This window comes from Malaclemys terrapin, chromosome 3 (genome assembly GCF_027887155.1).
Source record: "Malaclemys terrapin pileata isolate rMalTer1 chromosome 3, rMalTer1.hap1, whole genome shotgun sequence".
Taxonomy (NCBI): Eukaryota; Metazoa; Chordata; order Testudines; family Emydidae; genus Malaclemys; species Malaclemys terrapin.
The window spans coordinates 33057523-33345880 of record NC_071507.1 but is presented as its reverse complement, the minus strand read 5'-3'; the positions used below and the strand labels follow the sequence as shown (position 1 = coordinate 33345880).

The following is a 288358-nucleotide window of genomic DNA, read 5'->3' as shown; positions in this document are numbered from 1 at the left end:
AAATGCAAGAGGCTATTACTAAATCACATTCATGCCCTAATGGAGTGAGTGGCCTCTACTACGATGAACAATGAAGATGAGCTTCTAGTTCTACGTATTTCTGAAATCCCATATTTGTTTTATTCTTCCACTGCATCAGTTTCAGAAAACACAGACAGACTTGCTACTGTCCTAGTTTAGTCTAATGGTGCAGCTGAGTTGAAGTAGGATTGCTGATATGGCATTGCTCTGGGTCAGTGCTGAACCAATGCCCCTTGATTGTGTTGGAGGGTAATGGGCCTCTGCAGGTGCAGGCTTTCACATGAGACAAAAGAGAGGTCCTAGGGATCATGTACTGTCATTTTTAGACCACAGCGATCTCACTTACAGCAGAGATTTTAGTCCAGGTGTCTTGTCTTCCAAATTCCAATCAGGAGAATTACATTCTACCTACCTAAATCCCCTAGCAGCTTCAGTCAGACATACTTCACTTCCTGCCTGAAACAGGGCCAGATCAAGGCAACCTGGAGCCCAGGCTCACAACATGGCCTGCCCCACACCTTCATACCTGTGGTGGTAGGGGGCTCCCTCCTTTCCCAGAGATAGTGACCTGGGGCTCCCTCTTCCTTCAGGAGTGGCTGCAGGTACCCACTTTTCTCCACAGCAGTAGGGATTCTCTCTGCCCCTTCCCCCCCAGAGAGGCAGGGGTTATAATAAGGGCATCCTAACCCAGCAGCCAAATATATGGACTGGCACCCTGCACTCTTCTTCTCTGGCTACAGAGTCCTTTGCTAGGGTGGAATCAGCAGAGCCTGCTGTTAGAGGGCTTTCCCTTCACCCCCTCCCCTGGTTCATGTCACACAGACAGAAAGCAGAAGACCAGAAGTCCGAAGTGCAGGCAATGCGATGTTTATTGGAGTTAGTTCCAAGCAAACATATCCACAGCTCTACATACAGGCAGAGTCTGTTTCCCAGTGTTTCATTCCCAGCTCTGACACCACAGAGCGTTTATTCCCATGTCCCCCTTCTCAGCTCTGACGCTGCAGAGTCTTGCCTGTGTCCCTGTTCCCCATTCCCCATTCCCATTCCCACCTCCTCCTTCTTAGCAGGCCCAAATATATCTGCAATGGATGCCCACAGTCCCACCCCTTTTGTACCCCATCAGAGGGGTAAGGAGTGAGGTTGTGCTACCGTCAGGGACAGGCATTTCTTTGGTCTTTTAGTGTTTTATACCCCCCCCCCCCAATTCCCCTTTGCCCTTTCCGACTGGTTGCTTGACCTTGCCTTGAGATAGGGGTTAAGGCAATCTTAAAGTGTGCGCTCATGTAACACGTTAACTGCTCTTATTTGTTCCCATTGTACTAACAAACCCATCTAACTAAGCAGAAACAACATACACAATGTCTTTTGTTCTTTGTTTACACATGATAGTATAAAATATAAAAGTACCATAAAATCAAACCCAAAATTCTATCCCAGGCTAACAAACAGACCTACATACTAACACCTGCCCCTCGCCCCGCAACCCCCAGCAATGGGTAGTAGAATTAGCACCACATAGAGATGCACAGGGCAATTCATCCCTTGCACAACTATTATTATAACTGTATAATGATACATACTTACATATACTATAGATCTATTCAGCATATGTATCTACATACACATATACAGGGTATTGATACTGCATGGGATTTATGTTCTTTTAGGGAAAGTATTTATTGAGACCAAAGCAGATTGACAGTCTCTGTAATTCAGTTCTACAAAATCAGACTGTTTGCATTTTTAAAATTATTTATTCATTATGTCATTCTTAAAGTTGCACTCAGCAGCTGAAATTTTCCAGAGAGGTATTATTAATTTAAACAATTATTACTCTGGAGCATAAGTTATAAGGTGCAGTCAGTCAAAATGAAATGGATAATATCTCCAGCCACACAAGCATATAGGAAGTGTAAACAAACAGTGCTTTTTAAATTAACTTGCTAACCTTGAAATTGGTCAGCATGGCCCAGCAAGGAATCAGCTAATGCATTATTGGCAGTGAATGTGGGTTTGTTTTTTTTCTGTAAGATTGTCAGGACTGAGATCCCCACTTTGAACTTTAGGGTACAAATGTAGGGGCCTGCGTGAAAAACTTCTAAGCTTAACTACCAGCTTAGCTCTGGTTCGGCTGCCACCATCAATGGATTCCCTCCCTGGGAAGCCTTGAAAAACCCTCACCAAATCCCTGGTGAAAACAAATCCAAAACCCCTTGGATCTTAAAACAAGGAGAAATTAACCATTCCCCTCCTTCCTCCCACCAACTCCTGGTGAATCAGTTCCAACCCCCCCCGGGATGTACAACAGGGAGAAATTAACCATCCCCCCTCCTTCCTCCCACCAACTCCTGGTGAATCAAGATCCAAAACCCCTTTGGATCTAAAACAAGGAAAAATCAATCAGGTTCTTAAAAAGAAGGTTTTTAATTAAAGAAAAAGGTAAAAATCATCTCTGTAAAATCAGTATGGAAATTAACCTTACAGGGTAATCAAACTTAAAGAGCTCAGAGGACTCCCCTCTAGTCTCAGGTTCAAAGTACAGCAAACAAAGATAAACACTCTAGTAAAAGGTACATTTACAAGTTGAGAAAAACAAAGGAAAACTAACACGCCTTGCCTGGCTATTTACTTACAAGTTTGAAATAGGAGAGGCTTGTTTAGAAAGATGTGGAGAACCTGGATTGATGTCTGGTCCCTCTCAGTCCCCGAGAACGAACACACTCCCAAACAAAGAACACAAACAAAAGCCTTCCCCCCCCAAGATTTGAAAGTATCTTGTCCCCTTATTGGTCCTTTAGGTCAGATGCCAGCCAGGTTACCTGAGCTTCTTAACCCTTTACAGGGAAAAGGATTTTGGAGTCTCTGGCCAGGAGGGATTTATAGTACTGTACACAGGACAGCTATTACCCTTCCCTTTATAGTTATGACACGCCCCCCAAATCACAGATAGTGTTGGATGTTTGGTTCCACACTGGCTGTGATTTCTTCCTGGAGTTCTAGGAGAAAACAGAGTTAATAAGACACATGTACCTTTAGACATACTACTGATTGTATAAAAACTAACAATATGTTTCATTCCAAAAACAATTGTTAACCAGTTAACTCTGGGAAACTTTCCCGGGAGAGTGCATCAGCCACTTTGTTAGAAGCTCCCGAAATGTGTTGTATTTCAAAATCAAAATCTTGGAGAGCTAAACTCCACCGAAGAAGTTTTTGTTATTTCCCTTGGCGGTATGAAGCCACTGTAGCGCAGCATGGTCTGTTTGTAGTTGGAAACGCCGTCCCCAAACATATGGGCGTAGCTTTTCCAGCGCATACACAATGGCATAGCATTCCTTTTCGCTGATTGACCAATGGCTTTCCCTCTCAGACAGTTTCTTACTGAGAAATACGACAGGATGGAATTCTTGATCCGGTCCTTCCTGCATTAAAACTGCTCCCACGCCTCGCTCGGACGCATCTGTGGTTACTTGGAACGGTTTGTCAAAGTCTGGGGCCCTTAGCACAGGGTCAGACATGAGTGTTGCCTTAAGCTGGTTAAAGGCCTTTTGACACTCATTAGTCCACTGAACTGCATTTGGCTGTTTCTTTCTGGTTAGGTCTGTCAGCGGGGCGGCGATTTGGCTGTAGTGGGGTACAAATCGCCTATAATATCCAGCCAAGCCTAAGAAGGATTGGACCTGTTTCTTAGACTTTGGAACCGGCCACTTTTGGATAGCATCCACTTTGGCCTGTATGGGATTTATAGTTCCTTGACCCACCTGGTGCCCCAGGTAAGTCACTCTGTTTTGACCTATTTGACACTTTTTAGCCTTAACAGTTAGTCCTGCCTGCTGGATGCGCTCGAAAACTTTTTCCAGGTGCTCCATGTGCTCTGCCCATGAATCAGAAAAAATGGCCACATCATCGAGGTAGGCAACTGCAGATTCTCCCAATCCCGCTAGGAGACCATCTACAAGTCTTTGGAAGGTGGCGGGTGCATTTCGCAACCCGAAAGGGAGTACATTGAATTCATACACCCCTGCCTGGGTGACGAAGGCTGACCTTTCCTTAGCGGGTTCATCTAGTGGTACTTGCCAGTACCCCTTGGTTAAGTCTAAAGTAGAGATGAATTGGGCATGTCCCAATTTCTCCAATAGCTCATCTGTGCGTGGCATTGGATAGTTGTCAGGACGAGTTACAGCATTTAGCTTACGGTAGTCCACGCAAAAGCGTATTTCCCCATCTGGTTTGGGAACTAGAACCACTGGAGATGCCCATGCACTCTTAGAGGGGCGGATTATACCCATCTGTAGCATGTCATGGATCTCCCTTTGTATAGCAGTTTTGGCATGAGGTGACTCCCGGTAGGGTGGGGTTCTAATAGGGTGAGCATTACCTGTGTCAATGGAGTGGTATGCCCGTTCGGTCCATCCTGGAGTGGCTGAGAAAATTGGTGCAAAGCTTGTGCACAGCTCCTTGATCTGCTGTCGCTGCAGACGTCCAAGGGTCATGGAGAGGTTCACCTCTTCCACGCCACCATCCTTTTTTCCTTCGTAGTAGACACCTTCAGGCCACTCCGCGTCATCTGTTTCCTGGGCGGTAAACTGGCAAACGTTTAATTCTCTGGAATAAAAGGGCTTAAGAGAATTAACATGGTATACCTTAGGCTTTATGTTGGAGGTGGGGAAGGCTATGAGATAGTTAACAGCTCCTAGGCGCTCCTGGACCGTGAATGGTCCTTCCCACGACGCTTCCATTTTATGGGCCTGGATTGCCTTTAAGACCATGACTTGGTCTCCTACTTTGAAGGACCGTTCTCTGGAATGTTTATCATACCAGGCCTTTTGCTCTTCCTGAGCATCCTTTAGGTTTTCTTTAGCAAGGGCCAAAGAATGTCGGAGGGTGTTTTGTAGGTTGCTTACAAAGTCTAGAATGTTTGTTCCTGGAGAAGGCGTAAACCCCTCCCATTGCTGCTTCACCAACTGTAATGGCCCCTTAACCTCACGGCCATACACAAGTTCAAATGGTGAAAACCCTAAACTGGGATGTGGTACAGTCCTGTAGGCAAAAAGCAACTGCTGCAACACGAGGTCCCAATCATTGGAGTGTTCATTTACAAATTTACGTATCATGGCCCCCAAAGTTCCATTAAACCTCTCCACCAGGCCATTGGTTTCATGGTGGTAAGGGGTGGCAACCAAGTGATTCACCCCATGAGCTTCCCACAGGTTTTCCATGGTTCCTGCCAGGAAGTTAGTTCCCGAATCTGTAAGGATGTCGGAGGGCCAACCTACCCTGGCAAAAATGTCTGTTAATGCCTGGCACACACTTTTAGCCCTGGTGTTGCTTAAGGGTACTGCTTCCGGCCATCGGGTAGCAAAATCCATGAAAGTCAGTACGTACTGCTTTCCTCTGGGTGTCTTCTTTGGGAAAGGACCCAGAATATCCACAGCTACGCGCTGAAATGGGACCTCAATTATGGGTAGTGGCTGGAGAGGGGCTTTAACCTGGTCTTGGGGTTTTCCCACTCGTTGGCACACCTCACAAGACCGGACATAATTAGCAACATCCTTGCCCATTCCCTCCCAGTGGAAGGACTTCCCCAACCGGTCTTTGGTTCTGTTCACCCCAGAATGGCCACTGGGATGATCATGGGCTAAGCTCAAGAGCTTTACCCGATACTTAGTGGGAACTACCAACTGCCTTTGAGGATGCCAGTCTTCCTGGTGCCCACCAGAAAGAGTCTCCTTGTATAAAAGTCCTTGTTCTACAACAAACCGGGATCGGTTAGAAGAGCTGAGAGGCGGTGGGGTGCTCCGCGCCGCCGCCCAAGCTTTCTGAAGGCCGTCATCTGCTTCCTGCTCGGCCTGGAACTGTTCCCTTGATGCTGGAGACATCAGTTCCTCCTTGGACTGTGGACTGGGGCTTGGTCCCTCTGGAAGCGATGCAGGTGCTGGGGCTGTTTCCATTGACTGTGAACCGCTGTCCGCTGGTGCACTATGTGGTAACTCAGGCTCTGGCTGAGCCTCTTGGGTAGGGTTATCTGCTGCTTCTGCCAGTTCAGGCTCGCTGGTGCCCTCTGGCGTTGGAGTTGTAGACGGGTTTGCAAGCGCTGGACTCAGGGCTGGCAATGGTTCTGGTGCTGGTTGCGTTGCCAGTTCCGGTTCTGGGACTGGCTGTGGCTGGGTCTCTGGGATTGGATCCACTACGGCTGTTGCAGTCGTTGGCAGGGGATCCAGTTCCACCACCTTTGTCTGGGTCTCCGGTAACACAGACGGGGCCCTGGTGGACGGCTCAGGAACAGGGATGGGGGTGAAAGCTTGCTTAGCCTGACTGCGGGTGACTATTCCCACCCTCTTGGCTAGCTTTACATGGTTGGCCAAGTCTTCCCCCAGCAGCATGGGAATGGGATAATTGTCATAGACTGCAAAAGTCCACATTCCTGACCAGCCCTTGTACTGGACATGCAACGTGGCTGTAGGCAAGGTTACAGATTGTGACACGAAGGGTTGAATTGTCACTGTAGCCTCTGGGTTGATGAGTTTGGGGTCCACTAGGGATTGGTGGATAGTTGACACTTGAGCCCCAGTGTCCCTCCAAGCGGTAACCTTCTTTCTGCCCACTCTCAAGGTTTCCCTTCGCTCCGAGGGTATGAGAGAGGCATCTGGGTTTGGGGATCTTTGGTGTGATTGGGGTGTAATGAACTGTAATCGGTTGGGGTTCTTGGGGCAGTGAGCCTTTATATGTCCCAGTTCATTACATTTAAAACATCGCCCTGCTAAGGTATCACTGGGACGAGGTTGGTTGGTGGAGACTGGTGTGGTGGGGTGAGAAGGCGTCTGGGGTTTTCCTTGGGATGTGGGTGGGGCCTTGGGTTGTCCCCGGTGGTAAGGTTTTGTTTCGGCTTGCCCCTTCTGATATTTGCTCCAACTGCTACTAGTTTTTTTCTTTTCTGCCACCTCCACCCATTGGGCTCCAATCTCCCCCGCCTCAGTTACAGTTTTGGGCTTCCTATCTAGGATGTACCTTTCTATTTCCTCAGGAACACCCTCTAAAAACTGCTCCATTTTTACTAGGGAAAGCAGATCTTCCAGAGATTTAACATTTGCTCCTGATACCCAGGCATCACAATTTTTGTCGATGTGGTAGGCATGACGGGTAAATGACACATCGGGTTTCCACTTTAGGGCTCTGAACCGCCGACGGGCATGCTCGGGTGTTAGCCCCATTCTGAGTCTGGCCTTGTTTTTAAAAAGTTCATAACTGTTCATGTGTTCCTTAGGCATTTCAGCCGCCACCTCTGCTAAGGGTCCACTGAGCTGCGGCCTCAGCTCTACCATGTACTGGTCTGCAGTGATGCTGTATCCAAGGCAGGTCCTTTCAAAATTTTCTAAGAAGGCCTCAGTATCATCGCCTGCCTTGTAGATGGGGAATTTTCTGGGATGGGAAGTGGTACCTGGAGGGGGGTTGTTAGCATTGGCTGGTGCATCCTGCTTAGCTTTTGCTACTTCCAGTTCATGCTTCCTTTCTTTTTCTCTCTCCTCCATCTCTTTTTCTCTCAGCTCCATCTCTTTCTCTTTCAGCTCCATAGTTCTCTTGTGAGCCTCCTCTTTGGCTTTTTCCAGCTCCATCTCTCTTTCATGGGCCTCCTTTTTGGCTTTTTCTTCTCTTTCTTTTAGCTCCATCTCTCTCTTGTGGGCCTCCTCTTTGGCTTTCTCCTCTCTGTCTCTCAGCTCTCTCTCTCTCTTGTGGGCCTCCTCTTTGGCTTTTTCTTCTTTGGTAGTCATTTTCCTGTTTTCTTGTGCTGGGTCACCCCCTTTGCAGTTGACAAACTGGGAAGCTCTCAGCTCTGGCTGCTGCAGAGTTAACAGTAACTTTCTAACTAGCTACTCCGGAGGATGTAAAAAGAAAAAAAAACAATTCAGCTTGTAAATACCTTTTACCAGTCATTTGCTAATTGAACCCTTCTCTTAACAAAGGACCTGTAAAAAAAACTTAACACCTCTGCCTTCAGGCAAGGAGAGATAAGATATGCATCTATCTACTTCCAGCTCGGCTTTCCAAGCAGCTAGAAGGAAAAAAAAATCTCACTGGCTTTTGGGTTTAAAATGATCCCACCGCTATTCACCATGTCAGGACTGAGATCCCCACTTTGAACTTTAGGGTACAAATGTAGGGGCCTGCGTGAAAAACTTCTAAGCTTAACTACCAGCTTAGCTCTGGTTCGGCTGCCACCATCAATGGATTCCCTCCCTGGGAAGCCTTGAAAAACCCTCACCAAATCCCTGGTGAAAACAAATCCAAAACCCCTTGGATCTTAAAACAAGGAGAAATTAACCATTCCCCTCCTTCCTCCCACCAACTCCTGGTGAATCAGTTCCAACCCCCCCCTGGGATCTACAACAGGGAGAAATTAACCATCCCCCCTCCTTCCTCCCACCAACTCCTGGTGAATCAAGATCCAAAACCCCTTTGGATCTAAAACAAGGAAAAATCAATCAGGTTCTTAAAAAGAAGGTTTTTAATTAAAGAAAAAGGTAAAAATCATCTCTGTAAAATCAGTATGGAAATTAACCTTACAGGGTAATCAAACTTAAAGAGCTCAGAGGACTCCCCTCTAGTCTCAGGTTCAAAGTACAGCAAACAAAGATAAACACTCTAGTAAAAGGTACATTTACAAGTTGAGAAAAACAAAGGAAAACTAACACGCCTTGCCTGGCTATTTACTTACAAGTTTGAAATAGGAGAGGCTTGTTTAGAAAGATGTGGAGAACCTGGATTGATGTATGGTCCCTCTCAGTCCCCGAGAACGAACACACTCCCAAACAAAGAACACAAACAAAAGCCTTCCCCCCCCAAGATTTGAAAGTATCTTGTCCCCTTATTGGTCCTTTAGGTCAGATGCCAGCCAGGTTACCTGAGCTTCTTAACCCTTTACAGGGAAAAGGATTTTGGAGTCTCTGGCCAGGAGGGATTTATAGTACTGTACACAGGACAGCTATTACCCTTCCCTTTATAGTTATGACAAAGATATTACAATTTATATCAGATGTTTTAATCTGGTCCCCGAGCTCCCACTGGGGAGCAGGGTTCGGGGCTTGCCCCGCTCCAGTGCTCCAGCCAGGGAGCAGGAGCGGGGATTTGTCCTGCTCTGCACAGCTCCCAGAAGTAGCGGCACGTCTCCCCTCTGGCTCCTACACATAGGGGCAGCCAGGAGGCTCCGCACGCTGCCCCTGCCCCAAGTGCTGCCCCCGCAGCTCCCATTGGCCAGGAACTGCAGCCAATGGGAGCTGCAGGTGTGGCACCTGTGGACAGGGCAGTGTGCAGAGCCATCTGGCTGTGCCTCCACATAGGAGCCAGAGCGGGGACATGCCGCTGCTTCTGGGAGCTGCTTGAGGTAAGCGCCACCCGGAGCCTGCACCCCTGATCCCCTTCCGTGCCCCAATCCCCTGCCCCAGCCCTGATCCCCCTCCTGCCCTCCAGACTCCTCCATCACAGCCCGGAGCATCCTTCAGCACCCCCAACTCCTCATCCCCAGCCCCACCCCAGACCCTGCACTCCCAGCTGGAGCCCTCACCTCTCCCACCCCCTGCACACCAACCCCCAGCCTGGAGCCCCCTTCCGCATCCTGAACCCCCCATTTCTGGCCCCACCTCAGAGCCTGCACCCCCAGCCAGAGCCCTCATGCCCTCCCACCCCACAACCCGCAATTTCGTGAGCATTCATGGCCCACCATACAATTTCCATACCCAGATGTGGCCTTCAAGCCAAAAAGTTTGCCCACCCCTGATTTTTATGCTCTTGAGGATTTGTAAAACAAAAAGTGTAAAAATGAGTACAGAATATTTTAACATTAGATATTAACCCACATAATGGGCTAGATTTTCAAAAGCACAATTTGGAGTACATGCTACTCTCAAGTTATACCTGTACATTGGGATTTGTGCATTCACAAAACTGTGCCTTTGAAAATGTGGCCCGGTATCTATAGTAGCAATAGGTAAGGGCCAAATCCTGCAGACTCTTACTTCAAGTCATTCTTCCTCAAGTGACTAGTCCAGGCCAATCCACTGGAACTACTAATATGAGTCAGATGACTTGCAGCAATAAGAATGTGAAGGATCAGCCCCTAACATAGTATATTTCATACCAAATAGATTGAGTATGCTAAGGTGATTTACTCTTTTTATTTTATGAAAAAGAGATGGATTTACCACTAACCCACTGAGCCATGCACCCAAAACATTAAGTACATCAAGTACATAAAAGGTTGTTACAAGGAGGAGGGAGAAAAATTGTTCTTCTTAATCGCTGAGGATAGGACAAGAAACGATGGGCTTAAACTGCAGCAAGGGTGGTTTAGGTTGGACATTAGGAAAAACTTCCTAACTGTCAGGCTGGTTAAGCACTGGAATAAATTGCCTAGGGAGGTTGTGGAATCTCCATCACTGGGGATTTTTAAGAGCAGGTTAGACAACAACCTGTCAGGAATAGTCTAGATAATACTTAGTCTTGCCTTGAGAGCAGGGGCTGGGCTAGATGACCTCTCGAGTTCTATGATTCTAGGATTAGGGAAGTTCACAGCCACATATATATTTGGCACCTCTTATTAGTCATTTGTATTACAGTAATGCCTAGAGCCCCACATAAGATTGAGACCCCATTGAGCTAGGCATGTTACATATATTAAGAGACAGTGCCTGCCCCCAAAGAATTTACAATCTAAGGGGATAAGACAAAGAGAGGAAACAAGAGAAGTGAAGTGACTTAGCCAAGGTCACACAGGTGGTCAGTGGAAGCATTGGTAACAGAACCCAGGTTTGCTGACTTCTAGTCATCTATCCTCTAGACCACACTGCCTCTCAGTCTTATCTCTGCTTATGGTACAACAATCCAACAGTCCTATGAGAACAAAAATAAGTGCATTACACAACATTAGAAAAAGAGCAGAGAATTTTAGGAAAGAATCTGTTAAACAACAAACAAGACATTTTTTAAAGTAAATAACATGAGAGTTAGTTAAATTGGCATGCTACAACCAAATGTATCAGCACAAAATTACGGACTAAGTGTTAATTCAAAATTGATTGTTTAGGAAAAAATACATTCAAAAGGAAACTATTTTTAAATTACCAAAAGGATCATGGAAAAAAAAATCTAAATAATTTATTTCACTCCCTACTTAGAAAATAAAGGCAATTTGTTAGTTATAACACAGGCAAGTCTAGTGGCAACATAGCATGCTACTGTATGGAGGAGGATGTGAATTCAGGCTCTGAAATAAGAATGCTGTGCAGGCAACACACACTGTCCCTGGGGAAGAGAAGGGGGCAGGGTACTCTTACCTTGGCCAGAGAAGGATGCACTACTACCATTGGCACTTTTAGATTGGGTGTGAGTAGAAATGAGTGAGATGGGGGACTGTAACAGGGTGGTTTGCCCCTTAAGGCTTGGAGAGCTGGGGCTAGCTAGCCCTATTACAAAATGAGTCACACCTGAGAGAGGTCAGGCTGATTGCCCTATGAAGAGCAGCGGGCAGGTCAGGAAAGTGTAGAGTGAAGGACTCTGCAGGGAAGTGGGAGGGGCCTGTGTGGAAACCTGGATGGAGTTTGGATGTAGAAATTGCGGGGTGGCAGAAGGCAAAGCTCCAAATGGATGGATGGGACAAAAGAAGAGCTGTGTCTGTGAGAGGAGACACCAGTGTTAAGTATAAACTGTAGTGAAGGGAGACTTTATTTTTTGTTATTAAATCAGGCCCAGGCAGGGGGTGTTCTTATCCACATGAAATCCTGTGTTCTGTTCTTAAAAGTCCTGCAAGAGAGGGCTAACAGGGTTAGAGTGCCTGCAAAGTGACCCCTGGCAATGAGGAGGAGCTCAGTAAACGACAGGACCCTTCCTCAAAGTAAGTTAAACATTTAAAATATCTTGGCACAAGTTCTGCTCCCCATTACTCCTGTGCAACCACACTGCTAAGCACAGTTATTATTGTTTAGTGAGTCTACCTAGATGGAACCAAGGTCCTGGTTCCTTGGAGTCAATCACTTTTAAGATTGGCACATCTATTGTACTTGTAACTATTGCCTTCTCCAGGATGTGCAGCATCACAAAGAACAGTGCAGGGTGAACAGTGGGGATTGTTCCAAGAAAGCTGAGGAGATCTTTCATACTGGGACCTAAAACACACAGAGCTGGCCCTATCAATCCCATATTCCTTCAGTGCTTTTTTCCTTTGGTCCCTCATGCTACTGCATTATTTATGCATTTCTTAGGGACTGAGTTTTTAAGAGTGGTTTCTGACTGCAGGTAACCTAAGGGAGTCACCTGATTTGCGGAGGTGCTGGGCACCTGAAATTCCAGCTGAAGCCAATGGAAGGTGTGAGTGATACATGCATGATCCCATTCAGTTCCCCTCAACTTTGTGAGCAATATTCCCACCCCTTCAAAATCCACTGCTCAGCCTGCAGTGCTACTAGTGGTGCTTTGATTGCCCAGTGTGCAGAGTTGAGGATGTGGGAAACCTATGCAAACATTTTTTTTAAATTAGATAAGAGAACTGATTCATTGAGGCAAAATCTGGGTGACAAAAACACAGTGTCCATTATTACAAACCATTTCAGAGGAAGGATGAGAAATATGGGCCTGATTGTTAAGTGCTAATAGTATACTTGGCCAGCACAAAATTCTCACAATTCTTCCTGTGCATGAGGGGGAAATTCAGGACATGGTCCTCTGACCGGAAGACAGAACAGTTGGATGTCAGCATTTGCCAGTGTTTTTGAGCCACCTAAAGACTGGTATGGCCTTTGAAAAAGTGAGCGTCATACACCCATTGGTCATCTTCTTTCAGGAGGCTCTTCCAGAACCTATATATGTTCTGTACATGGCTTATTCCAGCTCTGAGAGACAGAGATGTGTTGTTGTCTTCCCCAGCTAGCAGGAGTGGGAAGTACCCGAAGAGCCAGTGGGTGGGAAACAGTTAACTCCTATCCTGCAGCTCTAACCAAGGGCATGAGGAGTGCTCCTGCCTCCATCATCTCCTTGGCTTTTTAGAATCCATGGCTGTTGGTCTAGAAGCTGAACCTATTTTTGCACCACACAAGGTAAAACAGGGGTCCTCTGCTTTTTCATTTGGCACATACAAGTGAGAAACTGGCCTGTAAGAGTCAGAGTTGAAGGTCAGAAGGGACCATTTGATCATATAGTCTGACCTCCTGTATATCATGGGTCATTAAATTTTACCTAGTTACCCATCTACATTATGGCTGCTTTCTCATTTGAATTTGTCTGGCTTCATCTTCTAGCCATTAGTCCATGCTATGCCTTTTTCTGTTAAAGAGCCCTTTAGTACCTAGTATTCCCCTGCCCCCCCCCCTCCCCCCAGGATAGTATTTATACACTAATCAAGACACCTCTCAATCTTGTTTGAGTTCAATCTTTCATTATAAGACACTTCTTTTATCCAGCCCTTGCATAATTTTAGTAGCTCTTCTGTGCATTCTCGCCAATAAATACACAACTGACACATCCATTCTAAACATGTAACAGTGTGTCTCAAACACAGAGAAAAGAAATCAGAGAACTGTTCAGCCAGTTCAATGCTCTACCCAAAACACAGTGCTCTTGTCTCAGGTCTAGACTTCAGCTGTTTTGCTTTTTCCTTACGGACAAATTCTGGACCTGCCTTGCACGGCCACATGGGACCAGAAAAGCAGAGGAACCACGGCAGTTCCATTGTGGAGGACAGAGTCCATAGCTGCCATGTGCTACAGAGCAATGCTTGGCCACAGCACGTTCCATGATAGTTGTCAGAGGAGGTTTGGGGCTAGTGAAGTGGCAGGGGCATAGCCATAGTCCATGACTACATACCTCCACTGGTCACAATCCCTGCATGGAGGGAATATGGTTGGATGGAGGCTCCTATACAACCCATGGGATGTAGAAGAGGCCCAGGGAATCCTGGTGCTGGTGCTCCACATCCTGCTGCCAGGTTAGAGTAACCCACCTCTTTATTTTGGCCACGATTACTAAAGACTGGTTTTCTATTCTTGTTATGCTATTACTGTGCAGAGCTTTTTATTATTTTAATACCAGTGACATAGCAGGAAGTAGCTAAAATAGCTTCTTTTTTGCCCTTCCCTACCAGCACAAAGAAAGTCTCATATAAGGCCTTACCCCATGTCAATTTTAATATCTATTTAAAAGTGATCAAATCATAGTAACAAGGTGCACCTTAGGAATGGTATTTATTTTAAAGAATGCCAGTTTCCAATTACCAGAGATCAGCTTCAATGACATTACACTTTGCAGTTTGCAATCTGTTGGGGCTCATTTCAAAGAGGTTTGTTTAATACTTTCTTACCACAGACCTTCAAAGTGCCCTGATCTACTGAAAAAGAATGGGTCTTCTGTACAGAACCTCATTACAATGTAAGCCAACTAGGGTGACCAGATCATCAAAGACAAATATCGGGACGCGGGGGGAGGGGGGTGTGACGTGGGGGGGCGTGGCAGGGGGCGGGGCCAAAAAAAAAAAAAACCCTTCCTCCGCAAGCGCTGGAGGGAGGCCCGGGAGACTCAGGGGAAGCGCGGGGCCGGGGTGAGTAACTTTCCGGCCTGGTCCCTTGCAGGCAGGACTCAGTTGGGTGGTAGGGCGAGGAGGGGGGCGGCCCGCGGGGCCAGGCGGTGGCTGTTCTCACCCCCGGCCAGCGGGACTCGGGAGCAGCCCGCTGCTGCAGCTCCCACTGCCGCGGGGGAGGAAGCGGCCATGGCGCTCCGCGGCTGCGGCGCCTCCGAACCCCCCGAGCCGGGGCCTGCTGCAGGGACCCAGCAGCGCGTACGCTGGGCCCAGCCCCTGGCCAGTCGCGTCTGGGCTGCTGCCCAGCTGGTGCAATCCCGCGGCGGCCCCGGAGTGGGGGCAGCAGGCCCCAGCCCCCCCGTCCCGCTCGGGTCCCGCAGGGGAACGAACGGGGCTGGGCTGCCGATGCCTCCGCCCCGGGGCCGCCGCGGGATAGCACCAGCTGGGCAGCAGCCCAGACGCGACTGGCCAGGGGCTGGGCCCAGCGTACGCGCTGCTGGGTCCCTGCAGCAGGCCCCGGCTCGGGGGGTTCGGAGGCGCCGCAGCCGCGGAGCGCCATGGCCGCTTCCTCCCCCGCGGCAGTGGGAGCTGCAGCAGCAGCTGCTCCCGAGTCCTGCTGCCCGGGGGGGAGAACAGCCACCGCCTGGCCCCGCGGGCCGCCCCCCTCCTCGCCCTACCACCCAACTGAGTCCTGCCTGCAAGGGACCAGGCCGGAAAGTTACTGACCCCAGCCCCGCACTTCTCCTGCGTCTCCTGGGCCTCCCTCCAGCGCTTGCGGAGGGAGGGGGAATGGTGAGCCCGGGGAAGAGGCGGGGATTCGGGGAGGGAGCCAATCGGGGGAGGAGGGGGCGGAGTCGGGGCGGGGGGGGGGGGTGCGAGTACTTCCGGGCTCTAGGCTCCGGGGCATTTCCTTGTTTGTCCAGTGTCCCGACCGCATGTCGGTCGGGACGCGGGACAAACAAGGAAATATCAGGACGGTCCCGATAAAATCGGGACGTCTGGTCACCCTAAAGCCAACGAACAAAACTAGGGCCAAACCCCAGACCTCACTCAGGTGAAATTCACATTGAAGTAAGGAATTGAGGGCCACATAATTTGTTTCATGAAGGAACCCCATATCTTCTACTAATAGTTATCTGAATGGACCCAGTTCTCAAGTATGAGCACTGCAAAGAGACATGTGAATCCCACAGTTGGAGGCTTATGCATATCAGTCATCATTTACTTTCCTCTAAATGCAGGATCTCTTCATCCCATTTAGGTTTTCCCCTTTTGAAAAGTAGACTCACTGACTAAGGTTTATAGTGTAATTAATAAAGTTGCTCAGTGCTGTGGTGCACCAAGCCTCTTTGGGCGTGCCAACACTGCCTGCAGAAGCGAGCCTCCCAGCACAGGTTGGCTTGGGCTGGAGCTTGAGATCTGAAGCCCACCCCTATCCCTAGGCTTCAGAGTCCAAGCTCCTTCAAAGCACTGTCTATGCAGCTATATTTAGAGCGCTAATATAGACTAGCCCAAGTCTGTTATCTGGCACTGAGAGGTATGCTTGCACAGACTCTGTAGACATACCCTTAAGGTACTCGCTAGCATGCCACGATTCAGAGGCAAGCACTGATGCCTTAAGGCTGCTAGCCCTGACGTGCTTCAATAAGTGTTTATCAACCCTGCTAAAGTGAAGCAGTATTTTACTAGGACTGGAAGGAAATTGATGCATTGCAAATACCCTAGGTACAGTGGCAACCAGTTAACATTTGAAGTGCAACACAGTGATTCCTAGCTTGGCCACTGGGGGCACTCCAATAGAGGCCTATTTCCTGGTGTACCCTCTCCAATACACTCTGCCACTGAAGGCAAGCCTGTAACTCTGGCCACAATCAGTCTGTGATGTCTTGTTGGGGGGAGGTCCTGCAGTGCTTCCTGCACAGCTCCCAGAAGGGGGCTATTCCAAACACATAGCAGCTAGGCTAATGGGAAAAGCAGCATGAAACCAAAGGTGTGGGAATGTCAGCAGTAAGAAAAGCAGATGTGTCGGTGTTTAAAAATGAGACCTCATAATTTTCAGAAAGAGACAAGGTGGATGAGGTAACATCTTTTATTGGACCAACTTCTGTTGGTGAAAAAGACAAAATTTCAAGTTCCACTGAGGTTTTCTTCAGGTCTGGGAAAGATTATTTTTTGATCATAGTTGACATGCAAGTTCCCATAAAAAGGCTATAGATCCATTAACAATAGGGTTACCATTCGTCCGGATTTACCCGGACATGTCCTCCTTTTGTGTGCTAAAAATAGCGTCCGGGGGGAATTTGTAAAGCACTCACAATGTCCGGGATTTCCCCCTCCCCCGGCAGAGCGAGCGGCTGGGAGGGCTGCAGGAAAGTCCCGGGCTGGACTCCGGAGCAGCTTCCTCCTCCCACCCCCCCCTCCCTGCATTCTGAGCCGGCCGGCAGCTCCTCCTCCTGCAGCCCGCTCCGGCAACCCTGTGCAGGGCCAGGGACCGGGTTTTGTGTTGTGCTGGGGAGCTCAGCCATGTGTCCGGCTGGCACAGAGCCCAACACCCTGTTCTGAGCAGCAGGGTAAGGGGGGGCAGGAGAAGGGACAGGGAGGTTCTGGAGGGGGCAGTCAAGAAACGGGGGGGGGGCTTTTGGAGGGGAGTGGAGAAAGTTTTGGGCAGTCAGGGTACAGGTAGGGGGTAGGGTCCTGGGGGGCAGTTGGGGGGGGTCTTAGGAGGGGGCAGTTAGGGGACAAGGAACAGGGAGTCTTAGGTAGGGGGTGGGGTTCTGGAGGGCAGTTAGGAGCAGGGGTCCCAGGAGGGGGCAGTCAGGGGACAAGGAGCGGGGGGTAGGGGGCTGGGAGTTCTGGGGGGGGGCTGTCAGGGGGCAGGAGTGGGGAGAGGGATCGGAGCAGTCAGGGGACAGGGAGCAGAGGGGTTTAGATGGGTTGGGAGTTCTGGGGGGGCTGTCAGGGGGCAGGAGTGTGGAGAGGGATCGGAGCAGTCAGGGGACAGGGAGCAGAGGGGTTTAGATGGGTTGGGAGTTCTGGGGGGGGCTGTCAGGGGGTGGGGAGTGGTTGGATGGGGCGTGGGAGTCCCAGGGGTCTGTCTGGGGGTGGGGGTGTGGATAAGGGTTGGGGCAGTCAGGGGACAAGAGGCAAGGAGGCTTAGATAGGGAGTGGAGTCCCGGGGGGCAGTTAGGGGCAGGGGTCCCAGGAGGGGGCAGTCAGGGGACAAGGAACGGGGGGAGGGTTGGGGGTTCTGGGGGGGTGGGAAGTGGGAGGGGCAGGGGCGGGGCTAGGGCGGGGCTCCTCCCGTCCTCTTTTTTGCTTGTTGAAATATGGTAACCCTAATTAACAAGGGAGACCAAGTCTGTCTAATGTTTGTGCAATTAAATTGGTACCAATAGGAACACTTTCTATTAAATCTTAGCCATTAAGAATAGAGTAGTTAATTTTAATGAACACATGCTTAAATGGGCAGTTGCCCTTACATTGTAGTTGTTTAACCTACTGTATAATTGTGACGTTCCCCTGGTGTTATCCGGACTGGTGATCTGCTAGGTCACTCCAATCCTCGATCTGGGAGCCAGCCTTACCCTGCTCTGCTGTGAGAGCCCCCACTCCCAGGTTGTTCCCGCACAGCCTCTAGCATGTAAGCTTCTCCTTGGATTGTGCAACTGAACCTCACTAGCCAATATCTCTGGTCCCAGACACAACCCTCTAGAAACCTTCATCTTGCAGTGTCCAGTTATGTCCACTGGATGCTGCAAGCTTATATAAGTTCATCAATTTAACAGAGAAATTGATATGTACCAGGCAGTGCCGTAACAAGGGCGAGGTGAGTGAGGCACGAGGCGAGTGAGGCACTTGCCTCGGGCACCTAAAACTGAGGTGTGCAGAAAGGCCCCAGAGCATCTCCATCAGGAGGAAAGCTGCTGCTGCCTTGGCAACAGGACACCAGCAGGCAGCAGAGCAGCGGCTGAGGCAGCTGCTTCATGTCAGGATGGGGAGGGAGGAAGACGCACACACGTGCTTCGCAGCCCTCCCCTCCCCTGGCACCCACCTGGAGGAGACGCCGAGGGAGCTTCCGGTTGAAGACAGACAGGATCATCTGCAGCTAGTGGACCTCACTCACCTGAGTAGCTGCTGGGGCTTTGGTGAGTGTTTGACCCTGTGATCCGCAGCCCGCCCCCCATCCAGCCACCACTTCTGCAAACTGGGCAAGGGGCAGTCCCATCCCCCACCCCAAGTGAGGCTATGGCGAGGGGCAGCAGGGGAGGAAGAAAGCCACATGTAATGGCAGTCCCCTCCCCCCCAGCACCCACCACCCCCTCCCAGAGCCCACACCCCCTCTCAGGACCCCAAACTCCCTCCCAGAGCCTGCACCCAGCCCTCCGCACTCCCTCCCAGAGCCTGCACCCTCACCCTGTGCCCCAGCCCAGAGCCTGCACCCAGCACCCAGACTCCATCCCAGAGCCTGCACCCCAGACTCCATCCCATAACCCAACCTCTCAACCATCCTACACCCCAATCCCCTGCGCCAACCCAGGGCCTGCACCCCAGACCTCCTCCCCCAACCCAAACTCCCTCGCAGAGACTTAGGCAGGTGTGGGGCAGAGTTGGGGGGTGGGGCTCTGAGCATTCTGGGCACCACCAAAATTTCTACAAACCTGCTGCCCCTGATACTTGGAAGGGGGGGGGGTGAGGAGGTGAGGGGCGTGTCAGTGGATGGAGGGGGGCAAATCTCCCAGGTTCAAAATCTGGGACTGTGTCTGTTGGTCCTTTTTGCTGCTTTTCTCTGGGCTGGGGGTTGTCCCAATGCTGCAAAGAGGGTGTTCCCAAAGGACGGTGCTTGCTTCTAACCCCCTAGGCCATCAGTATGTCTGCTCTTCTCTAGTCAGCCCACTTGACAAGTTTTATTGTTCTTGGTCTGGCTCCCAGCCCCTCTCCAAGGGTTGCAACTGTCTGGAGGTGCTGCCTTCCACGCCTTCCTCATTCACACCTCATTCATTCAACAGGGCAATTGATTACAAAGTGGGGGGAAGATCTTATTCTACTTCTAGCAAAAAGACATTTTTCTTTTACCTTAATTATATTACCTTATACAAAAATGCATAATGCAGAGATTTATCTACAACTGCATTGATTGACTGCTGTGTGCAGTAATATAGTGACCCCTGGGTCTTTGAATGAGGCTTTATACTGGGGGGGGGTGAGGGAGCGAGCAGGTGGACAAGCGGCGGGTGGGCAAAGAGGCGAGTAGTGAGCCAGCAAGGGTTCTAGGGGCGGACATGGGGGTTTCTGGCAGGGGAGGGAGAAGGTGAAAGAAGGCGAGTGGTGGGTGGGGGGCTGACTAGGAGGGACGCAGCAGGCCAGTGGGGGGCTAGGGGGTGAAGAGGGGTGTGATGGTGGGGCCGAGCGGGGAGGGGGTGGGTCCTATATTACTGCTGTGATCTGGTCACCCTAAGCGTGCCGTTTCTTCCTCCCCCCGCCCACCTTCCTTTTCAGCCCACAGCTGTTTCGGCGGGGTGGCGCTGGGGAAGGAGGGTTTGTTTGCATGGGGTGGGCGGCGCTAGAGGGGGTGTTTTGGGGGGCTGGGTGGCAATGGGGGGGGGCGCAATTTTATATTCTTGCCTTGGGCACAAAAATAGCTAGTTACGGCTCTGGTACTAGGCTTGTTATCCCCAGGGAGTCTCTGACATGCTTCAGACCAAATGCACTGCTTCAGGTAGAATAAACAAACAGATTTATTAACTACAAAAGATAGATTTTAAGTGATTATAAGTCAAAGCATAACAAGTCAGATTTGGTCAAATGAAATAAAAGCAAAACGCATTCTAAGCTGATCTTAACACTTTCAGTGCCCTTACAAACTTAGATGTTTCTCACCACAGGCTGGCTGGTTGCCCTTCAGCCAGGCTCTCCCCTTTGATCAGCGCTTCAGTTGCTTGGTGGTGTCTGTAGATGGAGATGGAAGAGAGAGGAAGAACTTGGCAAACGTCTCTCCCTTTCTTTCTTCCCTCTTGGCTTTGCCCCCCAACTTCAGGGTCAGGTGAGCATTTCTTCATCGTAGTTCCTGACTGACCAAAGGAAGGGGGGCGACTCACTCGAGAGTCCAATAGATCTTTTGTTGCTGCCTAGGCCAGTGTCCTTTGTTTCTGTGAAGCTGGGCTGGGTTTGTCCCATACCTGCCCTGATGAGGTGTGAACTGCCCCTCTGTTTCTGGAGGGTTTTACCTGGGCTTGTTTTAAGCCATGAGGGCACATTTTCAGCCTCATAACTACATACATGAAATTATAACCTATAACATTACTGTAACAACAATGCCCAGTGCATCATGAGCCTTTCGAAGACACCCGACATGACAAACTTTGCATTGGATACCACATAATCATATTATAAGGATGAACATGGGGGTGCAGGGTATTCCCCTGAGAATCAGAGTGTCACAATAATGGTGTGCTGCACAAGGAAAAAATGCAGTTAGAGGTGAATCGCTGCCATTACTGATTTTGATTTCACCCTTTGATAAGGGTGTTTTCCTGTGTCCAATTTATGTTCATGTCCTATTACTACTGTGACCTCTTTTCTCTTGTTCCTGCATTTCCCATTTTTTCCTTTTTAACTGGCCTTTTTGGGTGTTGGGAAGTATCTAGGTCAGTTAAATAATATTTCTTTTCTTGTTTTCCTGATACAGTAGATGTGGTAGAAAAAAGGTATTTAGTCACTGTATTCCTGTTAAAAATGAAATAAAGGGGCTCTCCATGAGACAGCCTAAATCAGAACCTTTTCAAAGCAAGAGAATGGAGTCATAGTCAGGACTGCATCAGTGCTAACCCAGAGGCAGAATGGGAGCCAAGTCATACAGCAGACTGCAATCTGAAATCCAGATTAGAAATGGGTCTCAACTGACCCTCATAGCTCAAAAAACAACGATGAAAGGCAGCCAGTGCAGATGGACATGAAATTGTCATAAACGACTAAAAATGGCTTATAGTCCAGGAGGAGTGGAAAGAATTACAGAATACGAAGTGAATTTAGGAAAATCCATCTGAAGTGGCAAACGAAAGGAGGATCGCTTATAGTTATGTACATAACTGGGGCAATGTTTGAGCTCTGTTTTCTGTGCACTACACCTTTAAATGTTTTGTGTAAATCCTCAGCTGGTGTAAACTGTCATGATTCTATTGAATCATCACCATTTACACCAGCTGAGGATGTGCCCTGTGGAGTTTCTCTGCCTAGTGATTAGAGGCAGTACTGAGAGTCATTTCAAGGAAGCTGGTATAGAGTGAATGATACATGCTATATGGAGGCCTATACTTGTTTTTACAATTGCATTCCAGCACCAGTTCTTTTTGCCGTGTTTCCTCAGACACAAACAGCAAAACATGCACTTTCCTTCTAGATGAATTTTAGTTTCAGATTAAAGAAGGCAACAAAGAAAGAACAAATACAAATTTTCCAAGACAGAGTGTTACCCTGTTTGGAGGCGCTATAGAACGGTCTCTCAGCACACAATCACCTGACATTTAAAGATGCAGTATACAGAAGGGAGAATTAATCTTCCCTACATTAAATTGCTATACACCCCACAAGAACATTTTGGCACATGTAAGGAACAAAAGGAGATTAGAGCCCCCTAAAATCTAGCTGGGATAATTTCTGATATGGCTAAGTATATGGGAACTAACCTTTTGGGCCAAGGAAAGTTGTGGAAAAGCTTGAATACAGAACAAGTATGATTATGCTGCATGCTTGGTGGTGGAAGAAGATACAAAGAGCTTGAATAGGTAGACTCTGCATATCATAGAGCACAGCTCCACAGGGAATCTTCACTGAGGAGTGCAAGTGAGCCAGGGGAAAGAGAGGGCATGGTTGTGGATTCACAGCTATGCAGATTCTCCCATCAAGCCACCTATGTAGGGGAGGTGCAGCTGAGCAGCCACAGTGATTGTAGAAGAAGGGATCCAGGGAAGTTCCAACAAATGGACGGTGTGTCCTCTTGCCTTTGGCAGCCTTGAGGAAAATCCTGACAGCACTACTGGGGTGAAATGAAGAGAAACTAGGCATTAATTAAGATAGGAGGAACAACAGTGGTGTCAGATTTTTTTAAAGGAACATATATAGATTACATATGTATTTAAAGAAAATGAAGAGCTTGAAGTGTTACTTCAAGGAGGAGCCAAAGGAGTTGGAAACTGCAAGCTTCCACAGATGAAATGTGAACACCAAAACCTGGCATGAAGCTGGCTTTTGTAAGAAAAAGCTTTTCCTTCCCACTGTGGCAGTGAGCCAAGAAGCATGCTGGCTGTGGTGAGCAAAGGTTGGTCATTGACCCGAATATCTTTAGTTATCAGAAACTCTGTTGGGAACAAAGGCACTGGCACTACAATCGAGAAAAATCATATTTACAGAGGATTGCTGCAGTTTGCATTTCAACTGTTGAAAGAGGTAACAGGCAACACACTTCAAGGGCCCTGCAGTGCATCAGCTTGTCTGATTATTTAACAGCAGCAGTAAGACAATGACACTCCCTTATTGGCAGCCTTGCAGGCATTCTATGAGGCCAAGGACTCAATGAGAATGGAGGCGTAACTATCCAGAAGTGGGCCGGTGTGGGGGAAGCTTGCACTTTTACTGCCAGTGTTGTAATAGGTTTTTGATAAGTAGAGGACTTTGGCTTCCAGTTCCAGGACCATCAGTCTAACACCACTCTACAGAACTAAACTCAGAAGTCTTAAAGGTGCCACAGGACCCTCTGTTGCTTTTTACAGATTCAGACTAACACGGCTACCCCTCTGATACTAAACTCAGAAGAAAACATCTTAACCCTTGCTTCAAAAAGACCCCAAATTCCTAGCGATGGAGGTGACACTTCCCTAAGTCTTGGAAAGTGACTTCTGTCCATACTTCTCCAAGATCCCTCATTTGAGTCTCAAAGGCACCCACATGTGACAAAAACCTAGCATTCCCTCACTTTTGTTGTTGAAAATTGTTCACGCTGTCTATAGAGAATCATGCACTTGAGGTCACAGGAAGAGGTATTTACATGGTGGAAAGGAGTCCCATAGCATTTTACATTTCTTTCATGAATTATTGGTTAGTGTCCCTCATTTTGAGCCCCAGCCACACATTGCTTCCCATGTCTGGGCAGGTTGAGAGGTACTACTGGACTTGGCAGTTGAGTGGACTCTGAACAACTGTTCTTATTTAAGCTGCGGTGCTGAGTTCCTACAACCCCCACTAACTTCAATGGAAGTTGGCAGGAGTACTCAGCACCCTGCAGGATCAAGCCCTGGATGAACAAGATTTTATTCCTATCTGCAAAGGTTATTTTCTGCAAGCCCCATAAAGTCAAAGGGCTTTATGAAAAGCAAGGTTATAGTTTTGCCCCTGTCCGTGTTATTGTGCTGGTAACTGTGTCCTGCCACATCCCATGCATTATCATAAAGCTAGACAGGAAAGAAAGGTTATGGTAAAGCAGAGTAAGGGAAATGATAACATTATATCCATGACAGAGGCCCAAGCCGTGCATCTGAACTAAAATAAAGCTGGAGAGCAGTAGAAAAAAGCAAAACAGCAACATACTTATCTATGGGTGTGGTTAAAGTCATGGTTATTATAGCAAACAAACCTCTCTTCCCTGTCGTGAACAATGGTCTGGATTGAGTATTATCCAAAGCTAGTGATGAAGTTATGAAACAGGGAAGTTATAATGAAGTAATACTGTATTTTTACTGTAATTGAAATTCACCATTGTGCAGAGGGCCGGCACAAAGCTTATGCACACTTAAAGCTCACTTCATCTCACAAAATAGGACTTAAGAGGAGCATAGACTACGTGTTGACTCTCTGCGCAGGAGTAAATTTCACCCTATATGAGGCAGAGAATAACTTTGGAATGAAGATTGTATTTTTTTAATAAATAGATGCAATATTTGCTTAATAAAACTCTGGCTCACAAGTTGGAGAATTGCTGCTCAAGATACTTCATAGGCTTTTTATAAGTGAGACATTTATTCTTATTTCTTCCAGTCTGTGCAAGCCCTTTAAAATCATGCATCGGACCCAAAGGAATGTGCTATGCCTTGAAAAGGAATATGATAGAGTAGGGTGGAGTACATAGCCTCAGATAATCCAAAACATCTGAGTACTCAGCTTTCTCCAAAGAGAAACATGTTTGGTTTTATAACAACTGATTTAGGAGCCGGGCTAAAATACTCTATTGTGAGCCATACTCGTAAAGCCTACAAGAAAGGTTCCAGACCAGCATACAACTTCCTTTCTTCTTGGCAATTGATACTCTGGTTGAAGTTCTGAGTGTATATGTCTCTTGTCTTTCATTCCTTGAATGAGGTTGAACACAAAATTGCTCAGCATGCAGAAAACATATAATTTATATCTAATGCAAAATTCTCAATGTCACATACTATCTAAGTACCCAATTTAGCAATAAGCTCCACATGGGAGACTCCTGCACCTGTACAGAGCCCCATTGACTTCAAGATATACATGGAGCATCCTTGACTTCAACGGGGTTCTGTGCAGGTGTCTGCTTATGTGGAGCTCATTGCGGGCTCAGGGCCTAGAAAAAAAATCAAAGTATAGTGTAAGTAAAAATATGCAGGTTACAAAGTGAGCTCTGTGTATGTCTTTAGTTAAAGCAGCAAAGCTATTAAAAATGTGAAGTGAAAAAGGCAAAGTTTGCTCTTCTTGTAAGAAAGCAAAGGAAAGCTGGTTTTTATGTCCTTATGTTTTTCTGCCACTTCCACCTATTCAAACTGAATGTGAAGCGGTGCAAAGAGCTAGAGCAGGAAGGCAGCATTCAGATTCAATTTACCTGGTTTCCATGTGAAGTTTTACCCTTGTGATCAACAGCTCTTACAGTCACAAAAAGGGAGACCTTGAAATCAATGAGCCCAATCAGTTACTGGTAGAACTCCATTGAAGTCTCTAGAATTACACAGGGATGATTTTGTCCCTTCTGGTCTAAGCACCTCAATGTACCTTACTTTTATGTGCACTGCAGAACAGCAAATTAGCTGTCACTGTTACTAAGTTTAACCAGTTTGGGGGATTATTTTGTGTGCATATGTTTTTCATTAGTTCTGTTTTTTTCACTTATGTTGTGTGATAAGATGAAATCTGCAGACAGTCAGGTCCCGCTGAGAGCTCTGACTCACCCTCAAATTGTTATTGCCTTAGGCCAGCAGAAAAGGCAGCCCCTTCCTCCTTTTTCAAATGTGTTGATGCTGGTGATAATGACGTTTGTTGATAAAGCTGTTTGTATGGCACCATCCACTGGTGTCCTATGGGGTTTACACAAAACAGCATCAATTTGTCAATTGAAATGCCCCCATTGTCTTCAATGGGCACTGGATCAGGCCCTAAAGCTATTAAAGTTAAATTTAAAATATCTAAATTCTATGCTATATTCCTTGAAGAATGTCTTTTAAAATATGGGTTTAAACTTTTAGCTCTTTTACCTAGGTTATGGGGCAAGCTATAGGCCCACAGCTACTAGAGTAAAAGCAGGAACAGTAATCACTCATACATGTCCCTGTGAACAAGACCCCCATCTCCTCCTACCTAACTCAGCAAGAATGATATATATTAGGCATCAGAAACTCAACAAGACATACAACATCGCCACACATATTTTACCAGGACAATAAAGATCAGCAAATTATGAGTTTTCAAATGGTACCTCACAAGGCATACTTGTACAAAGATGATTACAGTAGTGTGCCAGTGGTGAATACAGGGCTACAGACCATCACAAAATGGCAGATATACTGCATGATTTCCTATTTCCATGGATATTTGACCAGGCTGTGTTCTGTCACCATAGCTGATCAATAGTAGTATTGATTAGTGTTCAGCTCAATGCCATCAACAGCTGCCTCCTCAAGATTATCCATCAACCGTTCTGCTTCAAGAACTTGAATTGACATTGACATTGTCATTCATGTTGGCTCAGTTTGGTGAATCACTGTGTTTTATGGCTGAACTAGTTCCAGCATGAAGCAGAACACATTGGTCTGGTTATTAATCCAGATAAAACTAAGTTTCTGGCCATTACCATCAAACAGCCTCCAGATCCAGATTACAACCAGCTCAATATTAAACCTGTCTGAATGGGACATCAGGCAGGTGGCAGCTGCCAAATATTTGGGCAGTGTCATAGACAGTGCAAGAGGATGCTCAAAAGATGTGGATGCTTGTGTAGCAGCAGCTGCTGCCATGTTTTGGGTCCCTCAGTGGTCTCTCCGGAGACGTCACAACATCAAGCTTGTCACGAAGCTGTCACTCTATAGAACCACAGTTATACCAACTCTGTGGTATGCAAGTGAAACATGGGCACTGAGGAAGGCTTGAAGAACATTGGATTAACATATTTGATTCTCATTGTCTCTGTCAGCTGCTCCATATCAAATGGCAGGACGAGATCAGAAACAAGGATATTCAAAGCCAAACCAAATAATTGCCTCCATCAGCACTGTTTCAGTTTTGGCTGCTTTCTTGGTATGAACATAAAAGAATAGAAGACCAACAAATACTAAAAGGTGTATATTAAGGAATGCTGCTACATGGCCGGCAGTCACTTGGGCACCAAAAGCTTCAGTGGCATGACAAAATTACTAGTATGGGCATAAACTGGATATCCAGCCAGACCACCTTGTCAGAGACTGATCTGAGTGGCACTCAATTTGCAAGGAGGCCAAGTCGGTTTGGGATTTGCCATAGAATTGTAGGATTGGAAGGGACCTTGAGAAGTCTAGTCCAGTGCCCTGCACGCAAGGCAGGATTACGTATTATCTAGACCACCCCGATAGGTGTTTTTCTAACCTGCTCTTAAAAACCTCTTATGATGGAGATTCCACAACCTCCCTAGGCAATTTATTCCAGTGCTTAACCACCCTGACAGTTAGGAAGTTTTTCCTAATGTCCAACCTAAACTGTCCGTGCTGCAATTTAAGCCCATTGCTTCTTGTCCTATCCTCAGAGGTTAAGGAGAACAATTTTTCACCCTTTTCCTTGTAACAACCTTTTATGTACTTGAAAACTGTTATGTCCCCTCTCAGTCTTCTCTTTTCCAAACTAAACAAATCCAACTTTTTCAATCTTCCCTCATAGGTCATGTTTTCTAGACTTTTAATCATTTTTGTTGCTCTCCTCTGGATTTTTTCCAATTTGTCCACATCTTTCCTGAAATGTGGCATCCAGAATTGAACACAACACTCCAGCTGAGGCCATAGCAGCATGCAGTAGAATGTAAGAATTACTTCTCGTGCCTTGCTTACAACCATCCTGCTAATACTGCTAAAGCTGATGTGGGTTTTTTTGCAACTACGTTACACTGTTGACTCATATTTAACTTGTGATCCATTAAAATCCCCAGATCCCTGTGATGTTGCACTCCATATGAGTTTATGAAAATATGCTAATGAGTATGAATATAATGTAACTGGAATATGCTTCGTGCAAAAGGTCTCTTGTAAGATATCATTACAAAGCTTATAATCTACTGAGTGTGGGCATCCTATTTGTATGAATGTATCATTCTTGTATCTGAAACTAGAAATATGAAATATAACTCTGAGGTCCTATTGTAATTATGCAAAGTGTGGGCCATTAATGGTGGTTTGGAATCTTGATGGCTCCCATTAACCAGGACAATTGACTGTAGATGGCTCTGTTTACTTGCAAACCTTCCTGTGAGTCAGGCCGGAAGAATGAAGGCTTGGGGTCACACAGGACATGTGACCATGTCACCTGGTATTGGAATCCATCTTAAATCTGTTTTTTTTTCCATTTAGAAGGGGGGGGGTGGGGACCCAGAGAGACAAATGATTCCCGCCTTGTGCCAAAGCTATATAAGGGGGTGGAACAGAACAAAGGAGGCTGCAGTCATGAAAAATCCCCTTGCTACCACCTGAGCTGGAACAAGAACTGTGCCAGGGGAAAGGATTGAGCCCAGACTAGGAAGGAGTCTAGTCTGTGAAAGAAGTTTATTGGAATAACTCTGAGGGTGAGATTTTATCTGTAATCAGTTTCTTAATATATTAGGCTTAGACTTGTATGTTTTGTTTTATTTTGCTTAGTAACTTACTTTGTTCTGACTGTTATTACCTGGAACCACTTAAATCCCACTTTTTATATTTAATAAAATCACTTTTGCTTATAAATTAACCCAGAGTAAGTAATTAATTCCTGGGGGAGCAAACAGCTGTGCATATCTCTCTATCAGTGCTATTGAGGGCAGACAATTTATGAGTTTACCCTGTATAAGCTTCATACAGAGTAAAATGGATTTATTTGTGGTTTGGATCCCATTGGGAGCTGAGTGTCTGGGTGCTAGAGACAGGAGCACTTCTTATGCTGTTTTCAGTTAAGACTGCAGCTTTTGGGGGGACGTGGTTCAGACCTGGGTCTGTGTTTGCAGCAAGCTAGCATGTCTGGCTCAAGAAGACAGGGTACCGAAGTCCCAAGCTGGCAGGGAAAATGGGTTCAGAGGTAGTCTCAGCACATCAGGTGACAGTTCCAAGGGGCCTCTGTGACCCAACCCGTCACAATCCCATTCTGCAGTACTCTTTCCTAGGCAGTCATTTCTCATTTTGTTTGTGTGCAATTGATTGTTCCTTCCTAAGTGGAGTACTTTTGTCCTTATTGAATTTCATCCTATTTACTTCAGACCATTTCTCCAGTTTGTCCAGACCATTTTGAATTTTAATTCTATCCTCCAAAGCACTTGCAACCCCTCCTTAGCTTGGTATTGTCTGCAAACTTTATAAGTGTTCTTGCTAAGCCACTGTCTAAATAATTGATGAAGATACTGAATAGAATTGGACCCAGGACCAATCCCTGTGGGACCCCACTCGATATGCCCTTCCAGCTTGAATGTGAGCCACCTATAACTACTCTCTGGAAAAAGATTTCCAATCAGTTATGCACCCACCTTATAGTAGCTCCATCTAGATTGTAATTCCCTAGTTTGTTTATGAGAAGGTCATGCGAGACAGTATCAAAAGCCTTACTAAAGATATATGACATCTACCACTTACCCTTATCCACTAGGCTTGTTACCCTGTCAAAGAAAGCTATTAGGTTGGTTTGACATGATTTGTTCTTGACAAATCCATGCGACTGTTACTTATAACCTTATTATTTTTTAGGTGTTTGCAAATTGGTTGCTTGATTATTTGCTCCATTATCTTTCTGGGTACTGAAGTTAAGCAGTCTGGTCTGTAATTTCCCGGGTTGTCCTTATTCCCCTTTTTATAGATTGGCATTATATTTGCCCTTTTCCAGTCCTCTGGAATCTCTCCCATTTTCCATGACTTTTCATAGATAATCGCTAATGGCTCAGATATCTTCTCACTTAGCTCTTTGAGTATTCTAGGATGTATTTCATCAGGCCCTGGTGACTTGAAGACATCTAACTTTTCTAAGTAATTTTGTGTGTGTTATTTCCCTATTTTAGCCTTAGATCCTACCTCATTTTCACTGATGTTCACTATGTTAGATGTCCAATTGCTATTACACTTTTCAGTGAAAACTGAAAAAAAAAGTCATTTAACACTTCTGTCATTTCCACATTTTCTGTTATTGTTTCCCCCACCCCAATTGAGTAACAGACCTACCCTGTCCATGGTCTTCCTCTTGCTTCTAATGTATCTGTGGAGTGTTTTCATGTTACTCTTTTATGTCTCTAGCTAGTATGATCTCATTTTGTGCATTGGCCTTTCTAATTTTGTCCCTACATGCTTGTGTTATTTGTTTATATTCATCCTTTGTAAATTGACCTAGTTTCCATTTTTTGTAGTACTCTTTTTTGTGTTTCAGATCATTGAAGATCTCCTGGTAAAGCCAGGGTGGTCTCTTGCCATACTTCCTATCTTTCCTGAGCAGTGGGATAGTTTGCTCTTGTGCCCTTATTAATGTCTCTTTGAAAAACTACCAACTCTCTTGAATTGTTTTTCCCCTTAGGCTTGGGAATCTTACCTACCAGTTCTCTGAGTTTGCAAAAGTCTGCCTTCTTGAAATCCACTGTCTTTATTGTGCTATTCTGCCTCCAATCATTCTTTAGAATCATGCACTCTGTCATTTCATCATGATGATGAGGCAGCAGGTAGTCAGACTTTCTCTATCATACTTTATATAGCATCAGCAATTGTAGTATCTGGGCTCTGCCCACTCCTGTCAGACACGCTGGAATTCTGCACTGGCTCTGTGTGATGGTTCAGCTCCTATGGTAGCCCACTGTGAAGTGCATTGCCAAATTCCAGCCTCAACATCCCAAAGGCACTAGGCTTGAATGGCTAAAAGTAAAGGTTCCATCAGTTGTAATCTCCTGAGGGGAAGACCTTTCATTGGGGATTGGTCCTACTTTGAGCAAGGGGTTGGACTAGATGACCTCCTGAGGTCCCTTCCAACCCTGATATTCTATGATTCTATGATTGCCCTCTTTATTCTTCACATCTGTTGGGCTAAATACTTCAGTTCCTATTTGGGCAACACTACTGGCTCATTGTATGCCAGTGAGAGTAAGATGGATAGCATTCAACTTCTGCTCTCTCTCCTCATACTGCATTATTTTGGATGTTTCTATGGTTGCTGTGCTCATTTCTATATTTTAAAATTTCAGTTCTCAGTTGCAGTGTACTACATAGAACAATGAATGTGATGCTCTGTACTCCCACGTTCTCCAAACCCATCCACCTCTATCACACATCCCCAGCTAAGAACATAAAGATACTTAACATCTTATTCAAACAGCCACAAATGTGGGTGACATTGGCCAACCAAGGGCTATGATGATTCAGTGTACACCTTAGAAACCTCTTGCAGAGGAGTTCCCATGGAGCCCTGAGCACATTTTAAGACTGATCTCAGTAGGTCTGGTTCCTAGTCAAGTGCTTCCCTTGCTTGTATTGATTTCTTGCACCTGGAGAGGTGGGGTAGACCAGGCACAGGTAAGGCTGAATCCCAATCACTTTAGAGGGCCAGCTCAGACTCTGACACCACCCCTTAGTGCACCTCCAGGCACAGAAGCATGTGGCAAAGGAGTGTTCTGTCATCTTTTAATTTCCTTATCATCGAATCATAGAAGATTAGGGTTGGAAGAGACCTCAGGAGGTCATCTAGTCCAATGCCCTGCTCAAAGCATGACCAACACCAACTAAAGCATCCCAGCCAGGGCTTTGTCAAGCCAGGCCTTAAATACCTCTAACGATGGAGATTCCACAACCTCCCTAGGTAACCCATTCCAGTACTTCACCACCTTCCTAGTGAAATAGTGTTTCCTAATAGCCAACCTAGACTTCCCACACTGCAACTTGAGACCATTGCTTCATGTTCTGTCATCTGCCACCACTGAGAACAGCTGAGCTCCATCCTCTTTGGAACCCCCCTTCAGGTAGTTGAAGGCTGCTATCAAATCCCCCCTCACTCTTCTCGTCTGTAGACTAAATAACCCCAGTTCCTTCAGCCTCTACTCGTAAGTCATGTGCCCCAACCCCCTAATCATTTTTGTTCCCCTCCGCTGGATTCTCTCCAATTTGTCCACATCCCTTCTGTAGTGAGGGGACCAAAACTGGATGCAATACTGCAGGTGTGTCCTCACCAGTGCCGAATAGAGGGGAATAATCACTTCCTTTGATCTGCTGGCAGTGCTTCTATTAATACAGCCCAATATGCCATTGGCCTTCTTGGCAACAAGGGGACACTGCTGACTCATATCTAGCTTCTTGTCCACTGTAATCCCCAGGTCCTTTTCTGCAGAACTGCTGCTTAGCCAGTTGGTCCCCAGCCTGTAGCGGTGCATGGGATTCTTCCTTCCTAAGTGCAGGACTCTGCGCTTGTCCTTGTTGAACCTCATCGGATTTCTTTTGGCCCAATCCTCCAATTTGTCTAGGTCACTCTGGACCCTATTCCTACTTTCAGAGTATCTACCTCTCCCCCCAGCTTAGTTTCATCTGCAAACTTGCTGAGGGTGCAATTAATCCATCATCCAGATCATTACTAAAGATGTTGAACAAACCCGGCCCCAGGACCGACCCCTGGGGCCCTCCGCTTGATACCAGCTGCCATCTAGACATCGAGCCGTTGATCACTACCCATTGAGCCCGACAATCTAGCCAGTTTTCTGTCCATCTTATAGTCCATTCATCCAATCCATACTTCTTTAACTTGCTGGCAAGAATACTGTGGGAGAGCGTATCAAAAGCTTTGCTAAAGTCAAGATATATCACATCCACCACTTTCCCCATATCCACAGAGCCAGTTATCTCATTATAGAAGGCAATCAGGTTGATCAGGCATGACTTGCCCTTGGTGAATCCATGTTGATTGTTCCTGATCACCTTCCTCTCCTCCACATGCTTCAAAATGGATTCCTTATGAGTTAATTATAATGAAATATCATATTTAGAGAAGACCCTGAAAGAAACTGCCAGATACAGATATTCCAGTCTGAGGAACCTGAGGAACCTATTCCAATCAGACCTGAACCTAGAGTCATACTTCTCAGCTAGTCCATGGCTCAATGATGGGACAAATCAAACCAAGAATGGGGCTCTCTTTGATCCAGCAAATCATGAAAGCACATGTTTAATTTTAAACATGAACATTCCCATTGAAATTGAAGTTAAGCAGGTTTGTAGCCCCACTGAATACTCACATGCTTAACTGCTCTGCTGTATCAGGGCTCATGTGACCTAGATTTTGCTCCAAACCTAAATTTTGGAAGGTGGGTCCCTCAGTAGTCATATTACAGAAACATAGGGGGCCTGAATTTTCAGAGATGCTGAATGTGGGCATGTCCAGCTGAAATTAGTGGAAACTGCAGAAAGTCTGGCACAATAAATGTAAAGAAAAATTGCATAAATAATAGACATGCAGCCAAATAAATAACAGCAAATAAAATCAATTACCAATGAGAGCCTGCATTCAGAAAGAAGGCATTAACTGGAAAGTGCAGTTTTGTAAGATGTCTTTATTTGTCTCGTTTCCATATAGGCAGTCAGAATTATTTTTCCAAGTCTTGGAATCAACATAGGGATTTCCAGTCATTAAAACAATGTTGCCGGTTCTTTATTTCCATTGGGCTATATGCCATGCAGATTACACAGACCCATTGATCAAATCCTCCTTCCCCCTTTTTAAGCAGCTTTTCCACTACTTCCAAAGTGGTGACATTTTAAAAATTAAATTTAAAATTCCATCCGGCTTTTGCTATCTCTACATTACTAAAAGTACTGTAGGCAGTGGTGTGCCATATATGTATGGAACTCATGCATTGCATGCCCCAGGATCAACTGTGCCCCTGGGACAATTACAACCAGGTGCTAAACCCGCATGAAGGATGGCATTTTGTAGAACAAAATGGCGTCCTCCACACAGTGTGAGCTTGCATGCAAGGTCATATTTTATATGAAAGTGTAGAATTGTATGCCTTATTAAAAATGTCATGCCACGACACTGACTGTAGGATTTATGAACCGTAAGATCCTGATTCAGCATTGCCATGTAACTACTTTGTACCAGCAAGTCTAGTGCAAAAGGGAGGGAGACAGGCTCCAGGGAAGACCTCAGGCCCAGGGGACCTTTACATTCAGGCCAATTCCACTAGTTCTGCATTGCTTCTGCAACAGCTCCTGGAGTTGAAGACATTCAGAGTGGGCTGGACATGGGAGAAGGAGTGGCCAGGATAGAGCTGCATGTTCCCTGCAAGGACCCAGAGGATTCACCAAAGAAGGGGTGCAAGTTAGGGCACCCCACAGGTCTATGTCAGTTCCTGCACCTGCTGAATAGGGCAAAGGTGCTAACAGGCATCAGCACAGAATAAACCTGGCCGCTCAATCCAAACACACCCCTTGCTGTGACCTGATGAAAGCATAAATGTAAAAAACATTAATTTTAAAAAAGGTTCTATTTCCTTTAAGTATATAGAAGAACTCATCTGCAGGGCTGCAGCTGCCAGCAATAATCTATCTATCTCAGGAGATGAAGAGCTAGCCTGATAATGAGATCATGTCCATTGAAATGACCTCCCTGCTATTCAATTTGTCCAATGTCAATTCATGAATTTTGCACAAAATATTTTAGGGAAGGCAATAAACCTCTGTAAAGGAGAGTTGATAATGAACGGAATTAGTTTATGAAAACAGAGACTTAGAAAAGGTCAGTGTTTTAGTTATTTTGATAACACCATATTTAATAGATATTTTTAGAGAGAGCCAGAGTAGCAGATCATTTGCCTTTTAAAATTTTTAAATATACTGTACCAAATCTTAAGCTGGTGTAAATCAGTATAGCTCCATTGACTTCCCTGGTTCTACACCAGTTTACATCAGCTGTGGATCTGGCCCACTGGACCTGACTCACAAAGAGTTACTCCAGTTTCACAAAAGCTTAGCTGTACTGAACTCAGCTATACTATACTGGTGTTGATTGGAGTAAGTCAGTGGCGATTCAGTCGCTTTGCATTTCTGAAAAAACACATGAAGCATCTTAGGCAGACAACTCAACCATTTCCTTTTGCATTTTAAGAAGAAAATAACCCACAATTATGTCACCCAGCAATAAGTGGGTAAATGGACAGTTTTTTGGCTCAGCAATAGGCAAACAAGCTCTTGCAGTCAGGTAAGATATTTTTCTGTTGTGACCATTTTTTCAACCTGTCTGCAGCCTGCCTTTTGGAGCATCACAGTGTTAAAAATATTTTTTCCTGAAGGTTTTTACCAAACGGCAGCAGATGTCACTGACTTAGCACTATCGGAAGGGTCTATTAAAAGTAATGTAATTAATTACTTAGGTTGTCATCACAGCACTGATTTTCAGAGGCTTAAAATGGTTTATTATTTAGGGCCCAGTTCAACAAAATGCTGAGCACCCTCAATTCCTATGGAAGTCAGGAGGGATCAAGGGCACTCAGCAACTCAAGAAGCACTTAGCATCTAAGGGCTTGATCTTGAAAATATTTACTACTAGGCCAGATGCTAACTGTTGGACATGATGCCATGACTTCAATGGGACTTTGCTCAGCAGTAGGTATTTGGAGTATTGAGCCCTTTGTTTGTAAGATCTTTGGGACAGGGACCATCTCTTTTGTATACTATATGGCACAACTACAACTTCTATCTCTAATAAAATATAAGGGAGCAAATGTTAAGAAGGAAAAAACAAAATCTATAAGCCTATAGAGATCAACAAGCATGAATAATATACAGCATGGGTGTCTGAAGAGTAATTTGATTGTTTAACTAGACTTATAACATTAGAGGATGAAGGAGAAGAAGTAGATATGACTGTTTGGATTTTAATAAATAATTTGATACACAAAATCTTATTCTCCAAAGAAATTTAAATTGGCTTAGATATAAATGTGGATTGAAAACTGCCTAAGACTGTAAACAAAAAGCAGTAATTATTAATTTGCAATATATCAAAGAGGAAAGGTTTCCAATGTGGTGCTATAACAGTGTTTATTCCCATCTATTTCTCATCTCCGTTAATGATATGGAAGAGGGGATAAATGGCATATTAATGATATTTGCATATGGTACTAAATTGGGAGTTGTTTCAAACACCACTGAGGGTAGAAGAACATTAAAGGAATTTAGAGTACTTAGAACTATGGGTATAACAATAAATTTACATGTAGAGCCTCATCCAAAGTCCACTGAAGTCAATGGAAAGAGTTCAAGTTGCCATGTCTAGAGTTTGGAAGAATGCAAATTAATCTATCTGGGGAAAGATAATCCAAAACACAGCTATTCCATTGTGGAAATCTGACGAGCAGGCATGATGAAAGAGACCTAGCAGTGATTGCAGACAGCAATTAAGGCATGACTATGCAATGCAGTTTGACCACTCAAGAGGCCAATGCAATAGTGAGCTGCATACGCAGCTGCATTGATGTAATCACCCCTCTCTGTAAAGCTTTGGAGCAATAGGTATCTTATTACCAAAAATACTGATGAACTGGAAGATGTTCACAGAACCACAACAAAAGTGATGATTAGAGTTGGTTGAAACGGAATCGTTTTGTGGGAATCTATTGATTTTGTCTAAATTTGATAAAATTAGCAAATAGCTTTGTTTCAACAAGGTCAAAGCGCTTTGTTTCACTTTATCTTTTTGACTATTTATATTACAATATACAATACATTAGGTCTCCCCACCTCTGGTGGTTATGGGCCACATTGTCAGGCCTCTCTTTACTCTTCTGCTCAGGTTGTGATTCTGGACATGGTGGGAAGAGGAGAAGTGCTCACCTAAGCAAGGAGTGCCCCCACTGTGAGCAAATGGACACAGGGCCGGCTCTGGCTTTTTTGCCACCCCAAGCAAAAAACAAAAACAAACAAACAAACAAAAAAACGGGGCAGCCAGAACAGCAAAGTTTTAAAAAAAAAAAAAACCTGCGGGGCAGCCGGAGCCAGGGTGCAGGGGGACTCCCTGCACTGCAGATGTGCCCCGGCTAGTGGGGGGCATGGGGAAGGAGCAGGGGGAGAGAGAGAAGGGGATGGCCAGGGCTTCAGCGGAGGGCTCCACGCAGCCCCAACCGCAAGCCAGGAGGGCTCCGCGCCGCTCCGGTCGGCGGGCAGGGAAGGACGCGGGCTGCCCTGCCAGGCTTGCTGCAGACCTGGCACCGGCTGGGGCAGACGGAGCGCGCACCCCGCTCCCAGCAGGGCACTCCCCTCCTCTGCGCTGCCGCCCCCTACGGGGCAGCTGGATCGGCGAACAAAAAAAAAGTGGCCGTGCCGCCCTAGGATTGAGCGGAATGCCGCCCCATAGAATCTGCCACCCCAAGCACGAGCTTGCTGGGCTGGTGCCTGGAGTCAGCCCTGAATGGACATCACATCACTCTAGAAATCTACCTAGGCATGTACATATTGCCAAAATCTAGCTATGGTCCATAGGATCACTATGCATTGTGTGGATAACTAGTAAAGTATTTTATTTAATAGATTTATAGAATTCCATCCAGCCATATGCTTTAGCCACCCTTGATAATTTAAATACATCTGCTGCTGCAGCAAAATTTAAAATAAGCCACCACCAGGAAACAAACGAATCCCACACCCTCCTTGAACAATTCCTCATGCTTACAACCATGGAAGGAGGAGTGGAACAGGGCAGGGAGAAAAGCTTTGCAATGTGTATTGAAAGTCAGTAGATCCAGGCTATTTGCAGACCAAAGCAGGGAGAGTGAATTCCACAGCCTCTGCAGATCGCAACATGTGACCTGGCACTGTGCTCAGAGAATTCCAGTTCATTGTATGCACTGCTGAGATTTGACACTATTGACCCAGAAAAGGGAGTGTGTGTCCCTCCTGAAGAATTAAAAACAGGATGAGAGAAGTGTCCAAAATGACTAAACTGGCTCACAGCATTGGAGAGATATAATTTGAGCTGACAGGACACAATAACTGTAGTTATTGCTGAGCACTGAAGAAAGATGGGGAGGAGGAGCAGAAACTTAAGAGAGGAGACACACAGATGAGAAGAGGATCTTGGCAGAGTCTGAATGGTGGTGCTGCATGGAGTTTAAAGATTTCAAATCAGATATTTTTAGTAGTATTAAAAGTGTGTTTGCTAAATGTTAGACTTTAGACAATGTAAGATAATTTTAGGAGGTGCACAATTACCAACAGTGCCACCTAATGGTTAGGCAGGGATTTGGCAAGGCACCTCTCCTTTGAAAGCGCAGTCTGGTTATTTAGTGCCCCTGTCCCAAGGGTTTCCAATCCCTCCCCTTGAGAACAGTCCCCATAAGTGGCGGGTATAAGAGGCCAGGGGAAGCTAAGCATCCCCAAACAGCCAGCTTGCTGCCTTTGGAGTGCACCGCTGCCGAAAGGGTGGGCACCCCAGCCGTGGCCTTGCCCACGCTCTGCCCCAAGACCCCAGTCCTGCTTGTCCACTTCCCCCAAGGCTCTGTCTCTTCCCATCCCCGCTTCGCCTGTATGGGAGCCACATGGGAGGGGGTGAAGAGGCACTCGCGAGAGGTGAGTAGCTGGCCAGCTTGTCGGCAGGCAGGTAGGTAGGGGAGACCGGTGGGGGCGAAGAGGTGCGAGCAGGGGAGCCAGGAGTGAGCTGGCTGGCCAGTGAGCAGGTCGGGGAGGTCTGGGGGAGGAGGCGAAGAGGCACGAGCAGTGGGTGGCAGTGGCAGAGGAGGGAGCAAAGAGGCATACACGTGCGAGCGGTGAACAGCTGGCCCAGCTTGCTAGCCAGTGGGCAGAGGGGTCAGGGGAGGGGGCGAAGAGGCATGAGTGACAAGCGGGGTGGCCGGGAGAGGGGGCAAAGAGATGCATGCGCGCACGAACAGTGACTGGCCAGTGGGTGGGCAAACGGGACGGGGGGGGGTGAAGGGAGAGAGCAAAGAGGCACAAGAGGGGGGTAGGGGGGCCAGGGGAGAAGGTGAAGAGGCATGAATGGCAGGGGCCGAGTGGGGCTGGGGATGGAGCATGGGCAGGGCTTCACGGGGAGGAGGCCTTGGGACGGGGCCACAGTCCGGGCGTGCGCAGCTTCCCCAAATGGAGGAGTCACATGCTGCCCATATCAGTCCCCCTTTTGTTTCACAGAGTAACTAATCAAGTCTCTGGCCTGAAGTCTCAGTCACCTGCCTCTTCTCCATGGGTTTGCACAGCAGACTTTGTGTTGCCAGGTCCCAGGCAACGAGCTCCTGGGTAGCACTTTCCCTTCTGAGTTCAGAGCAGCTCCCTTCCCCTGCCTCCAGCTGAACTGCTATGCTCCCCATTTTAAAGCCCTGCCTCCAGTTTATGCAGGCTTTGCAGGTGTGGCTGGGTGGGGTCACCTAGGCCCAGAGCTATTCCTTAACTCCTTGCTCTCCAGTGTGGAGTTTGTACACCCCGTCACAATAATGTATATTGCATTGGGAAAAGTCTCCTGGCAAGAGAGGATTAAGAGGCTTTTGTGAATGACAGGAATGCATTCTTGATGCTGAGGCCACTTACCCTATCACATCATTTCATTCTTGCTAAACATTCCAAGAGCCTCCAAAATTGAGCTCCATGAGTGGATTTCTAACCGCTGAGAACTCCAGGGTGCTCTCAGCCAGCCTAAATCTCTCAGGACAGCGCCAACGGTTCATCAGCGTATGACAGCACTAGGAGTGGCTCTATGAATACCATGGGTTCATCAGTGTATGACAGCACTGGGAGTGGCTCTATGAATAGTAATCTCTTACCCACAAAAGCAGATCTGCACAACTACTGCAGTGTCAGCCGTCTCGTCAATAGTTTGTCTCTGGAAATCATCATAGAGGAGATAGGACTGGGAAAAAGCACATACAATTGTATGCGTTGTGATCAGAAGCAGTTTTCATTCAGAGGTAGATTCCTACTGCCCTCTGCTGTAGCGTATTTATAAGACTCTTGAGAAGAGCAATTCCTAGAATCTGATAAATATACTGGATATTAAATCCAAAGAATTACATTAAAAATGTGAAAAATGTAACTAGAGCCTAAAACACCAGGCTTTGATTTTCCCCTTGTTTACACCTAGCAATCCTTAGAATGTCTTAATCAATTTATTTGCAGTTTTATGTGTATACAAACAATTTTTCCCAGGCTGATGGACTTTTCTGCGACATTTCAGCATGAACATAAAAAACAAAAAACTTTAGCTATGTAGTATTGCAAAGCTAGAGGTTACAATGGAAAGCCTGCCACAGCCAAGGTCGGCACAACCCATTAGGTGACCTAGGCAGTCGGTGGCGGCCGGATCTTCGGCCGCCCCAGTCATCTGCAGCATTTTGGGGGCGGGACCTTCCGCTACCCAGGGCGGCAAAAAGCTGGCACTGCTCCTGGCCACAGCTTTAACTGGCAAAGTGCCATCTTTCGGCCCTTCTTCCACTCTTGGTTTTGAGAGAAGTTGATCCAAACCTGCCCCCTAGTTTTGGATCCAGTGGTCATTTCATAGTTACCAAGCACCTCCCCTCTCTGTAAAATCCTTGGGTAAAACCTACTTCTTTTGTAAGAGTTGCACTTGTACGATTTAGATCAGGCCCGTTCTGATTCAGTACCAATTTATATTCACTTTGCCCAGTTGTAAATGATTATACAGAATGTAAGGCAGTGCAGAAGCAGATCTTCAGCTGGTGTAAATGAGCCTCATTCCACTGACACTACATCTGCTTACACTCAACAGAGGATCTGACCCTACGTCTTTACAAATTAGGTAGCATAATCATAATCCCTGGGCCCAGTTCTGCAGTCCTTACTTGTGCTGAGTAGCACTGTCCTATGTGAGTAGTTCCATTGACCCCAATTGGACTACTCATGTGAGGAAATGCTAGTCAGCGTGATTAAATCTTGCAGAATTGGGTCCTCTGTTAAAAGATTAGAATGTGTTCTGTTTTCTGACACAAATGTGCTCTGACAGAGCACCAAGATACAGGAGCCAAAGCTTTCTCAGGTCTTTGGCATTTCTTGAAATAATTCATATACTTGATCTTTCCTGGGTTAGTAACAGGAGTTTTAGATCAAGCCTTTCAGAACAGCACATGGAGTGGACGCTCAGTATTTTCCCTTTACATAGGAGAGGATGGGGAGAGTAGCTGCTTCTGTGTCAAACCCTTACCCCATGAGCCTCACAGAAGCCTTTTAGGTTAGGATCTATGCAGGAAAAGTGGGGGGGTGTAAGGCCCCATAATCCTTCACCTGCCCATGGAGTTTATCTTCTGGCACATGGCTTCTGATTAGGGTTGTCAATTAATTGCAGTTAACTCACATTATTAACTAAAAAAATTAATCCCGATTAAAAAAATTAATCAAAATTAATCTCACTTATAACAATAGAATACCAATTGAAATTTATTAAATATTTTGGATGTTTTTCTACATTTTCAATATTGATTTCAATTACAACACAGAATACAAAGTGCACAGTGCTCACTTTATATTATTTTTTTGTTTACAAATATATGCACTGTAAAAATGATAAACAAAAGAAATAGTATTTTTCAATTCACCTCATACAAGTACTGAAGTGCAATCTCTTTATTGTGAAAGTGCAACTTACAAATGCAGATTTGTTTTGGTTACATAACTACACTCAAAAACAAAACAGTGTAAAACTTTAGAGCCTACAAGTCCACTCAGTCCTACTTCTTATTCTGCCAATCGCTAAGACAAAAAAGTGTGTTTACATTGATGGGAGGTACTGCTGCCTGTTTCTTATTTACAATGTCACCTGGAAGTGAGAACAGGCATTCGGATGGCACTTTTGTAGCCAGCGTATTTACATGCCAGATATGTTAAACCTTCATATGCCCCTTCATGCTTCGGCCACCATTCCAGAGGACATGCTTCCATACTGATGATATTCATTAAAAAAATAATGCGTCAATTAAATTTGTGACTGTATTCTTTGGGGGGAGAATTGTATGTCTCCTGCTCTGTTTTACCTGCATTCTGCATATATTTCATGTTATAGCAGTCTCGGATGAAGACCCAGCACATGTTCATTTTAAGAACACTTTCACTGCAGATTTGACAAAATACAAAGACGGTACCTGTGACAGGTTGGATCACAGAAAGCCCCTTGGCAGCTGCCACCTGACGTACCAAGACTACTCCTGCTTCTGTTTTCCCTACCAGCTCAGGACTCCAGCACCCTGTCTTGCTGAGCCAGACACTCCCGTCTGCTCCAACACAGACCTAGGGTCTGAATCATTTGTCCCAAAGCTGCAAATTTACCTGAAAACTGCTCACAAAAGTGTGCTTGTCCTTAGCAGTCAGATGCCAACTCCCAATGGGGTCTAAACCCCTTTTACCCTGTATAAAGCTTATACAGGGTAAACTCATAAATTGTTCGCCCTCTATAACACTGATAGAGAGATATGCACAGTTGTTTGCTCCTCCAGGTATTAATACATACTCTGAGTTAATTAATAAGGAAAAAGTGATTTTATTAAATACAGAAAATAGGATTTAAGTGGTTCCAAGTAGTAACAGACAGAACAAAGTAAGTCACCAAGTAACATAAAATAAAATGCGCAAATCTATGTCTAATCAAACTGAATAAAGATAATCTCACCCTCAGAGATGCTTCAGTAAGCTTTTTCTCAGACTGTACACCTTCCAGGCCTGGGCACAATTCTTTCCCCTGGTACAGCTCTTGTTCTAGCTCAAAGAAGAACAGGAGTACTTGTGGCACCGTAGAGAGCTCAGGTGATAGCTTGGGGATTCTTCATGATGGCTCCTCTCCCCCTCTGTTCTCTTCTATCCCTTTATATATCTTTTGTATAAGGCTGGAACCCTTTGTCCCTCTGGGTTTCCACTCCCCCTCACTGGAAAAGCACCAGGTTAAAGATGGATTCCAGTTCAGGTGACATGATCACATGTCACTGCAAGACTTCATTACCCACTTGCCAGCACACACATATACAGGAAGACTCACAGGTAAACACAGCCATCTGCAGACAATGGGAGTCATCAAGATTTCAAACCACCATTAATGGCCCACACTTTGCATAATTATAATAGGCCCTCAGAGTTATAGTTCATATTTCTAGTTTCAGATACAAGAGTGGTACATTTATACAAATAGGATGATCACACTCAGTAGATTATAAGCTTTGTAATGATACCTTACAAGAGACCTTTTGCATGAAGCATATTCCAGTTACATTATATTCACTTATGTTTTTATAAAACTATATAGACTGCACAATGTCACAGTACCAATGTGAGATTTCTAAAAATAGCTACAGCACTCAACCCAAGGTTTAAGAATCTGAAGTGCCATCCAAAAATCTGAGAAGGATGAGGTATGCAGCATGCTTTTAGAAGTCTTAAAAGAGCAGCCCTCTGATAAAAGCAACAGAGGGTCCTGTGGCACCTTCAAGACTAACAGAAGTATTGGGAGCATAAGCTTTCGTGGGTAAGAACCTCACTTCTTCAGATGCATCTGAAGAAGTGAGGTTCTTACCCATGAAAGCTTATGCTCCCAATACTTCTGTTAGTCTTGAAGGTGCCACAGGACCCTCTGTTGCTTTTTACAGATTCAGACTAACACGGCTACCCCTCTGATACTTGACAGCCCTCTGATGTGGAAACTACAGAACCCAAACCACCAAAAAAGAAAACCAACCTTCTGCTGGTGGCATCTGACTCAGATGATGAAAATGAACATGCATCAGTCCGCACTGCTTTGGATCGTTATCAAGCAGAACCTATCATCAGCATGGAAGCATGTCCTTTGGAATTGTGGTTGAAGCATGAAGGGACATATGAATCTTTAGTGCATCTGGTATGTAAATACCTTGCGACGCCGGCTACAACAGTGACATGCGAGCACCTGTTTTCACTTTCAGGTGACATTGTCAGCAAGAAGCAGGCAGCATTATCTCCTGCAAATTGTAACCAACCTTGTTTGTCTGAGTGATTGGCTGACCAAGAAGTAGGACTGAGTGGACTTGTAGGGTCTAAAGTTTTACATTGTTTTATTTTTGAATGCAGTTTTTTTTAACATAAATCTACATTTGTAAGTTCAATTTTCATTATAAAGAGATTGCACTACAGTACTTGTATGAGGTGAATTGAAAAATACAATTTTTTTTGTTTTACAGTGCAAATCTTTGTAATAAAAATAAATATAAAGTGAGCACTGTACACTTTGTATTCTGTGTTGCAATTGAAATTAATATATTTGAAAATGTAGTAAATATTCAAAAATATTAAAATAAATGGTATTCTATTGTTGTTTAACAGCGCAATTAATCATGATTACTTTTTGTAATCGCTTGACAGCCCTACTTCTGAAGCCAAGCTTCACAATCATCATCACTGTATACCAGTATTAAATTGTTTGTTTAAAACTTATAGTGTGTGTATATATATATATATATATATATATATATATATATATATATATATATATATATATATATATATATATATATATATATATATATATATATATATATATATAAATAAAATATAATATAGTCTTTTGTCTGGTGAAAAAAAATTCACTGGAACCTAACCCACTCATTTACATTAATTCTTATGGGGAAATTGGATTCACTTAACATTGTTTTGCTTAAAGTTGCATTTTTCAGGAACAGAACTACAACGTTAAGTGAGGAGTTACTCTACATATGGCTGTTCTGAGGGGCACATGAGGGCTGATCTGCAGGCCTTAGGTGACATAGATATGAGTTGTCTCTCTGGTAAAATATAGTGTCAACACCAGCTGTTGCCACTGTTCCTTAGAAAGTTCATGTTTGATGGATTGTGTGAGAGGCTCAACTATTTCAGAAAATAGGGCATCTTGACTTTAACTAGCATATATGATGTGTCTTTGAGATGAAATTGTGAAGTCAGCTGTCTTGACAGTTGGCTGCGCTCAGCAATGCTGCCAGGATCTTTCCTTTGCGCCTAATCACCAGGGGAGCAATGCCAGCCAGTTCTAGAAGATCAGAAACTGGTGTTATCTGGGTCACACCAATGATGATACGAAGGGCAGAGTTGATCCTTGAGTCTAGCTTGCCACAGTGATGACTAGAGTCCCATGCTGCCACACAGTATTGGGCAGGTGAGGTGCCATAATTATGATATTGACAGAGGTTCATAAAGTTGCAGTTGCTAGCATTGCTTGACTGGATTTTAGCATGTCTTCTCAGTGAGCAGTCAAAAGGACAGAGCAATCAAGCTTTGTCCCCAAATGAGTAAGGTACAGTTCAAAAACAGTTGGCTGATTGTTCAGAAGGGCCTGCAGCTGTCAATGAGCTAACCCATTGGCAAGATGGCAACAAGATGACACTGTCTATAATATGTTCAGTTTAAGTCACCCCTTCAAAAAGTACTTGGCCAAGGTGTCAAGGTCAGATGGCAATCAGGACTCCAGCTCCTCAAAGCTCATTTTGGGGCCAGGCAGATGTTATCAGTGTACATGAACTTAGTTGCCAAGGTGGATGGCAGGTCAGCTGTGTAGATATTAAAGAGCAGCAGGACAAGTACAGAAGTCCGTTTTTCAGACAGTGTGGGTGACTTGAACCATCCCCACACATGTCAGTCACTGTTCTATTAGAAATCATCTGCACAATAAACTCTACAAGTTTCATGTCTGGGACCACGGAGTGTAATTTTAGAACTAGTCCACAGTGCCCCACTGTGTCCTATGCTGATGGAAAGTCAATAAAAAGAGTAACAATTTTTGTCCTACTTCAACAGCATCCTCAATAAAAGATGTCAGTCTAATCACTGATCCTCAGCACAACAACCCTGTTGGAACCATGCCTGGTAATGATGTAAGTACAGGTTTATTAAAGGTAACAGTCATTTAAGTTCCAGTCTCTTGAGTACCTTAAAAGTGACACTGATCAGAGAAGTATCAGAGGGGTAGCCGTGTTAGTCTGAATCTGTAAAAAGCAACAGAGGGTCCTGTGGCACCTTTGAGACTAACAGAAGTATTGGGAGCATAAGCTTTCGTGGGTAAGAACCTTACTTCTTCAGATGCAAGAAGTGATCAGAGAAGTGCCACTACATGTGACCTTCGCCAGATCTTTGGAACTGTACACCATTCCAGACAAACATTGGGGGGCAGGGATAGCTCAGTGGTTTGAGCATTGGCCTGCTAAACCCAGGGTTATGAGCTCAATCCTTGAGGGGGCCACTTAGGGATCTGGGGCAAAAATCTGTATGGGGATTGGTCCTGCTTTGAGCAGGGGGTTGGACTAGATGCAGGGCCGGCTCTAGCTTTTTTGCTGCCCCAAGCAGCAAAAAAAAGTGCTGCCCCCCAGTCCCCCTCGCCGAGCGCCGCACTGCCCCCCCCAGCCGAGCGCCACGCCGCCCCCCCGGCGAACCTCCCCCGAGCGCCGCCCCCCACGCCAAGCGCCATGCGCCGGAGCCCACCCCCCTGCGCCGAGCGCTGCTGGAACCCCCCCCCCGAGCGCCAAGCCCCGCGCTGCCCCCCCACCAAGCGCCGTGCCGCTGGAGCCCGCCCCCGCCCCCCACCGAGCGCCGCCAGAACCCCCTTCCAGCGCTGCGCCTGCGCCGCCCCCTCGCCAAGCCCCGCGCAACCGGAGCCCACCCCCGCAGCGCCGCCGGAGCGCCCCCCCCCCCCACGGAATGCCGCGCAGCGCTCCCCCCGCCGCCCCTTACCAGGTGCCGCCCTAAGCATGTGCTTGGGTGCCTGGTGCCTGGAGCCGGCCCTGACTAGATGACCTCCTGAGATCCCTTCCAATCTTCTGATATTCTATGATTATAGAGTCTTAGCAGAAAGTTGCTACAGGGTGAACTCATGTGATGCAGGAACTCCCCATGGATGTTATCAAGCCCAGGAGCCTTGTATGGTTTTAAGAAAGAATCGCTGATTCCAGTTCCTCCATGCTGAATAGGTGAGATATGCTGGAGTCTCCTGAGGGGGTTGACTGACTCTTTCTGTGAGCAGAAAATACCTTCCAATCATGGTCTCTGTTTGTGATTACTGGTTGGCTGTTGTCCCCAAGGCAAGTTGCCACAACTTTTGCTGAGACACGTGCAGGGTGTTTAGTGCTCACTTCTGCCTGAAGGTGTTGAAGAAGACCCCAAGCCCTATGGCTTGAATGCATGAAGTCCAGATTTTCAGTGCATTCAATGCCACCTTTCCTCCTCTTAATACTAAGATGTTCCATTAGCATATTACCTGCTTGTTTTATCCCCTCAGGCAGAGCAGACTGTCAGACTTTTTGATAGAGATTGTCACAGACATTATCCCAGCAGGGGATATATGCCCTACAAAAAACATGTTGAATCTATTTTCTAGATGCACTTAGCAAAGTCTCACAGAGGACCTTGTAAGTGAAGTTCACTTCATCAGACACATGCCATGACTCCAAGATGTCTGTTTCTTCTGTGAAGCAGTCCCAGTTGGCAAGTTGGAAGTTCCATCTCTTGCATGTGTTTATTTCAGCTGCGGTTATCTCTAGCCCAGCTATCACCATTAAAAGGGGGTGATGTTGAGAGTGTGGGAAGTTTCCAAGTGTATGCTGAGAGATGGAAAATGGAATGTGTACAGAGGTGAAAACAAGGTCTAGTGATAATCCAGTACCCCAATTGGGATGAATGGAAAGTATGAGACTGCTTGGGGCCATAAAAGCAGGATGGATTGTCGGCATTTGCTCAGTCGAGGGGCATTTCACCATTGGGAGAATCAGTGGCATGGCCAACATTCGTGTGAGGAGAACTGAAGTCTTTGCACACCACTGCAGGATACAGAACAAGAGGAAATGGGTGGCGTTGCCTACTGTTCAGAAGAGGGGGTGATAAACATTCATCAGATTTATGCCATTTCAAGTATGAAGTTTCAGGTGATGATGTTGACTTCTTCAGACTGTCCAAGTGCTTGAAACTTAAGTCCAGGTTTCACATGGGGCAGATTCTTAACTATCGATGAGTAGCCAGCCATTGAAATCTGACAACCCCTAATCTGTAATTGAGTCCTTGGTGGAAATGTCCATTTTCATATTTGTGACTAGCCGCTAAAGAACATCATGCTTAGGGGCAGAGATCCCCTCTATAGTCAGCTATCAGTTTGTTAGAGTGTTGACAGCCAAGTTGTCAGGATCAGTGCCCCCACATCCAGGGTGGCTAATGGAGGATGCCAACCTGAAGGATCATGCTGTTTACCATGGAAGAGTAACAACTGTGGGTTGCATTACTATTGCTGTGAGACATTGCCATGCTGGGAACCTCCCATTCACAGGGCAGCCCTGACCATGGGAAGAGTGTCTGGTTCCATAGGGTATATGTGGGGAGGCCTGAACCCCATCCCCTGAGGGAATGATCGCAGAATAACCCCAAAGAGGGAGCCTCATGGAGTTCCCCCCAGCCCGGGAGTTTGCTTTGGCAATTTGCCAAAGCAGTCAACATTTCACAGAGTTACTATGTTATGTTCTGCAAAGCCAGCCCAGAAGACTGCTGCTCTTGCTAACAATATTTTCCCAAACAGATATTGGCCCCAGTTAAGGAAGGTATTAAAACATGTGCACAGCTTTATGCATGTGAGTAGTTCTATTAATATCAAAAGGGATACCGCTTGAATATCTTATTGAATTAGGGCCATAATGTGAAACCTAAATGTGTATATATAGTCATGTGGATTGCAGTGGATAGCAAGTAGCTATAGATAGCCAGATGATCCCTAAAGATATATAGGTAATTAAAGGACACAAAATATATTGTGCAACTGATTTAATATAAGGGTTTTTTATTGTTATTAAAAATCCCTGGTTGGGCCTTTGGCAATTCAGTATCACAGGGAAAGTACTGTTGGTACCAGTTCCTCCTCCCACCCCCCATAAAGAGACTACAAAGTACACTTTGTGTTTTAGTTTGTATAGCCGAATGGAGCAGTAACTAACTGGAAATAAAACCTGAAGATTATAGAAGGCAGTATGTCAGGCTTGTATGAAGAGTGCAAAGAGTTATTACTTGGAGAAAACAGCTACTACGACAACACAGTACAGAGCTGCAAGGACACTAGGTGAAATTCTAATCTCATTGAAGTCCGTGGTAAAACTCCCATTGACTTCAATAGCACCAAGGTTTCACCCAGGGACTGAGGGCAAGTCTACACTACAGTGCTACATCAGTGCAGCTGTGTCACTATAGGGCCTCTGGTGAAGATGCTCTATGCCAATGGGAGAGCGCTCTCCTGTCCGCCGTCAGCATAATTACTCCACCTCAGCAAGAAGTGGAAGCTATGCTGGCAGGAGAGCATCTTCTACTGACATAGCACTGGTGTGGACAGGATGAAACTGGCATCGCTTGGGCAGGAGGGGGGCTTTTTCACACCCCTGAGAGATGTAAATTATATCAATTTAGGCTTTAGTTTAGATCTGCCCTGAGTGTCAGAGTGGAGGGCTGAGATTTGTGGAGCTTTGAAGATGAAGATGAGCAGCTTGAATTTGCTGTGGCAGGAGATGTGGATCTATTAAAGGGATTAAAAGTAGGGCTGTCAAACGATTAAATAAATAAATGGTATTCTATTGTTGTTTAAGATGATTAATCGTGCTTAATTTTTTAAAATATTTTGGATTCTTTCTACACTATCAAACTTTATAGCCTACAAATCCAATCAGTCCTACTTCTTGTTCAGCAAATCACTCAAACAGGTTTGTTTACATTTGAAGAAGATAATGCTGCCCGCTTCTTGCTCACAATGTCACCTGAAAGTGAGAACAGGTGTTTACATGACACTGTTGTAGCCGGCACAGATATTTACATGCCAGATGCACTAAAGATTATGTCCCTTGACGCTTCAACCACCATTCCAGAGGATATGCTGATGATGGGTTCTGCTCAATAATGATCCAAAGCAGTGTGGACTGATGCATGTTCATTTTCATCATCTGAGTCAGATGCCACCTGCAGAAGGTTGATTTTCTTTTTTGGTGGTTCAGGTTCTGTAGTTTCTACATCCGAGTGTTGCTCTTTTAAGACTTCTGAAAGCATTCTCCACACCTCGTCCCTCTCAGATTTTGGATGGGACTTCAGATTCTTAAACCATGGGTCGAGTGCTGTAGCTATCTTTAGAAATTTCACATTGGTATCTTATTTGCGTTTTGTCAAATTTGCAGTGAAAGTGTTCTTAAAATGAAGAACATGTGCTAGGTCATAATCTGATACTGCTATAACATGAAATATATGCAGAATGAAGGTAAAACAGAGCAGGAGATATACAGTTCTCCCCCAAGGAGTTCAATCACAAATTTAATTAACACATTTTTTTAACAAGCATTATCAGCATGGAAGTATGTCCTCTGGAACGATGGCCAAACCATGAAAAGATATATGAAACCTTAGCACATCTGGCACGTAAATATCTTGCGATACCAGCTACAACAGTGTCATGCGAATGCCTGTTCTTGCTTTCAGGTGACATTGTAAATAAGAAGTGGGCAGCATTACCTCCTGTAAATGTAAACAAACTTGTTTGTCTTAGTGATTGGCTGAACAAGAAGTAGGACTGAGTGGACTTGTAGGCTCTAAAGTTTTACATAATTTGTTTTTGAGTGCAGTTATGTAACCAAAAAAAAAAAAAAAATCTACATTTGCAAGTTGCACTTTCATGATAAAGAGATTGCACAACATTACTTGTATGAGGTGAATTGAAATACTATTTCTTTTGTTTATCATTTTTACAGTGCAAATATTTGTAATCAAAAATATTATAAAGTGAGCATTGTTCACTTTGTATTCTGTGATGTAACTGAAATCGATATATTTGAAAATGTAGTTAAAAACATCCAAAAACATGTAATACATTTCAGTTGGTATTATATCATTTAACAGCGTGATTAATCGCGATTAATTTTTTTGACTTAATCACATGAGTTAACTGATTAATTGACAGCCCTACTTAAAAGCAGGACTAGCATGGTCAGAGAAATGATCAAAGCACACTGCTCCTTATCCTAGAGCTTCTTTCCGGGCAGCATTGCTTTCAGAGAATATGGAATCAGGGTATAACCATCTCTTTCCAAGGTTCAGAAAATCCTTTTCAGTAACCCAGAAAATCCTCCTTAAACAAGTGTCTAGAAAACCCCAGGTCTTAATTTTCCATGTGTTGAAAAAATTAGACACCTTAGAGGTGGTTTTCAGAAGTGCTTGGCTTTGGCCCAACTCTGCTCCCATTTAAGTCAGAGATTTGCCATTAACTTCACGGGATAGTCCTGTTCATGTTCCTTAGTGTCTCCACAATTTCTCCCATGATTATTATACATGAAAAAGACTTAGCCTAGATTTCTTCCTTTAAATCTTTCCTCTGACCTATTCCTTTGACTCCCTCCTAGTGCTCACCCACTAGGTGAGCACTACTAACAAATGCAATTTAAAAAGAAACACATTCATATTACAACAACAACAAAAGGCACACACAAAAGCAGCTAGCCCATTTATTTCATTCAGTGCCATTCTGACCTCACTCTTGTTCATTGTGTGGTTTCCCCACATCTGATCCAAATGCTCCATTAGATCTGTCCTGTGAAAGGGGGAGCTTCTAATCACCTTTTTATAACTTGGTTAATAAGTGCCCTGTGGCTCTTAATCTAATTGCGAAGGCTTCCCAAATGAATTGCTGAGGCAAGTAGGCTCAAGTCTCCATCGCAATGCAGGGGCACTGCAGCAACTCGGATTTATTAATCATTCTTTTGTAGTAAAGTAGCACTTAGATTCCCCCATCAGGAATTAGAGCCCTATTGTGCTAGATGATTTACAGACAAATAAGATACAATCCCTGCCCTGAAGAGCTCACTATCTAATCAAGACAAGGTTTCACAAAGGCAGGAGGACAATGGTAGTGCTGTGATACATTTAGGGGATTGCATAGGCTGACTAGTGCTCAATCTGAGCCCATCCCTGGTTATTGGGATAAATACAGATATTTCCTCGGCTTTTCCTCATTTCCAATCAGTCTTAAATTATGCAGCCTTAGAGGAACATTATGGAGGAGCAGTAGCAACTTCCCTAGTGAAGGTTGAACAGAGTTTTCTTCTTTAATCATTTGCTTCTGTAGATGCATTGCTTTACCTTTCCTGACCTACCAATGACAAAGTTGTGGGCAAATATAACTTCTCTGCAGCTGATTAAGGTGTGTGGGTTTTTTTCAGATGTTACATATACCAGTCATGGGAACAGCATCACTTCCTGTGAAAGATACAAGTCTCTTTCAGAAATAGGAAAATAGACATTGCAGTGATGGGAGTTCTAATAATAGAAGGGAAAGGCTAGATCTGATATATGTAGACTGAGATTTTCAAATCTCCTAGGGGAGATGGCTGACCAAATGGGAACTGGGCATCCAAATCACCTTAGGCAGCTTTGAAAATCTCAGCTGTAAAGTCTCTAGCTTGCCAATTTCTATTCCTTCCTGCATATATTCTACTCCATTTTTAAGTCCAACCCATCCATCAGACTATGTAACTCCTGTTAATGCACATGGGATTTAGTGCCTGATCCCAAGTCACTGGCTTCAGTGGTTTGGCCCAGGCCCTTCTGCAGTTTGGCACACATTCAGAGGCAGGGGGCAGAGGGGAGCACTACCTGACAATCGCAACATTTTAATAGGCTGGTTAAATTTTCATGTACATTACAACTGATTAGCAAGGCTCTATTTGTATGAGCTACATGAAACACTGAGAAAGACTGTAGAACATAGCCCTAAGGCAATAGTTCTCATGCAAAGGTGGGGAGATCAATAATATATAGGAACTATTGGAAAGGGCCAGGAACACTATAGTACACAAGAGTCACAAGCTCTGCAAAAGGCCACTCTCTTGTTTCAGAGTTAATTCTCTAGCTACTAACAAAACACAATGGAAGCTACTTAGCTGTTTGCTTGCTGTATGTGGGAGAATCTACTGTTCCTTTTAATGGTGCATACATAGGATTCCTTATAGTGCCAATAGAAAAATAGACTAAAGGATATCCATGCAACCTGAAGTCAAAGTACACAGAACTGAAAAGCAGGGTGGAGTGTATCTGATTAAATACTGGGTTAAGTCCCTATAGACTATAAAAAAAAAAAAAAGACTTAAAGACAAGACAAGAGGATAACAGGTGACTATACTGATGAGCCATTCTGCTTGAGTAGAGGATGGAAAAGATAAGCTATCAACAACAAGTAGGACTAGTTTGTATATCTTACCACTGTGCTTTGTGTCAGGAAATTCCTACTTTTGATCCTGATTCAGAAAAGCACTATAGCATATGACTGAAGTTAAGCAATTGAGGTGGTCTCACCAACTGCAATGGAACTAATCATGTACTTAGAGATATTAAGTGCTTAAGTGCTCTTCTAAACAGAGCCCAAATGGGTTATGCTGCTGAGTCTCATCTTATCTACACTGTGTTGGGAGCCTGACCTAATAAATTGGCTAAAAGATGAATCAGTTAAAAAAAAAAAAAAAACACACCCACACACACACTAGATTTCAGCACGGTACACATGAAACAGTTTGTCTAGACAAACTAATTTAAAATCAGCCCAGCAAAAAGTTTGGTCCCTAACTTGAACAAGACCTCTGTGTTTATGTTTTTCCTACTAGCCTCCAAAAGTGGGAATCAAACATGACAGGCCAGCGGTGCAGGCCCTATTTAAACTGATGTTCCTGGTTTCACCCTAATTTCTGGCTAATTTCTAAGCTCACACACAACCACTTCTTTAGTATCATCACTTTCATTCCATTCCACTGGATTGGGCAGCATGTATATATGAAGAATCTCTGTATTTCATATAGTAAATTTTGTGTTGTCCCTTAAATCCAAAAAGTTACTCCAGGCCCTACTAAGAGGCCAACTTTCTCTAAACCAAAGTAAAAGGCGGTCTTCTCCCTTTCGCATTTCAGTGTGTTGGAATCACTAGATACAGAACTATACAGCATCCAATGGGATTAATTCACTTTATAATCTGACAACTTCTGCTGGCAACAGATCTCACAGGGTAGGGTGACCACATTTCCCAAAGGAAAAATGGGACACCACGTGGTGCTAGCCCGAGGGGGTCACTGCTCACCTGAGCCCTGCCTGCCCCCTGCGTGGGGCTGGGGCTGGCATTGCTGCTCACAGCCCTCCCCCACCACATTCCTCCACACCCCACCTTTTTGACAAAAGTGGGCATTTGTCATGTTCTCTTGCCAACTGATCAAGTTGGCAACAGCAAACAGGACAAATGCCCACTTTTGCCAAAAGAGTCAGGATAGCCGAACATGGCTTAAAAAAAAGGTATTGTCCTGACCAAAATGGGACATATGGTCACCCTAATCCAGGGAGAAGTTGCACTGCTGCAAAACAGTTACAGCTCTACCTTTTCAGGGATGCTACAAGTAGACCCAAAGTGTTGCTGTCTAAGAGGGAGCTGTGGATAGAAGATGTAAGGATTTTTGGCGTGTGGTCTGCAGTCCCTGCTGGCAGAACCCCCAAGCAGCCCTTCACAGGAATTCCCTCCTCCTCCCACTCCCACTCTGGCAGAAACCCCTTGGGAGGGGAGGCAGCATAACCACTACTTCCCACTCCAACACAAGGAGCCATGCTGACACGCAGAGGGGATATTTACACCTCCCAGTGTCAGGTCAGAATTGAAAACCTGCTACCGCTATGGCCATAAGCAGTACAATCTGTACTGGTCAATGCCGAGTGCTGGGCAGCAGTTAACTAATCCAGAAACTTCAGTAAGCACCAACAGCTTCGGGCTAATGAGTGCCTGTGGAGGGTAGTGTAAGGCGGATGAGCAAATTCACTCAGTGTTTTTGCCAACAACATCCACGCAGGACAGATTGGGCCCTTCAGCTGCGGCTAATAACCAGTCTAGGAGTAGAGCCTTGAAAGGCAGGCAAATGGAAGATCTCTGCACTGGCAACTTCTGCAGCGTAGCTGGTTCCAAACGTATCTACTCCCGTCCTTCCTTTGGTCTAAACCAGTGAAGTCAAGAGGGGGACACTGACACATGGAGGCACTGCTTTGCCCATATCAACTGCCCAGGCTATTGCAGCCACATCACATGGAGAGGACATTCCATCCTTTCTAGCAACATGGACATAACACGGAAGGTGGCACTTATGGGTTACAAGCTTTCACTTGATTGGTGTAGAGGAGGGTGCCACGGTCACTTTAGATGGTGGAAGGAATCACTGCATTCCAGTGGTCAGCCACCACCTTCAACAAAGCCACGCTCTGTCTGTCTCATGGGGTGCGTGGGGCTAGACCAAAAGTTGAAAGGCAGACGGAAACCTTGCACCTGGCAAAAAATAAGAAACCAAGAACTTTCCAGCTTGGAAGCTGGAATGTCAGGACCACGTGTCTGGGATTGACAGATGATGATGACCTACAATACACAAGTAGCATACGGAAGTCAGCTTTGATAGACCGTGAGCTGTACAAACTCAATGTTGACATTGCAGCACTTCAGGAAACAAGACTTGTAATTGGCCTCTTGGACAGAACCAGCATCTGAACCTTCTTTTGGCAAGGTAAAAGCAACAAAGAAAATCGTATTCACCATGTTGGGTTTCACTGTGAGAAACAAATGGGTAAAGCTCCTAGAAACACCCATTGGGAAATCAGAGCTTATCTCACTTTAGACTTCAGATGACCATTGGGTCTGTGAACATCATCAGTGCCTATGCACCAACACTCAAATCTACCCGGAGGAAAAGGATACATTTTAGGACCCCTTGCATCAAGTCATCAAAAGAATACTGTCAACTGAGCAACTTTTCCTCCTTGTTGACTTTAATACAAGAGTCGGTGCAGGGATTTCACTTTTTGCGCTGTACCTTTTAATTTCTGTTTAACTAACAGACTCATTTTTGTGTAGGCCCCTTTTCTGAAATGAAATGCTACCGTGTTGGGCTGCTGTGGTGTTTTCCCCGCCACAGGGATGTTACATTTAATTATGTTGTGGTCACTATTACCAAGCGGTCCAGTTATATTCACCTCTTGGACCAGATCCTGTGCTCCACTTAGGATTAAATCAAGAATTGCCTTTCCTTGTGTGAGTTCCAGAACTAGCTGCTCCAAGAAGCAGTCATTTAAGGGGTCAAGAAACTTCATCTCTGCATCCCGTCCTGAGGTGACATGTCAATATGGGGATAGTTGAAATCCCCCATTATTATTATTATTATTATTGAGTTTTTGTTTTAATAGCCTCTCTAATCTCCCTGAGCATTTCACAGTCACTATCAGCATCCTGGGTAGGTGGTCTGTAATATATCCCTACTGCTATATGCTTATTAGAGCATGGAATTACTATCCATAGAGATTTTATGGCAGGGTTTGGTTCATTTAAGATTTTTACTTCATTTGACCCTACGCTTTCGTTAACATATAATGCCACTCCCCCACCAGCACGACCTGTTCTGTCCTTCCAATATATTTTGTACCATGGAATTATTGTGTCCCATTAATTATCCTCATTCCACCAAGTTTCTGTGATGCCTATTGTAACCGTGCCTCGGTGGGTCACAATTGAGAATGCCAAACTCAGGATAAACTGCTGAGAAACAGGGCAAACAACCCAAAACTGGTGGTTATTCTTCCATAAGCTATACCAAACCAGCAACAAAAGTAAACTTCTGTTTCACTACACCGGCTAACAAGAAGTCATAAAAGCAGTTTCCTTAGACATTCCAGTTCTTATGTCATCACCAAAAACACTGGATTTAGAGAGGAGTGGTTCTTTACAACCAGTCTCATCAAGTAAAGGACCAGTCACACACCCAGGTCAATATATAACTCAGATCTTAGCCAAAAATCACACCGATGCCAATCCTTTAGTATCTAAAATCTAAAGGTTTATTTATAGAAAGAAAGGAGAGAGTTAAAATTAGTTAAAGGAATCAAATACATACAATAAATGCAAAGTTCTTGGTTCAGGCTTGTAGCAGCAATGGAATAAACTGGTGGCTTAAGTCAAGTCTCTGGCTGCTTCCAAATCATTGGAAGATCCTCAGTCCATTGGTTAGAATGCTCCCATTGGTATAAGTTCATAGTCCAGAGGCTTGTAGCAAGATAAAGGCAAAATGAAGGAGTTTCCAGGGCCTTTTATATCTTCTGCCATGTGGAAGGAACCTAGGGTGACCAGATGTCCTGATTTTACAGGGACAGTCCTGGTATTTGAGGCTTTTTCTTATATAGAAGCCTATTACCCCCCACCCCAATTTTTCACAGTTGCTGTCTGGTCACCCTAAGGGAACCCATTGTTTCTAACAAAGTCCTCAGCACAGCTAGTGGAAAATTGCAGGAGACAAGATAGTGTTTGGAGTCACATGGGCAACTCACATGTCCATGCATGAAGGTCTGGACACAGTAGAAGCCATTACTTATACCTCAAACAGCACATTTGCAGGACAGTCCATTCAGAGTAGATGGGCATTTCCCATAGTCCATTGTCCGTTAAGTGTTTCTCGATAAGCCACTTAATTTGAATAGTCCCTCCAAGATGTGTTGGCTAACTACCTTGTGGATGTTACCCTAGAAGCAAACATTTGAAATCCATGTATAGAGCCAATACTTATAACTTCAAATACAAAAATGATACATGCATATAAGTAGCATAATCATAACCAGCAAATCATAACCATAGACACCTTATATGCCACATTTTGTACAAGATTTGTTGCAACCACTGTTATATATTTGTAACAATTATCTATATGGTCATATTTTAATCAGCTAACATCACACCTATTATATCAACATCCTCATTTAATATGAGGCACTGTAGTTTACCCATCTTATTATTTAGACTGCTAGCATTGGTATATAAACACTTTAAAAACTTGTCACTTTTTAAGAGGTCTGCCATTACATGATGAAATTTAATGGGATTTTTTTCATTTGACTGTTTCTCATCAGATCCTACCTGTATTTTATTATCTTCTATCCTCTCCTCCTTACTAGAGCATAGAGAATCTCCATTGGTAGATCCACCCTTAGGGATGTCTGTCTGAAACACGTGCTCCTTCGCAACTGTTGGCTTTCCCCCAGCCCTTAGTTTAAAAACTGCTCTACGACCTTTTTAATTTTAAGTGCCAGCAATCTGGTTCCATTTTGGTTTAGGTGGATCCCATCCTCTTTCCCAAAAGATTCCCCAGTTCCTAATAAATCTAAATCCCTCCTCCCTACACCATTGTCTCATCCAAGCATTGAGACCCTGCAGTTCTGCCTGTCTAACTGGCCCTGCATGTGGAACTGGAAGCATTTCAGAGAATGCTACCATGAAGGTTCTGGACTTCAATCTCTTACCTAGCAGCCAAAATTTGGCCTCCAGGACCTCTCCTTCCCTATGTCATTGGTACCTACATGTACCACTGTCATAAATATAGAGGGAAGAGTAGCATAAAATCCCTCCTTGGCAGCTATACTAAATCACCTTACCTGTAAGGGGTTAAGTAGTTCAAATAACTTAGTTGGCACCTGACCAGAAGGACCAATGAGGAAAGAAGATACTTTCAAATCTGTGTGTGTGGGGGGGGAGGTTTTGTTTGTGCTCTCCCTTTGTTGTTCCCTCTCTGGACGGAGGGAGAAACCAAGCAGGTACAACATCTCCTGAAAATATCCTGGAATAATCCATCTAAAACCACAGAAATTGTAAGAAGGGCAAGGAAATGTGTTAGGTTATCTTTTGTTTTGGCTTGTGAATTTTTCTATGCTACAGAGGTAGTTTTATTCCTGTTTTTGTACAGTGAAGCTGAGCCCGGGGGGCGGGGGGAAATCCTCTGTTTTAAATCTTTGTATTACCCTGTAAAGTTACCTTCCATTATGATTTTACAGGTGTGATTCTTTTACTTTCTTTATAAATAAAGTTCTTCTTTTAAGAACTGGATTGATGTCAGTGTCCTGAAGACAAAGGGTCTGGTCTATGCTTACAGTGCTTAGGCAATTGGTTGGTATATTATTCTCAAGCCTCCCCAGGAAAGGGGGTGAAGGTGCTTGGGGGGATAATTTGAAGGGATAGGGATTCCAAGTGACCCTTCCCTGAATTTTTGTGTAAATCACTTGATGGTGGCAGCAATACCATCCAAGGACAAGGAAAGGAATTTGTGCCTTGGGGAAGTTTTAACCTAAACTGATAGAATATAAGCTTAGGGGGTCTTTCATGTGGGTCCCCACATCTTTACCCCAGAGTTCAGAGTGGAGGGGAACCTTGACAACCACAACCACTGGCTCCTCCCCAGCACTACACATAAATCTATCTAGATGTCTCGAGAGACCCGCAACCTTTGCACCAGGCAGGCAAGTCACCATGCGGTTCTCCTGGTCATCGCAAACCCAGCTATCTATGTTTCTAATGATCAAATCACCCATTACTAATACCTGTCTCTTCCTAATAACTGGAGTTCCCTCCCCCAGAGAAGTATCCTCATTGTGAGAGGATACCACAACATCATCTGGAAGGAGGGTCCCAATTATGGGATTGTTTCCCTCTGCTCCAGTTGGATGTTCTCCTTCCCTGAGACTTTCATCCTTCTCAACAGCATAGAGGCTGCCAGACCACGGGTGGGACCATTCTACTGTGTCCCGGAAAGTCTCATCTATGTACCTCTCTGTCTCCCTTAGCTCTTCCAGTTCAGCCACTCTGGTCTCCAAAGCCTGTACATGGTCTCTGAGGGCCAGGAGTTCCTTGCACCAAATGCACACATACGCCACCAATAAACTGGATAACCCCCACTCTGTTGCTGGACTTCTGCCTGCATTCCTTTTTACTCATGCAGCTTGTTCCTTTGTTGTTGATTTGTTTTTATCAGAGGGTGTTTTTGGCTTTAAGTTTAAAGAAGTTTAAGGAATGTTAAGTGTATCTAACCCCCCCCCCCCCCCAACTGTCCCTCTAAACTCCCTCGCAAAACTCCCGTTAGCCACTCCTGTTTGCTAGCGCCTCTGGTCACTTATGAGCAGGGTTTTTAAAGCAGGCTTAGGGATCAAAGTCTCGTTAAGAAGCTCTCAGCCTTGCCTAGCAGGCCGGTAGGCTCGGCACACGGTCCCCCAACCAAACAGACCACATGGTATATTTCAGTCAAGCAGCATGCATACCACAAATACAAACACACACATTACAGACAATAAACATACCCCAAAGGTCACGTAATCACTCCTCCTTTATCTGGAGAACTCCCTTGCAAAACTCCCATTAGCCACTCCTGTTTGCTAGCTCCACAAGATCCTTCAATCACCTTAAATGCAAACCAGCTAGAAGTAGTCCAAAAGTTCAGCTATTTAGGTTCTACAGTGACCTTCAGCCTCTCACTGGATGAAGAGCTAACTGTTCACATTGGAAAGGCTGCCACCACCTTTAGCAGACTAACTAAAAGAGCATGGAACAACTCAAAGCTTACCATCAAGACCAAAATGCTAGTGTACCAAGCTTGGGTCCTCAGCCCCCTCATGTATGGCAGGGAAACATGGACAACTTATGATTATCTGGAGAAAAGTTTAAACAGTTTCCACCTACACTGTTTACACCACATACTCAACACCAAATGACAAGATAAAGTCACCCACGCAGAGGTTCTTCAAAGATCTAATTTACCAAGTGTGACAGCCCTGCTCAAGCAAAGACAACTGCGCTGGCTGGACCATCTGAGTAGGTTGGAAGATGGACACATATCCAAGGACATGCTATACAGAGAGCTATCAGAGGGAACAAGAACAACAGGATGTCCCAAGCTTCGCTATAAAGACACTTGCAAGTGAGATATGAAGGAATTTGGATTTGTTTCTGACCAATGGGAAGTCTTGGCAAGTGATCATAACAAGTGGCGCCATCATCTCCATCAGAGTATCAAAGTCCATGACAGGAGCTGGCTCCTACAGCTTGAAGAGAAAAGAGCCCATAGGAAGCAAACAGCTCACAATCAAGATGCATACATTTATAATAACAGCCAAAAATCACACAAATCTCAGATTGGACTATTCAGTCACATCAGACATTGCAAACCATCTACATCATAGGCTGCAATTTCCACCGTCTCTCAGATGAAAGGATGCCAACAAACCAAAGTGCCAGCATCAGTGCATATGGCCCAGCAATAATCAGAAACTGATGCCTCTTTTCTTCCTTGTTAAGAACTGTGACAAAGTTCCTCTATCTTGGTGAGTCCTGCACTTATTGGCAGATTTTCTTGCCTCAGAGATTCACCATGTGGGTTGGGGAACAGCCCAGAGATCTTCCCCTCTGGAAGAACCCACAGTTCAGGTCAATTGGGAGGTTTGGGGGGGGACTCAGGCCCACCCTCTACTCCAGGTTCCAGCCCAGGGCCCTGTGGACTGCAGCTGTCTATAGTGCCCCCTGTAACAGCTGCATGACAGCTACAACTCCCTGGGCTACTTCCCCATGGCCTCCTCCAAACACCTTCCTTATTCTCATCACAGGACCTTCCTCCTGGTGTCTGATAACACTTGAGCTCCTCAGTCCTCCAGCAGCAGTAGCATACCCTCTCAGCTCCTTGCACCTCTTGCTCCCAACTCCTCACACTCCCACTACAAACTGGGGTGAGCTCCTTTTAAAACCCAGGTGCCCTGATTAGCCTGCCTTAATTGATTCTAGCAGCTTCTTCTTAATTGGCTCCAGGTGTCCTAATTAGCCTGCCTGCCTTAACTGGTTCTAGCCGGTTCCTCTAGTGCAGCCCCTGCTCTGGTCACTCAGGGAACAGAAAACTACTCATCCAGTGACCAGTATATTTGCCCTTTACCAGACTCCTGTACCCCACTGGTCTGGGTCTGTCACACAACTTCATAACAAAGTATCCAGCTGCCTGGCTTTGGCCAATTGAACAGTTTGCCTTTTCCTGTTGGAAATCAAGTTCTCGGGGCCACTTTATCCATGGCCCCTGCATGCATGTAGTCTTCCCCTTCCTTGCATGCCAGAAGTGCCAAGGACAAGCGCAGTCCCAGTGCTAAGGGGAATGCAGGCTAGGGAGGGAGTGTTTTCTTTATGTGCCTCCAGACAGATCACCATGAAGGATGCAGGGATGTGGTGCCATCCCCCTCCACATCAGTGCACTGCACTGGCCACTGCAGAGGGCAGTAGGGTACAACTTGCTTGCTCCTTATGTGTGCATCCTTGGAGCTGGGCTGCTCCACACCACTCCAACATAGGCCTGTGCTTTAAAGGTGTAATCTGGACCTCAGCCTCTTCAAGACAGTTTTCCTTTCACAACTATGAGAGGGCTATGGGCAGGGTGACTTTCCAGGTCTTTATCTGCCCCACATAGCCTTTATGCTAAGAGAGGGTATACAATGGCAATGAGCACAGGGGAAGAGCTGGTCTGAGGTTGCACTTCAGTGGACATTTATGGAAAAAACAGGCAGCTTGACCTTGCATGATGGAGTCACTGTCCCCTTGTTCTTGCTATTGTAGGAGCTTAGATAGCTGGTGTCATGAATGAATCCACCAAATTCTACTGTTTAGGGCTTGAGCAAGCTTCCAGTAAAGCCAATCGAAAGACTCATGGGATCAATTCCTGAGCTGGTATAAATGGGATAGCCACCAACTGAGCATCTGGCTAAACCTTCACTGGATTTATTTATTGGGATGAGTTCATAGCACTTCCCTATCTTACACCAAATGGAAACCCTAGGAAAGTCTACAAAATACAGTGATGGGTTCCTTTCATCCAGGCTTCAGACTGCTTGCTACATAAAGCAATGTGAATGCTTGACAAAACATCTAGGGCAGAACATCCAGATTCTGGCAACGCATCAGGGCGTGAAATGTGTTCACATACCAATGGCCAACTTCTGGAATAGCTTTTTGGCACTTTCTCCATGTGTGAAATCCTGCTCTGTTAAGCATTCAACTTTATTGAAACCAGTGGGGGCAGACTGTTTTGTAATGAAGACGGATTTGACCTGCTAACTGGCCAGATCCTGCCTGAGTGCCTGGATTTCTGTTGATGGAAACCAGTGGCAAAAGAACCACTGAGGCAGAAAGCCCACAAGAGCAGGGAGGATGCTGCAGCAGAAAGGGGATGCAACCTCATCTCTACCGGGGATGGGGCATAAACTGGGAAAGGATGTGACCACGGCAGCCAAAGAATGCAGTGGTTCTGTGCATCCCCACAACAGAGACTTGCTGCCAGTACCCCTATGGAGCCTCTGGAGATAGTTATGCTGATTTCCCCTGGCAGAAACCGGAGGGAGGGCAGGAATCAGTATCACCACCTTTCCTCCCTCAGGGTGAATCGTCACTCTGGGTGGCGGACAGACACTGTAATTTCCACCTCAGTGTTATACCAATAGAATAAAAACCAGCAGGATCTTATTAAAAGGGATAAGGCAAAGATGCCACATTTATTGTAAATATACTGATAAAGCAAAAGATAAAAGTAAACAACGTTGTTTGACTACTTATTTCTTATACACACACACACACATATATATATATATAGAGAGAGAGGTTTATTCACACAATCATTTATTCAAGTTCTGTATAGGTGGTATAGTTACCAGCCTAGAAGTTGCTCATGCCAAGTTACTGGCCAGGTATCTTGGTCATGAGGATGGAGCCGAGTCTGTGTCAGGTGCACCTGATGCTCCTGGAGGTTGGCAGCAGAACCAGAGACTCAAAGTCATCAGTCTTTAGAGTCCATTCTTACAGGAATTAATTCCTATGTTAGTTTATGGGAACTGTTTCATCCTGCTGTTGCTGACTTAATGAGCAGATGGCACATTCCTGGTGGCTACACACTGTCCAAAGTTTGTGTTTCTCATCCTTCCAGGTAATGGGGTGGATCCCAGTTTACCCTCAGGGGGTTGTCTGGTGGTCCTACTTGACACATTCTTCGGCCAATGGATACTCCCTTTCTAGGCTGGCACCTCCCTAACCATTCATGTAGATCAAGCATTCATCAACATACATTCCATATCTTAACCATATTTTAATTTACTGTCTCCATCATTTTCGGGGTGTGTGCTAATTCATTTGAGACTCCCGGCCCTTTAATCACAGAGGGTGGGGGTCTGTCCTAGGAGCCATTGAATGAAGTGAAAGTCACTTGACAGCTTATAGTGTTTGTTTACATTGTATCAATTACTTCAAGAACAAAGTCAATTAACTTGTTTGTAAGTTTTACATAGTAATAAAGTATCTTTCACAGGATAGATATAATCAATAGTTTCTACAGACAGTAGCTTACAAGTTTTAACAGAAGACCCAAGAGATTTTTGTACTTGGTGAAACTGTTGGATTTTAAAGTGTGGGGGATAAATTATGAGGGGGTCACTGTCACTTGGGGGAATCACTGTTAGTACCTTCTTTTATATCCCTCCACCAGCTGGGGTGAAATCTGGCCCTCTGTCTCTAACAGCAGCCCCGGTGCTTTCAGAGGTCTACACAATAGAGGTAAAGCTCAAGGGGAAGTGTCCAGAGCTCCCTTCACCTGATGTTGGTCCAAGTCAGCAATTGCAGCCCTGTTTCATGCTGCTCTTTTTTCCTCATAACCGTAAACCCTGGGAAAAGCAGTAGTTTGACATGCCTGATTTGATAATGACCCCTGACAGGATCTTGGTGGGTTTCCAACACAAGCCAGTCTGCAAATATTGAGACTTCTCAGGCAGACTCCAAATGGGACTTAAATTAACATTAAACTAGAACAGGCTGATCCAGCGTATAAAGGAACAAATCTTGACCCCAATAAATGGGCTTTGTGTGGATATTCCCCATGAGTATTTGGGAGGGAACCCTCTTCTTGATCTTTGAACACCAATGGAACCTTGTTTCTCCTCTATGGGGGATTTTCGCTAGCAGGTCTATATAACTGTAGAATCAGAGCCACTAGCCAGGTCTGCTGCCAGTTTCATCTCCGCCACCACACAGACAGAGCCACATCTGGCAGTGTGTTGGGAAGTGCATAGTCTATCAATGCCTGGGCCACCTTGCATGGTAGAACCACCTCCATTTCTTTACCATTTGAGGCTTCCATATTTTTTGCAGTGAGGCAAGGATCAAGAGATAAGATGAGCTCACAATTTACCTTCCCAGCCATTCTTACCATGAAAATCAGTGTGTAGTTGTAGTAATAGGATTTTGTGTTTGTATTTTGTGTGATTTAGAATGAAGGCTAAAAAATAATGAGAATCATAAAATCATAGAATATCAGGGTTGGAAGGAACCTCAGGAGGTCATCTAGTCCAACCCTTGCTCAAAGCAGGACCAATCCCCAACTAAATCATCCCAGCCAGGGCTTTGTCAAGCCTGACCTTAAAAACCTCTAAGGAAGGAGATTCCACCACCTCCCTAGGTAACCCATTCCAGTGCTTCACCACCCTCCTAGTGAAAAAGTTTTTCCTAATATCCAACCTAAACCTCCCTCACTACAGCTTGAGACCATTACTCCTTGTTCTGTCATCTGCTACTACTGAGAACAGTCTAGATCCATCCTCTTTGGAACCCCCTTTCAGGTAGTTGAAAGCAACTATCAAATCTCCCCACATTCTTCTTTTCTGCAGACTAAATAATCCCAGTTCCCTCAGCCTCTCCTCATAAGTCATGTGCTCCAGACCCCTAATCATTTTTGTTGCCCTCCACTGAACTCTTTCCATTTTTTCCACATCCTTCATGTAGTGTGGGGCACAAAACTGGACACAGTACTCCAGATGAGGCCTCACCAATGCCGAATAGAGGGGAATGATCACGTCCCTCAATCTGCTGGCAATGCTCCTACTTATACAGCCCAAAATGCTGTTAGCCTTCTTGGCAACAAGGGCACACTGTTGACTCATATCCACATTCTCGTCCACTGTAACTCCTAGGTCCTTTTCTGCAGAACTGCTGCACTGCCACTCAGTCCCTAGTCTGTAGCAGTGCATAGGATTCTTCTGTCCTAAGTGCAGGACTCTGCATTTGTCCTTGTTGAATCTCATCAGATTTCTTTTGGCCCAATCCTCTAATTTGTCTAGGTGCCTCTGTATCCTATCCCTACCCTCCAGCGTATCTCCACTCCTCCCAGTTTAGTGTCATCTGCAAACTTGCTGAGAGTGCAAACCACGCCATCCTCCAGATCATTAATGAAGATATTGAACAAAACCAACCCCAAGACCGACCCTAAGGCCGACCCTTGGGGCACTCTGCTTGATACCGGCTGCTAACTAGACATGGAACCATTGATCATTACCCATTGAGCCCGATGATCAAGCCAGTTTTCTATCCACCTTACAGTCCATTCATCCAGCCCATACTTCTTTAACTTCCTGGCAAGAATACTGTGGGATACTGTATCAAAAGCTTTGCTAAAGTCAAGGAATAATACGTCCACTGCTTTCCCCTCATCCACAGAGTCAATTGTCTCCTTATAGAAGGCAATTAGGTTAGTCAGGGATGACTTGCCTTTGGTGAATCCATGCTGACTGTTCCTGATCACTTTCCTCTCCTGTAAGTGCTTCAAAATTGATTCCTTGAGGACCTGATCCATGATTTTTCCAGGGACTGAAGTGAGGCTGACTGGCCTGTAGTTTCCCGGATCCTCCCTCTTCCCTTTTTTAAAGATGGGCACTACATTAGCCTTTTTCCAGTCATCCGGGACCTCCCCTAAGATAATAATGTAGCATGTATTAAACGTATTGGTGTATGATTTGATCAGATCCTGCCAGCCACCCTTTTTGGATAGCAGAAAGGAATGGCCTAATGGGCCATTTGGTAAAGATGCATCAGCCAGAATCTGTGTCTGGGCTGATTTCATGGTAGTAACAGATGTTTTAAGATCACTACTTTGTTGTAGGTTTAGCATTTTAAAATAAGTAAAAGAATTCCATGATTATTTTCTTGTGCATTACAATTTGATATTTCTGTTTAAAATGTTCAGTGTAAATTAATTCTGTTTTGTGTGTGAATGAGAAACGTATGTGTAAAGAGATAAGTGTGAAGGCCATCGCTGAGCCAGATGTATGAGGGAGGAACCAGAGACAGACGCAAGGGCACCAGGAGGCTGCAACATGACCCTATTGAACATTGTCAGCGGAGGGCAGATTGAAGACTCTAAAGATGAGACAGGCACTTATCAATGGGGACAAGATAGCTGTTAAAGACAATTTAAGAAGGATAATTTAAGAAAACAAGCACTCGTCAAACAACAATTGATTACAGCATGATGGTGCAAAACTCATTGGTCCCAATGAAGGAAAATCACTATATAAACAGGGTGCCTTGCCATGAAACTTTGGGTTTGTCCTGCCAAGACTTCCCCGGAGCATCGTGTCATGACCGACAGAACCTGGCTCCTCCCTACCGGTGATCAACCTAGCTGGCCACTAGGTTGATCCGGACTCTGGACTGGTAACTATAACATCGACTGGTGGGACAGTGTGTGTGTGGTGTGATTGAATGCATTTGCTAATTGTTGTATCTTCAATTCCACCTGGACTTCAACAATTTCCACCCCACCATCAACCTCAGCCTGGACCAGTTCACACAAGAGATCCACTTCCTGGACACTACAGTGCAAATAAGTGATGGTCACATAAACACCACCCTATACCGGAAACCTACTGACTGCTATACGTACCTACATGCCTCCAGCTTCCATCCAAGACACATCACACGATCCATTGTCTACAGCCAAGCCCTAAGATACAACCGAATTTGCTCCAACCCCTCAGACAGAGACAAACACCTACAAGATCTTTATCAAGCATTCGTAAAACTACAATACCCACCTGGGGAAGTGAGGAAACAGATTGACAGAGCAAGATGGGTACCCAGAAATCACCTACTACAGGACAGGACCAACAAGGACAATAACAGAACACCACTGGCCATCACATACAGCCCCCAGCTAAAATCTCTCCAGCGCATTATCCACGATCTACAACCTATCCTGGAAAATGATCCCTCACTCTCACAGACCTTGGGAGGCAGGCCAGTCCTCGCTTACAGACAACCTCCCAACCTGAAGCAAATAATCACCAGCAACTACACCCCACACCACAGAAACACCAACCCAGGAAACAATCCCTGTAGCAAACCTCATTGCCTACTCTGTCCCCATATCTACTCTGGCAAGACCATCAGAGGACCCAACCACATCAGCCACACCATCAAGGGCTCATTCACCTGCACATCTACTAATGTTATATATGCCATCATGTGCCAGCAATGCCCCTCTGCCATGTACATTGGCCAAACCAGACAGTCCCTCCACAAAAGAATAAATGGACACAAATCGGACATCAGGAATGGTAACATACAAAAGCCAGTAAGTGAACACTTCAATCTCCCTGGTCATAGAATCATAGAATCATAGAATCATAGAATATCAGAGTTGGAAGGGACCTCAAGAGGTCATCTAGTCCAACCCCCTGCTCAAAGCAGGACCAATTCCCAGCTAAATCATCCCAGCCAGGGCTTTGTCAAGCCGGGCCTTAAAAACCTCCAAGGAAGGAGACTCCACCACCTCCCTAGGTAACGCATTCCAGTGTTTCACCACCCTCCTAGTGAAATAGTTTTTCCTGATATCCAACCTGGACCTCCCCCACTGCAACTTGAGACCATTGCTCCTTGTTCTGTCATCTGCCACCACTGAGAACAGCCGAGCTCCATCCTCTTTGGAACCCCCCTTCAGGTAGTTGAAGGCTGCTATCAAATCCCCCCTCATTCTTCTCTTCTGGAGACTAAACAATCCCAGTTCCCTCAGCCTCTCCTCATAAGTCATGTGCTCCAGACCCCTAATCATTTTTGTTGCCCTCCGCTGGACTCTTTCCAATTTTTCCACATCCTTCTTGTAGTGTGGGGCCCAAAACTGGACACAGTATTCCAGATGAGGCCTCACCAATGTCGAATAAAGGGGAACGATCACGTCCCTCGATCTGCTGGCAATGCCCCTACTTATACAGCCCAAAATGCCGTTAGCCTTCTTGGCAACAAGAGCACACTGTTGACTCATATCCAGCTTCTCGTCCACTGTGACCCCTAGGTCCTTTTCTGCAGAACTGCTACCTAGCCATTCGGTCCCTAGTCTGTAGCAGTGCATGGGATTCTTCCGTCCTAAGTGCAGGACTCTGCACTTGTCCTTGTTGAACCTCATCAGGTTTTTTTCGGCCCAATCTTCTAATTTGTCTAGGTCCCTCTGTATCTGATCCCTACCCTCTAGTGTATCTACCACGCCTCCTAGTTTAGTGTCATCTGCAAACTTGCTGAGAGTGCAGTCCACACCATCCTCCAGATCATTAATAAAGATATTAAACAAAACCGGCCCCAGGACCGACCCTTAGGGCACTCCGCTTGAAACCGGCTGCCAACTAGACATGGAGCCATTGATCACTACCCGTTGAGCCCGATGATCTAGCCAGCTTTCTATCCACCTTACAGTCCATTCATCCAGCCCATACTTCTTTAACTTGGCGGCAAGAATACTGTGGGAGACCGTATCAAAAGCTTTGCTAAAGTCAAGGAATAACACATCCACTGCTTTCCCCTCATCCACAGAGCCAGTTATCTCATCATAGAAGGCAATTAGGTTAGTCAGGCACGACTTCCCCTTCGTGAATCCATGCTGACTGTTCCTGATCACTTTCCTCTCCTCTAAATGTTTCATAATTGATTCCTTGAGGACCTGCTCCATGATTTTTCCAGGGACTGAGGTGAGGCTGACTGGCCTGTAGTTCCCCGGATCCTCCTCCTTCCCTTTTTTAAAGATGGACACTACATTAGCCTTTTTCCAGTCATCTGGGACCTCCCCCGATCGCCATGAGTTTTCAAAAATAATGGCTAATGGCTCTGCAATCTCACCCGCCAACTCCTTTAGCACCCTCGGATGCAGCGCATCCGGCCCCATGGACTTGTGCACGTCCAGTTTTTCTAAATAGTCCCGAACCACTTCTTTCTCCACAGAGGGTTGGTCACCTTCTCCCCATGCTGTACTGCCCAGTGCAGCAGTCTGGGAGCTGACCTTGTTCGTGAAGACAGAGGCAAAAAAATCATTGAGTACATTAGCTTTTTCCACATCTTCGGTCACTAGGTTGCCTCCCTCATTCAGTAAGGGGCCCACACTTTCCTTGATTTTCTTCTTGTTGCTAACATACCTGAAGAAACCCTTCTTGTTACTCTTAACATCTCTTGCTAACTGCAACTCCAAGTGTGATTTGGCCTTCCTGATTTCACTCCTGCACGCCTGAGCAATATTTTTATACTCCTCCCTGGTCATTTGTCCAATCTTCCACTTCTTGTAAGCTTCTTTTTTGCGTTTAAGATCAGCAAGGATTTCGCTGTTTAGCCAAGCTGGTCGCCTGCCATATTTACTATTCTTTCTACACATCGGGATGGTTTGTTCCTGCAACCTCAATAAGGATTCTTTAAAATACAGCCAGCTCTCCTGGACCCCTTTGCCCTTCATGTTATTCTCCCAGGGGATCCTGCCCATCTGTTCCCTGAGGGAGTCAAAGTCTGCTTTTCTGAAGTCCAGGGTCCGTATTCTGCTGCTCTCCTTTCTTCCTTGTGTCAGGATCCTGAACTCGACCATCTCATGGTCACTGCCTCCCAGATTCCCATCCACTTTTGCTTCCCCTACTAGTTCTTCTCTGTTTGTGAGTAGCAGGTCAAGAAAAGCTTTGCCCCTAGTTGGTTCCTCCAGCACTTGCACCAGGAAATTGTCCCCTACACTATCCAAAAATTTCCTGGATTGCCTGTGCACCGCTGTATTGCTCTCCCAGCAGATATCAGGGTGATTAAAGTCTCCCATGAGAACCAGGGCCTGCGATCTAGCAACTTCTGCTAGTTGCCAGAAGAAAGCCTTGTCCACCTCATCCCCCTGGTCTGGTGGTCTATAGCAGACTCCAACCACGACATCACCCTTGTTGCTCACACTTCTCAACTTTATCCAGAGACTCTCAGGTTTTTCTGCAGTTTCATACCGGAGCTCTGAGCAGTCATACTCCTCTCTTACATACAACGCAACTCCCCCACCTTTTCTGCCCTGCCTGTCCTTCCTGAACAGTTTATATCCATCCATGACAGTACTCCAGTCATGTGAGTTATCCCACCAAGTCTCTGTTATTCCAATCACATCATAGTTCCCTGACTGTGCCAGGACTTCCAGTTCTCCCTGCTTGTTTCCCAGGCTTCTTGCATTTGTGTATTCTATTACAGATTTAAAAGTCACTATCATTGAACAAAAAAACTTCAGAAACAGACTTCAAAGAGAAACAGCAGAACTAAAATTCATTTACAAATTTAACACCATTAATCTGGGCTTGAATAGGGACTGGGAGTGGCTGGCTCATTACAGAAGCAGCTTTTCCTCTCCTGGAATTGACACCTCCTCATCTATTATTGGGAGTGGACTACATCCACCCTGATTGAATTGGCCCTGTCAACACTGGTTCTCCACTTGCGAAGTAACTCCCTTCTCTCCATGTGTCAGTATATAATGCCTGCATCTGTAACTTTCACTCTATGCATCTGAAGAAGTGAGGTTTTTACCCACGAAAGCTTATGCCCAAATAAATCTGTTAGTCTTTAAGGTGCTACCAGACTCCTTGTTGTTCTTCAATAAATGGGTGTATTACCTTTTCCCCTGTAAAAGATCCTGTGTGCTTCTTATAAGCATAACATAGTTCTTCACAGCCATGTTAATTTATGTCCTTATGGTCTCTGTAATGAGTGGGAGCCTTAGTTTGTACCATCTTTTTTTTTAAATAATTATATGGATCAACATAAGTAGAGTTTGCTATCATCCTTAGTAAAATGATAGTTCAGAGGAGTCAATGACTATATCAGTATGTCACTTCTGAATACATCTATTGTCTCTGATAGCTGCTAGAAAATGAGGATGTTTTATCATTTGAAATTTATTAACCTTTATAGGGCTGACCCAGAAAAAGCATATTTAATGTCCAAATTGTTATGTATAACGTGACATCTAGTTTGCACCATGTTTATTCCAAACTTATAGAGTTAATGATCTCTCAGTCTGTCAAACATGGGTTATTAACACTAGGTGCCTCTCGTTGTCCTACTGACTGAGAACTAGAGTCATGTGAAAATTTTGGACAAATTGCTTTTTGCGAAAAAATGCATTTTGGAGGGATCCAAAAACTATTTGCCGAATTTGGTTCAAATCCAACAAATAGCTTTGGTTGGGAAAAAAACACGAGAAGTCAAAATATTTTGTTTTGACTCTTCAGTTTGAAACAGCATTTCAACCTCAAATTCAGATAATTAAAAAAAAAAACACAAAGGGCTAAAAACACCTAAAATGGGCCAAATCTAAACCAAAAACTTGGAAAAAATATTTGTTTTGAGTTGACCAAAATACTTCATTCAACTTGAAATGAATCAAAAAACCAAAAACTTGTTTTGAGTCACTTGGTCACTTCAAAATGAAACTCTTTTAAGTTTTTTGATTCAATTAAAAAAATGTTTTCAGTTCAAATCAAACTAGATTTTTTGGTTTGTCCTATCTCTGAGTCTAGTCTTGCCAGACAGTCCCATTTCCTAAACACGGAACCCTATGATGGAGGAGAGTCTTTTGCACTGAGATGAACTGTCCTTGGAAAACTCAGCCTTGCCATTTACTTTGTTTGGGGACCTCTTGTGAGGGGCCTCCGGAGGCTGACCCTGTTAGGTGCTGAGCTCCTGGGAAGGGACAGAATAGGCCCACTGCTCCTCCTGCATGTCATAAGAGGAAACTAAAAGGGGGCTGGAGAGGGATGGGCTCCGCCAGGTTAGAAATTTGCCCAAGACACACCATAGGATGAACAAGTCAACCATGTCCATACCGGATTGGTTGCAGCACAGGTTAATAATGACCGCGCCAACTGTCTCCCACCAGGGCGGACATGACAAGTATACTACTGGTGTAACCCCAACAAAGAGGATTTGTGGAAGACATAACATCGTCATAGCCACATGGAATGTAAGGACATTGAGACAAATAGGGAGGTTGAAAGAACTCACATACGAAATGGAACAATACACCTGGCACCTCCTAGGAATCTCTGAAGTCATATAGAAGAACTTTGGAGAGGCACTAACGGAAGAAGGCCATGTACTCTATTACAGTAGAGAGGACAAACATGTCAACGGTGTAGGATATCTTGTGCATAAAGATATCAAAAATTCAGTATTAGGATGCCACCCAATATCCAGCAGGCTTATTTCCGTCCATCTAAAGGCAGTACTGTTCAATATCACAGTGGTACAAGTCTACACCCCTACAACAGACTATGACAATGAGCAAATTGAAGATTTTTACAATCAGCTCCAAGACATCATTGATAAGGTACGCAAGAAAGATATTCTGATTGTACAGGGAGATTGGAATGCTAAAGTGGGTACTGATGCACAGGCAGATTGGCGGGATTATTGTGGCCCTTTCTGTAGTGCAGTAACCAATGAGAGAGGACTGAGACTTTTGGAGTTTGCTAGCTATACCAATCTGGTTCTTGCAAACACATTAGGAGCACATAAAGCATCCAGACGATCAATGTGGCATGCACCTGATGGTTTACATCACAGTCAGATTGACTACATCATGGTGCAAAACCAATTTCGTTCTGGGATCAACAGAGCTAAAGGAAGGAGAAATTTGCTGCTGGTGGGCAGCGCTGCCTTCAGAGCTGACACCCCCTCTCCCCCGGGTGGCACGGAGTTTGGGAGTCAGCCGCAGTCCTGGGCAGTGCAGGGCTCTGCGGATCAGCCCCAGCCCCAGGCGGCATGGGAAGGGCAGCTGTCCTATTTTTACTTTAAGAAATATGGTCATCCTAGCCTGAATGGTAAAAGTTTTGGAAAAATTATAAACAACTGAAAACAGGGTCTGATAATAGAAAGTATTGGGCAACCTTAATTGCTTCCTATGTTGCATATACTACACATTAGATAGTAACTGTAAACTGGACACCATGCCTCCTTCTAAGCACAGATCTGGGAGCCAGGAATTCCTAAATTCTGATTCCAGCTCTCAGAACAACTCTGCCTTTGGCCTTGGGCAAATCATTTGATCTGTCTCCTACAATAATAGCTGGCTACCTAGAAGGGGTGCTGTGAGGATTCATTAGTTGTCTGAAAAGTACTGTGAGATTAAAAGTGGTCTTAGAATGTTTTATATATTTTCCTACTCCACTTAGTTTGTAGTGGTTGTAAATATTTCACTTATTTACATACAGTTGGATGCTAAAACTGAAGACATAACTCCAGTGTTACTCACTCCACTAGGGGTCAGATTTCTCATAAGGTAAGGCCAGAGGTCTGTGCAAAAATGGTGTAATTGCACATGCAAATGAGGAAATACTAATTTGTGCCTGCAATTTAGGTAATCACACATGCAAATCATGCACAGGCACATGTGCCTTGAGTCTCCTTTGAAATGGCCCTACATGTTTGTAAATAATTAGATCTTGATTTTTTGAATGATGTGTTGTACAAAGAATTCTACATTCTCATGGGTATGCTAGATGAGAAGTCCACTGGTTAGTTAGAGGTGACTGTGGGCTTGTCTACACAGAGACATCCAGAAAAATTAATCCAAATGAATAAAATATGTGAATTTGAAGTGGACTAGTTGAACTGCATTAAATCCCTTTGTGGATGCTGTTATTCAGAATTAAATAGGATGACCAGACAGCAAGTGTGAAAAATCAGGACGGGGGTGGGGGGTAATAGGAGCCTATATAAGAAAAAGACCCCAAAATCGGGACTGTCCCTATAAAATCGGGACATCTGGTCACCCTAGAATTAAAGTGGCCTTAATTTGGTTTCACTTAATTCACATTCTATGATTCTGAATGAGGCTGCTCACACAAGGGTTTAATGCAGTTTAACTATCCACTTCAAATTCAGATCTTTAGTTATTTTGGATTAATTTCCCTGCATGTCCCTGTGCAGACAAGCCCTAAGGGAGCACTGGAATAAACCTTTCACGGTGAGTGTCTCCTTTAAGAGTTATCTTCCCTGCTACTCTGCAAATGCTTTTACAGCCTTGTTGTGGAGTACTGATGCCACCCTGTGCCTACCCTGGAAATCTCCATTCTCATGCAGATTACTGCATGTCTTTTCCTAAGAGGCAGTGATCAGACTGAGTGCAGATGTTCTGTTAAATACACCTCACACGTCAGTTCTAGCCACTCAACAATTACAGAAATATCATAACTGTTGTTGCTAACTGAGCCCTGGTCTACCTAAAACGTAGGTTGATATAGCTACGTGGGTCAGGGCTATGAATAATTGCGCACACTGAGCACCATAGTTAAGCTGACCTATTTGCTGTAGATTCAGGTAGGTCAATGGAAAAATGCTTCTGTCAACCTAACTGCTGCCTCTTGGACAGGTGGATTAACAACATCGACCAAACCCCTTTCCATTAATGTAGGAAGCATCTGCACGACGGTGCTGCAGCGCCATAGCTATGCCTGTGTAGTGCAGCTGTAGTATAGACATACCCTGAGTCATTGGCGCTGACTCCGTGGGTGCTCTGGGGCTCAAGCACCCACCAAAAAAAAAAATAGGGCATGCTGAGCACCCACAGGGCCAGATTAATTTTTTGTGGGTCCCAGTGCCCGGACCATGGCCTCAACCCCCGCTTTACCAGTGCTCCATCCCGAGGTGCCACCCCTACTCAGCCTATTCCCCCTGTGGCCCCACCCGCCGCTCACATGGGGGGAGAGGACAGAGAGGAGCACCCACTGGTAAAAACAAGAGTCAGCGCCTGTGCCCTGGGTGAATCTTTCTGCCTCTTCATAAAATCTGGCAGCTATATGGTAGGCCTTGGGGAAGAGAAGTTTGTAAGACTCTTTAAATTAAATTAAATTAATGGAGATATACTTATCTCCTGGAACTGGAAGGAACCTTGAAAGGTCATTGAGTCTAGCCCCCTGCCTTCACTAGGAGGACCAAGTATTGATTTTGCCCCAGATCCCTAAGTGGCCCCCTCAAGGATTGAACTCACAACCCTGGGTTTAGCAGGCCAACGCTCAAACCACTGAGCTATCCCTCCCCCCCTTTAGACTTCAGTGGAGGGTGGCTGTAGACATTTTTACCACAATGAACAAGTCTTGCTATCACACTAATACAAAGTAAAATAATACTAAAAAAACTAACTTTGAACACCTCAGAAAATGGAATCTTGGCTATTCCAAACAACTCCATGTAGTAAAGACAGAGTGGAGCTGCTAGGAAAACTTCAACAAACTGAAATGTTTTTTGTCTCTTTAATTCTGTATCTGGATCCATTTTTCCTTGGGACACAATATTGTAGAACACTACATATTTGATAATGCACTGTGCCTGATTCATATCTTGCATACACCCGTTTTACACCATTCTCCATTTATGTCAGTGGGGCTACACCTGATTCAAACCAGGTGAGAGGAGAGTAGGTCTCTGTGCATTTATTGAATTAAATGACCAAGTTCTTGCTTTTCTCATGTAAAGTCCAGATGCCCAGCATGTCTAATCACACAAGGTCTTACATTTAATAATGCTAAATGCACTGGATTATTTGTATTGCAGTAGGCACCTAGAGGTCCCAAATGAGATTGGGGCCCCATTGTGCTAGTCACTCCACAGGTATACAACCAGAGTCTGATCTAAAGCCTTGCTGAGGTCACAATGGGAGACTTTCCATTGAGTGCAATAGGCTTTAGATCAGGCCTGCAAGGTGCTGTGGACTCTAGCTCTAGTCTGGTAAAATACTTACAGTTAAGCACATACATATGAGTAGTTCCATTGTCTTCAGTCTACAGGAAATGAGTTGTGGTATCAGTCTAGTTCCAACATGGCTGGAGACTATATCAAATACGCACACACAAAAATCACTTCCTCATTAGCACTATCAGTGGAAACACAAGGATTGAATAGGCCTGGAGAGTAAACTACTGTCACAAATCCCTAGCGTGGCTTCTCCAGAGTAGCGTGGAAGCAGGTTAAGATACCGGTGTGGGGAAAGCTTCCATTGCAATTGCTACACATGACCTACAGATAAAGAGTACTCTGTCCTTCAGGGTTGTGGATCAGTAAATGGGACTAGGGCAAAGTATTGGAAAACTGCTATAGGGTCTGGAATTTTCAGATGCAAGTTAGGAGTGGACCTTGCAGAGGGATCAAATAAGGAACACATTCTTAGCCAATGTTAATGAATTGTTTTCAGTGGCAAGGCTTACTTCAACGCTGACTGACACTTTCTTACAGTCCTCCTCTAGTCACTGGGGATAGATACAAAGAACTCTGTCTTACTCCAGCTCTGATTGTGGACAAGACTCCTACAGTGGGAAAGAAACACTGGAATTTTCACTGAAGACCACCCTGTCTGTAAGCAAACCGCTGTAGTAAGTGACTGCTTTAAAATAGTTCTATCATTTCCAATGCAATTTTGAGTGTTCTGTAAAGACAATCTCTATCAGGCAACTGCTTTGTCACCAGTCCCTCAAATCTGTTAAGAGATGGCCCCCAAGCCATACAATTCTGATCCATATAAATACAGGAACCTTCCTAAAGCTGAGGAGAGTTAGTCCTGGGGTTCTAACTGAGGCTCATTTGTATGAGAGAGACAGGGTGAGTGAGATAGTATCTTTTTCTTGGAACAACTTCCGTTGGTGAAAAAGATCAGCTTCCAGTTTATAGAGAGCTCATCTTCAGGTCATTTCTATGTAAGTCAGCTGGTGAGTGCAGAGCTATTGAAATGGTATATGTTCTGGATCTACTGTAAGGTTGTAAAATCTACAAAGAGAGAATCGATTCTGCATCTGACAAACATCTGCAATAGATAAATATGAAGTAAAAATCTGTTACAAACTAACAGATTTTTATTTGTGTATGCAGTTTTATTTGTAGCCATGTTGGTCCCAAGATACTAGAGAGACAAGGTGGGTGAGGTAATTGTCTCTCTAGATTTTTATTTAGTAAACTTTACAAGTCTTTAACCACTAGAGGGCACTTTTTTATTTTATAGCATGAAACTAACACTAATCAGGTTGTTTACAGTATTGTTGTAGCCCAGATCTGAAAAAGAGCTCTCTATAAGCTTGAAAACTGGTCTCTTTCACCAACAGAAGTTGGTCCAGTAAGAGACATTACCCACCTTGTCTCTCTACTAACCAGGTTGTAACTTAAAACAATTGAAGCGAGAAGGTTTGGGATTGCTCTGGGTGCTATAACTCAACTCAGTTCCTTATTGTGCCCCGAAGGTTCAGTGCACTAGCAGTCCACAGCTAATCGTTGCATGTCCTGGGTGAGTGTGTGAATATATAAAATGTGAAAACAAATGTCAATACAGCTTTGAGGGTGCACAGTCATGAAAATGAAACAAGGTTCTTAGAGCAATGATAACTCAGTTGCTTTACACATCCTGTAGACTTGTGTATGAAATCTCTCTCCTGAAAACTGTCCTAGATCTGTATTCCTAGTTCTGCTAATTTAGGGGTCTAATTCAAAGCCCACTGGAGTCAATAAGAGTCTCTCCACTGACTTCAATGTGACCTTTGGCTCAGGCTTTTGTGACAAGGTGAAGCAGTGAAAAGGGTTAAGAGATCCCCACCGATCACATGGCTGGGTGAGGTACATAAGGAGGAATGCGGCTCCTGCTGGTGAAGGGGAAAATTTCTGTGGACTGGAGCAAGCATTTGATTTATTTTGTTCTTTATTTTTAAACAATAAATTGTGCCCTGAGGCACCGGCCATTAGAGGACTTGGGTGTAGTGTTCACTTCCCATTCCTGGCTGGGGAAACAGCCCACCCATGTATAAAGAACAGGAGTATTTGTGGCACTTTAGAGACTAACAAATTTATTAGAGCATAAGCTTTCGTGGACTATACAGCCCACTTCTTCGGATGCATAGATATGCACCCATGTATAGTGATAGATCACTCCCTGTTCAGTTTGCCCACTTATAAAAGGAGGATGGTGCTTACCTGCCTCATATATGTACTGACACTTGATCACTCATGTTTGAAAAGTACTCTGAAATCCTCTGATGGCAAGCACTATGGAAGTGTGAAGTATAGTTATATTTCCCTTCCCAGTTTTAAGCCCTTTAGACCCAGCTCCCCAAGGTATTTAAGTGCCTAACTACCTTTTATGGATCTGGGCCTTAATTATTTGCCTATTTTTGGGATGGGCTAATTTTGTTAAAAGCTGAGAAGAGGGAAAATATAAGAATACCTAATATTTTTCTCTCTCTGGAAGAGGCAAAAAGTCATCCAGGGAATACAATCCATATGATCAGTGAACTTTATGGGTTACCTAATGGAACATTACAGCCCTACACACCCGCTGAGCAAAGATTTTAATGAAACGATCACTAGTGGGAATAGCTGCAACATAAAAATGCACTAGGGAACCATACCAGTAAATTATTCTCACAATGCCATAGGCTTGCATGAGACAGATGGACATGTCCTTTCAGCAAGAAACTTATAATCCCAGGGCACTCAGCAGGAAGGACTCAGCAATCTGCAGGGTTGGACCCATGTTACACCTCACACAGAAGGGACTGTCAGGAGAGACTTGAGAAGGAAGAGGGTTCAAAGATAATGATATTTGTTTCATACATAGCTCACTGGCTTTAAAAAAACAACTTAATGTTGTAGTGTTTGCATTGTTTGAGAACAAAGTCTGTCATGATGGCAGTGGTGGGGGAGGAGTTGTCAGGGTTGGAAGGCAGAACTGACACCATGACAACAAAACACAGATTGTAATGAGACATCCTCCTAACAGTGATACAAACATCACAAGCTCTGCCCTTCAGTTCAGCCCCTTTTCCCTAGGCTACGAATACCTTTACTATCAGGCTGATGCAGCAGGAGAGTTTTGCTGGCACAGTCTCTCACTGCTGAGCTGCTGTTCTCAGCACTATTGACAGGCAGGCATGCTGCTGGAGACCATGCACTTCTCTAGACATGATTAAGGCTACGATTTAGTCACAGGTATTTTTAGTAAAACTCACGGCTAGGTCACGGGCAATAACCAAAAAGTCATGGCCAGTGACCTGTTTATGACTTTTACTGGAAATACCCCTAACTAAATCTTAGGTGCTGGGGGCAGCGGGTGCTCCAGTGCATGCTGCTGCTCCTGGGAGGTGGAGGGCGGCCCGGGGCCCTGCCCCTGATGCTGCTCCAGGTGAGGGGCAGCCTGTGGCCCCGTCACCACCACCACTCTGGGCCGGGGGGCGGCCCAGGCCCTGTTGCTGTCGCCGTTGCTCCTCCAGGCCGGGGTGCGGCTTGTTGCCCCACCGCCACCACCACCGCTCCTCCAGGCAGCCTGCGGCCCTGCCACTGTCACAGCCATTCCTCTGAGCTGGGGGGCAGCCCATAGCCCCGCCGCTGCTGTCACTCCTCCGGGCAATGAGCAGCCTGGGGCCCTGCCGCTGCTGCTCCGGGTGAGGAGTGGCCTGGGGCCCTGCCGCTGCTGCTCTGGGCGAGGAGTAGCCCGGGACCCTGCCGCTGCTGCTCTGGGTGAGGAGTGGCCTGGGGCCCTGTTGCTGCTGCTCTAGGCGAGGAGTGGCCTGGGGCCCTGTTGCTGCTGCTCTAGGCGAGGAGTAGCTCGGGACCCCGCCGCTGCCGCTCCAGGCAAGGACTGGCCCTGGGACCCTGCCACTGCCACTCCAGGAGAGGAGTGGCCTGGGATCCTGCCACCACCGCTCTGGGTGAAGAGTGGCCTGGGACCCTGCCACCACCGCTCTGGGCGAGGAGTGGCCCGGGACCCTGCCGCCATTGCTGCTCCAGGCAAGGAGTGGCCCGGGACCCCGCCACCACCGCTGCTTTGGGTGAGGAGTGGCCTGGGGCGCCACTGCTGCTCCGGGGCAACGCCTGGGACCAGTTGCCTGGGGTCACCGGAGCAGCAGCTGGTGCAGCTGGCCCCAAGGACGCCCCAGCTGCTCGGGCAGCCCTGGGGTCAGCCGCACCAGCCGCTGCAGCTGCGGAAGTCCCAGAAGTCCCAAAAAGTCACAGAATCTGTGACTTCTGTGAAAGACTCACAGCCTTGAGTTGAACTTACAAATGTAGAATTACAGATGCTCCCCAAATTACATAAACCCGACATACGCAAATCCAAGAATAGGAGGGTTTTGGGGGATTTTTTGCATACTGGTTGGAGATACGTTTCCGACTTATGCAAAATTTGAGTTACGCAAGGTGTTACAATTTGCAGGAGATAATGCTGCCCGCTTCTTGTTTACAGTGTCACCTGAAAGTGGGAACAGGCGTTTGCATGGCACTGTTGTAGCTGGTATTGCAAGATATTTACATGCCAGTTGCGCTAAAGATTCATATGTCCCTTCATGCTTCAATCACCATTCCAGGGGACATGCATCCATGCTGATGATGGGTTCTGCTTGATAACTGATCCAAAGTAGTGAGAACTGACACATGTTCATTTTCATCATCTGAGTCAGATGCCACCAGCAGAAGGTTGATTTTCTTTTTTGGTGGTTTGGGTTCTGTAGTTTCCGCATCACAGTGTTGCTCTTTTAAGACTTCTGAAAGCATTCTCCACACCTCGTCCCTCTCAGATTTTGGACAGCACTTCAGATTCTTAAACCTTGGGTCGAGTGCTGTCGCTATTTTTAGAAATCTCACATAGGTATCTTCTTTGCATTTTGTCAAATCTGCTGTGAAAGTGTTCTTAAAATGAACATGTGCTGGGTCATCATCCGAGACTGCTATAACATGAAATATATGCAGAATGCAGGTAAAACAGAACAGGAGACATACAATTCTCCCCTACAAGGAGTACAGTCACAAATTTAATTGATGCATTATTTTTTTAATGAGCATCATCATCAACATGGAAGCATGTCCTCTGGAATAGTGGCCAAAGCATGAAGGGGCCTACAAATGTTTAGCATATCTAGCATGTAGATACCTTGCAACACCGGCTACAAAAGTGCCATGCGAACACCTGTTCTCACTTTCAGGTGACATTGTAAATAAGAAGCAGGCAGTAGTATCTCCCGTCAATGTAAACAAACTTGTTTGTCCTAGTGACTGGCAGAATAAGAAGTAGGTCTGAGTGGACTTGTAGCCGCTGAGGTTTTACACTGTTTTGTTTTTGAGTGTAGTTATGTAACCAAAAAAAAAAAAAATCTGCCTTTGTAAGTTATACTTTCACGATAAAGAGATTGCACTTCAGTACTTGTATGAGATTAATTGAAAAATACCATTTCGTTTGTATATCATTTTTACAGTGCATATATTTGTAATAAAAATAATGTAAAGTGAGCACTGTGCATTTTGTATTCTGTGTTGTAATTGAAATCAATATTGAAAATGTAGAAAAGCATCCAAAATATTTAATAAATGTCAATTGGTATTATATTGCTATAAGTGCGATTAATTGCAATTAATTTTTTTAATTTTTATTAATTTTTTTGAGTTAATCGTGAGTTAACGGCAATTAATTGACAGCCCTAATATTAAAGCTTTCTAAATATTTAAAGGAGCTCTTTAAAAAAGCATTAATTTGCTTTTCACAATTTGGCCCAAATGAATTGACCAGAGTAGAAAAAAGAGACTAACAAAAACTTGGCAATTGACTTTAGTTGTAAGGAGTCCTTTTAAAAAAAATTCTTAATTTTTTTGCTAACATGAAAAATCAACAGTGACAAGAAGTGCTTTCTCATGAAAATAAATATACACCTTTTATCAAGAGCGGCACTGCTTTTCTAAAAAGACTGCAGAATATGCCTCCTAAACCTGCCCCGTACATGATGCTAATCCTTGATATCCTGGCACAGCATAACCAGCATGGGCCTTGTAGTAGTTCCTATATAAAAAGGGCTCTCTGTAGTTTTTTATAGTCACTATTCTCCAACTTTCCTGGGGCACAAATGCAGTTTAAAAATCACCTTCCTGAAACTAAATGAAACGTGTTTATTCTGGTCCATCTTCATTTCAATAGTGATGGTACCAATGTGATATAAAGGATTTTGTCAGACATGATGGTAATAAATTCATTGTTGCTGCCCCGGATGGGAATGCAGTACAACAGCTGCACTTAGTAGACCCCCACTAACTGATGTTCCACTATATCTGTGTACACATATAAAGAGTTAAACTCCCCTGTGATATCTGCAGGACTGTCTCACCTGGCTAAGTTGGGGTGGTATCCAATATTGCTGCCAATTCTCCCCAGGCATAAAGAAAAAAGTATTTTTAATCATTTGCTTCTGGTCACCACGTCATAAATTATGCTGACCTTCGGTTTCTCGGGATCTTTGTGGATGTTCTTGTTGATGCTCTCTACTAAATGCTGAATGCTTGAATAATAACTGGTTTCTATATAGTAGGCCACATGTCTTTTTTTGACGGTATCATGAACATTGTACCCTGAGAGATCGTGTTCCATGAATGACAATAATGAATTTCCAATAAAGTGACATCCCAATTACTGATCAAATTTGGCCAGTTGTATTGTAAAATTGGAACAAGTATTTTGAGGAACCCCCCCACACAGATGCATTGCTAGGTAAGGTAACATAAAAGCTCCCTTCAGCCATTTATCAAAAGTCTTGAACTTGAGACACTTTAATCCAAAAGTTAAAATTTTCAGGCCACCCTCTTCATTTCATCAGAAAATACTTGTTTCTCCCCCGTCCTTTGCTAGAATCTTTTCTATCCTGTAAACGTGGTCCTTGTTAGGGTTTACTTTTTGTAATTCTTCAGGGTAAAAAGACCCTATGGCTTCCTCTTCTCTGTAATCTTTTAATGTGGTCACAGGTCACTGTCTTAGTGATAAAACCCCAGACACAATAATATTTCATCGTTAAAGGTCTGCTGATATCCCTTTTCAAAAGTACCCTTCATTTTCTATACCCTTACATGATCGCCTTTCTGAAAAAAACACTTGTGGTGCCTTTATTTTAAAACTATATCCATAGACGGTTTTTTACATGCTCAGCGAGTTAGCATGGGTCACATCAATTGGTCATCCTCTGATAGTTCTGTGATAACTTCTGTTGTAACCATCTATGAAGGCCTGCACTACATTGCTGTGTCGAAAGGTGTAACGGGTGGTAAAATACCTCCACATCTTTGATTTTAAAGTTCTGTTAAACCTCTCCACAATCCCTGCCTTGACTTAATTATCGGTAATGGTGTACACTTTGTTGCGTAAACAAAATCTTTAAAGCTTTGTTTAAAAACTCTTTTCCTCAATCTGTTTGTAATTTTTGAGGTACACAGCCTTGTCTAAAAATAGCAACACCATTGGGTCTGGTGTCTTTGCTACCCCTATGATCATTTTGACAACTTTGATTACAGTTTCATTGGTCATGTTAAACTGTTTCAGTTTGTAGCCTTTGGGCATAATTATATTTAGGACCCGTGCCACATTCAGTTTAGAACAGGGGTAGGCAAACTTTTTGGCCTGAGGGCCACATCGGGGTTGCATAACTGTATGGAGGGCCGGGTAGGGAAGGTTGTGCCTCCCCAAACAGCCTGGCCCCCGCCCCCTCCCACTTCACTCCCCCTGACTGCCCCCCTCAGAACTCCCAACCCATCCAACCCACCCTGCTCCTTGTCTCCTGACCGCCCCCTCCCGGGACCCCCGCCCCCTATCCAACCCCCTGCTCCCTGTCCCCTGACTGCCCCGACCCCTATCCACACCGCCACCCCCTGAAAGCTCCCCCGGGACTCCCACCCCCTATCCAACCGCCCTCTGCTCCTCATCCCCTGACCACCTCCTCCCAGGACCCCCTGCCCCTAACTGCCCCCTGGGATCCCACCCCCTTATCCAACTCCCCCTCCTCCCTGTCCCCTGACTGCCCTCCCGACTCCTATCCACATCCCCCCCGCCCGACAGGCCCCTGGGACTCCCACTCCCAACCCTCCCTGTTCCCCATCCCCTGACCACCACCCCCGGCCCAGAACCTTCACCCCATCCAACCGCCCCCTCCTCCCTGACTGCCCCCCACGATCCTGCGCTCCCTTACCTAACCCTCCTGCTTCCCACCCCCTTACCAGCAGCAGGAGCTCGCAGCCACGACACCCGGCCAGAGCCAGATGTGCTCCCCACGCTGCCCAGCAGGAGTGGTGGGCCAGAGCTCTGCCTGCATGGCGGTGTGGCTGCGGAGGCGGGGGGACAATGGGGGAGGGGCCAGGGACTAGGCTCCCCAGCCGGGAGCTCAGGGGCCAGGCAGGACGGTCCAGTGGGCCGGATCTGGCCTGCAGGCTGTAGTTTGCCCACGTCTGGTCTATCTAGCTCTCTCAGGGTCTGATAGAAACCATTGGTAATATATAAGCTCTGCACAGGTAAATTAGATCTGCTGTAGTTTGTTAAATGCTGAATATCCCTCCCTTTCCAAGAAGTGAAAGTCTGAACTGAATTTAATTGCTGTACAATAGGTTAAAAGTGCTTTCGGTGTATTCAAGCTCAATAACCACAGGTTGTAAAAGCTTCCTCTGTCAGGAGTTGATGCAATAAAACTAGTAGTACTAAGACTAATTAAAGTGCAAAGAGAAGTAGCAACAGCGGTTAACAAAGTCCATTGAACACCTGCAAAATAATGGAAGATTTTGAAGAAGGAAACTGGTTACAACACAAACCTAAAGCAATCGACTAGTCTCACATCTAGTTGCTTTAATACCATCTCTATGGGTATGTCTACACTACGAAATTAGGTCGAATTTATAGAAGCCGGGTTTTATAGAAATCGTTTTTATACAGTCAATTGTGTGTGTCCCCACATAAAATGCTCTAAGTGCATTAAGTCAGTGGACCGCATCCACAGTACTGAGGCTAGCATCGACTTCCGGAGCGTTGCACTGTGGGTAGCTATCCCACAGTTCCCGCAGTCTCCGCCACCCATTGGAATTCTGGGTTGAGATCCCAATGCCTGATGATGCAAAAACAGTGTCATGGGGGGGGTTCTGGGTACATGTCGTCAGGCCCCTCCCCCCTCCGTCAGAGCAACAGCAGACAATCGATTCGCGCCTTTTTACCTGGGTTACCTGTGCAGACGATGTACCACGGCAAGCATGGAGCCTGCTCAGCTCAGCTCAGCTCACCATCACCATATGTCCTCTGGGTGCCGGCAGACGTGGTACTGCATTGCTACACAGCAGCAGCTAATTGCCTTTTGGCAGTAGACCATGCAGTATAACTGGTAGCCATCATCGGCTATCTGGGAGCTGGCAGACGTGGGGCTGTATTGCTATACAGCAGCAGCTCCTTGCCTTTTGGCTGTAGATGGTGTATTACGACTGGTATCCATCATCGTCGTATTCCTCAGTGAGTTCGGTCAGAGGCACCTGGGCAGACATGTTTTGTCTCCTGGAGACTCAGTCCTGCCGGCAGTCCTATTGAACCGTCTTGACGATGATGGCTAGCAGTTGTAGTACAGCATCTTCTGCCAAGCACCCAGAAGATGCTGAGGGCTATCAGTCATGCTGCACCGTCTGCTACCAGCCTAAGATGTAAAAAATAGATGGACCAGATTTGTTCTGTATTCATTTGCTTCCCCCTCCCTCCGTGAAATCAACAGCCTGCTAAACCCAGGGTTTTGAGTTCAATCTTTGTGGGGGGCCATGCTGTGTGACAGTTGTTTGTTTTTCTCCCTGATGCACAGCCACCTTTGTTGATTTTAATTCCCTGTAAGCCATGTCATCACTCGCCCGTCCCTCCCTCCGTCAGACAATAGTTTCGCGCCTTTTTTCAGCCCAGACGCCATAGCACTGGGAACATGGAGCCCGCTCAAATCACTGCGGCAATTATGAGCACTATGAATGCCACGCGCATTGTCCTGGAGTATATGCAGAGCCAGAACCACGCCAAAGCAAAACCAGGCGAGGAGGCGATTGCAGCGTGGCGACGAGAGTGATGAAGTAATTGACATGGACATAGACCTCTCACTAAGTACGGGCCCCAGCAATGTGCAAATCATGGTGTTACTGGGGCAGGTTCATGCCGTGGAACGCCGATTCTGGGCCCGGGAAACAAGCACAGACTGGTGGGACCGCATCGTGTTGCAGGTGTGGGACAATTACCATTGGCTGCGAAACTTTCGCATGTGTAAGGGCACTTTCCTGGAACTTGTGACTTGCTTTCCCCTGCCCTGAAACACCAGAATACCAGGATGAGAGCAGCCCTCACAGTTGAGAAGCAAGTGACGATAGCCCTGTGGAAGCTTGCAACGCCAGATAGCTACCGGTCAGTCGGGAATCAATTTGGAGTGGGCAAATCTACTGTGGGGGCTGCTGTGATCCAAGTAGCCAACGCAATCAAAGACCTGCTGATATCAAGGGTAGTGACTCTGGGAAATGTGCAGGTCATAGTGGATGGCTTTGCTGCAATGGGATTCCCAAACTGTGGTGGGGCGATAGACAGAACCCATTCCCAAACTGTGGTGGGGCGATAGACAGATAGATTGTCACCGGATCACCAAGCCACCGAGTACATAAACCGCAAGGGGTACTTTTCAATGGTGCTGCAAGCCCTGGTGGATCACAAGGGACGTTTCACTAACATCAACGTGAGATGGCTGGGAAAGGTACATGATGCTCGCGTCTTCAGGAACTCTGGTCTGTTTCAAAAACTGGAGGAAGGGACTTTCTTCCTGGACCAGAAAATAACCGTTGGGGATGTTGAAATGCCTATAGTTATCCTTGGGCACCCAGCCTACCCCTTAATGGCTTGGCTCATGAAGCCATACACAGGCAGCCTGGACAGTAGTCAGGACCTGTTCAACTATAGGCTGAGCAAGTGCAGAATGGTGGTAGAATGTGCATTTGGATGTTTAAAAGCACACTGGCACAGTTTACTGCCTCGGATAGACCTCAGCAAAACCAATATTCCAATTGTTATTGCTGCTTGCTGTGCGCTCCACAATATCTGTGAGAGTAAGGGGGAGACATTTGTGGCAGGGTGGGAGGTTGAGGCAAATCGCCTGGCCGCTGATTATGCGCAGCCAGACACCAGGGCAGTTAGAAGAGTACAGCAGGGCGCGGTGCGCATCAGAGAAGCTTTGAAAACCAGTTTTGTGACTGGCCAGGCTACGGTCTGAAACTTCTGTTTGTTTCTCCTTGATGAACCCTTCCCTCCGCCCACCTCTACCCCCGGATCACTTTACTTCTCTGTAAGCTAACCACCCTCCCCTCCCCTCCCCCCTTCGAGCACCACTTGCAGAGGCAATAAAGTCATTGTTACTTCACATTCATGCTTTCTTTATTAATTCATCACACTACTAGGGGGATAACTGCCAAGGTAGCCTGGGAGGGGTGCGGGAGGAGGGAAGGACAAGTTCACACTGCCGTTTAAAACTTTAACTCTTATTGAAGGCCAGCCTTCTGATGCTTGGGCAATCATCTGGGGTGGAGGCCAGGAGGTGGGTGGCCGGAGGTCCCCCCCCCCCACTGCATTCTTGGGCGTCTGGGTGAGGAGGCTATGGAACTTGGGGAGGAGGGCTGTTGGTTACACAAGGGCTGTAGCGGTGGTCTCTGCTCCTGCTGCCTTTCCTGCAGCTCAACCATATGCTGGAGCATATCAGTTTGATGCTCCAGCAGCCAGAGCATTGACTCTTGTCTTCTGTCAGCAAGCTGATGCCACCTATCCTCTTCAGCCCACCACTTGCTCTCTTCAGCCCGCGATTCAGCCCGCCACCTCTCCTCTCGTTCATATTGTGCTTTTTTGCACTCTGACATTGACTGCCTCCACGCATTCTGCTGTGCTCTGTCAGCGTGGGAGGACATCTGGAGCTCCGAGAACATATCATCCCGAGTCCGCCGTTTTCTTCTTCTAATCTTCACTAGCCTCTGCGAAGGAGAAACATTTGCAGCTGGTGGAGGAGAAGGGAAAGGTGGTTAAAAAAGACACATTTTAGAGAACAATGGCTACACTCTTTCACATTAAATGTTGCTGTTCACATTACACAGCACATGTGCTTTCATTACAAGGTCGCATTTTTCCTCTTATATTGAGGGCTTGACGGTTTGGTGTGAGAGATCACTCATGCAGTGCCAGGCAACAGAATTCGGCTTGCAGGCAGCCATGGTAAGCCACAGTCTTTTGGCTTTTTTAACCTTCATAACATGTGGGAATGGTTTCAAACAGCAGCACCCTCATTTCCCATACCAAGCACCCGTTGGGTTGGCCATTTAAAATGGATTTGCAATGTAAAAGGAGGGGCTGGGGTTTCCGGGTTAACATGCAGCACAAACCCAACTACCCTCCCACACACCCAATTCTCTGGGATGATCACTTCACCCCTCCCCCCCACCATGTGGCTAACAGCAGGGAACATTTCTGTTCAGCCGAGCAGGAACGGGCACCTCTGAATGTCCCCTTAATAAAATCACCCCATTTCAACCAGGTGCCCGTGAATGATATCACTCTCCTGAGGATAACAAAGAGAGATAAGGAATGGATGTTGTCTGCATGCCAGCAAACACCGGGACCATACGCTACCATGCTTTGTTATGCAATGATTCCAGACTACATGCTACTGGCCTGGCGTGGTAAAGTGTCCTACCATGGCGGACGGGATAATGCAGCCCTCCCCAGAAACAGAAACCTTTTGCAAAGGCTTTGGGAGTACATGAAGGAGAAATTTCTGGAGATGTCCCTGGAGGATTTCTGCTCCATCCCCATACACGTTAACAGACTTTTCCAGTAGCTGTACTGGCCGCGATTGCCAGGGCAAATTAATCATTAATCATTAAACATGCTTGCTTTTAAACCATGTGTAATATTTACAAAAGTACACTCACCAGAGGTCCCTTGTGCACCCTCAGGGTCTGGGAGCACGCCTTGGGTGAGTTCGGGGGTTACTGGTTCCAGGTCCAGGGTGATAAACATATCCTGGCTGTTGGAGAAACTGGTTTCTCCACTTCCTTGCTGGGAGCGATCTTCATTGTCTTCATCATAATCTTCCTCATACCCCAAACCCACTTCCCTTTTGCGTGATTCTCCATTGATGGAGTCAAAGCACAGGGTTGGGGTAGTGGTGGTTGCACCCCTAGCATGGCATGCAGCTCTGCGTAGAAGCGGCATGTCTGTGGCTCTGCCCCGGACCTTCCGTTTGCCTCTCTGGCTTTGTGGTAGGCTTGTCTTAGCTCCTTAATTTTCACGCGGCACTGCTGTGCGTCCCTGTTATGGACCAGCAGAAGATTGGCCGCCCCTTACAAGGTGCCGCCCCAAGCACGTGCTTGGTCGGCTGGTGCCTGGAGCCGGCCCTGGTAACTCCCATTTTATTTGTCTCATAATGCTTAATTTGCATTTGAGACAGGGATTGTTGAATAGACATGTTTTTAGCTGCGCGAAGACCTGTTTCTCCACTCTGCCTTGTTATAAACTTTACAGGATAATAACAGTAAGTGTACATAATTTCTCATACAGTGTTAATACAATGATATTAGTGACTAGTGTGTCAACAGCTTTCATTTGATACCTCACACAACATTCTTTATAAATAAATACTATGACAGCAATGTGTTAGGTGTAGTGAATTTGTCTGGCCTCAGAAGAGTTGCTGACAGTGTAGTGAACCACCAATGGGCCCCTGTGTCACACATATAACTTATCAGACCTCCTGTTCAGCATGCGTAGAACCCTGATATCAGTAGGCGTAGAAAGATGTTGATAGATGTTTGGCTGTGTGTGTGTGTTCCCTCTGTGTGCTGCCCCAGCCCTGCGCAGACAGCTGGCATGGCAGACCTCGAGCGAACTGCCCAATGACCACAAGATCCATTAAGGGATGAAGACACCCAACCAGGTTTATTGTTGATGAAGCACGGTACTAGTATTCTGCAGACTCTACCGGACCACTAATACATGTATGCCTGTAACAATGGACCAGTTTAGTGAATGGCGGGATTTCCCATTCCTCCCTAGCCAGACAAAGATACTTCCTCTGAGATACATTTTTATACCATGATACAAACAAGTTAATACTGCCCCTAGTTAGTTACTGCCCCATGACACAGCTAGTTATCACCCATCACTTTGTACATGTTGGTTCAATCAAAACTTTGCCATTACCTATTCTCATACTGACCTTATCTTTTAGGAGGGGTCAGTGTGTTCCGGTTATCCTTGAGGAATGTTTTTGTACCATCCTTGATATCGGGATGTTCTGGTTCTACTTGATATTGGGATGTGTTTGCATGAATACTCTGTAACTAGCACTTCTTAGGAATGTGTGTTTCTGCAATATCAGTTCTGTTCTTGCCAGATTCTGTGAACCTGCAGCAGGCAGAGCCTGACATTTGCTCACAGCCTGATTTTTGCTAACTTTGCTTTATATCAGCAAAGCTTGCCCACTACTTTAGCTCAGGCCTCAAACCAGGCCTCTGATGCAAGGGCTTATATCTCAGGCTCTCTTTCTACTGTAGTAGGGTTTCACATGAGTACACAGAGCAGACTGCAGGATCAGAGCCTAGGGGCCTGATTCTGCCACCCTTAGACCCTACACTACGACTTTAATTCGGATTTAGCAGCGTTAAATCGAATTAACCCTGCACCCATCCACACAACGAAGCCATTTAATTCGAAATAAAGGGCTCTTTAAATTGATTTCTGTACTCCACCCCGACGAGCGGAGTAGCGCCAAAATCGATTTTATCATTTCGAATTAGGGTTAGTGTGGCTGCAATTAGATGATATTGGCCTCCGGGAGCTATCCCACAGTGCACCATTGTGACCTCTCTGGACAGCAATCTGAACTCGGATGCACTGGCCAGGTAGACAGGAAAAGCCCCGCGAACTTTTGAATTTCATTTCCTGTTTGCCCAGCGTGGAGAGCACAGGTGACCACAGATAGATCATCAGCACAGGTAACCATGCAGGCCGATAATCGAAAAAGAGCACCAGCATGGACCGTACGGGAGGTACTGGATCTGATCGCTATATGGGGAGAGGATTCAGTGCTAGCAGAACTTTGTTCAAAAAGACGAAATGCAAAAACTTTTGAAAAAATCTCCAAGGGCATGATGGACAATAGGGACTCAGATCAGTGCCGCATGAAAGTCAAGGAGCTCAGACAAGCCTATCAAAAATAAAGGAGGCAAACGGTCGCTCCAGGTCAGAGCCGCGGACACGCCGCTTCTACGACGAGCTGCATGCAGTTCTAGGGGGGGCCGCCACCACTACCCCACCTCTGACCGTGGATTCCGAGGCGGGGATAATCTCATCAGCTACACCTGAGGATTCTGCGGACGGGGAAGAGGAGGAGGAGGAGGACGAGCTTGCAGAGAGCACCCAGCACTCCGTTCTCCCCAACAGCCAGGATCTTTTTCTCAGCCTGACTGAAGTACCCGCCCAACCCTCCCAACCCAGTATCCAAGACCACGACCCATGGAAGGGACCTCAGGTGAGTTTACCTTTTAAAATATAAAACTTGTTTTAAAAGCAAGGGTTTTTAATGATTACTTTGCCCTGAGGACTTGGGATGCATTCGCAGCCAGTACAGTTACTGGAAAAGTCTGTTAACATGTCTGGGGATGGAGCGGAAATCCTCCAGGGACATCTCCATGAAGCTCTTCTGGAGGTACTCCAAAAGCCTTGCCACAAGGTTTCTGGGCAGTGCAGCCTTATTCCGTCCTCCATGGTAGGACACTTGACCGCGCTATGCTTGCAGCAAGTAATCTGGTATCATTGCATGACAAAGCCTGGCAGCGTATGGTCCCGGTGTTTGCTGGCATTCAAGCAACATCCGTTCTTTATCTTGCTGTGTAATCCTCAGGAGAGTGATATCACTCATGGTAACCTGGTTGAAATACGGGAATTTAATTAAGGGGACAGAGGTGGCAGTTCCTACTGGGCTGTTTGCCTGTGGCTGAAAAGAAATCCTTCCCTGCAGTTAGCCAAGCGCGGAGGGCGGGGGGGGGGAATTGGCCCAGAGCTTTTCGCGTTTGGCTAGCAGGGATCTTCCCTGATGCCAGCCATGCGGTGGGGGGAGGGGTAAAGCAATCATCCCAGAGAATTCATGGCGGGGTGGGGGATATTAGTTTGGTTCCTGCAGGGATCTTCCCGGATACCAGCCACGCGGTGGGGGGAGGGATAAAGCGATCATCCAGAGAATTGGATGGGGGGGTGGTTAGTTTGTTTTCTGCTGCTGAATGTTAACAGGAAAACCGCAGCATTCAACGGGCTTTGCTTGGTATGTGGGAAAGGAGGGCGCAGAAGCCGAAAGACAATGGCTTAGCATGGCCGCATGCAAGCTGAATTCTGTTGCCCGGACCTGCATCTGTGATCTCTAGCAGCAAAGCCACAGGCACTCAATATTAAGAGGCAAAATGCGACCTTGCACAGAAATCACATGTGCTATGTAATGTGAATAGTGTTGGTCACCGTGAAAGAGTATAAGCATTGTTCTGCAAAATGTATCTTTTTAAAAAATTCTCTCCTTTTTTCCCTCCCTCCAGCAGCTGCAAATTCTTCAAGCCTCCCTCCTCCATCCCGAAGGCTATCACAGATAAGGCGTTGGAAAAAGAAGACGCGAGACGAGATGTTTGCAGAAATCATGGAATCCACCCGCAGTGACAGAGCTCATCTGAATGAGTGGAAGGACATGGTTTCAAAGTATAGGAAAGAAGCCAGTGAACGTGAGGACAGGAGGGACCAACGTGAGGACAGGAGGGACCAACGTGAGGACAGGAGAGATGCTCGAGATGAGAGGTGGCAGCAGGAAGATCAGTGGAGGCAGGATGCAACGCTGGGGATGCTGCATGAGCAAAGAGACATGCTCCGGCATCTGGTGGAGCTTCAGGAACGGCAGAGGGATAACAGAGTGCCACTACAGCCCCTGTATAACCCCCCTCCCCCCTCACCATGTTCCATAGCCTCCTCACTCAGACGTGTAAGAACGCGGGGGGGGGGGGGGGGAGGCTCCGTACACCTTCCCATTCCACCCCAGTGGACAGCCCAAGCAAAAGGCTGTCATTTTTTTAACCTTTTTTTAGTGGCCTTTTCCTTCCCGCCGATCCTCCTCCCAAACCCCACCCGGGTTCCCTCCCTCTTTTTATAATCTATTAATAAAGAATAAATGATTTTTAAATGATAGTGACTTTATTTGGTTTGAAAGCAAGCTGGGGGAAGGGGGAGGGTGGGTTCCTTGCAGAGAATGAGTCAATAAAGGGGGCAGGTTTTCATGAAGGAGAAACAAACAAATATTTCACACTGTAGCCTGGCCAGTCATGAAACTGGTTTTCAAAGCTTCTCTGATGCACAGCACTTCCTGGTGTGCTCTTCTAATCGCCCTGGTGTCTGGCTGCGCATAATCAGCAGCCAGGCGATTTAGCTCAGCCTCCCACCCCGCCATAAAGGTCTCGCCCTTACTTTCACAGAGATTATGGAGCACACATCAAGCAGAAATAACAATGGGGAGATTAGTTTAGCTGAGGTCTGAGCGAGTCAGTAACGATCGCCAGCGACCTTTTAAACGGCCAAATGCACATTCTACCACCATTCTGCACTTGCTCAGCCTGTAGTTGAACAGCTCCTGACTCCTGTCCAGGCTGCCTGTGTATGGCTTCATGAGCCATGGCATTAAGGGGTAGGCTGGGTCCCCAAGAATAACTATAGGCATTTCAACATCCCCAACAGTTATTTTCTGGTCCAGAAAGTAAGTCCCTTGCTGCAGCCCTTTAAACAGAGTAGTGTTCCTGAAGATGCGAGCGTCATGAACCCTTCCCAGCCAGCCCACGTTGATGTTGGTGAAACATCCCTTGTGATCTACAAGTGCTTGCAGCACCATTGAAAAGTACCCCTTGCGGTTTATGTACTGGGTACCTTGGTGCTCTGGTGCCAAGATAGGGATATGGGTTCCATCTATCGCCCCACCACAGTTAGGGAATCCCATTGCAGCAAAGCCATCCACTATGACCTGCACATTTCCCAGAGTCACTACCTTTCGTAGCAGCAGCTCAGTGATTGCTTTGGCTACTTGCATCACAGCAGCCCCCACAGTAGATTTGCCCACTCCAAATTGATTCCCGACTGACCGGTAGCTGTCTGGTGTTGCAAGCTTCCACAAGGCTATCGCCACGCGCTTCTCAACTGTGAGGGCTGCTCTCATCTTGGTATTCTGGCGTTTCAGGGCAGGGGACAGCAAGTCACAAAGTTCCATGAAAGTGCCCTTATGCATGCGAAAGTTCCACAGCCACTGGGAATCATCCGACACCTGCAACACTATGCAGTCCCACCAGTCTGTGCTTGTTTCCCTTGCCCAGAATCGGCGTTCCATGGATAGAACCTGCCCCATTAACAACATGATCTCCAAAGCACCGGGGCCCGCGGTTTGACAGAATTCTGTGTCCGTGTCCATGTCCATGTCCATGTCCTCATCACACTTGTCGCTGCGCTGCCGCTGCTGCTGCCTCCTCGCCTCGTTTTTCTGGTCCTGGCTCAGCATAAACTCCACAAGAACGCGCGAGGTGTTTACAATGTTCATGACTGCTGTCTTGAGCTGAGCGGGCTCCATGCTTGCCGTGGTATGGAGTCTGCAGTGTTCACCCAGGAAAAAAGGCGCGAAATGGTTGTCTGCCGTTCGTTGCTTTCATGCAGGGAGGGAGGGAGGGGTGAAGCTGTACCCAGAACCATCTGTGACAATGTTTTTTGTCCCATCAGGCACTGGGATCTCAACCCAGAATTCCAATGGGCGGGGGAGACTGTGGGAACTATGGGATAGCTATGGGATAGCTACCCACAGTGCAACTCTCCAGAAATCGACGCTAGCCCCGGAACATGGACGCACACTGCCGAATTAATGTGCTTAGTGTGGCCGCATACATTCGACTTTATACAATCTGTTTCCCAAATTTGAATTATATAAATTCGGATTAATCCCATAGTGTAGACATACCCTTACTCTGATTGTGTAGTACCTTACTCTGAGTAGTCCTTTCTGTGGGACTATTCATAGATAGGCTTGGCAGAATTCAATATTTATTTTTTTATAATTCCAATGGATAATGTTAATGTTTATTTTTAAGCTTTATTTTTAGATTTTTATCAATTTAAATTTTCACAATTGTGCAAAATGAAGGGAGGCTGGGAGGCAGGGTCAATATCACTCGTCAAAAGATACAAAGTAAATATCCTTAAATCATACTCTCATAATTTCTCAAGCAGCATGTTTCTTACTTTGTCTAGTTCTAAATTTTGATTATTATTGATGGACAATTTTTTCATCAGTTTGTGAGTGTATGGTGAAATCGATATTTACTGAAATTTACCAATCAAAATCTAATCCTTCCAAGTCTACCTATGGAATGTGGCACTACTCAACATGGATAAGGGTGGCAGAATCCTAGTTTTTAACCTATTTCTATGGAAGCACACTATGCCCACCAACCATTTTTGTTGACTTAACTTTTTTTGTGTGTGCTAAGGTCAGATTTTCCTACAATGATTACTCTTGCTAATAATAGAAATGCAGAAACTGTTAGCAGTATATGTAAAATGATTGCCCAGGCAAACTGCACACCCAGATAAATGGTTGTCACAATTTACTGTTTAGAAGAGTCCTTAAACAGAGAACATCACCACCAAAGACCACCACAGGGGGCCTTATTTAGGCTACTATCAACTACTATCTTAACTCTTGAGTGCTTGACTTTGCAACCTAAATAACTTTCTTTTAATGCAGATTTATGCGGATTCTGGGAGGGAGTTTGGGTTCGGGAAGGGGCTCAGGACTGGGGCCGGGGGTTAGTGGAGTGAAGCGGGCTAGAGCCGGGTTGCTCCACTTCCCCATGCTGCCAGTGAGTGCGGTGTTGCTGGGGAAGAGGTGAAATGGGGGCGGGCTGGTCACCGGGGCTGGTGCTGCCGCGTATGCAGCATGCAGCTGCCTAGGGCACCATGAAATTTGGGTCAATTTGGTGCCCCAAATTTCATGGTGCCCTACGCAGCTGCGTATGCTGCGTACGCCTAAGGACGGCCCTGAGCAAGAATAAATTATTTGGCACAGTATAAAGGTCCAGTTCTGTAAACACAAAATCAACTGACCATAGCAGTTTCTATCATGAGTAGTCTCATTACTATTAGTGGGACTACTCACAGTAGTAAGTACTACACTTGATAGAGTTTGTAAAATTGCAACTTAAGGCCCAAATTCGTAGTGTTAGGCAAAGGGGACTGCTTGTGGAGAGTTCATTACAGGATTGGGGCCCATGAGAGTAAAAAGGTGTGATATTTTATTCAGTTCTGCTCATATTCCTGTGAAATGAAATTATAGCAGAAGGCAAGTAAATCAATATTCTTCATTATCAAGGCCCATTTTGCTCAGCCTAGCAACCTGATCAATGATAGGGTAAGAAATAATCGCCTCTTGAATAAACAATTAAATATACTTGGAAAAACTGAGCTTTACAGTTGTCAATGGCATTTCTGTCTATTGCTGGTGATGTTCACCCTACTCAACAATGTCATCATTTGTGACACTGTCAGTGTGGGAATCTAGGGTCAGGGTCTATAAACCGTCCACACCCACTCATTTTCAGATTGCAGGGCTTGGCTGATGACGTTAGGTCTGCATTCTTTGAAAAAGAAGTCACAAAGGGGACATGAATGAGTCACACAAAATAGTGAGAGGAATGGAGAAGATAAATGATATAGAAGTCCCATTCACACTGGGTAGGTAGCAAGCTAAGAAACTGTGTTTCAACTCAGATCCAGCTGAACCAGTTTCTCACGTGACTTGGAAGGCCCGAGTGGATGACACTAAAGGCTTAGGCTATTTGAGCTTGTGTCAAATACAAAAACAAAGGATACACAAAGACAGATTACATGAAGAGACCTACCCTGCAGCCACTTTGCTCTTAGATCGCTCAATGGAGTTCCAGGCATTGAGTATCTGCACGTTCAGCCTTGAATTATGCTGTCAAAGACAACATATTTATATTGAACAACTAATATAGATAGTCTAAAGAGGAAGTTAGAACACTATTAGGAAACATACTGTTTGTTACAGCTTCTAATTTAAAGGGGGGAACAGACCTAGGTGGATTCTGTCCTGGCTTTCAACTTTCCTAAAAGAAAGTTTTCCTACTAATGCATTTTTAAGTATTCAGAAAGGTCTTTTTATTTATTTTGCCTTTCTTCTGGCGTGAAGTTTATTTAGAAAGCTAAAACAAAAGTTTAGAAAATATTTTTAAAATGTGTTCTACCTAACCTTTGTCTTATGTTTCCAATGGTATTGCTTTTATATTCTGGGAAACCAATGATATTTAAAAATTAAAACTAGCTTTTCTGTTGAGATTAAGGGTCATACCCACTACCTTTGAAATACCTTTTGGTACTAACTTCTGTATGTTTCCACAAGCTTGGTAACATTCAGATTTTCTAAGATGGCATTTTTGAATTTAAAAGGAAAGGAAGTAGAGATACTTCAGCAACAAAAGAAGTGTGCTCCAAATTTCTTAGAATCAAAGTGCACAAATACATTGCTGCTGTATACATCCCACAACTAAAGACAACAGCTAGTTGATGTATGCATAACAAATAGTATATTTAATATCTTTAACCATTTTTTTTTGTTCTTGAATTGTCTCAGAACATACCAGGATTTCTATGGATATTGTGTTTATAAAATAATTTGAAAAAAAATGCACTGGATTTGCAGAAAGCTAATTGAATATTATTTTTCATTATTTATTATTGTTTGCTCAAAAAGTAAAAACAAAATGGAACTTAGGTGTGATACGTTGCAGGTGTTTGTACAGAAACTAAGGGTCTGTCTACACTATGAAATTAAGTCGATTTTATAGAAGTTGATTTTTAGAAATCGATTTTATACAGTCGATTGCGTATGTCCCCACTTAGCGCATTAAGTCAGCGAAGTGTGTCCTCACTACCATGGCTAACATCGACTTACAGAGTGGTGCACTGTGGGTAGCTATCCCACAGTTCCCGCAGTCTCCGCTGCCCATTGGAATTCTGGGTTAAGCTCCCAATGCCTGATGGGGCAAAAACATTGTTGCGGGTGGTTTTGGGTACATGTCATCAGTCGCCCCTCCCTCCGTGAAAGCAACAGCAGACAATCATTTCGCGCCTTTTTTCCTGGGTTACCCATGCAGACGCCATACCATGGCAAGCATGGAGCCTGCTCAGCTCACCGTCACCGCTGCTGTTGTGGGCAAGTCTACTGTGGGGGCTGCTGTGATCCAAGTAGCCAATGCAATCATTGATGTTCTGTTATCAAGGGTAGTGACTCTGGGAAATGTGCGGGCCTTTTTAGATTTTAGATGCATCATATTCCCGCCCTTTGTCACTGGTGAAGAAGTCTTGCAGCCATACATTCCAGTACAGTCGGTGCTGTAACACCCCATAGCACTTCTGTGCTTGACACATGTAACAGCTCCAGGGCTCTTGCTCTTTTGCCTTGGCCGAGGTACCTTGCAGTACCAGGAACTCCAAGCATTGGACACAGGAACACCTGCAGCAGCTGGCATTGCTACGCAGCAGCAGCTCGTGCAGGTAGGACTGGTACCTGTCCTCGTCGTACATGTAGAAGAGCTCCAGGAATCAGGGCCGGATTAACTTTTTGTGGGCCCAGCACCAAACTTATTTGTGGGCCCCCCTGGGGAATGATTGTAAAAGGGGCCGGGGGTAAAAGCACAGTGGGGCGGGAGCTAAGGTTGGTCTCTGGAGCAAGGGCGGGGTCAGGGGTAAACTGCAAGTGCAGCAGGGCTGGGGAGGGGGTAAACAGGATCCCTCCGCCCTTGCCCACATAGAGCGGGTACCTACCTAGTTCTAGCCCATTCTCTTTGTCTCTCTCTGCACTAAGCTGCCCCTTCTCCCACAGCAGCAGGACAGGTTCTCTTCCAGCCCTCTGGGGTGGGAGGAGTGGAGGCTAATGTGGTTACTCCTATAACCGGACATTTAGTTTCCAGTCAGCACTGCTAACTGGACATTCAGGTCCCGTTTTCTACTGGACTTTCCAGTCTAAAACTGGATACCTGTCAACAGGGCTGCCAGAAAAGTCGGGGGGGGGGCAAGCAATAATTTTTAAAAGTAAGAGGGCTAAGCCTTAAGGGGGGGGCAAGTGGTGGTGGGGGGGTAGGAAGTGGAGAGGAGCTAGTGGGCAGGGCCATGTCTGCTGTACTGCCCAGGTAGGTTGGAGACTGTGGGGATCAGCTGACACAGTATCCAGGACTGGTGCAAGGATATTTTGCACCCTAGGCAAAACTTCCACCTTGCGCCCCCTCCCCCCCCCTCCAGAGCATCGCTTATTATAAATTTTCAAAAATGAATACAGTGGAGTCACATCTTACGCGGGGGTTAGGTTCTAAGGTCAGCACGTAAGAGAAAAATCGCGTATAGTGAAAATTACCATAAACTACAGTATACATAGTATACACTGTATACACTAGAACAGGGGTTCTCAACCTACAGCACGCGTGTCACCGAGCTGATTTTTTTTTTAATGGCAGGCTGGATCCCAGCCACCGCTGAGCCTACTGCTGGCCTGGGGTTCCGTTCACTCAGCTGCCAGCCAGGGTCCCAGCCGGCGACTCCGCTAAGCCTCCTGCCATTCACTCAGGCCGGCAGCAGGCTCAGTGGGGCCGGTGGCCGAGACCCTGGCTGGCAAGGGGCCGGCAGCCAGAACCCCAGATCGTCAGCGGGCTGAGCAGGGCCGGCGGCTGGTCTGGGGTTCCGTCTGCTGGCTCTTGCCAGCCGGGATCTCGGACGCCGGATCCGCTCAGCCTCCTGGCAGCCTGGGTGAATGGAACCCCAGGCCGCCAGGAGGCTGAGCCGATCCGGCGTCCAGGACCCTGACTGGCAAGGGGCCAGCACACGGAACTCCAGACTGGCAGTGGGCTGAGCGGGGCCAGTGGCTGGGACCTCAGCCTCCTGCCGGCCTGGGTGAACGGAACCCCAGACCATTCACCGAGGCGCGCAGGAGGCTGAGTGGAGTTGGCTGGGACCCCAGCAGGCTGAGCGGGGCTGGCAGCTGGGAGCCCGGCTGCCAGGAGTTGGCCCACTGCTGGCCCTGCTCAGCCTGCTGCCGGCTGAGTGAACAGAACCCCAGGTCGGCAGCAAGCTCAGCGGCGGCCAGGACCCACAGCCTGCCATTAAAAAAAATTGGCTTGCATGGGAAGGGTAGGGGGTGCAACGGGAGGAGGACGGGGAGGAAGATCTGGGAAAAGGGGGCAGCCTGTAAAAAAATCGCTTCCTTCCTGAGAAGCAGACTCACCCTGCCCGGGGTCCAGGTGGCATGGCTGCTGCTCCCTCCCCCCCAAACAGCTTATCTGAACCAGAGAGAGAGAGTGAGAGGAGGAGGGACAAGGACACAACACGGTGGGGAAGAGGCTGGGGGAGGGGGAGGCCAGGGAGGTTTGCTGCCGGCTGCCCTGCAACAGCAGGACAGAGCCCCAGGCACAGCAGCACCAACCTTCCTGGAGAAGAGAGGCTGGGCTGGGGCCCTTTGGAGCGTGGGCCCAGCGCCAGTGGCGCCACTGGCGCCATTGTAAATCCGGTATTGCCAGGAATCGATCCCTACAAGTCTGACAAAGACTCCCCTCAAACAGCGGGTGGAGTGTGGCTGGGTTTTTTCTCCCGCACGATAAACAACTGTCTTCAGGGCTCTTGTTGTTGTTTGTGACTTTGAAAAGCATTTGCTCTCTGCTCTGGTCCTCCTTCACCCGCTCCTTGCTGTTGTTGCAGAAATTAGTCTTTAGTCGCTTGGCCGGGGGTTCTGTGAACGTCTTCCCTGCCTGGTTCCTAGCAACCTCCAGGGCATAGTATACAACTCATTGATAGACCAGCTTATTAAACGTGGAGTGGTTGAAATGCTGCCTAAACACCATCAGACCCACCAGCTTGTTTGCTGAAACCTCGGAGAACTTCCTGTCCCCAAACCATTGCACCCAGCGCATTCTGGAGATTGCCTGACGTTTGGATGTGATTCTGTAGGAGACGATGATTGCAGGCCACCAGGAGAAGCCCTTGATCTTCCCCCACACAAGCTCCCCAATTCCAAAATCTTTCCCATCCTGGTATTCCACCACTTCCCCTGCAACTCTGCTCTCCTGCTCCCCAGCAATGAGCTCTGGAGATCCGTTCTGGTCCTCCTGGGTGCTGCTGGCAGACGTGGTACTGCTGCTCTGGGAGGACTCCTTGGAATCCTCTTCAGTGAGGTCGATCAGGGGCACCTGGACAGACATGGCCATCCTCCTCTTAGAGCACCGAATGGGAGCCAGAGACTCCAGGTCATTCTCTTCTTTAAGTTTCATCTCATGGAGATTCAGTCCTGCCTGGAATATCATGCGAGCTGGAGGCTTCTGCCTCAGGCTGCTCTCCCAGCCAGCAGCACCACATGGTCGCACTTACCCCATGCTCCCATGGCTCATGAAGCCTGGACAGTAGTAAGGAGCAGTTCAACTATAGGCTAAGCAAGTGCAGAATGGTGGTAGAATGTGCCTTTGGACGTTTAAAAGGTCACTGGTGCTGTTTGCTGACTAGGTCAGACCTCAGCGCAACCAACATTCTCATTGTTATTGCTGCTTGCTGTGCGCTCCATAATATCTGTGAGAGCAAGGGGGGAGACATTTATGGCGGGGTGGGAGGTTGTGGCAAATCGCCTGGCGTCTGATTTTGATCAGCCAGACACCAGGGCAATTAGAAGAGCACAGCAAGGCACACTGCGCATCAGAGAGGCTTTGAAAACCAGTTTCATGACTGACCAGGCTTCAGTGTGACAACTGTGTGTGTTTCTCTTGATGCAAACCCACCCCCTTTGTTGATTTTAATTCCCTGTAAGCCAACCACCCTCCCCCCTTTGAAATAAAGTAACTATTGTTTTGAAACCATGCATTCTTTCTTTAATTAATTAATTTTAAAAAATGAGATAACGGACAAGGTAGCCTGGGTGGGGTGGTGGAAGAGGGAAGGACAAGGCCATATTGCTTATTGTAGCCACACTAAAAATCAAACTGTTTGAATGACAGCCTTCTGTTGCTTGGGCCATCCTCTGCAGTGGAGTGGCTGGGGGCCCGAAGCCTCCCCCCTTGCGTTCTTGGGTGTCTGGGTGAGGAGGCTATGGAACATGGGGAGGAGGGTAAGCAGTTATACAGTGGATGCAGTGGGGGTCTGTGCTCTTGTTGGCTTTCCTGCAGCTCCAATAGACGCTTCATCATGTCCATTTGTTCCCCCATTGGCCTCAGCATCATGTCCTGCCTCCACTCTTCGTGCTCACTTAATTTTTTCCTGGCCTCTGCCACTGAATGCCTCCATGCATTAAGCTGTACCCTATCAGTGTGGGAGTACTGCATGAGCTCGGAAAATATGTCATCGCGAGTGCATTTTTTTCGCCTTCTAATCTGCAATAACCTCAGGGACGAAGATGATGGGGGAACGTAGAAACATTCTACGCTCTACGATTCTGGGGGGACTGCATGGTCACCTGTGCTGCTGAGTGCTGGTGAGTTTGCCACGCTGACCAAACAGGAAATGAAATTCAAAAGTTCCCAGGGCTTTTCCTGTGTACCTGGCTAGTGCATGGGAGTTCAAAGTGCTGTCCAGAGCAGTCACAATGGAGCACTCTGGGATAGCTCCCGGAGGCCAATACTGTCGATTTGCATCTGCACTACCCGAAATTCGACCCAGCAAGGTCGATTTTAGCACTACTCCCCTTGTCGGGGAGGAGTACAGAAGTTGATTTTTTAAGAGCCCTTTAGGTCGACAGAACAGGGTTGGTTGTGTGGACGCAATCATTTTTAAATCAACCTAACGCGGCTACATTTGACCTAACCCCATATTGTAGACCAGGGCTCAGGTTCTAGTAAGGGGACAGCATATCCTGGACTCTCCAGAATTATCAAATATTCACAAAGACATGCTACTTGTGATCACCCCAGAAGTATTTTATCATTTAACACAAGTTATATTCAGTTCCTTATCCTCTAAGGAGCACTGAAAAAATGGAGGGGAAAGCATGAAAGATGAGGTAGGAATTTGCCCCAAAACTGAGGTTTCTGGCAGAGAGTGACATGTCATGGGCTCTTCAGAATCAACTAACAGTCACAGGGCTGTGTCATTGTAGTGGCCCAAGAGATATTTTCTCATTTTACAAGTCAAACCCAATTCCTTATTCAAGGAGTTGTGGCAAAATGGAAAGGGTGAGGGGAGAGGGGAGGACAAGACATGGCACAATTTGGTGCAGAAATTAAACCTCAGGTTTGGGAGTGGCATGTCTCAGGTTCTTCAGAAATGCTGAATGGTTGCCGATATGAATCACTGGGGGTGAAAATTTGTCTTTGACACATCCTCAAATCTCAATTACTTATTCAAAGTAAGAGACATTTACATTGTGCGGATCAGAGGCTTTGCTTGTGTCTCAGAAAAGTGTATTCTTAAAAACAGTCCTATTGCAATACAAAGTTTTACTTGTTTTTTTTAAGTCAGCCTCTGAATAAGGAACAAAGAACCAACTTCAGCCTCATAAGATTGGGAGCTGTGTTATTCATATTCCTCATACCGAAAAATAACAATGGTTTAAACAAAACCTGGGTCCCAATCCTGCAAGATTTATTACAAATGCTTAACTTTAAGAAAATCTGAAATTAAAAGAATTATTTACATGCTTAAAATTAAGTACATGCAAATCAGAGATGTCTCTCAATTTAATAAAATCACCAGAAACATGTCATGCATAGTGTAAATATTCTCACTCTGCAATATGGCAACAGCCCATTAAATAGAAAAATCAGTTTATTATATTAGTGTATATTTCTCTAAACAAAAGCTCGCTGTTGTAATGGTTATTTTTGTTTCTGATATTTATACAGCAAAGATTTTTAAACCTACTAAAACTTCCTAAATAAAGTTAAAAAACCCTTCCTAAATCAATAGTTTTAGAAAAAGTTATTCTGCTATAGCTAAACTGGGGCTTGGGTTACACTTAAAAATTAGATTATGATAGCTACATCAGTCTGGGCTGTAAAAAAAACCCACACCCCTGACCAACATAGCTATTCCAACCTAACCCCCAGTGTAGACACAGCTATGCTGATGGGAGAATGCTTCTGTTGACACAGCTAACTTGGGGTATGTCTACACTACAGCAGCACAGCTGTGATACTGCAGCTGGGCATAGACACTTTCTACATTGATGGATAGATTTTTTCCCCATTGATGTAGTTAATTGACCTCTCTGAAAAGCAGTAGCTGGTCAATGGAAGAAATCTTCTATCAACCTAACTGTGTCTCCAGTGGAGGCTATGTTGCATAAGGCATCAAATTTTTCACAGCCCTGAGCAATGCAGCCAGGTTGACCTAAGTTTTAGGTGTAAACCATGCCTTTGTTTGAGCAGGTTGTGTTACTATGTGGACAGAAAACCCTTCCACTGGTGTATGCTGCGTGTATGCTATAAGGCAGAGGTAGACAACCTATGGCACGCGTGAGCTGATTTTCAGTGGCACTCACACTGCCCAGGTCCTGGCCACCGGTCCGGGGGGGGCTCCGCATTTTAATTTAATTTTAAATTAAAACATTTGAAAAACCTTATTTACTTTACATACAATAGTTTAGTTATATATTATTAGTTATATATTATAGACTTATAGAAAGAGACCTTCTAATAAAGTTTAAAATGTATTACTGGCACGCGAAACCTTAAATTAGAGTGAATAAATGAAGACTCGGCACACCACTTCTGAAAGTGCTATAGGGTTATACACCGCTACCTCGATATAACGTGACTCGATATTACACGAATTTGGATATAATGCGGTAAAGCAGCGCTCCGGGGGGGGGGGGGGCGCGCAGGGCTGCGCGCTCCGGTGGATCAAAGCAAGTTCGATATAATGTGGTTTCACCTATAACGCAGTAAGATTTTTTGGCTCCTGAGGACAGCGTTATATTGAGGTAGAGGTAGATTGGCATAGCTACAATGACATACCTACGCCAACACACAAACAGCCCAATACAACAATTGGGATATCTGGGAATCTGAGATGAGCTTAAAAAATTAGATCATAGGTATCAGGAACAAGAAAGGGGCATGTTTATTCCACTAGCAAAGGGGTCATAGAAAAGTGAGTGACAACCTACGTTCCCACGCCTCAAAACCAACAGAAGGCAGCGATCGCTCCAGGATGAGTAACAGTTTCTTCTTGTCGTGGAGAGCAAAACCTCCTAGTGCAGGTCATGTCCTGTTTTCATTCATGACGTTCCCCATTTCCTCCATCATCCTTTCCCTCCCCTTTCTATGCACCTTGCCCTCCTCTCCTCTCGCTTTCCCTTGCCGCTACTCGCCCTGTAGATCCCTCCTCTTTCCAACCCACTCCGCCCTCGGTCATTGTATTGACACGTACTCAGCTTGCCAGGAGCCATCAGACCCCGCTACCTGTTTCCAGGCCAAGCCCCTCAGGGCCAGGATGTCCCGTCCCATGGATCCCCACTGCTGCCCCCTCAATGCCCTTCTTCCCAGTGCCCTCCTGCCTTGCTCCGCTCCCCCGGAGATGAGCCCTCGCCCTCGCCCTCGCCCTCTCCCTCTCCCTCTCCCCCTCCCCATTGTCTCCTTGCTTCACCCCGCCCCGGAAGAGCTATATATGGTCGCCGGCCCCGGGGCGCCCCAGGTGAGGCACCGAGGCTGGGACCCCTCCCCCCCTGAGTCACTCAGTTTCGCCCAGGCGCGGCGGGGTTTATTAGCCCGTCCTGGCCGGGTGGGGCAGCGCCAGCGATCGCAGGGGGAGGAGCGGCGGTGGTGGCAGCGGCGGCCCCAGGTGGGTGTAACCGGAGAAGGGAGGCGAGGCTCGGTCACTACCTGCGGAACCTGTCGGGCAGCTCAGTGAGTGACTGGGAGCGGTTCCCCGAGGCGCACGCACAGGTCGCTCTCCCGCAGCCTAAAGGGCCAAGCGCTCCGGACCCCCGACTCCCCGCCCGCCAGCCATGGAGCTGCTCCGCGGGGCTGCGCTGCTGCTGCTGCTGGTGGCCGCCGTGTGCTGGGCACAGGAGGATCAGAGTGAGTATGCCCCCCCCGCCCCCCCCGCCCGCCGGGTGCCCGAGATGGCCCGGCCCGGCGAGCTGCCGCTCGGTCCCGCGCCCCCAAACGGGACCTCCCGCTATTGGGCAGCGGCTGCCCGGGCTCCTTGTGCGGCAGGGCGAGGCGAGCTCGGCCGCGGCGCTCCAGACGCCGCTGGGGCTGCGGCTAACGCGGGCTCCGCCTGCTCCTGGGGGGCCCGAACCCCCGGGGGAGGGAGCCGGGCGCGCAGCAGGGCTGGGAAAGCGCCGGGCGGGAGCGCCCCGTTCCCATCTGGGCGGCTGAGCCGCGCCCCGAGCACCTGCTGGGCTCTGGCTGGGTCTCGATACCCCGCCCCCCCCCCGCTGTCTAACGTCCCGCTCCCGAGCTGCCCCCGCCCTGCCCCTCCGGGCGGTGCCGAGCCCGGGAGTTTCCCGTGGACGGGCTGCGAAGGGGCGCGCACGGCGGATCCTGGGGGCGCTGCACCGAGAAATACTTGGCCGTCTGGGGGGAGGCGAAACCATCTGTTGGGTGTGGGGCCGGTCTCGGCATGGCCTGAGGAGCCGAGAAATTCTCCCTTCCAGTTCCTGCTCTGTCGTGCGCAGGTTGGCCTGGCGCTAGTCACTCCGCTACGCTTTGTCTCGGCACTCGTCCGCAAAGCGCTAAAGGCGGAAGCGGGCCATGTTTGTAAAGGGTTAAGTGCTCACAGCGTTCTTGGGGGGTTTAAATCTCTTTAGGTTGTACATGTGCCACCAACAAACGCACAACCAGCTGCACTAACCGTTCCGGGATCTGCGAGTGTACATCCATTGGGTCACAAGTCACAATCCAGTGTGACACACGTAAGTATCGCCCACTCCTTGGTTTGGACAGCTTCTTACTGTTATCTTTTCGGGTGACAAATAACTTACTAGGTCTGACCACTGGACTGCTTTGGCAGTGATTGGTGCTGACTGCTTCAGAGGAAAGGACAAGAAGCCACAAAATGGGCACTTAAGGAATAATTCACCCTTACGGAAAGCTTCCTAACCCTCTGTTACTGATTGAAAAGGTTATAAACCCCTCATGCTCCGGGTCAAATTTGTTTGTCATGTCTAAACAAGTTCTCATTATTCAAATCTATATACAGGGCCAGCTCTGGCTTTTTGGCCACCCCAAGCAAAAACCAAACAAAAACAAAAAAACCTGCGGTGCGGGTGCAGGAGGGGGGGGGGGAGAGATAGAGAGAGAAGGGGGTGGCCAGGGCTACAGCAGGGGCGCTGCCATGTGACCACTCCCACTGCACCGCCTCCTGCCACCTACCGCAAGGGCTCCGCTCCAGTCAGCGGAGAGGGAAGGAAGAGGACTGCCCTGCAGGGTGCTCTGGTTCTCCACGCCACTGCCCCTTACAGGGCGGCCGGAGCGGAACAAGAACAACAACAACAAAAAGCGGCCGTGCCGCCCTAGGATTAGGCAGAATGCCGCCTCCAACAGCCTCCAACAATCTGCCGCCCCAAGCACCAGCTTGCTCAGCTGGTGCCCGGAGCTGGCCACACCCCCCCCCCTCCCTCTTTCTTTCTTTTTTTTTTTTTTTTTTTTTTTTTTTTTTTAAATCCTTGTTCTCTGTCCCCTGGTAAGGCCTTCTACAGATGACTTTTGTGTAATGTTTCCTTTTAGCAGCTTTAAAATTGCTGCCTTTCAATACGACATCATTCTACATATAGCAAACCAAAAACAGTCGATGTTTTGAACCAATGATTCTGGTAACTTTCAAGATAAAACATTTTTTTTTTTAACTATTCTTAGTGACTTCAAAATGTCTGCTGATGAAGGCAGAAATGGCTGGCTTAAAGAAGTCTGGTCGTAGGGAGAGACCAAAGTATGCATATGTAGACAACGATGGCATTTATGATCCTGACTGTGAAAACAGTGGCATCTTCAAGGCTAGGCAGTGCAATGGAACTTCCTGCTGGTGTGTGAACAGTGCTGGAGCAAGAAGAACTGAAAAGAGTGACACAAACTTGCAGTGCAGTGAACTAGTCAGAACAAGGTCAGTCTTGTAACACATTATGGTCCATATTCTAATAGTACATGACTTGCCCTCTGTATTTTGTACGTAAGGGAAAACTTAGGAGTGTATATGTGAACCAAGAATCCAGTGGTCCTAACCTCCTAATAACTTAATCAGTTTTAAAATAATTTGATACTTCATTTAATACGTCTGTGTGAATGTGCAGGGAATGGTGGAAAGAAGTTTCTAATCCTTCTTGCTCACAATTTAATTTAAAAATAAAAATCAGGTAACATGGACCTCCGAACATGAGTAGGCAAAATATTTTAATATGTTGGTGTACCTGACTTTGTAGATATTTTAAATATTTGTTCTAACTGCTTGGCTTTTATATTTCAGCTGGATCATCATTGAAACAAAACATGCTGAGAGAAGTACAGCTGTGGATGCTTCTCATTTGAAGGAGTAAGTGCATTAAATTAAAACATCTGCTGTTTGTGCTATAGTATGCAGTTGAGGATGTTTATTTTTCACTAGTACATTTAAACTAGGGCTGTCAATTAATTGCAGTTAACTCCAGCGATTAACTCAAAACAAATTAACACAACAATAATTTTTTTTATCAAGCTAATAACACTGTTAAAAAATAATAGAATACGGTTTTGAATTTATTCACATTTTTGGATATTTTTCTAAATTTACAAATATATTGATTTCAATTACAATACAAAGTGTACAGTGCTCCCTTTTATTTTGATTACATATATTTGCTCTGTAAAAAAGATAAAATAAATAGTATTTTTTTAATTCACCTCTTACAAGTACTGTAGTGCAACTTACAAATGTAGAGGGAGGTTGGTTGGTTTGTTTGGAAGTGAAGTTATGTAACAAACCAACAACAATGGAGGCTCTAGAGTTTTACAAGTTCACTCAGTCCTACTTCTTGTTTGTCTTAGCATTTGGCTGAACAAGTTTGTTTACGTTTACAGGAGAGAATGCTGCCCTCTTCTTATTTACAATGTCACCTGAAAGTGAGACCAGGCGTTTGCATGATGGTTCTGTAGCCAGCATTGTAAGGTATTTACATGCCAGATATGCTAAATATTTATATGCCCCTTCATGCTATCTGGCAAGTAAATACCTTACAATGCTGGCTACAGAACCATCATGCAATCTGGCAAGTAAATACCTTACAATGCTGGCTACAGAACTGCCATGTGAATGCCTGGTCTCACTTTCAGGTGACATTGTAAATAAGTGGGCAGCATTGTTTACATTTATGGGAGATAATCTTAGCGATTGGCTGAACAAGAAGTAGGATTGAGAGGACTTGTAGGTACTTAGTTTTCCTTTGTTTTTTGAGTGCAGTTATAGATTTGTTACATATTGAAAAATACTATCTTTTTTTTTACAGTGCAAATATTTGTAATCAAAAATAGTATAAAGTGAGCACTGCATGCTTTGTTGTAATTGAAATATATTTTTAAACGTAGAAAACATCCATAAATATTTAAATGGTATTCCATTATTGTTTAACGGTGCAATTAAAACTGCAATTATTTTTTAATCTCGTGATTAATTTTTTAATTGTTTAACAGCTCTAATTTAAACTAAGTAAAATAAAAATTCTTAGATTTGGCAATATTGTAGTTAGAACACCAAAAATAATTGGCCTTCTGGTTTGAGCCTTTGAGTTACACTTGCGTCCCACTATCTTGCTCTTCCCTGCAACTGTGAGGGCTAGAAATTTAAGATTAAAACCTGTCATATAATAACTTGAGACTGAGGTGGGGCTTTAATAATAAAAAAGGCAAATATTGCAAGCGTCACAATACCTGACTCACTTTATTAGAAGTTTTTGACTTTGGCCTTCACAACGCTTTATCATACACTCCCATGAAAGTGCCAATTACCACTGGAGCTGTTGCTATATATTGTACATAATTCCTCCTATAGGCCTCTTATTACTCATGAAAATGAAGACTCCCAATAGGTTTGGGTGGCTGTTTAGCTTCTGTGTAACCTTAGAGTTGCTACATTTTAATATTGTAATCTTCTTGCAGAACCATCAAACGTGAATTTAAGACGCGTTACTTGCTGAATCCAGAGTATATAACTGATGTTCTGGTAAGAGGCATACCTTTTTCTTTACTTAGAAATATATCTGGAAGTCAATTTAATATCATTTTAAGATGGAGCTCATACAAAGCAAGCATTTTGGTGCTAGTATGACTATAAAACACTGTTAAATTGGAATATTCCAGTTGAATAGAAAGGATGATATTGTTTCAGTGTAATCATTCAATTGACTAAAGTAGAGACTGAAGGGTAGGCAGTGCCTAGATCTGGATTAGATTTACAGTTGGATTTTCTCCATTCTCTCCCCAAGAAGGGAGGAGAGATGTGCCTTGTTTGTGGGGAATCTACTCCTACTGTAGAACATGCTTCTGAGACACTGCCCCTACCTTCCCTTTCCTGTGAATCCTGTCCTGACAATCTCTTCAGACATGACCAAAATCTTGAGCTGCTCATGAATTGGAAAAATCAGAGTAAAGGCTGGTGCAAATTCTCATCAATTCACTGTCCAAAATAATTCTAAAATTCCTCCTCCCACCATGTAGATAACTTGTATTGGAACCATGCAATGGTTAAGCAGCACCTAGTGTGCTATCTTTTGTATTTCCATCTTCTTGTTCTCAATCTGTAAAACTGCTCATCAGTAACGTTAAAAAGAGCATAACTCTATGGGATTGCTTTAAAACATGACTTGTTAATTTTTTCATAAGTCCAGTTTACAAGGAAGTAATAACAGTAACACTGCTTTCACTCTTGCAGTATGAAAACCCTTATATCACTATTGAACTGAAGCAAAATGTTTCCCAGAAGTCTGGCAAGGATGTGGATATAGCTGATGTGGCGTACTACTTTGAAAAAGATGTAAGACTGCATTAATAGTTTGCTTTCAAAACAGTGACTTCTAACAACTATATTCAAGTGTACTGGCTAATAATTTGAGTTGTATCCAACATTGTTTTTAGATGGCTTATTGCATAAGAGCAGTGTGCTAATAAGTATCTCTTCAACCTCTCACAGGTCAAAGGTGACTCTCTACTTCAGAATGGCATGCTACAGATTAACATCAGTGAAGAACCTCTAAAATTTGATCAAGCTCTAATCTACTATGTTGATGAAAAGCCACCGGAGTTTTCCATGAAGCGTCTGACTGCTGGTGTTATTGCCGTCATTGTAGTGGTGATACTAGCAATTGTTGCTGGAATTGTTGTACTGGTAAGTTTAGTTGTAAACAAGCTTAGTAATACTGGCAATGTACACTTTGTGTCAGCACTCTAGACGAGTCGTCCCAAACTTTTTTTCCTCAGCTGTAGCACACCTCAAGCTCCAGGGGCTCTTCCTTCTCCTACCCCCCTCTCCAGCAAATGACTACAAGAGGGAAGGGGACGGGCACAGGAGCTGACCTGTTGCTCACACGAGAGGGGAGTGAGGAAGAGCGAGTAAGCTCTGGTTGGTTGCTCTGCCCTGAAATAGGCGAGGCTGATGGCTAATCAGAAGGTGGCGTTCCCTCACTTGTTCTCACATGTACTTTTTCAAAAAATTCCACAGCACACCTGTTTGGGCCTGACGGCACACGGCTGTGCTATGGCACACCAGTTGGGAAACATTAGTGTAGACTACAGAGAAGCAATCATGTATATTACAGCAGAAAATGATTTCTGTAAAATCAGTTGCACTCAGTCTGTAATCTGACTGTATAAAATAAATGACAAACCTCACACTTGTCTCCTTCTGAGCTCAGTCTCTGAATGAAAAGCCTGTTTTTGTTCTTTGTTTTTTCTGTAGCTCTGGTGCAGCACACAAGTAGGTGATCTTTTGGAGATAGGATAACTTAAATCTGTATCTGGATGGAGATAAAGTGGTGTGGTTTGTTTGTTTTTGTTTTATTTATTTATTTTTTTAATCTGCTAGTCCAATGTAGTAAAGTGGGTAGCAGAAACTCTTTTCTTTCCCTTCCTTAAGGACTCACAGTTTGGGAGACTTTAAAGCACCAAGCAGGCATGAAGCTTAACACTGAATTGTGATGCTTGACTTAACTGTCTAACCTGCCTGTTTTTTACAGGTTATCACTAGGAGAAGGAGAGGAAAGTATGAGAAGAGTGAGGTAAGTTCTAAAGGACCCAAAACACTTCATTAGATACTCCATGCCTTTATCCTTCATAGAAGTCTGTCACTTTCCTCCGGATTTTTCTAGGGGGAAAGACTCCTTTTCCAACTAAGGCAAAATTTGTTTTTGTGTGGGTTGCAAAACAAATGTCAAAGCTTTGTCCATATACAAGTGACTCTAGCTGCAATGACTTAGTGTGGCCAGAGCTCATGTTTTTAATACTTGCTGGCCACTTGCTGTGTACTAAACCAGTTATTAGAAGTCCATATTTCTGTTTAGGTACATCCTTTCCTAAGATCCACAGGATTATGACTATATACAAGTAATGTACTTGGCGATAGGGGCAGTCTGATGCCAAGAGGAACTGTTGGCTGGTACTTCTGTACCTTGAGACTGAGACCTCAAACGAGAGAGGCACAAAGCATCTAGCTTAAAACTTCTTCACTTCTGCTTTCTGCCAAGCAGAAGGAAAAAATCAAATTTGGGGTTTCTTGAAATAGCACTGGCAAGCCTAGAATTGTGTGTCACAGTAGTAGAAGTACCAGCTGCATCACCAGATTTGACTAGATCTCCTGGTTGCAGACTATGATCTATGTACTGATGTCTAATAAATACCCTTTTGGAAAAGGGAGAAGCAACTCTAAAACTTGTCATAGCACTGTGACAGACCTCTTATGCATGAACCTTGCTCATATATTTGGTGCACTAAGCCCAAACACTTATGCAGGCATTAAGTTCCCTGTAACAGAGTTAAGCCCATGAGTAAGTGTTCGCAGGAGGAGGATTTTATTTTCTGTTTGGCTGAGTGAAGCTATGGCCAGGAATTACACAACCATGGGATGAAAATGTCTGGCTATGATAGGTGTTTGGGGCAGTGGCAAAGCTAATAGAGGGACAGGGGAGTGACTGCTGCCACCTCCCTCCCCCCAGTGGCTTTAAGGAGGTAAATATAATTGTCTTCCAACATCTGTACCATTAACAGTTTTCTCCTCTTCCTTCCCCACCAGGCAAAGGAAATGAATGAAATGCAAAGAGAACTAAACCCATAACTGAAGTCCCTAGAAGACAAATTGTGAACTATCAAGAAGGCAAACAGAACTGAAACAAGACTAGAAGTGTGGATTTAAATTTGTGTATGTTTGTGGTCTACGGGGAAAAATTATGTAACTTGGTGATTTCTCAAATTCGAATGAGCATAGATAGGATAAGTACTAGTACTATTGTCGCCAGTCTTGAGGGGGTGGGAGGGGTACAGGTTTAATTTGGGATCTGGCTAACTCTCCAAGAGATTGTAATGATGAGCAGAAGTGTTGCAGTAACTTGTACATCAGAGTTACACCTCTATTACAAACTTTCTACTACAAATGGAAAATTAATCTAAATACACATTTTATTTTTTTGAGGCTGGCCTTGTCAGGATATAGCTACAGAACTCCGAATACCTGCTATCTGGCTCATGTACAGTTGAATATGGCCTTGTTTTTAAGGATGTCTGTATTGTACACTGTCTTTGATACATTTGCTGTAACTTTTTTTATGACTTGAATTTAATAAAACTCTAAAACAAATTGCCTGCTCTCTATTATAGTCACTTTAACTAGACTAGCAGAATGATATAAACTAATCTTGCAGTATTTCAGTATTATCCTCTGTGCTACCATGTAAAAATATCTGCAGAAGAAAGTAAGCAACCCAGACATGCATGTGATCTAATCTTCCCAGAGAAATTCAAGTGCCATGTCTTATGTGCACCTAAGCATCCTTATTGTATTGGCCAACCACCTTTCTGGCTGGGCGCAAACTGTTTAAGCTCTTGTCTTCTGGCATGCTTGTTGCAGACATGATATATAAACATGGCATCCATTTCTATTTTAAATGGATAAATTACATCAAAGCCAAAGACCCAGTTGTTAAATACTAACACAGTAAATGCATGTGTAGCTTTGATTTGTGGGGTGTGGGGTCCTCATCCATATAATTGTACAACTGTATTTAAAAATGCAGATTCCTATGACACAAGTTCCTCAACCCCTGTTCCTACTCAGTAAGGAACTCAGTATTTTATCCAGACTTGCCTTTGAATACATTAAGTTAGCTGTGCTTATCATGAGCTTTGCATAAATCATAAGAATGTATAATCTTTCTAGTGCCAAAAATCTTAGGGGTGGGAGCAAGATCTAATGTAAAAATGGCTGTCAAACACCTCAAAATTAAAACCATTTAAAAAAATGTTTTTGATTACTAATACTTAAGCTTTTTGTCATGGTTATTTTTAGTGACATTCAGGGACAGGTGGCGATGCACACAAATTCACAGAAGCCTGCAACCTGTCCTTGACTTTCACTAAAAATAATGAGGAGGACTGACCACTGGATGAAATGAAGCCTCAGTTGCTGTCATGGGAGTGTGGGGGGCAGACCGCTCCAGTCCCTGCCCCCACTCAGGCTACAGCTGAGGAAGTCAGAGGTTCCTTAAAGTAACGGAATCCATAACTAAATTGGATCCTTGGTAATTATCAACACTCAGCAGAACCAAGGGCTGTTTCAATATCCAATCAAGCTTTGTCTCTAGTTTTGACTGGAGAACTCCTTTATTGTTTTTTAAAAGGTTGCAAGAATATAAGAGGTTCATCCATTTTTGAGCTGAGTTTAACTTGAAGTCTCCACTAAAAGTAGTGATCCCTTCCCCTTCCTCCAATTCTTCTAACAATAAATCACAAATCTTAACCCAGTTGCTTTCAGTCTAAGGCCTGGTCTACACTAGGAGGTTATGTCAAATGTAGCAGCGTTAAATCGAATTAACCTTGCACCCGTCCACACAACGAAGCTATTTAGTTCAACCTTGTCCTGAGTGCGCATGTGATAGGTGTTGTGCATAGTCTTTCTCTGTGAAAGAGACTATGTTCATTGTTCACAAAAAATTATCTTTGTGAGGAATTCACTCCCTTTTTCCCATTCCACAGCTGCGAATGTCTCCCGACCTACCCCGGCATCCCCCTTGCAGAGGCTGGCGCAGATTAGGCAGAGAAAGAAAAGGACACGGGATGACATGTTCTCAGAAAACTGTCACTCTACCCCTGCAGACTGCTCAAGTACCAGAAGACTCTCATTCCCAAAAATTTGATAAGTCCTTTCCTTCCCGCCTCACCCAAGCCCCAGTCCCAATTTCATCCCCTAACTGTGTAGTTGCTAATAAAAGATAAGTTTCTGTTAATTACTGTTTCCATCATGTTCTTTTAGGGGAGAGTGTTCAAAGGGGGGGAAGGGGGTTGGTAATTGGAGAGGACAGTCACCTTTACCAGGGTACAGACACGGGGGCAGGTTCAGCAGAAGGTCACACACACATTGCAGTCACTAGGCACCCTGGTCAGTCTGGGAGGTGGTTTTCATGTTCTGTGGGGTGGGGGAGGGGGGCGGATAGAGATCTTATGCAGTGGTCCTTATCCTGGATCACAGAGCCACGCAGCAGGGGATCTGTAACCGTCCTCCCCCGCCACAAAGTCACATAGCCCCCACACACAGAGTCCCAAAAAGGAGGGGTGGCAGGCTCCGTTGAAACAACCAGTCCACCACTGCGGACTGCTCTAGGAGCAGGAGCCTGTCATTCCTCGAGTTTAGAAGCGTTCTTTCCATCACAACGCCCGCTCCCCACCACAGTCTGCGTCCCAGTTTCAACACTTTACCATGAAATCCGTAATAAAGAAAACGGTGTTCATTAACAAAGTTCCATTTATTTTATTTTTAAACATGTGTTGGAAGTGGGGGGACGGGGTGAACGGGGTATGTAGTTAGAGAGGATAGTCAACAGTAAGTGGGTAAAGAAACGGGGGCAGGTTCAGCTTCTCTTTAAACAAACTTAATAGTCACAGGTTACCCTGCTCACTGAGGAACCTAGCTTTCAAAGCCTCCCGGATGCACAGCGCATCCCGCTGGGCTCTTCTAATCGCACGGCTGTCTGGCTGGGCGTAATCAGCAGCCAGGCTATTCGCCTCAACCTCCCACCCCACCATAAAGGTCTCCCCCTTGCTCTCACAGAGATTGTGGAGCACACAGCAAGCTGCAATAACAATGGGGATATTGGTTTCGCTGAGATCAGAATGAGTCAGTAAGCTTCTCCATCTCCCCTTGAGACGTCCAAAAGCACACTCCACCACCATTCTGCACTTGCTCAGATGGTAGTTGAAGAGTTCTTTTTCAGTGTCCAGGGTGCCTGTATAGGGCTTCATGAGCCAGGGCATTAGCAGGTAGGCTGGGTCCCCGAGGATCACTATAGGCATCTCCACATCCCCAACAGTTATTTTCTGGTCCGGGAAGTAAATACCTTCCTGCAGCCGTCTAAACAGACCAGAGTTCCTGAAAACACGAGCGTCTTGAACCTTGCCCAGCCATCCTACGTTGATGTTTGTAAAACGTCCCCTATGGTCCACTAGTGCTTGCAGCACCATTGAAAAGTAGCCCTTTCGGTTAATATACTGGCTGGCCTGGTAGTCCAGTCCCAGGATAGGGATGTGAGTTCCATCTATAGCCCCACCGCAGTTTGGGAATCCCATTGCGGCGAAGCCATCTATGATGACCTGGACATTTCCAAGGGTCACTACCTTTGACAGCAGTAGCTCAACGATTGCGTTGGCTACTTGCATCACAGCAACTCCCACGGTAGATTTGCCGACGCCAAAGTGATTCGCAACTGACCGGTAGCTGTCTGGCGTTGCAGACTTCTAGAGGGCTATGGCCACTTGCTTCTGGACAGTCAGGGCTGCTCGCAGTCGGGTGTCCTTGCACTTCAGGGCAGGGGACAGCAACTCACAAAGTTCCAGGAAAGTTCCCTTCTGCATACAAAAGTTTCGCAGCCACTGTGATTCCTCCCAGACCTGCAGCACTATGCGGTCCCACCAGTCCGTGCTTGTTTCCCGGGCCCAGAATCGCCGTTCCACAGCATCAACATGACCCATTGCCACCATGATGTTCACGGTGCGGGATCCCGTGCTTTGCGAGAGGTCTGTGCCACTCTCAGACTTCATGTCCTCACCGTGCTGCTGTAGCCTTCTTGCCCGATTTCTCAGCATCTGACTCTGAAAAAGGTGGATGATAAGGTGCGAGGTGTTGACAATGGCCATAACTGCAGCAATGGTCGCAGCGGGCTCCATGCTCGCAGTGCTGTGGCGTCCACGCTGTCACTCACCAGAAAAGTGCGCGAACTGATTGCCCGCAGGCGCTTTCAGGGAGGGAGGGTGGGAGTGACGGTTGGATGACGACAGTTACCCAAAACCACCCTCGACACATTTTTTCCCCCAGCAGGCTTTGGGGGCTCGACCCAGAATTCCAATGGGCAGCAGGGACTGCGGGAACTGTGAGATAGCTGCCCACAGTGCACCGCTTCCAATGTCGACGCGTGCCCCGTTAGTGTGGACTCACAAAGTCGAATTACTGTCCTTAGTGTGGACACACATGTTCGACTTTGTAATATCGATTCCACATATTTGATTTAAGTAAAATCGAACTACTCTCGTAGTGTAGACATACCCTAAGATGTGTAACAAACTGAATACTAGGTAACTTTAATGGCTCTGCTCTCATGGTTGAGGTTTTATTTCATATTCAGGCTTGTTAATAGAAATGTTCCTGTGGAGTCTGGTTGCTTTGGACTCAGTACTCCAGTCTCAAAGGGAACAGGTTTTAAACCTGTAGATGCTGTGGAGCATACTGGAAATACTGAGGGGTTACGGTGCAGTGGAAGCTGCACCATAGTTAAGGTTGCATTACAGATTTCTGTTTAACAGGAGCTTTACATTTTTGTTAAAATCTCATTGAAAGGGGAAATGCCAAAAGGCAATGTAGACTTTGACTCCTATTAAATTTTTTTTTGGTGGTTTGAATGGAAAATAATATGGCTGTGGAATGAATAACTTCAAAATCACCCCTGCAATTTTACACTGGATTGTCTTGCTTTTGTTGTAAATTTTTTGCAAGAAATCTAAGACAGTCTGGATCTTGGCCTTTAGCCATGTTTGCTCTTCATTTGCTAAAATATCAGTTACACAGCGGTGTTAGAACAATTTATAACTTTTTAGCCATAACAGAAAATACGTGTGTCAAGCTAAATCCACAGAACAATGGGATCTAAACTTGTGTCTAGAAATCACTTTTGAAAATAAGATTTAGGCTTCTAAATCAGGTATTGCAACACTGAGTGCAGCGACACCTAAATACCTTGAGAATCTGGGCCTAAGGCCATAATCTCAATCTAAAAGAGAATTGCTGTTGAACGCTCCCCATTTTTAAAATGTTAACAGAGCTTATGCAAGGTCATAAACCACATGTCTAACATGAAAATCTACAGTCTTAGCCACTCCCCTATGCTGCCTTTCAGGGTGACTAGACCGGTTTGGGTTATCCTGTGTTAATCACTATAAAGCACATGCTTCTCCCAGAGCCAGGAATAGAATACAGGGTTCCTAATCACCCATTTCTACTGCTTACTAGTAAACAGGTGTGAAACCCACTTGGAAAGTGTCAAGTCCTCCTCTATTGGTTAGCAGTTACTCCTGTAGCTCAAGTAGTAAGGCAGCCTAAGACAGGGACCTGATGATGGTCAAGGTGTTGAAACCTTGCTGCTGTTCTATGTAGGGTGGCATGGTTGCATGTAATAGAGGGAAGACTTTAAAACAGATTGGAAAACTATGATCTGAAAAGTAGGTGTGAATCACAAAAATACATGTTTCACATTTCAGTTTGTAAAACATTTTGCCTGTATAACCCCCTGGTCAGCGTGTGTTTTGTTAGGGTTGCCAAGTCTCCAGGAATTAAATATTAATCTGTAATTAAAGATTGTCATCTGATGAAACTACCTGGAATACGTCCAACTAAAGTTAGTAACCCTACCTTCTATGCCCCTATGGTCCACAGAGGATGAGAGTCTGACAGTTCTCACTCCAAGAGACTTGGTCTTTAGCAAACATGCTAAAGACTCAAACTTTCACTTCTGTAGGTCATCAGTTCAATCCATATGGTGTTGGCCAAGATAACAGCTATCACATTTGCCGGTGTCCCACATTGGCATCTTTGAAGGTTGAGAGGTATGCTTTATGCTTGCAAGAGATGGGATGGGGTCTAGAGGAACAAGAAGCCCAATACCTAGACCTGCTGGTGCAATGTAGGCATGTGCACCCAGAAGCCCACAAGAGGCAGGGAGAGTTTCAGGAAGTGAGTGATGAGATAGATTCCTTCATGAAATTCCCTCCAGCTCACAGGTTACATCACCACTGCTAAGCATGGAGGTTTGATCATGGTGTACTTACTTTCAGCAATTCTTAAACAGGGATAAACTGTTATACATACAGGGTTTACTGAGATGTGTGTCAGCCTCTCACACTCTTCAGAAGAGTCAATGCAGTCCAGAGCAGCTTTAGCTGTGTAAAGCAACAGAGAGTCCTGTGGCACCTTTAAGACTAATAGATGTGTTGGAGCATAAGCTTTCGTGGAGACTCTCTGTTGCTTTTTACAGATCCAGACAAACACGGCTACCCCTCTGATACTTTAGCAGTATAGTTCCTCCATGTGATCTCAGGCAGGTGCAGCTTCCTTTCTCCCTGATTCTGCAGAGTTATCTACTGAGGTACACTAAAGCTGAATAAAAAAATAGGAAATCAGCAAACAAACTATGTTTTGGGACAGTTAAAGTTGCAACAAGACATGGTTCATCCACACAAAACCTTAAAAGAGTGGAAATAAGGGGGAAAACGTGTGCATTCCTTTCTACCTTTATATTGCCATACAACACTATTGATAACACACTCCACAAGATTTTCACTTCCATCTGCAACCGATACCAAAAGGTGCGTATGTACTCCAGCTTCTTGCGCTTGTTGCAAAAAAAAGCTGTGATGAACAGACATTTCTCTATGTAGCATTTGTTGACCTACAAAAGGCCTTTGACGTGGTTACCAGGAATGGCATATACAAGATCCTGTCGAAAACTGGCTGTCCACAAAAAGAGCTCTCCCTGTTTAAGAATGAAGGCAACTATCCAGCATGAAAATGAAACACTGTCTGAGTTTCCCTTGCCTTGCCCCCCGTTCCGGTGTCCCTGGCTTTATGGCCAACTTAAGAACTGCCCATGGTGCAGAGGAAGGCCAAAGCTCCAATACAGCGACAAGGTCAAGCAAGGTCTCAAGACATTCAGCATTCCCACTGACAACTGGGAGAACCCTGCCCACAATTGCTCAGTCTGGAGCAGTCATCATGGAAAGCCATCAGAGAGCCCAGGCTGAGGCCCATAGGCAAGCCAGGAAGGTCTGCCGCTTGCACATCAGGCTCTTCTCCCACATGACTGTCAAGCACCATTGACTGACTGACTTTGTCATGTTTCTTTTTATCTATCAAGATGTTGCATGGCCATGTACCATATACCCCAGCTTCCTCAAACTTGCACTTTAATGCAAAACCTTAACAGTGACCTCAGCAGCGTTACCGCAGAATAATTCCCTAAATGCACAAAATGTGTGACATTCGGAGGTGCTGTTGATATAATTGATATAAAAGCATATGAGGTCACTGTTAAGGTTTTGCATGCTTATTTCCATGCTTTTAAGGTTTGGGGTGGATAGAGTATGTCTTGTTGCAACCTTAACTGCCACTAAACTTAGTTTTCGTTTGCTAATAACACTGTACAATAGTTAACGCTGCTATAGTGCAAAGAACTGATCCGGCAGTAACATAATGAATTATTTCAGAGTGGTAGCCGTGTTAGTCTGTATCAGCAAAAACAACAAGGAGTCCTTGTGGCACCTTGGAGACTAACAAATTTATTTGGGCATAAGCTTTCGTGGGCTAGAACCCACTTCATCAGATATGGAGTGGGTTTAGCCCACGAAGGTTATACCCAAATAAAATTTGTTAGTCTCTAAGGTGCCACAAGGACTCCTCGTTGTTTGTATAATGAAGTCTGTGTTTCTTTGTTTTCTTAAGGATTGTTTACACACACTTGCTGCACAGTTTTAACTATTTTGGTTTAGAAACACAGGGAGTTAAGCCCCCTAATGCAGATGCAGTTATACTGATATAAAGGTACTCGTATCAATGTAGTTTACAAAGATAAGCTATATCAATAAAAGCACTTTTAAACTAGCAAAACTGCATACACTCTAGGGCGTTGTATTGCTTTAACCATATCTATTCCTAAACTGAGATAGTTAGAATGGTACATAAACTGTGTATAGATCAGCACTTAAAATGGTTATTTGCATTGTTCAGAACTGTTTCAACAATTGCTTTCGATTAATCTCTTTTTTTAAGCAGTTGCACTGGGCTTTACCTAGTTTTGTCTCTTTACTGAGCAAGCACTTGCTAGCAAATAGTATAATTACATACAAGTTAATATGTGGGGGGATGAGGGAAGAGAGAAACCAGAAGTGAGAGTGCCTCAGTCGTGCAGCCATGCTGAAGCAGACCTCAACTAGTTTCCTTGTTTTCTTTTTTAAAAGCTATACTAAAAGATTCTAAACCCTACATCCAGTTATATGACACACATTAAATATTATCTTAATTAGGGTTACCATATTTCCACAAGCAAAAAAAGAGGACACTGGGGGGGGGGGGGGAGAGGGGCCCCCGCCCCATCCACTCCCTCCCACTTCCCACCCCCTGATTGCCCCCTCAGAACTCCCAATCCCCCCGCTCCCTGTCCCCTGACTGCCCCCTCCTGGGACCCCTGCCACTAACTGCCCCCTAGGACCCCACCCCCTATCTAAGCCGCCCTGCTTCTTGTCCCCTGACTGCCCCCTCCTGAGAACCCCCTACGACCCTACCTGTCCCCTGATTGCCCCGACCCTTATCCACACCCCCACCCCATATTCACACCCCCGACCCCAGACAGATCCCCGGGGACTCCCATGCCCTATCCAACTGCTCCCCACCCCCTGACATAGGGTTACCATATGTCCGTTTTTTCCCGGACATGTCCGGCTTTTCGGCAATCAAACCCCCATCCGGGGGGAATTGCCAAAAAGCCGAACATGTCCGGGAAAAATACCGGCCGGGCACTTCCTCTCCCACGGCTGTTCTGCTCCTCCCCTGACTCAGACTTCGGGTCTGTTTAAGAGCCAAGCTGCCCGAGCCAGCGCTACTGGCTTCGGGCAGCTCCCGTGCCTCCGGACCCCAGCCGCCAGCTGGGCACTTCTCCTCCCCGGCTCCAGCTGCTCTGCTCCTCCCCGGACTCAGACTTCGGCTCTGTTTAAGAGCCAAGCTGCCCGAGCCAGTGCTACCGGCTTCGGGCAGCCCCCTCGCCTCCGGACCCTGCGCCGCCAGAGCAGAGCAGCTGGAGCAGAGCAGCTGGAGGAGAAGTGCCCAGCCAGCGGCTGGGGTCCGGAGTCAAGGGGGCTGCCCGAAGCCGGTAGCGCTGGCTCGGGCAGCTTGGCTCTTAAACAGAGCCAAAGTCTGAGTCCAGGGAGGAGCAGAGCAGCTGGAGCCGGGGAGGAGAAGTGCCCGGCCGGGGGCGCAGGGTCCGGAGGCATAGGGGCTGCCCGAAGCCCGAGTGCTACCGGCTTCATGGTTTGCTGGGCAGCCTCCAGACCCTGCGCCCCTGGCTGGGCGCTTCCCCTCCCGGGCTCCAGCTGCGCTGGGGAAGTGCCGCCCAGGGGCGCAGGGTCTGGGAGGCTGCCTGCAAACCGTAAAGCCGGTAGCGCTCGGGCAGCCCTTTTCGCGTGGCTGGGAGGGAGGAGGGGGAGTTAGGGCGGGGACTTTGGGGAAAGGGCAGAGTTGGGGCGGGGCCGGGGGTGGGAAAGGGGCGGGGCCGGGGTGGGATAGGGGCGGGGCCAGGGCCAGTGGAGTGTCCTCTTTTTTTATTCTTTAAATATGGTAACCCTACCCTGACAGTACCCCCAGAACTCCTGACCCATCCAACCCCCTCTGCTACCTGCCAGCCTCAACCCCTCTCCACACTCCTGCCCCCCTGACAGCCCCTCCAGAACCCCAGACCCATCTAACCCCCCCTGCTCCCTGTCCCTGACTGTCCCAACCCCTCTCCATACCCCTGCTCCCCTGACAGCCCCCCTGACAGTTCCCCCCCCCCCAAACTCCTGACCCATCCAACCTCCCCTCCCTGTGCCCTGACTAGGACCGGCTTGAAAGAGCCCAGGAATCGGGCTGCACTCCGGCCGGGGTTGCGGGGCTTGGAGCCAGGCCGGAGGTGCTCGGCCGGGGCTGGGCCGGCGCTGCTGGGGCCCGACCCGCCGGAGCCGGCACTGCTGGGGCCCAAGCCGGGCCAGGCCAGGGGTGCTCAGCTGAGGCTGGGCCGGCGCGCTTGGCCGGAACTAGGGCCGGCGCTGCTGGGGCCTGAGCCGGGCCGGGCCAGGGCTGCTCGGCCGGAACCGGGGTCGCCGCCCTGGGGCCGGAACCGGGGCCGGAGCCGCTGGGGCCGCGCCCTGGGGCCAGGGCCGCGCCTCCCCGGAGCTCTCCTCCTCGTGCCCCCTGGTCCCAGCTTACCTGCTGCTGCCTCCCGTTTGCCCCTGCTTCTTTTCAGACTTCCCGCAAAGATCTGATTCGCGGGAAGCAGGGGAGGGGGAGGAGCAGGTGGATGGAGCGTTCAGGGGAGGGGAGGAGGGGGAAGACTGCTGCGGGGCCGGACAGCTTGGTAAGGCTGCAGGGGATGGGGGGAGTCGGGAAGGGGCTTTGGGTGCCCAGCGGCACTTGGCCGCCGCTTTTCTGTCTATAAATAGCTGACCGAGGGGAAATCCCGGACATTTTTAGATTTTGAAAAATCCCCCCGGACGGCTATTTATAGACTGAAAAGCCGGACATGTCCGGGGAAATCCAGACATATGGTAGCCCTATCTTATTTTCCATTTGCACACGTTCCTTGGGCTAGGGAGCAGGCATTTTTAAAAGCTCTGTAAAAAGTGTAAAAAATATGATACTTTATACATCTTTTTAAAATAAAGATTAAAAAGGTTAGAGAAGGACAAATCATAAAGCATGTTTTTTTTAAGTTGGTTAATTTAAGCAAGCTGTGTCTTGCTCCAAGCAGAAACATAATTAAATATATAGAACTGTTATGGTGTGGCTGGAATAGCAGCCCCTTGTGGACCTTCCCAGGTGCGGGGGAAGGGAATAGGGCAGGAAGTCTCTGTCCCCTGCATCCACTGAGCATTCCTACAGTCTTAGCCCCTTTGGCGGGCTGGAGGAGCTTAGCCCCAAATGTTCCCAAGCAAAAAGTAAAGTCAACTCACTACTGGGGTCATCCCCCAGTGTCCAAAACAGTCGCTCTCTCCTGGGGGCTAAGTTCTTCTCCCCCAGTGGCTGCCCTGACTGTCAGGCCTGTTTCTCCACCAGCAAAGCTCCCGTCACACAGAGAGACAGAGCTCTGTCCTGTTGCCTCACCAGTCAAACCAGAACTAATACTATTTCTTGGGTTTTGTGGCATAACAGACTCATTTCTGAGTCTATGACCACCAGCCACTGTACTTCATATCTTGTTCATAACTTGCACCAGTACTCTTAAAAAATTGCAGAAGAGCTTTTTATATTGGGCCGCATTTTCCTTGTATTCTTGATAAATGTTGCAAGGAAAATGTTGTTACTTCAAGACCTCTGAGTTTTCTATAGAAACGCTTCCTTTCAGTGGTACAGTCTGTACAGTCCCAAAGGATATGATCTATCATTTCCTGGACCTTACATATTACAGATAATCCATTTTATATTTGTTAATTAGAAATGAACTACTAATTAATCCATTTAGAATTCTAAATAAAGCCACTTCACTCTTCCTCTCAGGGCCTTGGATTATATCAACATTTTCAAATGTTGGGCATACTTCTCGGAAATTTTTGCCCTTCGATTAATTTGCCTAGAGTTCTTGACATTCCTTCCTTAGCTCATTTTTGATTAGGTGTTTAAATTCTAGTTTTCTTACAGGGATTCCTAGGACAACTTATTCATGGCTAATAGTATTTTTTAACCTGTTTGTCCACCAATTCATTGCCTGTTATCCCTATGTGTGCTGGGATCCATGCTATGATTATGGCTATATTTAATTGTGCCAGTTTGGTTGTTAGCAGTAATATTTCATTAAGAATATCACTTCTGCTGGCAGGCACTGTAAATTGCCTACAGCCCTGATAAGGCATCAGACAGGGTGGTGACAGCTGGCCATACATCTAAAGCCCAATTTAGTGCTAGCATAATTCCTGTTAGCTCAGCGGTAAAGGTGGATAGAGTTAGCTAGCTTTATGAGTCACAGTGAGGGCACACAGGAACCTTTTGCCAATCTTTCTGTTCCTTCCTCTTTAGAGTCATCTGCATATACAGGTCTGTCGCATCTTATGCGCATTTAACATGCGCGAATTCAGCTTTACGAGGTCGGCAAAAACAAAACAAACAAAAAAACAAAAGAGAAAAATAACAATTTAAACACTGTTCCTGTAGTGCAGGCGATTCCACCCGCCATTACTCTCAATGTAATTTTGACTATATGCGGTTTTCGCTTTACGCGCTGACCGCGGAACGTAACCCCAGCTTAAGATGAGACAGACTTGTATTTGGCAACAGTGTCTCCACTTATCACAAATATATTGATTTGCTATATCTTGCATATTAATCGGTCTTCTTCTTTTATTTATTTCATAATATAATTGCATGTCTATCTCAGGGGGAATGGTTTTCCAGTGATAGAGTATTTTCCCATAGCTATAGATTTTGGTCTCTTTTAATCCTTTCTTTTCATTAAGATCCTTTATCCACTTCTATACCCTGCTTACATTAGGAATTTTGATTTTTTATTCTACCCAACCTCCATGTAGTTCCTAACAATCATTACATATTAGCTTTATGTTGTCAAATTCACTATTAACTAGTACTTTGGCCCAAAAGGTTAAGTCTAGGGGTTTCATTGTAAGTGTAATAGGTATTTCACTGACTATCTGTAGTACACACAGAGGTGAAGTAATGAAGGCACCACATGCAATACACAATGCCTGTGCTTGGATATGGTCTAGTTTTTTCAGATTTGTGCTGACTGCTGACCCAAAGGCCTGGCATCCATACGAGTCAATAATTAGTATAATTAGCACTCTGTAGCATTACCACCATTTTCTTATCCACTCCCTAGGATGTTCCAGAGATACTTTTAAGTAAGTTACTTCTACCTTTGCACTTAGCTTTAATATTTTCAGCTGAGTCTGATATCAAATATCACACCAAAGAATTTGTAATTTTTCACTATATTCATAGAACTATAGGTTGTATAGATATAACTTTGCATCTTTTTGGGTTGTCCTTGTTGTGAAGATCATTCCCTTAGGTTTGTCTATAGAGAATTTGAAACCCCACCTGTTTCCCGATTCCGCACTTCTCTTAACTGCATCAGTGATTCTTTTGGCGGTGCTTTATGGCACAGTCAGCAACAAATAGTGTGATCACTATTCCTATACTCATCTCCTTAGGGAGATAATTTATTATGATGTTAAAGAAGGTTGGGCTAATTACACTTCTTTGTGGAGTTCCATTTGCAGCTGAATATACATTGGAAAAAGCTTTCCTTATTTGGATTTGTATAGTTCTTTTGTTTAAGAAGTCCCTTATCTATCTGTGCATTTTTCCTATAATAGCCACGGACGCCACTTTATGAAGTAGTCCCTCTCTCTATATCGCATCATAGGTTTTTTCTATGGCCAGGAAGGTTACTATAATGAATTCTTTGGTTCTCGTGCATTTTTTGTGCTTCTATCTCTTTCCTTACAATGTGGACAATTGCACTCCTCTCTCTTCTGAACCCACTCTGTGTTCCATCTCTGAACCTATTTCTTGCTAGGTGCGCTAATAATCTCTCCATTACCAATCTTTCCATGGTTTTACCTAAACATGCTGTGATGGAAATTGTTCTGTATGCCTCAAGTCTTGAGCACAACTTATTCCGTTTTCTCACTGGGACAGTAATTGCATGTTTCCAGTCCTTAGGTATCAGCCCTGAATTGAGCCAGGTTCTCTCCTTTCATTCCGCCTCTAGGCTTGTCATTGGCTGCAGGTATAGCAGCGTGGGGCTAACGGGGCCCAAAGGCTCTCTTCAACATCTCCTCTGTTGGTGTGAGACCTCCCTGCTCCATCACACATCCCCCCACAACACCATTTGTGGTATGCCCCTTTCACATTGGTTCTTCCCCACCTCATGAAAAAAAAATCAGCATTCAGGTGGGTTCTTCCAGCCATGTGATGGATGCAGCAGGAGGACTAGAGGGACAGGTACCACCTCATAATTAGGAGGTTGGTTTCCTTCATGCGGTAGAGCCAACATAGTGGGGTATGGTTGGTGACTAAGGTGACGTGACCACCCAAAACATAGTCCCATTTCACTGCCAATGCCTCTCTTTTTTAAATTACAGGATGAACCCTCTCCCTTGGAAATAACTTTCAACAAAGGTAGAGGATAAGATGTTCATTTCCTTCCACAACCTGGAATAAAATGGTTTCTAATCCCACATCAGAGGCATCAGACTGTAGCAAGAATTCTCTCGTGAATTCAGGGTTCTACAAGATTGGCTCTTGGCAGAGGTGGGCCTTAAGGGTTTGAAAGGCCTCATCACAAGCCTTCTTCTACTTGATCTTCTTTAGGCTATTATTGTTAAGGCGATCCATAACAGGGGCTATAATTGTCAAAAATCTGGGAATAAGCCGTTGGTAGTATCCTGACAGTCCTAAGAAGTGGCTTGCCTGTTTCTTTGAATTGGGCATGGAGCACATCTGGAGGGCCTGGACCTTATCCACCACGGTTTGCATCTTGTCTTTTTACAGTGTGTACCTGAGGTAGGTAGTCTCATTCTTGCCAAGGTGATATTTAGCAGGGTTCACTCTCAGACTGACCACCTTGAGGGGTTGTAGTACAGCACTTACATGTTCTAGGTAGTCTTCCCAGCTCTGACTGTAGATCATGACGTTGCCCAGAGAGTAGGTTGTCACCTGCATTCTCCAACAATTTTGTAATGGCATGGCTGGAGTAGTGCCCCTGATGGACTTTTTCAGTGTCCTGAAGTGGCTGCAAGTCTCCCCAGCAGTGGGTGGAGAAAGTTTCTGTTCCCTGTGTCCACCGAGCACTCTTACAGTCTTAACCCCTTAGAAGGGCAATAGGGGCTTAGTCCAGAAATGTTCCCAAGCAAAAAGTGAAGTCAGCTCATAACTGCATCATCACCAGTGTACTTAACAGTTTCTTAGTTGAGCATCCCTCTCTCCTGGGGACTAGGGGCTTACAGAGCTGTAGGATGATAAGCCACTGGCTGACCCAGAGGCAACAAGTCACAGCCCTCTTTCCTGAACAGGGCATTTGCCACCATATTTTCTTTCCTCTTTATATAGAAGAAACTTTTTTTGTTACAGTCTTCAGGTCATAATATCAGAGGGGATCCATAATTTCACCTACAGAGTTGTTACAAATATTTCACAGTCACATAAATGACCAGTGTGTTATTAGATTTCAAACAATATATTACGTCACCTTTTAAATAAATATCATGACACCAGTGTGTGAGGTGTAATGACTATGGCAGGCCTGATGAGCTGCGGATACAGAATAGTGAACCATAAAAGGGCCTCTAAGTCACAGCTACTATACTCCCATGCCTGCTCTTAGGCATGGTTTTTTTGCTTGCCCCATTTGTACTTTCAAAATCCAGCAGAGGTGGCTTTCCTGTTTACGTTAAATGTGCATGTTTGCGTATCATAATTACATACAAAGGAATTATATTAAAGGAGAGTTATTCAGCTTATGAAGTCAAGCCCTCCAGAATTAACAAATGACAGACTTATGGTTGCTTGTGCAACATTAATTCTGCCTCTAGTGCATCTGACGTGTGCATTGCAGGAGGCAGGGGTCCTGTGGAAAAAATAGCTTGTGATCAATTTAATTAAAGACTACATCATAATGTATATGCACAAGAGGGCCAAATTAAGTTGCATGGGCAACTGTAAACTTCATTACTTTTGAGGGCTTGCCTTTGCAACCTAAATAACACTGTTTTAACATATCTGTTGTATTTTTTGATGAATAGGATGTACTAATCTAAGATTGATGTAGGAACCTTAATATTTAAATTTATTAAATTTTGTGTGCTTAATTTTCAACCATAACTTTTCACTAGGGCTGTTGATTAATTGCAGTTAACTCGTGATTAACTAAAAAAAAATTAATCGTGATTAATCGCACATTTATTTGCAATGTTAAACAATAGAATACTAATTAAAATGAATTAAATATTTGTGGATGTTTTTCTACATTTTCAAATACATTGATTTCAATTACAATACAGAATACAAAGTGTACAGTGCTCACTTGATATTATTATTTTTATTACATATATTTGCACTGTAAAATGATAAACAAAAGAAATAGCATTTTTCAGTTCAGCTTATAGAAGTATGATAGTGCAATCTCTTTATCATGAAAGTGCAACTAACAAATGTAGATTTTATTTGTTATATAACTGTACTAAAAATAAAACAATATAAAACTTTAGATCCTTAAAGTCCACTCAGTCCTACTTCTTGTTCAGCCAATCGCTCAGACGAACAAGTTTGTTTACTTTTAGGGGAGATAATGCTGTATTTTTACAGTGCAAATATTTGTAATAAAAATAATAATATAAAATGAGCACTGTACATGTTGTATTGTGTTGTAATTGAAATCAATATATTTGAAAATGTAGAAAATACCCCAAACTATTTAAATAAATGGTATTCTATTATTGTTTAACAGTGCGATTAATCCTGCATTTAAATTTTTTAATCGCTTGACAGCCCTACTTTCCCCTAACATTCGTTCTTGCATTTAGAATGTATCTGTATGCTCTTGTAGAAAGAGACCCAACCCCTTTCCTTTCCAGTAATAATAATACATAGCATATATATAATGTGTCACACATTTAAAGTATGGTATGGTATATTGCTACTTATTCCTCACAACTCCCTGTGAGATAGATGGATAAGTAATATTATCCCCATTGTACAGATTTGGGAATCTGAGTCAGAAAGATGAAGCCACTTGTCCAAGGTCACACAGTGTGACAGTGACAGACATCTTAGAAGGGAATATGGGTATAGCTTGGAAATGATAGATCATATCCTTTGTGACTTTACAGCCTGTACCACTGAAAGGAGGTGTTTCTATAGAAAACTCAGAGGTCTTAAAGTAACAACATTTTCCTTGCAACATTTACCAAGAATACAAGGAAAATGCGGCCCAATATAAAAAGCTCTTCTGCAATTTTTTACGAATACCGGTGCAAGTTATGAACAAGATATGAAGTACAGTGGCTGGTGGTCATAGACTCAGAAATGAGTCTGTTATGCCACAAAACTCAAGAAATAGTATTAGTTCTGGTTTGACTGGTGAGGCAACAGGACAGAGCTCTGTCTCTCTGTGTGACGGGAGCTTTGCTGGTGGAGAAACAGGCCTGACAGTCAGGGCAGCCACTGGGGGAGAAGAACTTTGAAAATATGGTGCATACAAAATGCTGTCTTCCAAAGACAAACAAATGTGTTCTTTAGAAGTCATCTAAATTGTATTAAGGCCTCTTCCCTAATTGTCTTCCTCACAGACACAACATAAGAGAGAAACCCTTCAGATCATATGCATTAGGATTTTTTGTGGCATGGTGAGCTTGGTAAAATGAATGAGTAGCTTTCATTGTGAGCCATGATTTATCTATTCCTGTTTCTACACATAGTGGACTCTGATCACCACACCCTGCAGCAGTACTGGACTCTAGATTGCTTGACATAAAAAAAATCATGTCTAAGAGAATAAAATCAGTGCTAGCAATTCATTTGGCGCAGGCTAATGGGTGATGTTTATTTTGCCCGTACTGACAATTGCCTAGAGCAGTGGTTTTCAAACTGCGGGTCGTGACCCATTACTGGGTCACGGAATGTAAGGCACTGGGTCATTAAAAGTCCCATCAGCGGTGCTGCCCAGCTAAGGCAGGCTAGCTCCTACCTGTTCTGACACCACGCTGTGCTCCTGGAAGCTGTCAGCAGCAGGTCTGGCTCCTAGGCAGAGTGGCCATGGGGCTCCATGCGCCGCCCCTGCCCCGAGCACCAGCTCCACCCTCCTGGCCAATGGGAGCTGGGGGTGGGGGGGAAGCGGTGCCTGCAGGTGAGAGCCACGTGGAGCCACTTGCGCACCTCCGCCTAGGAGCTGGACCTGCTGCTGGCCGCTTCCGGTCAGTGGTGCCAAGAGAGGCAGGAAGCGTGCCTAACCACCCCCGCTGTGCCACTGACCAGGAGCCACCCGAGGTAAGCCCCAATTCCCTGCCCCAGCCCCGCCAAACCCCTCATCCTTGGCCCCACCCCAGAACCTGCACTCCCAGCCCAGAGCCCTGATCCCCTCCTGGACTCCAACCCCCTGTCCTAAGCTCCCTCCTACACCCTGAATCTCCCATTCCTGGCCCCATCCCGCAGCCCTCGCCTAAACCCTCTGCCCCAGCCCTTAGCCCCTCCCACACCCCTCATCCCCAGCTCCATTGGGTCATGGGCATCAACAATTTCCTTTAACTGGGTCGCCAGAAAAAACATTTGAAAACCACTGCACTAGAGGGACAAGGTGCCTGTCTTACAAAGGTGCATCACTGAGTGGATAGGTGACCACATATGTTTGAAGAAATAGAAGACAAAGCTTACTTTTACAAAACAGCATCTGTATTAGTTTATTTATGATGCAAACTTACACCCTGTATAAAATTATGTACACATAATGTACACAGGGTATGAGTATGACCCTATGCATGGTTGCTGTTGTAATCAGGGCCGGCTCCAGGCACCAGCCTGGCAAGCAGGTGCTTGGGGCAGCCACTCCGGAGTGGGGCGGCACATCCAGCTATTCGGCGGCAATTTGGCGGACGGTCCCTCACTCCCGCTCGGAGCGAAGGACCTCCCGCCGAATTGCCGCCGCAGATCGCGATCAGGGCTTTTTTTTTTTGGCTGCTTGGAGCGGCCAAAACCCTGGAGCTGGCCCTGGTTGTAATGTGAACAAAGTACACCCTATTGCTAAAGGATATGGGGTCATTGGTTTAGATATAAAAAACAGAATATACTTCAGCATGAGCTTATGATTGCTCTCAATTCTGATTCAAGATCAATGCAGCATGTACTGGTACTCCCATCACCTGGCACATCTGCAGCATGGTGATACTGGCTATGGCCATGTTAGCTTTTGCTGCTGTTGGTTGTTTTGCTGCAGACATTCCTTTCTGTTGCCAACTCTTGTGATTTTTGCAGCCAGTCTTGGAGTATTAAGCATCTTAAAAAACTCCAGCTCCTGAGAGTCACGGGAAGTTTTCATTGATAATAAATGAAAGTTTCTCATTGTGGTGCTAAACTTGAAAAAAAGCCCTGCCCCCCCCGCACAAAAGTCAAATTAAAAGACCGTAACAGCGATTATTATTAAAAAACTTTCTTGATTTTGAATGCTTGGGCTTGGCAATATGGGTTCCCCACCCAGCCAGTGAAGTTGACTTGAGGTCTCCAGAGGCTCAGGAGGTGGGGGTGCCATGCACGGAAGGATCTCCTGGGCACAAACGTGAACTCTCGGCTTGCTGGGGCTGGGCAACACTTGGCGAGAAGGCGGTTCTATGGCAGCAGGGCCAGGGATACCCCGGCGGGACGAGGAATCGGTAATAACCAGGCTGGGAAGCAGGGCCAACCATAGCGCCCCGCCCCGAGCGGCTCCCCCACCTTAGGACACAGCAAAACCCTCCAGGCGGGAGACAGCTCCGCCCCCAGCGGTGGCCGCAGTATAACACGGAGCAGGCGGGGGCTCGTGCCCTTTGATCGCAGAGCGGCCGTAGCACAGGGATCAGCAGAAGCTCCACCCACATCAGGATAGGGGCGGGGATAGAACGCGGCACGCGGGCGACGTACTTGCCGGCCGCGCGGTGATTGGCGGAGCCGTGCGCTGACTGGGGGCGGCGCTTGCGCTGGCGGTGGCGCTGGCGGGAGATTGCAGCATGGCGTCGGCGGCGCCTGTCCCTGCGGGGGAGTCGCTGTGGCCGGAGGGCTCGGGCGCCGAGGGCGGGTTCGTGCGCGCGGTCCTGGCGCTGCCCGACAAGCCCGACACCACCGTGCGCTTCTTCGAGCGCGGCGAGCACTATACGGTGCATGGCGGGGACGCGCAGCTGGCCGCCCGCGAGCTCTTCCGCACCCGCGGCGTCATCCGGCTACTGGCGGGGGGCCCAGGTACTGGCGCGGGGTCCGGCTGCGGGGGCCCGGCATGGCGGCGGTGTGCGGGCCTGTCCGGGCCGGGGCGGTAGCCGATCTGGGGGGAATCTCGGGGGGGGTTAGGCCAAGGGCCGGGGCGTAGGGTGGGTGTCCCTGTGCTTGGGGACACTGGGGTCTTGTGTGTGACTGTAGTTGTAGGTTAGGATGTGCTGGGCTCAGCAGTAGAGTCTCCCCTGTAGGTGCTGCTCACAGGGTAACTGTGAAAGGACGTGGGGTGGGCGTCCTGCCTAATGCTTTGACCACTTGCCCCCAGGTCAGTCCTGAGCCGTTCTCTGCTGGCCGCACAACTTCTACATACCCATTTGTTATCGTTATTTTGTTACAGTAGCACTTTGCTTCCCTCCCTGCACCTCGCTGATTAAGTGAACCTGCCCCTCTTCTCGTCTGGTGTGGGTTTGCTTTTGGCTCTTAAATGTGCTCCAGAACCTTCTGATTAGCTGTCAAGGCCCCAGTTTTGAACATGCCTGCTGCTGGTGCATAGGATTGTGGGTCATGGTTGAAATTTGAGGGACTCGCTGTATGTGACTGAGCAGAAAGTGTGACCTCAGTCATGTTATGTATGCCTTTTTAACTATTTAGGAAGCTTCAACAGGACTATAAATTTTTGCTGTGTCAGTATTGGGGACTAAACAATCATTACAACAGATTTGAAATAAAAATAAAATGTTTGGCTCCAAGCTAAGAAGATTGGCTACCACTGCTTTAGATGTATAACTTTAGATACCCAAGCAAGAAAACTTTGTCGTAAATTCACATAAGCACTCCTCTTTGCCTTTCTCGTAATCCTAGAGTGATAGGACACTTGGAATTAAATGGTTCCTAATGTATCCAGCCAATTGTGTAATGCAGGGGTGGGCAAACTTTTTGGTCTGAGGGCCACATCTGGATGGGGAAATTGCATGTAGGGCCATGACTGTAGGGCTGGGGTGTAGGAGGGAGGGCAGGGGGTGGGGTGCAGGAGGGGGTGTGGAGTGCAGGAAGAGGCTCAGGGCAGGGGGTGGGGGTGGGGGTTGAGGTGCAGGAGGAGTGCAGCTGGGGGCTGGGGTGCAGGAGGGGTGCGGCAGGGAGTTGGGGTGCAGGGTGCAGGAAGGGTCCGGGGTGCAGGCTCTGGCCCTGCTTACCTGGAGTGGCACCAGGGTGGCAGCGGGGCTAAGACAGGCTCCCTGCCTGCCCTGGCCCCGAACTGCGCCACTCCTGGAAGCGGCCGGTACCATGTCCCTGTGGCCCCTGGGGGGTGGGGGGGAGAGAGGGTTCTGCGCACTGCCCTCGCTTGTGGGTACCTCCCCTGAAGCTCCCATTGGCTGCGGTTCCCCGTTCTTGAACAATGGGAGCTGGGGGGGTGGGGGCGGTGCCTGCAGGTGAGGGCAGCACACAGAGCCCTCTACACCCTCCCCGCCCGTCTTCCCTCAGGGGCTGCAGGGACGTGGTGCCAGATGGTATAGTGCAGTGTTACAGCATGATTGGCAATATTTTTAATGCCCCTTCTCCCCCACGTGGTAATAACTAACCAACATGCTTTGAGGCATAGGCAGTCCAGGTACTGTCGTCTCTAGTGGCTGTAACTGTGAATTCCCTTTTGTGAATTGCATTAGGCTGTTTGCCAAGTAATGCCTTGCAGCAATGAATTTAGCATGTTAATTATATAGTGCATAAATTTTTTCTGTTCCCTCCCTGTTTTACTTACACTGTGAGCATCTAGATAAGCCCAGAGAAAATGATATCCAGAAAATACTTCAGTGTGAGAGGCAAACTTAGGCCATGTCTACACTGACAGAGTTTTTTCACTGAAAGTTTGGTTGATGATCAAAAACGTGCTAAAAGAAAATTCTTGTTGCATGTCCACACTGTCTTCCTCTGTCAGCAGAGTGCATCCACACTTGGGGCAATAGCATCGACAGTGAGAGTAATGCACTATGGGTAGCTATCCCACAGTTCAGCTCTCTGCCTTCTGCCGCTAGGTCTTATGGGAAGGCGGAGTGGATCGCAGCACATCATGAGTCTGGGCTCAGTGTCCCATAATGCATTGCTTTCCATCCCAGCATTCCATGTGCTTCTGTCTTTGGCTCAAGGCATTTTTCAGTGTCCCTTGTTTTCTACTCGCCACAGCATCTGTCTTAAAGGATGGATCCCGCACTGCTATCAAATGCTCTTCTAGCTATCAGTAGCACATTGTGAATGGCAGTGTAGTTAATCGTGACGTTCCGATCTCAGCAGGATTCACAGTTGCCTGACCTGCTGTGCGCCATGGATAGAAGCAATACCAGATAACTTTTAGCATTCATGGAACCGCTGAACAAGGTGGACTGTCGCTTTTGGGCACGAGAACCTAGCACTGAGTGGTGGGATTGCATCGTTATGCAGATCTGGGATGACAAGCAGTGTCTGCAGAACTTTTGGATGAGGAAAGCCACCTTCCTGGAATTGTGTGCTGAGCTGGCCCCAGCCCTGCGGCGCAGGGACACCCCCCAAATGAGAGGTGCTCTCTCAGTGCATAAACTAATGGTGACGGCAGTGTGGAAGTTAGCGACTCCAGACTGCTACCAGTTGGTCGCAAATCAATTTGGAGTTGGGAAGTCAACCTTTGAGGCTTTGGTAACACAAGTGTGCAAGGCCATTAATAGCATCCTGCTATGAAGGGCCACGACTATTGGCACGTAAAATAGTAGATGGCTTTGCAGAAATGGGTTTCCCTAACTGTGGAGGAGCGATAGATGAGACACACATTCCAATTTTGGCATTCCAATTTCGGACAACCTTGCAACAGTTTACATCAATAGTAAGGGGTACTTCTCCATGGTGTTGTAGGCGCTTGTGGATCACCACAGGCGTTTCACTGACGTCAATACGGGGTGGTTTAGAAAGGTGCATGAAGCACATATCTTTGGGAACATCGGCCTGTACAGAAAGTTGCAAGCGGGGCTTTCTTTCCAGACCAGAAGATTACAGTAGGAGATGTTGAAATGCCCACAGTGATTCTGGGAGACCTGGCATACCCCTTAATGCCATGGCTCATGAAGCCTTACACGGGAAACCTAAATAGCAATAAGGAGCAATTCAACAATAGGTTCAGTAGCTGCAGGATGGCCGGGGAATGTGTGTTTGGCAGATTAAAGGTGCGCCAGTGATGCCTTTATGGCAAGTTAGCCCTCAATGAGGATATTTCCATGATCGTAGCTGCGTGTTGCACGTTGCACAATATTTGTGAAGGTAAGGGGGAAAAGTTTGCTCAGGGTGGACTGCTGAGGGAGAATGCCTGACTGCTGCTTTTGAGCAGCCAGATACCAGGGCTATTAGAAGGGCTCACAACAGGAGGAAATTCGAATCAGAGAGGCTTTGAGGCAACACTTTGAAGATGAGAATCAGTAATGTATGTTGCTATGCTCTGGACTACAATGCTTAATGAAATAGAGTTTTGCAAGGAAGCACTTGTGATTTTTTTGTGGCCTACGATTCAGTGTAAGCTAATGATTTAACTGCTTGTTTATTTGTTGCTGCCATGTGTTACCACAATTTGCAGGAAACAGAGTTCTTCTTCAAAAAACTTTGCTTTTATTGCAGAAAAAAATACAGCACCACCCACAATTGCTGGGGCGAGTGGAGGTATCAGAGGAGGGCCGACTTTCAGAGCTGTGCATAAGTCCAACTACCATTAGAAAAGATGTCAGTGGGGGTGGAGTGAGTGGGAAAGCAAGAAGTCCCAGACAGCGGAAAGGAATTCACGGGTGGAGTTTGGGGAAGGCATAGGAAAGAGTTCTGAATATGCTGACGGGGAGGGAAGGCAAGCCTCTGCTCAGTTTGGAGCATTATGAAGGACTGTAGCGTCTTGGTTTGCTTCTCCATGACTTTTATCATCCTCTCCATTGCATCCCTATTGTAAGCCTCATATTCTTCTCTGTCCTGCCTTTCGATTTCCCTCCACTGCCTGTGTTCTCTGTTTTCTGCATCTGAGCATTGAATGACCTCCTGGAACGTCTCTTCTTTGCTCCATCTTGGGCCCTTTCTTATCTGGCGGAGGTGCTCCGCCCGTGTGTAGAGGGTGCCTTGGAAGGCCACATCTGCAGAAGCACAAGGAACAATACACAGAAGCATGATTAAGTACACACACAGCATTGAAACAGTACAGTAAAATACACCTCTATTAACACACAAATCACTTTCTCACTGACCCTTGATGAGCACACATGCTGGCGAACAACCCAAGCATGGTGAGTTTATCCCAGGGCGAGGGACATTCTACATCAGGACAAAATCAATATGAAAGGGTCGCGGTGCAGTCGACTACGGATAGTATTCTAAATTTCGCACCCTTTTCTACAGACGGGGGGTCATGGTAGCAGATATCTCACTCCTGAGAGGAAGCAAGGGTACATCTACTACACGCTTGCGGCTTCCGTCCCGGTCCCTATGCCGCTCGCCTGTGTGCTGCTTTGGCCCTGCGCAAGTGATTGCACAATGATGCGGGAAAGTTTCCTTCAATGGGAAAAGGAACAAAGTAGCTCTGCCAAGGAACCTTTGGCAGAGGATTGGCGAGTATGTCCAGGAAAGTTTCCTAGAGATCTCTCTGGAGGATTCCCGTGAAATCTTGGTGTGCATCAACACCCTGTTCTGCCATACTGCTTAGCTGCACAGGAAAAATGTCCAGCACATAGAAACACAGCCAGCCCTGTACATTTCTATGCCCTCAACCCACCTCTGCACTTCACAAAGCAAAACCACTTACCAGGGTCTCCTCTCATCCATGGGGCTATTGGTGGTGGAGGTGGGGTCACCACTGAAGATAGCATCCAACTCCTTATAAAAATGGCAGGTCTGGGGCACAGCACCAGAGCAGGGGTTTGCCTCCCTTGCCTTCTGGTATGTGTGCCTCAGCTCCTTTATCTTTGCTCTACTCTGCAGCATGTCCCAATCATAGCTCTTTTTGCCCCAGCTTCATGAAATTTGCCTGTAGGTATTGAAATTCCTATAGCTAGAGCACAGTTGGGACTGCACAGCCTCCTCTCTTCAAATACTGAGCAGATCCAGCAGCTCCGCATTGGTCCAAGTGGGAGAGCGTTTGCTGTATGGAACAAGATCAGCTGGGGAGATGCAATGTGAGCTCTCCATGCTGAGCAAATAGGAAGTTGAATTTCAAAAATTCCCGGGGCTTTAAAGGAGGAGGGGCGAACAGTTGCTTACCTGGCTGTAGGGCAGCAGAGTTGACTGCTGACCAGGGTGGTCAGGATGGGCATTGTGGGACACCTTCTGGAGGCCAATTACAGCGATAAAATAAAGTGCGGTGTCTATACAGGCATTTTGGTGATGCAACTTTTGTAAAAAGCCCTATGACTCTTGTTGAGGTGGTTATATTTTGTCACCAAAAGTGGCATTGCAGTGTGTAAACCTCTACTGTTTCACTGCCAAAAGCTGCCTTTTGCCGACGAAACTCTGCATTGTAGACAAGGCCTTAATATTGTGTTTGATCAGGAATTGCTTTAAGTACAGTGTAATGTTACTAATTCACATTTAGTAAAATAAATCTGAATGGCACAGTCACAATAGTGTTAGTAATTTTTCCCTCATTTGTATCAAGAGGGAAAACATTGTTCTGTAATACATGGCTAAACTTTGACCTTTTTCCATTTGCGCTGTGAAGACTTATTGAGCTTGACAGCGTATTACAAATTCTAAAGCTTGTAAAGATTCAAATCCATAAGATATGCATGCATTTATATTCTTCCTTAGTTCCAGGTTTAAACTCAACCAAAACTTAACTCTTGAGTATCAGCTACAGTATTAAAATGCCCTAAACTATCACTTTTTTTGTTTGAATGAAGGTCACATGTAAAATTTCATTCACACATTCATCGTGTGCTGCAGATAACATCTTTTAATTGTCTGCTTTAGTTTTACTTTAAATACTAAACATCATACAGTATGAGCAATCCTGCATTGGCAGAGAGCGAGCTTAACAGTGCATGTTTTCATTTCCTCTGATTCCAATGGAACTCATTTGTATGGCTACTTGTTTTCTTCATTCAGAACTCAACTATCTAAAATCCTGCTAGAGCTGTAAGATTTGTATGATAAGTGGGTCTTATACTTAATAAAGATAAATTTCTATCAACATAAAAAGAAGAGAAAAGCTTCAAATTTGGTGGACTTAAACAAGAGTAAAAACAAGAATGTTGTCAGCTACACATTGTTTCCTTAGGCTAGTGGGCTTTATGGTGATGTACAGGGTTTTTTTGAGTTAATGTGCATTCTATCTATCGATCTAAAAAGTAGATCAATTTTCTAGATTAGTGAAAATTTTTGAAATGGACTTGGTTTCTTTCTGGGTAAATCAAGTTTTCTACAGAATCTGTATCTGTTCTTAACACTTGGAAATCCACATATTCTTTACAATTAAGTGAGATGTTTTTATTTTGATTCTTGGAATTTATGTGCTTGTTTCTTTCTTGCTTGTCAAAATAATACTGTATCCTCTAGTCTAAAGGTTATTAAATTTATCCTTTACAGAGCTCTCAATTACAGAATGTATGTAAGAAAACCAATAGTTATGTTTACTTTTCAAATATTTTATTCTCTTTTCCTTTTCCTGTAGGCAATCAAAAACTCGAGAGTGTTGTGCTTAGTAAAATGAACTTTGAATCTTTTCTGAGAGATCTACTTCTGGTTCGTCAGTACAGAGTTGAAATTTACAAGAACAAAGCAGGAAGTAAATCTACCAAAGAGAATGACTGGTATTTGGCATACAAGGTACAATTTTCTATCTCCATATATGATCAAAGTGGAAAAAATGCAGATGTTTACTATACTTCTATTCGTCCAATTTCAAACTTTCTTACAGGCTTTCAGTGCCTCCAATTGTCCATATGATTTTGGAGTGGGGGGGGGGGGGGGGGGCAGAGGGAGGATGTCAGCCATCTTTTTGTATGTCCCAACATTTCCCCACTACTCCAGTGTGGGTGGATCCTACACTGCAGATGTGCCATATGATGCTCTAAGGGGAGCTTCAGGACAACTGACTTCGGTATGGCTAGAGGTTTAAATTCATAATTTTTTTCTGCAAGTATAGTCTTAATAGTTTGAAAAGTTAGAACCCTGTCTATTTTATGTACTGCAAGCATGGTGTATTTCATTTGTCCCTTTTGTGCCTTTAATAAAAAAAAAGCATGTGTGTACAAACATAGTAATATAATATGTTTTACAGCATCAAAAAATCACTACCCTACATCTTCCAAAATGTTTATATCCTCACACTCCAAAGACAACATTGTATTAATCATATTTAGGCTTTCTTTGCAACCATTAGGACAGGAAATTTATTTTAATCAAAAGCTAAAACTGTGTAGAATCTGAATGTCCTGTGGTCCACAAATACAGGTTGGGTGTTTTGACACTTATGGATTAGAGTAACATAATTTCAGACTAGAAAGGTAGTTCAAATTAACCTCTTAGTTTGAATGCAGTGTTGTAGTTGTGTTGGTCCCAAAATAGTAGAGAGACAAGGTGGGTAAGGTAATGTCTTTTATTGGACCAACTTCTGTTGGTGAGATGCAAGGTTTTGAGCTTACACAGAGCCCGAAGAAGACCTGAGACCTGAAGAAGAACTCTGTGTATATTATGTTAGTGAGAGCCACAAGCTTTTGAAGTTGATCTAATAAAAGATATTACATCACCCCCGTTGTCTTATTTTAAAAGCAGTTTCAGATTTCAATATAGTTTGGGAATCCAATTGCACTGGGAGTGGATTTTATTGGATACAAACTTATAATGTAGTTAATTATCATATTTGCTTTTTATTTCCATTCAGACTGATTTTAAAGTTTGCGATGTCTTAGAACTCTGATTTCACTGAAATGCAAAAAAACCCAATTTGTTCTACTAACCTTGACAATGTTTGTTCTGCAAGAGATTAGAAAAAAATCGTAGCGCTATTCTAAGTTTTCTTTCTAAAATAGGGTTCTCCAGGTAACCTTGCCCAGTTTGAGGAAATTCTTTTTGGCAATAATGACATGTCGACTGCCATTGGCGTTGTGGGTGTTAAGCTATATACTGCTGATGGACAAAGAATAGTTGGAGTTGGGTATGTCGACACTACGCTCAGGAAGCTGGGTGTCTGTGAGTTTCCAGATAATGATCAATTTTCAAACCTTGAAGCTCTGCTGGTTCAAATTGGACCTAAGGAATGTGTGCTACCAGGAGGAGAGACTGCTGGAGATATGGGAAAACTACGACATGTAAGTGGGCTGAATATGTGGACTGACTGATTTATATTCGTATTAATTGAGAATGGGAAGGAAAAGCTCTGAAATAAGTTGTGAACGAAGCTCAATAAAGGCTAAGAAATGAACAGGATTAATAAATTAACTTGAAGGAATTCTGGATGATACACACATCACTTGCACGTTGCATGTTTTAATTAACAAAAGATACTGTTAACCCTGGTCTACACTCTAGAGTTAGGTCTACACAAGGCAGCTCACGTCAACCTAATTCTAAGCGTCTACACTAAAATGTTGCTCCTGCTGATGTAATGCCCACTATGCCGATTTAATTATTCCACCTGTGTGAGAGGTGTAGTGCTTAGGTTGACATAGTTAGGTTGACACAGTGTTTGTATAGACACTGTTGCTTACATGGACTATTGCCCCACACTGACAGTTAAATTGGTGTAAGCACTCCTGGTGGGGACACGCACCACTAACACAAGGAATGTAGTAGGGACATGCAAAAGTCTGTACTTCTCAGGGAATTCTGCAGCAAAAAAATAAAATTTCTGCACATTTTATTTGTCAATAAATAAATGTGGCTCCAGCATGGCAGTGGGGAGCACAGACCCCTGGCTGCACAGAGGTGGGAGATGATCCTACAGGGCTACTCCCCTCTTCTCCCTCCCCCTCCCCCCCAACACTGACTCGGTGATGAGCCTACACCGAACCCTGATGCAGCAGAAGGGCCAGGCCTGCCCAGAAACACCCCAGGGCACAGGCATCAACTTTTTTCTGTGCAGGTAGGTGCTCGCGCCCCCGCCCCGACTCCACCCCTGCCCCAAAGTCCCCGCCCTAAGTCCACCCCCCCGCCCCTATTGGACCCCTCCCCAAATCCCCGCCCTGGCCCCACCTTCTCCCCCAAGTGTGCAACGTTCCCCCTCCCTCCCAGGCTTGCCACGCGAAAAGCTGTTTCGTGGTGCAAGCGCTGGGAGGGAGGAGAAGCAGGATGCAGCAGTGTGCTCAGGGGAGGAGGCAGAGTGGAGGCAGAGGTGAGCTGGGGCAGGGAGGTGGGGCGGGGAGCTCCCAGTGGGTGCATAGCACTCACCAATTTTTCCCTGTGGGTGCTCCAGCCCCGGAGCACCAACGGAGTTGGCACCTATGCCCCAGGGTCCTGCCCCTCCAAGTCAGGCACACCAAGATAGCAAGTGAGAGGGGCAGAGTTTCGCACGCTCAGCCCTGTGACTGCTCTTGCGGCTTCTCTTTGCTTCTCTGTCAGAAAGCCATTTCTCTGCGGGGAAGCAAAGAAATCTTCAGGGGATGTGAATTCTGCATGTGCGCAGTGGTGCAGAATTCCCTCAGGAGTAAAAAGTCATTTAATTACTGCGGTGGCTGTACGGAGACGTAATTTAGACATACCCTTAAAGTAAAAACCTATCTAACAATTGAATACAAATTAACAACTTGTCTTTGAGAATACTCTGTGTAGTTCACTTTCACTCTCTTGAGAACTGGAAATGACTTATAACTTATACACAACAGATCATTCAAAGAGGAGGAATCATGATTACAGACCGAAAAAAGGCTGAATTCACAACAAAAGATATTGTGCAGGATCTCAACCGCTTGCTAAAATCAAAAAAGGAAGAGCAAGTGACTAGTGCAACATTACCAGAGATAGAAAAACAGGTGAGTAACTTGTAGCAGCTGCAGATAGAATAGTGATTGATAATGCACCATTTTTTTTAAAATGGAACACTGTCAATTGTCGACTGACCACTCTGCTTTTACTGTATTCCTTTCTTCCTTTTGTCTGACTTTGTTGTTAATCAGATTGTAAACTCTTCAGGACAGACTGCCTTTCTATTTGTCCAATATCTGGCATATTTGAGCACCACTAAAATGTGAACAATACTTTTAAATGAGATAGAGCAATAGTGTATAACTTTGATTTCACTATTCTGGTGTCACTGCTTTCGTAATGTCAAATGTTTAGAGGGGAAGTTTGAAGTCTGTAAGATTCTTTTAACACTTTCCCTGACTACTGAAACTACATCACCTTGTAGTTGATTTTTTAATAGGCACTTTTAAAAGGAGAAACCACTATTACTAGGGACTACTAAAGCATAAATGAAAAAATTTTAAATTTGTCATGGTGCTTTTACATTTCTGTACTTAGGGTGGTTGTGGAATCATACTCTTCTTCATGGGCTTATAAGTGGTTTTAGGTACTTATTCCTATGGTTTGAAACTTTATCATAAAAGCCTGAGATCTGACCTCTAAATTAATGCTTTCTGTATTGGTTCCCTGTGGAATAGAATCCCATTTTAAGGTCCTGATGTGACATTCAAAGCTCTTTAAGGAATTGGGCATAGCTGCCTGACAGCGCTTGTGCTCTCACGTTGACTTGCCATAACACGTTTTTATAGGAGGAAGCTTGTGATTGCAGTAGAGGGCACCAGGAGTTGGAATTAGACTATGGAATTCAATCCCAGAAGGAATAGGCATGACTGCAGGCCTTGTGCCTTCATAACTAATTGCAAGTCTCATTTTTATGACTTAATGCTCCCTAAATCTTTAATTACATATTTAGGTTAGTCATAGCAAATGGAACCGGCCAGCCAGACCAGTTTCTGCATGGCTGACTTCTGCATATGTGAGAACATCCTGTGTTTTTTGTGCTGTGGCAGTTGTGCAGTGACCTTTCTAGGCAGAAATCTCATGGGAGGGCCAACTTGCCTGCCACAGCTAGGCATAATAGACTATAATGGAGGTTCGGAATGGTAAGGATGGTAGGGCGTAAAATCCTGCATGCATTGCTTAATTTGTTTTAGACTTTTTGCAATAGGTCACGAGTGGGAGAGGTGATGTTCTCTTATTCCATTAATGGCTTCTTCGACTTTATGGAGTCGATGTGATGGGTCTCGGGGTCCCCAGCCCTGAGAGTCCCCTTGTTACCCTCCTGCCTTTTTACATATCTATACATACATTTCACAGTAAGTTTAGTGTGTGATTCTGGCTTTCATTTAATCTTACATGACATCATTTCTGGATAAGTACCATAAAAGTGGCGTGCTAGGTGTAGTGAGTTTGTCAGGCCTGTTACAAGTTACTGTTACAGAACAGTGAACGCTTTGCCTGTTGGCACTGAGGATTTCCTAGGTTCACAGTTCATGTGTTAGGAAAAGGTATGGTTACTACTGCTGCTTGGACAGTCTCAAGAGGCACAGAAGGGTAGTTCTTGTTGGGTGGCTCAGGGAGTAAGCATGTGTGATGGTACCATGGGAGCAGCAGTAACAGCTTCTTCCATAGTACTTCAGTGAAAACAGATGCAGATTTAAACACTTGTGTAAGCACATGCAATGTTAAGCAGTTTCTCACAAATATTCTATTCCCTTTGGTCTCATTTGGATTTGAGTTGGGAGCCAGGGATTGTTCCTTTTATCTCCTACCTAACTACTTCAAGATACTAGGCTTTCGAAAGCTAGATGCACATGCAAAGGCTATCCTTACTTGCCATTCATTCTTCTCAAGTGTAGCTGAAGTTTGATGCTGAACTTTTTATTTCCTAATTTTTTTTATGGTTTGATGGCAAACAACCATAACAAATGTAATTTTTTTTTGTTTCTGAATATTTTGAACATATATTTAGAGCATGCTGTATTTATATACTAAAATACTTTGTATTGTGATTTCTAAGGTTCCTGGTAACCAGTTCTGTGGAAATGCGTAAGACACATTCATCTTCACACTTACTGGAGTTTGTAAATCAACACAGGTTTGATGAACCTGAGTGTAACCCAAGTTCCGAGGGCATTATGAATTCCTGTTTTAGGCTAAAGTCTCATCAGTCAGAATTTTTGTTTGCTTTTTTGACTTTTTTTTTTTTTTTTAAGTTGACATGACTCTGAGAAGCTACTCTTGGATATTGTTTGTAATTCTATAAAAGCATCTGTTGTCCGATAGAACTATTTTGTTTTACTGTAACACACCTTTGTAACTTTAGGTTGCTGTTTCATCCTTGTCGGCAGTTATCAAGTATTTAGAGCTCTTGTCGGATGAATCTAATTTTGGACAATTTGAATTGACTAGCTTTGACCTCAGTCAATATATGATACTGGATAATGCAGCTGTTCGAGCCCTTAACCTTTTCCAGGTAAGAAACAAACATGTATTTAAACTAATGAACTTGCTTCCAGTTTAATTCACAAAAGTATACACTTTGCTACTTGATAGTAGCCTCACAATACAGACAACCCCGAAAATCCTTTATATCTGTGGTGGTGCGTAATCGGAGATTCTAATTTCTGGTTTCTGTTTTTGTTTGGCCCCTCTAATGCTGTGTAACTTCCTAGAAAAAAGATAAAGTCCCCCACTCTGCTTTCTAACTCCCACCTCCCTTACAGGAATTCCCAGCAGGCAGATCCAGAGGGGTTCCCATCTCCAGTGGCTGCAGCTTAGTATTTTCAGTCTCATTTATTTGCATGCAGAATCCTACCTCATTTATAACCACACGGGGGGGGGGGGGGAAAGGGACTTGCCACAGTGCTTCTCTTATTGAGCAGGAAGTGATGCAAGGTGCAACATACAGCAGTCAGTAAACAGATTCCTTTGACAGTTCTGCCGAAAAAACCTTGACATATTTAAATGGGCACGGTCAGCGTAGCCTTTTTAAAACAAACAGCCGAATGTCATCTTTAGTGTATTTGCTGACTGTACCCACAGAGAAGTAGTTCGAACACTGGTGTATATGCTGATTTCACTTGTACTTTTTTTTTCTTACCAGATTCTGTTTAGTGCTTCTTGGCCTGAGCTACAAAGTGAGCTAATTTGGGGCCCATGGAAGAAGCCCAGGGAGTAGAGTACAACTTCCCCACTCCACAAAAGAGAGGCTCCTGGAGATTCCAGGGAATAAAGAACTCCGATCTGGCACCTAGGCGTGCTAGCCCAGGGAGAAAGGAGATGTCTGAACATTTTCTGCCTTCTCCTGCTATGCCCAAGAGTTTAGGGAGGGGAACGTCTGCTCCATTCCCTTCTCCAGCTTTATGCAGGAGTTCTTGGGAGCGGCACCCTCTAAACTCCTCTCCTTCCTGAGTTCCTGCCTGGGAGACTGGGACAGATGTAATTTTCTGACTAGATACATGGCATTGGGAGGACTCTTCCCATCTAATTTTGGGAAATTCCCATTTGAAGATGGGCTTTTATTTAAGGGAGGTGTTGCATAGAGGAAGCTCAAAATATAGTCCTAAAAGTCCCCAATGCAGGGGATCAAAAAGTAGCTTAGTAAAATGACACCTTATTTACACAATAGATCTGCTGACTTTAAAATGCGAATTCACTCAAGTGGAATGTTTCACCAAATCTATTACAGATTTCACAAAAGTCTTGTTGAAACAGGCAGGTTTCTGTTGGAAACTTGCTGGTGTTCCTGGGACCCTGCTGGGGCTGGCACTCAAAGCTTCTGAGCTCCCGTTCTCAAGCCTGGGCTTCCAGGGTCCCTGCTGTGGAGCTGGGAACTTTGATTCCTAGAATCAGGTTCCAAAACCTGTGGCTCTGGGACAGCCCTGCCATACAGACTACACCAGGGCCAGGCATTCTCAGGGCTTCCAACTGGCCCAGGAAATTGGAAGCGCTGAGGTCACCAGCCTGAGGCAGTCTGCATGGTGGGGCTGCCTCTGTGTAGCAGACCCTGGGAGTTGATCCTATGACCTCCGGACTCACAGCTCAGTGTCAGGGACCCCGGATGACCTGAGAACCCAGGCTCAAGCAGGGAGCCCATCAGCCCTAAGAGCTTATGGCAGTGGAATCCTTGTTAGTTTCGTATCTAGGATTCAGTGAATGACAATGTAGGGGCTTTGCTACACTTGCAAGTTAGGGCGCCTGGGGCTGATTTAATGCACTCTAACTCCTGAGGTGTCCACACTGGCAGGGCACGTAGAGCGCCTGGACTCCATGGCTGAAGCGCCCCTGGTAATCCACCTCCACGAGAAGCATAAAACTTGCTGTGCCCTGGCTGAAACGCTGGGGTGTTGGTGTGGACGATGTGTTTATTACTGCGCTGTGATTGGCCTCCGGAAACGTCCCATAATCCCTTGAAGTCAAGTGGCCACTCTTGTCATTGTTTCGAACTCGCTGCAGGCATGCGTATATCCCCTTTCAAAGCTCCGTTTCTGACAGCTGGCATGCTTATCTGCTCCAGGGCACAAAGCAAACCATTACTGTGAAATGCTCCTGCTGCAGAGGGTGTGTGTGTGTGTGTTTGTTTGAGAGTGAGAGAGGTGGAGGGGTGGGGGCTGATGTCAGGTTTCCCCCTTCCCCCTGCTGCTGTCTGAACTTACAAGACAGCATGCTGACACACTCTCTGCCCCCCAAAACACGCTGTCTCTCTTCCCCCCCACCCCCATACCCACAACATACTCCCTGTCCGGCTCCACCCCCCCCCCATTTGAAAAGCATGCTGCGGCCACTTGCACACTGGGATAGCTACCACAATGCACTGCTCTCTGTAGCTTTGCAAGAGCTGCTAATGGGGCCATGCCACTGTGCTTGCAGCTGACAGTGTGAACACAGGGCAGCACTTTCCCTGCTGCTGTCTCTGAGGGCTGGTTTAACTCCTGGTGCTCTACATCTGCAAGTGTAGCCATGGCCTACATTTCCCATTTTGTTTCAGGAGCACACCATATTTTTGTCATTCCAAAATGAAATGTTGATCTCTGGTTTGCCTAAAAATTTTGGTAACTTTGCTTTTATTTCAAATTGGAACAAAAGCAAATTCTGAAACACAATTTTTCCCTAATCGAACTTGCTATTCCTTATTCCTGTTAGCATTGCAGAGCAATATATCTTTCAGAGAACAAGATGGATTCTATTGTCTTTTGCATCATAGTTGGTGTTAACCAAACTCCAACTGTAGAATATTGACACCCAAAAAACTCAGCTTGTCATTCAGATTCATGGTTGAATTTGCAGAATGTCAGAGGAGTTGCCTTTCTTCTTGTAAACCAAGCAGATTTGATTTGAAAATCACCTAGACACACTAAACAAGAATCTTTGATATGACAGTTTACAGATTAAAAATGTTTTAAATAACTCTTAGAAATAGCTAAATTGTAACTTGTAAGTGATACATTAGATATAACTTCAGAACCAGAGTAATTACAGGGTGAAAACAAAGCAGTTCAGACAGCAAAATTAAGGACTTCACTGCTTGTTTTATTTTGTTTTTCTCTCTCCATACTTGCATCAGGGGAGCAACTTCAATCAATTTTTCTTGGGATCTTTATTTTACCCATGCTGCTCAAAGCTTTGTCCCTGATTCTCTCTGCTGTAATTTACTACAATGTAACATCATGAGCTAGGATTGACAGGGTGTGTCTAAGTAGGTAAAATGAGCTGGAAATGGCTCTCTCCAAAGACAATGGATGTGGCTCAATAAACAGCCTATGCATTTGCTGCCTTCTGGGTAAGGCACTTCCTAATCTGTCCTTGGGATTGTTGCCAGCCTGGGAACAAAGAGCCTGCCACATGGCACTACTGCTTGAATGTCTGGCTTTTCTCTCTTGACTAGTGTTTCATCTAAATAAAAAAATCTGTTATGAAGTCTGTTCTTACATACTTTACAATTTGAGTCAATCACTCTGTGAGGCAGGAAGATTCTGACTGATAGCGCAGTCGATGTAATGTAGTTCCACATGCTGCCTGAGCCATAAAATGGTAACAGAGAGTGGCAAGTGCAGAAAAATAAAGTTTGCTAGGAAACCTTTGAAGAGATGTAAAACCAAATATCTGTTCTACTGTTGGTCAGTTGACTAGGTATGTATTTTTAAACACACACTTAACTATTACATACAATAGAATAAATATTTCGTATACATAAAGTGCCAGTGTCTACTATAACAAAGTAAACTGTTATGCCAACTCCAAAATACTTTATTTATGACTAATGTATAAAATAGTATTGGGTCTTGGGTCTGCTTGCACTCAGCTTGATATTTCATAGTAGTGTACAGTTCTCCAATATGTTGACTGTGGCTATTGTACTTTGCCAAAATAAGGTTCTTACTTCCCAGCATTTAAAACTATTATACCTTGCTTAATTCCATTTCTCTCTTCTGGACACACTCTCCATTACTATAGTGTATCTCTCTCTGATAGTGAAATCAGACCTGAGACTGGATTTCCATTTGAAGCTGTTTGATTTTAATTATAGGTGTGCTTGAGAGGGTGAGATAGAAGAGATTAGTACTACAAACCCCTCCACCCAAGTTGAGACTTGAAGGTTTTGAAGCAGATATATCAGCTATTTTTGCATGTTAAATGTGTCTGAGAATTTCCTGCTGGCTGAATTTTGTATGGCTCGTTCAAAGATATAAAGCTGTGCAGGTACACACAGCATGTCTGCAGTTAATATCTAACCAGACACTGAAGATAGTGTACTATAATCTGAACAGAGCTGGTTTAAAGGTTGTAGCCTATAGTACCACAAAATGCCATTATTATGCTAAATTTAATTGTCAGAAATGTAAAACTAGAAAACTCAAATGTTCTACCAAGCTGTAGTTTTTTTTGCCATACCCTCTATTTATTTTTTAAATCATTTCTCTTTTTCTCTTTTCAGAGTTCTGTTGAAAATGCCAACAATACACAGTCATTGGTTGGGTTATTAAATAAGTGCAAAACTCCTCAAGGACAAAGACTGGTTAATCAGTGGATCAAACAGCCACTTACGGACAAGAACAGAATAGAAGAAAGGTAAACATACATATTGGTATGCATCTGATCAATTCACTGCAAATCCTTACACTACAGATAGGAGTCTGGTCACACTTTTTGTTTTAGAGTAGCAGCCGTGTTAGTCTGTATCTGCAAAAAGAACAGGAGTACTTGTGGCACCTTAGAGACTAACAAATTTATTAGAGCATAGTCCACGAAAGCTTATGCTCTAATAAATTTGTTAGTCTCTAAGGTGCCACAAGTACTCCTGTTCTACTTTTTGTTTTGTTTTTTAGCAAAACTAAGACTAGTCTTTATCAGAAACAGCTTTTCAAGGTTGAAATGTTTACTTTCTATTGGAAATAGACTAACAAGCACTTACAGATTTCTGTAGAGGATAATGTAAATTTGTTTACAGAATGTGTTAAGTGGTACATTATACTTGGAGTAAAGAGCTTTTTTCTCTAATCGATTTACATCTAATAGAAGGATTAATATATCAGGTCACTAAGCTGAACCCTCCTAATTATAATCCTTTGTACTTAATCATAAGTCACAAGAGCGAGGAGCAGCAATAGGCTTACTGTTTTGAACACTTGAGACTCAGGCTATGTAAATGCAGCAGCCACTTTCTGATTCTTATCTAAAAGTAAACTATACACAGTATGAATACTCTGGTCTCCCAGCCCATTCTGAAAATGCCTTCATTGTGTTAACAGAACATTTAGACACCTCAATGATCACTTATATGGGATAGCACCTCTAGATCGCACCATTAGGAATGTTACCTTCTGAGTGGAGGGACTTGTCCACCTTTTATAGATGCTTACTTTGCAGATCAATACTTATGCAGATCAAATACTTCTCCACACATAGAGCGGACTATTTTATCTATCTTGGGGCTTTATGCTGCAGCCCATCACCATAGTATCTGAGTGCCTTCTTTGTAAAATGAATAATAGTATCAAAATCCTTAGAGTACTTCATGGAGTTTTTGGCACACTCCCACTCAGTGGGAATGGTTAGTTAGCTTTTATTTCCTCCTAGACATACAAGTTCAAGGTCAGAGGCTGTGTTTGAGAAGTAACTTGTTTGCCTTGTGACATCTTGATCATAATCTCTCTCTAAGCAGACAAATGACATTTTTAACACGTGCTAAAATAACTGCGTTATCCTTTCATGTTCATGTGTGTGTACATGTACATTTTAAAATTATATTGCGAAGTACAAAAAGGGAGGCCAGGAAATGCTTATTTTAACTTTGAAATGGCCCCCAAAGCCAGTTTTCAGATGATGTCTTACAGATATCGCTTGACATGCTTATATAAAACACTGTATATGCTGCAATTAGGGCTGTCGATTAATCACAGGTAACTCACGTAATTAACACAAAATAATCACGATTTTAAAAAAAAATTGCAATTGCACTGTTAAACAGTAGAATACCAATTGACATTTATTAAATATTTTTGGATGTATACTTTCTAGAAGTAAATATTTTGAAAAATAAAATGTTGATAGATTAATCTTTTGCAATCTATCTCCCTCTTGATGTGAATTAGCAAGATTGTACTGTACACGAAAGTTAAAATTTTGAAGGATTCCAAAGCACTTTACTTCATATACATACAATATGGGAATTGCTTCACTGCCAATGAAATGTAGTTATCTGTGGAGTAGAACACTACAGTTATTTAACAGTACACAGCAATGTTACACTATTCAGGAAAGCAGACCCATTGATACGTTCAGCTGAGATTTGTAGGTAGAAGTTAGGTGGAATGGGTTTGAGAGTAACCACTGGTTTCATTTTTATGAAAAAGTGCCATGGAAACTTAAACCTTTTTTTCAAATGATGCCTCCAGCTGTACCCTCCCCCCCAATCACTTTAATGCATCATTGGTTCAGTATTAACATGAAGTGTGCACATGCTAACATGCCATCACCATTTCTAAGCAACATCAAATGTTGCAAGTCTCATGGAAAACAGTACAAACCCATCCAGACCCTGCCTGGTTAGTATGGCTGCAAAATCTTGCCCCACAATTGAAATCTGTAGGTGGTATAAGATGGTCATCCTTTGGAGCTAAATGGCTGATGCAATTCTACTTACACTAGAGCCGCTCAGCCCGCCCTGCTCTGGAGTTCCCGCTGCCGGCTCCTGCCATCTGGGTCCCCGCTGGTCCCACTCAGCACCCGCTACCAGCCTGGGTGAAGGAACCCCAGGCTGGCAGCAGTCTGAGACCTCAGCTGGCAGGAGCTGGGGGCAGAAACCCTGGAGTGGCGGCAGGCCGAGCCAGTTGCTGCTCTGGGGTTCTCGCTGCTGGCCCCTTGCCAGCAGGGGTCTCTATCGCGCAGCTCCGCTCACCTTGCTTCCAGTTGGAGGCTCTCTTGCAGACAGGGTCCAGCCCTGCTCAGGCCTACCAGCCACCTACTCCACTCACCTCAGCTGCCAGTCTTGGTTTCCAGCCCTTGCTCATCCTGGTTTCGGGCCTGGAGTCCCAGCAGGCCACCCTTTACATATAACAGTAGTTTGGTTATATTATAGACTTTTATAGAGAGACCTTCTAAAAAGCGTTAAAATGTATTACCGGCACGCGAAGCCTTAAATTAGAGTGTATAAATGAAGATTCGGCACACCACTGCTGAAAGGTTGCCGACTCCTGCTTTACTCTGTACTGCATCCTCATCTTTCTGAAAAATCTCACTGTATAATTTCTGCTCCGCTTTCTTGAACAAAAATGTTGATTCCACTGAACGTATTCAGTCCTATATGCATGTTGTCTTATTGTGGTAGTCGCTGGGGCTCAATCCGGGATCTGGGCCCTATTGTGCTGAGCATTGTACAAACACGTAAGTGTCCCTACCCTGAAGAGTTTAGTCTAAATATACTGTAGGATTATGCACTTTAACATTGGTTACCTGGCTGGATTATTTTGAGATGTTCCTAAATTTTGCTTTGGTGCCTCTGCAGTTTACCTTGGTTAGGGAAATTAATTCCAGCTCTAGCAGCCTCAAACTATTGTTAAGATGACTACTAGATGTTGGAATTTTTATACCATTCAAGGAGATTTGGATGATGAAATCAAGGGGTTCGGGTAGAATTTCCTTGTCCACTGAGCTTCTAATGATTCATTCAAGACCTTTTCTAGACTAAAATTTAAAAAAAAAAAAAACCTCTGCTAAACTAATGGGTTTTATTTAAGGGTTTAAAAACTTGTTGCTACCTAGTGTAATGGGTTTTAACACCTTTCAAAGTATTTTAACTAGTCAGGGCAACACTAATGGTTTTATAGAGATACTATGAAGCAGTTTTCTGTTAAACTTTCTCTCAGGACAGGATAACATAATAATGTATCCCTGCAAAGTATTGACAGTTAACACTTCCGCTAGCCACAGTGATAATGTAACAATGCTCTGGAACAGTTGTCAGTTGAGGATGAAGTGGGGACCTTTCAATTTTCGTTTGAGATCAGCCTTTTATGTTGAGATTGAAAGGTATTAGCCTGCTGTGACGGGTTGGATCACAGAAATCCCCTTGGGAGCTGCCACCTGATGTGCAAAGACTACCTCTGCTCCTGTTTTCCCTGCCAGCTCAGGACTCCAGCACCCTGTCTTGCTGGGCCAGACACTCCCATCTGCTCCAACACGGACCCAGGGTCTGAATCACTTGCCCTAAAGCTGCAAGTTTACCTGAAAACGGCTCACGGAAGTGTGCTTGTCTTTAGCACTCAGATGCCCAACTCCCAATGGGGTCTAAAGCCAAATAAATCCGTTTTACCCTGCATAAAGTTTATGCAGGGCAAACTCATAAATTGTTCGCCCTCTATAACACTGATAGAGAAATATGCACAGTTGTTTGCTCCCCCAGGTATTAATACATACTCTGAGTAAATTACTAAATAAAAAGTGATTTTATTAAATACAGACAGTAGGATTTAAGTGGTTCCAAGTAGTAACAGAACAAAGTAAGTCACCAAGCAAAATAAAATAAAATGCGCAAATCTATGTCTAATCACATTGAATACAGACAATCTCACCCTCAGAGATGCTTCAGTAAGTTTTTTTTTCTCAGACTGGACACCTTCCAGGCCTGGGCACAATTCTTTCCCCTGGTACAGCTCTTGTTCCAGCTCAGGTGATAGCTAGGGGATTCTTCATGATGGCTCCTCTCTCTCCTTTGTTCTCTTCCACCCCTTTATATATCTTTTGCATAAGGCGGGAACCCTTTGTCCCTCTGGGTTTCCACCCCCCCTCACTGGAAAAGCACCAGGTTAAAGATGGATTCCAGTTCAGGTGACATGATCACATGTCACTGCAAGACTTCATTACTCACTTGCCAGCACACACACATACAGGAAGACTCACAGGTAAATACAGCCATCTGCAGACAATGGGAGTCATCAAGATTCCAAACCATCATTAATGGCCCACACTTTACATAATTACAATAGACCCTCAGAGTTATATTTTATATTTCTAGTTTTAGATACAAGAGTGGTACATTTATACAAATCGGATGATCACACTCAGTAGATTATAAGCTTTGTAATGATACCTTACACGAGACCTTTTGCATGAAGCATATCCCAGTTACGTTATATTCACTTATTATCATGTTTTTATAAAACCATATAGACTGCACAACGTCACACCTGCATCTACACCAGGGGAAAAAGAATCCTGGTTAGGTTGGAGTTAGCAAACTCTGACCTAAACTAGACCCCTTTTGAATTTGGACAAACCCTGAAAGTGCACTTAATGGCTACAGGGAAGTTTCCAACATGTAGATTTATCAATTGATGTTTCACGTCTGAACGTGACTTGTGATTGGTTTACAGTACAAGCTACTATAAATAATGCAGGTGAAATGAGCAGTCATTTTAATGACATGAATATGACTTGCTGGCTTTTGCAATAAGCCGCTAGTTTAAAATAAATATACATTTTATCTGATGACAAGGTGACATAGTAACGCTTAAAACTGTTTGAGCATTTCCATTATAAACCCCTTTTCAAGAATGCTTAATACAGTAACTCCTCACTTAATGTCCTGGTTAACATTGCTTTGTTGTTACTTCACTGATCAATTAGAGAACGTGCTCGTTTAAAGTTGCGCAATGCTCCTTTATAAGGTTGTTTGGCAGCTGCCTGCTTTGTCCACTGGTTCAGAAACAGCAGCCCGTTGGAGCTAGCTGATAGGGGCCTGGAACCAGGGTGGACCAGCAGCTCCCCTAAGTTCCCTGTGTGGTAGCCACCCAGCAGGCTATTTATTGCCGGGTAGTTCAGCTGTCCCTCCCCCCACTTCTGTGTGCTGCTCCTGCTCCCTGCCTTGGAGCTGCTCCCAGGAGCCTCCTGCTTGCTGTGTGGGAGAAAGGGGGCAAAGAGGGGTGCTAATGTCAGGGTGTCCCCCTCCCCCCTGCTCCTGTACCTCATCTCCACAGAGAGGGGTGGGGGGGGACACAACAGGGCTCAGGACAGAGGGAGCTTGCTGGCAGCAGCTGCTGTCTCAACTTGCTGATCTACTTAAAAAGGCAATGTACTTAGTGTGGGTTCAGTGTACACTGTGTGTCCGTGTCCCTCTCCCTCGCCCTCCCCCTCCCCCCACCCCACATGGTGTGTGTGTCTGTTCCTGTCTGCTGTGCTGTGTCTCCTCCCTACATTCCTGTGTGAGGCTACATTAACAACAATGTGTTAACCCTTGAGGGTTCAGCTGAGTGCTAGTTCATCATTTAGCAGCAAGGCATTCCCTGGGAAATATCCCACTCTCTTCTACCCTCTGACTTCACCACCTCAACCAAGCTTCACAATCATCATTGCTGTGTACAATATTAAACTGTTTGTTTAAAACTTATACTGTGTGTCTATGTGTATATATAGAGATAGTCTTTCGTCTGGCAAAATTTTTTCCCCTGGAACCTAACCCTCCCCTATTTACACTAATTCTTATGGGGAAATTGGATTTGCTTAACGTCGTTTCACTTAAAGTAGCATTTTTCGGGAACATAACTACGAGGCTAAGTGAGGAGTTACTGTATTCTAAAAGTTGCTTCAGGGTCACTTACATTTTCATTAGTTGGTTTTTGCTACTAAAACCAAAGTTTAAGACATGGACTTAAAATGTATAAAAAACAAAACAACAAAAAAAAAAACATTAAACAAAAGCTTCATCAACCTAGCACAAAACAAATCAAACCAGTTACTTTTATGACTGTCCTCTACAAATCACTGATTTTACTTTTTGCATGTGCCACACATGGATTTAACTTTTTAAAATGATTGTCAAGTGATTTTACCTGTATTAATTTGGTTGTGCTGTAATATTCTAGGGAATAAACAATTGCAAGTGCTGAGAAATTTAATTTTGAACAGCAACTCCTTTTGAAACCAGTAGTTTGCCCAAGGAACACGTATCAGTGTTTGGGTTGGATATGTGCCTGAAAGCTGTTTGCTTATCCACACTTATCCAAACTATTTTGGTCCAGAAATTAGATACCCAATCTGATTTAACTTGGGTGGGAAACCCTGTTAATTTATCCAAGTAGACTTGACCATCCTTAGTATGACCCTCAGCACTCCTAATTTTGTTATGCTTTCAATAGTATTTTCGTGGAAGATGTAAATGGAACATTTTAAACATTTAGTATTTTTGATTGTGTGCCAGAAACAAATAAGCACCAAACTCTGAGTTAAAGTGTACATTGTCCTGACCTGTCCTCTTGTTTGATATTTTGTACAAAAGTAAATAAGATTGAATTGTCTTTTTCTTAAAAAGCCTTATCGCCTAAATAGGTATCACAGCATGCCCATACCCAATCAATATTGAAGAATAAGCAGACTTTCATTGAGATTTCCTGTTCTAGCATTGCTCAGTACAGGGTTCTCATGCCACCACTTCAGTAGCCGGTAAAAGCTAATTGCTAGTAGAACTGTGTGAAACTCACGGGCTTCATTTCAGAAATTCAAGCAAGCCTTTTTTCCTCTCTTTTCCCACCCACAGTGTTCTGTGCCTGAGTTTGAGGTTCAAACAAAATAAAACAGGAACTTGCTGAAACTGTCAGGTTTTTGTCTGGCTTTTAGGATTTGTGATAAAAATTTCACACATCTTTAATAGACTAGTGAGAAGTGACATCATACTGCCCCTCTTCTTTTGTTCTCAGCCTTGCAAGGTTAAGGTATAAAAACTTTAAAAAAAAAATTGAGGCTTTGCTTAAGATTTGTTTCTGACAAATCAGGAACTAAAACAGACTTTGAACCCCCTCCTTGAATGACGAAAGTCTCCAGTTAACCTTTTAAAGGCTGAATGACTTAACTATGTGTTCAAATAGTAATCAGTAATCATTCAAAGGTAATTGCTTTCTGTCATGGTGTTCTTCGTGATTACAAATTTGAGCTCATTCATTTAATGTAAAGGAATAGGAGCCTTGCATAGTTTATAGATTATTGCAATCGGTCTATTTAATCAACACTGGATGAAAGCTTGAATATCATAAACAACTAGAGTTGCCAGTTAATAGGGCACTGACAAGTAGCTGAATCTAGACTACTTTTAATTTTTATAAGTCCTGATAGAAACATTTTCATGAAATTATTTTTAAATCTATGGACAAAAATGTATGTAAACATTCCCCTCTAGGATTTGCAATATACGTATGAAAACATTGTGCTAGTGCAGTAAAACCAGAATCTGAATCTGGTTAGTTTGTTGTTAAATTGTACAAGCTCAGTGAAGTGCAAAGAGTAAAAAACAAAGAAACGCAACTATTCTTGGAGAAGTAAATTTAGATTATTAAAACTCAATTCTAAAAGTGTTTTGTTTAGTAATACAGGTGTTTCTATGACACTTCTTTGCAAACCTGTTTCTCTAAACTGTCTCAGGAGTTTGAAGAATCTGTAGTTATGATTCTGTGATGCTTTAGTATTTACGTAAATGAAAACTGGCACAAATCACCAAAAGTCCTAGAAAAGTATGATATTGAGAACCAGTTTCAACCAGTTCAGGATTTCTCTTGAAGAGTTTAGGGTGGGGCAGTTTCAATATGTGAAATGATAAACTGGCTAATTATTGTACAGTACTTTGCTTGTTTTTTATTGTAATTATGGAGAATAAAGTGTCTTCACTGTTTTGTTATATGAAAAATGTTGTTTTTAAAACTGCTAATAAGGTTGTTATGCAGTTCTTTGTTCAGTCATGAACATATTTAGGCAAACGTCATTTAGGTGTTTCCTTTCTTAACAGGAAACTGTCTTCCAGTCAATAACTCTCATTCACAACTAATAGTTTCATGTGTTTGAATTGTTTGATATTCAATGTGAAACTGAAGGCACTTCATTTTAATCCTAAGTATGATGGCAACAATCTCTCTGCTTTTACGCTGTTCAGCAGTATTGCCCGCAGCAGTCAGTATTAGTTGATGATTTCATAAGTTAAATGAGTTATATAATTCAATGTTAAACCCATTTGTATTGTTGTACCTGGTTCATAGTATAGTGGGGGTACCTTACATTTCCTTGGTAATTTATACAAATTTTCAGCAATAAAGACTGCACAACTGTTATTCCATCAATAACTAGTTTTACTGTTTGAATTAGACATTACTCCTGGGGGTATTCTGCACCAAAAAAATTCAAAATTCTGCATATTTTATTTGTCAAAATAATGTAATATAATCACACCAGTTTCAGTTGTTTTGGTAATTTAGTTAAACTATAATAACTATTCAGCATTTCCTAAACACATGAAAGTTAACTTACAAACACTTGGTAACTAATACTCTGCATTCCAGTTATAGTCCTGGATTTTCATTTAAATTACAGAACATCAAACAGCACCAAAAAAAAAAAAAGAGTAGAATGTAATTTTAAATTGCTCAAACTTTCATGCATGAAAGTCCTAGTTTCGATAATCATTGTCCTGGACCTGGCTGGGTACTTTGGGAAGTGCTTGGTTCTGATTGTCCTGACGTTTTATTGACTGCTTGGTAAATGTTTTATTTGCCTTCAAAGTTTTTTTTTTTTTTTTTTTTTTTTTTTTTTAATGGGTCTGTAAATTAAATCCTGAGCGGTAGTTTAATCCCATTGTGCCACTTTGGCACAGGGGAAAAATGATAAAGCACATAGATCTTCCTAGCTGAGGATTCCCTTACTGTCATTTATAATAAGGCTTCTTTACATCACTCTGGCAATGAGGGGCCTTAAAACTTTTACAAGTTTAATGCTCCTGGGAGAATTGACTGAGAATGGGAATAGTTAACTAACAATAGGAACATTAACAATGTTCCTACACAGGCAAGCTGCTACATTTCTGCCTGCCTTGTGCATAATAAAGTTGTTTAAGAAATACTTTATTATAGTAGTCTGGAAACCCAGATAAACACAAATTTTAAATACCTTTTTTCCCCCATCCTCTATCCTCCATAAGAAATTAGTTTTATTGAAGACTTTTTGGAGAAAGAAAGGTTGGAATGAAGGCTTTCGTTTGCATAAAAAGCAGGTATCTAAGTGCCTAATATAAAATAATTTTCTAAACCTTGCAATTTACATGTCAATACACCAGAACATTCTGCAGAAAAGGACCTGGGGATTACAGAGGACGAGAAGCTGGATATGAGTCAGCAGTGTGCCCTTGTTGCTAAGAAGGCCAACGGCATATTGGGCTGCATTAGTAGGAGCATTGCCAGCAGATCGAGGGAAGTGATTATTCCCCTCTGTTCGGCACTGGTAAGGCCATACCTGGAGTACTGTGTCCAGTTTTGGTCCCCCCACTACAGAAAGGATGTGGACAAATTGGAGAGGGTCCAGCAGAGGGCAACAAAAATGATTAGGGGGCTGGGGCACATGACCTTTGAGGAGAGCTGAGGGAACTGGGATTGTTTAGTCTGCAGAAGAGAAGAGTGAGGGGGGATTTGATAGCAGCCTTCAACTACCTGAAGGGGGGTTCCAAAGAGGATGGAGCTCGGCTGTTCTCAGTGGTGGTAGATGACAGAACAAGAAGCAATGGTCTCGAGTTGCAGTGGGGGAGGTCTAGGTTGGATATTAGGAAACACTATTTCACTAGGAGGGTGATGAAGTGCTGGAATGGGTTACCTAGGAAGGTGGTGGACTCTCCATCCTTAGAGGTTTTTAAGGCCCAGCTTGACAAAGCCCTGGCTGGGATGATTTACTTGGTGTTTATCCTGCTTTGAGCAGGGGATTGGACTAGATGACCTCCTGAGGCCTCTTCCAACCCTAATATTCTGTGATTCTATAGTAGTAGAGTACTGGGATTGGAAAGTAGCCCAACAAGTAGAGCCCTGTGTGGATATAAAATTTGTATTCACGTCCGATTGGCAATCTGCAAAAATGATCCACAGATATCCGCATCGGCAGATGGGGATATCTGTGCATATAAAGTGGATATCTGTGGCTTTTCAGGGCTCTACCAACAAGAATGTTCTGAAATTATTTGTTTGCTTTGTATCGTATCATTGGAGGAATCAGGGTTGATGTAGGAAATTACTGGTTTTTACATTTTGATAAAGAAACTGTGCTTTTTCCTGCTTATTGAGATGTCAGAAATCAAGCTCAGTGTTCAAATGTGTAGAGGAGCCTAACACTGTGAACCAAGAAGTTAGCTGCTGCTTTCTTCTCCCAGACCTTTCATTCTCTTATCTACTGAAGAATATCATTTGGTTAGGACCCTACCAAATTCCCGGTCCATTTTGGTCAATTTTGCAGTCATAAGACTGAAATGTCAGAGTTTCAGGTATTTACACCGGGGGGGTCACATATTGCCACCATTCTGCGTTGCTGTTGACGGAGGTGCTGTTTGCTCTCCAGCTACCCTGCTCTGAAATGGGCAGTGCAGACCCGAGGGTCACATGGTATGGGGGGCTGGGCTGACCTTATGGGTGGGTGACTGCCCTGGGTTCAGGGGATGCTGTGGTCCCTCTCCACACACAGCCATCTCAAGGGCCCTTTAATCCCCAAGCGCTGGAATGGAGCTGGAGAGGGACAGGGCTGGATGCCAGAACCTTTGTAAAAGTGTGTGTGGGTGGGTGGGGGGCACTGGTGCTGGAACTGGGAGGGCTGGGGGACATGCGCCCCACTTTTAAACATGGGTGTAGTTTGGGAGTGCGGGGGCAGGGTTGCCCCCCCAACTGCAAGCCTCAGGCAGGCGCAGAGTAGTGCCAACAGGGGCTGTGCTTTGTGGTTTTGTTGTCCCTCCAAACTGCAAGCCTTGGGTTGATATGGATTGGCGCCCGCAGGGGCTGTGCTTTGTGCTGGGGGAGCCGCACAAGGCAACATCTGCCCGAGGCTTGCAGTTTGGGGGGGGTGGGGGCAACACTGTCCCTTACCCCCCCCCAAACTACACTCATGTTAAAAAAGTGATGGGAGCTTGGCCCCGTGTCTACCTCGTTCCAGTGCCATCGGCTGGGGCGCTCCAGCAGTAGGTATGTTTCTTCCTTCCAGGTAGCATCACACACTAGCCTGCAGATTTCCCCCCTTCCCAGCCAGAGTTCAGTTCCATTGTCTACCTTGTTTGGACCTTCCTGTACAGCCACCTTGTTTGCAAGCTGCTCCAGAGTGTCTGCCTGTTGTGGCTACCACTGGCCTCCTTGCCAGTGACAGGCTGCTTCTGACTCCAGCTCCCAAGCTTGTTTGGGTTTCTCACCATAGCCAGTTCCTAGACTGCTGCTTCCAACCTGCTCTGACTTAGTCTTGCTGTGTTTCTATCCTCCTGGGCCAGGTATACGCAGGTCCTCTCTTGCCTCTGGCTGTATTTTATTTTTCTGTGCTGGAAGGATTATGAAGCCCTCTGCTGGTAGGAGTTAACACAATGCCCAGTAAGGAGCTAGCATGTTGATTACAATTCAATATTTGCAGTATACTATATTAGAAGGGTACAGTTCTGTCCATGAAGTAGTCTATTACCTTTATTTCAATAAAGATTATTTAAAATATCTGGGTTTAGCATGTTTCAGAGTAACAGCTGTATCCATTGTAATAAATCACATATTCTATGTAAATGGCAAATTTAGCCAGTGTGTGTATTTTTGTCCATCAGCTTGTAAATGAGCTATCTAGTGTGATTTGAAGCATTTCTAGCCTAGAGACTAACACCTGCATTCAATGAAAAACTTTCATGAAAAAGCTTTCTGAATTTTCTGTCTGATAGAGAGGGCACGCAGTTAAACTGTTTTTAATGACTAATGGTCAGTGTTATTGCATGTGTCTTTAATGCTGTATTTCATTAGCTGAAATTTAATATTTGACACTGTTGCCCTGCATTTATGATTTTGTTATTGTAGGGTTATGTTAGCTAGTTGAGTGGTATTGACACTTGGCAGTAACTAATTGGAGGGTAGACCTGAATAAAGCACATGGTCTTCTACAATCCTTTTTATTTGAGAGGTAGAGGAGGATATTGTGTTTTCTTCCTCCTTTAGTGCATTCTTTTTTCCAGATTAGTTGAAGTCGGTCTTCCTGTTTAAAAAAAAAAAATTACTTTATCCACACAGTTTCTCAGACCTTTATTATCACAATTCCCATTCGATTTGTTTTCAGGGAATGCCACTAGCATGATGTAAGAAAAATTAAGGAAAGACAACTTATCTAGCTTATGGAAAACAACTTTGAAAAACAAAGCAAGGTAACAGAGCAAAGAAAATTGATTGGCCTCTTACAGTTGGTATGGCTACTTCCACCTTTTCATGTTCTCTGCATGTATAAATATCTTCTTGCTGTATATTCCAGTCTATGCATCCGATGAAGTGGGCTGTAGCCCACGAAAGCTTATGCTCAAATAAATTTGTTAGTCTCTAAGGTAGTACTCTTTTTCTTTTTTCAAAGAAAACGTATGCACTAATAAATCAGGAATTGGGTGTTTAAAGTATGCTATTTTAGGTGTGGAGTTTGAAACTAAGTTGTGGAGTTTGAAACTATGGGTTTGTGACACTGCAAAAATCACTTAGTTTCAAACTCCACACCTAAAATAGCATACTTTAAACACCCAATTCCTGATTTATTAGTGCATACGTTTTCTTTGCTCTGTTACCTTGCTTTGTGTTTGAAAGTTGTTTTCCATAAGCTAGTTAAGTCGTCTTTCCTTGACTTTTCGTATATCATTCTAATGGCATTCCCTGAAAATGGGGAGAGGACATTGCATACAGAAGCACTGGGAATTTCAGTCATTAGCTGGGGAAATAGTGGTGACCTTGTAGTAAGTAGCATGCTAAACGAGGAATGCAAGTTCTGAAGAATTTTATCTAACTTAAGACAGTTTGGATCAAAGCCTTGAGCAAGTGTGTGGGGAGTAGGGAATGGCAGGAGAATTTTATGGGAAGAACTTGGACTGTCTAGAAAGCTTCTAGGAAAATCGTGGAGTCCTAAATTGCACAAATTGTTCTATGGTAATGCCTCTAGAAGGGAACTTTATTTACCAAGGTGCAGACTGGCTGAGCAACCCCACTATAGGTTGTAAGACTACCTATTCTCCCACAGTCACTTATATGTACATGTATACACTCACAAAAAACATGGGCCAACACATTAAGGAGCTTTAGAGTGAACTAAATGCGGGGAGGGATAGCTCAGTGGTTTGAGCATTGGCCTGCTAAACCAAGGGTTGTAAGTTCAATCCTTGAGGGGGCCATTTAAGGATGTGGGGCAAAAATCTGTCTGGGGATTGGTCCTGCTTTGAGCAGGGGGTTGGACTAGATGACCTCCTGAGGTCCCTTCCAGCCCTGACATTCTGCTCTGTACAAGCTTAGCCCTGAAGTAAGGATGCACAACTTGAGAGACTTAAGCTTCATATAATTTTCTTTTACTTTCATAAGTATTTACATGTCAGTCTATAGCCACAATGTAATAACTTTTATCTTTAGTGGTAGGTTCTGTTAATTAGTGCATACTGAAGAATTTTGTCAGCACTAATGAAACTTGGTTTTAGCTTTCTAAAGTCTTAGAGGCAACATTCTGATACTCTACATGGACAATTTAGGATATTTAGAAAACAGTATTCTCAGTTGTTGGCATAAAGACTTAAAATAAGTAACCTTAGTAGCAGAGCCAGCTCCAGGCACCAGCCCAGCAAGCAGGTGCTTGGGGTGGCCAATGGAGAGGGGCGGCACATCCGGCTCCAGGTCCCTCACTCCCTCTGGGAGCGAAGGACCCACCGCCGAAGACTGAAGCAGCGGCAGTAGAGCACCGCAGATTGCGATCGCAGCTGGCTTTTTTTATTTTTATTTTATTTTATTTTTTGCTGCTTGGGGTGGCAAAAACCCTGGAGCCAGCCCTGCGTAGTAGAGAACTAATACTCAAGTGTTTTGTCTTGAAAGTACTCAACAAATAGCTAATTGATACTATATTGTAAATACTGCATGAGACTGATTTTTTTTAACACCTTTTATGTAAATAGCAATGTTGCCCTCTGCTGGAGACTCCAAACTCAATCAGAAATTAGATAAACTTATTTCTAAGCACAAAACCTTAGATAATATTTAAGGACTGCTTCCCCTTGGCTTGAAGTGGTTTCCATCATATACAGCGTTTACATTTTGGTTCAGTGGCTCTCAGCACTCACTATACAAATTGTTCCAGCACCCTGTGTAGTAGTGGTGTCACAGAATAATGGTATAAAATCTATTAGCGTCCCACAAAAAATTGTCGTGATTTTTGCTTGTATTGTTGCTTTTCATACTTTTGTTCTGTATAGAAAATAGCTTTTACATACAGGTCTAAGACTGGTGTTTTGTTACAACTTGTATTTACAAAAATCCTTTGCAGGTCATCATTTAAGACTAAATGATTACTGATTTGGGATATTAAGCAATCTTTTAAAATTTGTGCATTGGTTTTAAAGTGTATGGGACAGGAACGAAGCCTCCCACAGCCATAACAACATGATCAAGTCCCCATTTATGTATGATTGATACAATCAATATTCCAATCCAAATTGGATAGCGAAAGTAATATTTCCAGGTAATTTTGAACTGTTCAAAGTAAAAATGTAGGTATGCGAAGTACGTTCATAGTTGAGTTGGTGGTAAGGGAGCAAAGAAGGAAGTGAAATAGCTTGGTTCAACTTCAGATCCCAATGTGGTATAAAGAGTAATACTGATCAGAAGTATAGTTTCCAATAGTCCTAACACCTTAGCATCCACTAACTAATAAACCTTTAGGTTAGAGAGTGCAACGTTGACCAATAAGAGAAGTTAAGATTTGGCAGATCTGCCCATAGAGAAGGATATAATGGGTTTTGACACTTATGGCAGGATGACAGAGTTTACTAGTTTAAAAAATGTTCTGTCATCTGAAACAAAAGTGTTAACCTGCAAGCAGCATTAAATCAGTTGCATGGGTACGTGCTGAAAATGCTCCCATAGGAAGGCTATTTTATGTATTATATACAAATTTGACATCAAATAAGGACTAGGAATACTAGTCTTTCCTCAGATGGTGGGAAAGGGAAAACATACTGCAGAGGAGTAGTGATCACTTGACTTTACTCTGGAGTTTGTTTTTTCAGAAGGACACTAAGCTGCATGAAATGAATGTCGGGAATGCTGGAGGAAATGGTCAGGAATGGGGAGCAGTAGCAATAGGAGGGAATGAGTGGATGGCTGACAGGATGGGAGATGCAGTGCTGGTTCACAGATTAAAACAGACTACTCGAATGCTACCTGGAAGCTTATCAGAAGCCTGTGCAGATCCTGGAGCACTGGAAAGAGGTGCATCTGACAACTCTACTTAATACATGGGCTGTAGCATTCTGCACAAGCTTCATTTTCCAAAAATTCCCACAATGGAGCCCCATGGAGCGTGTATTATAGCAATTTGTGTGTTGGTGCATCTCTCCTTTGGGAGATAGGGCCGAAAGGAAAGGGCTGTGTGTTGCTGCTAATATTCCTTTCAGTAATTCCAGTCAGCATTCCTATGAAAGAGGCAGGGCTGCTGTCTCTGAAATTTTTGTAAATGTGCCATTTGTCTACGAATCTGTTTTGTTTTTTTTTCTTCCCCATTACACATTTCTGAACTTTAGATTCTCATGTTTTATACATTTAACTGTTGGGATGATAATGGACAAAATGGCCTGGAATGGGCTATTCTCAGTAAGTGTTGCTTTGTGCTGTTAAAACACTTGCAATATATTCACCCCAGTCCACCCAGCAAACTGACTACAGTTTAATGACAGATAAAACTGTCCTTGTGTATAGTCTGCAGATACACTGATGTTTGTAAAGCGCATTGGGATCCAACATGTAAGCTTGGTGTATACTGCTTATTCAGAAGTAAACTACTGGACATGTGTTCATTCTCTCTGCTGATTTTTCAGTTTGTAGAGTGATTAAATAGCAAAGTAAAACAGCCAAGATGTTTTATAAGACTATATTTAAGTCTATTTCTGGATGACTCACAAAAAAAATTGGTTGGGTGCAGCTGCAGTGAGTCCATGTAATAGTTTATGATTTCTGCTGACGGCTCAGCAGAAATGCAGTGTTTGAGGTAAGTCATGTTTGAAAGAACTAGCTTATGGCAAAGTCATGCCAGTATAAAGAATAACTCTCGTTCAGTGTGCCATATTTACTATTGACATGAGAGCTGAAAGTATTAACCACTTAATTGCAAGGGTGTAAGAAAACCCTTAAATCCACTGGAATGGAATGGGTTACCTCGGGAGGTGGTGGAATCTCCATTCTTAGAGGTTTTTAAAGCCCGACTTGACAAAGCCTTGGCTGGGGTGATTTAGTTGATGTTGGCCCTGCTTTTAGCAGGGGGTTGGACTAGATGGCCTCCTGAGGTCCCTTCCAACCCTGATATTCTATGTTGGACAAGTAAATTATAAAAAGTCAGTTAGCACAGTCTGACCTCAAGCATAGGGTTGCCAGCCCTCCAGGACTGTCCTGGAATCTCCAGGAATTAAAGATTAATCTTTAATTAAAGATTGTCATGTGATGAAACCTCCAGGAATAGGTCCAACCAAAACTGGCAAGGATCACTATTCAAATCAAGACAAGGAAATTGTGCTCAGTTTAGATGTATCCTTCCTCCATGTACATTGGCCAGACTGGACAGTCTCTAGGTAAAAGAATAAAAGGACACAAATCGGACGTCAGAAACGGTAGCATACAAAAGCCAGTAGGAGAACACTTCAATCTCCCTGGACATTCTATAACAGATTTAAAAGTAGCCATACTTGAACAAAAAAAACTTCTAAAACAGACTTCAAAGAGAAACTGCAGAAGTAAAAGTAATTTGCAAATTTAACTTTAAGATATACTGGCATTAGTGGTGTGGAGAAAGTGAATAAGGAAAAGTTATTTACTTGTTCCCATAATATCAGAACTAGGGGCCACCAAATGAAATTAATGGGCAGCAGGTTTAAAACAAACAAAAGGAAGTAGTTCTTCAGACAGCGCACTGTCAACTTGTGGAACTCCTTGCCTGAGGAGGTTGTGAAGGCTAGGACTATAACAGGGTTTAAAAGAGAACTGGATAAATTCATGGAGGCTAAGTCCATTAATGGCTATTATTCTGGATGGGTAAGGAATGGTGTCCCTAGCCTCTGTTTGTCAGAGGGTGGAGATGGATGGCAGGAGAGAGTTCACTTATGTTCTTAAAACCATTAATTTGGGCTTGAATGGGACTGGGAGTGCCTGGCTCACTACAAAAGCAACTTTCCCTCTCCTGGCATTGACACTCCTCCAATTACTGGGAGTGGACTACATCCACCCTGATTGAATTGGTCCTGTCAACACTGGTAAGGTAACTCCCTTCTCTTCATGTGTCAGTATAATAATGCCTGCATCTCTAATTTTCACTCCATGCATCTGAAGAAGTGGGTTTTTTACCCATGAAATCTTATGCCCAAATAAATCCCTTAGTCTTTAAGGTGCCACCGGACTCCTTGTTGTTTTTGTTGATACAGACTAACACAGCCACCCCCTGATATTTAGCAGCAGTATTTTATTTAAACTTCTACCTGGTGTGTTGGGAACCCAAACACAGCAGCACTGAATAAAACACAGAAATTAAGATTTGTTTTAGAAACTGAGTGTTTGGCTGTAACATTTTGTTGTTATGGCTTATGAAAGCATAAGCACAAGTGAACTTAAAACTAAAACAGAACTCAAGCCAAGATTTCTTATATTAAGGTATGTAAATGTATCCTGATGTGGCATTTCTTAGACCTCTGATGTCAATCACCAGATTGGTGGGGGCCTTAAATGGTAAAATTATAAAGAATCTGCTTTTGGGTATAGGATCTAGCATATCATTTTAGCATTAAGATGGGTGAGAAATCGCTTCATTACTTTCCGACACAAAATTAAAATCCTCAAATTACCACAGTTATTCTACTAAAGTTGGGAAGGTGCATTAGAAAAGGCTGCATAAATACTTGAGGACTCAAGCTTCATTTCCGAGTCGTTGCCAGTTTCTGCAAACCCATATGTTGGCAAGTAGTCCCACTGATTTAAATATTTGGTTTCATTGGGACGTCTCCTGTGAGTAAGGGTTTGCAGGCTCCATCCTTTAGATTGTACCTGTTGGACTAGCCCCTCTGTCTATTTTGGGTATTCAAAAATTGTATTGTTTTTCATGAAATTATCCTCAAATGCCTTCTGCAACTTGTATTGATTTTAATCCTCTGTATAGTCTGCAAGCTCTGTGGAGCAGGGACTGTCTCACTTGTTCATATGGCACTTGGCACAATAGGGCCCTTGTCCTCATTTGGGGCCTTTAGGCATTAGTATAACAAAAATTAATTTTTTAGTGTTGTACTAGTGATATGTGAATTTTGGTCCCTTACTAGCTCTCCCTTTTCATTTCTCAAGATCTAAGAAGATAGTAATATGAGTAAAATTCAAACTACCAACAAAAGTTCAAAGTTGAGTCTGGTACGGAAGAACACTTTCATAGTGAAGTGGTTATCTTCTCCTCACCCCCGCCCTTCCCCCCCCCCCCCCCCCAAAAAAAAACTCTGAACTAGTGGGGTTAATATTTTGCCCATAGGTTGGTATGGGGCTCGTATTACAGCTGATTTAGTGAGGTCCAACTGCATAGGGTCAGTGGTGAATTTGTGGAGAGGGCGTGCCAGGGGTCAACAGAGATGTTGTATGTGAAACCAGATTAGTTTGGATTTCCCCAGGGCATGAGGATTGGCACTTGTAGAGTTTCACTATACAAGAAGAGTAGGCCTCCCTGGTAGAAGGTCCCCACTTTAAACTGGGGGTAGTGGCAGGACTTCTCTTCACCCTCAGCAATTGCTGGAGGATCTTGAAGCTGAATTAGAAGGAAATCCTCTGTAAAGCAGTACACCTCTACCCCGATACAACACTGTCCTCAAGAGCCAAAAAATCTTACCGTGTTATAGGTGAAACTGCGTTATATCGAACTTGCTTTGATTCACCGGAGCGCGCAGCCCCTCTCCCCCCCCCCCCCCCGAGCACTGCTTTACCGCATTCTATCCGAAGTTGTGTTATATCGGGTCGCGATATATTGGGGTAGAGGTGTATATTCTGCTTAGGCTGGAGTGGTTGTAGCAAAACTGGCTGACATCAAGGATTTCTGCATTAAAGAGCTGGTCTACACTTGAAAATTGTTTCTGATTAAGGTAGTGTGTGACTTTAAACCATTTAGGTATTCCAGAATAACTGCATGTTTAGACACTCTTACTCTGGAACAAATGTCCCCACGGTGCTATTCTTTATAGGGTTGCAGCATTTTTGCAATAGATCCTTACTTTAACTTGTATTTGAATAAGGTATTCTACTATGACTTGTAGACTTTATCATCGTTAGTGCAAAGTTGTGACCATTTCTTTCCCATCTCTCTATTCCCCCCCCTTCCCATTCTTTTGATTGCTTTCAGATCATTACTGTGTATAGGTAACTAAATCATCTATTCCATATAAATATATGGGAACCCCCTTTCTCCCCAGTATTGTGGTATCTGAGCACCTCAGTCTTGACTGTATGTATCCTCACCATACCCATGTGAGGTAGGGAGTGTGACAAAGTTCCTCCTCTATCTTGGTGGGTCCTGTGCTTATTGGCAGATTTTCTTGCCTCAGATTCACCATGTGGGTTGGGGAACAGCCCCGAGACCTTCCCTTCTGGAAGAACCCACAGTCTAGGTCAATTGGGAGGTCTGGGGGGAACCCGGGCCCGCCCTCTACTCCGGGTTCCAGCCCAGGGCCCTGTGGACTGCAGCTGTCTATAGTGCCTCCTGTAACAGCTGCATGACAGCTACAACTCCCTGGGCTACTTCCCCATGGCCTCCTCCAAACACCTTCCTTATTCTCACCACAGGACCTTCCTCCTGGTGCCTGATAATGCTTGTGCTCCTCAGTCCTCCAGCAGCACACTCTCAGCTCCTTGCGTCTCTTGCTCCCAGCTCCTCACACTCGCCCCACAAACTGAAGTGAGCTCCTTTAAAACCCAGGTGCTCTGGTTAGCCTGCCTTAATTGATTCTAGCAGCTTCTTCTTAATTGGCTCCAGGTGTCCTAATTAGCCTGCCTGCCTTAACTGGTTCTAGAAGGTTCCTGATTACTCTAGTGGAGCCCCTTCTCTGGTCACTCAGGGAACAGAAAACTTCTCATCCAGTGACCAGTATATTTGCTCTCTACCAGACTCTTGTACCCCACTAGTCTGGGTCTGTCACAGGAGGTATAGTTATCACTATTTTACAAATGGAAATGGAGGCACAGAGAGATTGTGACTTATCCAAGGTCACATAGGAAGCCTGTGGTGAAGCAGGGAATTTGAACCTAGGTCTCATGTGATCCAGGCTAGTGCCCTAACCACTTGATCTCTAGTATCATGGCCAGGATAGGTTGATCTAAATCAAAGCAATTAAAATCACTGATTTTGAAATCATGATTAATCAGCAAGTAAGAAATCTTGATTTAATTTTTTTTCCATTTTTACTTTTCCTAAAGAAAAGTTCATTCTCATTGGTTGGTAACCATTAAAACATGTTGACTTGTAACTAAACATAGCCTTTATACAAGATTAGGTACTTTTTGCTAACCACAGCAATCACTATTTCTATGCACATTTAAGCAATTATATAGCTTTACATACATTTTATTCAGATTCCTTAACTTTAACTTTTTTTATTGTGTTGTGTTGTGTTTCTTATTTATTAAATGCTTAATGTGGTTTGTGTCAAGCTCTGTTTGGATGGAAATACACAAACAGTATTTTAATTTGTTAAATGTTGTGGATAGATAAATTGATCAAAATATGTTGTGTATTTAAAAGTTAGTGATTTACTAAACAAAGACAGTATTATCTGTAGTTAGTTAATTGACGTGATTGTTTCTGGTCACCATGTCATTCAAGATTTTAGAGCTAGGAGAGCTCATCCTCTAATACCTAATTGTTCATAGCTTGTATGAGAAAAACAAGCTTGTCTGCTTTTTCAACTCCTATTGCCTTCTTAGCTTTGAATGAACTAATCATTAAGCTAGTTAAATACATTGCAATGAAGAAAATATTCCCTTTACACCTGCAGAAGAGGCTACTACTATCGAAAGCTAACACTTCAAAAAACCCGAGCTCTGTATGCTTGGCCAATGACTTCAAACGGTTCAGTGGTTTGACTTTCTTCAGAACTTAGCAGCAAACGCGTATTGCTTATTTTTGCTATGTTGAAATTGTTTTAATAGATTATAATAATTTTAGGTCTTAACATAGGTTGTCATAATTTCAAATTTAATTTTAAATAGGCTTATTTTTTTAAAAGTGTGTTAAAGTAAAAGTCTGATTTAAATTTAAAAAATCTGATGTGATTTTCTTTTTTAAATCACCAGTTTTTATCTACCCATGTCAGACCTATTAATGAATGTTGGGCATTTTTTTACCAGACACTTCCACACTCGCTGCTTTACATTCAAAAAACAAAAAAACAAAAAACAATCCATTACTACAGATATATCTTTATTTCTGTAGGCAGTCTTTTTAACCTTGTGATTCTGTAATTCGGTTTGCATACATATCAATATTGCTTAATGCTTTCCTGTAACTTAGGAAACCTTATATCAAACCATAAAAGCTTAGAAATTGTGTTGAAAGGCACTAACAGGTATGCCTGTTATGTCAGCATTGAGTCTGATACCATCAAAATTGTAATTAAAAAAGGCCCATTGGCATAGCAACAGAGGAGGCAATCTGTGTGTGTGTAGGGAGAAGCTTACAGACCTCATCTCAGTAGACAAGCCATAGAAAGACATGGAAATAAGCATACTGAATTAATCATGTCTTTTATAGTATTCTGTGTTTAAATTACTCATGATTTTGTAGTGGTACATCAGAATGGTGGTTTGTAGGAACAGGGGTGAAATGGTAGCAGTTGAGTTCTGCCAAAAAAGTGGAGATGTAGATCTCTAAAGGAAATCAGTAAGATTAGTACCTAATGATATTCAAAATAGAAAAAATTATACTAATTTGGACTAATGAGAGGAAAAGACTGTGAAAGAATGGGGCTGAAAGCCCTTTCTAAATTCAGGGAGAATGACTTCAGTTTTCCTTAATGGACTAACGTGACTTGAAGGCTGTTTTTTTTTTTTTTGTTTAAATACATTCTTAATTTTGTCCTTTTACTAAAGGCAAATAAACCATGAGCTAGGCACCAAAGCAGGACATGAATTCTCTGTTTAGTACGCTTTCCTGTTAAATCAAAATTGTTTCCCTAGTTCTGTGGTGAGAAGCATACTTTCACCTGCCCTCCTCCGGGGCCTGGTCTACACTACAAAGTTAGGTCAATGCAAGGTGGCTTATGTCAACCTAATTATGGCAGCATCTACACTACAATGTTTCTCCCGCTAATGTAAGTCTCCCGCTACATCAACTTACCACCACCTCCATGAGAGACTTACGCTTAAGTCAACATAGTTAGATCACCGCAGTGGTCGTGAAGACACTGCGTTGCTTACATCGACTTAAGTGGCCTCCAGAAGGCGTCCCACAATGCCCCATTGTGACCACTCTGTTCACCGTTTTGAGCTCCGCTGCCCAGCAGCCAAGTGTGCAGAAACGAGCTCCATCCCTTATAATGGCCTATGCATTTTTTAAATTCCATGTACTGTTTGTTCGACATGGAGAGCTCGCCTAGCAACTGCCGAGCATGCCAGCTACAAGCTCCAAATGTGAACCTGCCTGGAGTGTACAGGAGGTGATGGATCTTCTGGGTCTGGGGAGAAGAGGCTGTGCAGGCACAGTTCAGATCCAGCTGTAGAAATGTGGACATCTACGAGCAGATTGCTTGGGGCATGGGGGAGAAGGGCTACAAGAGGGACCCGCAGCAGTGCAGCATGAAAGCCAAAGTGCTGCAGCAGGCATACCAGAAGGCCAGGGAGGCAAGCAGTCGCTCTGGTATGGTACCGCAGACATGCTGCTGTTACAAGGAGTAACCTGCTGTGCTCTGCGGTGACCCCACCACCACTCCCAAGAACTCTGCGGATACATCGAAGGAGTCAGAATCACGGGCCACCACAGTCAAACCTGAGGACACACATGCAGGACAGGCGACAAGGGATCCAGTGTCATGGCAAGTCAGGAGCTGTTTTTAACCCTGGAGCAGTCCAGCTAGTTGCAACACTTCAGCATGGGCGAGCGTGATGCCGGGGACTGAACCTCTGGTAAGTACTTGGTTTTGCATTGATCTTGCGGGGACACATCATCTCATTTACTAGTTTTTTATTTATTACAAGTGGTGGTGAAATAGCCACTTTACCTCCGCTGGTTCTCTTTGCCCGGCTCAGTTAGCCAGAGGTGGCCCTGCGAAATATTTTGTTTGGGCACCATGATGTCTCGTGAATCCTCCATAGAGATCTTAAGGAGACTTTCTTGGAGGTACTCAGCAATCCGTTGCCAAAGGTGCTGGGGAGGGCAGCCTTATTTCTGCCACCGCGGTAGGACGTTTTCCCATGCCACTCAGCAATTAATTCGGCAGGCATCATTGCAGCACACAGGCTAGCAGCATACAGACCTGGTCTCTAACTGCACACGTGCAGCAGCTGTTCCCTTTCTGCCTCCATTACCCTCAGGAGTGAGATCAGCTAAAGTTACGGCTGCCTGTGGGGAATGGTGCCAGTAAATCAGTTCAGTTGTCTGAACCTCAAACACTAGTGCTCGTGTGGCTGCTTCCCCCTCCCCCCCTCCTCCCCGCCTTGTGGCAGCTTACCCCCTCCACTCACCATGGCTGGGATAGCCAACACAGTCTATGAATACCTGGTTGAAGTGAAAATGTACTGCTTTAAACTTGCATGGATTAGGGAGTGATTTCAACATAGCAAGTCTTCCATATACCTTGACTATGCACTCACAATGGCATCTCTGTGCATTGTCTCTTTTGCAGCTGCAAATGTGGCTTTCCCCTCTCCTTCCACAGCAGCAGTGTCTGAGCCAGATAAGGAGAAGAAAGAAGAGAACTTGGGATGACAAGTCTCTGGAGCAGCAGACACTGAGCAGAGGGTGTGGAGGATCACTCTTGGTTGAAATGGACAGGGACATTGAGGACAGAAGGAAAGCTCAGGAGAAGGAGCAGCAGGAGATGATGGTGCTTCTGAAGAACAAACAGACCTGCTGAGGAGTCTGGTTAACCTTCAGGCGCAACACATTCAAGCTCACCTCCCTCTCTAGCCCGTCAAATTGCATTCCAGCACCTATTCTCCTCCTCACCCCCCCCCACACACACATTCCATGTCATGTCGGGGGCTGGTACCCTATCCCAACCAGGGATAGGAAAGGTGTGTATGTGTTTTGTAAAAGAAAATGAACTTGGAAGGGGAAAGAACATTGAGTCCCCTGTATTTGTAAAGTTTTTCTGCTGTACATATATTTGTTTGCATATATTTGCACTAAAAGTCCATTTATGGAAATTGAATTCATCTTTATTCAAAGCACAGGGAGAAAAGGGGATGTGTGTGTGTGTGTGTGTGTGTGATATTCTGAGTCAATAGCAATAGGTGCATTTGCAAGGTTATATTACTACCCACACAGCACTCACAGCAAGGTTCAGACCAGCGTGCTAAAAACACATTGGCAGGCACGACATAGAAAATCAACTGTGGCTTATTATTAAAAGCCTCCCTGAACCATATAGCTCCCCTGTTGAGCTCTTCTTATAGCCCTGGTATCTGGCTGCTCAAAATCGGCAGTCAGCCAATCCACCTCCTCCCTCCATGCCAGTGGAAACTTCTCCCCCTTTGCTTCCCAGATATTATGAAGTGCACAGCAGGCAGCCATAACTATGGGGAGATATATATTTTTACTGAGATCTAATTTGGTGAATAGATTGTGCCGGGGCCTTTTCAAATGGCCAAAGGCACATTCAACAGTCACTCTGCACCTGCTGAGCCTGATGTTGAAGCGCTCCTTACTGCTGTCGAGGTGTCTGGCTTCATGAGCCATGGGAGTAAGGGGTAGGCTGGGTCTCCCAGGATCATTATTGGCATTTCAACATTTCCAACGGTGATTTTTGTGGTCCAGAAAAAAAGTCCCTGCTTGTAGCTTTCTGAACATGTTCTTAAAGATGTGTATGTCATTCACCTTCCTGGACCATCCTGCGTTTGTAAAACGTCCCCGGTGTTCCACCAATGCTTTCAACACTATAGAAAAGTAGCCCTTTCTGTTGATGTACTCTGTGGCAAGATAGTCTAGTGCCAAGATAGGGATATGCACCCTATCACACCCTACCGCAGTTGGGAACCCCATCGCAGCAAAACGATCCACTATGACTTGAACATTGCCCAGAGTCACAGTCCTCCTTAGCAGAAGGCAATTAGTGGCTCTGCATACTTGGGTCACAGCAACCCCCATGGTGGATTTCCCAATGCCAAATTGATTGTCAACTGATTGATAACAGTCTGGCGTCACAAACTTCCACAGAGCAATCAGCACTTGCTTCTCCACCATCAGGGCAGCCCTCCTTTTGGTGCCGCTGCGCTTGACAGCTGAGGCAAGTTCTGCACACATCTCCAGGAAAGTGACCTGGCACATCTGAAAGTTCTGCAGCCACTGCTCCTTATTCCATACATGCTTCACAATGCGATCCCACCAGTCAATGCTTGTTTCTCAGGATCAGAACCAGTGCTCCACCGTGTTCAGCTGCTCCGCAATTGCCCACCGGGAATTGTTTCTTTCCATGGCTTCCAGCAAGGCTACGTGAAAGGAATTGTCATCTTCTGCATGGCAGCTCTGGAAATGCTGCAGGATCAGGCAGGTGCATTGTGTTCTCAGTGATCACCACAGTAGTGTGGAGCTGTGCAGGATCCATGCCTAGAGATGGCAGATGCGCAGGTTTGATCGGCTTCTGAAAAGAGGCATGAAATATGATGGGATATAGATAAACTTAGGGGAGGGGACAAGCTGCATCATGGGTCATTCACCCCATGTTCCCAGTCACCCCTGCATGAATTTTCTGCCCCCATGAGGCATTGCAAACACTTCCCAAAACATCCTGCGCTAGATGGTGGTGAGTTGCACAGTGGGATATCTTCCCACAGTGCACTGCTCTCTGCATCGATGCAAACACTGCTAATGAGAACGCACACCGCCGACACAAGGAGTGTAGTGTGGACATGCATGCCTACTATGGGGTCCTTACACCTTGCTTTTTAGTATCTGTACTAGCTGCTATCAGACAGGATATTGGACTACATGGACCTTTAGTCTGATCCATAGGGGTATCCTATGTTCCAAATAGTAATGCAAGTAGGAGAAAAGTCATGTAGCATTGTGTAGTGGTTTATAACATTGGCATGTTTACACTTGTGACACTAAGATAAAATCGCCAAATTAGTTTTCAGTTTTGACTTAAGCAGGTATTTTTTACCTCTTGTAAAAGGACAGATTAGTGTATCTATCTCATACCCTCACTTGTGTCCTTAATGGTGGCTTTTATGAAGAAAAGTTCAGCATTAAGCTAAAGCTGACAGCTTCCAGATTAATGCATATGAAAATGTTAGTTTTGAGTTCTGTCTACTCAAACTTTGTCATTATAGCAAGTCAGGTTAATTCTTAGAATAGTAACATAGATTTAACAAAGAGACCTTAATGGCTCTGTCTACTTCCCACTATCTCTGGGAACCTGGGAGGGAGTGACCCATGAGATGGTTGAGTTCAGGATCCTGACAAAAGAAAGAAAGGAGAGCAGCAGAATATGGACCCTGGACTTGAGAAAAGCAGACTGACTCCCTCAGGGAACTGATGGGCAGGATCCCCTGGGAGAATAACATGAGAGGGAAAGGAGTCATACAATATCAGGGTTGGAAGGGACCTCAGGAGCTCATCTAGTCCAACCTCCTGCTCAAAGCAGGACCAATCCCCAGACAGACTTTTGCCCCAGATCCCTAAATGGCCCCCTCAAGGATTAAACTCACAACCCTGGGTTTAGCAGGCCAATGCTCAAACCACTGAATGGTAGATATGCTGGAGGATAGGGATAGGTTACAGAGGGACCTAGACAAATTAGAGGATTGGGCCAAAAGAAATCTGATGAGGTTCAACAAGGACAAGTGCAGAGACCTGCATTTAGGACGGAAGAATCCCACACACTGCTACAGACTAGGGACAGAGTTCTGCAGCAGTTCCGCAGAAAAGGACATAAGGGTTACAGTGAATGACAAGCTGGATATGAGTCAACAGTGTGCCCTTGTTGCCAAGAAGGCTAACAGCATTTTGGGCTGTATAAGTAGCAGCATTGCCAGCAGATCGAGGGGGACACGATCATTTCTCTCTATTTGGCATTGGTAAGGCCTCATCTGGAGTACTGTATCCAGTTTTGGGCCCCCCACTACAAGAAGGATATGGAAAAATTGGAAAGAGTTCAGCTGAGAGCAACAAAAATGCTTAGGGGTCTGGAGCACATGACTTATGAGGAGAGGCTGAGGGAACTGGGATTATTTAGTCTGCAGAAGAGAAGAATGAGGGAGGATTTGATAGCTGCTTTCAACTAACTGAACGGGGGTTCCAAAGACAATGGATCTAGGCTGTTCTCAATGGTAGCAGATGACAGAACAAGAAGTAATTGTCTCAAGTTGCAGTGGGGACAGTTTAGGTTGGATATTAGGAAAAACTTTTTCACTAGGAGGGTGGTGAAGCACTGGAATGGGTTACCTAGGGAGGTGGTGGAATCTCCTTTCTTAGAGGTTTTTAAGGTCAGGCCTGACAAAGCTCTGGCTGGAATGATTTAGTTGGGGATTGGCCCTGCTTTGAGCAGGGGATTGGACTAGATGACCTCCGGAGGTCCCTTCCAACCCTGATATTCTATGACGGGGATCAGCAACTTTCAGCCCGCGGCACGCGAGGGTAAGCCCCCTGGTGGGCCGGGCCGGTTTGTTTACCTGCCGCGTCTGCAGGTTAGGCCGATTGCAGCTCCCACTTGCTGCGGCTGGCCGTTCCAGGTCAATGGGGGCTGCAAGAAGCCGCGGCCAGCACATTCCTCGGCCTGCTTCCTGCAGCCCTCATTGGCCTGGAATGGCAAACCGTGGCCAGTGGGAGCCGCGATCGGCCGAACCTGCGGACGCGGCAGGTAAACAAACTGGCTCAGCCCACCAGGGGGCTTACCCTGGCGGGCCACGGTGCTAAAGGTTGTCAATCCTTGTTATATGATCTCTGGCTACTTGCTTAAGTTTTTAATAACCTGGTTTGGGGGAAAAAATTTTTTTTGCTTCTAAATAAAAAATGTGTACCAACTTCTCCTGACACACCCCTTTCCAGGATATTGAAGTGCTTGTCCTCATTTATAGTCTAGTGGCCTAAATTTATGAAGAGTAATAGTTGAGTCAAGAAATAGAAATGAAGGTTAAGATGTATTCCTCCAAGTGGCTCATTGATTTTGTTCAGTAGGTTCAATATAACACTTTGGCTTTATAGGAACAGTCTGGATCGAACGCTTCGTACAGCACAAAAATGTCTGCACTGAAATCTTCAAATATGAAAACTAGGGCTGTCAAGCGATTTTAAAAAAAAATTAATCACAATTAATCGCGCGATTTAAAAAGTTAATCACGATTAATTGCATGATTAATCATGCTGTTAAAAGATAGTATTCTATTTATTTAAATATTTTTGGATGTTTTCTACATTACAACACAGAATACAAAGTGTACAGTGCTCACTTTGTATTTTTTATTACAAATATTTGCACTGTAAAAAAACAAATTGTAATGTTCAGTTCACCTAATACAAATACTGTAGTGCACTCTCTTTTATCGTGGAAATTGAATTTACAAATGTAGAATTATGTACAAAAAGCCCTGCACGCCTCGTCCCTCTCAAATTTTGGAAGGCATTTCAGATTCTTAAAACTTTGCGTTTTGTCAAATTTTAAGAACACTTTCACTGCAAACTAACATGTGCTGGGTCATCATCCTAGACTGCTATAACATGAAATATATGGCAGAATGCAGGTAAAACAGAGCAGGACACATACAATTCTCCCCCCAGGACCTTAGTCACCAATTTAATTAACGCATTATTATTTTTTTACGAGCGTCTTCAGCATGGAAGCATGTCCTCTGGAATTGTGGCCGAAGCATGTGAGACATGAATCTGTAACTCATCTGGCACATAAATATCTTGTGACACCAGCTACAATAGTGCCATGCGAATGCCTATTCTCACTTTCAGGTGACATTGTAACTAAGAAGTGGGCAGGATTATCTCCCATAAATGTAAACGAACGTGTTTCTCTTAGCGATTGGTTGAACAGGAAGTAGGAGGTGTAGGCTCTAAAGTTTGACATTGTTTTGTTTTTGAGTGCAGTTATATAACAAAAAACCCTATATTTGTAAGTTGCACTTTCATGATAAAGAGACTGCACTACACTACTTGTGTGAGGTGAATTGAAAAATACTATTTTACAGTGCAAATATTTGTAATATAAAGTGAGCACTACAATACAGAATACAAAGTGTATAATTGAAATTGATATATTTGAAAATGTGGAAGAACATCTAAAAATATTTAATAAATTTCAATTGGTATTCTATTGTTTAACAGTGCGATTAATCACGATTACTTTTTTTGAGTCAATCATGTGTGTTAATTGTGATTAATCGACAGCCCTAATAAAAACTTATATTCCTTAGACCTTGGGTTTCCCAGCAGATCTTGCTCTAGAAGCTAAGCTTTATTTAAGAAAGTGACATTTCTAATACTGCTAGCTGCAAAGATACCTATTAATATGTAATTCAAACCATTATAGTCTGTTGCGAGCCTACAAAGCAATAGCAGTAATACAGTGAAAGTTCTGTTCCTTCCTCCTCCCACATGCCTCCTAAAGCAGTATTAATGTTGAAGCCTAGTCACTGTCCACATGTTGATATGATTTAACAAGAATCTAGGACAGCTGCATTATGTTTCAATATCGGGTCCCTATAAGCAGCTCAACTCTCTCCTCCTACGTAATATAAATAAAAGGTTACATAGCTCAAGCATGTTAGAGCAAAGAATTATACCTGATAGATTATTAATGTGACCAAGGAATAGGTCAGTGTACCGGGAGGAAAAATAGTTATTTTGTCTTTTTCATTGCAAATGCAAGAATATACAAAATATGTAAAGATGCCAATGGAGTGACAAATACTACAGTAAAAACTATTCTCAAAAGAAACTGATAGATACTATATTACCTTGTATAGTGGAAAAATATAACCCAGTACTCCATCACTTGTCATAAGATGGCAGAACCTCTGCTGGCTTTACAGCCCATTAAGAATATTTTACATATTTTTACAAAATTTCAAAAATAGGGGGGAAAAAAAAGAGGGAGCTGCTTTTTGGAATTTCATTTTCTTGTTCCCAGATATTGTGCTGATAAAAGAGGATGAAAAATGCTTGCTGGTTTTCTAACTATCTTGTATGAGTACATTTTAATTGGTCACACTTTAAATGAAGACTAGTGTGACAATAATAAACTTGTCAGTGGGCATGCTAACTTTACACAGTTGAAGTGTCAGTCAGACTACTTCTTTATATGTGAATGCAGTTAAGCTATTATGAAATTAAATCTTGGAAGAAACAGCACTTTTGCAGATTAAGGTTCAGTAATAGCTTTGAAACACGGATAGTAATTTGGGAAAGTAAATAATGGTTGAGTAATTAAAATACAAAGGTGAAGTTAGTAATTATCTTCCAGTTGCTATACATCTTAATTGAACTGAAAAGGATTTTCCAAAAACGGGATTGTGTCCTTGTTTTGCTGCTTTGTTTTGTAAAGAAAGCTTAAGTTTTGTTTTGTGTTCAAAGTGGCTTTTTTCCTGCTTATTAGAAATATTAGGAATGGCAAATCTTGTCTTCCCTAATTTTGCTGGAGGACTTCTTTTGTGTTTTTGTGGGAGTAAGGGTTGATCTCAGGTGTCTTGTGAGCTTTCTCACCTTTATCGCAGCGGGTGAATCATAGGATTGGAAGGGACCATAAGCGGTCATCTAGTCCAGTCCCTTGCACTCATGGCAGGACTAAGTATTATCTAGACTATCCCTGATAGGTGTTTGTCTAACCTGCTCTTAAAAATATCCAATGATGGAAATTCCACAATCTCCCTGGGCAATTTATTTTAGATCATAACCGCCCTGACAGGAAGTTTTTCCTGACCTAAACTGCCCTTGCTGCAATTTAAGCTCTTTGCTGATTGTCAGAGGATAATGAGAACAATTTTTCTCCCTCCCCTTTGTAAAAACCTTTTATGTAGTTTGGACTAAAAAAAAAAAAAATCTCACTTGCTTAGCCTTGTTTTATGTAACTTCATAATTTCACTAGTTCTTCTGCCACCAAAAGTGTGTTGGCATTGGGTGCAACTAAACAAAAAGGGCCTTCTGCACTTCCATTTTTGCAGTTCAGTAAAGCTTTCCATTATGTTCTACCAATCACAAAGGCTTGCCTATTTGCAATAATTCTTCTTTTGATCTTTTATGTAGGTTAAATTTGGTTGAGGCCTTTGTGGTAGACACAGAACTACGGCAGTGCCTTCAAGAAGAGCTTCTACGTCGTTTTCCAGATCTCAACCGGCTAGCCAAGAAATTTCAAAGACAAGTAGCAACCCTGCAGGACTGTTACCGAATGTATCAAGCTATTAACCAACTGCCTAATGTTGTACAGGCACTGGAAAAACATGAAGGTAACATGCCTCCCACGCCTCTATTTTAAATGTTTTATGTCTTGTGACATATCGATATTGGCAAGAAGTAGAGAATGGATTTCAAAAGAAAGGGAACTTGAAGTGTGTTGTTGTTGTTCTAGAACAGGGGTCGGCAACCTTTCAGAAGTGGTGTGCCGAGTCTTCATTTATTCACTCTAATTTAAGGTTTCGCGTGCCAGTAATACACTTTAACGTTTTTAGAAGGTTTCTTTCTATAAGTCTATAATATATAACTAAACTATTATGTAAAGTAAATAAGGTTTTTAAAATGTTTAAGAAGCTTCATTTAAAATTTAAATTAAAATGCAGAGCCCCCCGGACTGGTGGCCAGGACCTGGGCGGTGTGAGTGCCACTGAAAATCAGCTCACGTGCTGCCTTCGGCACGCGTGCCATAGGTTGCCTACCCCTCTTCTAGAACATCAGAGATACTTTTCAGATGAATTTAGCAAGTGAATAGAAAATAAAATGTCTCGAATCATGTAGTATCCCTTTTGCAAAAACACTTTATAACTGGTAGGTAGCCAAGATGGAAAGGTCAATCCTATCTGCTGGGAAGAAATATCCCATAAGACAGTCTGTCTTTAGAATTGTCTCTCAAAATATAAAAATAAATAAAAGAATGTACCATATATACTCATTCATAAGCCGAATATTTTTGGTAAAAAGTGAAGCATCTACACCAAAATGAGATGATTTTAAACTCTATGGAATTATTGAATTAAATATCTATTATATTATTGTTTTGTTTACCTGGCGCGTCCGCAGGCATGGAGCCCCTTCCCAGTCAATGGGAGCTGCGGGAAGTAGCCCACAAATTTGCAGAGGGACAATAAGGTTGATGTCTGTTATTTCTCACCTCCATCTATTATTTATTTATTTATTTATTTATTTATTTATTTAAAAACACTTTTGCTGTTAACAAACATGTTATCTCTGGAGACACAAATCCAGTTTGAGAACTGCAAAACTAAGCATCCCTGATGGTATCTGCTAGACTAAGCACTGAGTGCCATTGAGTAGATAGAAAGATTAATCTAAATAATCTGTACCGAAGCCCCAGGAACCCTGTAAAATTGGGCTCTCTAATCCATGAACTATTGGAAGTCATTTACAAAACTTTTCTTAAACATTACATGAATATATTGTCTCATGCTATAGAATTAGAATTTATAATCCCTATTCCATGATCAGATATCTTTGAGCTATAATGTATCTTAATTAAAACTATCTTTAGATAGGTTTTTCCTCAAAAAGCATTTTATCAAAAAAATTCGATTTAAATAAAAAAAAATCCATTTTTTTTTAAATCATTGCTTTGTATCCACCCTGTTTGAAAGTAACACTGTAGTTAATTTATTGTTGACTTTTTTGAAGGAAATATCTTAGTTGTAGAATGCAGTAACTCTTTAATAGTCTGGGTTTAAATCCAAAAATAAGCTTCCCAGGAACTGAAAATGTTAGTGGAATAACTGTCCACACTTTTTTTTTTTTTTTTTGCTTTCTGTTAAAAATTAGTGAGGTAGGCACTCTGATTTTTATTAGAATGGAATCTTGTATTACTTCAGGCAGAAAATGTGGCTGCTATAGGGCATAATGAATAAGAGAAAAATGAAATTGGGTATTTCTATCTGATTTTAGCTGAAGGTGTTCAGTACTCCTAAATAAAAATTGGTTTCTCTTTCTTGATAAATTGTAGTACTGTGTGAAAAGGGAAGGAGAATACCATAAAAGAAGGTATATTGCCACAATTATGTGGAAAACGGGCTTCCAGATATGAGCCTAGCATGCAGTTTAAAATGTAATCCATTGTAAACCTCTGTAGAAGCGTAGAAAATCCATATTGTTACTACAAATTAAATTTTGATTATATAAACTTAATATTAAGTCGCTGCCTGATCATATTGAAAGCAGATAACTTAGTGTTCACTGTGTCTTAAGCCTTGTATCACCATGCCTTAGATTTAAGTAATGAAACTAGAATGAAAATGAATTTTCATTTAAACTAATTTTAAAAGTATCTGTTTTGATATGATTCATATGCAAAAGAAATCCAGTATTTTCTTAATCTTAAATTTGACTTTATTGTGAATTTATGTATTTTGCCTTTAGACTTTTGGAAAACATGCTCATCTAAATTTCATTTTTTAAGTTGTATCATTAAACTTTCTTCATTCTTTTAAAGAAGGTGAATTTTTACTGCTACCTAAACTAATTATGATAATTTATCAAGTATTCAGGTATATCTGAGATTATTGTACTGTATGTGCCCCTGCTCTGTTAATCAGTGCATGAAAAACTGATGAGTCCACTTTCAGAGAAGAGAAATTATTTGACTCTCTGTATCTAATCCCTGCCATCTCCTTAGTGCATCCTATTTTTCCAAATTAGTTCAGGTTTGTCTTACTTTTTTTTTATATATATAAAGAAAACTTGCATCACAATTCATGTTCCTTCAGTTCTTGGAAATGAGAAATGTAATTACCTCCATATTAGTCATACTGTGGATGGACTGGAATTTGTGACTTTGCAATATCCCATAAATCCACAATTTCAAACTCCCCACCTAAAATAGTAGCACACTTCATACTTCCAATTTATTGGTGCATATATCTTTTCTCTGTGCTGCTGTGCTCCCTTGCATTGTTCTTCAAAGTTGTTTTGCAGAGACAAGTTAGATTTAAAATGACTGTCTTCCATTTCTGCAACTTCAGCAGTCTGCTAATGAAAGGATTTAATCTTTTACTCAGGAATAGATATCAATCAATTTTTTTTTAATCAAAAGCCAAGCAAAAATAAGTCCAGAAGAGAAAAGGAGAACAAAAAAATCAGCTTTCTCTCTGTCAGTTATGAAACTCTCTAAGATTGAAAGCAGAATAGCTTAATCTCTGAGCCCATTCTATTCTTGGCCGGCCAGTGTTAGTGATCGTACTTGATGTTGGTCTCAGTGCACAGATGGCTACAACTTATTTTGCTTAGCCCACTAAATAGCCTTCAGATGGAAATGACAGGTCACAATGTACTTGAGATAGAATGGAGTTCATGATTTAGGATTGAAAGGCTCTATAATGCTGATAGTGATCTCCTGAACTGTCTAGTCCCCTCGCTGGTGCATTTTTTTAGCCTTTGCTGGCCTGGGCTGGGGGAGTGTCTTTTTTTTTTTTTTTTTTTTTTTTTTTTTTTTTTTTGAAGTGTTGAATGAAGTATAAGAAGCAAATATTTACTACTGCTTCAAAGACTTGTACATTATTAAATAATACAATTTGTGAAAAAGGTTAGGATGACTTTCTAGCAGTTTGAAACCTAGACAATTCAAAATTTTGACATTTTAAGCAAAATACTGATGGTGAAGGTCTGCATTATACTGAAGGTGAGCTCCATTAAGTTAACAGAAAATGGTGAGAACTTTGCTGATGTCCACCTTCCTGATTCAGCATGTGCTTTGTGATGCTAAAGTACAGCAGTCTTTTGGGGCCTGAGAATATTTTTGGAATAGTAACTTTTAAGAAAAGTTCCCCTGCAGGTTGACTATCTTAGCTTTCCCTTTGCAAATCCTGCACTACCGAGCACTGGAGATGCATGGAGGCAGAACAAACGGGGATTGGAGGGCATCAAGACACTGCCTATTATCTCAGTTCATGCCACTATTATAGGCAGAAGTAGGTGCAGAGAATATGCTCCCATTTTTCCTTACTGGAGGTGAGCTGCTGTTATTCTGCACTGTGCAGCAGTTTGGGGGAGGGAGGGTAATTAAAAGGGAAACTTCAGTTTACCATTCCCACAGGCAAGTCTTGAAGATAATTTCTGTAGACAATTCCCAGGGAGGTCTCCAAGTCACGGATCAAATACAATTCAGTACACAAAATCAATAAATCCTTAGATGCACTCCATTATGCTAAAAGCTGTCCAACACCTAATGGGATCTGGAGTGTACAAACCAGAAGAGACAGACTGAGGAAGTGTATGTGTTTCTTCCCCCCAGTATGGTTCCAAAGAAATCAGGAGATGGGAGAGTGGTGTTGGGTTTTATGGAAATGAAATAATTTACCTCTCCAGATACCTGAGGACAAAAAGATGGGTTGTGGTTCATGTCTTAAAAATAAAAAATAAAAAAATCCAGATTCTAGAATTGAGAGGGCATCAAAACAGAGCCAGTAGCCCACTCTTTTCAAATGGATGGTGTTCCAGTCAAGTTTCAGATGTTGGCAACTGCAGTACTATTATAGGGGTGGGATGATTGTGGATAAAAATGTCCTAGACCTAGACCATTTAGGGCAGTAGTCAGTTACTTCTCAGTGGTTAATATTGGTGAGGTGAGGCATGAGTGTGAAAGTGAAATGGAGGGGAAGAGACTAGGGTTTCTTTGAATAGGTTGATAAGAAAATGGGAAGTTCTGGTAATAGCCAGTACATAGTACTATCTTTACCTGTTAATGCATTGAGGTTACTTGTGAACATGAAAGGTGTATATTATGTTCTAAAGACAACCTCAGAATTCTATACTTAATCAGCTGCTGCAGTGTTACAGCCTCTGATTCATTTTGAAGAATTCTATGATAATTCATAGTATTAATAATACTGATGTAACTTTAGCTGCTGTGATTAAATTATGCCTCATGGTTGCAAAAATGTAAACATTTATTTACTGATATGAAGTGTTTGCAGTTGGCTATTGTATAGGCTCACAGTTGCAGCTCAGAAAATATGCTGGTTTCACACAACTATAAATGTCTGCAAGTGCTAACAATAAATCTGGAGTCTTATCTCTTTTTGTGTTTCATTGATTGTGGATTATTTCATATGTTTAAAATTCTATGCATTTGTGTGAGATGTAGAATCTGCTCTTATGACTATTGTATTCAGTGTTAGAACATGTATACAGGACATGCATATAGAAAAATAGATGTTATGTTTTACAATTCAGGTTTTTTTAATGTTTAATAAATTGGCTTCCCAATTGAAATTTAATATTAGCAGATGTGTAAAGATCTAATGCAGACTGGTGAAGACGAGAGATTTTAATAGTATTTCCCAGCGATGCCCAACGTCTGAGTTACAACTTCTAGTGTCGGAAGCTTCCTAATTTGTGGGATTTTATTTTTAATACAAACAATTCACATGGGGCAAAGATAATAGAATTTTTCAAATAATTTCAATTAATACATCTTAAAAATTGGTAACTCTAGAGGTCAAAATCTCAGCGAAAGCAGTTTTGAAATTTCTGCTTCCCCCAGCAACATTGGGTTGTATTCAGATGGCTGATGTTCACTTTGTGTGCTGCATAGTATAGATAACAATGCAGTTGATTCACATTACTTTGGATATGAATAAAGTGCATGTAATAACACCAAATGATTCTCTAGAGGAGAGGTTCTCAACCTGTTTACCATTGTGGGCCACATTTGGAGCTGTCTGTGTTATGTGGGCCACATCCACACAATATATATACTACCTGTATGGCCTTGAGGATGTCGCCGCAGCTATTTGCTGATTGGGCCACAAGCGGGCCATGGGTTGAGAACCACTGCTCTAGTGAGAGTGCAAATGGTTAGTCTCCATCCTTGGAATGAGGTAGATAAGCTAAAAATAGGAAGAATTTCTGAAGTAAGTGCAGTCTGTGAACTAACTATTGTCACATCTTAGTGAAAACTGAAAACTCATTAGTTGTGTACTGGTGCTATTTTGCTTCAGGCTGGTAAGTTCAACTGAATATTTAGAGAAATAATGACTATCACATTTTTTTTCTTTGACAGGAACACACCAGATGTTGTTGCTGGCAGTATTTGTAATGCCTCTTAATGATCTCAACTCTGACTTCTCCAAGTTTCAGGAAATGATAGAAACAACTTTAGACATGAACAAGGTATGGGATAGTTTCTTTAAAGTATGAAGCATCTTGCTGACCTATACTGGTGTGGTTCACTCTTGTATTAAGATATTTAGTGTGTAATCTACACAAATATTTTATTGCTATAGAACACTTAAGTTGCTATAATTAAACAGGTATTAGAGTAGTCTATTGAGTATAAATATAAGTTATTTTTTGAGTTTGGATTCTGATATCTGGGGAGCAGAATGACTTATGGGAATGCACAGGATAGTTTTACTTGGACAAACTGTTAGATTTAAATCTGAGTTACAAGGTGGTTACACAGGTGACTTGAAAAGGATGGAAAGCAGGCTTGGTGCCTAGGGTTAGCTTTCTGATATTGCCACAAAGCCAGTTAGATTCATAGATCCAGCCAGTCTCCCAAGGCCCTAGTGAGCAAAAGAGTGCATTCAGCCCTAGAGAGGATTGGAGTCTCTGTGTTACTCTGCCCTAGAATTGGTTGAAAATTGTCAACATTTCAATAAATATTTTTCACAGTAATTTTTGTACCATCTGTACTGTGCAGCCACCCATGTAGAAGAACTTGGAGCAGTCACTTTGGGCTCTGAAGGGAGTTCTGTCCAGTTGTCCTTAGCTCAGAGAGAATCATTGCAGTGCAAGACATTGACTGTTTTAAATTCAAAAGGGACGAGTAGGGCCCTACCAAATTCATTGTCCATTCTGATCAATTTCATGGCTATAGGATTTGAAAATTAGTCAATTTCACATTTTCAGATGTTTACATCTGAAATTTCACAATGTTGTAACCCGGGGGAGGGAGGGTACTTACCCAAAAAGGGGGATCTGGGGGAATTGCAAGGCTGTTGTAAGAGGGGTCGCAGGCTTGCCACCCTCACTTCTGTGCTGCCATCAGCTAGAGCTGGGCTCTGAAGGCAGCAGCCGAGGAGCTTCCTGCAGCCAGAGGCAGCTCCTGGAGGTGGAGGTGAATCTGATCCTCCTCGTGCTGCTGGGAGACTTCAATTTGAGGACTTTAATAGCTCAGACATAGGTTAAGGGTTTATTACAGGAGTGGGTGGGTGAGATTCTGTGGCCTGCATTGTGCGGGAGGTCAGACTAGACAATCATAATGGTCCCTTCTGACCTTAAAATCTATGAGTGTATGAGACACTCCACCTGGGCGTCGGTTACTTTCCTTGCCATTGCCTCTGGGAAGCTAATATCTGGCTAATTCCCCAATTTACAGCATGCTTTAGTGACAACCACTACACAATTCTCATAACTTCATATGCATTAATGATATATGTATATCAATAGAGAAATGACTTTCAGCAGAGCATAACCTTTCCCCTGATACCTTACAAGGCATGCTTTATATGTGAGATCAGGATTATATGAAAATGAGGAATATTGGGGTTACAGTATGCTCCCCCAAGGTATAGAATGTCACAGGGCAGTCATATTTGAGGTCGCTACAGTCAAGCAGGGACTCTCAAACCAGGGCTTGGGAGTACCCTGCATCCACCAGCCCAGGCATAGTGCAGCCTCCCATAGCAACTTGGGCCACATAAGCTTTATGCCGTTGGTCGAGCCTGGGCTCAGAGCTGCTACACGTTTCAGGGACCCCAAAGTCTAAGAAGTCCCATTCCATGACAGGACAAGATCGGCTGAAGTGTCCTGGCCTCCCACAGTGAAAGCATAAAAGTGGGCCACTTTTAGGGTCTTGCTGATCCCTTCTCTTTGGGGTTTCTGGGGTGCAGCTCTGGGACGGGACGGCAGGCACCCATTGTGACCATGCTCCAGGGCTGGATCCAGAGGGACTTCCCTCCTGGTCTGTTCGGGTCTCTTGGGTGCCTCCTTTGGCAACCGGGCAGAGTTCTCTGCACCCTGGGCCTGCCCGTGGTCAGACCTCAGCGGGGCATATTTGCTAGGCCAGGCAGCGAGCAAATAGTCCTCTGTAATCTGGACTGCAGCGGCAAGCAAGTAGGGTCTATGCTGCCGAGCCCATGTTTGAGTTGACGTTGGCAATATGTCTAGGTACTGCTCTAAGACTATCGCGTCTATGATCTCTGCAGTTGTTTGGACCTCAGGGCATAGCTATTGGGTGGCCCAGTCTTTAAGGCATTGAGCTAGGGCCTAGGGGCGAGGCCCTGAGGCAAAAAGCTCCAAGCGGTAAGTTTCTGGGGATACTCCAAGACAGGCGAGTATGTCAGGCTTCACTGTCAGATAATCTCTCACCGCTTTGTCATCCAGGGCCTGGTAAGCCACCTGAGCTTCCCTGAACAGGAATGGGGCCAGGTGTCTTTATCCCAAGCAGCGGTTGGGGCTACCCGCTCAAAGGTGACTAAGTAGGCCTCCGGATCATGATGTGGCCCCAGCTTGGCCAGTGGTATCCCCAGCCCAGAGTTCAGTTGGTTTGAGGAGGCTGCTGAGCTAGTTAGTCGCTGCGACAACGCCTCCTGGAATTCCTGTTCCTGCTGAGCTTCATGCTGCGCTTCAACTAGTGCCCTCTGGGTTGCAGTAGAGCTGTGCTGCTGCAGGGCCAGCAGCCTTACCAACTCCTCCATTGTCCCCTTGTTTCAGGGGTCAGCCCCGAAATCCGCACTTCTGGTACCAGTGTAGCAGGGTACACTCACCTCTCATGAGCGCCCCCTTGGCCGAGTGTGTGTACTTGCGCACGCGCGCGCGCTATCTCTCTCTCTCTCTCTCTCTCTCTCTCTCTCTCAGATGGGCTCCCTCCCTGGAGACAATGTCTTCGCCCTCTTGGGCTTCTGGCTACAGCCCTCCAGCTGGGCCACTACAGTTCAGTTCCACATCTGGAGTGCCTCAATGTCCAGGCCACTTCCACCTGGGCCCGCCCACTACTCCAGGTCCCAGGGCAGGGACCCCATAGATCTCTGCTGTGTCTATTTAACTATGTCACACGGCTTCTTTAATTCCCTGGGCTACTTCCTCGCAGGCCCGCACTGTCTTCACCCTTACCTCAGGGCCTTGTCCTGATGAAGTCCCAGCAACCAGCTCCGGGCTCCTTCTCACTCTCCCCGGCTTCTGGCAGTGCTGCCCTATCCGGAGTTCTTCAGCTCCGTCAGCCAGCCATACACCAGCCAGGCTCCTGCAGCTCCAGCACGGAACTGAACTGCCTCTGGCCCTACAGCTCTTCTTATGCTAAGCTGCTTGGCCCCGATTGTCTGTGTCCCACACAGCCACTCTACAAAGCTTGGAGGACCCTCTCCACTGCCTTTTTTGGGGCAGGGTGTAGCAGGGCCATGAGTCCTCCAGCACGGGGCCTCAGAGGGTCTGGTGTATACCCCATCACAAGTAGGCTGTCTAACAGAGTAGCAAATTCCCTGTTGACATATTGCTGCATCCTCCCTTATCTTATTGCATGTCATGAAAACAAGATACGAGCAGTTAAGTAGCTATGCGGATTGGAGTTCATGCACATTTTCTGTAGAAAATCCTTGCTACATTCTGATTTGTCTGTACATGAGTATTTATTTGAAATAATGGAGAAATCAAGCTCTTGAGTTGAAATGTTTACAAGCCTGGAGTAAGTATGAGAACTGGAATTCTTAAGTTTTATAAATGCAATTCTTTGTTTAAAAAGTGAGCAGTATTTGAAAGGACCCTCTGTTGCTTTTTACAGTATTTGAAAGTTAGTGGACAGATGGAAGTGGTAGTAGTAAAAGTGAAATTACCGAAATCTAATTAACGCTTTCAGTTTGCAAAGTTTACTACTACCGCCTTGCTGTGAAAAGGCAGTGCAGCTTTTTTATCTTGTGAGCCTTGGCAGCCTTGCAGTGATGTAATTTTTAAATGAAGCTTAATTGGAAAAAGCACACAATCTAATAAGTTCTGCTCCATATCTATTAAATATGCTTATGTTGAGTACATTCATTTATATTTTAAATATATCATGTGGAAGTTACTTGTTATAGCTTAGTTGAAATTTGTATGTAATTTGCTGCTTAAAATTAGCAGTGCAGGAATGATGTTGATTTAGGTTGATGTTTTAGTTTAATTGCTTGTATTCATTTTCAAGGCCCTTCAGTCAGACTCCACCCTACCTACCATTTCTCATTCACTATCAAGTGGCCAACGCTTGCCTCCAATCTGCCGATGATGACAGCTTCCATTGCGCACTTGTTAAATTTTCAGTCAAACATTCTGCTTTCACCCGTGCTGGCCCTCATGTTTGGTAGGTTCTCCCTGAAAACATCTGCCATGGTATCTCCTTATGCACCTTCTAATTCCTCCTCCGAACTCTTGCCTGCAAAAAAATATTGTCATGTCTGCAAAAAACTTGACAGTGGCTAGGCTGCTGGTGTGCAGAGACCAATGCCTACCATGCTGACCAATATTGTTTCTTGTACGCCCCTGCCTGTGCCACTCTGTCTCATGTCTTATACTATGGGTACGTCTATACTACCAACTGGATCGGCGGGTTGTGTTCAATGTATCGGGGATCGATTTATCGCGTCTCGTCTGGCCGTGATAAATCAATCTACGAATTGACGTCCGTACTCCACCTCAGCAGGAGGAGTAAGCGGAGTCGACGGGAGCTGCGGCAGTTGACTTGCTGCCGTGAGGACAGCCAGGTAAGTCGAACTAAGATACTTTGACTTCAGCTACGCGAATAGCGTAGCTGAAGTTGCGTATCTTAGTTTGAACCCCCCCGCTAGTGTAGCCCAGGCCTTAGATTGTAAGTCCCTTGGGGCAGGAATCGTTGTGATTATACAACACGGCACAGTGGGGTCCTGGTTCATGATCTGACTATCTGAAGAGGCCAATGAAGTGTTCCTAAATGGTGTTAAATATCGATGTTTGTCCTGTAGCCTGAATACTGTGCGACTTCTACATCTGTTTACTGACCAATAATTGTCAATAACAATTGTTCTGCATTTCTTGTCACTTGTCCCTGAATGGGGATGGACATATAAATAACTACCTTCTGAAACTGTTGTTCCATAGAGACTTGTGTAGAACCACTAATTGGCACTTGTGAAGTGTTTCTAAATCCCATGGTTTTGGTGCGGTCAGTGAACCTGTTCCAGGACTCGTAATTGTAGCATGTGACTAGTGCATATTCATGATATTTTTCTCTCCTGCTGTAGTGTCAAGTACATGTAGCATTATTTGATTGAATCGAGTGTGCATCGCTAATATGTTACCTTTGTGGCAAATAATTGATCCAGATATAAAAGTTAACTTTATTTCCCAGCATAGAGAAGCTTTTTCCTATGAAGAAAAAAAAAACCCGTATTAACTTTTGTTAAACTTGTTACGCAACTTCATTGTAAGATACCATAGATCACTGGTATAAGATTTTTGGCAAAACTTTCTATTTTATGTCAGATCACTGAAGAAGACTTGAAAGATGAAATTCAATAAAGACAAGTGCGAAGTACTTCACTTAGGAAGGAAAAATCAAATTCACAATTACAAAATGGAGAATACCTAGCTAGATGGTAGTACTACAGGAGAGGATCTGGGTGTTGCAATGAATCACAAATTAAATGAGTCAAGTGTGATGCTGTTGCAAAAAAGGCTTATATTCTGGAGTACGTTAACAGGAATGTTGTATGTAAGTAAGACACAGGTCGTAATTGTCCTTGCTCTACCCAGCAGTGGTGAGGCCACAGCTGCAGTACTGTGTCCAGTTCTGAGCTCCATACTTTAGGGAAAATGCAGTCAAACTGGAAAGAATCCAGAGGAGAGCAACAAAAATGATTTTTAAAAAAGGTCAGTTCAGTTTTTCAGATCTTATGAGGTAAGGTTAAGAAAACTGGACATGTTTAGTCTTCAGAAAAGAAGAATGAGGTGGGAACTTGATAAGTCTTCAAATATGTTAAGGGCTGTTACTAATAGTTTGGTGATCAATTGTTCTCCATGTTCACTGAAGGTGGTACAAGAAATATTGATCTTAGTCTTTAGCAAGCAAGATTTAAGTTGGACATTAAGAAAAACTTTCTAACTGTAAGTATAGTTAAGTTCTGGAATAGGCTTCCAAGGGAGGTTTAGAATCTTCCAACCCAATCCAACACTTCTGACTTTGAGAGAGAAAACACTGACCTTTTGGTCTGTTTCAGAAAGTAAGTGGCAATGATCACAGTTGATTATTGTACACTGTGTTCTACAGTCCTGAAAATTCAAAGTTGACATCTTGATGTCCTTTCACTAAAATGGGTGAAGCAACCATAAAGCTTTGTGTTTCATTTTCACACAACTTTTTCACTATCTCCTATGCATTTCTATAACAATAATTTTTGAAGTGTAAAATAGCAAACATGGTTCGTAGGCGTTACTAATTTCCACAGCTGGCTAGTACTTTATATTAACATGCTGATTACAATATATTTTTTCAGTGATTTCAGGAAAAAATTTTATTACTGATAATTAAGGTGCGAGTCTGTCACTGAAGTTATGGATTCCATGATTTTCCGGGACTTCTGCAGCGGCCGGTGTGGCTGACCTAGATGCCGCATGAGCAGCTCAGGCTACCCCTGAGCCAGCTGCACCAGCCACTGCTCGGGCACCACGCCTCCCTCACTCCCAGCAGCAGGAGTTTGGGTGTGGGATGGGGCTCAGGGCTGGGGCAGGGGGTTGGGGTGCGTGAGGGTGTGGGGGCTCTGGGTGGCGCTTACCTCGGGGCGGCTCCCCGGGAGCGGCAACATGTCCCTTGGCTCCTAGCCAGAGGTGGGGCCAGGCAGCTCCGTGTGCTGCTGCCACCCCTGCAGCTCCCATTGGCCATGCTTCCCGGCCAATGGGAGCTGCAGAGCCAGCACTTGGGGTGGAGGCAGCGTGCAGCACTCCCTGGCCTGCCTCTGCCTAGGAGCCGAGGGACATGTCGCCACTTCTGGGGAGCCATGCCGAACCAGGTAAGGAGCCTGCCAGCCCCACCAATCCCTCCTCCCCCCTCGCTCCCCAGCAGCAGTGGGGGTCCCGGGCCGCACACTGCTACCCACCCCTCCCCCCAGCACCCGTGGCACCCCTGGTCTGCTCCCCCTACCCCCGAAGAGCACCCAAGGTTTAGTCAGGAGTAGTACAAGTTGTGGACAGGTCATGGGCCATAAATTTTTGTTTACTGCCCGTGACCTATCCATGACTTTTTTACTAAAAATACCCATGACTAAAACATAGTCTTACTGATAATGTGTTCTCATGTTAGCTGTGAAAGTTTCATCATTCCAAATAGATAACATTTCAGGGGCTGCTATGATTACCATTTTTAATTGTTATAAAGGTGCACAAGTGTCAGTCTACCCACCCTCATGTCACGAATGTGGCATAAGGCTAAGACAATAACTTTTGAAAATTGTATAGGCTTTAATTTTGAATATGCACACTTGTCTCCAAAGGAGACATCACTTTTTCATCTGTGTTCCGTTTTGGTGGTATAAATTAATAATTGGCTTTCACTTTTTGCTTAAAGGAAGAGAGGTCGATGACTGACAAAAATCCTAGAATTTACAATATATGCTAATAGAGATTTATAACCTTACACTAGTTGGAGACCATCTGTTGATTTAGTTTTATGCCTTGGGACATCTTCTGTTCTTTTCCAACTACTGTGCTAAGCCTTTACCCTTCAAATCACATTCCAACTTGATGTCAGTGTTTTTATTGCATTTCTGCTAAACAGAATAATGAATTGGACATTTTTAGTGGCACCTTATAAAATGTATTATGTGGGATTTGTTTTCAAGTCATAGAAGGTAATTAAAACGGTTATTGATTTGCCAGCTGTGGTTGTATTGGAACAACAAACTTTCCTCAGTATGAGCATTAAAATGTATGCCTTCTGGCTTTGCATTTTGTCAGATTCAGCCATTATATTTAAATCCTATAAAAATCTAATAGAGAATAAGGTATGATAGAATTACAAGGTGCCATAGCAACCATTATATTAGTAATCCATTCAGAGTAACCTTTCCGGGGTAGGTATCAAAGAACACAGTTTGAAAAGCACCAGATATATTTGCAGTCCCATAATGACTTATTCACTTAAATAGCTATAATAAATGTTGGTAACTGGATAACTTTTTTTCCATTCCTGTATTTGATTAGTTATCATTTTTTTCCATAGGCTTGGCACTCTATACATGTAAAAAGAGTGTATTAGACTACAGCATTGCCTAGAAGGGTCCAAATGGAATAGATTTTAATTAGTAATGAGTAAATATATGCACCTACTTAAGTGTTTGCAGCATTTGGGCTGTAGCTTATTTATTATCCACCTATGTACATTTTTAACGTTGCCAAATATGTCTGAGTGTTTATTAACACACACCAGCAGTCCTGAGAAAACTAAATCTTGGCAAGCTAAAAAAAGGTTTTTTGGTAGTGTGCGGGAGGTGAGGTTGGAGGGAGGGAGTTAGATCTTCTCTTTTTTAGTCAACACTGAGTTAGGAGGTTTGCATTCAGTCTAATGCCCTGGTAAGTGAATGTACATGGATTAAAACAATGCGACAGTGATAGATATGGCCTAAAATGGAACAATTCAAGGCTATTTGATCTAGACTTTGCTGACGACATCACTCTTATCAATGAAGATGCCAAAGGACTACAAAAATGCACAAACCAAGTAAAAGAAGTAATGGAGAAGATAAGTTTGAGATACAATGCAAAGAAATGTAAAGTCTTGTTAATGGGGACTACAGAGACAGAAATCAAAATTGAAGAGAAACTGGAGAAGGTGGAAATTCTATGTATCTTTGAAGTACCATCAGCCAAGATGGTACTAGTTCCAAGGAAATAAGAAGAATCTGGAAGGCAAACACTGCATTTGGAAGACTCAAAAACATCTGGCAACTCAAAAACATCTCCCTCAAGACAAAACTGAATGTGTACAAAGCAATTATTGCCATCACAACATATAGCAGTGAGATATGGCAACTTACCAAGAAAGATACGCAAAAGCTGGATGCATTTCATCACAAATGTCTGAGAAGAATATTGGGAGTAACATATAGAGATGGGAAGACAAATGAAGTCAAAAAAATTACTGGACAAGGCACCCTCTCACAAATAATCTACAAAAGACATCAGTGGCTGGGACATGTGCTGAGAATGGAAAAAGAATGGTAAATACCGCCATTGAGTGGAAGCCAGAAAACGCAAGAAGAATGAGAGGAAAACTGCGAATAACATGGAAACTAACAGTTCTGAACAACATCAAGTACCTCAACATGAAATGGGAAGATTTAGAGAGAAGGGCAGTTGACAGGCAAAGATGGCAAATGTGGGTAGCCCAATGTTCAGCAAAGCACGGGATGGTCTAAGGTAATGCCCTGGTGTGTGTTTGATACAGCAATCTGTCAGTTCATGACTGTTGCTCATCTACTGTTCCATGCCCAGAATGGAGATCGAAATCTTTGACCTGTTATGGCAGATTCCATTGAAAGTAGCTGCATGTTTGTACTCCTTAATCTCTGAAGCCAGGTGGACATTCGGCTATATTGGAATTGGAGAGTCCTTTATTTTTACAATTCAGTATCCGTTTCAGCAATGAAAAAATTATTGACGTGCTCTTAAAGTTGAAAATGTGTGCAATGGTGATGGTGACTGGCTTTTTATTCCTGCTCTTATTGGAAGCCCAGGAAGGAATAAATCCAGTCCTTCAGTGTTTTCCTAGGTTCTTCTGGTGGATTTTTCCATAGTCATATGGCAGAATGTTGCCATAAAAAAGCCTTTTAATGTCTGAAAACTATTGGGAGCACCTATGTTCACAATTCCACATGTTCTTTTTAAAATTTCTCACACCAGATTGGCAGCTGCACGTAGAATTAAGAGATGACTTTGTGGAGGAGAAGAGAATAGCTTCTGTTTTGGGCAACTTTTCTAAATACAATTAGGGCTACAATTTGTAAAAAATAAAGTTTAAACTCTCCAGTGTTCTATTTGGGATAATAAAATGATTAAACACAAAGGAGTTCCTAAATTATTTGGTTTAAAAAAAAAAATCACATGGCAGATGTGATTTTTTTTTTTTTTTTTTAACCAAATAATTTAGGAACTCCTTTGTGTTTTGTTTTTTAATAAGTTGCAACATCTAATCAGTTAAATTTTCACAGTTAAAGTTTATAAAACGTTAAGTATTTGCTTAATCAGCTTACCTTGTAACAGTTCTATTTCAACATCTGCTAGTGAAGGATAGACTAGTTGAGTATAGTCTTCAAATACTTGAATGTGGCACAGGTGATAACAGATTTGTTTACAGGAGTTAGAATAGGCAATCAATTTGCTGGCTCCTACAGACTGTTACTGGAAGCAGTGTAAACTGAGATACACATTGGTAGGTGTCTAGGGATATAAATGCTGAAAACTTGTTTTCATGTGTTGCCTTTTTGTAATTACTGGCTTTGGAGCGGAAGGGGGGAACTGGATTTGGCTTGAAATTGAACATGGGAGCCTTTCAACTTTTAGTTTGTGAGTATGTGTGTAGTCCTGGTTGGTAGGGAATGAGAATCTGTAGCATCTCGTAGCTGTTTGGTCTGTGTGAAATTAGTTTCTGTGATGTGGCTGCAGTTCTTGTAGGTGAATGGATCAGTCTTCTTGATATGTCAGGCAGGTGATAGTCAATCCAGATGCAGGATTTTTTCACCAAGTTCCATGCAGGAAGGCTTTCTTGGTGCACAGCTTTCAGATCTGGGGGTGGAAAAACAATAGTCAGGATAGTGTAGGCTACCTGTCCAATTGTTCTGCTTGAGCACTGTTGCTTATTAGGACATCTTGAGTGAGTGTCCATACTGATGGTGTCACATGTAAACCAATTAATGAGGTAAAAGAAACGCATGAAGGAGGAAACAATAAGGTAATGAGTTAATCAAACTGTATCTCTAAAATTGCTTAACCTGCCTGCAAGGAAACCTGTGTACTGTATACCTGATTTAAGGAAAATTGGGTTGAAATTGGGAAAGACTTTGGAAAATGCACTGTAGGCTGCCTTTCATAACCCTACAGAGTGTATTTAATTGTTAGAAGCTTGCACTGAAGCATTTGCCTATTTCCAAAAGGGTTGCTGTTTTAGAACATCCTATCCCTTTGTGGTCTGCATGCTAGGCTTATGTAGCTAAGAGGCTATGCAGATTGTTTGAGACTCACGTAACAGTCATCTCATCCCTCTCCAACAAACGGGTTTGTTTATTACTACTGAGCTATCTGCAAGCAAATAAATATTCAAATAGACTAACAGACGAAGTGAGTATTCACCCACGAAAGCTTATGCTCATGCTCCAATACGTCTGTTAGTCTATAAGGTGCCACAGGACTCTGTTGCATAATATACACAGTTTACAGTATAATTGAAAATTATTTTTATGTACAAAGGTCTTTTTTCTCTCAAAGCTAGTAGTTTTTTTTCCAGAAAATCCTGGTTTGTGTACTCTCACATACTTTCAAGAAAATTATCCTCACTCATGATGAGCTTCTTGCTGTCTTGGAGGTAGTCCAACTTTGAAAATAAGTGCTCTGCATCAATAGATCCAGCGGGTGCCCTTAAAGCTCACCGTGCCACTTTGCTGAAGTTGGGAAGTGTCTTGATGACTGTTCCAGAAAGCCAGCCCATCCAGTTTCACATTGTCAGGGATAGGCATGTTCATGTAAGTAATTCATTCCCATTTGAAATTTCATCTTTAGTGGCAAATGGTTGAAACACACTGGCATAACGGTTGTAGTCTGCTGCAAAATTCACCTTGAGGAAGGGGTGCAACACTTGGATGACATTCCAAAAAGAATCTTCAGCACCAAACACTTCGGGGTTCAGATTACAGATCACAGTTGTCTCACATTTCTTGCTGAGCATAGCGTTGAAGGTTTTGAACAATTTTTGGTATTCTTGTGTTCTGGGGTCAGAAGAATTTCCAGAAACAACTGGGTTTTCTCGCCGTATGTTTCTCCTGTAGCTTTTGTGCTCAATTCAGCTGAGATTTTGGTTGTCAGGATTTGGCAAATGTCTGTACTGGCAAATGTGTTGGCAGTAGTCAGAGAAAACTTCAGTGTTTTCTGTGTGTCACACGGTGATTCCAAGTTTTCAACAATGAACATCGCCAGATTCTGTGCACCAAGGCAGTCATTTTGGTTATTTGCCGTCTTTTCAGAGTTTCTGCTTTAGAACCAACAAACACAGGAGATGCATTAGCACAGTCTATGTGTTATTTACGTGACAGGCAGCAAAGTACAAGCTCATCCACCGATGTGGCACAACAGAGGTAGGTAATGGGCAGTTAGCTCTTCACTCTTCTCGTGCTATGTAAAACAAAGCCTTCAACTTATTTGAATGCTTAAAAATGGCCCTGAATGCAGTGATGCAAGATTTTACTTTTTTAATTTCTTCTGTCCCAGTAGCTGCTGACAGCGCAAAGTTAATCAGATGAGCAGGACAGCTAATATGTAGCAGCTCCGGCTTCTGATTGAGTTTAAGCTCCTGTGCAAACTTAGTTATGTACGAAGCAGAATCTGTGTTAGTTGTGGCCACGTTTTCCCAAGTTAGTTGGTACACCTCAAACATGTCAATTACACTGGTCTACAATTTTTGAGAAGTCGTCTGCTTCAGAGATAAAATGTGCTATTTATTATGTATTTTGATGTGCTGAATTCAAATATGATAATTAAAACAACTGATTGGCTACTGTTTCTAAGATATTTAAGTTTTTGCATTTTATGCCTATGTATATTGTATAGATAGTAGAGTTTTATTCATAAATTGTAAACCTAGGTCTTTTCATGTGTTTATGGTTGCTTTACATGATATTTCACCTGTCCTGTTTATGTAACACTTTAAAAATCAGCAAAAGGGTTATATAAATAAAATTTATTATGAAACAAAAGGCAAAAAACTATTATGTACATAGTTTAGTCCTATTCAGTGTCTACTCGGTGCTTCTTGGCTTGTCTCTTGTATTCATTAAATGGAGCATCTCTTGTCACTGTCCAGCAATAGTTTGCAAGCATTGATGGGCTCCATTTGCCTTGATAGCATTTCTCCATTGTTGCAATGTCCTGGTGAAATCGCTCGCCATGCTCGTCGCTCACTGCTCCGCAGTTCAGTGGAAAAAAATCTAGATGAGAGTGCAAAAAATGTATCTTTAGTGACATGTTGCAACCAAGGCTTTTGTATGCCTTGAGGAGGTTTTCCACCAACAACCTGTAGTTGTCTGCCTTGTTGTTTCCGAGAAAATTTATTGCCACTAACTGGAAGGCTTTCCATGCCGTCTTTTCCTTGCCACGCAGTGCATGGTCAAATTCATCATCTCAAAGAAGTTCACAAATCTGAGGACTATGAAAGACACCTTCCTTTATCTTAGCTTCACTTAACCTTGGAAATTTTCCACGGAGGTACTTGAAAGCTGCTTGTGTTTTGTCAATGGCCTTGGCAAAGTTCTTCATCAGACCCAGTTTGATGTGTAAGGGTGGTAACAAAATCTTCCTTGATTCAACAAGTAGTGGATGCTGAACACTTTTCCTCCCAGGCTCCAATGACTGTCGGAGTGGCCAATCTTTCTTGATGTAATGGGAATCTCTTGCACGACTATCCCATTCACAGAGAAAACAGCAATACTTTGTGTATCCAGGCTGCAGACCAAGCAAGAGAGCAACAATCTTCAAATAGCCACAAAGCTGCCACTGATGTTGGTCATAGTTTATGCACCTCGAAAGTTGTTTCATGTTGTCATAGGTTTCCTTCATATGGACTGCATGACCAACTGGAATTGATGGCAAAACATTGCCATTATGCAGTAAACAGCTTTAAGACTAGTCTTCGATGAATCAATGAATAGTCTCCACTCATCTGGATCATGAACGATGTTGAGCGCTGCCATCACACCATCGATCTTGATGCAGGCTACAAGATCACCTTCCATGAAGAAGAATGGGATAAGATCCTTTTGACGGTCATGGAACATGGAAACCCTAACCTCACCTGCCAGGAGATTCCACTGCTGTAGTCTGGAGCCCAACAGCTCTGCCTTACTCTTGGGTAGTTCCAAATCCCTGACAAGGTCATTCAGTTCACCTTGTGTTATGAGGTGTGGTTCAGAGGAGGAGGATGGGAGAAAATGTGGGTCCTGTGACATTGATGGTTCAGGACCTGAAGTTTCATTCTCTTCCTCTTTCTTTTCTGACTCAAGTGAGAATGATTTTGGTGCATCAGGAACCTGCAGTCCTTCTCCATGGGGTACTGGGCGTATAGCTGATGTAATGTTTGGATAATGCACAGTCCACTTTTTCTTCGTTGACACACCTTTCCCAACTGGAGGCACCATGCAGAAGTAACAATTGCTGGTATGATCTGTTGGCTCTCTCCAAATCATTGGCACTGCAAAAGGCATAATTTCCTTTTCCTGTTCAACCACTGGCGAAGATTTGTTGCAGAAGTGTTGCAGCATATGTGTGCGGCCCACCTCTTGTCCTGATCTCCAATTTTGCAGCCAAAATAAAGGTGATAGGCTTTCTTAATCATAGTGGCTATCCTGCACTTTTGTGATGCAAAAGTCACTTCACCACAAACATAGTAGAAGTTATATGCACTGTTCACACAAGTACGAGGCATCTCTGCTCACTTTGGCTAAACAGAAACGTGTCCCTTTGCAAAATCAAACACTGACAAATAAGAGAGCACGACACTGTATGATTTCTAGAGCTGATATAGGGCATTGTTCAGCAGAGTGATGTAAGCTTCGTTATGATTGCATCATCCATGACTTCTAGGAATAACATGATGCAATTCATACCATGTATGATGCAATACCAGCTTCAGATTGCATTATTCATTGTTTTGCCTAAAAAGCAAATACTGTCCAACCCCAGTCATAGATTTATTCATAGATCCAGTCAAAGATGTATTTTAGTCATTTCTGGTTTAAATTGAGATCCCTTCCCTTTATAATTCACTTATTGTCCGCCATTCCCAAGTCAAGGGTCGTATATACTGACCCAATAGCATATCTTGAAAACTAGAGCCAATCAACAACTTTAAGCATCATTTTCGTTCTCAGTGACCCAGAATTAGTAAAGTTTGACTACATTTATTTCAGAAGCATTTTGGCTGCAGAACAGTGTTATTGCTGTGTCAACATCATGGTGTCAGTAGAGGGGATGAATGCCGCTTCAGCACAAAACAATGCAGGGTTTATTTGCTTGGAAATCAAGAAACAAAAACAAAAGGCCAAGAATCAGACAGTTCCAAGCATCAAACTAGGCAATTATTCCATCAGTTTAGATACTAAAGCATCATGATTTTCTTTCAGATACTTATGAGTGAGGTTGTCTGCATTAGGAAGGGTTTTTGCTGCTGGACACTATTGTGACTTTGTATAACAATAGGCCCCACTGCAATTAACAGTGGTTGTCCGGCGAAACAAAGAGGATGCACAAATTCATTGATCTGGGGGGTAGCCGTGTTAGTCTGAATCTGTAAAAAGCAACAGAGGGTCCTGTGGCACCTTTAAGACTAATTCATTGACACAGTCGTGCTGGGTCCTCTTTCGTTAAAACCCTGGTGAAAGATTCTGATATTGTTTATTCTGAAGCTCACTTTCTTTAAGCCTCTTGTCTCTTGCTTTCGACATGCTCCTTTATTCTGTCTGATCTCAATGCTGTAGTACTTGCAATGCGATGCATTCTCTTCGTTCCTGTCTTTACTTTTCTTGAAAATTTCTAAGCACTGATTTTCTTGTTGGTATTCAGGCATAGATTTGTGATTTCGCCCCATGTTTACCTTTTACCGTATTTTTATCTGGGGAGGATTTCTTGTTTAAATTCAGTATCGCACTAAATGAATGCAAAGAAATAGCAGAGTAGCGTCTCCTTGTGAGCCAATCAGAGTGCAATATTAACGTTGTTTGTTTTTTCCAGCCACCACTTTGTGTGTATTCTGTGCTTTATGTTGGAACTGCTTCAGTCGCAGAGCTGCCAGACACAACAAGTGTGTAAAGCAGTGTTTAACAAAAACAAGTACCTGAAAAAAATACTGAGTGGATTGATAAACAGGTGTAAATCAGTAAAAACTGAACTCCTTTAATAAAAAAAAACTGGTAATTTATCCGTGAAAATAGGTAAAAACTGAAAATGCGGAACACTACATATCCCTAAAGGGGTAACTGTAAGCCCAGAGTTCCCTTGAGGCTGGAGTTCTGGGAAAAGGTGTATTTGAGCTATGGGGACATCTGATGAGACCACACTAGTCCCAGGAGCTAGGCAGTTGGACCGCAAGGTGTCAGGTCTCAGGAGGGACACTCTAGCAAGGTATAGTGCTTAGAATTGTTTAGACTCAAAAAGCTTAGCGTACATGGGACCCAGTGAGGTGAGCTTCAAACATAGCAGCCTGCGGAGTGTCCAGCCAGAGGAGGGGCGCTACCAGGCTTTGTGTGTGATTCAGCAAAACTCTCTTCAGCTCCAGAATATCATCTGACACAAACAATACTGAATTATGAAATGATGTACAAAAACTATTAAACCAAATCAAACTAAGTGACTAGTGTATGCAGCAATCCAAATGTTACTATAGTTATATTCATTCTCATTCTTCTTTTCATAGGTGGAAAATCATGAATTCCTTGTGAAGGCTTCTTTTGATCCTAATCTGACCGAGTTGAGAGAGAAGATGAACAAACTAGAGGAGAGCATGCAGACTCTTCTAAAGACTGCAGCCAGAGAACTAGGTACGGTGGGGTAAAAATCCCTTTAATACTTTCTTTATAAAGTGCTGTGAGATCTACTGGCCATATAAGAGTTAGGTATTTTTATTTTTAGTTTAATTATTGAATTATTTGTTAGACTGCTGGATGATTTTAATGGTGTTATTTAGTATGGTACGTGGAGAGAAACAAACAGCTTTATGCCCAAATTGTTTTTTGTGAAAGGTGGTGTTTCAGAATGGTTCACCAGTTGCTGCATACCTATTACAGGGTGGTACAGAATTTATTTACTGTAACTGTGTCTAGCCTTCTCCACTGATTTTATTTTTATTGAGACCCTTGGGGAATGTGTAGTCAAATATCCTGTCCTTATCTATTCATATTGGTGTCCATTCTGGACATGCCCATTTTTTGTGGCATAAAGGTGCATATAAAATGGAATACAGAATTCTATTAAGCAGAATTAAACATTTAAAACTACCATTTCTTGTGTGGTACAGTCAGTGCAAATCTCACATTGATCATGATTCACATAATCTCTTTTAATGAAAATAAAGTGGTAAGAAAAACTGGCAATGCTGACAAAATAAATTAATCTAAAGTACAGTTTTTTTATTTACATCATGGTTTTGCTCATGTGACCCTGCTTCTTCTTCTTCTGGAGGTTCCAGATGTACCCTACACAATTCAGTTTTTCTTTACAGATCACCTAGTTAGTCAACTACTTCAGTGAATGGAAGTCTGCTTAGTTTGCTGTATTCCAAAAATGGTGCTAAACTTACTTCTGGCTGCTTTGATTGGTTTTTGGGACACAAGTAAACCAAACTTGTTTATACTTTTGTGCTTCTAAACAAAATAACGTGGATGAAAGGGAGCAAAAGACTTGATTGGCTAGGACTGGAACTGGGTTTTCCACCTCCAGAAGCATGTATCAATTGAGATAAGCAGTTTTTTTAATACAAATGAGCTTAGCTCTGTATCAGGGGTTCTCAAATGTCATTGCACTGTGACCCCTTTCTGACAACAAAAATTACTACAGGACTCCATGAGGGGGAACTGAAATCTGAGCCCACCTGAGCCCCTCCTGCCTTGGTCGGGGAGGACACAAAGCCAAAGCCCAAGGGCTTCAGCCCTAGGCAGGGGGTCTGTAACCTGAGTCCCACTGCCTAGTGCTGAAGCTCCCAGGCTTCAGCTTTGGCCTCAGTCAGAGGGGCTCAGGCTTCGGCTTCAGCCCCAGACCCCAGCAAATCTAAGCCAGCCCTGGTGACCCCATTCAAATGGGTTCGCGACCCACTTTGGGGTCCCGACCCACAGTTTGAGAACCGCTGCTCTATATTGATAGTTATATAGACAATACTTGTAATTTGCTTTGTACACATCATATTTAGTCTTAGCTGAATATGGAAGGAGGAGTGAGGAGGGAGAAAAATTGTTCTTCTTAATCACTGAGGTTAGGACAAGAAGCAATGGGCTTCAGTTGCAGCAAGGGAGGTTTAGGTTGGACATTAGGAAAAACTTCCTAACTGTCAGGGCAGTTAAGCGCTGGAATAATTTGCCTTGGGAGGTTGTGCAGTCTCCATCATTGGGGATTTTTAAGAGCAAGTTGGACAAACACCAGTCAGGGATGGTCTAGATCAGGGTTGGGCAAACTACAGCCCGCGGGCCGGATCCGGCCCCTCAGGGCTTTGGATCCGGCCTGCGGGATTGCCCCCCTTGGTGCCGCGGGCCCAGTGCCGCTCTCAGAAGCGGGTCCGGCCGGGGGGACAGAAGGCTCCGCATGCGTTGCCCTTGCCTCCAGGCACCGCCCCCTGCATCTCCCATTGGATGGGAATGGGGAACCACGGCCAATGGGAGCTTCGGGGAAGGTACTGGAGGCACTGGCAAGGGCAGCGCACGCAGAGCCCTCTACCCACCCCTCCCCCAGCGGCCGCAGCACTTCCTTGAGTGGCACAGTGCCGGGGACAGGGCAGGCAGGCAGGGAGCCTACCCTGGCCCTGGTGTGCGCCGCTGGCACCCCGGAGCCACTTTAGGCAAGCAGCGCCAGGCCGGAGCTCGCACCCCTCCTGCATCCCAACTCCCTGCCCTGAGCTCCCTGCTGCATCCTGCACCCCGTGCACCCCAACCCCGTGCCGCACCCCGCACCTCTCCTGCACTCCGCACCCCTGCCCTGAGCCCCCTCCTGCACTCCGCACCCCTACTGCACCCCAACCCCCTTCCTTGAACCTCCTCATACACCCCACACTCGTCTGCCCCAATCCCTTGCCCTGAGCCCCTTCCTGCACTCCGCACCCCTCCTGCACCCCAACCCCCTTCCCTGAGCCTCCTCATACACCCCACACTCCTTCTCTGCCCCAATCCCTTTCCCTGAGCCCCTTCCTGCACCCTGCACTCCCTCCCGCACCCGAACCCCCTTCCCCAGCCCTGCATACAATTTCCCCACCCAGATGTGGCCCTCGGCCCAAAAAGTTTGCCCACCCCGGTCTAGATAATACTTAGTCCTGCCATGAGTATAGGGGACTGGACTAGATGACCTCTTGAGGTCCTTTCCAGCCTATGATTCTGTGATGTGATGCTTATTTTGTATTCAGCAGCAAGATGGAACTTTGAGTTAGATAAATGTGCCATTTGATGGTTTACTGAGTTAATGGTGGAGGTGAGCAATACATTTCCGAACAAAGTTCTATAGCACCAAAGAAAAGAACATTAAACTTGGCGTGCCCAGTATAATTTAAATGGCAACCCAGCTGACAGGCAGCATTCAGAGAATAGGGATAATATGGTGACATGTATTTCTAATGGTGAAATCATTCATTTCTCTTTTCCTCCCCCACCTCCCTCCTATTGAAAAGGCTTGGAAGCTGGCAAGAACATCAAATTGGACTCCAATTCACAGTTAGGACATTACTTCCGAATTACCTGCCGGGAAGAAAAAGTCCTTCGGAACAATGCAAAATATAAGATCTTAGATACCCAGAAGAATGGTGTGAAATTCACAAACAGGTATTTGGCAGACATTATTCATCTTTTCAGCTGTTTGATTTGAGATGCTAATTCATCCCTTTTTGTGTAGACCCATGAGGGTTTTCTTTCAGAAAAATACTGTTTGCATATTACTCCTGGGGGAATTCTGTGCCACTGTGCAATGCAGAATTTTGCATTAACGTGCACATAGAATTTTCTCCCACCCCCAGAAATGGGTTGCAGTTCTGCTGGCCACCACTAGGGGCTGCTGGACCCAGCAGAGTCTAGCTCGTGCATAGAAGACACTGCTGGGGGAGAGGAGGCAGGAGATAGAGGGTTCCTGGCAGCTGCAATTCCAAGCATGCCTTGAGGAAGGAGACGGCATGCAAGCCCGGGACCCAGCATCAGGCTTTCTCTCCCTCCCTGGGCTCCCTGGGGGGGCAAACAGGTGGAGGGGACTGGGTGTCCTAGCAAGGGGAGCCATGGCTGGGTCCTGGGATGGGGGAGGGGACTGGGTGTCAGGGCAAGGGGAGGGCCCACAGCTGGGCTTGGCGGGGAGAAGGGTGGGTATCTGAGCGGGGGGGGGGAGGGGGAAGAGAGGGGTGGGGCTGCAGCTGGGCTCTGGGTTGGGAAATGGGTTTGGGTGTATTGGCTGGGGGGAGCACTGGGGCTGGGGTCGGGGGGGGGAGGGCTGTGTGTGTCTGGCCCCCCACCTGGGCCCTGGGTCAGGGGGAAGAGGGAAGAGAAACAGGAACTGGGTGTCATAGGAGTTTCTTTAACTCTACTCCTGGTAGGGTGACTAGATGTCCCGATTTTATAGGGACAGTCCCTTTTTTGGGTCTTTTTCTCACATAGGCACCTATTACCCCCCACCTCCTGTCCCGATTTTTGACACTTGCTATCTGGTCAGCCTAACTGCTGGGGGAATTTTTGTGTGTGTCTGTATTGTTATGGACATACTTGCTGACAGGTATTTTGGAATAAATTACCAAAATAATTGAAACTAGTGTGATTACGTAGTGGTGTTTTGACAAAATCTGCAGAATTTTAAATTTTTTGGCTCAAAATGCCCCCAGGAGTAGCATATTTACATATTGAATTGCTTGGTTTCCCCCTCTTCTGTGTAATCATTTTGCTCACAGACTGAAATGTTGTTGAGATGGGCATGAGGGAAGGGAGTGCTGGTGCAGGCATCGCTGTCACTACCACACTTCTAGCATTCCCCCTGTACCCTGCCAGATATTTTTGCTGCTTTGATTTCAGTCCATTTCTGTTGGATGATTTGGCTGCAATTGTCCATAGTGACAGCTACAGTGAAGGCATTCTGCAGGCTGTTGTAGAAAACAGCTAATTATAGTTTTATATGCAGCTATTTGAGGTAATCCTTTCTGTTCTCCAGTATATTTTGCTTAATTAATTTTCTTGTCTTGGCCTTTCCAAATATGCTGGCTTAGCTTGTTTTGTATATTTTGATGACCAAAACAAGAATGAGGGAATAAACATTAATTTGATTGAAAGATTATAATGTTCTTCAAAACATCCCTAAAATGTAAAGCAGTTATCTTTTGTGCTCTTAGTTGTTCTAAATCTTGTTTTACTTCACAATGCAAAATTGATGTTAAATACTATTAATCAGCTATGGAAGATGCTAAATTTAATAAGTGAAAATGTCCTCATAGAGGATTGATATTTATAAGTAAGTCAAAGAACCCCTTAGAAAAACTTAACTTTTTTGTAACATCTTTGTTGTGAATAAAGGCACTCAAATAGACTGAGTTGACAGTCATGGAGCTGAATTTCCTCTATTCATGGAATAGGCACAGTCACAGTGCAAACTTTCGTATATGGCCCCATAGAACCTAACCTGGAGAGCGGAGATTAAAAGTAGCTTAGAGGTGTATATAGATACATATTTGTTTTAACAGTCTCTTGAACATCATGTTCTGAAGCTGCTTGGAGAGGCTCAGGAGCGTGAGCACCAACCTCGGGGAAACCTGTTGAGGAGGAGGGCACACATCCCAAATCGGTTGAGAGTTCTATACTTAGATTTCACCAACTAAGTACCAAATGTGAACTCCTCATGCACTGCAGTAGCCTTAACATGAAGTCAGACACTTCCCTTGGGTACTCCAATCTATCTTGCCACCCAGATAAGCTTGCTGTTGTGATAGATGGTTCCTTGTATCAAAAATCACAATATTCACTTACCCCAGGTCAGTTGCACTTTAGGTCCTACACCAAGGACAACAACTGTAGCTAGTTCTATAATAAATTAATTAAAAATGTATTAACTGAGAAAAGAGATGTTATTTACAAGGTTAGAGCAAGTAAACATACCCTTTGGAACCTAAGATTCACTCATTTGTGTGTGTGTAATGGAAGTGCTATAATATGCAAGCTCTATAAGTCCTCTAGGGTTAACCCAGGCCAAGCACTGGGGATCCCTTGCATATGCTTAGAAATCTTGCACCTTCCAAGTCCAAGCAGTGAAGAGATGCAGTTTCTTCCTATCAGGGATTTTTATTCCCTTCCCCCAGAGTTCAAGCTGATGGGACAAGTCCCCATGCACATCTCTTCTTCTAGGTGTGGGGGGAGCAATCAATGAAGTCTTGTCCTTTGATGTTCCACAATGGTTTGTCTGATGTCTATGGGCCTTCTTTTGTTGGACAGGAAATAATGCTTCCTGTGGTGAACTAGTATTTAGTACATGCTAGTGCTTTTTCTTGACTCTGGAGGTTTACAGTTTCAAAACAAATACATAAATATTACCTTATAATATGGGATGCAGATATGTGAGATTACTGCATGCAGCAATTTACAAACATTTCATAAAGTCCAACACTAAACATGTTTTCATAAACCCTAATACCTGTTGTAACAATGCTAACACACAGGTGAGCCAGACTGGTTTCCAGCTATGCATTTGTCAATGTTCAGTTAAGGCCTAGGGGCCTTGGAATGAGCTGTCACCTGATCTGCCAGCATCACACATCCATCTAAACCCACCTTATTTGAGGACTATGAATTATTCATAATGTGCAGTAGCTACTTGAGACTTTATGAATGAAAAAAGTAGACTTATCGTAATATACATTGCTTTCTTCAGGTGTGCACAGCTCTAATATGGACCTCTGTACGTGTTCGGACAAATCATTTAACTGCTCAGTGTCTAGTTTCCCCCCCCCATCAGATCTTCCACACATCACAGTTCATTATAGGGTAGCCACAGTTCAGCTCTGATTCTGTCCTTTTTAAAAAATAAATAAATCCATTCTCTTCTCTCTCACTCACACTCACATTCACACAGAAAACAGATACATTGCTAGATTTTTGAAATAGCTGTGTACAGACACATTAAACAGCTGCTTAAGGTCACTTAAGCTTAGGATCTTCTGTTGGACTGTAGTCTAAACTCTAATCTGTTTGTTCATACCAACATAACCTTAGATGTTCTGCGTCTTGATTTTTGGATTGTCCTCCCCAAGTAGAACACAGTTAACAAGTTGCCGTTAACTGAAAAAACAAAAAGTGATGTATTGTAGCAAACAGTAGTACAGACTGAGAGAACATCAACTTGAATATTGTGATTTTGTTCACAGTAAATTGAGCTCCTTCAATGAAGACTACATAAGAAGTAGAGAAGAGTATGAAGAGGCTCAGGAAGCCATTGTTAAAGAAATCATTAATATTGCTTCAGGTAAATAAGTCTCTGTTAACAAATGAAATGAGCTGAAATGTTTGGAGAACTGATTTAAAATTTTTATTAAAGTTAATGTTTAAAATTAAATATACACAAGTTAAGAGGGAAGGTACTGTACATCTGGGGTCAGGCTTGAGTTATGAGGGATTACCTGTATCAGTTACAAGGATGAAGAGATACATACATATCACATAACCAGCATAGACCCAGATTGGGGTGCGGGAGTTTTTAGAGTGCCAGTGGATGAGTGGGCTCAGGTACGCCACCCATGGAATGTATTAAAAGTCCAAGTCAGTATCGGTGTAGCGAATAAGTACGTGGGTGGGGAATTTACTATAGTCTTTCTTTGTTCCTGTATACACAGTGATCTATTGTTTGCAGTTGGTTTCAAGCACGAGTCCCTTAACTCCCAAATTGTTTGAAAATGGACTGGTCACCTATTCAAGTGGCCAAAATGTTTAACATTCCTTGGTGAAGAGTGCTGAAATATTATAACTTGGAAGCATAGTTTCATGCAAAGCAATTCTTAAATCTTTAGGGGATAAATTAGAAAGCTCATGAACATAAATCCCAAATCTGGAAGAAAAAAAAAAATGTAGTTAAGCAAGCTTTATTTAAATGAGTCACTAGCCCAGTAAGGAAAGAGCTGAGAGTTATGCATCTTTAAGTCAAAGAATAGTGACGAAAATTGTAGAAATCAACATGGTATAAGTGTTCTGTGTCTTTATGAATACTTTCTTGGCAGCTTTAAGTCGATCAAATAAATGCTTATAGTAATTATGTAAAGCACTGTTCTTAAGAATTAGCTTTGAAGTTGTTTTTGAATGGTAACTGTTAAACTTGCAAGTCCTTTAAAGGGAGAATTAGTAACCAGGAAAAAATCTGCTGATAGGAGGCAAAAATGTTAGGTGCAGAGGGATAAATAATCAATTAGCATTGCAGCACACATTTGTTTCATACTATATAGAATGTTGACCTGCAGTAGGTGCATGTATGCATGTGTGTAGCAAAAGTATGCACTTGAGACAAATCTGTTGCAGCAGCCTTGTCCTAATTTTTTTCTTTCTTTTAGCTTCTCTCTCACAGCAAATATATTTTGGGAATAGATAGTTAAGCACAGATATAATGCTGAAAAACAAATGGAAATTACTTCAAGATTTCTCATTCTGCCATATAAACTGTTCCAGATTATAGGAATTGTAGGTCCTATTCTGTATCTGGGTACCATAATTAAAGAAATACAAAATGTTGAGAAGAAGGCTGAATCTCTTGCTCTCCACTGAAGTTTTATATTACATTTTGTTTACTTCTATCTGGAGTTAAAGGCAGCAAAAGCCCGCATAATGATTTTTTTTGCATAAAGCTTGTTTAACTTTTATTCTGTTTCTGTTGGATTAATTTGCTTGACTGTAGTCAGTTGCAGTGGCCACTTGCATGCACTACTGTGTATAGAATTCACTAATACATTGCAACGCCAACGTTCGTTTGGCTCGATCGGATCCTATTTTCATAGTTTGCATCATGCAGTAGCTATTAGTTTTATGTTTTTTGCTTTAATATACATTGTGCAGCTACGTGAAAGCAAATTAGGAGGTTTGTAAAGATGGCATCTTCTACAATAAAAATCCAGCAGACATAAAAGTAGGTCTCTCTTGACTCATTTAAAGACTTCACTGGTGTGTTAACACAAGCCCACAGATGTGTACTCCTATATTTAAACATAATTTTTCTGTCTTCCTCCAGTGGAAGCAATATAATAAAGAAACTTTCTACAGTCTGGATTGTGTATACAATTCTTATTCGGAAGTGATCTTTTTAAAAAAGCCTTCATGGTGCTCTGTACCCTGCTGTGCAATGAGATGCCTGGCAGAATTTTCTGGAATGAATTTTTTGCACTGCACTAGTCACTTCTTTTGACATGTTATACCACTTGTAAATATTAAAGTAATTACGGGTTTGTAGTTCAATCACTACCAATACCCTCAACAAACATTTAATGCTATTAACACACGTTATAGAATTTAAATAACTACACAATATGTGTTCTCACTCGACCTTGCTTTTGTGACACATCCAAATAGTGGTCATCAGAGGTTGTGTGGTTGTTCTGACCATCTATTTTTCCATATTTAAATAAGCTTCCCCCCTTCTCTAATGCCAGTAAGAGGCAATTAGTAATGGGCATGTCTCCTCCCCATTATAGATTGAGAGCATCATATCTTTGTGGTCCAAGTATAGGAATCCCATAATGATTTCTTAACTCTCATTTCAAATATGGTGTGTGATGATCTGTCACTAGAGCAGTCAAGTCTGTTTTACACATTTGTATTATCACATACGCCTCTATCCCGATATAATGCTGTCCTCGGGAGCCACAAAATCTTACCGCGTTATAAGTGAAACTGCGTTCTATCGAACTTGCTTTGATCCACCGGAGTGCGCAGCCCCCCGCCTCCCGCCCTCCCTCCCCCGGAGCACTGCTTTACCGCGTTATATCCTAATTCGTGTTATATCGGGTTGTGTTATATCGGGGTAGAGGTGTGCTATTCATTCAACTCAGATTTGTCACTATCATCTGCAATAGGTGGTCTGCAAGATGAATGGAGTTATTTAACAAAGATGTATTCATTACTTCATTGGTTTCCATATTTGCTTTAAAGCAAAATTTAATTAAAAAAACCATGGATTTTATGACCAGATCATAGTAATCGATTGGAAAGTATGTGAAAGATAAGTTGAACTCTGATTTGAGATTTTTGCAGTTTTATTTTTAAATTGCAGTCTTTTCTTTTTCATAGTGTCCACAAAATGCTGTGTGCTGCACAAACACAAAAGGAGGGACAGTCCCTGCCCTAAAGAACTTAAACCTAAATTTGAACTAAAATAGGGTAAAATTTCCTTGTTTTTTATCTGTATAAATATAAATTCAGTATCATTATAGATGAATTGTTCTGCTTTTCTTAAAACAGGATATGTAGAGCCAATACAGACAATGAATGATGTGATAGCTCAGTTAGATGCTGTTGTCAGTTTTGCTCATGTATCAAATGGAGCACCTGTGCCGTACGTCCGTCCGGTCATTCTGGAAAAGGGACAAGGAAGAATTGTGCTGAAAGGTTCCAGACACCCTTGCATTGAAGTTCAAGATGACATAGCATTCATCCCCAATGATGTTAACTTTGAGAAGGGCAAGCAGATGTTCCATATTATTACTGGTAAAAACTAATTTATATGCAATATTTTCAGTTTTCATTTAAGCTCAAGAAGCAATGTCAATTTTGAAGTATTTCTTGTGAAAAATGTTTTTAAAAAAATAAGTCTGTCAAAACCATTCAGTGCTTTATAGGTATGGGGGAAGAGACCATTTAGTAATGTACTTATACCAGTGTTGGCATTTGGGGTAGGTTTTGAAAAAAAGATGAGACTGGCTTTCATAAGACAGTTTCACCACCGCTATATTTTTGTGATGGTTATGGTTAATAAGCATGTATTTTAAAACAAAAAGTGGCCACGATGTACTTATAAAATGTTTCCTTCTGTGCTGGGTAGTTCATACACATGGACTTACCAGTCTTCAAAATGACTAGTCAGAGAACTGGTCAGCATGATTGTAACTAGAGATGCGCTTGTGGGAACTCTGGTTATGGCATTTGGAGTCTGGTGACATTTAAACAGGATTGTTAGGGTAGAGGAGAGAGAGGTCTTACAAATATTTATAAATAGATACTAGAACCTTAGTAAATCCCATAGCACTTTAAAAGATGACAGTGTATGTGTTCACAATTTCTGTGGAGTTGCCATACACTTGAGTCAGCGTTATAAGTTAACACTTAGGGGAATGTTAAATCTCTCTATGTTAATTTAACATAGAATGGAGTACTTTAAAAGGTAGTATGATGTAATATACTTAATGGATTAGCGATATAGTAAACACTTGTTTTTGTAACAAATTCTAAGGTGAAATCATTCTTAATACCAACAATGTGATTGCTACTGGACATACATGGAGGAAGACATGGTTTCTGCCTTGAAAGATCCCAGAATCTAACTTGAAATGCATCATAATTCATTGCATTGTATTGCCATTCTTGTTATGATAATTAGATAGGCCATTCTATTTGAAAATGTTGTCTGCAGTCCTTGTTCAGAAGTTATTGCTAATGTGACTTACCAGGGAGATGCATAAATGTCATATTGATAGTGTAAGTGCTGATTACTTTACAGGTAGACTTTACAGGAGCAATACATTTTAATATGTCCAGTAGACAGTGTAGTTTCTATACAGTGTATAGACGTGTAGTTTGTCTAAAGTAGTATCTATACTGTATATATGTACATTTCCTGTAATATGAATAATCTGCTATACTTTCATACTCTTCTGTTACCAGAGTGGATAAAAATCAATGGATTAAAAAGTGTGGGGGGGGAGGGAATGTAAATTAAACACTTCTTTTTAAAATCTGTTTACATTTGAAATTGACAACCTATGTTAAGGCCTAAACTTACCAGAATCTATTACAATCACATACATAAAGAAATGCTGCAACAATGAGCCCTCCTCAAATTTTGGTTTGTTTGTCTAGCGGGCGCAGAGAATGTTTTTCTTCATTTGGAGTAGCTCATTCAAAGATGAGAAACCGACTGGATGTTGAAAAATCAGGAAAGCCTGTTTTCCTCCTCCAGTCTACGAATAAAAATTAGGTGGGAGAGGAATGAAGTCTGTTAATTCTGAAAACTTGAAGGAGATGGAACCAGATTTTCAAAGGTGTGTGTATAGGCACCCAAGAAGCAGATAAGTGTCTAGTAGGATTTTCAAAAGCTCCTGAGCAAGTTAGATGACCAGAAACAATCACCAATTCACTAACTACAGTTAATGTTTCCTTTGTTTAATAAATCACTTTTTAAAATAGTTTTATATGGAGCAGATTGTGGAGGAAGTAATTGATCTTGTAACTTAAAGCAGACTGCATTTATTGTTGAAAGGAAACACTATCAAGACTGATGAGCATAAAATTAAACCCTTCTAGCTTTGCTTTAGTTTACCAGTATGTACGTGCACTTCAGATTGTTGCTCATATTTTTGAGAAGTCAGGTTATTAAAAAAAAAAAAAAATCTTCCTTAGGAAGAACTGCAGTCAAGTGTTTGCAGTTGCAAGCAAGCCCATCCATGAAGCTGTGCTACTTGTTGCAGCTGTGGTTATATAGGGAGGAAGTTTTTAAATGTCTATCTTAGGTTAAATTTAGCTTCAGATCCATTAAGCTTAAGAATCCCTTAAAGCTGTACATAATGTACAAAGAAGAGGAAGCTAATTTATTAATTTCTTGTCAACATTAATTTCTTAGGTCCTAACATGGGAGGGAAATCAACATACATTCGCCAGGCTGGAGTGATAGTTCTTATGGCCCAAATTGGGTGCTTTGTACCATGTGACTCAGCGGAAGTGACTATTGTGGATTGTATTCTGGCTCGGGTAGGAGCAGGAGACAGTCAGTTGAAAGGTGTCTCGACTTTCATGGCAGAAATGTTAGAAACTGCATCAATTCTTCGGTAAGAGCTGTACCTGCTTTGTGTTTCATCAAAGGGGGAGGAGGCTACCTTAAAGGATTTTTTTTATATTGTACCATTTTTGTTTCTATTACTTAGAAAATATGTAACTTATCACCATAGATACTGATGCCCCTAAATGAGAACAGCCTAAGTGTTTTACTTAATGCGTGTTCATCTTCATTCACAAATTTTCATGTGAGCCTGATAATCATGTCTCTTGCATAACAAGAGGGGAGGGGATAGCTCAGTGGCTTGAGCATTGGCCTGCTAAACCCAGGGTTGTGAGTTCAATCCTTGAGGGGGCCATTAGGGATCTGGGGCAAAAATCTGTCTGGGGATTGGTCCTGCTTTGAGCAGGGGGTTGGACTAGATGACCTCCTGAGGTCCCTTCCAACCCTGATATTCTATGATATCATTTCTTTGTGTGTGTGTGTGTGTGTATACAGTTAACTATTTGCACTTGGCATTAGACTAAATTTTGAATTTCAGAGAGCTTGCACTATCTAAACTTTGAAAAAATGTTTTTATTTTAGGACAGCATCTGAAAACTCTTTAATAATCATTGATGAGTTGGGAAGAGGAACTTCAACATATGATGGATTTGGGTTGGCATGGGCTATTTCAGAATATATCGCCAGCAAAATTTGTGCCTTCTGTATGTTTGCTACACATTTTCATGAACTGACAGCACTTGCCAACCAAGTGCCAACTGTGAATAATTTACATGTTACAGCACTAACCACTGATGAAATGCTGACTATGCTTTACCGTGTCAAGAAAGGTGAGATCTTTTAAATGCTGAACAAGATAAAACTATCAGGTGCCATGGGAGAGGAAAAGGGAGCCTTTCCTGCAAAAAGACCTGAAACTACCTTTTCTATTTTGATAGTAGGTCTCAAGCTGTTCTTAGCCATCACTAATGATTTGGTCCATTTCTCTCTGAAATCAGATACCTACAGAGAGCTGCATCTCTGGGTGAATACAGATGAAAATCAGTATATTTTGGTAATGAAATGAGTTGTTTTCTGATCCCCAGACATAGTTCTACAGCACAAATTAAAGCTTTTTGTCCTGTTTTTAATATTGCATTATCAAAAGGAGAAACCCTTCACAAATAATTTCACAGTTTTGCAATTTTCTAGTTAACATACTACCTACCTATAATGACTCTGGCATATTTCATGCCTTATAATTTTATTTTAGAGCGAAAAATTGGAACCTATTTCTACAGGGAGGATAGGTGTTAGAGTTTAGCAGAACAGTTCAGTAAGATGGTAAAAAGAAATAAAACAGTAAGCTCTGGATACATATATTTTAATTAACAAATGGTTCAATGTGTGGAGGCATAATCACTGAAGATACTGGCTAACTTATTTATGCAACAATTCATATCTAGCAAAAAGTTATTTTGCCCTTTTTTAAAGGAACTGGCAAATGACGTTGCAAGTCCAAAAGCAAGGATTTTTAATGACTCCATAAACTCGGGTACCGTATCACTGGAGAATAAAAATATAGTACCTATATTTAAGAAAGGAGAAAAAAAGTAATCCAGGAAACTACAGGACCGAAAGGCCTTAGAATAAATTTTGAAAGAGAAAAGTTATTAAAGATCTACAGCTAAACGGTAATTGAGGTAAAATACAACATGGTTTTTATTAAAGGTAGATCGTGCCTGACCAACCTGATCTTTCTTTGGGAAGATAACGGATTTTCTAGACAAAGGAAATGCAGCAGATTGACTCTACCTGGATTTCAGTAAAGCATCTGATACAGTTCCATAATTAAAATTAATGTGAGAATCGAAAGATGAGTAAGGAACTGGTTAAAGGGGAGACTACAGTGGGTCATGCTGAAAGGTGAACTGTCAGGCTGAAATGAGATTACTAGTGGAGTTCCTCAAGGATCGGTCTTGGGACCAATCTTCTTTAATATTTTCACTTACAACCTTAGCACAAGAAGTGAAATGTGCTAATAAAATTAGCACATGACACAGCTGGGAGGTTGCACATGACACAGTTGCCAATACAGAGGAGGACCACAATATCATACAAGGAGATTTGGACGACCTTGAAAACCGGAGCAATAGATATGGGATGAAATATAATAGTTCAGAGTGCAAGGTCATGCACTTAGGGACTAACAACAAGAATGTTTGCTAGAAGCTAGAGACTTATCAGTTGGAAACCCAGGAGAAGACCTTGGTGTATTGGTCAATCACAGCTGTGAAAAATGCTAATATAATACTAGGATGCATCAGGCGAGGTATTACCAGTAGAGAGAGGGAAGCATTATTACAGTACAAGGTACTGATAAGGCCTCATCTGGAATACTGTCTGCAATTCTGTTCTCCATTGTTTAAAAAAGATTAATTCAAACTGGAACAAGTGCAGAGAAGGGCTACTAGGATGATCAGAAGAATGGAGAACCCTACCTTACAAGAGGAGACTTAAGGAGTTTGGCTTTGTTAGCCTAACAAAACAAAGGCTGAGCGGAGATCTGATTATCCCTCTGATGTATTTATAGTGAGAAAACACCAAGTGGGGAGAGGAGTTAAGTTAAGGGCCAATCTTGGCCCAAAGCCAATTTATTTCCATTTGTTTATCAACAAGCTGGGAAGGGCTCTGAGTTACTACAGAGAATTCTTTCTCAGGTCTCTGGCTGGTGGGTCTCACCCACAAATTCAGAGTCTAACTGATCACCATATTTGGAGTTTGGAAGGAATTTTCCCCTAGGTTGGATTCGCAGAGACCCTGGGGTGTTTTGCCTTCCTCTGCACTGTAGGGCATGGGTCACTTGCTGGTTTGAACTAGAATAGTGGCGTCTCTGATTTGAAGTCTTTGAGGACTTGAGTAACTCAGCAAGAGGTTAGGGGCCTATTACAGGAGTGAGTGGATGAGGTCCTATGGCAGGGATCGGCAACCTTTGGCACGCGGCTCGCCAGGGTAAGCACCCTGGCAGGCCAGGCCAGTTTGTTTACCTGCCGTGTCCACAGGTTCGGCTGATCGCGGCTCCCACTGGCCGTGGTGTGCTGCTCTAGGCCAATGGGGGCTGCGGGAAGTGGTGCGGGCCGAGGGATGTGCTGGCCGCCGCTTCCCGCAGCCCCCATTGGCCTGGAGCGGTGAACCACAGCCAGTGAGAGCCGTGATCAGCCGAACCTGCGGACACGGCAGGTAAACAAACTGGCCCGGCCCGCCAGGGGGCTTACTCTAGCAGGCTACATGCCAAAGGTTGCCGATCCCTGTTCTAAGGTCTGCGATGTGCAGGAAGTTAGACTAGATGATCATGATGCTTCCTGTGGGCCTTAGTCTGATATGAAAAGAATATGCCATGATGCATCAGCCATCAAAATGTATAAAATAAACCTCCAAGTTCCTTCATAACTTTCTGTGCATATTTTTGGACTTATGTCTTGGCATAGCTAATTATATGTTGCAGAGCTCCATACCAAAGTGCTTGGGTGAAACTGAGGAAAGTACTAAGATACCGAAGACAAAAATTATTGTAACTTAAAGGAATGTCCTGTACTTCCTTTGCACTATTCTATGCAGGGCTGTAGGCAAATAACACATTTCCTAGGATGTTATCAAACATAGACTAAGTGGTTGTAAGTCAAGAAATATTGGGAGAATCTAAATCATATCACTCACTTCTCAAAAAGAGAGACATATTGCAGGACTTGTTTTTATGATCTTTTAGTCATTGTAAATACTTTCTCCTGAGTGTTAACTTTATTTTTCTCCAGGTGTCTGTGATCAGAGTTTTGGAATACATGTAGCAGAGCTTGCTGCTTTTCCAAAGCATGTAATAGAGAGTGCAAAAGAGAAGGCTCTGGAACTAGAGGAGTTCCAAACTTTTGGAAAACCTGAGGAATCTGAAGGAGAACCAGCAGCTAAGAGACGCTACAGAGAAAAAGAGGTTTGTTAACATAGGCCGAACAAAACCCATGTCAGCTAGTCAGACTGATTGATAACCATTATTCACTGAACAAAGTTATACACAAACAATACATTATTTTGAATAAAAAGATGGTGACTGGCAAAAGCCTTTCATCCTTTCTGTGAACAAACAGGTTGCAGAATTGTATTTTGCTACATTTAGCCACTGTTTAAGTGGGCCAGAAAAATGTCAGACTCTGAGAATGTCAACTTCTCTAGTGTTGTCAGTTTAGAGCTCCCCTCCAGGGAGATGCACATGAACCCTTTAGAAAGCAGTGGGTGGAGTTGCATGCATGTCTTCATGCTGAGCTGAACAATACGGACTGAAGGCATATATGGGACCATGGCTCCAACTATCTCAGTTTTTTTTTTTTCTCCAATGGGCTGAAGGCCAGAATTGGTTGGGGCGTTTTTTTTGTAGGGTTTTTTTTTTGGGGGGGGGGGGAGGGTGCCTTTGGTTGTAATTTAGTTTATATGTAAATAAATAACTCTCGCATTTGTTAGGTTTGTAGTTTGCATGGCTCTGCAGTTGACCCGTCTGTCCTGTTATGTGAGAGTTCATCTGCACTAATTTCTTCAACCTCAAACAGGCCTGTTCAGTATAGTTGATGCCAGTAAAAAGTTAGGTTCATATTGTTTTCTAAGTATTAAGAGAATGCAGAATTGTTCAGTGCTACGCTTGGCTGATGCGGCAACTCATGGTGTCGGATGCCATCAGGTGGTCAAGGGACATCTACATGAACACATCACCAGACATTGGCAATACCGGGAGGGATGGAGCTGGAGTTCCGATGAGAAGTGCAGTCGGGAAAGTAACTGAAATACTTCCTTCATGGATTGTATTTTCTAAATAGACAACCTAACCTAAATTCTGTGTTACTGAGGGACAATCTTCACTCATATTTTGCTTTCCACGATGAAAACTCTCTACAACTTTTCATGAGTGAGATACCCCAGTATTCGGATTCTAATATCTAAAGAGTATTAAAATTATATCACCTAAATTTGGGTTATTTTTGATTATTCACTATATATGTATCTTACCTTATCTATATGTATCTTATGACTTTTAAAAAAACCTTTGTATTTATGGATAATCTAAGCACTATACCCAGATGTACAGACACTAAATTTTTTTAACATTTAAAAAAAATTAGCATACTAGGTGTGTGTTATGCAAAATGAAAGTCATTCTTCTTCGAGTGCTTGCTCATGTCCATTCCATTGTAGGTATATGTGCTCATCACATGCACTGGTACCAGAAGATTTTCCCTCAGTGGTATCTGTAGGGGACCAGCTTTGGCACTCTCTGGAGTGGTGTGCGTATGCGCCGGTATAAGGCGCGCTGCCGCCCCCCAACCCACCCCCTTCAGTTCCTTCTTACCGCCAGTGACGGTGCTGGAACATCATAGAATCATAGAATATCAGGGATGAAAGGAACCTCATAAGGTCATCTAGTCCAATCCCCTGCTCAAAGCAGGATCAATCCTCAACTAAATCATCCCAGTCAGGACTTTGTCAAGCCAGGCCTTAAAAACCTCTAAGGAAGGAGATTCCACCACCTCCCTAGATAACCCATTCCAGTGCTTCATCGCCCTTTGCTGGACTTCCCAATTTTTCCACATCCCTCTTGTAGTGTGGGGCCCAAAACTGGACAAACTACTCCAGATGAGGCCTCACCAATGCTGAATAGAGGGGAATGATCACATCCCTTGATCTGCTGGCAATGCTCCTACTTATACAGCCCAAAATGCCATTAGCCTTCTTGGCAACAAGGGCACACTGTTGACTCACATCCAGCTTCTCATTCACTGTAACCCCTAGGTCCTTTTCTGCAGAACTGCTGCAGAACTTGGTCCCTAGTCTGTAGCAGTGCGTGGGATTCTTCCGTCCTAAGTGCAGGACTCTGCACTTGTCCTTGTTGAACCTCATCAGGTTTCTTTTGGCCCAATCCTCTAATTTGTCTAGGTCCCTCTGTATCCAATCTCTACCCTCCAGCGTATCTACCACTCCTCCCAGTTTAGTGTCATCTGCAAACTTGCTGAGGGTGCAGTCCACACCATCCTCCAGATCATTAATGAAGATATTGAACAAAACTGGCCCCAAGACTGACCCTTGGGGCACTCTGCTTGATACCGCCTGCCAACTAGACTTGGAACCATTGATCACTACCCATTGAGCTCGATGATCTAGCCAGCTTTCTATCCACCTTATAGTCCATTCATCCAGCCCATACTTCTTTAATTTGCTGGCAAGAATACTGTGGGAGACCATATCAAAAGCCTTGCTAAAGGCAAGGACTAAGACATCCACTGCTTTCCCCTCATCCACAGAGTGTTATCTCATCATAGAAGGAAATTAGGTTAGTCAGGCATGACTTGCCCTTGGTGAATCCATCCTGACTCTTCCTGATCACTTTCCTCTCCTCAAAGTGCTTCAGAATTGATTCCTTGAGGACCTGCTCCATGATTTTTCCAGGGACTGAGGTGAGGCTGACTGGCCTGTAGTTCCCCGGATCCTCCTCCTTCCCTTTTTTTAAAGATGGGCACTACATTAGCCTTTTTCCAGGCATCCGGGACCTCCCCCGATCGCCGTGAGTTTTCAAAGATAATGGCCAATGGCTTTTGCCTCAGCAAGTTTTTGACTATTCCAGTGTGCTTTCTAGTATTTTTTCTGTATATAGTTGTTGAGAGTAGTTTACAGTGTGGTTCTTATTAGTTCCCTTAATGTAAGTATAGAAAAAGTTAGTTAGTCCCCTGTGGGACTTAACCCAGGGATGGGGCATGCCTTAGTCCCCGGGCTTCAAGCATTGCGAGTGCTGTAAAAAAACCTATGCCCATCAGCGATCTCCACCAAAGCTGTCTGAAGTGCTTGGTGGAAACCTACATAAGCGACAAGTGTCACATTTGTAAAGATTTTAAGCCACGCACCAAAAAGGAGAGGGACATTCAGCTTCAAGCATTCCTTATGGAGCGGGCCCTCGCACCAGCCTCCGAGATGGCCAGATCGGACTCCGTTCCAAGCACCTCCGCGTCAGTGTGGAGCAACCCACCGTCCCCAACCTCTGACTGGTGGCGATCCCCATCACCAGTACCTGCTAAGAGGCAGAAGAAACGCACCGGGAGAGGGCGGTCTCCTATGTCCCGTAAAGGGAAGGAGAAAGCTAGAGCCGAGCAAAGACCCACATGGGGCAGCTCATCCTCTCCGGAGCACAGCCAAGCTCCAGCATCACCAACTGATCTGTCAAGCCCCCTCTGGCAGAGGAACCCAGCACCTGGCAGTGCTATCCTTTCAGGCTGCTTAAGGACATATTGTCCCTTCTGGTGCTGCCAACACCTGCGAGAGAAGTTGCCTGCTTGAGAGGCAAGCCCTGTGGCCCTTACAATGATCCCCATCTCCGCAGCACCACTCCCCGGCACCATCACAGGTGGCATTCCGCCAGCAGTCTCCAGAACTGCACTGTCGTCCTCCGACACGAGCTGGCTGGCCTGCCGGAGCTGCCGGCACTACTCCAGGCACCACTCTCTGGAATCCCAGTGTCGATCACCGGCTATCTGGCGCAGACCTCCTGAGGCGTGCTGACAGGCTCCAGAGGCCCAGCACAGGTCTCCTGAGCATCCGCGTCGCTCTCCAGACTCTTAGCACTGATCCCCTAAGTCTCGATGCCGGTCCCCAGAGTCACGATACTGGTCTCTAGATCAATGGTACAGGTTCCTGGAGTCAAGACAAAGGTCTTCACGTTCCCAGTCACCGCAGCCCTGGCACCGTTCCCAGAGCATGAGGCGTCGCTCCCCAGGCTACCATCCCCGATCCGCCGAGCGCCATCACCAGAAGCACAACACCGAGCTCTGACATCCTGGCACCAGTCCCCAAGGGAAGAGCACGGGAATAGCCAGCATGGTAAGGGCAAGGAGGTGGCAGTGGTCCCCAAGACTAGTCTCTTCCTCCTCAGACTCGAAAGGCAAGGAGGTCGCAGTGCCCACGGCCATCACCCACTAGTGGCATCAGGATTTCCTCCTGGACTGCCAGCAAGCATGTTGCCTCAGGGTCAGTAGCCGGCTCCGTGGCAGTTCTGAAACCCATGGGGGTTCCCTCAGATATCGGAGCACATGCAGCAATTGGTCTCAGGGACATCTGAGAAGCAATCGGCGACAGTCTCCCGTCCACCCCCAGACTCAGAAGAGGAGTTGGAGCAGGATGCCTGAGGGCAGCCATCCTCGGCTGAGGCTCCCCCTAGCAGGGGAAATGGAGTTGGTTGACTCACCTGTGTCCACCTCCTCATTCTCTTCATCTCATGAGGCAGTGGCGGGGCCCTCCCACACAGTTCCCCAGGATGGCGTCAAAGCTCACCAGGAGCTACTTAAGAGTGGCAGTGAATCTGAGGCTGGAGGCCAAGGAATTGTCGGAACCCTCCGACACCCTATTTGACATATTGAGCATGGCAGCCCCTTCTAATTTGGCCCTGCCCATCCCCAAGGGGGTGGTAAAGTTAATCAAGGCTTTGTGGCAAACTCACTCCTCCCTGCCCCCCATCTCCAAGCATGCGGAGAGGAAATATTATGTCCCAGTTAAAGACTTCTAATACCTTTACAACCCTCGCCCCCCCCTCCCCCCCCCTCGAGCTCTTTGGTCATATCCAATGCCAATGAGCTTGATGGTTCAATCCCTAAGAACAACGATGCACAGAGGCTCAATTTGTTTGTCAGAAAAATTTATTCGACTGCCAGCCTCCAATTGCAAGTGGCCAACCGCCAAGCCCTGCTTGGAAGATATGATTATTACATTTGGCAATCCATGGCCAAATTTGTGGACTCGTTGCCAGAGGGCTGTAAGCAGGAGACCCTGGCCTTTCTCGAGGAGGGCAAGACAGTGGTGAGGGCTGCCCTCCAAGCAGCCTCAGACGTGGCAGACTCCGCAGCCAGGACCATGGTTTCGGCCGTGTCCATGAGAAGGGCATCTTGGCTACAGTTATCCGGGCTCTTGGTGGAGGTTCAGCAGTCAATCCAGGACCTTCCCTTCGATGGCCTGGCACTGTTCTCTGACCAAACAGATAAATTGCATGGTCTAAAAGATTTCAGGGCTACATTGTGCTCCCTGGGTCTTTGCGCGCCTGCACCTGCAAGGAAGTGATTCAAACCACAGCAGACCCAGAGATTCGGGAGCCAGTCCAGGTCGGAGCCCTACCGCAAGAAGGGTAACAGCTATGAGTGCCACCAGGGCCAACCGCCAACCTCCTCTGATCAGTTGGGCTCTACTGCTGGGTAGCAAGCAGGCTTTTTGAGGGTGTGCCCCAGGGCGACTTGAAGATCAAGAGGGACTAGGTACAAGTCATTATGATCGCCCCGGCTTGGCCTTGCCAGCATTGGTTCGGCACGCTCATGGACTTAGCAGTAGTAGCCCTGTGGACTCTTCCCAACTGCCCAGGACCTGCACTTTCAGGATTCCAGACGGTTACTGCACCCAAACCTCGCCTCTCCCCACCTCACAGCATGGATGCTGTGTGGCTAAATCTTGAGGAACAAGCCTGCTCTAGTCAGGTCTGGCAGGTTCTTTTGGAAAGCAGAAAACCCTCCACCAGAGCAATTTACCTGACAAAGCGGAAGTGCTTCTTCTCCTGGGCGTCGGAGCAGAATATCTCTCCGGTCCAGTCACCTCTACAATCCATCCTGAATTACGTGCTTCACTTAAAGCACCAGGGCCTCACCTTTTCATCGATCAAGGTGCACTTGGCACACTGGCCTTCCACCTTCACGTCCAGGGTAGATTAGTATTCTCACACGAAATGATGATCAGATTCCTGAAAGGCCTTGAAAGACTTTTCCCACCTGTCTGGGATCCAGTTCCCCAATGGGATCTCAACCTGGTCCTCTCCAGGCTCACTGGCCCTCCCTTCGAGCCTCTGGCTTCTTGCTCTCTTTCACACCTGTCATGGAAGGTCGCATTCCTTATAGCTGTTAGCAAGATGAGTCTCTGAGATTAAAGCTCTTATGTCAGAGCCCCCATATACAGTATTCTGCAAGGTACAACTGCGTCCCCATCCAGCCTTCCTACCAAAGGTGGTGTCACAATTCCATGTTAACCAGGATATCTTCCGCCCGGTATTCTGTCCAAAGCCTCACACATCAAACGAGGAGAGGCGTCTGCACACCCTAGATGTCAGGCGTACCCAGGCTTTCCACTTGGAGTGTACCAAGTCCTTCCGCAGATCTACTCAACTCTTCATTGTGCTGACTTACAGGATGAAGGGCCTCCTAATGTCTTCTCAGATGATTTCATCCTGAATCACTACCTGCATCCATACTTGCTATGAGATAGCACAGGCTGTGTCTCCACTGATAGTGACGGCTCATTCAACTAGAGTTCAGGCGCCGTAGGCCACTTTCCTGGTCCATTTCCCTACTCAGGACATCTGCAGAGCTGCGACACGGTCGCCAGTGCACACCTTTACGGCACACTATGCCATTACCCAGTAGGCCAGAGACGACGCTGGCTTTGGCAGAGCTGTGTTGCAATCGACACGTCCATGAACTCCTACCCGCCTCTGGAGGTACTGCTTGGGAGTCCCCTACAATGGTATGGACATGAGCAAGCACTCAAAGGAGAAAAAATGGCTACTCACCTTTCGTAACTGTTCTTTGTGATGTGTTGCTCGTGTCCATTCCAATACCCACCCTCCTTCCCCTCTGTTGGAGTTCGGCAATAAGGAACTGAAGGGGGTGGCGGTGGTGGCAGTGGCGCCCCTTATACAGGAGCATACACATGCAACTCCAGAGGGTGCCAAAGCTGGTCCCCTATAGATACCACTGAGGGAAAAGCTTCCAGCACTGGTACATGTGGGGAGCGCACACACCTACAACGGGATGGACATGAGCAACACATCTTGAAGAACAACAGTTAGGAAAAGTGAGTAACCCTTTTTTTCCCTGGGGAGGTTTGTAGCCTATACCCATTTAGACTCTTGTTCTTTGAGTAAACTTACTATTGTTGGTGAGAGCATTACAGGTTAATCTGCTCAAAGTCAAAGACTTAGCTATTTGGACTCTGGAACTTCAGTGTTTTATAGATGTTCTGAAGCAGTCTTTAGGTTCAAAGACCATAAGAGGATTTGGTCTGAGACTTTACCTCTTCCTCAGCAGACGAAGAAAAGTCATGAGTGTTCCCTCTTGGCCTTATGCAGACTCTGGGCGGAGGTTGAGGTGGTGCAGATCTGAGAGCAATCTCAGTTGTTAAGGGAAGCCGATTCAGACACTGCCATGGTTCAAGTGGTCTGTTGCCTTTCTCAGCACCAATTGATCATTTGGTACTAGATGCTGGCATGGATCATGGAAATAAGCTGCCAATTAAAATTGTTCTCCTCACTCGTTGTTCTTCCTTTTTTCCCTCCAATAGGCTTAAGCAAGGTTTCATTCCCCAGTATACCGCCTAGTAATAGGCAACAGGAGGCTTTCTTATAACAATCTCTAGTTGGCTTCTCTGCCATTCTGTGAGTCCTTGTGCCAATAATGATCCCATGTTGCCTTTTCACCAAGGGTGCCAGTAATGGATCCACCGTATCCTAGTTGCATTGGTGCATGTAAATCTATTTGCAGGTCTCCTAGGTTTGTGACATATGGAGATGAATCTGAGGAAACCATCTCTTCTCAGACATTCTTAATGAATCAGTCTATGGGTAGATGAGTTATGACCTTAATGGTGTCATAGTATATGAAATCCTTGGCACTTATGCCACCATATCCAAAACAGCTTCCACGGTTTAAGAAATAACTTTGTTACAGAGACATGCGAGGAGACTACCTGATGCTCTGTCATGGAGTTACACAGTATTCCTTGCTCAACTTGTAGCAGGTCTCATGTACAATTGGAAAAGTAGTTCTGCAATCAGTCCCACTTCCTGTGTGTGGGTAGGGGAGAGGTTTACTTGCTGCTTTCACAGGAAATGGGCATATATGCTAACAATGCTCAGACAAAAATTCATTATCAGTAGCCAGTGTTCCCTCTAATTTTTTGTGTCAATGTGCGGAATGAATTTTATGTGCACCAATATAGAGGTGATGTGTGACACATCACTTTCATATTGGTGCACATAACAAAATTCATGTGGTGGGGATGGGGGTGAGGGGTTAGGCGTGTGGGAGGGGCCTCAGGGTGGGGAAGAGGGTTGGGGTGTGGGGGAATGAGGGCTCTGGCTGGTGGTGCAGGCTCTGAGGTGGAACTGGGGATGAAGGGTTTGGGGTGTGGGAGGGGGCTCAGGACTGGGTGCAGGGGGTGAGGGCTCCATCTAGGGGTGAAGACTCTGGGGTGGTGCCTGGGATGAGAGGTTTGGGGTGCAGGCTGCCCCAACGCTGCAGTGAGGAGACAGGACCCCCCCCCCACCAGCCCTCTCTCACCGCAGCTGGGCTGAGGGAGGGGCTCCTCTCCCCAGCACATCTGGCAGGCCTGGGCCGGGTTGGGAGAGGGGCTCCTCTCCCCCAGCTGTGGCAAGTCCGGGGCAGGTCTGTGCTGGGGCTGGTGGGGAGGGGCTTATTAGGCAGCTTAGAGGGAACTTAGACATTAGCTGTAGTTCTTCAAGTACACTTAGTCCAAATCCACATTCCTTCCTATAAATCTTTTTATAAATCCTAATAAATGCATCGTCTTGTTGAGGAGTCCTGAGTAAGTGGAAGGACCTGAGGGATGATTGGGGCAACAGTCCCTTACAATAGTGTACTCCCAAGTCTGAATGTTCCGCCCTGTGGTCATGGCCCAGTAGAGGATTCCAGTGGGGTTTCCAGAGTACATACACATCTCAAGAGTATGGAATTTATGCAGTCTACTCAATTTAGGTTACTTTTTACCAGTAATTGTTCTTTTGTTGCATCTTAATCAAGGTCAGGGTAAAATACTCTGCAAAATTGTTTCTCATGTCTGAGTTCAAACTGTGTCATCTCTTAATCTGATGTAAATTAAATTGCTATAATCTACTGTAGCAAACCTCTCAAGTAGGGGGAAATGTTTCTTTCTTAAGTGTTTTAAAAATACTCTTAAGGTTATATCATACAGTGTCACTTCAGAAAGAGAGGCAGTAGTACTGCATAGTTTCAGATGTTTTGCCTGTCTTAACTTACCAGATGCATTAACATCACTTCTAGAGGCAGACACATGCTAATATATCTGCAAATCCTTTAGATTGATGAAGGTTCCTCACTGGATGTGCTTTGCATAAGCACCTCATGCTAGGAAACCACAATTACGGAAACCATGGAATTAAGCAGGTTATTGCACTGGAGTTGCACAGAGGCTTATGCAAAATCTTGTACTCTTGATATATTGTGTTACCAACACAGGGATTTTGAATCTAATCAACAATTTGTTTGGTGCTCTTAATATTTGGTTTTATTGCACACCACTTCAATTTTAAAGTTCTGCTCATTGGTTTCTTTAAAGGCAAATGCATACAGCTTTTCTATTTTCACCTGTTCCCCTTGGTGACAGCCAGTCTCTGATTGCTTAGTAACAACTTGTCCTTTCCTTGTTTTTAAAAACATGTTTCTATTTGCAGTTTAGCTTCACAATAGCTGTATAGGTATTCCAACTGTTGTCGATCAAATATATTGGAAGTCTCTTTATGTTCACCTAATGCACAGCTCTAGAGCTAAACTGTGGACTGGGATTTAAATATGAAACACACACAATAGATCCAGCCTTTCAAACTAGCAGGTTTTTAAATCTACAGATCTTTACATGGACAGTTACTAACTTAACAATTTTTGTTTCTTCTTCGAGTGATTGTTCACGTCCATTACACATTAGGTGTACGCGCGCCGCGTGCACGGACGTCGGAAACTTTTTCCCTTAGCGGCTCCCGTCAGGCCGGCAGGGCCCCCTCCCTCCCGCCAGAGCGGCGCCCCGCTCTAGGGTATATATATCCCTGCCGACCCGACCCCTCCAGTTCCTTCTTACCGTCCGTGGCGGCGTTGGAACAACTCTGTCTCTCGTCTGAGAGTGTCCCTTAGCATAGTCATTAGTGTTATCTGCAACAGTTATCAGTTATTAGTAGTTAGTGTTAAGCTTAGTAGTTAACAGCTCATTAGGTACTTAAAGTTCCTGCTGTGGTTGCTTGGTCAACCCTGGCACCGGCCCTGGGCGGCGGGGCATGCCGCACACCCAAGGCTTCAAGGCTTGTGCCACGTGCCATAAGCCTATGCCATTGAGCGACCCCCATGACTCGTGTCTCCGCTGCCTGGGGGAAGCTCACCAGAAAGAGCGCTGCAAGATCTGCAAGGCCTTCAAGCCCAGAACTAAGAAAGAAAGATTTTCGCCTCAAGCAGCTGCTCATGGAGACGGCGTTACAGCCCTCCACTTCGGCGGCACCGTCTGCCTCAGTGCGGAGCACCCTGGCATCGGTGCGGGAACCAGCGCCGGCGGGTCACTCGAAGCCCACGGCACTGACCCAACGGAGGCATGTACAGCACCGGTTGTCCTCGCCGGCAAAATCGAAGGGCCAACCCAAGGCCCGAGGACGCTCCCCGCATAAGAGGGCAGTGCCGGCGAAGACCTCGAGTGCGCCTAAGGCCAGCACGACCCCGGCACAGGCCCCGGTAGTGGCTCTGGCGCCGAAAGGCCTGTCGAGCCCCGGGATAGGCGCATCGAGTGAGGAAGAAGGGCTGGAGGAGCTCTTGGAACAGCCCTCCACTCTGGACACATTTGAGGCAGCAAAGGACCTCATTGCATTGTCCATTGAGGGCCCTCCACAAACTGAGGACGCTCCGCCGAGACTGCCACACAGCTCGACCGGGACCGTTCAAGGCACCGGTCCCGGTCGAGCTCCACCTCGGTGGACTCCTGGTTGCCCTCCGCGCAGAAAGCGCCGCAGCAGTCGGGCCTCAGCAAGCGGTCGGCACCGACTCAGCAGCCATACACGAGTTGGCACCGGGATGCGTCGGCGGTACGTTCCCCGAGACCGACCACCCGTAGTCGTTCCCGGTCCCGTGGTCACCGGTACCGATCCAGGTCCAGGTTGTCAAGACGCTGCTCCAGGTCCTGGTCGCGGAGGCACTACTCCCCAAACCCGGACCGGCACCGTTCTATGGCTCCGCCGTGGCCTTCCAGATCACCGTCCGTGGTGTCGGAGACTGACTCGGGCCGGTACGGCGGGTATGCCCATAGGGCACAGGCTAGTAGGGACTACGAAGCCTCTGGCCATCCCCAATGGGGCCAACCAAGCCAATGGCCGTTCTGGACACCCTGGGCCTACCACCAGCAAGGGCCCCCATCTAGGACCTCGAGATCCGGGCCATCAGGGTACCGATCCCACTCCCCGCAGTACCGCCTGCCCTCTCACAAGGAGGCAACGGTCTCTAGACCGCAGGAGCCAGAGGGAGTGGACTCGGCACCGAGCATGGTACCGTCCCAGTCCCATACCGTGGGACAGGCCCCAGAGGAACAACCGGTCGATGACGGGTTGCAGGAAGGTGAGGATGGGCAAAAGGCCCCGACCTCTTCCTCCTCGCCGGACGAAGCTGTAGCAGGCACGAAAGTGTCTGGCCCTCCCCCGATTGATCATCGGGCGCACCAAGACCTGCTTCGCCGGGTAGCCCTCAATCTGGGCTTGCAAGCGGAGGAGACTGTAGAGCAGGAGGACCCCATGGTCGACATCCTGAGCCCGGAGGGGCCCTCCAGAGTCGCTTTCCCGATTATACGGACAGTCCAGTCCAACTATAAGACGGTGTGGCAAACGCCGGCCTCCAGTGCACCAATTGCAAGAGGCGTGGAGAGAAAATACTTCACCCCATCTAGACGGTTTGACTTCCTCTTCTTGCACCCATCTCCTTGTTTGCTGGTGGTCTCGGCGGTCAACGAGCGAGAGCGTCATGGCCAGCAAGCCCCTGCGCCCAAGGGCAAGGAGGCAAAACGATTGGACTTGTTCGGAAGGAAAGTCTATTCATCTGGGGGCCTCCAGCTGAGGATCGCTAATCAGCAGGCGATTCTAAATGGGCACAATTTTAATTCTTGGGCATCGGTCTCCAAGTTCAAAGACTCCCTACCTCCGGACACACATCCTGAGTTCACGGCCACCGCCATCCCTTCGTCCACCAGGGCCAAGACCTCATTGCAGGCCTCCCTCGATTCAGCCGACGCAGCGGCTAGAACAATCACATCAGGGGTAGTGATGAGGCGTTCGGCATGGTTACAGGCTTCGGGCCTTCCGCCAGAGGTGCAGACCACCCTGCAGGACCTCCCGTTTGAAGGTTCGGGCTTGTTCTCCAACCAAACGGACGCCAGGCTACATAGCCTTAAGGACTCGCGTGCAACCCTAAAGTCATTAGGAATGCATACCCCGGTGACACAACGCAAGCCCTTTAAGCCTCAACCACCACAGAGGCAGTACCACCCTCGCCCTCGGCACGAACCGTACCGCCGTCGTGGCAGGGATAACAGGTGGAGACGTAACAATACGCCTAACCAGGGCCAAGGTCACGGCCAGGGCAAGCCGCAGCCAGGGAGCAAACCAGGCTTTTGAAGTTACGCTCGAGGACAGCGTACCACATTCCATGCCGGATCCTCCTCTAAGTTTCAAGGACCGCCTGTCCCATTTCTACTGGGCATGGTCGCGCATAACATCGGACCGCTGGGTCCTGCGTACAGTGAAGGCGGGCTATACCCTACAGTTTTCCTCGCCCCCTCCCTGCCATCCCCCTTCCCCGTCCCTCTTCAGGGACCCCTCTCACGAGCAACTTCTCATGCAGGAGGTACAGACCCTTCTCACAGTAGGAGCAGTGGAAGAGGTCCCACCAGACCTAAGGGGAAAAGGATTCTACTCCAGGTACTTCCTGATTCCCAAGGCAAAAGGGAGCCTCCGTCCTATCCTGGACCTGCGCGACCTAAACAAGTTTCTGGTCAGAACGCGCTTCCGTATGGTCTCCCTTGGAACCATTATCCCATCCCTGGATCCGGGGGATTGGTACGCTGCCCTCGATAGGCATCTTTCATATTTTCACATCGCCATCAATCCGGCCCACAGGCGGTTCCTGCGCTTCACCGTCAGCCAGCGCCATTTCCAATTTACGGTCCTACCTTTTGGCCTGGCATCAGCACCACGAGTATTCACGAAATGCATGTCCGTGGTAGCGGCCTTCCTTCGGAAGAGAAGGATGCGCGTGTTCCCGTACTTGGACGACTGGCTCCTCGCGGGCAGGTCAGAGGCCGAAGTCCGCTCTCACGTGACGCTGGCCTTACAGATGTTCGGCAGGCTCGGCCTCCTGGTCAACGTGCCCAAGTCCACATTAGCTCCCACACAGAGACTGGACTTCATAGGTGCAGTCCTGGACTCGGTGACCGCGCGGGCAAGCCTCCCAGAGTCGCGGTTCCTGACAATTCAGAGGGCTGTAAGCTCAGTCCAGAAATTCCCCACGACAACGGCAAGGTGTTGCATGCAGCTCCTGGGACACATGGCAGCCTGCACACATGTAGTCAGACATGCCCGCCTAAGGCTCCGTCCCTTGCAGTTGTGGTTCACCCAAACATATTGCCTCAACAGAGACCCCTTGGATCTGGTGGTGACGATCCCGGATCGGGTGTTGGGCTCGCTCCGCTGATGGCTCGATCAACAGCAGGTCTGCGAAGGGATCCCCTTCGCTGCCCCACAGCCCACTCTGACGTTAGTAACAGATGCATCGGACCTGGGTTGGGGGGCACACCTGGGGGAACTGCGGACCCAAGGCTTGTGGTCCAGGGAAGACAGGTTGCTTCACATCAATCTAAAGGAGCTGAGAGCGGTTCGCCTCGCCTGTCAGACCTTCCATGCCACCATAGAAGGTCACAGTGTGGCAGTCCTGACGGACAACACTACCGCCATGTTCTATATAAACAAGCAGGGCGGGTCCCGGTCCTCTCGCCTCTGTCGCGAGGCACTCCAATTATGGGACTTCTGTATAGCCCATGCGGTTCATCTTATTGCAACGTATCTCCCAGGGATCCAAAACGGGTTAGCGGACCACCTCAGCCGATCCTACCAAATGCACGAATGGGCGTTGAGACAGGACGTCCTGCATTCAATCTTCCGGAGGTGGGGTTTTCCCCGGGTGGATCTTTTCGCCACCAAGGACAACAGTCAATGCCCTTAGTTTTGCTCGTTTCAGAACCTCAGCCCGAGATCGTTGGCAGATGCCTTCACGATTCCGTGGGGAGGGAGCCTGAGGTATACCTTCCCTCCATTCCCACTCATCCACAAGGTCCTCCTCAAGACCCGCAGGGACAGGGCGACAATTATACTCATCGCCCCGGCCTGGCCACGCCAGCATTGGTTCACGACCCTGCTGGAATTGTCCATAGCCGACCCGATCACCCTCCCCCTCCATCGCGACCTAGTCACACAAGACAGGGGTCGCCTGCTCCACCCGATCCTGTCGTCGCTACATCTCACGGCGTGGTATCTCTCTGGCTGAACGATGCGGAACACAGGTGCTCTCACCAGGTTCAGCAAATTCTCCTTAGTAGTAGGAAGCCCTCCACAAGAGCGACCTACCTGGCCAAATGGAAGAGGTTCTCCCACTGGTGCGAGCCTCAGCACATACAGCCTCTGCAGGCCTCAGTTCCATCGATCCTGGAATACTTACTGCACCTCAAGCATCAGGGGCTTGCCCCCGCCTCCATTAAAGTGCATTTGGCTGCCATTTCGGCATTCCATCTGGGGGAGTTGGGAGTGTCAGTGTTCTCCAACCCCACAGTAGCCCGATTCCTCAAGGGGCTGGAGAGGGTGTTTCCCTACTCGCGCCCACCGGTCCCTGCGTGGAGTCTGAACCTAGTCCTAACTAAGCTCTTGGGGCCCCCCTTTGAACCCCTAGCCACTTGCTCCCTCATGCACCTCTCGTGGAAGGTGGCGTTTCTTGTGGCAATCACATCGGCCAGGAGGGTATCGGAATTGAGGGCCCTCACTTCAGAACCCCCTTATACAGTTTTTCATAAGGATAAGGTGCAACTGAGGCCGCACCCCAAATTCCTCCCAAAAGTGGTCTCTCAGTTTCACATGGGACAGGACATTTGTCTACCAGTGTTCTTCCCTAAACCCCATACGGACCCTTATCACCGCAGCCTACATACCCTCGATGTTCGAAGGGCATTGGCGTTTTACCTGGAGCGGACCAGGTCGTTCCGCAGAACACCTCAGCTGTTTATTGCCATTGCGGAACGTATGAGAGGCCTGCCTATCTCGACACAGCGCTTATCGGCCTGGATTGTGCATTATATACGCCCGTGTTATGAGCTCGCCAATGTTCCGGCCCCAGAGATCCGGGCCCACTCGACGAGGGCCCAAGCGTCCTCGACGGCCTTCTTGGCGCAGGTTCCTATCCAGGAAATCTGTAAAGCGGCCACCGGGTCGTCCGTACATACATTCACAGCCCACTACGCGATCCACCATCAGACCAGAGAGGACGCGGTGGTCGGACGGGCTGTGCTAAGTCAGTTGTACCTTGACTCCTACCCACCTCCAATGGTAAGCTTGGGAATCACCTAATGTGTAATGGACGTGAACAATCACTCGAAGAAGAAAGAAGGGTTACTTACCTTCTGTAACTGTTGTTCTTCGAGATGTTGTTCACGTCCATTACACTTCCCACCCTCCTTCCTCTCTGTCGGAGTCTCCGGCAAGAAGGAACCGGAGGGGTCGGGTCGGCAGGGATATATATACCCTAGAGCGGGGCGCCGCTCTGGCGGGAGGGAGGGGGCCCTGCCGGCCCAACGGGAGCCGCTAAGGGAAAAAGTTTCCGACGTCCGTGCATGCGGCGCGCGTACACCTAATGTGTAATGGACGTGAACAACACATCTCGAAGAACAACAGTTACAGAAGGTAAGTAACCGTTCTTTGTCAACAAACGATTTCTACCCTTAAATCAGAAGGTGAAAGCACTCTTATTGCTCTACTACTAATTGCTCTAGTAAATTGCTCTACTTCAGGGGTAGGCAACCTATGGCACACGTGCCAAAGGCGGCACGCAAGCTGATTTTCAGTGGCACTCACACTGCCCAGGTCCTGGCCACCGGTCCAGGGGGTTCTGCATTTTAATTTAATTTTAAATGAAGCTTCTTAAACATTTTAAAAACCTTATTTACTTTACATACAACAATAGTTTAGTTATATATTATAGAAAGAGATCTTATAAAAACCTTAAAATGTATTACTGGGACGCGAAACCTTAAATCGGAGTGAATAAATGAAGACTCGGCACATCACTTCTGAAAGGTTGCTGACCTCTGCTCTACTTATTGCTCTACTAAATCCTTTGCTTAATGAAATTCTGTTCTTGATGCTTCCTTGGTGGGATTGGGGAGAGAATGATCTTAAAGGTTAAATACACTTTCATTTTTCTTTCAGGAAGGTGAAAAAATAATTCAGGAATTCCTTTGCAAAGTGAAAGCATTGCCCTTGAGAGACATGTCAGAGGAGGACATTAGAACCAAACTGAAACAATTGAAAGCTGAAGTGCTGGCAAAGAACAACGGTTTTGTGAATGAAATTGTTTCCCGAACAAAAGTTACTCCATGAAAAAAGCTAAAATGACACTGCTTTGAATTGTTTTAAGTCACAAGAGCTATCATTTTCTTGTCTTGTAGGTTTTATGCTTTGTGATGTTTTGTACTCATTACTGAAGCAACACTTTCTCTTGACTTGTAATTACTTTTTAAAATGAGTACCTATTGTACCTGCGTAATAGTTTAGTTACTGCTATTTTCAATAAAATCATTTCTCTAATATCAGGGAAGTGTGAATAAAAGAAAGCCATAGTTTTTCCAGAAAGTCAAACTACATAGAACTTTTACCATGCTGTGTTAATTATGAAAACTGTCAGTCCTAACACAAAATCTACCGCTGCCCTCTACCGCAGTTACTTTTCATTGTCATCACTGATGCTGCATTCACTGGTCCAAAAGAATACCCGGGATAATTGTAGTTTTAACAGGACTGGATTAGTGATGTCTCTTAGAAAAACATTTGATAAGGAATCTTAGCTAATGATTAGACATTTCACTGGTTCTGACTATACTCTCTTTAAATGCAAGGGATTGTTTATGCTTGCTTGAGCCAGACATAGTACAGACTAGTGCACTTTCCATTCCAGTGCTAGCCCTTCATTGTACAGAGACTGCCAGTTGTGTGGTGGGTTTTAATGTGAACAAACAGGAACTAGGATGATGCCACCAATTAACTTTCTTTTGTGAGTTAAATAAGATTCATGTAGCCGAACTCTCCAGAAGGGAGAAAGCTAATTCATTTTACCTGATCTACTTAACATGCTTCCTGGGGGGGCCCTGTCTTATGTATGCAATGATTTGAATTGAAAGAGGACACAACTGTCCTGTGCATGTGCTATTACTGCGTCTCACATACTGTGTAGCAGCTAATGTGCAGTAATCTCCCTCTGTTGGCAAGCCCTGAAGCACATCAAGGTACAAGTTTGCCTGCAGCACTTGCCTAACTCTCAACACCTTGCTTGTTAGCTATATGTTGCTTTATATCTAAAACTGGCAGTGTGAAAAGCTTTTTTTTTTAATAAAGTGGTGTGTCTGGCTTTGGGATTATAAGAACATACATGTGCTGAAGGTGACCAGACATGACTCTTTGATATATGCTCTAGCAGAGATTAAACCAGAATGTGTGTTAAGAATGTTGATAGCAGCGTGCTGTTGAAAAACTAATAGTGTGTGTGTCTGATCTATACACTTATTGGAGTAGAGTACATATAATTTTATTACTAGAATGTTTGTTTCTAAAAGGGTTATCATACTAAACTTGAAAAGTTGATCATTTTTACTTTAAGTAGAAGTTGGAAAAGCAGCATACTATACCCTAGCAGATGTAGGAAAAGGTTAGTTCAATGTAGAGATTTTATGTACGTTGGACTCTGCCACAATACCTTATGTTTGTTTTAAATTAGAATGCAGTATACTTTAAGTATGTTCATATTAAACATTGGAAGAAAAAATACATTGAAGTATAATACTTGTATACAGTATTAGTGTCTGTAAAGTAACTAGTTTGTCAGTCAGAATAGAATAGTATAAAGCAGTGCAGAGTACTGCTGCAATACTAGTCCATTTTCTTGATACACAAACATTCTTGTAATATAGATACTGAGTGGGAATCGATTTAAATTACTATAGAAATTCACAGGAAATCACAGGGCTTGAGTTAGATCAACCTGTTTCACTATATCTAAAGAAAGCTAGCAGTCCTTTGAAGATTGTGAGTGACATACACCTATTACAAGCCTAGGGAAATGAGTTACTAGTATATTTGCTTATGTGAAGATCACATGCTTGAGTCAATCTCTTAGTGAAAATGTTGCCATGCTGTTTATTAGAATAAGGTCCTTGTGAATGTTAATCTATGCATGCTCTCTTCCTCAACCGTGGAAGAGGAGTTTTACTTCTGCAGCATGCCTGCTCAGCTCCACAGTTGTGTTATATGGGCACTCCATAGGATTTCAGCTCTGAAGCTAGAGTGGGCAGGCTACAAGAACCATCTTGGTTCCTCCCATATTCTGCCCTCCAAATCCCACAAGAAAGGAAGGTGTAAGCAAATCAGGGGTGAAAGTAATTTAAAGGATTTACTGGTATGCTGGAGTCGGGGGAGGGGGCGTGGCCTCAATCAGAAGAGGCGGGGCATTTTAAGATTAAAAGGCCCTGGGGCTCCAGCTGTGGCTGGGAGCCTCAGGGCCTTTAAATCACAGTGGGAGCCAGGCTGCCAGAGCTCTGCCAGAGATTTAAAGGGCCCGGGGCTCCCCGCAGTGGCAGGAGCACCGGGCCATTTAAATCCCTGCCCGAGCCCAGCTGCCAGAGCTGTGGCAGCGCTTTAAAGGACCCGGGGCTCCCCGCAGTGGCTGGAGCCCTGGGCCCTTTAAATCACCGCCGCGGAAGCCAGTCCAATCCGGCACAGTGTACTGGCTCTTGCCGGTATGCCGGACCGGACCGGCTTACTTTCACCTCTGAAGCAAATACAACCTGAGGCTGTATTAATGTACACTGCTTTCCTGCCTACACTTGGAACATCCCTTTTGAGGGGCACCAGCAGCAGCTGTGCTGAGGGAACCCCCAAAGGATAGCTGCTGTAGGAGCCAATGCTGTCCAGAGTTATGTGAGAGAGAAGTATAGTCAGGAGGGCTGTAGTCAAGATCAGAAATATACTCAAGAGCATGGGCCACTTCTGGAGATGCCCCATTGCAACCTGTGGATTAAAGGTGGGAAATCCCTGAATGCTTCTGCAGGATGGAGGAACCCTCCAACTGACCTGTGAGTAGGAAATTGTGAGTTGAACTTTGCAAAGTTTCCTCGCATCATGCGGGTTGTTCCTGTGACGGGGAGAATGGTGCCGCTTGTTTTCATTTAAATCAGTGACCCTCCGACTGAGGCTCAAGAGCTGCAAGTGGCTCTTTAATGTATCTCCTGCGGCTCTTTGCAGCATATGATATTAAAACACTGTGTGACTTAATTATTAACCAATTTAAGTTATCCTGAGCTTTTACTATGTTAACCAATTGTAGTTAATAAAATAATACTTGGTCAGTCATTTTGCTGTGAGGGAAAATTATATATATATAAAATAAAAATACTTGGTCAGTCATTATATATAAAATGACTGACCAAGTATTATTTTTATATATATAATTCTCCCTCACAGCAAAATGACTGGCCAAGTATTTTATTAACTACAATTGGTTTATAGTAAATATAAATAGTAAATGAAATAATGAATACACGCAAGAGACACAGTAGTGTGAAATGTTTATTGCTAATCTGGCTCCTGAACCCCTGAGGTCTGAGTATCACTGAATTAAATCTAGCTTCTGTTCTTCCAGAAATAATGTCCGTAATGACAAGGACTGTGCCAGGAACACATCTTAAATGAAACAGGAACTGTGTCAAGAATGCAGATTTATCAAAGCTTCAGAACTAAATTGTGCAGTTATCAAGAAAGCTTGAGGCCACTTACTGTCAGCCTTGAGTAAAGATGCAATTTTCTCTTTTGCTCATTCACACCTGTGTTCTCAAAGCTTGGCACTGAATATTTGCTGCATATTCAGTATCAGTTTGTAATCTCTGCAGTTGCTTTTCATTTAGAAGGCTGTTGAGTGAGAAATAGCTTTTGGTAAAATAAAAGGTCATATTACCAAACACTGCTAGACTTCATTTCTTTGGAAAATGCCATTTTCTCCGATTGCTTTAGCATCTGTTCACAAAATAGAATGGTAGAGCAATGTAGTGTATGTGCATGAGAGCAACATTTATTCAATATACAGTATTGCAGTCATAAGCAAGTGAGACATGTAGCTTTAGACAACTGAAAAGAGCTAGAACAATCTGATATAGTGGTAGGGAGAATTCAGTGATCAGATAAACAAGTTAATGAATTAAAATAAATCAGCCTATCAGTTCTGAGACTCCAGTTCTCACGTGAGCAGTAACCTGGCAGTAGTGTTTGCCTTCAAGCTACTTAAGACTAATATGTATAGAATAACACTGATCTGAATGTCAAGTTGCAACTGCATGTTCACCTCTAACAACTGATAAAAGTGGCTGATAAATGACTTTAAAATCCGATTTTTGTTGTATGTTGTAACTTAAATGTTTATGGAATTTAAGATGGAGTATAAATATCCTAGTTAAATGTGTAATTTAACTCCTTGTCCATTGAATATAATTGAATGCATACAGTCAACTTGTGAAACTGACATTTTTATACTATTTAAATATTCTCAAACAGTATTAATGAGATCTTTCTTTATTCAGTAATTCAACCCCTGGGCACATGCATGAGAAGATTGAGACCACCAATCACATGTGGTCAAAACACCTAGGGAGATAAAAAGATACAGTAGATAGCGTGCACAAGAAAAATCACAGTAAACAATTGCATTCTATATTATAGCTTTGGGGACAAACAATGGAATTGGGACACCACTGTGACCTAAAAAGTCTGCTTTTACCACCACAAACTAGTGAGGGGGCCAGCTGCTTGGGAGGACACATGAACAGGGAGGCTTCAGCATAGGATAACACTCCTAGTGCAGTACAGTAATTCCTTGCTTCATATTGTAGTTCCTGAAAAATTCTACTTTAAGCCAAACGATGTTACGTGAATCCAATTTCCCCATAAAAATTAATGTAAATGGGGGGAAGGGGAGGGTTAGGTTCCAGGGAAATTTTTTTGCCGCCCCCCCCCCCCACACACACACACAGTCACACCGTTTTAAACAAACAATACTGTACTGTGAAGCTTGGTTGAGGTGGTGGAGTCAGAGGGTGGGATATTTCCCAGGAATTGTCTTACTGCTAAATGATGAACTAACACTTAGCTGAGCCCTCAAGGCTTAACACATTAATGTAGCCTCACATTCTACAAGACAGCATGAATGGAAGGAGGAGAGACAGCATGGCAGAGAGAGACAGACACACTGTGTGTGTGTGTGTGTGTGTGTGTGTGTGTGTGTGTGTGTGTGTGTTGTGCATTGCCCCTTTAAGTATACTGACCCCACTCTGAGTACACTGCCTTTTTAAGTAGATCAGAAAGTTGAGACGGCAGCTGCTGCCAGCAAGCTCCCTCTGTCCTGAGCCTTGTTGTGTCTCTCTTCCCCCCCCCCCCCGCTCAGGGTACAGGGAGAGGGGGACTCCCTGATATTAGCACCAATCTTCTCCCTCCCCTGCACAGCAAGGAGGAGGCTCCTGGGACCAGCTCCAAGACAGAGGGCAGGAGCAGCACACAGCAGTCTGGGGGAGGGACAGCTGAACTGCTCGGCAATTGATAGCCTGCTGGGCAGCTACCGCACAAGGAACTTAGGGGAGTGGGGAGCTGATGGGGGGGCTGCCGGTCCACCCTGCTTCTAAGCCCCCCCCCCCCCCCCCCAGCTAGCTCCAATGGGCTGCTCTTTCTGCAAGCAGTAGACAAAGTAGGCAGCTGCCAAACAACGTTATAAGGGAGCATTGTGCAACTGTAAATGAGCATGTTCTCTCACTGATCAGCAATGTAACAACATTAAGTGGGATGATGTTAAGTGAGGAGTGACTGTACACAAGAATTAGGGCTGCCAAGCAATTAAATCAATTGCATGATTAAACAAAAATAGAATATCATTTATTTAAATATTTTTGACATTTCTACATTTTCAAATATATTGATTTCAATTAGAACACCAAATACAAAGTGTACAATGCTCACTTTACATTTATTTTGATTGCACTATAGTACGTGTATAGGTTGTAATCTCTTTATAATGAAAGTTGAACTTACAAATGTAGAATTATGTACAAAAAATAACTGCACTCAAAAATACAACAATGTAAAACTTTAGAAACTACAAGTCCACTCAGTCCTATTTCAGCCAATCACTCAGACAAACAAATTTGGTTACAATTTGCAGGAGATCATGTTGCCCATGACTTGTTTACAATGTCACCTGAAAGAGAACAGGCTTTCGCATGGCACTATTGTAGCTGGCATCGCAAGATATTTATGTGCCAGATGCACTAAAGATTCATATGTCCCTTCATGCTTCAACCACCATTCCAGAAGACGCGTCCTTGCTGATGATGGGTTTTGCTTGATAATGATCCAATGCAGAGCATTCATCATCTGAGGCACATTCCACCAGCAGAAGGTTGATTTTCTTTTTCGTGGTTTGGGTTCTGTAGTTTCCGCATCAGAGCATTGCTCTTTTAAGACAACTGAAAGCATTCTCTCTGTGGTTTGAGCATTAGCCTGCTAAATCCAGGGTTGTGAGTTCAATCCTTGAGGGGACAATTTGGGGATTTAGTTGGTGTTGGTCCTGCTTTGAGCAGGGGGTTCGACTAGATGACCTCCTGAGGTCCCTTCCAACCCTGATATTCGATGATTCTCCACACCTCGTCATCCTCAGATTTTGGAAGGCACTTCAGATTCTTAAATCTTGGGTCGAGTGCTGTATCCTTAGAAATCACACATTGGTGCTTTCTTTGCATTTTGTCAAATCTGCTGTGAAAGTGTTCGTAAAACGAACATGTGCTGGGTCATCATCCGAGACTGTTACAACACAAAATACATGGCAGAATGTGGGTAAAACAGAAAAGGAAATATACAATTCTCCCCCAAGGAGTTCAGTCACAAATTTTTTTTTTTTTAAATGAGCATCATCAGCATGGAAGCATGTCCTCTGGAATGGTGGCCTAAGCATGAAGGGGCATATGAATGTCTAGCATATCCGGCACGTAAATACCTTGCAATGCCAACTACAAAAGTGCCATGTGAACGCCTGTTCTCACTTTCAGGTGACATTGTAAATAAGAAGCAGTCAGCAGTATCTCCTGTAAATCTAAACAAACTTGTTTGTCTTAGCAATTGGCTGAACAAGAAGTAGGACTGAGTGGACTTGTAGGCGCTAAAGTTTTACATAACTGCACTCAAAAACAAAACAATGTAACAAAAAAAATCTACATTTGTAAGTTATACTTTCACAATAAAGAAATTGCACTACAGTACTTGTATGAGGTGAATTGAAAAATAGTATTTCTTTTTATCATTTTTACAGTGCAAATATTTGTAATAATATGAAGTGAGTACTGTACACTTTGTATTCTGTGTTGTAATAGAAATCAATATATTTCAAAATGTAGGAAAACATCAAAAAATATTTAATACATTTCAATTAGATTTCTATTGTTTAACAATGCAATTAATCATAGTTAATTTTTTTTGAGTTAATCACATGAGTTAACTGCAATGAATCATCAACCCTAGTAAGAATACATCATATTTAACTTACTATGGCACCACAGGCTGAAGTTTGGTTTCAGTGGGAGAGTCTCTTGTTTAGGAAACCATGTGTATTTGAATCTTGGGGTGGGGGGAGAAGAAGGAAAATTAAGAACAGGATAATAATGGACAAGGGCATGAGGCAACCAGCAGCTAGGGTTGCCAACTGTCTAATCACACAAACCCAAACACCCTTACCACCCCCTTCCCCAAGGCTCTGTTCCTTCCCACTCACTCCTTTCCCCCCCTCCCTCTGTCACTCGCTGTCCCCCACCCTCACTCACTTTCACTGGGCAGGGGGTTGAGGAGTGGGCTCTGGGCTGAGGCCTCTGTGCCCCCTGCTCCCCACTCGCCCTGCAGCCTCTGCACCCCCCCGCCCCTGCAGCCTCTGTGCCCCCTGCTCCCCACTCACCCTGCAGCCTCTGCACCCCACACCCCTGCAGCCTCTGTGCCCCCTGCTCCCCACTCGCCCTGCAGCCTCTGCACCCCCCCGCCCCTGCAGCCTCTGTGCTCCCTGCTCCCCACTCGCCCTGCAGCCTCTGCACTCCCCGCCCCTGCAGCCTCTGTGCCCCCTGCTCCCCACTCGCCCTGCAGCCTCTGCACCCCCTGCCTGCCCTGCCCCTGCAGCCTCTATGCCCCCTGCTCCCCACTCGCCCTGCAGCCTCTGCACCCCCTGCCTGCCCCCTGCAGCCTCTACACACACCCCCGCTGCCTGCCCTGCTCCCCCCGCTCACCCAGCAGAGGGAGAAATGCATGCTCCACGTGGAATCAAACACACACTGGCTGCTCTGTGGGGGAGGAGGGAGCGGGAGGGACTCTGGCTGCTAGAGGCCCTAGTGGCTGCGAGCGGCTTTCAATCAGGCCAGGCGTCCAATCAGTTGCGCCACACGAGGGGAAGGGGGAAATCCCAGACATTTCTACTTGATTAGAAATCCCCCCCGGATGGCCATTTAACACTGAAAAAGCCGGACATGTCCGGGGAAACCCAGACGGATGGTAACCCTAAGATAGAGCCTGATTCCAGGAGACTCCTGGTGAAACCAGGAGGGTTGGCAACCCTACCAGCAGCACAGTTCAAGCTTTAATTTGCAAGTTGTTTCAGAGCCTCAGAGGTGCAAATCATTTATTGTTCTCTAGGAGCTTGATATTCTTTAACCACAAGAGTTGGTGTGTAGCAGTGAGAACCCCCGCATCTTAGGTCCTGTCTACACTGCAGGGTTTTGTCGCCAAAAGGCAGTTTTTGGCGATGAAAGGGTGGAGTGCCCTTTCATCTGCAATGCCACTTTTGGCAACAAAACTCTTTAGTTTTAGTGACAAAATAAAATCACCTCGACATGGGCAGTGGGTATCATAGGCTGAGCCTCCCCAAACAGCCTGGTGTGGCCCTGCCCATGTTTTGTCCCCAGGAGTGCCTGAGTTCCCTTGACTCTTTCCTGGCCCACGCTGGGGCCGGACAGCCTGCTGCCTGGACTCGGAGGCTGGGGCTGGTGCCTGCCCAGTGCTAGGGCCAGGGACACTGCAGTGACAGCGCTGCCTGCCCTGCACTCCAAGGCTGGGGTTGGGGGCACTGGGACGGCCTGGGGCTGAGAGGCTGGCAGCTGCAGTGAGGGTGCTCTGGGCTTGGGGGGAGGGGGAGAGATGGGGAGGGGTCAGGAGCTAGCCTCCCCCAACAGCCGGTTCACCCGCTGCCCATGCACCTCAACGAGAGGCATAAACCCTTTTGCATCAAACTTGAAGTGACACAGCGTCAGTGTAGATGCTGCTGTTTGTTATATCACCATAACTGGCCTCCCCGTATCGCACAATGCCTGCCGTGACCATTCTGCTCACTATTTTGAACTTGGCTGCCCTGCAGGCATGCGCCCCTCCCCCCCTTCAAAGTACTGGGAAATTCTGACAGCTGGACGTGCAGCTCTGCTCTGGGCAACAAAGAGCAAATCATTAATGTGGAATGCTGCACTCTCCCACACTAGGAACATGGAGGCAGGCAGGGCTATGTATGTGTGTGAGACACACTGCTGTGCAGAGCCAGGGAGGCAGGTGGGGGCTGATGTTGGGGATGTCCCTTTCCCCTGCCTCAGGACTGGTTGCTTCCAGGAGCTGTCTGAAATTAAGAGACAGCATGCCGACACACTCGCTCTCCCCCAACACACACACTCCCCCAATACACACACACTCTCTCCCGCACTGTCACACATACACATGCTCCCTGTCACACACTTTCCCACCTCCCAACACACACACTTCAGTTGAAAAGCAGCTGGCAATCTAGTAGGTTCCCCATGGTATGATGATGCTGTGCCTGTCCCACGAGGCATTGCAAACCCTTCCCAAAGCACCCTGTGGCCAGTTGCACAGTGGGATAGCTACCACAGTGCACAGCTCTCTGTTTCGATGCAACAGCTACTAGTGTGGATGCATTCCGCAGACACAAGGAGTATAGTGTGGACATACAACATTGGTTTAATTAAAGCGCTTTAATTAAAATGGCATAACTTTTGGCGACAAAACTCTGTAGTGTAAACATAGCCTTAGTTTCATTATCTAGAAGATGGAATGTGTACAGAGTAGAATTGGTACACAAAGCCTGACCTTATGGGTAATCACCGACCAGAAGCATGACTCAAGCGGGAACAAAGAGAATGGTTTTCAATGTTGGTCATTATAGTCCTGCCATAAGCAATCCTGGCCAGCTGTAAACGACAATGAAATACAATCACATTGAAACTCAGCCACTGGCTATGCAAACTGAGCTATCTCTTGCCAAAGAGCAGCACCAAAACTGCAGCGACCAAAGCATATGCTCAAGGCCTAAGGCTTCTGCCCTGTGTCATGTCGCAAAGAGCCAAGTTCAGTGTCTCCATTTCTCCCACCCAAAAACAAATATATTAGCTGAACTACTCTCTTGTGATTTGAACACACTCCTCCATAAAAGCTAAATATTGTGGCTGATAATTCACTGTTTTGGCAGATTGTCTGTTCCTACTAATTAAACCCTTAATGTACCACTTAGGGCAAATAGCCTTGCTACTCTTTTTTTATTATTATTATTATTTCCTGCTTTAATGCATGGAAAGTGAGGAAAAACTGTAGCAAAATGTAGCACACCAACAATACCCTAGTAGTACCCTAGAGGATTTATCCAACAGTAATATGATTTTTAAAAAGTAGTGAGTATGAGGAACTGAAACGTTTAAAAAAATGAAACCCTTCACTAACATTTATTCAACAACAGTAGTTTAGGTTTCCAAGAGCACAAATCAGATGTGCTAAATTGGATATGACCAGAGGGAATAGCTGCAAAAATAGTTTGTGCTCATCCAAGCATCTCCCTGCCAATCCACCTTGTTCCACTGCATGTTGCTAACCCATACTTGTCCCCTCAGGTGGTGATGGTACACTCAAATATGTGTTTTTTTTAAATTAAGGGAATGACCACACAAGTGAGATCACCATTGTGACACTGCACCCCATATTCTTCACAGTGATATTATGATATGAGTATGGTATAATTATAATGCATTTTATGCAAGACAGGTTAAGTGAGATGTCATTGAAAAGGTTATGATTTCTTGAATATGATTATCCTATTTGTATGCATGTGTTATTTTTGTATCTGACTATATATATATCTGTATTTCAAATGTAGTTACACCTGGGTAATGCCCACTAGACCAGATGCTTTCTGTCTAGATAGCTGGGTGGGGAAGGGCCTATTCGGGGCAATGAGCCATTAGGAAAAAACAGTAGGCCTTCAGAGAAGCTTATCTCCCACCTAGGGAGCCTTTCTGAGAACGCTACAGACAGCCTCCGGGTAATGGCTGCTATGACTCTACAAAGACACGTGATGTGACCACATGTCTCTAGATTCCATCTTGGGATGTCATCATTTTCCCACAGACTGGTCTGGGAACCAAGCTTTGAAACAAAGGGTTCCCGCCATATGCAAAAGCTATATAAGGTGGGGACATCATCTAGTGTTCTTCACTCCCCACACAAGAAGACTCTTGGAAACACCTGAGGAACAAAGTCAGAACTGGGGGAAGTGCTGGACCCAGGCTAAAGGGATTTTTAGCTTGTGAATGGAACACCTGGGGGGTTACAAGCTATAAAGCAAGTGCAGCTTGCCCCTTAAGAAGTTGCAGCCTGCTTGTATCATCGCCTGGAGATTACAGTGGACGAGACGCTGAATATCAGTCAGTAGTGTGCCCTTGTTGCCAAGAAGGCCAACAGCATATTGGGCTGCATTAGTAGAAGCATTGCCAGCAGATCGAGGGAAATGATTATTCCCCTCTATTCGGCACTGGTGAGGCCACACCTGGAGTATTGTGTCCAGTTTTTGTCCCCCCCACTATAGAAGGAATGTGTACAAATTGGAGAGAGTCCAGCAGAGGGCAACAAAAATGATTAGAGGGCTGGGGCACATGACTTACGAGGAGAGGCTAAGGGAACTGGGGTTATTTAGTCTGCAAAAGAGAAGAGTGAGGGGGGATTTGATAGCAGCCTTCAACTACCTGAAGTGGGGTTCCAAAGAGGATTGAACTAGACTGTTCTCAGTGGTGGCAGAATGACAGAACAAGAAGCAATGGTCTCAAGTTGCAGTGGGGGAGGTCTAGGTTGGATATTAGGAAACACTGTTTCACTAGGAGGGTGGTAAAGCACTGGAATGGGTTACCTAGGGAGGTGGTGGAATCTCCATCCTTAGAGGTTTTTAAGGCCCAGCTTGCTTTGAGCAGGGGATTGAACTAGATGTCCTCCTGAGGTCTCTTCCAACCCTAATATTCTATGATTCTTTGGATATGAATAGCAGTTTCTCACCCTATCTATTTAGTATATTAAGTTTAGTTTGTGTTTTTTGTTTATTTGCTAGGTAATCTCTTTTGATCTATTTGCTATCACTTATAATCACTTAAAATCTTTTGTAGTTAATAAACTTGTTTTTCCTTTATCTAAACCAGTGTGTAGTAATCATAACTCAGGGGCAAAAGGCTGTTGCATATTCCTCTCCACATTGAGGGAGGGTGCAAATTTTATGAGCTTATGCTGTACAGTTCCCTGTACAGTGCAAGATGGTATAATTTTGGGTTTACACTCTAGAGGGGGTAGCTCCCTTTGATGTTCACCCAGCCAGCCAGTTAGCTGTAAAATCCCTCTTGGTAGCTGTTCTCTGCTTGCTTTACCTGTAAATGGTTAACAAGCCCACAGGTAAAAGGAAAAGGAGTGGGCACCTGACCAAAAGAGCCAATGGGAGGGCTAGAACTTTTTAAAAAGGGGGGAAAACACCTTCCCTTTGTTTGTGTGTTGTGTCTGTCTGGGAAAGAGGGGAACAGAGGGCAGCAGGAATGCTGTGTAAGGCTTGAACCAGGTATAAAAATTCATCTTCCATACTTAGAAGAAATTATTGGACAGGGCATGTTTAAATAGATGTGATTAGGTTTATTTTTTTTATTTTGGCTTGTGGATCTCCTCTGTGCTAACCCCAGATGCTTTTGTTTGCTTGTAACCTTTAAGCTGAGCCCCCAAGAAAGCTATTTTGGGTGTTTCATTTTTGGAATTGCTCTTTTAAAATTTAGCAAAAGCCTAAGTTCCAGATGTATTTTCTTCCTTTTTGTTTTTAATAAAATTCACCTTTTTTAAGACCAAGATTGGATTTTTGGTGTCCTAAGAGGTTTGTGCCTATGTTATTTGATTAGCTGGTAGCCACAGCTAATTTCCTTTGTTTTCTTTCTCAGGTCTTCCCCAGAAAGGGGGGGGGGGGCGAGTGAAAGGGCTTGAGGGTACCCCACAGGGAGGAATTCCCCTAGGTTCAAAGGGGGGTTTTGCATTTGGGTGGTGGCAGCGTTTACCAAGCCAAGGTCAGAGAGAAGCTGTAACCTTGGGAGTTTAATACAAGCCTGGAGTGGCAAGTATTATTTTTTAAAATTGTTGCAGGCCCCCATCTTCTGCACTCGAGGTGCCACAGTGGGGAGTCAACCTTGACAATGGGTGTGTGCCTAAGGAGCTGGGAGTAGCTTTCCCAGGCAGGGGCTGGTCAGAGAGCCTGCTTGTAGTTGCAGCTGGATGTGTCCCTACCTGTATGTATGCTGGTGAAGGTGCAGGCTGGAAGGCTTTTAGCTTGTCACAGCAGTACAGTGTGAAAGGGAGCCCAGGCTGGTGGGTTCGGGGGCTCAGTGGTACCCCAGTTCCAGGTGGCACCTCGGAGTGTGTGTGTGTAACCCATCACAAGCATGACTTAGCCTTTGACAATGTAAGTAAGAACTGTACCACAGCAATTGGAAAACAGCCTGAATAGAAATTGCCATAGTAGGTCAACCCATGGTCCATCTGGTCCAGTATCCTGTCTCTTATAGTGACCAATACCAATGCTTCAGAGGGAGGTGCAAAAAATTCTGTAGTGGACAATTACTGGATGGCTTGTTCATAGACAAAGTTCCTTTCTAACCCCTCTATTACTGGTAGACTTATTCCTTGAAGTGTGAGATGGTTTATTTTATTTATTTTAAATTGTCAAAGTTCAGTCCTCATGCGTCTTCTGGCTTGTATGCTGATATGGTGCTAGAGTCCATGACAATGTCCCCTTGTACTCTGGGGAGTATTCTGCCTCATTACCCAAAGGCAAATCTTGTAGATGTTAGTTAACTTCTGAAAATATTCTTCCCTCAAGAACTCCTGTGCTCTAATCTTGGGGGAACTCAATGCAGTTCACAAGAAACATCCGTTGTTGGCAGCTTATCCCACTCCCTATAGCTTAGGGGACTCTACCTGTTCCCCATTGTGCGTTAAGACAAGTTGGGTATTAAAACACTGGGGCAGCTCACTTCCTCCAGCTTTTATATATGACATTTTAAATTGCAGATCAATGTCCACTTCTAATACCATTAACGTTTGTGATATTGACCTAGGTACTCTGACTGGAGTAGGTTTTCCCCATCAAAATCAACCAGAAATGCAGAATAAAAAACGTGCTCATTTCTGTATCCTACTGTTGGTCATTTTTTCAACTTAAATAGCAATAGTTTTTCAACTCTAATTCTGTAGATATATTTCCTACCACTACATTATGAGAGAGCATTTATCTTCACTGTTGGAGATAATGTGATGCATTGAAAGTGCAGTCTGACAGGTCACCCACGTACTAATGGAAATAAATGGTATTTTAAAAAAAACTTCAGCTTTATCCCTATTTCCTAAACAGTCAAGTGTATTAGAGGGAAAATGATCATGCATGTGAATAGGGAAGCCTGATGAGGGGAGCCATGACCATGACCTAGGATGAGACTTAGAGGTGTATCCTCTCACTGTGCAAGGCTATGCCTGTGACCAATGCTCAATTAACCCATGGGGTTGCAGGAATCGGAGTCAGACCGTTACTAACCCACCAAACCCACTGGTAACCTGATGAAGTTGCAGCAATTGTAACTGAAACCCCCAAAATTAGACTTTTTGGATGGCTGGTGGAAAGTGAAAAACCCACATGGCTATTTTCCAGTTTTTCCAAAGGTGAAAAATGCCTTGTGGACACCAAAATTGGCAGTCACCCTAACATCACCAGAGACCCAGCTACTAGATTAAGGGTGGAAAAAGTGGGACTGAAATGAAACCCACGATGACTACCCCACCCAGGTAGCAAACTCCATCAACCCCTCCTCTCGAGGTCCCCCAACTGGGAGCCAATCTCCTGGCCACAGCAACACCTCCCTGTCCAATGGTGGTGGTGGCAGCATCAATGCATGGGATAGACCCCAAATGCAGCTGGTGACCCCTCTCCACCCATGCTCTGGAGCACGACAAAGGAGGGGAGAGAAGCCCCCATGCACTGAAGGCAAGTGGTAGGGAAGGAACAGCGAGGGGACCTGTGGAACACTAACTCTGCTGCTCCCAGTTGAGATCTTCCACTACCTTTGCTCACCTCTCCACTTCTACCCCCATCACAGCCACACCCTAGCTAGTACTGTGAGCATTTCTAACAAACTGGCTTAAATAGTTCTAACTTCAAAATTAATGCTTTGGAGCCATCTTTGCAATGTTTTCTCACTCCCATGCTGTTTCCAGATTTCTTTTAGTTCTTACAAATGAGCATAGCGGGCAATTGCTTGACACTCACTCAATATTGTAGGAGCTATGCAATAATTAACATGTTCCATTGTAGAATTGCTATTGTGTGTATTGCACTGGCTGAAACATGCTCTCGCCCCTCATTTTATGTCAATTGCTTAATTACTTTTAGCTCTCATAATGGCAGCATCCAAGGCACTTGCATAACTAACTAACTTAAATAATGAAGATTCATTATAAAATGTAGCTTGGCTTTTCAAAGCAGCTGGGAGCTGTGCACATCTTATAAACAAAGGTCATGATCCTGCACAGCTGCATGTACCCAGAGGTCTGACTGAGTGGAATCCCTTTCTGGAGTGGAGTCTAAAATTGCATATTCGTCTAAGTTTAAAGCCCTCCTACAACCTAAAGTTGAAAGAACCCAGAAGGGTTTTACTTAACCTGTATACATGTTGTATGTACATCTCCCTTTGATGTTAATGGGTGTTTAATGCCTAGATCAGGGAGAGGCAGAGTATGCTTATGGTTTAAAACCATTGGTGTGGGACTTGGGAGAGCTAGGTTCAATTCCTAGCTTTACTGCAATCTTCTAGTGTGACTTTGAGCAAGTTACTTAATCACTCATGCCTCAAGATCCATCGGTAAAATGAGGACAATAATACTTCCCTACCTCACAAGGGTACTGTGGGAACAATTCACTACCATTAGGTGTTCAGATACTGATGGATGAAGATGTTATGAGTGCCTAGTCAGAACAAGCCCCAAAGGCTAGATGCGCTGCATGGGATGAGTATAAATAATGCATAAGGGAGTGACACTAAATGATTAAATGCTGTGAGATATTTTCACAATGATTGCTTTGATAGCAATTTGGCCAGTATTTTCTACATATCTCTATGCTGAGACACTGGATTTGGTAATCACTTCTGTTTATGTAAGCATGTGATGTATTTGAGTACTATAAACATGCATAGCCCCTAACAGACAAAAGTCATGAACGAGAGCCTGACTCCCCCCCGGCCGCACACACACACACACTTACCAGCAGGTATACTGCTCACTCTCCCTGTGTGCAGCACACAGCTGCTATTTTGTTTTTAGATTTGCAGCTGCAGCTTTTATGGAGGACACAAACATGCATTCAACTCACCAGAATACGTTTTGTTCTAGTGGTTTTCTCTTAATTTAAAATAAGTGTGTGTGTTCATTTGGCATGAAAACATAACATTTACTAAGTGGACTACAGACCAAAAAGCTTAGAAAACATTTAGGTGGCTGATTAGCTCTTTTTGTCAAGGGGTTAAGTCTTGTGGAAAAAAAATTCCATTTTGATGCTGGAAGGCACTCAGCTGGTTAGATTCTGCAGGCTCCCATAATGACAATTCTGCTGTTACAATGTCTAGGGGAAAGTTAAGACTCTTATTTTTAATCGGCTTTTTATTCTACAGTAATAGTGAAGGACTTTTCTTCAATTCAATAAAAAAAAGTAGATTGAATAGTAAGTGGTCCTGATTTCCATTTTTATAAAATATATATATTTTAATTTACAACAACCATTTTAATGACTGGATTTCTTTTGTCTGCTTTGAGTCTTCCAGGGAGAAAATTAATCTCTAGAAGGAAAATCTTTCAGAAGCCTCAGTTTATTGCTTGTTTCAAAGATTGGATTTTTAAATATAATGTTACAGTATGTCTAATCAGAGGAACTGGAGTGCTGGTCTCCTATCTGCTGTGAATAACGGTGAGATTACAGTTTGCTTTAATCTATACTATAAGGGATAGACCCTCAGATGGCACAAATGAATGTAGCTGCACGGCGTCAATGGAATTTTTCTGATTTACACCAGCTGAGGATCTGGTCCTTAATTTAAACCCAAGGTCTGTGCTATTACTATTGCATACTTTCCAGTGCTTAATGCTTTAATGTTTCTCCCTTGAGAATAGAACATGTCTGTGGATTAAGTTGAGATGTTCTCATGGCAGAGTCTGAGGAGCTAATGTGCATCTTTGTAACTAATGATGCAAAGCTTGTTTTGACGATCTTAAAGAATTCCAGCAGGCAAAATAAGGAGTGTAATGAGAGTTGATTTATCCAAAAATAATAGAGGCTGGTTTACCGTGTGCACTTAAACAAGAATAAAATAAAGAATTATCCCAGGCTTTGGTCCAACCTCAGTACACATTGAAAAACGCACTGCTCTTGCCCTTTCTTTTTCTATTTTCCCTATCAAAAGAAATCAAATGAGATGCCAGGATGTACAAAGACTTTTTACATGAACAAAAGTTCCTGCTTGTTTCAATAAATAAGATATTTTAAATGAGTCTGTAATAAAGAATGACACACAGGCAGGCTGGTAAGAGACTGCTCTTCATTTCCTAGTTATAGTCCCCTAATGTGTACCAGGGTTATTAAAAACTCTGGTGTTGATTATTCTATTTTCTCTTGTCCTTCCCTTTTGTTCAGTTTTGTTGAAAATCTAAGCTAATAATAAAAAAAATCAGTCCAAAATAACATTCTATTAACAGCCAATCAATAAAACAGGCTGGAGGGCAGCTTTGACCTGGTTATCAGCGATTCTGTCAATAAGTAGGTATCTAATTTCATTCAGGCAGGGACAGCCTTTTCGGTTATCCATATACAGTGCCTACCACAACGAGGCTTTGCTCACTGACTGGGCCTGTAGGTGCTACTGTAATACACATAAATAATACTCTAGCTGTTAAGATTCCCATAACTTAGCTTGATTGTATGGGTTTGCAACATAAGGTCAATCAACTCACCTCACTCAGCTGAATTTTGAAAGGAAAATGAGCCTGTCCCATTGGTTCATGGATTGCAGTGTTCTAGAACTTTTTTAATGAATTTGTCTAGCAATTTGCAGTCATCTTTATGTTCCCACTGGCATGTATGGTAGCTCTCCAAGGCTCCGTGCTTGCTATATGTAGCAGTGGGGAGGATTTCACCCTCTCCGATTTCTCTTCAACACCATTTGCTTCCAGGTAAATTTGGAAGCACAGCAGCTGCTTCCTCTTCCAGGTTCCCTTTCTGATTGAATGAGGGCTGTGTTTCAGCCTCATCCCCTTGGACTGCTACTCTTCAGATCTATCCTTATAGCAAATAGGGATTCTTAACTAGTTCATTTTTTCTTTATAATCTGCCAGATGATCCTGTAGCTCTGTGTACTTGGATAAACTCAGTGATATTTACAATACACACCTGTAGTTATTTATCTGCAGGGTAGTAGCACATAGGTGCCAAGTATTGTACAAAAAGATGGTCCTACCGCAAAGAGCCAGGACTGCTGTCATCAGTCATTTGTAGTGAAGACACTAATAGTTAGCTGCTTTTGGACAATTAGGATTTTAGCTGCCAGTGCAATTGGTAATACAAGTCAATTAATTGCTTTTGGGTTGCTGTGTAACTTGTAGCTGATGTGCTAGTAAATCACTGTAATAAAAGGGAATGGGCCATGTGATTGGGTCAGGTGTATAACCTCTAGTTAACCAGTATGGGGTTTAACTGGAGGCTAAGGGTATGTCTACACTATGAAATTAGGTTGAATTTATAGAAGCCGGTTTTATAGATATCGGTTTTATACAGTCGATTGTGTGTGTCCCCACATAAAATGCTCTAAGTGCATGAAGCTGGCGGACCGCGTCCACAGTACTGAGGCTAGCGTCAACTTCTGGAGCGTTGTACTGTGGGTAGCTATCCCACAGTTCCCACAGTCTCCGCCCCCCCATTGGAATTCTGGGTTGAGATCCCAATGCCTGATGATGCAAAACAGTGTCGCGGGGGGTTCTGGGTACATGCCGTCAGGCCCCTCCCCCTCCGTCAGAGCAACGGCAGACAATCGATTCGCACCTTTTTACCTGGGTTACCTGGGCAGACAACATACCACGGCAAGCATGGAGCCCGCTCAGCTCAGCTCACCGTCACCATATGTCATCTGGGTGCCAGCAGACGTGGTACTGCATTGCTACACAGCAGCAGCCCCTTGCCTTTTGGCAGTAGATGGTGTCTTATGACTGGTATCCGTCGTCGTCGTACTCCAGTTCAATCATAGGCACCTGGGCAGACATGCTTTGTCTCCTGGAGATTCAGTCCTGCCGGCAGTCCTATTGAACCGTCTTGACGATGATGGCTAGCAGTCGTAGTACAGTATCTTCTGCCAAGCACCCAGAAGATGCCGAGGGCTATCAGTCATGCTGCACCGTCTGCTGCCAGCTTAAGATGTAAAAAATAGATGGACCAGATTTGTTCTGTATTCATTTGCTTCCCCCTCTCTCTGTGGTCATCTGTGCTCTCTCCACGCTGGGCAAACAGGAAATGAAATTCAAAAGTTCGCGGGGCTTTTCCTGTCTACCTGGTCTGTGCATCTGAGTTGAGAGTGCTGTCCAGAGCGGTCACAATGAAGCACTGTGGGATAGCTCCCAGAGGCCAATAACGTCAAATTCTGTCCACACTACCCCAAATCCGACCCACAAAGGCCAATTTTAGCGCTAATCCCCTCGTCAGAGGTGGAGTAAAGAAACCGGTTTAAAGGGCCCTTTAAGTCAAAAGAAAGGGCTTCGTCGTGTGGACGTGTCCAGGCTTAATTCGATTTAACCCTGCTAAAGTCGACCTAAACCCGTAGTGTAGACCAGGGCATAGTCCAATTAGGCCATGGGGTAGCACCTGGAGGTGTGTGCATAACTGGTGATCAAACTCAGCCCCGCCCTCCTAAAGATAAGAGCAGAGGGGGAAAAGAGACCAGGGAGAAGACCCAGATAAAAAGTAACTGGGTGTTTCGTTTCTTGGGCTAAAGGTTGAGAGAAACTAGGGAGGCCTGAAACTTTGGTGAACCAGAAAGAAGCCTGGGCGGCTGGGGCACTGAAGCCTGGAGGCAGAGGTAGGTTGCCCTGAACCACGAGGAAGCCAAAGTCAGAATGAGCCTGCGACATCTGCTCTGTTGGGTGGACTGTTTCCTGGTCTTAATGACTGAACTATGTTAATGAAGTGTGGGTTCTCAATCATACAGAAAGGAGAGTTTGTTGCATAAACAAACTAGGAAATTTTTTCATCAGTTACCTCTTTTTGTAATCTGCTGGTTCTTATCACAAACTTATCTATGGTTGTTTCTGAATGATGGAGATTTTTTTTTCTTTTTGCTACAGGTGATCTACTGTGGCTATGTGATATAAATGATGTGACTGAAACACTATCATTGGCACATAACTCTGAAACTATAGAAAATGATGGTGATCTTGAAGGTGGATAGTCTTCAGAATCCTGTATGTTGAGGATGGATTCTCCTAAACAAAATAAGTCAATGTAGTTATTTAATTATTATTACCATACTGCTCATTTAGTATTACTCATTGCATTCACTGACACATTCACACATACTACTTTAAAGGTGAAATTGTAAAAGGAAGATCTGCCTATTTCAACTATTTATTTTTTATCACAATTGCATCTAAAATGACAGTACCATAGAGTAGCAACTATATTTTTTGCTCAAACATGAGAATTCAAGAATAGTCCAGAAGGAAGAGAGGCTGTCCTCAAGAAAGAAGTACAAAATAAAAATGTTTATCAACCTGAAGATCCTGCATGTTCAGACATGTTCCTTTCATCATCTTCAACGCAGCTTCCTCCTGAGAAGGAAACCTTCTCATGATGTTGTTTCATTCTGGCAACCAGGCCTTGCATTTCTTTATTGGACTGTTTGCATTTTGCACACATGCCTGTCTTACCCACAGATAGAGGAACTTCATTAAAATACTCCCAAACTGGGTCTCTTTTGTGGCCTGCTGCCATTATAGGTTTTCCCTTCTAGTGAGAGAATGATATGGTAGATCTCAAATAAATGAAGGTTACACTCAGAAAGACCTCAAGACTTCTGCAATATGCTGCTCAAACAATTTCACTTTTGTTTCTACTGCCTGTCCCTCCCTTCTCACATTTATCTCCAGACTTCTCCTTGTCCAGATCTATTCCACCCCCAACAATCTTCTATTCATTTAACTTTTTAAACTTAGCACTTTTAGAGAGAGGTAAGGATTTGACTCTGTGTCCACAAATTTGCAGAGGGACAATAGGGTTGATATCTGTTATTTCTCTCCTCTATATATTTATTTATTGTAAAACATTTTTGCTGTTAACAAGCATGTTATCTCTAGAGACACAAATTCACAGTTTGAGAACTGCAAAACTAAGCATCTCTGATGGTATCTTCTAGACTGAGCACTGAGTCCCATTGGGTAATAGAAAGATTAACCTAAATAATCTATACAGAAGCCCCTGGAACACCATGATGAGATATCTTTGAACTATAATTTATCTTAATTAAAACTAGCTTTAGATAGGTTTTTTTCCTCAAAAAGCATTTTATCAAAAATAATCTGATTTGAAGACCTCTAACTTGTCTACGTAATTTTTGACATGTTCTTTCCCTATTTTAGACTCTGATTCTACCTCATTTTCACTAGCATTCACTATTTAGACGTCCTATCACCACCAACCTTCTTGGTGAAAAATGAAACAAAGTCAATAAGCACCTCTGCCATTTCCACATTTTCTGTTATTGTCTTCCCCTCCCCCCTCATTGAGTACTGGGCCTACTCTGTCCTTGGTCTTCCTCTTGCTTCTAATATATTTGTAGAACGTTTTCTTGTTTCATTTAATGTCCTTAGCTAGTTTGATCTCGTAATATTTATCTAAATTTATTTATTTAAATATTTATCTTCTGGATTGAAATGAAATGGGGTTCAGAATCTTAAACTAAGATTGACTAAATGTAGCTTTGCCTTTTACAAACAGAACGTTGATCTGCATCATTTAATTAAATTTTATGTATTGAGTCCTCTAATCCCTGTTTCTCAGATGTAATTGAAGCAATGAAATTCATTCTACTGAATTCCAAAGGTGTGCAATGTGTTGGAATAGCTATCAAATGTAAGGGTGTGCTGTATGCTATACTAACTCCTCCTTGGCAATCCAGCAGGCAAGGGGAAATTTGTATTTGTTACTAATCATCATGTAATTAAACAGCTGGTTATATGGAAATGAATGTCTTCATGTGTGTGTTTAAAAACAAAACAGACATGGAGCCAAGAAAGCTGAAGAATGATGTGTTGCACACATATTACAGTGCTGGTGTAACTTTAACTTTAAACACTGGCTGAGTTGTGCTCAGTGCCCAAATCAATTTTGTGTTCCCTGATCCACAGGACTGCTGGAGGCAAATTCCGTTGGGGCTAACTGACAGCTAGCTGCAATGACTCTGAAGGGGCTGTCATTCTGGTCAGGCATTGCTGAAGCACAGTGCTTTCCTGCCATGTCTCTTCCCTATCTAGAATACTCCATAGAGCCAGTTATTTTCAACCCAGAGATTCCCCAGTGCTGAGGATATCCCTAGCTGGCCACTTAGACCAGCTAAAAGGCTGCATTGCTCTACTAGAATCAGGAGGGCCCGAGGGGGGGGCAAGTGGGGCAAGTTGCCTCAGGCCCAGGGTCCCGCAAGCCCTGGCTGAGAATTCCTTTCCTGGCTAGAGGCGCCTTTTTAATTTTTACTCACCTGGTGGCGGTCCGGGACTTTGGCGGTGGGTCCTTCAGTGCCGCCGCCGACTTGGAGTGCATGAAGTACCCGCCGCCGAAGACTCAGAGCGCTGCCCGGTGAGTACAAGCGCTGCAGCGGGTGGCACCTTTTTTTATGTCCGCTCCCCCAAAATTGCTTTCTCCCAGGCCCCCTGAATCCTCTGGGCGGCCCTGACTAGAATAGCACATGGTTGCTTTATCAAGGAAGAGAATCTGTCCCATTGCTTTAAAGCAAAGAAAGTTTTAGTTGTTGATCAAGCTCTTGTCCCTAGTCTGTCTGGGATCAATGCAGAGATAATGGGATTAAACAGCAAAAATTGTTATAAGGTCAAACAAATTGTCTGGATGTGGCGAATGAGGGGGTTAGGAGTACCATGTTTTATGAATATGATATGCCCCTCAGATTACCTGAGTCATATTAATCAACCTGACTGCCAGGAGTCAAATCAAAGGATGGTGATAAGGCAGAAATAAACTGGAAATGAAAAGACGAGACACAGTTCTGGAGGAAACCATGGAAAAGCTGTTTTGAGGACTATCCCCTACCTGGCTCCACCAGGGCCAGAACAGTTTATGCTTCACAAGTTTGAGCCTAGGATCAGAGTGAATCCTAAAACTACAATGTCCTGGCCTCAGAACAGAGGAGGGGGAGTGGGTTGTCAGTGGATGGAAGCTAACACTGTGATCGTTAGAGGGAGCATGCTGCAAGCAGGACAGGTAGGATCTCCCGACTCCAAGATGGGAATAAGCTGGACCTTCCAGAACTCTGGGTAGAGAAGTTAAACTCAGGTAAGGAAGTCTGCCTCTAGGTCTCTTGTTGTGGTAACCCATTTTCCTAAAGGCCGTGTACCTGTGCGTGACGCATAAAATGTGCTTTGTTTCAAAGACGTTGTTTCCATATCACTGCAAAGATTTGCTATCATAGGTACCCAAATGGAAACACTTGTGTCAAAACTGAGTTGGACATATCATTAATATGGTTGGGATGGGGGGGATCCCAGAGATCTAGTCTCAAAGGGTGCATCGACAGTGGGGAGGAGGGATCCAAAACCAAAAACCCATGGCAGTGAGTCTCAGAGCCCAGGTCAACTGCCTCAGGCTTCCATTATGGGGCTAAAAATAGCAGTTTAGGCTTTCCTGCTTGGGCTGGAGGCTGGGCTCTGAGAGCCACTCACCAGGTTCATGCCAGCAGGCTCCTTGCAGCTACCTCCCTGAATTGCTTCCTACCATGCCTGTCAGCAGGCCTCTCCCACAGCCTCTGTAAATTCACCCTTCTCTCAGGGCAGGACTCCCCTGGAATCCTCCAATAAATCCCAAACCAAGGGTATAAAGTTAAGCTAACTTTTGCCTTCCTCAGGCTTGACCTTTCATGCCTCTTAAGGGTCCCTTGCTGTGTTCCTCAACTGAGCATTTCCAGGGCTCTCTCCCTGACATCCAGATCCTGCCATTTTAATCAGGGCTCCTCACCACTGGAGCCTGCTTCACACCAGTGGTTACTCTGTCTTCCTCCTGGCCTCCCGCCAGCCTTCTCTCCTCAGGTGAGGAACTTGGGACCAATTCTTCCCCTAGGCTTCCTCCTTGACCTTTCCCTAGTCTCTCCAATCTAGTCCCAGAGTGACTGCAGCGTTTCTCCCTGCAACTTCTTAATCTGCATTTCCTCTCTTTATAAGAGCCACCTAGCTTCTTCCCCAGCTATAATTAAGACAGGCCAATCCTCCATGTACAGCCAGGCCCACACTGACCCTTTCATTGCCTGGGTGAGGTACATAACCGATTCCAGGAGGACATTCAGTAAACATCCACAGCTTCCTCTTTGTGCTTCCTTTACCAACCCCAAATCCAGTTAGCTCCCTTCTGCTAAGGTAGGAGAGAATTGAGGTCCAAATTCCCATGTTAACCTTTAACCCAAAGAAAGAGCAATCCCCATTTACAACTTTGAGCATTCTAGTATATTGGTGGTCTTGGTTCAACACAGGTTTATTTATATTTTTATATATATATATATATATATAATATATTCAGTGAGTAGCACTAGGTGGCGTGTCCAGTTCACACTATGATGTATGTCCTAGACACTGGGATTACTGCATGTCTCTTGATGTGCATTATTTAGTGTAAGAATACAAATCAGCCTATAGTTATGGGCAATTGTTTGCTGTGGCTATAATGATATCAGACAGACTGACAACTGAACTAGAACCGTGTCTCCTTTGTAGAAGACAGATTTTAAAAATATAGATATACTATTGAGAGACATTTCTATGGGACTCATCACCATAATATGTGGGCCCCACACAACCATTTAGCAAGGTTGGGGAATATTGTTATTGCCATTGTAAAGATGGTACAGAGATGAAAGCCTATTTCCCTACATTTCTGAGTATATCTAATAATTATGATATACATAAGATACACAGGCTGCAGGGCCAGATTCAGGTATAAGATAACTAAACTACAGTTTAGGGCCTTGCAATATGAGAGGCCTCTAAAAAAGAAAAAACTGACTCCATTTCAAATTTTACCAAAATTGGTTGATAAATAAAGGAGATATGGGAAAAAGAAGATTCTCTCTAAATATAGAAATTTTTGTTCAAATATGACAAAAATATACACATCTGACTACACAAATACCCTTACCCTTCACTAATTATTCATTATTGACAGGCGGGAGACCAGGGCTAAGGGGAAAAAAAACAATAATTGCACTTGTAAAATTAGTATTTCTAGGAGTAAGTCTGCTATCAGTCTCCTAAAGCCGTGTTTTGTTGGCCAGCTGCTACTAGTAAAATTCTGACCGTGCCTTCATAACTTATTTAAATAAATAACTAAATAATCTCACTGCCAATAAAATCGGAAAAAATGTGAGATCAGAGATGGCAGTGTCATGAAGCAATCCTGCCAAGCTCATACTCGGATGGGACTTGTCCTAGAAGTGACATCATGTATAGTGTCCCCCTTGGCTGGTAATAGCTGGAAGGCCACCATCTTTTGTTTATGGTCCAGCATGCTCAGTTCTTAAGTTTCTTAAGTGTTCTTTCTTCTTTTAATCATACATACGTACAATTGTGTGTTTTAGTGCGCACGCCACTTTGTGCTTCATGCGCTGTCCATGCGTCACATGATTGAGTTGGCAGGTGATCGTCTTACGGACTTTGATCTAGTGAATCTTGAGGAGGATAAATTTGTGTTGGCTTCCCTCCGTCAGTTTCAAGAACCTTCACAGTAAAGATCAGAGAGCACTGACAAAAGGATAAATAGAGGGTTTTGAGAGACGTGAAGGAACATATACATATATATCAAAATATTCTGAGTACTTAGTTTGAAATAACTTGCTCACCATGTGCATATATGATTTAAAACCTATAATATTCATTATATTTGCTTGAATATAAGCTAGTTTTTCCTCACTTTCTCAATGCCTGTCTAGAAATTACCAGTCTTTTTTCTGGTAAATTCTTTCTTTCTCTTTCGCACATATAGCTTGTTGTCACTCTGTGTGTTCGAGGTGTTTACTCGAGATTAATTAATGGTCCTGGGGGAGACAGAGGGTAGACAAGCATATGCAAAGAGAGATGTCTGCCTAGAAAATGCTGCAAGAAAAGCTATCTGCCCTAAGCATTCTGTGCATTGAAAGTGACAAACTCCGTAGCTTATCATTTGAGGAAATGATCAATGACTTTGCTCTCCAAAAATCACGAAAGAAAATATTTTAAATTTCAGTGTTAAAATTACTGTGATGTGCAAACAGACATACTGCAGGTTTTACTGCTTCCATTAAGTAAGCCGGTCTGTGTAACAGTAACTGCTTTTGTGTTGCTGTAGATATAAAGTTTTCATAGCTACTAATTAAGAAATCAAATGAAAATATGTTAATTTGATGCTATTTTATAATGCAAACAGGCATATTGCAAGACATTTGTTTTACTTAGATTATTCTATTTTTATAACTTTGCCTTTGTATATATGCAGATATAAAGCTTTTGTGTTTATTTTTCAATGTCCTTTCTATGAAAATAATAAATTATTTTTTTTAACCTCTTACACTTGGCATATCTGAGGGCCTCAGAATGTCAAAATCCAGCCCTGCCAGGATGTGATTTTCAGAAGCATGGGCACCCACAACTCTGGTTTAGTCAATGAGAGCTGAATTCACTGCACCTCTGGCAACTCCCGAATGTGGTAGCTATGCCACTACTAAAGCAGGAGGCAGCTCTCTCTAGGGGTAGGTCTACACTTACCCAGTAGTTCGGCGGCGAGCGATCGAACTTCTGGGTTCGACTTATCGCGTCTTGTCTGGACGAGATAAGTCGAACCCGGAAGTGCTCGCCGTCGACTGCGGTACTCCAGCTAGACGAGAGGAGTACCGCGGAGTCGACGGGGGAGCCTGCCTGCCGCGTGTGGACCGAGGTAAGTTCGAACTAAGGTACTTCGAACTTCAGCTATGTTATTCAGGTAGCTGAAGTTGTGTATCTTAGTTCGAATTAGGGGGTTAGTGTAGACCTGGCCTAGTAAGCAGAATGCCCTGGAAACGCAAAAGGTGATTTTATTTTGTCAATGGAGATATCCGTTAATACCATTTGAGGATCTGGTCCTAAATTTCCAAAGAGCCTTCTAAGCTGTGTCTGCAAACTTTATGAACTTGCACAAGTAAATAACCATATTTGTGTGTTAAATATACCTTCTAACCTGCCAATGCAGGATTTTTCTGGGACATTTTAGAAACTCTTTGAAAAATTGGGCCCTTGTTCAGTGATACATATTACAAGTATTCACTCTGTCAGTTTGTCCCTTTGGGGGTGTAGAGTAAAAGCCTGTGTACAGTGTATCCTTTCCCAGTTTGTACGGTTTCATTAGTCAAATCAAGTCAACATGTGCCTGGGAAACGTAAATCAATGTGTTTTTCCAGTTATTTCACATTAGACAAGTCGCAGTAGGTAAGTTGCAATGAGACGTTCAAACACCTTTTCAGCAAACTCCTATAGTTGCTGGTCCTCACCTCTGCAATTCCCCATTTTAAAAAATAGTGCCTCAAACTGATTTTCATGTTTGTTTGTGATTTTTATTGGCTTGACCCAAAACAAAACTTTTTTTTATAACATTGAACTAAAAAAATCAGTTATTTTCACAGTTCTACTTAGAGTCCCCCAAACCTTAGCAGCATTGATAGGTCTATTTATGTAGGGAAAAGAGATATGGGAGTGCCAAGTTAGGCAGCTGGTGAACACCTCGTGCTGCCACCTGTCCTGGTGGAAGCTGATTTGCTCAGGATATTGTGATAGACTCTTGACTTTTTCTGAAATACTTCTATACGTCTGGCCCAGCTCCCATTAAAATCAACAGAAAGCCTGCTATTGATGTCAATGGAAGCTGGACCAGGCCCACAGTGTTCAATATGGCAAGATGGTCACTGAGGGCACTCAGCATCTCCCAAAACTAGACCCCTCTTCTGGAAACTGGGGGCCCAGGCTTTCCCCCATTTCTATCATTCACTTCAGTAGGAACCGAAGCAGGCACTAACCTGGCACAACCACAGCTTCAGATAAAGTACACATGAGCCGGCAGGTGCTTACTGAAAAGATGATGAAGAAACTGCAACACATTCCCTACAATTCACTGTCAAGAATAAACTTCCAGGGAGTGATTTAACAAACAGGTTAGTGGTATGTGGCAGAGCTCTTAATCGGAAGCTATGGAGGTTTGGAACATAAATATAGGTGAATAGCCCTACCAAAACCTGCACCAGCAAACATTTATATTCTGGGAGTTTAGGAATACACCGTGCGTCTACTCCATGATGTTCCCATACAACTGCAAGAATAGAGATTAGGCAATGTGAACCCACTTTGTCCCCTAAAATAAAACTGACTGTCCCAAAAAGCATTTCATTTCCTTGCATTGTACTGAATACCATAAAAAATGGACACAAGCAGAGTTTTCTGTAAGTAATACGAACAAAACTTCTCCCCCTAATTCAGCATTGCAAAATGGATTAGGGAACTGGAAACACTGGATTAGGTGGCCCAAGTAGAGCAGTAGATATCCCACTGGCAGTGCTCATCTTGCTGCATCGTCATCACCATGTTTACCTGTGCCATTCAAATGCTATTCTCTTATCTTCACAAGAGCTTCTATGTTTTCTTCCATGCAATCCCTTATGCTTGTGGAAAAACTCCACATCACAATCCAGATAGACTTGCAATGCAGTAATTCCTGCAAAAAGCCACTGGCTGCTAGTGACTCAGGTGAGGAGTTGACTCCTGTCTATTCTGCAAAATGTGTTCAGTAAGCTGGTACCTTGACCTCCCACTCCCTGACCCCTCCATGTGTCTGCTTCATCTGCTTGTCACACCTTGTCATAAACCTAGACTGAGAGCTCTTTGTGGCAGCAATCATCTTATTCTCTCTTGTCTGTGCAGTGCCTGGCACAATGGGGCTCTGATTCTTGATAGGGGACTGTGGGTGCTACTGTAATGCAAATAAATTATGATCCTCTCTCTGGGCTGGATTCTGCTCCCCTTGAAGTCAGTGACAAAACTTCCATTGACTTGAAGATGCAGCTTGGAGTCCTAAAAGCTCCAAGCTGCACTTCCTATTTTAAGCCATGATTAAGTGAAAATTAAATACTGAAGCCGAGCAAGGGGAGACATTGCATTCCTGCTGAAGAAGAATGAAAGACAGTTATGCAGGGAGGTGAAGACAGTGGACAGTGCCTGAATGTGAATCTTTGTGGGGGGGAGGGGGGAGAGGAGGCGCGCTGTGGAGTTCTTCCCCATGTTTTTTCCTCCCTCCCACATCTGTCTTTTTAGCTCTCCTGTTATCTTTTCTCTTTCTAGCTCCCTTCTGCCAGTCTTCTGCTTTACCATATTCCAGCATTGCTGCTCTGCTCCACTCCTCTGAGAGCTAAGCTAGCAATGCAAGCCGCAGCCATGTCAGTGAAAATGTCTTAAGTCTCCCAATGGCCCCTCCACATATGAATCAGTTTTTCTGACAGGGCTGTTGCAGCTGCCAGTAAGGCAGAACAACAGGAATGCACAATTTCATTCTGCTCTATAAAGGGCCATTCACCACGCTCAGCAATGTGGGATCTGAGGATCTGAACAGAGAGGACAGAGACAGGATCAAAGTTTCCAACTAGAGCCGTGGGAAATGGACAAATTCCCCTTACCCCTCAAAATTAGCTTTACATAAGGTTTTGACTAAACTCAGTTTCAGCTGCAAGTGCTACCTTTGCTTGAAAAGGAGGCATTTTCATTTGGAAAAAGTCTGATTTTTGCTTGGGAAAAAAATGGCGTACCTTAGCAAAAATTCCAGTTCACACTGAAAGGTGAAAAACAGTGAAAAGATCAATGGGCTTAAAGCTATTCAGGCTGGATGGCTCAAGGCATGGGCTATGGAGGCTTAGGCCTGGTCTACACTGCGGGGGGGTCGATCAAAGATACGCAACTTCAGCTATGAGAATAGCGTAGCTGAAGTCGACGTATCTGAGATAGAATTAAAATTACTTACTTCGCGTCCTCGCGGCGCGGGATCGTTGGCCGCCGCTCCCCTGTTGACTTTGCTTCCACCTCTCGCACTGCTGGAGTTCAGCAGTCGATGGGGGAGCAATCAGGAGACACTACACGCAATAAATCGATCCCCGATAGATCGATCGCTACCCGCCGATCTGGTGGGTAGTGTAGATGTACCCTTAGGCTCAGGTTGCCAGTTCAAAGACACAAGTGGCTGAATATTGTTCCTGAAAAGTTATTTAATAGCACATGTAATAAGAGCTGTTGGTCTTAATCCAGTTCCTAGTGGGCATATGTCCATATCAGAATTGGCATCTTTGCTGTCTTTAGAGATATGTAGAGGATTCCTTCTGAAAGGAGACCTGGCTACTCCTTTTCCTTCCATGTGCCAGCTCAGCTTGTATTGTTGTTGGCTGTGCTAATATGGAATCTGTTCCTTGGACAGACATTGCATTTCAGGCAGCAGGGCTGGACCTTTCAGGCTCCGGTACTCTTAAGCACTGATTTCACTCAAATTTTATAAAAATATTCCCATCCTACATCGTGTGGCCATGTCTGCATTCTCTGTAAATGGCCTGTGCATTGGAACTACAAGTAAAGGTTGTCTTGTGGTTAAGGCAGAATAGTGAAAATCAAGAGACCTTAGGTTTTGTTTCTGCCTTGAATTTTGCGTGACCTTGGGCAAATGGCTTAGTGTCAGGCAGAATTTAGCCCTTATGTGGGTGCATGCTGTGTGAAGATCCTCCTTTCCTCCACTGCACAGCTAAAGTCAATGTGGGGTGGAGGAGGGAGAGGAGGGGTGGAAAGTAGGAGAAGTCATGGATGTTTCTCCCAACTTTTCTGATAATGGATACATGCTTTAAAGGGAATTGAAGCTTGCAAGCTCCCCCACAGAGCTCCCGAGGATACCTTCAGGGCTCCCCTGGTGCAGCTCCATCCAAGGAGAGCTCTGCCTACAAGGCACAATTCAAACCTCAATATCTCTGTACCTCAGTTTCATCACCTTGAAAATGGGGACTGTGACACTGCACCCCATATTTTTAATAGTTGTATGATTATGATATGATGCAATTTGTACAAGATGGAGTCATGTGAGATGTCATTGGAAAAGTTATGATTTGCTGAATATAATTATCCCATTTGTATGCAAGTATCATTTTTGTATCTGAAGTTATGAATATTGACTATTGATCTGTATTTCATAGTGCTTATTCTGGAAAACACGCATAGCTAACCTTTCAGGTAAAACAATGATGAAGCTAGACAGCCTGTAAATAATGGCTGCTATCACTCAGCAAGGGCATGGGGCCAGATTTCATGATACTGAACTCCATTTTGGGTACATGTATTTTTCCACAAACGGGGCTGGGAACTGTTTTTGGAACAAAGGGTTCCCGCCATATGTTAAAGCTATATAAGGTGGGGTGTGACATCATCTAGTAGCCTCACTCCCCACACAACGACACTCCTGGAAACATCTGAGAAACAAAGACTAAACTGGGGGATGTGCTGGTCCCAGGCGAAAAGGATTTCTAGCCTGTGTAAGGAAACCTGGTGGACTGCTTGTATCATCAGCCAGGGTGAAAAACTGCTAATTCATATCCAATCTTTCTAGTATTTTAGGCTTAGTTTGCAGTTTTGTTTATTTACTAGGTAATCTGCTTTGATCTGTTTGCTGTCACTTATAATCACTTAAAATCTTTCTGTAGTTAATAAACTTGTTTTTGCTTTATCTAAACCAGTGTGCCTTTGAATGAAGTGTCTGGGGGAAAAGTTCAGCTTGGTTAACACAGGCTTGTTGCATATTTTTCCCACATTGAGGGGAAAGCCAACTATTTATGAGCTTACATTGTACAGATCCTTGTGCAGTGCAAGACGGTATATTGGGTTTAAACTTCAGTGGGGGGTGCGAGCCTGGGGAGCTGGGAAATTGGCTGGTGTCTCCTGCTTGTCTTTGAGTGCTTAAGTACAGCACTCAGGTAGCTCAGTTTGGGTGTGTGGCACCACTTGCTGTCGTGTTGGGTAATAACAGGGCCTGGTGAGGATAGCTGTAAATCTTCAACAGTGCAGTGTGAGCAGGGCCAGACCAGCTGGGTGGCTAGAGGGGCACAGCGGTTCCCATGGCTCCCAGACTGCACCCTCGGGGGGGAGCGGGGGGTGACAACCTGTCACAGCAACCATACAGCATACTCTGCAGAGCTATTGTGAGGCTTCATGTGTCCCTAAAGCTCTGAGAGATGTTTGGGTGAAAAGGGCTCTAGCTGCGCAGTATTACCTGGCATGCATTGCAGTGCACAGTGTGCCACCTCTGTTCTGTCCCCAGTTGAAAAATCATCCAGGCAGAAATGGAGGTGGGAACACTTGACACTTTTTTTAAAATTTTCCTTAAATAAAACCATTTCGTTTCCACAGCAGCGCCCTCAAATCAATTCTTCTCTTTAAGAGCACCAGCTATTTTAATCTGTATTTTTACTAGCCTACAGCTCTATCCACTCTTCATATTCAGGTACCCATCAGTAATGTCTTATGATTTGAATGATTGAATTCATTGAACAGCAGAGGGAGAAAATCCACACTGGGACTCATCACCTGATTGTCCCTGTGAGAGCGTAAGACAGCTTTTCATACAATGCTACAGTAGAGAAAGATTTGATAGTCTAAATTAAATACTGCACCATTTGAAAAGCACACACACACGTGTTGTGATTCTCTTTGAATGCTTGCCATTTGTTTTACAATCATTTTAAATTGTATCCACAACAAACTTTATCTGCATCAAAAAGCCAGCATTGCTTCTTACTAATGCACAGTGAGGAGGGAAATTGTTCAGAAGGTAACATGCTCTAGTGGCTAGAACCCAGAATGTGGAGCTGGACTCCTGAATTCAGGCTCAGAGCCTGGCAAACAAAAGTGGAGATGCTGGGGAGAAACCATAACAATTGGCTCTGGGTACTCCAGTCACAGTTTTTAACACTAGGTGCAAGTTTCTGCATTTTGGGAGATTATAGGCAAAAATGACAGACAAAATTGAAACATAAAAGGCAAGCCTTCTTCTAGCTGTTTGGAATGCTACAATAACTTGCCAGGGGCAAATTAAATTCTATTCATGCACCAGAAAACGTGCATCCAAATCCTGGGCTCCAAAGCTCTCGTGTAGTTCACATTTATAAGTGTCAATAGTGATTTTTTTTTCAATAGGTTTGCTTTTTGGCACCACTTAACCTGCTTTATTTAAATAACTATCCTCTTGTCCATTTACCCCCAACAAAAAGCATTCTTTGCCCACCTACCAACTGCAGCCAGTTCTCCCAGTCCCCCTCTAGCCCTGAATAAATGTACTATAAACACAAGTGTTTGATTTTATGTAATATTTTTACCCATCAAGTTTCCAGTTAAACAGTTAAACAAATTGAAGTTTATTGGCCTGATTCTGTGTAGACTTGCACTGGTATAAATCAGTTCATACTTTGCACACCACATCTCTACATCTCTCTTTCCTCCACACCCCCATGATCCTGTCTCCCACCAGCAAATTCATAACTAGCCTTCCTCCACATGAACCAAACTGATCCCAGATTTTCCCCTTCCCTTTCCTCCAAGCATACTCACAATCAGCCCTTCACCCTCCAACAAACTGATACGCTGTCCTCTCGGGCTCCCTCCATGTCAAATTGGTCTGTGTCCTCCAGCCTTCCCAGCAAAGTCAACCTTGTCCTCCATCCAGCTCAGCTGCATGCCTTTCTTTGTAACCAAAAGAGGTAAATGGACTCATATACAGGCAAAGAGTCCCACACTTGGGAAAACGGTGTGACGTTGTGCAGTCTATATGGTTTTATAAAAAACTTGATAATAAGTCAATATAATGTAACTGAGATAGTTTTAGAGAAAATACGGTAATAAGTGAATGTAAGTAACTGGGATATGCCTCATGCAAAAGGTCTCTTGTAAGGTATCATTCCAAAGCTTATAATCTACTGAATGTGATCATCTGATTTGTATAAATGTACCACTCTTGTATCTAAAACTAGAAATATAAAATGTAACTCTGAGGGCCTATTGTAATTGTGTAAAGTGTGGACCATTAATGATGGTTTGGAATCTTGATGACTCCCATTGTCTGCAGATGGCTGTGTTTACCTGTGAGTCTTCCTGTATATGTGTGTGCTGGCAAGTGAGTAATGAAGTCTTGCAGTGACATGTGATCATGTCACCTGAACTGGAATCCATCTTTAACCTGGTGCTTTTCCAGTGAGGGGGGGTGGAAACCCAGAGAGACAAAGAGTTCCCGCCTTATGCAAAAGATATATAAAGGGGGGAAGAGAAGAGAGAGGGGGAGAGAGGAGAAGCCATCATGAAGAATCCCCTAGCTACCACCTGAGCTGCAACAAGAGCTGTACCAGGGGAAAGAATTGTGCCCAGGCCTGGAAGGTGTCCAGTCTGAGAAAAACTTACTGAAGCATCTCTGAGGGTGAGATTATCTGTATTCAGTTTGATTAGGCATAGATTTGCGCATTTTATTTTATTTTGCTTGTGACTTACTTTGTTCTGTCTGTTACTACTTTGAACCACTTAAATCCTACTGTCTGTATTTAATAAAATCACTTTTTATTTAGTAATTTACTCAGAGTATGTATTAATACCTGGGGGAGCAAACAACTGTGCATATCTCTCTATTAGTGTTATAGAGGGCGAACAATTTATGAGTTTGCCCTGCATAAGCTTTATGCAGGGTAAAACGGATTTATCTGGGTTTAGACCCCATTGGGAGTTGGGCATCTGAGTGCTAGAGACAAGCACGCTACTGTGAGCTGTTTTCAGGTAAACTTGCAGCTTTGGGACAAGTGATTCAGACCCTGGGTCTGTGTCTGGAGCCAGACGGGAGTGTCTGGCCCAGCAAGACAGGGTGCTGGAGTCCTGAGCTGGCAGGGAAAACAGAAGCAGGGGTAGTCTTTGCACATCGGGTGGCAGCTCCCAAGGGGGTTTCTGTGATCCAACCCGTCACACTCCCTCCATGTCAAATTGGTCTGTGTCCTCCAGCCTTCCCGGCAAAGTCAACCTTGTCCTCCATCCAGCTCAGCTGCATGCCTTTCTTTGTAACCAAAAGAGGTAACTGGACTCATATACAGGCAAAGAGTCCCACACTTGGGAAAACGGAACATGGAGTTAGAAGCATAATGAAAATTATCCTGCTGCTGTGATACTATAGTTGCTAATTTGTATTTAGTAACTTTATGCTTAATGTCAATATTCTGGCAATGATCCATCCTTACATGTTCTTTGTCAGGGACAGGCAGTTTCTTTTAAAAAACAAAGCTTTTGGGGGACTCAAAAGGCAGTCAAGAAATTCCTTTTCGAGCTCAACTCACTGCAGCTGGGTCTAGCCTTGGCCACATTGAACAGAGCTGTAACTAGGGTGGGACAAGAGGGGCAGCTGCCCAGGGTGCAGAGCTGGCAGGGGCACAGAAATGGGGCAGTGCAAGATCAGGCCCAGCGGCATCAGTCACCCTCCCAGAGTTGAGCCTAGCAGTGTTGGCTGGAGTCCATGGGCGTAGTTTGGGGCGCGGGGGGTGGGGGGGATGGGCACTGCCCCACAAACAGAGGCCTGGGCCAGAATGGAGGGAGTATGGAGCTGCTTCTCCTGCCTACTGTGCCTCTGCAGCTGGACACCACGTCCTGGGTCCTAGTGCTGGTCATCTTCCCCTTCTACATGTTCGGGTGCCCTGCATAGCAAGCATCCTGTTTTCTGTACAAGGGTGAGTGCCCGTGGGGGGATGGTGGGCGATACAAACCAAAGCAATAAAGAAAAGTTGACCTAGAGTAGAATTGCTTCTTCACAACGGGGTATATGTTTTTTTATTATGTTCTTCAAATTGGCAAAAAGTCTCACGTTTTGCACTCAGGGCCTACTAAAGTTTCTGTTTAAAGTCAATGGCAGTTGTTTGCTAAGGATTTCAACAGAACCAAGTTCTGATCCTGAATGTTCTCCATTGCAAGTGTATCAAAGATGAGAAGATCAGGCGTTGTCTTCAGTTACTGACACTGCCATAGTTGAGCTCACTGAAGCTGAGTTGATCAATAAAGGTTATTTGGCCTGTGCTAATTCCTTTTCCCTTGAGAACTTGTTCTTGGGCATCTGAATGCACATTATAAAGGAGGCATGACTTTGAGTTTATGGTCCCTGAACTAACTTACTCTTTAGACTCTCTTGTGTGTATCGCTGGACCTGATTTATCAAGGGAACACAATTTTTATAGTCACCAGTGTCTGTCCTCTTCTGTTGCCCTTTGTGTCCATATCTGAATCCCTTATTCTTTCTCCAACTTACACCTCTTCTACCTCAAGGTCCACCATTGCAGCCTCCATCCTTATGGCTATTTTTTTCCCAGTAGTTTAGAAATTGCTCTGAAGGTTGTCAATGCCAGTCAGCAGTCAACTCTGGGTGATAGAAAGTGCTACTTCTGAAGTCTGGACCCTTCCCCACTAGGCTCTGAGCATGCTGTTTCCACAGCAGTCTGTCAGTACTTTTGACAACTCTAAGGGAAGCTTTGGAATCCCCATTGCTGGAGCTTTTTAAGAACATATTAGATAAACATCAGTCAGGGCTGGTCTAGACATACTAGGTATTACCTTGGGTGGGGTGGGGTGGAGTGGGGGGAAAGGAGATGGACTAGATGAGGTTTCAAGGTCCCTTACAGCCCTTCATTTCTATGGTTCTGTCATGAGCTGGCTGAAGTCCCTCACCCCAAAAGTGTCTGTCAAATTGTTGGCTGTGCCCTAACTAAAGTGCTTTACTATGGGAGCTCTCAGTTCCTCATTCCAATCAGACATCCTCAGGAAGGAGAAGTTTATCTAGTACTAATTCAGAATGGATGAAGGAGGAATGAAGAATTTAACACTGTGTCCCTATGCTCTGTGCAGTCCTATTGTAATCCAAGGCCCAGAGCTTGCAAGGAGCTTTGCTCAGGCAAATCCCATGTCCTCGTGGAGTTCCCTGACTTCATTATGTGCATATATGACTACAAAGGGCTTTGCATGGGTCTGCCTACATGGAGCTTCTTGCAGGATCAGGGCTGTCGTGGGGAGAAAGAATTTGTAATTTTTGCATTATATGAATGTAATTTGTTTTTAATATTATAGACAGGAATAACTTTACTCAACATTGAAACATAGACCTTTGTAGAGGGAGAAATTAATTATTGAACAGCACCTGGGCATACTGCCAAACAGTTTGAGGTGGGAAGTGAAAAAGAAAGTCTTCTTATTTCCAATTTTAGGAATTTTAGGCAGGCAGAATGTAATTTCCTAAGCTGTACCCCAAACCACTTACAACAGCTGTAATAACTGTAGGCCTCCAAGCACCTGCAAGGAAACCAATAAACTGAGAATCCAGTAATGTCCTTCAAATTTGATACAGTAATAAACTAAAAGCTTTGAAAATGGAAACACCATTTATAGATGGCACAGACCTTTTAAAGATAAACTACAATAAGAGCTCAAAAAGGGGAGCTGATGGTAAGAGCAAAGGGCAATGGATTTCTGAGAACTACTTGCTCTTGAAAAGCATTGCCTCAGAAATTCTGAGAGTTCAATTCCACTCTTACTGCCTTAGTGCCAGATGCAACCGTTTGAAACGCTGCTTCAGCAGGAGTTTAAAACAAACTACTGATTTTTTCCTGTTCTGATGCTTGTGATGTTTGAGAAACAAGGTTATTTGGTGAATACTAAAGCTTTTTCACTAGATTTTTACATATACTATGAAGTTGCCAAGTACTCAAGAGGGTACGTGAAGATGAAAATATCTGTTACCTTAATCCCATTTACAGCCCTCACTTTTCATTTGCTTTCAGTTCAGCAATATTGTCTAATGCTTTGAAGGAAATACCAGGAAAAAAAAGACTTTGAAACATGGTGGCTTACTGAAAAATATTTGAGGCATTGTTTATTTCCTAAGGGTACATCTACACTACAGCGGGGAGTCGATTTAAGATACGCAAATTCAGCTACGTGAATAGCGTAGCTGAATTCGACGTATTGCAGCCGACTTACCCCGTTGTGAGGACGGCGGCAAAATCGACTTCTGCCGCTTTTTGTCGGCGGCGCTTACTACCACCTCTGCTGGTGGAGTTAGAGCGCCGATTCGGGGATCGATTGTCGCGTCCCGATGGGACGCGATAAATCGATCCCCGAGAGGTCAATTTCTACCCGCCGATTCAGGCGGGTAGAATAGACCAGACCTGAGTTAGCATGACACAGAGGTCAGTGGGTGAAATCCTGGCCTGCTAAAATCAATGGGAGTTTGTCATTGCCTTCAGTGGGGCTAGGATTGTATACAATTTTAAGAGCCAGTTTATTGGGCTGGAGCAGTAGAAGGAAACTGGAAGCTTAGGTAGTAAAAATGGATCTAGATAGAATAAATGCCTTAAATGATCAATAAAACAGCAAGGAAAGAAGCACAAAGCATTCTGAGTGATTAATGACTTATATTGCACATTTGAAGTACATTACAGGCCAAATCATTCTTGACTTACCATTCAGACAGAAATGGAACTGTCTATATCAATAAAATAGGATTTACCTCTTCATGTAATATACCAAATAGTTATCTATCTCTATTGGTGAAGGATACTTGCAATTAACTAGCTGGTGTATGGTAAGAAGAGAGTAAATTTGGGAATCCATGTGAGAATGCACTTTCCAAAAAGAATACACAGTTTCCAAGAGGAATATGCAATTTCCAAGGGGGAGTAGAGGAAATGTGATAAAATATTCAGCGTGGAATAGGAGGAGGAAAGGGAAGCACAGATAAAGGAAATGAGAACAGCAAGTTTTATGCAGTGAGGTACAATCTGGTTACAGGGACATTTAAAAAGAAAATTAATCATTAAAGACTAAGTTATACTGAACAAAGTCTAATCAATTATCTTTTCTCTCCTAGTCACTTAAATATAAACCCTTATTCAATAATGTATCCACCTATTCCATCACTTATCTATACAGATTGCAGATAGAGAGAGAGAATCACTGAGCTGTCGCAAAGGATTAGAATTAAGGGCACTTTTGTTTGTGCTTCAGTGACTTGGAAGGAGGACACAGTGTCAAAAGTACATGCATGTGCTACTAGATTGGAATGGGAAGGAAGGGAATGCAAAGCAGCGGAATGATACTATCCAGAAGGACTATAAACTGTTCAGGAAGGACAGGCAGGGCAGAAAAGGTGGGGGAGTTGCATTGTATGTAAGAGAGGAGTATGACTGCTCAGAGCTCCGGTATGAAACTGCAGAAAAACCTGAGAGTCTCTGGATAAAGTTGAGAAGTGTGAGCAACAAGGGTGATGTCGTGGTCGGAGTCTGCTATAGACCACCAGACCAGGGGGATGAGGTGGACGAGGCTTTCTTCCGGCAACTAGCAGAAGTTGCTAGATCGCAGGCCCTGGTTCTCATGGGAGACTTTAATCACCCTGATATCTGCTGGGAGAGCAATACAGCAGTGCACAGACAATCCAGGAAGTTTTTGGAAAGTGTAGGGGACAATTTCCTGGTGCAAGTGCTGGAGGAACCAACTAGGAGCAGAGCTTTTCTTGACCTGCTGCTCACAAACAGGGAAGAATTAGTAGGGTAAGCAAAAGTGGATGGGAACCTGGGAGGCAGTGACCATGAGATGGTCGAGTTCAGGATCCTGACACAAGGAAGAAAGGAGAGCAGCAGAATACGGACCTTGGACTTCAGAAAAGCAGACTTTGACTCCCTCAGGGAACAGATGGGCAGAATCCTCTGGGAGAATAACATGAAGGCCAAAGGGGTCCAGGAGAGCTGGCTGTATTTTAAAGAATCCTTATTGCGGTTGCAGGAACAAACCATCCCTATGTGTAGAAAGAATAGTAAATATGGCAGGCGACCAACTTGGCTAAACAGTGAAATCCTTGCTGGTCTTAAACGCAAAAAAGAAGCTTACAAGAAGTGGAAGATTGGACAAATGACCAGGAAGGAGTATAAAAATATTGCTCAGGCATGCAGGAGTGAAATCAGGAAGGCCAAATCACACTTGGAGTTGTAGCTAGCAAGAGATGTTAAGAGTAACAAGAAGGGTTTCTTCAGCTATGTTAGCAACAAGAAGAAAGTCAAGGAAAGTGTGGGCCTCTTACTGAATGAGGGAGGCAACCTAGTAACAGAGGATGTGGAAAAAGCTAATGTACGCAATGATTTTTTTGCCTCTGTCTTCACGAACAAGGTCAGCTCCCAGATTGCTGCACTGGGCAGCACAATATGGGGAGAAGGTGACCAGCCCTCTGTGGAGAAAGAAGTGGTTCGGGACTATTTAGAAAAACTGGACGTGCACAAGTCCATGGGGCTGGATGCGCTGTCTCCGAGGGTGCTAAAGGAGTTGGCGGATGAGATTGCAGAGCCATTGGCAATTATTTTTGAAAACTCATGGCGATCGGGGGAGGTCCCGGATGACTGGAAAAAGGCTAATGTAGTGCCCATCTTTAAAAAAGGGAAGAAGGAGGATCTGGTGAACTACAGGCCAGTCAGCCTCACCTCAGTCCCTGGAAAAATCATGGAGCAGGTCCTCAAGAAATCAATTATGAAACAGTTAGAGGAAAGGAAAGTGATCAGGAACAATCAGCATGGATTCACCAAAGGGAAGTCATGCCTGACTAACCTAATTGCCTTCTATGATGAGATAACTGGCTCTGTGGATGAGGGGAAAGCAGTGGATGTGTTATTCCTTGACTTTAGCAAAGCTTTTGATACGGTCTCCCACAGTATTCTTGCCGCCAAGTTAAAGAAGTATGAGCTGGATGAATGGACTGTAAGGTGGATAGAAAGCTGGCTAGATCGTCGGGCTCAACGGGTAGTGATCAATGGCTCCAAGTCTAGTTGGCAGCCGGTTTCAAGCGGAGTGCCCCAAGGGTCGGTCCTGGGGCCGGTTTTGTTTAATATCTTTTTTAATGATCTGGAGAATGGTGTGGACTGCACCCTCAGCAAGTTTGCAGAAGACACTAAACTGGGAGGCGTGGTAGATACACTGGAGGGTAGGGATCGGATACAGAGGGACCTAGACAAATTAGAGGATTGGGCCAGAAAAACCCTGATGAGGTTCAACAAGGACAAGTGCAGAGTCCTGCACTCAGGACGGAAGAATCCTATGCACTGCTACAGACTAGGGACCGAATGGCTAGGTAGCAGTTCTGCAGAAAAGGACCTAGGGGTCACAGTGGACTAGAAGCTAGATATGAGTCACCAGTGTGCTCTTGTTTCCAAGAAGGCTAATGACATTTTGGGCTGTATAAGTAGGGGCATTGCCAGCAGATCGAGGAATGTGATCATTCCCCTTTATTCGACATTGGTGAGGCTTCATTTGGAGTACTGTGTGCAGTTTTGGGCCCCACAGTCCAAGAAGGATGTGGAAAAATTGGAAAGAGTCCAGCGGAGGGCAACAAAAATGGGGTCTGGAGCACATGACTTATGAGGAGAGGCTGAGGGAACTGGGATTGTTTAGTCTCCAGAAGAGAAGAATGAGGGGGGATTTGATAGCTGCTTTCAACTACCTGAAGGGGGGTTCCAAAGAAGATGGAGCTCGGCTGTTCTCAGTGGTGGCAGATGACAGAACAAGGAGCAATGGTCTCAAGTTGCAGTGTGGGAGGTCTAGGTTGGATATTAGGAAAAACTATTTCACTAGGAGGGTGGTGAAGCACTGGAATACGTTACCTAGGGAGGCAAACCACCCCCACCTTTAAAAAAACCTGCATATGTTTTTTAATACTTTTTCCTGATTGCCCAGCTTGGCGAGCACACCTACCAGCTCTCAATTGTTGCATGCAACTGCCCAACTAACCATGCCTCTAACCACACTGGTGCCTGGAATAGACTAGAGGTATTGCATCTTCTAGACCTGTTGGGGAAGGAGGGGAGAGAAAAAGCTGTAGAGGCACAGCTACAGCCCAGTCATAGAAATGTGGACATCTACAAAGAGACTGCAGGAGGATGCAGGAGGGTGCAGGAGGGGTACAACAGTGATCAGGAGCAGTGCTGTGAGAAAGCGAAGGAACTGTTCAGACTCAACAGACAGACACTCCATCTGTGCCCTCCAGCCTGGTGGCAGCTTTCTTCCTTCCCCCCCCCCCCGCCCGCCCCCGCCCGCCCCCGCCCCGCCTCAGAGATATTTTGCAGGATGCAACAGACAGCTATAACCATTGGGATATTTTTCTCACTGAAATCCAATCTCATAGTAAATACCACCAGTGTCCCTTCAATCTATCAAAAGCACATTTAGCTGTCATTCTGCACTTTCTGTTGTGGTAGTTGAATATTTGTTTGGTGCTGTCAAGATGGTCAGCGTGCTGCTTCATGAGTAAGGGGTAGGCTGGGTCACCCAGGCTCACTACTGGCATTACAATATTGCTAATGGTAATCCACCACTCAGAGAAAAATGTCCATGCTTGCAATTTTCTGAACAGTCCTGTGTTCTTAAAGGTGCAAGCATCATGATCCCTCCCTGACCAGCCCACACTGACATCAATGCAGCATCCCTGGTGATCCACCAATCATAGAATGTCAGGGTTGGAAGGGACCTCAGGAGGTCATCTAGTCCAACCCCCTGCTTAAAGCAGGACCAATCCCCATACAGATTTTTGCCCCAGATCCCTAAACGGCCCCCTCAAGGATTGAGCTCACAACCCTGGGTTTAACAGGCCAATGCTCAAACCACTGAGCTATCCCTCCCCCCCGTCCAATCTCTGCATAACTATAGACAAGTAGCCTTTTCTGTTGATGTACTCTGTGGCAAAGTGAGCTAGTGCCAAAATAGGGATGTGCATGCCATCTATCACTCCACTGCAGTTTGGGAACCCCAGTGTTGCAGATCCATCCATCCTGCACATTGCTGAGAGTCATAGTCTTGCATAGCAGGATTGAGCACACTTGCATGACAATGTCCCCCACAGCAGATTTTCCAACTCCAAAATTACTTCTCACTGACCGGTAGCAAGCTGGCATTGCAAGTTTCCACAGTGCGATGACCACTTGCTTCTCCGCTGTCAGTGATGCTCTCGTTCTGGTGTCCCTGCACAGGAGGCCTGGGGCGAGCTCGGTACACAGATCCAGGAATGTGGTCTTTCGCATCAGAAAGTTCAGCAGCCCCTGCTTGTCATCCCAAATCTGCATTATGATGTGATCCCACCAGTCAATACTTGTTTCTCAGGCTCAGAAGTGGTGCTCCACTGTTTGCAGCTGCCACCAAAAACCTTGAATTGTCTTTCATTATGTCCTGCAGCAAGCTGTTCTCACAAAATTGTTATGCCTTCTGTTGTTGTGATTCTTGTTGCAGCTCTGCAAATATTGGAGGATTGTTCATCCTGTGTCTGTGACGTTGATGACGCTACCACAGAGCTAGGATGGCTCCCTGCTTCTGTCAGAGATGGTGGACTTGTTTGCTGGTTTGTTTAGCTGCCACGTCCGCAGGTCCAGCCGATCACGGCTCCCACTGGCCGCGATTTGCTGCTCCAGGCCAATGGGTGCTGTGGAAAGTGGTGTGGGCCGAGGGACATACTGGCCGTCGCTTCCAGCAGCTTCCTTTGGCCTGGAGCAGCGAACCGCGGCCAGTGGGAGCCACGATCGGCCACACCTGCAGACGCAGCAGGTAAACAAACTGGCCCAGCCTGCCAGGGGCTTTCCCTACACAAGCAGCGTCCCAAGTTTGGGAAACACTGGCTTACAGGATTAAGAAGTTCTCTGTATTGCAGTGGTCCTGAAACTGGGACTTTAGGCACTAACTCCTTTTGTGCATCCAGGACTTAAGTCTTGGGTGGATCTTGTGCTAAGTGATTTTTCCAAGGTCACACTGGAAGCCTGGGGCAGAGCTGGGAATTGAACCACAGTCTGAGTCCCCATCTAGTGCATCAACCACAAGACCATCCTTCCTCTCTAATGTACTCTATCATGTACATCTGTAGCAACTCCCCACATAAGTCATGAGCAGTGTTTAATTGCAGGACCTTTAGCCCAGACCTCTATGGTTTGAACTAAAGGACCAATTAATTTTATCCAGATCTCTGAAGTGGGGCAGGGCAGTTGGCTAAAAGTGTTGACTTAGTCCCATCTCTGTAACATGCAAACAAAAAATAGGGATGATTTGAACTGAAGTTCCATTTTGTCTGTTTCACCAATACTTTTGAGGAATTAAGACAAAAGGATCTGGGTCCATTGCTAATTAACAGTGATAGTGAAAGGGGTGAGGTAAATGGAAGTTGAAAAGAAACTTTTCAGGCTTCTCCATCCCGTATTTTTATTTTTCAAAAAGTTAATTAATTAAAATATAAAAGTACATCCAGTGATATAAATATGCACCTTGCAAGTCAAAATAATTCACATGCAGCAAATTAATGATGCAACACAATATATTAAGGCCAGCATTTTAAACTTGGGTACCTAAAGAATTGCTGATTTGCGAAGATGCGGTGCACCTACTACTCCCATTGATTTCTCATACCGGGCTAAATACTTGGCTGTAAATTGGTCCTGCTCCATTAAAGTGAATGCAGTGGTGCCAATTTTCACCATCAGCTGATTTGGCCTGCAGCTGCCTGAACGACATGTTCTCTCAGGTACCATAAGGTCCTTTATTTTAGCCCATTAAAATCTTCCTTGGAGTCAAAGATGTGGCACATCTAAATTTTTATTCATACCATGGTTCAAAAAGGGACTGTCTACTCCTGACTCATCCCTACCAAATGTACCCTTTTTGGAACTCATTGATGCATTAGTCCCAAGGATTTTCCTGAACACCAGTATCATGTTGTTCATTTCAATTACAGTTGTACCATATTTAGAAGTAATAACACCATTTCAAGTGGCTCATCAGCTCATCCCATAAAACTACATCATGGGAGAAATTATCCACCTTTTCTGAAATGCATGACCTTCTTCCCTGCTCAAGAATACCAGATCTAATTGATAGTCTAGTAAAGCATCTAATGAGAATAATTTCCTATGGCAGCTGTTTCTCAGGAACTCATTTCATACACAGTATTGATCTCTTGCAACTAACAATGACAGTAGTTAGTTTTTACTAACGCTCACTGGGGTCATGAATTTCTTTTTGTTGTGTGCTTTCTACACTTATTCAGGGTTATCCTTATAGCAATTATAAAATATCCATCTTAAAAATCTTGTCCACAATCACTGAGGGATGATACTAGTTCATCTATGTTTTTTCCTGTTATAACTGAGGGTGGAGATGGACTTCACACATATTCCAGGCAATATTTTTTGCTATTTTTTAAAAAAGTCTTTGAAATACCTTTATCAGAGCCATCCACATTTTTTTCTGGGAATCTGATATCCTTTCAGATGTATAGAAACCATTCCTGGTAGTATATCATATCAATAAAATACATAAAATGTTAACTGAATAACAATTTGCATGTCTCAATATTTTATTTAACTATCAACGGGATGTCATCAAGTAATATTTTTTTCATTAATATCTTTGTATCTCCTTACAATGCAGTTGTTGATTCTCCATTTCTACTTCCTATATCAGTAAAAATATTCCTGGGTCCATACAGATGGGTAACTCAAAATATCCATTGATTTTGCTTGCAAACTGTATGTAACGTAGAAATGTGATCACCATTTCAGTATCTTAGTATATGGCTTTCAATCCTCTTCATTCAAAGATTTTACAGTGGAAAAAATCCTGAGTTTGCATCAAAAATATTTAGTGCTGTTTAAAGCATTTACATCTCATTGTACATTCTAGAGACCAACTTTCCATCAACCCAGAATTAGATTATTTTTAAAAATTGTCACTTTGTTATAGAGAGACAAGGTGGTGAGACAATATGTGGACCAACTTTCCAGCCACACACAGCTCTTCTTCAGGTGTAAGAAATGAACTGAGAGTGTCACAGCTAAATACAAAGTGGAACGGACTGTTGAGCATTATAGGTGGTGAGTTATATAGGCCTGTGGTGCCTGTGCACCACCAATATTCAGGAACGTGGGCCTGGCTCCACCAATGTTTGGGCTTATATTTTCAGAGTCGTCCCACCCATAAGACGGACCAGGGCAAGTGCCCCGGGCCCTGTGCTTTGGGGGGGCCTGGCGCTTCAGGGGGATGTGGTGTCCAGGGCAGCCTGGAGGGTTAGCAGGGGGCCTGGCGCTGGCAGCAGTAAAGCGACCTGGCCCCGCCCGCCCTGCTCCGCCCCCACTCCAACCCTTCCCCCAAGCCTCCGCCCCACCTCTTCCCGCCCCTGCTCCACCCCACCCCCATTCCACCCCTTTCCCCAACTAGTGGTGTATGGTCAGAGAGGCTTTTATTTCTATATTGAAGCAGGTTCTCTCAGGGTATTTGGGTGGCACATTTCATGATGTGATCTACTTCTCTGGTGGAGTGACCTTCTTTGGTGAAGGTGGTTTTAGTTGTGTTAAGGTTTATATCCAGACTGTCTCCTTGGAGTATATTCTGTGGTATCTGAGTGCCTGGCTGTAGGCAGCAGCTTTCTTGGTGTGTTTGGGGTGGTTGCTGGATCTATGAAGGTAGGTGTGGGGATCTGTGGGTTTTTTGTATATAATTGTCTGTAGGATTCCATTGTTGATGCTAATGTCAGAGTGTTCTAGACCGGGGTCGGCAACCTTTCAGAAGTGATGTGCCGAGTCTTCATTTATTCACTCTAATTTGAGGTTTCGCGTGCCAGTAATACATTTTAACGTTTTTAGAAGGTCTCTTTCTATAAGTCTATAAATATATAACTAAATTATTGTTGTATGTAAAGTAAATAAGGTTTTTAAAATATTTAAGAAGCTTCATTTAAAATTAAATTAAAATGCAGAACCTCCCGGACCGGTGGCCAGGATGCGAGCAGTGTGAGTGCCACTGAAAAATCAGCTTGTGTGCCGCCTTTGACACGTGTGCCATAGGTTGCCTACCCCTGTTCTAGTCACTGCTTAATTTGTGCTGGGGCTCTAGGCTTGGCAGTTCATAGCCCTGGCACCTGCTCCTGGCCAGCAGCTGCCATTCTCCAGCCACCAAGCTCTGAAGGCAGCGTCGCCGCCAGCAGCAGCCCAGAAATAAGGGTGCCATACCACCCTTATCCCGTTCTGCAAGTTCTTTCTTGTGCATAAGAGATTCAGGTAGCAGCAGTCCAACACTCTGCCTCCACTCACATCACTCAGCTGCCAGAGGAACATCCCTGGAGTGTTGTGCTGCTGCTTGCATGACACACTAGTATCAACCCTTCACACCGTGACCATCAGTTTTGGGGAATGAGAATGGTTGTATTTCGTGTGTTCTCTCTGATTCAGTCAAAAAATATTTGGCTCTATGTGCTAGTCCATGTGGGGAAGGAGACTCATCGATTGCACTCCCTCCTGTGAAAACAGGAGTTAAAGGGGCAGTGGCCTTGTCCCCCAGCTTCTGAAGACACCATCTGGGAGGGCAGTCCATTCACCAAAGAAGCCAGAGGGAGTGGGGGTAACAAGCCACCAGTCTTTTCTCCTAGGGACGTAACACTAGGCAAGGTTGATGGATGATTGTGTAAGGACGTGTGGTCTGGCGGGGTCCTCCAAAGATTTAGCTAACTTGGCTAAGCATCAGACCCATAACTTTTCCTCGTTTTCCCCATCACTGGATTTATATGGAATTTGGCTGTGCTGAGTTTCCTTTTACCTATAATTTGGTTATGTAACAGCTGGTTTGTAGTGTTCCTTTACATATAGTTTAGCTATGTAGAAACTGGTTTGGAGTAAGCAAAACTACATGCAGTAGTGATGTTAATGCTGAGATTTACATGTGTTTTTATTTTCTTATCCTTGTAAACATAGTGTGCAGCAGATCATAAGATTCAGCACTCTTTTGGGTACAGTGGTAGGAAAGAGGAAACTTCTCATGGTGTAAATAGGCTGACCTATCTACTGCTATACTATAAAAAAATCTAACAGTCAGCCTCAGTCTTTCTTTCTTCATTCAGACTGCCCATAATTTCTCCATTGGCAAGTCCAAGGCTTGGTACAGATTTTCCACGCCATGTCCAGAGGCAGAGCCAGAATGCTTACATTCCTAGTCACTCCCATCCCAACAAACTCCTGTGGGGATCCATTTCTGGATATGTCAGATATATGTGTGACTTTCTGTGTATTGTTTTATCCCTTCCTCTCTTCGGTCTGTAAGACAAAATTGCCAAATATGGTTGCTGTCGTGCTTTGGCTAGCAATTTCGAGTGCGCAAAACCTCAAAGTTTCAGGTTAGAAGTGAATTTTGCAAGCTAATTTTCAAAACATTTTGCAAAGCTCAATTTCATGGAAAGCAAAATGTTGAGGACCTAAAAACCATGTAGTTTAGCTATGTAGAAACTGGTTTGGAGTAAGCAAAACTACATGCAGTAGTGATGTTAATGCTGAGATTTACATGTGTTTTTATTTTCTTATCCTTATAAACATAGTGTGCAGCAGATCATAAAATTCAGCACTCTTTAGGGTACAGTGATAGGAAAGAAGAAACTGCTCATGGTGCAAACCGAGGCTAGGGACATCATCCCTGCCCATTCTGGCTAATAGCCATTGATGGATCTATCCTCCATGAACTTATCTAGTTCTTTTTTGAACACTGTTATAGTCTTGGGCTTTACACTATCCTCTGGCAAAGAGTTCCACAGGTTGACATTGCGTTGTGTGAAGAAATACTGCCTTGTATTGGTTTCAGACCTGCTGCCTATTAATTTCATTTGGTGACCCCTGGTTCTTGTGTTATAAGAAGGCGTAAATAACACTTCCTTATTTACTTTCTCCACACCAGTCATGATTTTATAGACCTGTATCATATCGTCATCTCTTTTCCAAGCTGAAAAGTCCCAGTTTTATTAATCTCTCCTCATAGTGTTCTTTTCTTTACCTTTCCCAATTCCAATATATCTTTTTTGAGATGGGGCAACCAGATCTGCACGCAGTATTCAAGATGTAGGCGTACCATGGATTTATATAGATGTGGAAAAAGCCTAAATTGATAGTATAATTTGCTGCTGGAAATAAATTATCAACAATGAAATAAACCATGTGGTGATTATGTATTTCCTGGGTGATAGAGAGGAAAACACTTGAGATCCAAGGTGAATATTGGCTCTTCTTACACCAAATGAGGTTCATAGTGATGCATTTGCCCTTTGGCTGACTTTAGCCACTCAGTAGCTAGGAATAGTTTCACATGTATAGCCAGAGTAATTTTAACTGATAACCATGTAACTTCTTGAAATCATATAGTAGCTAATGTTACAGACCATCTTACATGAAAATTTGGTGGGACGAAAAAATAATTCATGGCTATGGGAATTCACTGGGCTTTTCCCTGCACCATTGAAATCAATGGAATTTTTCCCCCATTAACTTCAATGGGAGCATGATAGACACCTAAAGCTAGTATATTTGTTGTGCTATGTGTGTGTTATGTACAAAACTGGCTTCTAATGGATCAGTGAGGAGCATAAAGGTGCAAAGCTCAGGTCCAGATCCAA

At 44.4% G+C, this 288358-nt stretch overlaps 2 protein-coding genes and 1 pseudogene across 3 annotated transcripts; 2 read left to right on the top strand and 1 right to left on the bottom strand.

Annotated features, from left to right (window-relative positions):
- Positions 1-99161: 99161 nt before the first annotated feature.
- On the bottom strand, positions 99162-103966 carry LOC128833770 (DNA (cytosine-5)-methyltransferase 3B-like; annotated as a pseudogene).
- A 2660-nt stretch (positions 103967-106626) lies between these two features.
- On the top strand, positions 106627-114629 carry EPCAM (epithelial cell adhesion molecule). The gene is made up of 9 exons (XM_054023437.1): positions 106627-106894; positions 107629-107733; positions 108677-108920; positions 109281-109346; positions 110945-111008; positions 111717-111818; positions 111975-112169; positions 113017-113058; positions 114069-114629. The coding sequence occupies exons 1-9, from the start codon at positions 106822-106824 to the stop codon at positions 114108-114110; spliced, it is 933 nt and encodes a 310-aa protein (XP_053879412.1). The 5' UTR covers positions 106627-106821; the 3' UTR covers positions 114111-114629.
- Positions 114630-134007: 19378 nt separating this feature from the next.
- Positions 134008-238685, top strand: MSH2 (mutS homolog 2). 2 transcript variants are annotated; one of them, XM_054022713.1, is made up of 16 exons: positions 134008-134270; positions 140896-141050; positions 142256-142534; positions 144047-144193; positions 146512-146661; positions 151123-151256; positions 183126-183325; positions 189097-189206; positions 205708-205831; positions 208657-208807; positions 212368-212465; positions 215438-215683; positions 217812-218016; positions 218550-218671; positions 221759-221931; positions 238303-238685. In XM_054022713.1, exons 1-16 carry the CDS (start codon positions 134042-134044, stop codon positions 238471-238473), a joined length of 2694 nt encoding a protein of 897 aa, XP_053878688.1. In that variant the 5' UTR covers positions 134008-134041; the 3' UTR covers positions 238474-238685. The 2 variants fall into 2 exon arrangements, with proteins under 2 accessions (XP_053878688.1, XP_053878687.1); XM_054022712.1 differs by having other exon boundaries at positions 218550-218797.
- Positions 238686-288358: the final 49673 nt, after the last annotated feature.

What these genes read in the sequence shown, in the direction of transcription:
- EPCAM (XM_054023437.1), top strand. Translation starts at nt 106,822, where the DNA reads ATGGAGCTGCTCCGCGGGGCTGCGCTGCTGCTGCTGCTGGTGGCCGCC. An exon ending in CACAATCCAGTGTGACACAC is followed by an intron (nt 107,734 to 108,676) that starts GTAAGTATCGCC and finishes AACTATTCTTAG; the next exon opens with TGACTTCAAAATGTCTGCTG. An exon ending in AGTATATAACTGATGTTCTG is followed by an intron (nt 111,009 to 111,716) that starts GTAAGAGGCATA and finishes TCACTCTTGCAG; the next exon opens with TATGAAAACCCTTATATCAC.
- MSH2 (XM_054022712.1), top strand. Translation starts at nt 134,042, where the DNA reads ATGGCGTCGGCGGCGCCTGTCCCTGCGGGGGAGTCGCTGTGGCCGGAG. An exon ending in GATGTTCCATATTATTACTG is followed by an intron (nt 215,684 to 217,811) that starts GTAAAAACTAAT and finishes TTAATTTCTTAG; the next exon opens with GTCCTAACATGGGAGGGAAA. An exon ending in GCTTTACCGTGTCAAGAAAG is followed by an intron (nt 218,798 to 221,758) that starts GTGAGATCTTTT and finishes ATTTTTCTCCAG; the next exon opens with GTGTCTGTGATCAGAGTTTT.